The 254,726-nt window shown below is 49.1% G+C and overlaps 3 protein-coding genes and 1 pseudogene across 10 annotated transcripts; 3 read left to right on the top strand and 1 right to left on the bottom strand.

The window, feature by feature from the left end:
- Window positions 1-54,901: 54,901 nt before the first annotated feature.
- On the bottom strand, window positions 54,902-146,005 carry LOC147120849 (CD276 antigen homolog). 3 transcript variants are annotated; one of them, XM_085979197.1, is made up of 6 exons: window positions 145,896-146,005; window positions 110,247-110,308; window positions 79,569-79,916; window positions 69,813-70,094; window positions 63,104-63,227; window positions 54,902-59,010 (listed from the first exon to the last, which is right to left on the bottom strand). In XM_085979197.1, exons 2-5 carry the CDS (start codon window positions 110,305-110,307, stop codon window positions 63,139-63,141), a joined length of 780 nt encoding a protein of 259 aa, XP_085835323.1. In that variant the 5' UTR covers window position 110,308; window positions 145,896-146,005; the 3' UTR covers window positions 54,902-59,010; window positions 63,104-63,138. The 3 variants fall into 3 exon arrangements, with proteins under 3 accessions (XP_085835323.1, XP_085835325.1, XP_085835324.1); XM_085979199.1 differs by lacking the exon at window positions 145,896-146,005 and adding an exon at window positions 118,628-118,651; XM_085979198.1 differs by lacking the exon at window positions 145,896-146,005 and adding an exon at window positions 111,895-112,770.
- Window positions 146,006-146,162: 157 nt separating this feature from the next.
- On the top strand, window positions 146,163-192,477 carry LOC147120848 (butyrophilin-like protein 2). Of its 6 annotated transcripts, none has more exons than XM_085979193.1 (7): window positions 146,163-146,236; window positions 168,974-169,105; window positions 171,757-171,830; window positions 172,418-172,765; window positions 175,914-176,198; window positions 183,573-183,696; window positions 184,800-192,477. In XM_085979193.1, the coding sequence occupies exons 3-6, from the start codon at window positions 171,761-171,763 to the stop codon at window positions 183,662-183,664; spliced, it is 795 nt and encodes a 264-aa protein (XP_085835319.1). In that variant the 5' UTR covers window positions 146,163-146,236; window positions 168,974-169,105; window positions 171,757-171,760; the 3' UTR covers window positions 183,665-183,696; window positions 184,800-192,477. The 6 variants fall into 6 exon arrangements, with proteins under 6 accessions (XP_085835319.1, XP_085835318.1, XP_085835321.1 ...); XM_085979192.1 differs by having other exon boundaries at window positions 146,172-146,274; XM_085979195.1 differs by lacking the exon at window positions 146,163-146,236 and adding an exon at window positions 163,297-168,817.
- Window positions 192,478-209,755: 17,278 nt separating this feature from the next.
- On the top strand, window positions 209,756-226,621 carry LOC147120847 (tripartite motif-containing protein 16-like). The gene is made up of 6 exons (XM_085979189.1): window positions 209,756-210,485; window positions 216,375-216,470; window positions 217,447-217,680; window positions 219,319-219,490; window positions 222,600-222,695; window positions 223,748-226,621. Exons 1-6 carry the CDS (start codon window positions 209,784-209,786, stop codon window positions 224,278-224,280), a joined length of 1,833 nt encoding a protein of 610 aa, XP_085835315.1. The 5' UTR covers window positions 209,756-209,783; the 3' UTR covers window positions 224,281-226,621.
- An 8,977-nt stretch (window positions 226,622-235,598) lies between these two features.
- On the top strand, window positions 235,599-236,747 carry LOC147120846 (uncharacterized; annotated as a pseudogene).
- Window positions 236,748-254,726: the final 17,979 nt, after the last annotated feature.

The following is a 254,726-nucleotide window of genomic DNA, read 5'->3' as shown; positions in this document are numbered from 1 at the left end:
TAGATGCCAGTGTTGTAGCTGTACTGGAACAGCTTGGCTAGGGGTGTGGCCAATTCTGGAGCACAAGTCTTCAGCACGATAGCCGGGATGTTGTCGGGGCCCATAGCCTTTGCTGTATCCAGTGCGTTCAGACGTTTCTTGATATCACATGGAGTGAATCGAATTGGCTGAAGACTGACTTCTGTTATGGTGGGGACCTCAGGAGGAGACCAATATTGATCATCCACTCGGCACTTCTGGCTGAAGATGATTGCAAACGCTTCAGCCTTGTCTTTTGCACTCACGTGCTGGGCTCCACCATTATTGAGGATGGGGATATTCATGGAGCCTCTTCCTCCCGCTAGTTGTTTAATGGTCCACCACCATTCACGACTGGATGTGACAGGACTGCAGAGATTTGATCTGATCCGTTGGTTGTGGGATCACTTAGCTCTGTCTATAGCATGCTGCTTCTGCTGTTTAGCATGCATGTAGTCCTGTGTTGCAACTTCCCCAGGTTGACACCTCATTTGTAGGTATGCCTGGTGCTGCTCCTGGCATGCTCTTCTACACTCCTCATTTAACCAGCGTTGGTCATCTGGCTTGATGGTAATGGTAGAGTGAGGGATATGCCAGGCCATGAGGTTACAGATTGTGGTGGAATACAATTCTGCTGCTGATGGCCCACAGTTTCTCATGATGTGGTGGAGGGAGTGAATGTGCAATGAGAAAGGGTTAATTAATAACCTTGTAGTAATGGGGCCCTTGGGGAAGAGTGACCATAATATGATAGAATTTTATATTAAGTTTGAAAGTGATTTGATTAAATATTAGTAATAAATATTCCATCACACTCCTGACTTGTGGCTTGTAGATGGTGGTCAGGAGGTGAGTCACTCACTGCAGAATACCCAGCCTCCTGGGATCAAGTGTGAGGTGATATATTATGGTAGGAAGAATGAGGAGCGATCATACACATTAAATGGCACAATTTTAAAGGGAGTGCAAGAACAGAGAGACCTGGGGGTATTTGTGCACAAATCTTTGAAGGTGGTAGGACAGGTTAACAAATCAGCTAATAAAAAGTGTATGGGATCCTGGGCTTTATAAATAGAGGCAGAGGGAGTTATGCTAAAACTATATAAAACACTAGTTTGGCCCCAGCTAGAGTATTGTGTCCAATTCTGGGCACCACACTTTAGGAAGGACGTGAAGGCTTTGGAGAGGGTGCAGAGAGATTTGCTAGAATGGTTCCAGGGATGAGGGATTACAGTTACGTGGAGAGACTGGAGAAGCTGGGAATGTTTTCCTTAGAGCAGAAAAGGTTAAGAGAAGATTTGATAGAGGTGTTTAACATAGAAACATAGAAGATAGGAGCAGGAGTAGGCCATTCGGCCCCTCGAGCCTGCTCCGCCATTCAATGCGATCATGGCTGATCATCCAAGTTCAGTACCCGGTACCTGCTTTCTCCCCATACCCCTTGATCCCTTTAGCCTTAAGAAATTTATCCAACTCCTTCTTGAATATATTTAATGAATTGGCCTCTACTGCCTTCTGTGGTAGAGAATTCCATAGGTTCACCACTCTCTGGGTGAAGAAATTCCTCCCCATTTCAGCCCTAAAAGGCTTACCCCTTATCCTTAGACTGTGACCCCTGGTTCTGGACTCCCCGACCATCGGGAACATCCTTCCTGCATCTAGTCTGTCTATTCCTGTTAGAATTTTATAAGTTTCAATGAGATCCCCCCTCATTCTTCTAAAGTCCAGCGAGTACAAGCCCAATCGACCCAATCTCTCCTCATACGTCATTCCTGCCATCCCAGCTATCAGCCTGGTGAATCTTCGCTGAACTCCTTCCATGGCAAGAATATCCTTCCTCAGATAAGGCAACCAAAACTGCACACAATACTCAAGATGTGGTCTCACCAAGGCCCTGTACAACTGTAGCAAGACATCGTTGTTCCTGTATTCAACCCCTCTCGCTATGAAGGCCAACGTACCATTTGCATTCTTAACCGCCTGCTGCACCTGCATGCTTACCTTCAGCGACTGGTGCACAAGGACACCCAGGTCCCGTTGCACTTCCCCTTCTCCCAATCTATTGCCATTCAGATAATAATCTGCCTTCCTGTTTTGACACCAAAGTGGATAACCTCACATTTATTCACATTATATTGCATCTGCCATGCTTCTGCCCAATCACCCAACCTGTCCAAATCATACTGGATTTTTTTGGCATCCTCCTCACAACACACACATCCACCCAGCTTTATGTCATCTGCAAATTTGGAGATATTACATCTAGTTCCCCTGTCTAGATCATTAATATATATTGTAAATAGCTGGGGTCCAAGGACCGATCCCTGCGGTACCCCACTAGTCACTGCCTGCCACTCGGAAAAAGACCCGTTTATTCCAACTCTTTGCTTTCTATCTGCCAACCAGTTCTCTATTCAAGTCAATACCTTGCCCCCAATCCCATGTGCCTTAACTTTACACGCTAACCTCTTATGTGGGACCTTATCGAAAGCCTCCTGAAAGTCCAAATACACCACATCCACTGGTTCTCCCTTATCTACTTTACTAGTTACATCCTCAAAAAATTCCAGTAAATTAGTCAAGCACGATTTACCTTTTGTAAATCCATGTTGACTTTGTCCGATCCTGTCACTGTTTTCCAAGTGCTCTGCTATTACATCTTTTATAATGGACTCTAGCATTTTCCCCACTACCGATGTCAGGCTTACCGGTCTGTAATTCCCCGTTTTCTCTCTACCACCTTTTTTGAACAGTGGGGTAACATTAGCTACCCTCCAATCCATGGGTACTGTTCCAGATTCCATCGAATTTTGGAAGATGATCAGCAATGCATCTACTATTTCTAGGGCCACTTCCTTAAGTACCCTGGGATGTAGATTAGCAGGCCCTGGGAATTTATTGGCCTTCAATCCCATCAATTTTCCTAACACCATTTCCCTACAAATACTGATTTCTTTCAGTTTCTCCCTTTCATCAGACCCTATGTTCCCTGACATTTCTGGGAGGTTATTTGTGTCCTCCTTTGTGAAGACAGAACCAAAATATGTATTTAATTGGTCTGCCATTTCTTTGTTGCCCATTATAATTTCCCCTGATTCTGACTGCAAGGGACCTATGCTTGACTTCACCAATCTTTTTCTCTTCACATATCTATAAAAGCTTTTACAGTCAGTTTTTATGTTCCCTGAAATCTTACTCTCATATTCTATTTTCCATTTCTTAATTAATCCCTTTGTCCTCCTTTGTTGAATCCTAAACTGCTCCCAATCCTCTGGATTACTGCTTTTTCTGGCCAATTTATATGTCCTCTCCTTGGATCTTATGCTATCCCTAATTTCCCTCGTTAGCCATGGTTGAGTCACCTTTTTTGTTTTATTTTTATGCCAAACTGAGATGAACAAATTCTGTAGTTCATCCATGCAGTCTTTGAATGTTTGCCATTGCCTATCCACCGTTAACCCTTTGAGTGACATTCCCCAATCAATCCTACCTAATTCGCACCTCAGACCATCGTAGTTTCCTTTATTTAAATTCAGGACCCTAGTCTCTGAGTCAACTACTTCATTCTCCACCTTAATGAAGAATTCGATCATATTATGATCGCTCCGACCCAAGGGGCCTCGTACAACAAGATTGCTAATTAATCCTTTCTCGTTACATAATACCCAGTCTAAGATTAAAATCATGAAGGTTTTAGTTCGAGTAAATAAAGAGAAACTTTCCAATGGCTGAGGGGTTGATAACCAGAGGGCACAGATTTAAGGGGATTGGCAAAAGAACCAGAGGCGACATGAGAAAAAAACATTTTTTTACACGAGTGGGTAGGATTTGGAATGCGCTGCCTGATAGGGCAGTGGATACAGAGTCAATAGTAGGTTTCAAAAGGGAATTGGATAAATACTTGAAGGAGAAAAAAATTGCAGGGATATTGGGAAAGAGGGCGGGGGAGTGGGACTGACTGGAATGCTCTTCGAATTGGCCAGCGCAGACTTTGAGCTGAATGGCCTCCTTATGAGTTGTACTATTCCATGATTCTAGTGGCTCAGTAGTACCACCATTGACCGAGCAAGCCACGTCTTGAAGGACATAACTCACAGCCTGGGCTTGTGGCAGGAGGTGAGAGAGCCAACACGAGGGAATAACCAACTTGTCCTCGACCTCACCAATCTATCTGTCACAGATGATTCTGTCCCTGACAGTGTTAGTAGGAGTGACTATCATACATTCCCTGGGAGACCCAGTCCCACCTTCACACTGATGCCACTATCCCACTTTACATTGTAGCACTACCACCGTGCTAAATGGGACAGATTAAGAACAGATCTAGCAGCTCAAAACTGGGCATCCATGAGGCGCTGTGGGCCAACAGCAGCACCACAACCTGTAACCTCATGGCCTGGCATATCCCTCACTCCTCCATCACCATCAAGCCAGATAAACAACCCTGGTTCAATGAGGAGTGTAGAAGAGCATGCGAGGAACAGCAGCAGGCGTACCTAAAAATGAGGTGCCAAACTGGTGAAGCTACAAAACAGGGCTACATACATGCTAAACAGTGGAAGCAGCATGCTATAGACAGAGCTGAGTGATCCCACAACCAACAGAGCAGATCAAAGCTCTGCAGTCGTGTCACATGAGTGGTGAATGGTGGTGGACAATTATGCAACTAATGGGCACCACACTTTAGGAAGGATGTCAAGGCCTTGGAGAGGGTGCAGAGGAGATTTACTAGAATGGTACCAGGGATGAGGGACTTCAGTTATGTGGAGAGACTGGAGAAGCTGGGATTGTTCTTAGAGCAGAGAAGGTTAAGGGGCGATTTAATAGAGGTGTTCAAAATCATTATGAGTTTTGATAGAGGAGATAAGGAGAAACTGTTACGCTGGCAGGAGGGTCGAGAACCAGAGGACACAGATTCTAGATAATTGGCAAAAGATCCAAGGGGGAAATAAGAATTTTTATTTTTTTATTAACACAGCAAATAGTTATGAACTAGAATGCACGGCCTGAAAGGGCGGTGGAAGCAGGTTCAATAGTAACTTTCAAAAGGAAATATAGTTGAAAAGGAAAATATTGCAGAGCTGTGGAGAAAGAGCAGGAGGGAGTGGGACTAATTGGAGAGCTCTTTCAAAGAGCCGGCACAGGCACTGTGGGCCGAATGGCCTCCTTCTGTGCTGTAAGATTCTATGAGAATGGATGACCAAAGCTTGGTCATGGAGATGGATGGCTTTTGGGGTTTTTATAGACGGAAAGAGGTGGAGAGATTTAGGAAGAGTGTTCCAAAGACTCTGATTGAGGCAACTGGAGGCTCCGCAATCTATGCTCGGCCTGAATACAAGGGGGATGCACAGAGAAACAGTGTTCAGGAGAGAATATAGGGCTGGAGGTTGCAGACAGGGCAAGGCAAGGTCATGGAGCGATTCATAGAAGAGGACAAGGATTTGGAATTTAATATATTTGGCGTTGGTGAGTCGGCACGTGTCAGTGAAATAATCAATGATTTAGTGCAGGACAGTGACAACGTTTTGGACAATTTGGAGAATATAGAGATGGATGATGGGAGGTCAGGAAGGAGAACATTAGATTATTAATCTGGAAATGATAAAAGCATCCATAAGGATTTCAGCAGCAGAAGGGCAAAGGTAGGGAGGGGTAGAGGCAGGCAACATTGCCGAGGTGGAAGTCAGCACTCCTGGTGATGGATAGGGTGTGGCCTAGAGCGGGGATACAATCAGTGGCAAAGGAGCAAGGTTTGTGGCGGGGCAGAAGAGAATGGCTTTAGTTTTCCCAATGTTGAGCTGGAGGAAATCAAGACTCATCCAAAACTGGATGTCCGACAAACAGAGGGAAAAATATGAAAATACTGATAGGCAGTATCGCTGGATTGACTTATAAATCACAAAGGAAAAAGAGGAGATTATAGATGGCCAAGATGATACAGGAAATTTTCAATTTACTGGCACCTAAATAACCGGAAATCTCGGTTAACTGGCAAAATTCAGGAGTAGGTTCAGGTAAGTTTTACTTCATATTAGTGGCCGTTCCTCGATCTGTGGCTGTGCAATCGGGGTTCCTGCACATGTTGCTAAGCAACAGGGATGCTTGGTCTGTGGCCAGGGTTCCTGCACATGTTGCTAAGCAACAGGGAAGCCTGGATTTGTTGTTGTGTACGGAGCTCTCGTACCTTTTACTATACCTCTCTGTAAACCGGACTTTTTGATAAACCGGCACCACACCGGTCCCGTCGGTGCCGGATAAAAAAAGAGTTTCCTGTATTGGGAAGAAGTATTGAAGAAATTAAAACTTTTTATAGTAACAAAGAAGGTGTGAATAGATAATGCAGTGAGAGACTCACCGAAAGAAAAGATGAGAAAAATGGAGACAATGTAAACACAGAAAGTTGCAGACCAGGTCTAAAACTAAAACAGAGAGAAGTCCGAGCGGGAATGGGAGGGAGAGTTTAAGCAGCAAAGCGTGGGTGGGGAGGAATTAATGTGGTAAGGCTTGGGGAGGAGTTAAGTTGAAGTGAGGAAGTACGGGGCGGGGGTCTCACCTTTGTGACTCCAGTACCCCACTAACGTGCTTGTCTATTAACAGCCCTTTGACGTGGCCTAGCAAGCCAATGGGTCGTAGTAAGCCATTGCAAACCACTAGCACCTCAGCAGGACAACTAGGGATGGGCAATAAATGCTGGCCTTGCCAGCGACGCCCACATCCCAAGACTGAATTAGATTTAAAGGGACAAAAATTCGGTCGCGCGCCCTTTGGGGCGCTAACTTCGCCGGGGGGCTACTTTTAGTATGGCAGAGGGGGCAGGGGCCATCCAGATAAAAATCCAAATGCTGGAGACAAGTTTAAAGAAATAAACTTTGTCATAGAGTCATAGAGTCATAGAATTTTACAGCACAGAAAGAGGCCCTTCGGCCCATCGTGTCTGCGCCATCCATCAATCCCTGTCCAGTCTAATCCCATTTTCCAGCATTTGGTCCATAGCCTTGTATGCAATGGCATTTCAAGTGCCCATCCAAATGCTTCTTGAATGTTGTGAAGGTTCCTGCCTCTACCACCCTTTCAGGCAGTGAGTTCCAGCTTCCAACCACCCTCTGGGTGAAAAAGTTCCTCCTCAAATCCCCCCTAAATCTCCTGCCCCTTACCCTGAATCTATGCCCCCTTGTTATTGACCCCCCTACTAAGGGGAAAGGTTCCTCTTTATCTACCCTATCTATGCTCCTCATCATTTTGTACACCTCAATCAGGTCCCCCCTCAGCCTCCTTTGCTCCAAGGAAAACAACCCCAACCTGTTGAGTCTTTCTTCATAGCTGAGGCACTCCATCCCAGGTAACATCCTGGTGAATCTTCTCTGCACCCTCTCCAAAGCAATCACATCCTTCCTATAGTGAGGCGACCAGAACTGCACACAGTACTCCAGCTGTGGCCTCACCAGCATTTTGTACAGCTCCATCATAACCTCCCTGCTCTTATATTCTATGCCTCTGCTAATGGAGGCAAGTATCCCATATACCTTTTTAACCACCTTATCTACCTGTTCCGCTGCCTTCAGGGATCTATGTACATGTACACCAAGGTCCCTCTGACCCTTTGTACTTCCTAGGGTCCTACCACTCATTGTGTATTCCCTTGCCTTATTTGTCCGTCCAAAATGCATCACCTCGCACTTTTCCGGGTTAAATTCCATTTGCCACTTTTCCGCCCATCTGACCAACCCGTTAATATCGTCCTGTAGCCTGAGGCTTTCCTCCTCGCAATTTACCACCCCACCAATTTTCGTGTCATCCGCGAACTTACTGATCATTCCCTTTACATTCTCATCCAAATCATTAATGTAGATCACAAACAGCAAGGGACCCAGCACCGATCCCTGAGGTACCCCACTGGACACAGGCTTCCAGTCACAAAAGCAACCTTCGACCATCACCCTCTGCCTCCTGCCACTCAGCCAGTTTAGGATCCAACGCGCCAAGGCCCCCTGGATCCCATGGGCTCTTACCTTCTTGACCAGTCTCCTATGCGGGACTTTGGCAAAAGCTTTACTGAAGTCCATGTAAACCACATCCACAGCATTTCCCTCATCCACACACCTAGTCACCCCCTCGAAAAATTCAATCAGATTGGTCAGACATGATTTACCCTTGACAAAGCCATGCTGACTATCCCCAATTAATCCTTGCCTCTCCAAGTGGAGACTAATTTTGTCCCTCAGAATTTTTTCCAATAATTTCCCTACCACAGATGTTAGGCTCACTGGCCTGTAATTCCCTGGTTTATCCCTGCTACCCTTCTTGAATAATGGTACTACGTTAGCTGTTCTCCAGTCCTCTGGTACATCCCCTGTGGCCAGAGAGGTTCTGAAAATTTGTGTCAGAGCCCCTGTGTGGTAAACCACTGTTTGTATTCCTGTTTGTCCTGTTTGTATTCCACTGTGTACATGCCTGGACATGCCTCGGCTGACTCCTCCCACAGGTCCTAGTATAAAGGTGACTGCTCCCCAGCCCTTAGTATCATGGACCGGTCGACCACGCGAGGCAGACCTCCATTCTGTTGTTAATAAAAGCCTTTGGTTACTCTTCTAACTCTCAGTCTTTTATGAGTAATTGATAGCGCATCAATTTTATTAACAACATTTTTATAATGGAGAAGATCCTCACACCAGCATGCCTGGACTTAGATCATCGGGAGGCGGACTCATCCACCAAGTTTACTCACTGGCTTAAGTGTTTCGATAAATTCCTGACCGCCTCCGAAGCAATCAAATCGGACGAGGACAAACTGGATGTCCTGACCTCCAAAGTGAACCACCGAGTGTACTCGGTCATCCAAGACGCGACCTCGTACGCGGACACTATCAAGCTCCTCAAGGACCAGTACACGCGCCCAGTGAACGAAGTGTACGCCAGGCACCTCCTGGGGAGTCGTAAACAACAACCTGGGGAATCGACCGTGGAATACCTTCAGGCACTGTCTGTGCTTGGCCGGGCCTGTGGTTGTAAGGATGTAAAGGCCGCCGTGTACACAGAGGAACTTATCCGGGACGCTTTTGTAGCGGGCCACAGATCCAATTACACGCGACAGCGACTGTTGGAGCAGAGTAACCTCGACCTCAACAAGGCCTCTGAACTCGCACTATCGTTGGATGCAGCCTACCAGGGCATGGATGCCTACTCCTCTGCACCGTGGACGCCGCGGGGAATGACAGCCTGGGACACGGTAGGACCGCCTCATAGCGCCGTGCCACCCCAGCCACACCCCAACAACGGCCCAACTACCGCAGCAGTGTCCCAAGGCCAGACAGCAGTGCCCCAAGGCCAGAAATGCTACTTCTGTGGCCAGGCAAAACACCCCAGAGCGCGCTGCCCGGCGAAAAACGCGATCTGCTCGGGCTGCGGGAAGAAGGGACACTACGCTAGCGTCTGCAGGGCCAAAGCCACCCCGAACCCCAGTAGCGCCGCGTGTGGGCCATGCGGGCCGCCATCTTGGACCTCCCCGGCCATGTGCGAATCACCGGTACAGCAGCCATTTTGGACGCCTCCAGCCACATGGGGATCATGGACGCCGCCATCTTGGACGACAGCCGGGACGCAGCAGGCCCCCGACACCGCCTCATCTGATACCCGCAGCAACACACCGACCCCTACGCTGGCATCCGCTACACTGGACCAAGCGAGACCGCACCAACTGGCCAGTTCCACAATGGACATTAAGGTAAATGGTCACGAGACAATCTGCCTTTTTGACTCTGGGAGCACGGAGAGCTTCATCCACCCCGACACGGTGCGGCGTTGCTCTCTCCCAGTCCTGCCTGCGCAACAGCGGATTTCTATGGCCTCCGAGTCCCAGTCGGCGGACATCGGCGGCTACTGCGTGGTGACACTCGTAGTAGACGGGACCGTGTACGATCATTTTAAACTTCTGGTCCTGCCTGACCTCTGCGCTGCCGTCCTGCTGGGGTTAGATTTTCAGTGCCACCTTAAAAGTGTTACGATGGCGTACGGTGGACCCCTACCCCCACTCACAGTCCGCAGCCAGCAGCTTCCAAACTGCCCGCCGCGCACCAGGTGCAACCTCTCCACACTCAGAGTCACCCCCCCCAACTGTTTGCTAACCTCACCCCCGACTGTAAGCCCATCGCCACAAAGAGCAGGCGATACAGTGCCGGGGACAGGGTTTTCATTAAAACCGAAGTGGAGCGGCTCCTGAAAGAAGGGATTATTGAGGGCAGCACCAGCCCCTGGCGAGCCCAGGTTGTGGTCGTTAAGACCGGCGAGAAGCAGCGCCTGGTCATCGACTACAGCCAGACAATAAATCGCTACACCCTGCTGGACGCCTACCCACTCCCCCGTATAGCTGATATGGTCAACCAGATCGCGCAGTACCGCGTCTTCTCGACCATTGACCTGAAATCAGCGTACCACCAGCTCCCCATCCGCCCTGAGGACCGCCAGTACACTGCCTTTGAGGCAAACGGCCGCCTCTACCACTTCCTTAGGGTTCCCTTTGGCGTCACCAACGGGGTCTCCGTCTTCCAAAGGGAGATGGACCGGATGGTAGATCAAAATGCGTTGCAGGCCACTTTCCCATATCTGGACAATGTGACCATCTGCGGCCGTGACTTGCAGGACCATGACGCAAACCTCGAAAAATTCCTCCGCACCGCCCAACTCCTAAACCTGACATATAACAAGGAGAAGTGCATATTCCGCACAAACCGCCTCGCCATCCTTGGCTGTGTTGTGGAACACGGAGTCATCGGCCCCGACCCCGACCGGATGCGTCCCCTTATGGAACTTCCACTGCCCCACTGCCTCAAGGCCCTGAAGAGGTGCCTAGGGTTTTTCTCCTATTACGCCCAGTGGGTCCCCTACTATGCGGACAAGGCCCGTCCGCTGATCAAGTCCACCTCTTTTCCCTTGACGGCAGAGGCCCGCTTAGCCTTCCACCGTATCAAGGAGGACATTGCCAAAGCCACCATGCACGCAGTGGACGAATCCATCCCCTTCCAGGTGGAAAGCGACGCGTCTGACTTTGCCCTGGCCGCTACCCTCAATCAGGCGGGGAGACCCGTGGCCTTCTTTTCATGAACCCTCCAAGGCCCGGAGACCAGACACTCCGCTGTTGAGAAGGAGGCCCAGGCGATTGTGGAGGCTGTGCGTCATTGGAGGCACTACCTGGCCGGAAAACGATTTACCCTGCTCACTGACCAGCGTTCAGTTGCTTTTATGTTTAACAACAAGCAGAGGGGCAAAATCAAAAATGACAAGATCTTGAGGTGGAGAATCGAACTTTCCACCTACAACTACGAGATCTTGTACCGGCCCGGGAAGCTAAATGAACCCCCGGATGCGCTATCGCGTGGCACCTGCGCCAGCGCGCAGATCGATAGACTGCGGGCCCTCCACAATGACCTCTGCCACCCGGGGGTCACCAGGTTCTTCCACTTCATCAAGGCCCGCAACCTGCCTTACTCTATTGAGGAGGTCAGGACCATGACCAGGAACTGCCAAGTCTGCGCTGAGTGCAAACCGCACTTTTATAGACCAGACAGGGCCCACCTGATAAAAGCCACTCGCCCCTTCGAGCGCCTGAGCGTCGATTTTAAAGGGCCTCTCCCCTCCTCCGACCGCAATGTGTACTTCCTCAATATTATTGATGAGTACTCCCGTTTCCCGTTCGCCTTCCCCTGCCCGGACATGACCAGTGCCACGGTCATTAAATGTCTGAACAACCTCTTCACCCTGTTCGGCTTCCCCAGCTATATCCATAGCGACCGGGGCTCATCGTTTATGAGCGACGAACTCCGTCAGTACCTGCTAACTAGGGGTATTGCCACAAGCAGGACCACCAGTTACAACCCCCGGGGGAACGGACAGGTGGAAAGAGAAAATGCGACAGTTTGGAAGGCCGTCCTGCTAGCCTTAAAGTCTAGGGGCCTTCCAACCTCCCGCTGGCAGGATGTGCTCCCCGATGCGCTCCACTCTATTCGGTCACTGCTCTGCACTGCCACTAACGCCACCCCTCATGAGAAAATGTTTGTCTTCCCAAGGAAGTCCACATCGGGGACATCGCTACCGCCATGGCTGACATCCCCAGGGCCGGTCCTACTGAGAAGACACGTGAGGACCCATAAAACGGACCCCCTGGTCGAGAGGGTCGACCTCCTCCACGCCAACCCCCAGTATGCTTACATCGCATACCCGGACGGGCGGGAGGACACAGTCTCCATAAGAGACCTTGCACCCTCGGGGGCCGCAGTAACCCACTACCCACTACCACCCCCCCCCACGATCCGATATCCAGCCCCAGCAGACGGCAGGCCTGGGCCCCGCGACCCGCTCGACATCTACGAGGACGACACGCCTGTGCCACAGCCTACGCTGGACTCGACGCCGGAAACTTCACTACCCTTGCCGTCGCCACGCAGATCACAGCGGCAGACAAGACCTCCGGAGAGACTCCAATACACTAACTTTTAATACACTTCACCCCGCCGGACTCAATTTTAAACAAGGGGTGAATGTGGTAAACCACTGTTTGTATTCCTGTTTGTCCTGTTTGTATTCCACTGTGTACATGCCTGGACGTGCCTCGGCTGACTCCTCCCACAGGTCCTAGTATAAAGGTGACTGCTCCCCAGCCCTTAGTATCATGGACCGGTCGACCACGCGAGGCAGACCTCCATTCTGTTGTTAATAAAAGCCTTTGGTTACTCTTCTAACTCTCAGTCTTTTATGAGTAATTGATAGCGCATCACCCTGCAATCTCCTCCTTTGCCTCACACAACAGCCTGGGATACATCTCGTCCGGGCCTGGGGATTTATCCACTTTTTGGCCTGCTAAAACCGCTAGTACCTCCTCCCTCTCGATGCTAATATGTTCAAGTATGTCACAGTCCCCTTGCCCGACTTCTATGTCTACATCGTCTTTCTCCATAGTGAACACAGAGGCAAAAAATTCATTTAAAACCCCACCTACTTCATCTGGCTCTACACACAGCTTGCCACTTTGGTCCCTAATGGGCCCTACCCTTTCCCTGGTTATCCTTTTGCCCTTAATATACTTATAAAACATCTTAGGATTTTCCTTTATTTTGCTCGCCAGTGTTATTTCATGGCCCCTCCTCGCCCTCCTAATTTCCTTTTTAAGTATGCCCCTGCACCTTTTATACTCCTCTAGGGCTTCCTCCGTCTTTTGTCTTTTGTAACTGCCAAAAGCCCCCCTTTTTTTCCTAATGCATTTTTGTATATCCCTTGTCATCCAAGGTTCCCTTTGCTTGTTGGTCCCACCCTTGACCTTTACAGGAACATGTTGGTGTTGTACTCTCTCTATTTCCCTTCTGAAAGCCTCCCACTGTTTTGATGTGGATTTTCCTATAAGTAGCTGCTCCCAGTCCACTTTGGCCAGATCCTGTCTTATCTTATTAAAATCGGCCTTCCCCCAATTTAGAACCCTTATTTCCGGGCCGTCTTTGTCTTTTTCCATGACCACCTTAAATCACACCGAATTATGGTCACTATCGCCAAAATGCTCTCCTACAGACACTTCCACCACTTGCCCGGCTACATTCCCCAGAATTAGGTCCAGTACCGCTCCCTCTCTTGTAGGACTTTCTACATGTTGGCTCAAAAAGCTCTCCTGGATGCACTTTAAGAATACTGCACCCTCTAAGCCTTTCACACTCTGACTATCCCAATTTATATTGGGGAAGTTGAAATCCCCCACTATTATTACCCTATTATTTTCACACTTTTCTGAGATTTGCCTACATATCTGTTCCTCTATCTCCCCCTGACTGTTTGGGGGCCTATAGTACACTCCCAGCAAAGTGCTTGACCCCTTTTTGTTTTTAAGTTCTACACATATGGCCTCATTAGAGGAACCCGCTAATATATCATCCCTCCTTACAGCAGTAATTGACTCCTTAATTAATATTGCAACACCCCCTCCCCTTTTACACCCCCCTCTGTCTCGCCTGAAGATTCTATACCACAGAATATTCAGCTGCCAGTCCTGACCCTCCCTCAACCATGTCTCCGTGATAGCAACAATATCGTACTCCCATGTGTTCAACAACAACTTCAGTTCATCCACCTTATTTGCAAGACTCCTTGCATTAAAATAAATGCCTTGTATATAAAGCTTTATCAAATCCAAAGAAACGGGAATTTTCTCATCTTTAGTACGGGACAGCAGAGGGGGCAGATGCTGGCAGGCAGCCAGCAAAACAAATGGCCACTCAGCAGCTCCCCTTTAATTATCGCCGCCCCGGCCGCACGAACGCCCCCCCAACCCTGTCGGACACAGCGTCCGGCAGTAAGTCGGGGCGCGACCGAAGTTTGCAGCCGGGGTGCGAGCGGGGCGTTGTGCACGGCGATGATGTCACTGTCGGAGGCGCAGCGCCGCGGGGTGCTATCACATTAGCGGCATTGCGCCCGGGCGCTAGTTGCTTTGCGCACCCTTAGGGCACTAACAGGAGGTGCAAAGCAACTGAATTTTGCCCCCAATGTTTATCTATGTGTGTGATTAGATGAATATTTAATTATAATCAGGGCCTGTGTTACAAAACAGATGCACAAGAACTGTATCACAGGCCACTTTAATATGTAACCAAATGAAAGCATCACATCATCACCACACAGCAAAGATTTAAATAAGTTGTAATTAATTATACCAATGTCATTAAAATACTCAGTGATTAACATTTCTCATTTTTGCAGCTGAAAAAGATAGACAGGCCTTTATGAAGTTACAAATGGCTGCAATCAAACAACAGATGCAAATGATAAAAGATGTCATGGAATCTATGACACGAAGCAACGCAGAAATTATGAAACAATTCCAGGAAGCGGTGGGGATGGACAGAGAAGCAAACAAGGAACAAGCGGAGAGAATTGAAGCAGCAAAATGTCGAAAGGTGGAAAAGCTGAAAATAGAAAATTCTGGCTGTGTTATATGCTGAAGAAACAAGGGGTGGGCAAAGTAAGCAAAAACTTACTGAACTGTAAAATTAGTCTACGGATTAATATTTCATTAGAAAATTATATTCAGTAAAGGAAATATCTGTAATTGATAATCAGGATCCTAGACCATTTTCTCTCCAATCACTTTCTAGTTTCTTGCTCTGAGTGCACGCCCTTATCTCACACAAAGGGACCACGTCTGTTAACTGAGCGTTGTAGGAATGGCGTAGGCCTAAACTGCGGATTTCAGCTTCACAGTAATTGTCAATCACAAGGCCAAAGATATCCTTCTAACATGACGAGACAATGCCAAACTCTACCCATTATGAGCTGCTCCATAAGCTTTGTATTTGGTTGATTGTAAAGCACTTTGAGACATCCCGAGGTCGTGAAAGGCGCTATATAAATGCAAATCTTTCTTTGCCTTTTTGTTCAACTGTGCAAAAGGCCAGGCAGCCCTGCCACTGCCGACTGAGAGCATGCAATGTGAAACTGGCCACCAGATCTCAGATTGCTGGACTCCAGGTCTCCGATTGCTGGACTCCAGATCTCAGATTGCTGGACTCCAGGTCTCAGATTGCTGGGCTCCAGGTCTCAGATTGCTGGACTCCAGATCTCAGATTGCTGGACTCCAGATCTCAGATTGCGGGGCTCCAGATCTCAGATTGCTGGACTCCAGGTCTCCGATTGCTGGACTCCAGATCTCAGATTGCTGGACTCCAGATCTCCGATTGCTGGACTCCAGATCTCAGATTGCTGGACTCCAGGTCTCAGATTGCTGGGCTCCAGGTCTCAGATTGCTGGACTCCAGGTCTCAGATTGCTGGGCTCCAGGTCTCAGATTGCTGGACTCCAGATCTCAGATTGCTGGACTCCAGATCTCAGATTGCGGGGCTCCAGATCTCAGATTGCTGGACTCCAGGTCTCCGATTGCTGGACTCCAGATCTCAGATTGCTGGACTCCAGATCTCAGATTGCTGGACTCCAGATCTCCGATTGCTGGGCTCCAGGTCTCAGATTGCTGGGCTCCAGAACTCAGATTGCTGGGCTCCAGATCTCCGATTGCTGGACTCCAGATCTCCGATTGCTGGACTCCAGATCTCAGATTGCTGGGCTCCAGGTCTCCGATTGCTGGACTCCAGGTCTCAGATTGCTGGACTCCAGGTCTCAGATTGCTGGGCTCCAGGTCTCAGATTGCTGGACTCCAGATCTCAGATTGCTGGACTCCAGATCTCAGATTGCTGGACCACCAGATCACAGATTGCTGGACTCCAGGTCTCCGATTGCTGGGCTCCAGATCTCCGATTGCTGGACTCCATGATATGCCTATCAATTAGTCCAATAAAAGGCGACGAGTTAAGAACGTAACTGAAGGTTTTTATTGGCTAAATAACAGAGCCCACCCTCGTGGGTGATCCGATCCAACAGGGAGGAATACTAGCCAGTCAGCTACCTTTATACCTGGGCAGGTAATGGGCGGAGTCGGAGGTGGTCAGCCCAGGTATAACAGTGCGACAAGAGGCGACCTCGTGTAGTGATGTGACAGTGAGAACAGTGAGAACAATATACAGTGATAACTATAACAGTGGTTTACCACATTCACCCCTTGTTTAGATTAGAGTCCGGCGGGGTGAAGTGTATTACCAGCTCTGGTATGTCAGTCTGTCCGGAGGCTTCGTTAGCCTCTCCGATCGTCGCAGCGGCGGTGTTACATTATCCGGTGTTAAAGCTGGTGTCTGCGTAGTCGGCAAAGGCTCGTGGGGTTCCGGCATGCCGTCTACCTCGGCTGGACTCGGGGGGTTGGGAGGGGGGGGTGAGGGTGCGAGGTCTCGTAAGGTGACAGTGTCCTCCCGTCCGTCTGGGTAAGCCACATAGGCGTACTGGGGGTTGGCGTGCAGGAGGTTCACCTTCTCGACCAGGGGTTCCGTTTTATGGGCCCTCACGTGCTTTCGCAGCAAGACGGGTCCCGGAGAGGTCAGCCAGGTTGGTAGGGTGGTTCCCGTAGTCGACTTCCTGGGGAAGACAAACATTCGAGCATGGGGGGTGGTGTTAATGGCAGTGCAAAGTAGTGACCGGATGGAGTGCAGCGTAATCGGGAAGACCTCTTGCCAGCGGGAGGTTGGGAGGCCCTTAGACTTTAAGGCTAAGAGGGTGGCCTTCCATACCGTCGCGTTCTCTCTTTCCACCTGGCCGTTCCCTCGGGGGTTGTAGCTGGTGGTCCTGCTTGCTGCAATACCCCTCTCCAATAGGAACTGACGGAGTTCCTCGCTCATGAAGGAGGCGCCCCGGTCACTATGTATATAGTTCGGGAACCCGAACAAGGCGAAGAGTTTGTTCAGGCATTTAATGACCGTGTTACTGGTCATGTCTGGGCAGGGGAAGGCAAAGGGGAAACGGGAGTACTCATCAACGATGTTGAGGAAGTACACATTACGGTCGGATGACGGTAGGGGCCCCTTGAAGTCGATGCTCAGCCGCTCGAAGGGGCGGGTGGCCTTGATCAGGCTTGCTCTGTCCGGCTTATAGAAGTGCGGTTTGCACTCAGCACAGATCTGGCAGTTCCTGGTCATGGTCCTGACCTCCTCGATGGAGTATGGCAGGTTGCGGGCCTTAATGAAATGGTAAAGTCTGGTGACCCCGGGGTGGCAGAGGTCATTGTGGAGGGTCTGAAGTCTATCACTTTCCTCGCTGGCGCATGTAATGCGTGAAAGAGCATCAGGGGGGTCGTTCAGTTTACCGGGCCGGTACAAGATCTCATAATCATAGGTGGAAAGCTCGATTCTCCACCTCAAGATTTTGTCGTTCTTGATCTTGCCCCTCAGCTTGTTATTAAACATGAAGGCAACCGAGCGTTGGTCGGTGAGGAGGGTAAATCGTTTGCCTGCCAAGTAGTGCCTCCAGCGCCGTACTGCCTCCACAATTGCCTGGGCTTCCTTCTCGACCGACGAGTGTCGGGTCTCGGGGCCCTGTAGGGTCCTTGAGAAGAAGGCTACCGGCCTACCCTCCTGGTTAAGGGTAGCGGCTAGGGCGAAGTCGGATGCATCGCTCTCCACTTGGAAGGGGATTGACTCATCCACTGCGTGCATTGTGGCCTTGGCTATGTCTCCCTTAATGAGGGAGAAGGCCGCGCACGCCTCTTCCGTGAGGGGGAAGGATGTGGTTTTCAGGAGGGGTCTGGCTTTGTCCGCATAATTGGGTACCCATTGGGCATAGTAGGCGAAAAGCCCCAGGGTTCTCCTAAGTGCTTTTGGACAGTGGGGGAGGGGTAGCTCCATGAGGGGGCGCATTCTTTCGGGGTCGGGGCCGATGACTCCGTTCTCTACTACACAGCCAAGGATGGCAAGGCGCGCTGTGTTAAACACGCATTTCTCCTTATTGTAGGTGAGGTTCAGCCGTTGGGCCGTACGGAGGAATTTCTCCAGATTCACGTCATGGTCCTGCCGGTTGCGGCCGCAGATGGTGACGTTATCGAGATAGGGGAAAGTGGCCTGTAGTCCGTTCTGGTCAACCATCCGGTCCATCTCCCGTTGGAAAACCGAGACCCCGTTGGTGACACCAAAGGGGACCCTAAGGAATTGGTAGAGGCGGCCATTCGCCTCGAAGGCGGTGTACTGGCTGTCCTCCGGGCTGATGGGGAGTTGGTGGTAGGCCGACTTGAGGTCGATGGTCGAGAATACGCGGTATTGTGCAATCTCATTGACCATGTCCGATATGCGGGGGAGGGGGTATGCGTCCAGCTGGGTGTATCTGTTTATGGTCTGGCTGTAGTCGATAACCAGGCGATTTTTGTCGCCGGTCTTGACTACCACCACCTGGGCACGCCAGGGGCTGCTGCTCCCCTCAATAATGCCCTCTTTCAGGAGTCGCTGCACCTCAGAGCTAATGAAGGCTCTGTCCCCAGCGCTGTACCGCCTGCTCTTAGTAGCGACAGGTTTGCAGTCGGGGGTGAGGTTAGCGAACAGGGAAGGTGGCGGTACCTTGAGGGTGGATAGGCTGCAGGTGTTACGCGGTGGGCGGTTTAACTTTCGCTGGTTGTCGACTGTGAGTGGGGGGAGGGGTCCACCGTATGCTAGGGTTACACTTTGGAGGTGGGATTGGAAGTCCAGCCCTAGTATGACGGCAGCGCACAGCTGGGGGAGTACGAGGAGTTTAAAATTTTTATACTCTGTCCCTTTAACCGACAATGTCACGACACAGTAGCCGCTGATGTCTGTGGCGTGCGACCTCGATGCCATCGAGATGCGGCTGCGCGTTGGCAGGACGGGGAGGGAGTAGTGGCTCACCGTGTCTGGGTGGATGAAGCTCTCCGTGCTTCCGCTGTCAAACAGGCAGGTCGTGGCGTGGCCGTTGACTTTGATGTCCATCATTGAGCTGGCCAGGTGGTGCGGGCGGGCTTGATCCAGGGTCACGGAAGCTAGGGTGTAGATGAGCGCGTCGTTGTCATGACAAGATGGCGGCGAAGATGGCGGCCCCCGTAGTTCACATGAGGCTCTGTTTAAATCGTTTGCCCCGCACAAAGATGGCCGCCCCTGCTGTTCCCATGAGGCTCTGCAGGCTTCGGCTGCCCCGCACAAAGATGGCCGCCCCTGGTTTTCCCATGAGGCTCTGCAGGCTTCGGCTGCCCCGCACAAAGATGGCCGCCCCTGGTTTTCCCATGAGGCTCTGCAGGCTTCGGCTGCCCCGCACAAAGATGGCCGCCCCTGGTTTTCCCATGAGGCTCTGCAGGCTTCGGCTGCCCCGCACAAAGATGGCCGCCCCCAGGGTTCGCATGAGGCACTGCTGGCTTCTGAGGATTTGCTTCTGCAGGCCTTGGAGAAGTGGCCTTTCTTGAGGCAGGTTTTGCAGGTCGAGTTTTTGGCTGGGCAGCGCGACCTCGGATGCTTCTCCTGGCCGCAAAAGAAGCAGCCAGCGGCCCGATCGGGGTTGCCTGATGTCGGGGCCGGTACCGGGGCTAGCGGGCCCGGTCGGATCCGTGATGCAGACGCTGAGGTAGGTCCCGGGGGCAGCGCTGTGAAGGGTGGTGGGGTGGGGGTCGGGCCCGAGTCCCAGGGTCGCGAATAGTACCTGGCAAACGCTTCCTGGTCTTGCTGGGTGGCCTCTAGGGTGAGGGCGAGGGCTTCGGCCTTGTCCAGGTCTATGTCCTTAGCTTCAAGCAGTCTTTGCCGTGTGTAGTCGGAACGTAGGCCTCTCACCAAGGCGTCGCGGACATTGTCTTCTATGTTCGCAGTAGCCGTCACCGCTTTAAAGTCACAGTTCCTGCCGAGTTGTCTCAGCGCTCGTGAAAATTCAGCTATCGATTCTCCTGGCTGTTGCTGGCGAGATCTTAAGAGATGCCTAGTGTACATGTAGTTTACCGGGCTCCGGTACTGCTGTTTCAGTAGGTTGATGGCGTCGTCGTACGTAGTCATGTCCTGGATGAGTGTATATACTCTCGGGCTCGCTTGGGCTTTCAGGACTCTTAGTTTGGATCTCTGAGGGACGACGGCTTCCTCCAGGTACGATTCGAAGCAGTCCAGCCAGTGTTTGAAGTCGTTGGCTGAGTTTGGTGCCTGTGGGTTTAGATCCAGGTATGGTGGTTTCAAGGCTTGCAGCCAAGCCGGCTGGTGTGGCCCGTTGTCTGGAGGCTGCTGTTGCTGTGCTGCTGGGTGAGCTCCTTGCTGTTGCTGTTCATTATCAGACATCTTTAAAATTTAGCCAATAAAATTGATATGCCTATCAATTAGTCCAATAAAAGGCGACGAGTTAAGAACGTAACTGAAGGTTTTTATTGGCTAAATAACAGAGCCCACCCTCGTGGGTGATCCGATCCAACAGGGAGGAATACTAGCCAGTCAGCTACCTTTATACCTGGGCAGGTAATGGGCGGAGTCGGAGGTGGTCAGCCCAGGTATAACAGTGCGACAAGAGGCGACCTCGTGTAGTGATGTGACAGTGAGAACAGTGAGAACAATATACAGTGATAACTATAACAGTGGTTTACCACACTCCAGGTCTCAGATTGCTGGACTCCAGATCTCAGATTGCTGGACTCCAGGTCTCCGATTGCTGGGCTCCAGATCTCAGATTGCTGGACCCCAGATCTCAGATTGCTGGACTCCAGATCTCAGATTGCTGGGCTCCAGATCTCAGATTGCTGGACTCCAGATCTCAGATTGCTGGGCTCCAGAACTCAGATTGCTGGGCTCCAGAACTCAGATTGCTGGGCTCCAGATCTCCGATTGCTGGACTCCAGATCTCAGATTGCTGGACTCCAGATCTCAGATTGCTGGACTCCAGATCTCAGATTGCTGGGCCACCAGATCTCAGATTGCTGGACTCCAGATCTCAGATTGCTGGACTCCAGATCTCAGATTGCTGGACTCCAGATCTCCGATTGCTGGACTCCAGATCTCAGATTGCTGGACCACCAGATCACAGATTGCTGGGCTCCAGATCTCAGATTGCTGGACTCCAGATCTCAGATTGCTGGGCTCCAGATCTCAGATTGCTGGACTCCAGATCTCAGATTGCTGGACCACCAGATCACAGATTGCTGGGCTCCAGATCTCAGATTGCTGGACTCCAGATCTCAGATTGCTGGACTCCAGATCTCAGATTGCTGGACTCCAGATCTCAGATTGCTGGGCCACCAGATCTCAGATTGCTGGACTCCAGATCTCAGATTGCTGGACTCCAGATCACAGATTGCTGGGCCACCAGATCTCAGATTGCTGGGCCACCAGATCTCAGATTGCTGGGCTCTAGACCTGATTGCTGGGCTCCTGATCTCAGATTGCTGGGCTCCTGATCTCAGATTGCTGGGCTCTAGACCTGATTGCTGGACTCCAGATCTCAGATTGCTGGGCCACCTACTCCATACTCAATCACACATGTCTTCAGAAATTGGAAATATCACCACAATTCATCATTACAGCTGTCACCACACCCGAAGAAGGTGAAATAATAGTTCTTCCACGCAAAATATACATTTGGAGTGGTGCTTTTTTGATAAATTACAGTTTAGTAAAAATGGAGAATAAAGTTCCCCTACTTGTGTCACCTTGGCAATCCTGTTTTTTTTATGTATAATCATATTAATTAGCATGTGTATTTGTAATGAAACATGTACTTGTTATATTTGAATTGTATATCACACAAGTGGCTGTAGTCATTTTAAAACACAAATCTATGTTCCTGCTCTTGCTCTGTTGTCTTTTGTTTCCGATCAATAAAGCCTGTAATTGAGATTTATGTCAATGGCTGCACACAAGGACACATTACTGTTGCAAAGACCGTATCTACAGTAATATTTAAGGGTGAAAATTAGATAGGAGCTGTTTTCAGGACCATAACCAGCACACACCAACCGGGAGGCCCGAGACCAGCCGGAAATGGGTCCTCAGGCCTGGGGCAGGAGGACCTGTACAAGATGGATGGGTTGCACCTCAACAGGACTGGGATCAATATCCTTGCAGGAAGGGTAACTCATGCTGTGGGAGGAGGCTTTAAACTAATTTGACAGGGGGGAGGGCAGCAGGATGAAGCATTAGAAAAGAGATACAAGGTGCAGAGAGGGCTGGGAGAGGCAAACAGCATTAAAATAAAGAGTAGTTCAGAAATTGGAGGGGTTAGACAGGGGGGAAATGTACAGCAGACCAAGATGGGTTTAGAGTGCATGTGCGTAATTGCACAGACTGTGGTAAATAAGGTTGGTGAGCTGCAGGCACAGAGATCTAGCTCAAAGGGGATGATTGGGCATTTAATATTCCCGGCTACAATGTTTTCAGGAAAGATATGGAAGGAAACAAAGGAGGAGAAGGTGGCATTATTGACCAGGGGTGGAGTGGCGATGGGAGGGGGTACCTGGAGAAGTTCAGGAGACCAGGGGGCGATGGGAGGGGGTACCTGGAGAAGGTCAGGAGACCAGGGGGCGATGGGAGGGAGTACCTGGAGAAGGTCAGGAGACCAGGGGGATGATGGGAGGGGGTACCTGGAGAAGGTCAGGAGACCAGGGGGCGATGGGAGGGGGTACCTGGAGAAGGTCAGGAGACCAGGGGGCAATGGGAGGGGGTACCTGGAGAAGGTCAGGAGACCAGGGGGGTGATGGGAGGGGGTACCTGGAGAAGTTCAGGAGACCAGGGCGGTGATGGGAGGGGGTACCTGGAGAAGTTCAGGAGACCAGGGCGGTGATGGGAGGGGGTAACTGGGAGAAGGTCAGGAGGCCAGGGGGCTGATGGGAGGGGGTACCTGGAGAAGGTCAGGAGACCAGGGGGGTGATGGGAGGGGGTACCTGGAGAAGGTCAGGAGACCAGGGGGCTGATGGGAGGGGGTACCTGGAGAAGGTCAGGAGACCAGGGGGTGATGGGAGGGGGTAACTGGGAGAAGGTCAGGAGGCCAGGGGGCTGATGGGAGGGGGTACCAGGAGAAGGTCAGGAGACCAGGGGGGTGATGGGAGGGGGTACCTGGAGAAGGTCAGGAGACCAGGGGGCAATGGGAGGGGGTACCTGGAGAAGGTCAGGAGACCAGGGGGGTGATGGGAGGGAGTACCTGGAGAAGGTCAGGAGACCAGGGGGTTGATGGGAGGGGGTACCTGGAGAAGGTCAGGAGACCAGGGGGGTGATGGGAGGGGGTACCTGGAGAAGTTCAGGAGACCAGGGCGGTGATGGGAGGGGGTACCTGGAGAAGTTCAGGAGACCAGGGCGGTGATGGGAGGGGGTAACTGGGAGAAGGTCAGGAGGCCAGGGGGCTGATGGGAGGGGGTACCTGGAGAAGGTCAGGAGACCAGGGGGGTGATGGGAGGGGGTACCTGGAGAAGGTCAGGAGACCAGGGGGATGATGGGAGGGGGTACCAGGAGAAGGTCAGGAGACCAGGGGGCTGATGGGAGGGGGTACCTGGAGAAGGTCAGGAGACCAGGGGGTGATGGGAGGGGGTAACTGGGAGAAGGTCAGGAGGCCAGGGGGCTGATGGGAGGGGGTACCAGGAGAAGGTCAGGAGACCAGGGGGGTGATGGGAGGGGGTACCTGGAGAAGGTCAGGAGACCAGGGGGCAATGGGAGGGGGTACCTGGAGAAGGTCAGGAGACCAGGGGGGTGATGGGAGGGAGTACCTGGAGAAGGTCAGGAGACCAGGGGGTTGATGGGAGGGGGTACCTGGAGAAGGTCAGGAGACCAGGGGGGTGATGGGAGGGGGTACCTGGAGAAGGTCAGGAGACCAGGGGCTGATGGGAGGGGGTACCTGGAGAAGGTCAGGAGACCAGGGGGTGATGGGAGGGGGTAACTGGGAGAAGGTCAGGAGGCCAGGGGGCTGATGGGAGGGGGTACCAGGAGAAGGTCAGCAGACCAGGGGGGTGATGGGAGGGGGTACCTGGAGAAGGTCAGGAGACCAGGGGGCAATGGGAGGGGGTACCTGGAGAAGGTCAGGAGACCAGGGGGGTGATGGGAGGGGGTACCTGGAGAAGGTCAGGAGACCAGGGGGCAATGGGAGGGGGTACCTGGAGAAGGTCAGGAGACCAGGGGGCTGATGGGAGGGGGTACCTGGAGAAGGTCAGGAGACCAGGGGGCAATGGGAGGGGGTACCTGGAGAAGGTCAGGAGACCAGGGGGGTGATGGGAGGGGGTACCTGGAGAAGGTCAGGAGACCAGGGAGCTGATGGGAGGGGGTACCTGGAGAAGGTCAGGAGACCAGGGGGGTGATGGGAGGGGGTACCTGGAGAAGGTCAGGAGACCAGGGGGGTGATGGGAGGGGGTACTTGGGAAAAGGTCAGGAGACCAGGGGGCAATGGGAGGGGGTTCCTGGGAAAAGGTCAGGAGACCAGAGGAAGGAACGACAGGAGATCGTAGGGTGGGGGGGGTGGGGTAGGGCGGGGAAAGAGGAAGAAAGGTCAGGAGGGGGGGCGGAAAACACAACACTTTGCATTTATATCGAGCCTTTAACATAGTAAAATCTCCCCATTGTGTTTGCACAGAGTTGGTCAAAAATGGAGAGCATCATAAACAGAGAGTAAAGGTTGGGAATTTGGTGAGTGGGAATTTGGTGCCCGGGGGGCGGGGGGAGGGGAGGTGCTGCTTTTTGCCTCCAATACTTGTAGTGGTTCTGAAATGAAGAGTAGGTTGCCTTTCAAAAGCTAGGCTTTATTAACCTTAAATAACCAGCAGTACATATTAAACACCCAGTCTCCACCAAACTGTGGAGAACTGAATTTAAGATGGCCACCACCGGTCACATGACATCAACTAACCAATAAGTTTACAGCATATATCTCAAGGCAGGAAAACAGGCAACCAATTACAATGCTTCTTATAAAACAAGAATAATCACCACATTCACCCCTCCTTTTTAAAATATACTTCAACCTAGGTAGCCTTTACAGTTTACAATTAATTATTTATGACTAAAACAATACATGTATAATACCTTCAACAATTTTAAAATTTTACTATTAAATTATTTTAAAAGTCCACTTTTAATCGGTCGACCGGATATCTTGTTCGTGTCGGCCTTCTTAGCCTTGGTGGAGTTCCTTGCCCTCCCACATCAGGAGACACAGAAATATCTTCTGCAGGGAGGCTATCAATATCCCGATTATCAACGGTATCCGGATTGGAAGTCCCATTAGAAGGTAAACTAGGAGGGTCATGAACATCCATCGGGGGCAGACTAAGAGAATTGTAAGTGCCTGCAATAGGATTGGAAATATTCGTAGTATCTGTGACGACATCAACATTATCTGAATTATGGCCATTGTTAATGTCCTCAGAAGAGGGCTGGCCACCACAGTGAGCTAAGTCTTTAACTGAAACCGTACTTTCTTTCCCATCTTGGAATCGAATGTGAGCATATTGGGAATTTGCCTCCAATAGCTCCACCTCCTCCACTAAAGGATCATACTTTGACAGTCTAACATGGCGTCGGAGCAGCACAGGTCCCTGCATAGTAAGCCATGAAGGTACCGAATATCCCGTAGTGGATCTCCGCGGATAGTTAAAGAGCCTTTCATGGGGAGTCACATTAGTAGCCGTTGAAAGCAATGATCTAATGGAATGCAGGGCATCAGGCAATATCATTTCCCACTGTGTATTCTTAAGGTTCCGGGATGTCAAAGCCAACATAACTGTCTTCCAGATCACCCCATTGTATCGTTCGCACTGTCCATTACCCTGGGGATTATACGGGGTAGTTCTGCTAGTAGAAATTCCCCGACTCTGGAGGTATTCCTTCAACTGGGAAGACATAAAAGAACTTCCCTGATCCGAATGGATATACGCAGGCATCCCAAAGATGACAAAAAGTTGAGTCAGACATTTGATAACTGTAGCAGCTGATACATCTGCACAAGGAAAAGCAAAAGGGAACCTTGAAAACTCATCCACAACAGTAAATATATATCGATTCTGAGTCGTTGAAGGAAGAGGCCCCTTAAAATCAACGCTCAGACATTCAAAGGGAGAAGTAGCCTTTATAAGATGAGCTCGTTGAGGCTTAAAGAAATTCGGTTTACACCGGACGCAGACAGAGCATGACGAAGTCATCCGCCTGACGTCTTCAACTGAAAAGGGCAAATTCTTACTGCGTACGAAGTGTATCACCCTCGTAACACCAGGATGGCACAAAGCATTATGAAGATAAATAAGCATATCTCCGTGAATCACAGAACAATAAGCCCTCGACAGCGCATCAGCGGCAACATTATCCTTCCCCGGACGATAAACTATATCAAAATGGTAGCATGCCAAATCAATCCTCCACCTCATTATTTTATCATTCTTAATCTTTCCAAAATGTTTGACATCAAACATGAAGGACACAGATTTTTGGTCAGTTACTAACATAAAATGTCACCCAGATAAATAATGTCTCCATTTACGCAGTGCTTCTACTATTGCGTACGCCTCTTTCTCTATTGATGAATGTCTCTTCTCACTATTGTTCAGAGTACATGAGAAAAAGGCCACAGGTCTTCCATTTTGGTTCAGAGTAGCCCCAATTGCAAAATCGGAAGCGTCCGTCTCAATCACAAAGGGAACCTGCTCATCAATAGAATGCACAACTGCTCCAAGGATATCCTTTTTAAGATTATCAAAACACACCCTGGCCTCCCATGATAGAGGATATGTCGTAACCCGAATAAGGGGCCGGATCTTCTGCAAGAAGTTTGCAATCCAATTAGAATAATAAGAAAACAGTCCAACAACTCGTTGCAAGGCCTTAGAATTAGTAGGGCAAGGTAAATCAATCAGTGGTCGCAGCCATTCGAGATCTGGTTTAATCTTGTTTCCCGAGATAATATACCCCAGTAAATTTACCTCGGTGGTCGAAAAGATACACTTCTCTTTATTGAAAGTTAAGCCAACTTTTTCCGCAGCTTGAAGGAATCTTTCTAAATTAAAATCATGCTCCACCCTTGATTTGCCACACACCGTGATGTCATCTAAATATGAAAAGGTGTCAGAGAGAGAGTTATCACTTATAAAAGCATCCATTGCCCGTTGAAAACAGGCGACACCGTTAGTAACACCGAATGGTACTCGGCAAAACTGGTACAGCTTTCCGCCAGCTTCAAAGGCCGTATATGGTTGGTCCCTCTTAGCGATAGGAATCTGATGATAAGCACTCTTCAGGTCAATAGTGCTAAAAACCTTATATTGAGATACTTTATTGATAAGCTCATCAATCTTAGGCAGGGGGTACGCATCTAATTGAGTATACCTATTAATAGTTTGAGAGTAGTCTATCACCATTCGCTTCTTATGTCTCTCATTAGTGGTGACAACTACCTGTGCCCGCCAGGGCGAAAAACTAGGTTCAATGATTCCTTCCGATAAAAGACGTTGAACTTCAGAATTAATAAATTCTTTATCCTGACTGCTATACCTTCTTGACTTGGTAGCAATTGGCTTACAGTCCGGCATCAAATTGGAAAAAAGTGATAATAGAGAAATGGATAAAGAAGTTAATCCACAAATAGACAAAGGTGGCTTAGTTCCTCCGAAAGAAAGACTGAGAGACTCATGTAATTGAAGCACATCATGACCAATCAAAATATCCGCACAGAGATTAGGCAGAACAGATAGGCATATATCAGTATACGTATTACCTAGGAGAATTAATTTCACAAGGCAACAACCAGCTACTTGTGAGGTGAGAGTCGTCTGAGCCATACACACCTGATCGGAAACAGGCGAAATTTTCAAACGCTTCTCCCTCACAAACTGAAGACTTATAAAGCTCTCAGTACGGCCCGTATCTATAAGGGCCTTCACTTCTAACCCATTAACTTGGGCCATAACTATAGCTTTGTTTAGGCCATGGGCAAAGGCGGCAGAAACTGATGCAATAAATGCCCTATCTAAAGGCTGAATGGTCGCAGAGGAGGCAACCGATTTGCAAACACGTGCGTAATGACCTCCCTTGCCGCATTTACTACACACAGCCTCCCGGGCAGGGCACTTCAGACGAGGGTGCCGGGCGTTCCCGCAAAAATAACACTTCTGAATCCTAGAGGCAACAGCTGCCGAAGTAGAAACTGTTTCGGAATCTGGTAAACCATTCCTATTAAGTCCACATAATTCCTTTTCATCCGGAACTGCCGAAACCACGGTCGCAGGCCGATCAAAAAGAGCATAAGAATCCGAACTTCTCTGAGCCAAATCCAACGTAGAGGCTTGCTCAAAAGCACTCTTAAGATCCAAGGTCTTATTTTCTAATAACCGCTGACGAATTGATCTAGACAGTAATCCATTAATAAATGCATCCCGTACCGACTCTTCCTTATGTTCTTCTGCAGACACGGCCTTATAATTACAGTTAGCACCAAGGCACCGGAGTGCCTGTAAATAAGCATCCAAGGATTCTCCCGCCTGCTGCCTACGGGCAGATAAAAGATGACGTGCAAATACCTCATTTTTGGGTTTAACAAAAAATGTTTCCAACGTAGCAATAGCCAATTCATAAGTTTCACAGTCCAAAATATACTTGTACACATCCGGAGCAATGTAGTTGATTAGTATATCCAACTTTAGAGATTGCTGATCCAACACACCCAAAAAGTTTTTAAATGTACGATACCAATGTTTCCATTGATCATCCACTCCTGCAGAATTAGGGTCAGCATTAAATCGTTCCGGTCGAAGATATCGTTCCATTATAGCAAAAGGTTAATAAATTGAAATGAAGAGTAGGTTGCCTTTCAAAAGCTAGGATTTATTAACCTTAAAAAACCAGCAGCACATATTAAACACCGAGGCCTAGAAATTGAGTTTGCGCTGCGCCAGGGCTTTAGCGCCGGAAGTTAGCGCTGGCGCTAAGTCCCTTTGCGCGCGCCAAAAATTCAGTAGCGCCGCGCCCAAACGGCTGCCGGCGCTACTGAAGGGTTTTAGCGCCTGAAAACTGGCGCAATGCGCCGCATTGCGGCGCTATTCCGGCGCTGCGGCGCCCGCTGCGGTGCGGCAGGCTCGGGAAGTGCAGGCCTCCTCCTTCCGTTAAGGAGGAGCTGCCTGCACCCGGCCGCGGTCCGCGCAAATCTCCTCAAAAATGAGCCCGGCACCTCGGACAAGTGCCGGGCTTGCATCTGTTCCGGGGGGGGGCGGGGGGAGAAGTCCGGGGAGGGAGCTGCGGGCAGGCGGCCGGCGGGAAAGCGGCCGGCCGCCGCGCCTCCCTAAAGCGCCGGCGCAGACTCCGGCAACACTCGTTTGCCGGAGTCTTAGTTGCGGCTGCCACTGGCGAGGCGGCCGCAACTGAATTTTGGCTTGGGGCCGGGTTACCACGGCAACCGGGACGCTGCGCACACCGATGACGTCATCGGTGCCGGCGCAGCGCTACCGGTCTACCGCCGCGGAAGGGCCCCAGCCAATTTAGGAACCGGCGCCAATTGCAGCGCTAGGCCCTCTAGCGCCGCAAAATCGGTGCTAAGGGCACTGAATTTCTAGGCCCCAGTCTCCACCAAACTGTGGAGAACTGAATTTAAGATGGCCACCACCGGTCACATGACATCAACTAACCAATAAGTTTACAGCATATATCTCAAGGCAGGAAAACAGGCAACCAATTACAATGCTTCTTATAAAACAAGAATAATCACCACAGGTTCGTGTTACAGGTAGATATTTAATCTAACTTGCCTATAACTTAAACTAGATCAAGTAATTAGTTAAAAATCTAAAAAACTATAAGCTAACTTGATTCAGTACATAAACTTTAATGAATTAAATAAATAAAACAAGGTTAGATTGGGATGGCAGTGCAGGAGGTGTGCTGCAACTGCAGCATGTGGGAGGTTGTGGAGAGCACCATGATCCCTGACTGCACATCTGCAGTAAGTGTCTGCATCTCCAGCAACTTCAGCTCAGAGTTGTTGAGCTGGAGTCTGAGGTGCAGACATTGCGGGGCATCAGGGATGGGGAGAGTTACCTGGACACTTTGATCCAGGAGGCAGTTACACCCCTTATGTTAGGAATTTGTACAGTTCTGGTTCTGGTTACGGACAGGAGGGTGTGACTGCGAGTCAGGCAGGCAAGAGGGCTCCAAGTGCAGTGCTGGAGGAGCCTCGGCCTTTGCCCTTGTCCAACAGGTACGAGGTTCTTGCGGCCTGAGATTCTTGCGTGGATGAGAACAAAGTCTGCCAGGTGGATGTGAAAATCAATCATGGCACTGTGGTACGGGAGACCATTCCAGTGGGGGAGTGAAAGGGAATGTTGTCGTGGCAGGGGACAGTATAGTCAGGGGGATAGATACTGTTCTCTGCAGCCGCGACGGGGAGTTCCGAAGGCTGTGTTGCCTGCTCGGTGCCAGGGTTAACAACAGCAACAACTTCAATCTAACAAAACATCCCAGTGTGCTTCACAGGATTGTTATCAAAATAAAAGAGCAAAATTTGACACCGAGCCATATAAGGAGATGTTAGGGCAGATGACCAAAAGCTTGGTCGAGGTGGTAGGTTTTAAGGAACGTCTTAAAGGAGGAAAGAGAAGAAGTGGAGAGGCGGCGAGATTTTAGGGAGGGAATTCCAGAGCTTAGGACCAACGTTCCTGTTAAGCTACGTGGATGCACAGCGGTCTGGAGGTCCCGGACAGGCCGCTCACTGGCTTTTACATGGGAGAAACTGCGCATGCGTGAATGGGCCGCACAGCCTGTTAAAGGGGCCACGCACCAAAAGAAAAATGATGGGACATTGTTTAGGACCTCGGCAGCTGAAGGCACCACTGCCAATGGTGGAGCATTTACAATCAGGAATGTTCAAAAGGCCAGAATATGCGGAGCGCAGGTCGATGGGGGGGTTATAGGGCTGGAGGAGATCACAAAGATAAGGAGGGGCGAGGCCATGGAGGGATTTGAAAACAAGGATGAGAATTTTAAAATCGAGGCGTTGCTTAACTGGGAGCCATTGTAGGTCAGTGAGCACAAGGGTGATGGGTGAGCGGGACTCGGTGTGAGTTAGCACATGGGCGGCCGAGTTTTGGATGACCTCAAGTTTATGGAGAGTAGAACGAGGGAGGCTGGTCAGGAGTGCATTGGAATAGTCAAGTCTAGGAGTGATAAAGGCGTGGATGAGGGTTTCAGCAGTGGATAAGTTGAGGGAAGGGCAGAGACGGGCGATATTATGAAGGTGGAAATGGGTGGTCTTAGTGATAGAATGGATGAGGTAGGAAGCTCAATTCGTCATCCAATGACACCAAGGTTGCGAACAGACTTGGTCAGCCTTAGGCAGTTGCCAGGGAGAGAGATCGAATCAGTGGAAAGGGAACAGAGTTAGTGGCGTGAACCGAAGACAACGGCTTCGGTCTTCCCGATATTTAATTGGAAGAAATTTCTACTCATCCAGTGCTGGATGTCGGACAAGCAGTCTGTTAGTATAGAGACAGTGGAGGGTTTGAGAGAGGTGGAGGAGAGGTAGAGCTGGGCATCATCAGCGTACATGTGAAAATACACGTTGTGCTGCCGGGTGATGTCACCGAGGGGCAGCATGTAGATGAGAAATAGGAGGGGGCCAAGGAGAGATCCTTGGGGGACACCAGAGGTGACAGTGCGGGATCGGGAAGAGAAGCCATTGCAGGTGATTCTATGGTTACTGCTGGAAAGATAGGAGTGGACCAGGCGAGTGCAGTGCCATCCAACTGGACGACTGTGGAGAGGCGTTGAAGCAGAATTTTGTCATTAGTGACCCTGGTAAGAGCAGTTTCCATACTGTGGCCGGGGAGGAAAGCTGATTGGAGGGATTCAAACAAGGAGTTCTGGGAAAGATGGGCACGGATTTGGGAGGCGGCAACACGTTAAAGAACTTTGGAGAGGAAAGGGAGGTTGGAGATGGGGTGATAGTTTGCAAGGATGGAGGGGTCAAGGGTTGGTTTTTTGAGGAGAGGGGGGATGACGGCAGATTTGAAGGAAAGGGAGGACAATACCTGAGGAGAGAGAACCGTTAAAAATAGCCTCTAACATGGGAGCCGTAAAGGGAAGTTGGGTGGTGAGTGGTTAAGGATATCTCCTCGCGGCTGGAGTGGGAGTGGGAGGACCCAGTTGTCATGGTCCACGTAGGCACCAACGACATAGTTAGAACTAGAAACGAGGTTCTGCTGAGAGAGTTTGAGGAGCTAGGGTTGAAATTGAAATGCAGAACCTCACAGGTAATAATCTCTGGATCGTTACCCGAGCCACGCGCCAATTGGCGTCGGGACAAACAGATTAGAAGGTTAAATGTGTAGCTCAAAGAGTGGCGTGGGAGGAAGGGGTTTTGATTCAATGGGTGCTGGCACCAGTACTGGGGAAAGAGGGAGCTATTCCGTTGGGACGGGCTTCAATTAAACTGGGCTGGGGCCAGTGTCCTGGTGAATCGAATAACTAGGGCTGTAGATAGGACTTTAAACTAATGAAAGGGGGGTGTGGGAGGATTCAGGAAAGAACATGAGAAATAGGAGCAGGAGCAGGCCATTCGGCCCCTCGAGCCTGCTCCGCCATTTAATGAGATCATGGCTGATCCAATTTTGGCCTCAACTCTACTTCCCTGCCCGATCCCCATAATCCTTCACTCCCCTGTTGCTCAAAAATCTGTCTATCTCAGCCTTGAATATATTCAATGACTCCGCTTCCAGGTAAAGAATTCCAAAGATTCACAACCCTCTGAGAGAAGAAATTCCTCCTCGTCTCCGCAAATTCAAAAGCAGTAAGAGAACTGTCAAGGCTCTAGAGCAGAGTAGCGATTTGGGTAAAAATAAGTGGAGTGGGTCAGGAAGGGACAGAGAGCTTAACAAAGGTAATAGGGCATCAGTGACTAAGGTGACATCAGGGAAAAATAGAAATAAAGTTAAAGCTAAAGGCACTATATCTGAATGTGCGAATGTGTGAAGCATTCGCAACAAAATAGAGGAATTAATAGCACAGAGAAATAAATGGGTTTGATCCAATAGCCATTACTGAGACGTGGTTGCAACGTGACCCAGCTTGGGAACTAAATATTCCAGGATACTGGACTTTTAGAAGAGATAGGCAAAGTGGAAAAGGTGGTGTTGCCCTGATAATGAAGGATGGGATAAAGACAGTAGAGAGAAAGGATCTGGGCTCAGAAAATCAGATGTGGAATCAGTTTGGGTGTGATGCGCTATCAATTACTCATAAAAGACGGAGAGTTAGGAGAGTAACTAAAAGGCTTTTATTAACAAAGAACAGAGCATGCCTCTCGTGGTTGACTGGTTTCCAAGAAGGCAGGGGGCTGCAGAGCAGTCACCTTTATACCTGGGCATGTGGGTGGAGCCAGGGGCGGAGCCAGCTGAGGCATGCATAGATACAACAGTGTGCAACAACAACAACAACGGTGAACAACAATAACAGTGGTTTACCACATTCACCCCTTGTTTAAAATTGAGTCCGGCGGGGTGAAGTGTACTAAAGCTTCATGTAAGTAAGTCTATCAGGTGGCCTTGTATGCCGTCCTGATCGTCGTGGTGGCGGCAGTGATGGTGCAGCATCCAACGTTGAATCTGGCGTCTCATTGAGTGGTTGGGTGGTCAATGACGGGTCCTGGGGCTGCGGCATGCCGTCTGCAGGGGTTGGGTTGTGGGTAGTGGTGGATGGCAATGGTAGTGTTTCAGGGGCACCCGAAGGTGCGAGGTCTCGTATGGAGACTGTGTCCTCCCGCCCGTCCGGGTACGCCACGTAAGCATACTGGGGGTTGGCATGGAGGAGGCTCACCCTCTCGACCAGGGGGTCCATTTTATGGGACCTCACGTGCTTCCGCAGTAGGACGGGTCCTGGAGACGTCAGCCATGTCGGTAGCGAGGTCCCCGATGTGGACTTCCTGGGGAAAGTGAACATTTTTTCATGGGGGGTGGCATTGGTGGCCGTACAAAACAGTGACCGAATGGAGTGGAGCGCTGCAGGGAGGACCTCCTGCCAGCGAGAGGTCGGAAGGCCCTTAGATTTTAAGTTTAAGAGGACGGCCTTCCAAACCGTCGCGTTCTCTCTTTCCACCTGGCCGTTCCCCCAGGGGTTGTAGCTGGTGGTTCTGCTTGTAGCAATACCTCTCGTGAGCAGGTACTGACGGAGTTCGTCGCTCATAAAGGATGAGCCCCGGTCACTATGGATATAGCTAGGGAAGCCGAACAAGGCGAAAAGGTCATTCAGACGTTTAATGACCGTGGTACTGGTCATGTCTGGGCAAGGGATGGCAAACGGGAAACGGGAGTACTCATCAATTATGTTGAGGAAGTACACATTGCGGTCAGAGGAGGGGAGGGGCCCTTTAAAATCGACGCTCAGGCGCTCGAAGGGGCGAGTGGCCTTGATCAGGCTTGCTCTGTCTGGCCTATAAAAATGCGGTTTGCACTCGGCACAGATTTGGCAGTTCCTGGTCATGGTCCTGACCTCCTCGATGGAGTAGGGCAGGTTACGGGATTTGATGAAATGGAAGAACCTGGTGACCCCCGGGTGGCAGAGGTCATTGTGGAGGGTCTGCAGTCTATCAACCTGCGCGTTGGCGCATGTACCACGTGATAGGGCATCTGGGGGCTCATTGAGTTTCCCGGGCCGGTACAAGATATCGTAATTGTAGGTGGAGAGTTCAATTCTCCACCTCAAGATCTTGTCGTTCTTGATTTTGCCCCTCTGCTTATTATTAAACATAAAAGCTACTGAACGCTGGTCAGTGAGCAGGGTAAATCGTTTTCCGGCCAGGTAATGCCTCCAATGTCGCACCGCTTCCACAATGGCCTGGGCCTCCTTTTCGACAGAGGAGTGTCGAATCTCGGGGCCCTGGAGGGTCCTTGAGAAAAAGGCCACGGGTCTCCCCGCCTGGTTAAGGGTTGCAGCTAGGGCGAAGTCGGATGCGTCGCTCTCCACTTGGAAAGGGATGGACTCATCCACTGCGTGCATTGTGGCCTTCGCAATATCTCTTTTTATGAGAGTGAAGGCTGCACATGCCTCTGCTGTCAGGGGGAAGGAGGTGGACTTGATGAGGGGTCTGGCTTTGTCCGCATAGTTGGGCACCCACTGAGCATAGTAAGAGAAAAACCCTAGGCATCTCTTCAGTGCTTTTTGGCAGTGGGGGAGGGGGAGCTCCATAAGGGGGCGCATTCTGTCAGGGTCGGGGCCGATGACTCCGTTCTCCACTACGCAGCCAAGAATGGCGAGGCGCGTGGTGCGAAACATACATTTGTCCTTGTTGTATGTTAGATTCAGCCGCTGGGCCGTACGGAGGAATTTCTCTAGGTTAACGTCATGGTCCTGCTGGCCGCGGCCGCAGATAGTGACGTTGTCTAGATAGGGGAAGGTGGCCTGCAGCGCGTTCTGGTCAACCATTCGGTCCATCTCCCTTTGGAAGACCGAAACCCCGTTGGTGACACCGAAGGGGACTCGGAGGAAGTGGTAGAGACGACCGTCAGCTTCAAAAGCTGTGTACTGGCGGTCCTCAGCCCTGATGGGGAGCTGGTGGTATGCCGACTTCAGATCAATCGTCGAGAACACCCGGTATTGTGCTATCTGATTGACCATGTCAGATATGCGGGGGAGTGGGTATGCATCTAACTGGGTGTAGCGATTGATCGTCTGGCTGTAGTCAATAACTAGGCGCTGTTTTTCGCCAGTCTTCACTACCACCACTTGTGCTCGCCATGGGCTAGTGCTACCCTCAATAATCCCTTCCTTCAGGAGTCTTGCTACTTCGGATTTAATGAAGCTCCTATCCCCGGCACTGTACCGCCTGCTTTTGGTAGCGATGGGCTTACAGTCGCGGGTGAGGTTAGCGAACAAGCGGGGTGGGGGGGAGACTTTAAGCGTGGAGAGGCTGCAAATGGTGCGCGGCGGGCGATTTAAAAGCTGCTGGCTGCAGACTGTGAGTGGGGGGAGGGGTCCACCGTACGCTAATGTGACACTTTTAAGGTGGCACTGAAAATCCAACCCCAGTAGAACGGCAGCGCAGAGATGGGGCAGGGCAAGAAGTTTAAAATTTTTGTATTCTGTGCCCCTTACTGAAAGGGTCACTACACAGTAGCCACCGACGTCTGCTGAATGGGATTTGGAAGCCATAGAGATCCGATGGCGCGTTGGCAGGACCGGGAGAGAGTAACTGCGCACCTTGTCGGGGTGGATAAAGCTCTCCATGCTCCCGCTGTCGAAAAGGCAGGTAGTGGCGCGGCCGTTTACCGTAATGTCCATCATGGACCTGGACAGTTGGTGAGGGAGAGATTGGTCCAGCATCACGGAGGCCAGCATATGGTCGAGCGAGTCGCTGTGGTCATCAGACGAGGCGGTGGTTGAGTCCGGGTCACCCGCGATTGGAGTTGGAGGCGTCCAAGATGGCGGACAAAATGGCTGCGCCCATGATCCCGATCCCCACGCGGCTGGAGGTGTCCAAGATGGCGGACAAGATGGCTGCCCCCATGGTTCACACACGGCGCTGCTGGCGTTAGCGGTTTTACCTTTGCAGGCGCTGACGTAGTGTCCTTTCTTCCCGCAGCCAGAGCAGGTAGCGTTTTTCGCCAGGCAGCATGCTCTGGGGTGTTTTGCCTGGCCACAAAAGTAACATTTCGGGCCCTTGGACATCGCTGCAGCAGTTTGTGCCGGGGGTGGCGGTCCCATGACCCAAGGTTGCGGCGTCCACGCTGCGGAGCGGTTAGGGGAGAATGCGTCCATATTCCGGTGGGCCGCGTCCAGCAAGAGCGCGAGGGACACTGCCTTCTTCAGGTCGATTTCGCCCTTCTCCAACAGTCTCTGCCGGGAGTAGTCGGACTTGAGGCCCGCAACGAAAGCATCTCGGATAAGTCCCTCCGTGTGTGTCGCGGCCGATACCTCTTTACAATCGCAGGCTCGGCCGAGTATCTGTAGTGCCCGTAGGAATGCCTCCACCGATTCCCCGGACTGCTGTTTGCGGGATCTCAGGAGGTGTCTGGCATAAACCGTATTTACCGGGCGTGTGTATTGTCCTTTTAGCAGATCGATAGCCGCCGCGTAGGTAGTCGCGTCCTGGATGAGCATGTAGACTTGGTGGCCCACCTTGGAGGCCAGGATTTTTAGTTTGTTTCCATCTAGTGTCACGGCTGAGGCTTCCAGGTAAGCTTCGAAGCAACGCAGCCATGGTGCGAACTTGGTAGACGAACCCCCCTCTTGAGGGTCTAGGTCCAGGCATGTTGGTCTGAGGGCATGCAGCAGCGCCTGCTGCTCAGCGTTTGGTGCCGTCATTTGCTGCAGCGCCTGCTGCTCAGCGTTTGGTGCCGACATTTTGTTTTTGTTAATAAAATTGATGCGCTATCAATTACTCATAAAAGACGGAGAGTTAGGAGAGTAACTAAAAGGCTTTTATTAACAAAGAACAGAGCATGCCTCTCATGGTTGCCTGGTTTCCAAGAAGGCAGGGGGCTGCAGAGCAGTCACCTTTATACCTGGGCATGTGGGTGGAGCCAGGGGCAGAGCCAGCTGAGGCATGCATAGATACAACAGTGTGCAACAACAACAACGGTGAACAACAATAACAGTGGTTTACCACAGGGTGGAGCTAAGAAAAAACAAGGGGCAGAAACCACTGGTGGGAGTTGTTTATAGGCCCCCAAAGAGTAGTTCTGGTGTCGGGCAGAGTATAAATCAGGAAATTAGAGGCGCATGTCACAAGGGGAATACAGTAATCATGGGGAACTTTCATCTTCATATAGACTGAGCAAAGCAAATTTGCAGTAACAGTGTGGAGGACGAGTTCATGGAATGCATTCAAGATAGTTTTCTAGATCAGTATGTTAAGCAACCAACCAGGGAGCAGGCTATTTCAGACCAGTGGTTCTCAAACTCTTGTGGTTGAAGGACCCCTTCTCAAATGGATTACTGATCACGGACCCCCCTATTGAAATTATACTATATCATACTCATAATATGAAAGTGTTGCATGTACAGTGATTTAATAATGCTTTTAAGAAAACAGGTATTTACTTATAGACATCAGTGAGATGGGTGTGCCTGCTTCTCACTGCAGAGTCTGTCTATCTGAGGTGTGATGTTTGACAATTTCTTTAAAACTGTGCCTGCTGTTCACTTTCCTACTTGTTACATTCATTTTAAGTATCGTCCTAAAATCCACTGCTCATCTGGGAATTTTAATTACAAACCTTTTTAAAAAAATATATAATTTGAAATCAGCAAAAGCTTCAATTTTAATTCAATGTTAGAGAGCTAAAGAAGTGAAATTAAAAAGATCTCAAGATAAAAAAAAACCTCCCAAAACACACAGCTGCTCGAGTGAGTGTGATCGTCTGCTTCACCCCCGTCCGCCAACATCCACATCAAACAAACATGTTCTTTCCGCAGTCAGGGCCTTCCCAGCGGGTCAGGAACAAGTCCCTTGCATTTCCGTCTCTCAGTCAGTCCGCACCCTGCCGTTTCCAGCCAGTGACACGCAAACCCGAACTCTTAAGGCTAAAGGGATCAAGGGATATGGGGAGAAGGCAGGGACAGGGTACTGAATTTGGATGATCTGCCATGATCTCATTGAATGGCGGAGCAGGCTCGAGGGGCCGAATGGCCTACTCCTGCTCCTATCTTCTATGTTTCTATATTTCTCCTCTCCCCTGCCCCCCCCACAAGAAAATACAGTCCTGATGGGCTCCCTCCACCGCGCGACTGTGTCACAACTTTCCAGCACATAAATCAGTGCTGCCGTGGTAACAGGATTTCAGCTTGATTGGACCCAGTGGCAGTTTCAACTCGCCGACATTAATGAACCAAGATTATCCCACATGACTGGTTCGAGAAAAATTCGCACAACGAATAAAAACCTTCCAGCAGACCGCACTAAGCCAGCAGCAGACCTGCGGTGAACGAGTCGCCATTGGTTGAACTTTAAAACTTACTGACTCCGAGAATGATCGAAGAGTACAGCACAGTAGGAGGCCATTCGGCCCAGTGAATCTGTGCTGGCTCTTTCGAAGAGCGATCCAGTCAGTCCCCCTCCCCCGCTCTCTCCCCATATCCCTGCAATCTTTTCAGCTGCCAGTATTTATCCAATTGCCTTTTGAAGGCTAATACTGACTCTGTATCCTCCACCCTATCGGACAGTGTAGTTGAAATCCTAACCACTTGTTGAGAGAGAGGGAGGGGCTTCGGTCACACATTCACCTGGAGCCGGGCACGGAGCACTAAGCCAGACTAAAGGATCACCAGCCTCTGCACCGAATATATCCGCACTATTGGCTTGAGGGAAAAGTGAAAGTGAAACGAAACAATTGATCACGCATTCGTTTTGATTGCAAACTGCAGTGTCCTGAGTTTCGGAGATTTCTAACCTGCATGTCCATGATCTGGAGCCTCGAGCGGTCTCATCCGCTTTCTCCAGTGCTCAGTGCTCAGAATTTACCCCGAAAGGCCTCAGCTATTGTGGTGTTTCCCTTCCCACTTGCAGTGCTGTAAACTGAAGGCCACACCGCCTCCTGTACTATTACTCACTCTGCTCTTCTCAGCCACATCGCTCCTCTCCGCGAGACTGAAAAATAAACAATGCTGGGCCCCAAGTGAAAGGCTTGTCCAAATCAGTCGTCTTTCGCTGTGTTTCCAGCCAGCCAACCTCCGCTCTCCTCCTACAGACATTGGAAGGAACCCGAACGTGAACACTCTGGTCCTGCAGCCTCCCCCATTCTCACTGGTTCATTTTTACATTCTGCAATTTTTCAAAGATCTTCTCCAACGAATAATTGGTCAATGCTCCGCAGACCCCAGTTTGAGAAACAATGTTTTACATCTAGTATTGTGTAATGAGACAGGGTTAGGTAATAACCTTGTAATAAAGGAGCCGCTGGGGAAGAGTAATCATGATATGGTGAATTTTATATTGAGTTTGAGAGTGATTTAGTTAAGTCCAAAACTTAGGTCTTAAATCTGAACAAAGCAAACTACGTAGGTATGAGGGGTGAGATGGTTAATGTAGTTTGGGAAACTGGATTAAAAGATATGACGGTAGATAAGCAATAGCAAACATTTAAAGAAATAATTCATAATTCACAACGAATGTACATTCCCTTAAGGAATAAAAACCCCACGGGAAAAGTGATTCAACCATGGCTAATAAGAGAGGTTAAAGATAGTATTAGATTAAAGGAAGAGGCTTATAATGTTGCCAAATAGACTAATAAACCTGAGGATTGGGAGGATTTTAGAATTCAGCAAAGGATGGCCAAAAGATTGATAAAGGAGAAAATATAATACAAGAGTAAACTAGAAAGAAATATAAAAACAGATTGTAAGAGATTCTACAAGGATGTAAAAAGGCAGAGATTAGCGAAAGTAAACGTGGGTTCCTTCGAGGCAGTATTTTGTATCTGTTTCATTCTGGAAATAGTGGGGAACCAAGGGTCCAGTGAGACTGAGGAACTTAAAGAAATTAGTATTAGTAAAGGAATAGCACTGGAGAAATTAATGGGACTAAAAGCCTACAAATCCTCTGGACCTGATGGTCTACATCCCGGGGTCTTAAAAGAGGTGGCTAGCTGATCTTCCAGAATTCCCCAGATTCTAGAACAGTCCTGCAGATTGGAAGGTAGCAAATGTAACACCACTATCCAAGAAAGAAGGGAGAGAGAAAACAGGGAACCATAGACCAGTTAGCCTGACATCAGTAGTAGGGAAAATGTTAGAATCTATTGTTAGGGATGTGGTAACAGGGCAGAGCCAACACGGATTTATGAAAGGGAAATGATGCTTTGACTAATCTGTTTTTTGAGGTTGTAACTAGCAGGGTAGATAAAGGGGAACCAGTGGGTGTAGTGGATTTGAATTTTCAAAAAGCATTGATAAGGTGCCACACAAGCGGGTATTACACAAAATTAGGGCTCATGGGATTGGGGGTAATATATTAGCATGGATTGAGGATTGATTAAAAGACAGAAAACAGAGAGTATGAATAATCAAGTCATTTTCGGGTCGGCAGGCTGTAACTAGTGGGGTAGCAAGGATCAGTGCTTGGGCCTCAGCTATTTATAATCTATATCAATGAGATGAGGTGTGTAATGTATCCAATTCTGCTGATGATACAAAGCTAGGTTGGAAAGTAAGTTGTGAGGAGGACACAAAGAGGCTGCAAAGGGATAGAGACAGGTGAAGTGAATGTGTCAGAACATGGCAGATGGAATATAATGTGGAGAAATGTGAAGTTATCCACTTTGGTAGGAAAAATAGAAAAGCAGAGTATTTTTAAATGCAGAGATTGGGAAATGTTGGTGTTCAGAGGGACCTGGGTGTCTTTGTATATGAATCACTGAAAGTTAACATGCAGGTACAGCGAGCAATTAGGAAAGCAAATGGTATGTTGGCCTTTACTACAAAAGGATTGGAGTTTCAGAGTAAATAAGTCTTACTGCAACTTTATATAGGTCTTTGTTGCGGTCACACCTGGAGTATAGTGTACAGTTGTAAGATTCGAAAATTTTCATTAAATAATCACACAAGAAAACAGGATTAATAATACAGCTTTATTGACCAAAAGAAGCTTGTACAGAAAAAAACCTCTGATAAAAGGGCATACAAAATGGCCGACGGACCTCGTGATCAGTTTCTGGGACCATTTGATTTCTGTTACTGCAAGCCAGACAGGTTTGTGGATTGAGGACAGTAAGCCCGCGAAAGCCAGTATCGGGAAACCGAAACTCAGGGAAATGGGCATACATATTAATTGGATTCTGAGTACAAGACAGTTTCAGGCAACAGGATGGGGCCCATCAAGATATGGGCGGACAATTGAATGAACACTTAAACCCATTTACTGTACAAAGGAAAGACCGTTTAACAGCCGTCAAGGGCAATCTCCAGACCGATCAATATGCGAACCGAGTTACGGTGACAAAGTAAAAGACATTATCGGCCAGGAAGGCCAGTTAAGCTATCACCGGCTCCCGTTACAAGACAAAGCGCCCCTGCAGAGATTTCTGCCCGCCAAAAATATTACAAAGACTGGACTATGATCTGGCGGGAGATAAGACTGTCCCAAAAAGGTATAACTGTGGATTGAAAGTCCATCAGGGCTTCACTTCGGTTTTTATCTTCTTCAACGCTTGGGAGTACGCTTCGGCGCTTCGCTTCAGATTCACGTTTCGGGACGGACTCTTCGGTTAAGGCAGCGTGGTCGGTGTTCGGCCAGGCAAGGTTCGGCCACAACGGGAAGACGAAGGAGGGTGGTCCGGGTACTTTTGTCGGGAGATCATCGACGACCCAGGCCGAAGGAGAAGACACCCTCTGGAAAAACCTAAGCCAGGCGGGAAAAAGAAATAAACGGACTCTCCCATGGGCATCCAGTTCTTCAACGACTGGTAACGGATCCAGTCATGACGAGCGCTCATCGAGGCTGTGTCCACTGCCTCCTCGCCTGAGAGAGAGAAAAACAAGCTGCGCCAGAAGTTTCCAAATCCACGTGACGACGGAAGGCTGTACCAAAAGGCTGCGAACCCCCTCTTTTGCGAATCTGAAAGTGGTGAGCATGATCCTGAGTTCCTCAAGTCGAAACTTAGTTTAGGTCTAGGGGAGGGAGAGGGTAAGGGTAATCGTAATGTGTTTCCCCTTTTACGATGTGCCGTGTGTTTCCCATTTCCATGGAATCAAGTTTATAGATATGTGCATACTTGTAGTTGCTTTAATCTGTGCTTATGACATGTATTTTGTAATGCTGCAAACTGTTTAATAATAAAAGCATCCATTTCGTGCTATTCAACCTGGTCTGTTGAGTCTTTTCTCTGCACTACAGTTCCCTGCACCTAAGTCCAAGGTCTAGAACCGTAGGGGAGAGTGGGTCGAACCACTCAAGGGTAATTATTGCACGAAGCCTGGTAGGAGACCAGAACGAGCAAGAGAAACCCCCTACAGAGTTTTGGTCTCCTTACCCAAGGAAGGATCTAGTTGCCTTGGAGGGAGTGCAGCGAAGCATCACCAGACTAATGCCTGGCATGGGGGGATTGCCCTATGGGGAGACATTCAGTAGACTCGGCCTATATTCCTAGAGTTTATAACAATGGGAGGTGCTCATTGAAATGTGTAAAATTCTTACAGGGCTTCACAGGGTGGTTGCTGGGAGGATGTTTCCCCTGGCTGGGGAGTCTAGACCCAGGGGTCACAGTCTCAGAATAAGGGGTCGACCATTTAGAACTGAGATGAGGAGAAATTTCTTCACTCCGAGGGTGGTGAATATTCGGAATTCTCTACCCCAGAGGGCTGTGGATGCTCAGTCGTTGAGTATATTCAAGGCTAAGATTGCTAAATTTTGGGCACTAAGGGAATCCAGGGATATGGGGTTAATGCAAGAAGTTTTTTTTATTCGTTTATGGGATCTGGGCATCACTGGCAATGCCAGCATTTATTGCCCACCTCTATTTGCCCTTAAAAAGGTGGTGGTGAGCCGCCTTCTTGAACCGCTGCAGTCCGTGTGGTGAAGGTACTCCCACAGTGCTGTTAGGGAGGGAGTTCCAGGATTTTGACCCAGCGACGATGAAGGATCGGCGATATACTTCTAAGTCAGGATGGTGTGGTGTTCCCATGTGTCTCCTGCCCTTGTCCTTCTAGGTAGTAGAGGTCGCGGGTTTGGGAGGTGCTGCCTAAGAAGCCTTGGCGAGTTGCTGCAGTGCATCTTGTAGATGGTACACACTGCAGCCACGGTACGCTGGTGGTGGAGGGAGTGAATGTTTAAGGTGGTGGATGGGGTGCCAATCAAGTGGGCTGCTTTGTCCTGGATGGTGTCGAGCTTCTTGAGTGTTGTTGGAGCTGCACTCATCCAGGCAAGTGGAGAGTATTCCATCACACTCCTTGCTTGTGCCTTGTAGATGGTGGAAAGGCTTTGGGGAGTCAGGAGGTGAGACACTCGCTGGTCCAGTTAAGTTTCTGGTTAATGATGACCCCCAGTATGTTGATGCTGGGGGATTCAGCAATGGTAATGCCATTGAATGTCAAGGGGAGGTGGTTAGACTTTTGCTTGTTGGCGATAGTCATTGCCTGGCACTTGTGTGGCACGAATATTACTTGCCACTTATCAGCCCAAGCCTGAACATCGTCCAGGTCTTGTTGCATGCGGGCATGGACTGCTTCATTATCTGTGGAGTTGCGAATGGCGCTGAACACTGTGCAGTCGTCAGCGAACATCCCTATTTCTGACCTTATTTTGGAGGGAAGGTCATTGATGAAGCAGCTGAAGATGGCTGGGCCTAGGACACTGCCCTGAGTTGAGGTAGATCATCAGCCATGATCTCACTGAATGGTGGAGCAGGCTCGAGGGGCCGACTCCTGCTCCTATTTCTTATGTTCTTAAGGTGCTTCATGGGTGCAATTAACAAACCAAAATTTGACTGAGCCATATAAGCAGATATTCGAGACAGAGAGTAAGAGACAGTACGGCATTAGGTGGGGTCAGATTAAGAGAGAATACAAGAAGGTCTAAGACAGGTTTACAGTGCATGTGTGTAAACACACAAAGTGTGATAAATAAGGTTGGTGAGCTGCAGGCGCAAGTAACCACATGGGAATATGATGTTGTGGTGATAACAGAGACCTGGCTCAAAAAAGGGCAGGATTGGGTTTTAAATATTCCTGGATATATGGTGATCAGGAAAGATAGGGAACAACAGAAAGGAGGTGGTATTGGTTAAGGAGAATATTACAGTTCTGGGGAGAGAGGATGACTTGGAGGGGTCAAGGACAGAATCTACTTGGTTAGAGTGAAGAAAAAACCGAGGTGCCATTACACTACTAGGTGTATTCTATAGGCCACCAACTAGTGGGAAAGATATAGAGGAGCAAATTTACAGGAAAATTACAGGGAGGTGCAAGAATTGTAGAGTAGTGATAATGGGGGACTTCAACTATCCTAATATAGACTGGGATAGTAATCGTGTAAAGGGCAGAAAGAGGGAAGAATTTCTGAAGTGTGTTCAGGAGAACTTTCTTGATCAGTACATTTCCGGCCCAATGAGGAAGGAGGCATTGCTGGATCTGGTCCTGTGGAATGAGGTGGGCCAAGTGGAGCAAGTGTCAGTCGGGGAACATTTAGTGAACAGCGATCATAGTATCATAAGGTTTAGTTTAGCTATGGAACAGGGCAGGGAGCAATCTAGAGTAAAAATACTTAATTGGAAGGCGGCAAGTTTCAGTGGGTTGAAAATGAATCTGGCCCAGGTAAACCGGAATCAAAGATTGGCAGGCAAAAGTGTAATGGAACAATGGGCTGCCTTTGAAGAGGAGATGGTTCAGGTAAAGCCGAGGTACATTCCCACGAGGGGGAAAGGTAGGGCAACTAAAGCCAGAGCTCCCTGGATGACAAAAGAGATAGAGAGTAAGATGAAGCAGAAAAGGAGCGCATATGACAGATGTCAGGTTGAGAATACAAGTGAGAATTAGGCTGAATATAGAAAGTTCAGAGGGGAAGTGAAAAAGATGAGGGGCAAACAGAGGTTATGAGAATAGATTGGCAGCTAACATCAAAGGGAATTCAAAAGTCTTCTATAGGCATATAAATAGTAAACGGGTAGCAAGAGGAGGGGTGGGACCGATTAGGGACCAAAACGGAGACCTACGCATGGAGGCAGAGGGCATGGCTGAGGTACTAAATGAGTACTTTGCATCTCTCTTCACCAAGGAAGAAGATGCTGCCAAAGTCATAGTGAAAGAGGTAGTGGGGATATTGGGCGAGATAAATATTGATAAAGAGGTACTAGAAAGGCTGTCTGAACTTAAAGTAGATAAGTCAACAGGACCGGATGGAATGCATCCTAGGATGCTGAGGGAATTTAAGGAAGAAACCACGGAGGTACTGGCCATAATCTTCCAATCGTCCTTAGATACTGGGGTGGTGCCAGATGATTGGACAATTGCAAATGTTACACCCTTGTTCAAAAAGGGTGTAAGGATAAACCCAGCAACTACAGACCAGTCAGTTTAATCTCGGTAATGGGGACGCTTTTAGAAATGATAATCAGGGACAAAATTAACAGTCACTTGGACAAGTGTGGATTAATTAAGGAAAGCCAGCATGGATTTATTAAGGGCAAATTGTGTTTAACTAACTTTCTCGAATTTTTTGATGAAGTAACAGAGAGGATTGATTAGGGCAATGTGGTTGATGTGGTGTACATGGACTTCCAAAAGGTGTTTGATGAAGTGCCACATAATAGGCTTGGCAACAAAGTTGAAGCTCATGTACTAAAAGGAACACTGGCTAAGTGACAGGAAAGAGAGAGTAGTGGTGAACGGTTGTTTTTCAGACTGGAGGAAGGTGTACAGTGGGGTTCCCCAGGGGTTGGTACTAGGACCACTGCTTTTCTTGATATATATTAATGATTTGGACGTGGGTGTACAGGGCACAATTTCAAAATTTGCAGATGACACAAAACTTGGAAGTATAGTGAACAGTGAGGAAGATAGTGATAGACTTCAAGAAGACAGACAGGCTGGTGGAATAGGCAGACACGTGGCAGATGAAATTTAACGCAGAAAAGTGCCAAATGAGAAACAGAGAGATCTGGGGGTATATGTGCACAAATCGATGAAGGTGACAGGGAAGGTTGAGAAAGCGGTTAAAAAAGCATACGGGATCCTGGGCTTCATAAATAGATGCATAGAATACAAAAGCAAGGAAGTTTTGATAAACCTTTATAAAACACTGGTTCGGCCACAACTGGAGTATTGTGTCCAACTCTGGGCACCACACTTTAGGAAGGATGTGAAGGCCTTAGAGAAGGTGCAGAAAAGATTTATGAGAATTATTCCAGGGATGAGGAATTTCATTTATGTGGATAGGCTAGAGAACATAAGAAATAGGCGCGGGAGTCGGCCATTCGGCCCCTCGAGCCTGCTCCGCCATTTAATAAGATCATGGCCGATCTGATCATGGCCTCAACTCCACTTTCCTGCCCGATCCCCATAACCCTTGACTCCCCTGTAGCTCAAATATCTGTCTATCTCCGCCTTGAATATATTCACTGACTCAGCCTCCACAGCTCTCTGGGGTAGAGAATTCCAAAGATACACGACCCTCTGAGAAGAAATTCCTCCTCATCTCCGTCTTAAATGGGCAACCCCTTACCCTGAAACTATGCTCCCTAGTTCTAGATTCCCCCCCTGGGGGTAACATCCTCTCAGCACCTACCCTGTCACGCAGCTGGGGTTGTTCTCCTTAGAGCAGTGAAGGTCGAGAGGAAATTTGATAGAGGTGTTCAAATTCATTAGCCAGAGTAGAGAGAGAGAAACTGGTCCCACTGGCAGAAGGGTCGAGAACCAGAGGACACAGATTGGCAAAAAGAGCCAAAGGCGACATGAGGAAAAACTTTTATTTACCGAGTGGTTATTATCTGGAATGCATTGCCTGAAAGGGTGGAGGAGGCAGACTCAATCATGGCTTTCAAAAGGGAATTGGATAAGTGCCTGAAGGAATTTTTTTTGCAGGTCTACGGGGAAAGGGCGGGGTGGTGGGGCTGGCTGAAGTGCTCTTGCAGAGAGCCGGCACAGGCTCAACGGGCCGAATGGCCTCCTTCTGTGCTGTAACCATTCCATGATTCTGTGAATACAGCCCCAGTTTTTCCAAGGCTATACCTTGGTCGCCATTCCCCATATCTGTTCCTTGGCTCCGATAATAATAGGAAGCTCAAAAACGACACAGGTGGTTGAACCAATGTTTTGTTGCAAGGATCTGATGATTGATCTGCCCACATGGCGGTGTACTGAGCGTCAGTGGCGTTTGCATTCCAAAGTGGGGTGTGACCCTACAGGAGAAACAAAATGCCCATTTTCCCCTCCCCCCTCCCCGACAGACTGTGCCTCCCCCCAATGAGAGAAACTGCACCTTCCCCTCCCCCCATGAGACAGACTGCGTCTCCCCCAATCAGACAGACTGATCCTCCCCCCTCCCCCAATCAGACAGACTGATCCTCCCCCCTCCCCCAATCAGACAGACTGATCCTCCCCCCTCCCCCAGACAGACTGATCCTCCCCCCTCCCCCTAATCAGACTGCGCCTCCCCCTCCCCGAGACAGACTGCGCCGCACCCCTCCCCCAGATAGACTGCGCCTCCCCCCTCCCCCAGACAGACTGCGCCTCCCCCTTCCCCAGACTGTGCCTCCCCCCAATGAGACAAACTGCACCGTTCCCTCCCCCCATGAGACTGCATCGCCCCCAGACAGATTGATCCTCCCCCCTCCCCCAGACTGATCCTCCCCCTCCCCCAGACTGATCCTCCCCCTCCCCCAGGCAGACTGATCCTCCCCCAGACACCCTGATCCTCTCCTCTCCCCCAGACAGACTGATCCTCCCCCTCCCCCAGACAGACTGATCCTCCCCCTCCCCCAGACTGATCCTCCCCCAGACTGATCCTCTCCTCTCCCCCAGACAGACTGATCATCCCCCTCCCCCAGACAGACTGATCCTCCCCCTCCCCCAGACAGACTGATCCTCTCCTCTCCCCCAGACAGACCCTCTCCTCTCCCCCAGACACTGATCCTCTCCTCTCCCCCAGACAGACTGATCCTCCCCCCCTCCCCCAGACAGACTGATCCTCCCCCTCCCCCAGACAGACTGCGCCTACCCCCTCCCCCAGACAGACTGCGCCGACCCCCTCCCCCAGACAGACTGATCCTCCCCCTCCCCCAGACAGACTGATCCTCCCCCTCCCCCAGACAGACTGATCCTCCCCCCTCCCCCAGACAGACTGCTCCTCCCCCCTCCCCCAGACAGACTGATCCTCCCCCCTCCCCCAGACAGACTGATCCTCCCCCCTCCCCCAGACAGACTGATCCTCCCCCCTCCCCCAGACAGACTGCGCCGACCCCCTCCCCCAGACAGACTGATCCTCCCCCTCCCCCAGACAGACTGATCCTCCCCCTCCCCCAGACAGACTGATCCTCACCCCTCCCCCAGACAGACTGATCCTCCCCCTCCCCCACAGACTGATCCTCCCCCCTCCCCGACAGACTGATCCTCCCCCCTCCCCCAGACAGACTGCGCCGACCCCCTCCCCCAGACAGACTGATCCTCCCCCCTCCCCCAGACAGACTGATCCTCACCCCTCCCCCAGACAGACTGATCCTCCCCCTCCCCCAGACAGACTGATCCTCCCCCCTCCCCCAGACAGACTGATCCTCCCCCCTCCCCCAGACAGACTGCGCCGACCCCCTCCCCCAGACAGACTGATCCTCCCCCTCCCCCAGACAGACTGATCCTACCCCCTCCCCCAGACAGACTGATCCTCCCCCCTCCCCCAGACAGACTGCGCCGATCCCCTCCCCCAGACAGACTGATCCTCCCCCTCCCCCAGACAGACTGATCCTCCCCCCTCCCCCAGACAGACTGATCCTCCCCCCTCCCCCAGACAGACTGCGCCGACCCCCTCCCCCAGACAGACTGATCCACCCCCTCCCCCAGACAGACTGATCCTCCCCCCTCCCCCAGACTGATCCTCCCCCTCCCCAGACAGACTGATCCTCCCCCCTCCCCCAGACAGACTGCGCCGACCCCCTCCCCCAGACAGACTGATCCTCCCCCTCCCCAGACAGACTGATCCTCCCCCCTCCCCCAGACAGACTGCGCCGACCCCCTCCCCCAGACAGACTGATCCTCCCCCTCCCCCAGACAGACTGATCCTCCCCCCTCCCCCAGACAGACTGATCCTCCCCCCTCCCCCAGACAGACTGATCCTCCCCCTCCCCAGACAGACTGATCCTCACCCCTCCCCCAGACAGACTGATCCACCCCCTCCCCCACAGACTGATCCTCACCCCTCCCCCAGACAGACTGATCCTCACTCCTCCCCCAGACAGACTGATCCTCCCCCTCCCCAGACACTGATCCTACCCCCTCCCCCAGACAGACTGATCCACCCCCTCCCCCAGACAGACTGATCCTCCCCCTCCCCCAGACAGACTGATCCTCCCCCCTCCCCCAGACTGATCCTCCCCCCTCCCCCAGACAGACTGATCCTGCCCCCTCCCCCAGACTGATCCTCCCCCCTCCCCCAGACAGACTGATCCTCCCCCCTCCCCCAGACAGACTGATTATCCCCCCTCCCCCAGACAGACTGATCCTCCCCCCTCCCCCAGACAGACTGATCCTCCCCCCTCCCCCAGAGAGACTGATCCTCCAGGGGGAGGAAAACAGTGGCAGGATCGGACAAAGTCAACATGGATTTACAAAAGGCAAATCGTGCTCGACTAATCTACTGGAATTTTTTGAGGATGTAACTGGTAGAATAGATAAGGGAGAACGAGTGGATGTGGTGTATTTGGACTTTCAGAAAGCTTTCGATAAGGTCCCGCATAAGAGATTAGTGTGTAAAGTTAAGGCACATGGGACTGGGGGCAAGGTACTGACTTGGATAGAGAACTGGTTGGCAGACAAGAAGCAAAGAATTGGAATAAACGGGTCTTTTTCCGAGTGGCAGGTAGTGACTAGTGGGGTACCGCAGGGATCGGTGCTAGGACCCCAGCTATTCACAATATATATTAATGATCTAGACGAGGGAACCAGATGTAATATCTCCAAGTTTGCAGACGACACAAAGCTGGGTGGGCGTGTGTGCTGTGAGGAGGATGCCGAGAAACTCCAGTACGATTTGGACAGGTTCGGTGATTATACTGCATTTGCCATGCATCTGCCCAATGTGGATAAATGCGAGGTTATCCACTTCGGTGGCAAAAACAGGAAGGCAGATTATTATCTGAATGGCAATAGATTGTGAGAAGGGGAAGTGCAACGAGACCTGGGTGTCCTTGTGCACCAGTCGCTGAAGGTAAACATGCAGGTGCAGCAGGCGGTTAAGAAGGCAAATGGTATGTTGGCCTTCGTAGCAAGAGGGTTCGAGTACAAGAACAAGGGTGTCTTGCTGCAGTTGTACAGGGCCTTGGTGAGACCACACCTTGAGTATTGTGTGCAGTTTTGGTCGCCTTACCTGAGGAAGGATGTTCTTGCCATGGAGGGAGTACAGCGAAGATTCACCAGACTGATACCTGGGATGGCAGGAATGACGTATAAGGAGCAATTGGGTCAATTGGGCTTGTACTCGCTAGAATTTAGAAGAATGAGAGGGGATCTCATTGAAACTTATAAAATTCTAACAGGACTAGACAGACTAGATGCAGGAAGGATGTTCCCGATGGCGGGGGAGTCCAGAACCAGGGGTCATAGTCTAAGGATAAGGGGTAAGCCATTTAGGACAGAGATGAGGAGGAATTTCTTCACCCAGAGAGTGGTGAACCTGTGGAATTCTCTACCACAGAAGGCAGTAGAGGCCAATTCATTAAATATATTCAAGCAGGAGTTGGATATTGTAATGAAATCTGTTTGTCTTGATCCTGTATTCGTTTTGCACTCATGTATATTACCCTCCCCCACTGTGTATAGTTTCACTTCCTCTTTCCCGACTAACCTGGGAGGTTCCAGGTCTTGGCTCTTGGCTCCGCCCCTGACTTCTCTTACATAAAGATCCCAGGATCTGTATGACTCGTTCCTGTGAACCAGTCGGCGTGTTGAGATGTTAGCTCTGATCTTAGTGATTAAAAGCCAACTTGTTTAAGTCTATAACTTCTAGTTTTGTGGTTATTGAAGGCCCTTCAGATATATTTCTTAAGGCTAAAGGGGTCAAGGGATATGGGGAGAAGGCAGGGACAGGGTACTGAGTTTGGATGATCAGCCAGGATCTCATTGAATGGCGGAGCAGGCTTGAGGGGTCGAATGGCCTACTCCTGCTCCTATCTTCTATGTTTCCCCCCCACCCCCAATCAGACAGACTGCACCCCCCTCCTCAAATCAGACTGCGCCCCCCCCTCCCCCAATCAGACAGACTGCAACCCCCCTCCCCCCAATCAGACAGACTGCACCCCCCCTCCCCCCAATCAGACAGACTGCACCCCCTCCCCTGCAATCAGACACACTTGTGATTTTCTCAATAGTTTTATTAGAGGCTCTTATGATTGATTAAAGCCTGATGGGGAAAAGAAGTTATTGGATCGATAGGTCTTTAAACTTGCTACTAGGAACAGCGGTGATGTCACTGGGCTAATAACCCAGGGGCCTGGGCTAATGATCCAGAGACGTGAGTTCAAATCCCACCACGGCAGCTGGGGAATTTAAATTCAGTTAATTAAATAAATCTGGAGTAAAAAGCTCGTATCAGTAATGGTGACCAGGGACTGGATTTTGTCAATGGGGGCGCGTTGGGGGCGGGACTGCTGGTTTTCGGGTTTCCGTCCCGCCCCCGACAATGTCCAGCCAACCCACGCTATTTTCCCTTGATTGACCTTGCTAAGCTCGCCCTGCAGGCTTAGCCGGCCAATTAAGGGAAAGCCGGTGACAGAGGATGTTTCATCTGTCCAAAATTTTTTTTTTGTATTTGGGTTGTGGGCGTCGCTGGCAAGGCCAGCATTTATTGCTCATCCCCAATTGCCCTTGAGAAGCTGTCAAACACTGACAATCTCTGTTCTAAGGCGAGCCCTTGCACTGAAGACTCACCAAACCTCTCCTCAGCAGAAAGCTGCTGCATCTGAGAATACAGCAGCCATTCTGTCATCTCTGCCGTTGAGATGAGGCACCGCCGGATCCCCAAGGGTTGAAGACTGCAGGAAGAAGCAAAGGTAAGTAAACTTTTTCTAACACTTTACACTCACCTCTCATACTTACCTCTCCACACTTGCACCCATCACTCATCACCACAGCGGACTTTTCGATCCCGCTCACCCCCGCAGACCCACGGCTCGCCTCGCTGACCCTGGCGAGGTCCGCAGCCGTCGGGAAGCCCGCACTTGCAGTGGTAAAATGGGGATAAGCCTCTTAACAGGCAGTTAATTGGCTGTAATATCCTTCCCGCCTCGAGGAGACAGGTCCCTGCACGAGTTATGGACACGCCTCTTGGAAAGATGGCACGGAAGCGGGTTGGGAGCAGCTTCAGTACCCGCTCCCAGTTTCTGCCATTTCCCCGGCAGTCCCGCCTCCCCAGGCTTGGCAAAATTCCCCCCAAATGAAACTACCGGATTGTCGTAAAAACCCAACTGGATCACTAATGTCCTTTGGGGAAGGGAATCTGCCGTCCTTACCCGGTCTGTGCCTATATGTGACTCTGGTCTTTTGGGGGAAGTGTGTTCCAGATTTCTACTACCCAGAGTGGGAAAGCGCGCTTCCTGATTTCGCTCCTAAACGGCCCAGCTCTAATTTTAAAATTGTGCCCCACCCTCCTCTCCCGCTTGTTCTGGACTCGCCCACCAGAGGAACATCTACCCTATCGAATCCTTTACCATTAAGGCCTCAATTATCGAACCCTTCAACTTTCTAATAACCGAGCACTGTCTCGCTCCATTATTGGTCTTGCCGCTTTTCTTTTTTGGCACTCACCTCGTCCCTCTAAGCCCACCTCACCCCCAAAGGCCCCTCACACACCTTTTTTTCACTCTCATCTCAGGATCTTTCCTCTACTGATTAGTACTTTTAAACTTTTTTAAAAAAAAGCCCAGGGTCCACAGTAACCAACTTGCACCCAACAGTACTGTGTAATATCAGGGCCAGACACTGGGTGAGAGAAACTGTAATGGGGTGGGGGCCTAGAGCTAGGATACAGTTCTACCCAAGGTCCAATGGTCTTCCGATCAATGTGCAGGGCTACGGGGGAAAGGGCGGGGCAGTGGGACTCGCTGAAGTGCTCTTGCCTCCTTCTGCTGCTGTAACCATTCTATGATTCTATTCTATGAGTTGCCGCTCTGAAGGGTACTGGTGCATTTGGGATGAATTGAAACAGACAACAGAGGAGGGGCCTGACATCCAGGGTTGGCCGTCCTGCAGAAGAAAGTCAGGACAGAGTTGGGGGCGTGGGGGATAGAACAGAGTCCTGGAGAGCCCGCACAGGGGACCAGGGCTTCAGTGGCTGTCGAGATGCTGAACACAATAGCTGACGTGTGTGATCTGAATCTGCTCATTCACGTTCTCTGCCAATCATCGACAAGTTTGTAGGAGCAGAGCAGGACCAAGGAGATCGGAGAGAACCAGGTCAGACCACAGCAGTAACTTCCCTTTCTTCTCTATATAAACAGTGCATGGAACGGCAGCAGGTGTGTAACGTATAGCCACAGGCAACCACGATAACAGCAACTCAGGTTGTCAACCCGCCAGGATTGCCCTGATGTGTCCAGGAACTAAAAGATTAATCTCCAGGACACTACTGTGAGCAACCACAGGAGAAAAATCATAGGCATTAAGAATAAAATTGTTTGTTCCCCCCCCCATTTTCTTTGAACACTTTTTGGAGGTGGGTGGAAAGGTTGTTTGACCAATAGTCGAGAATCATCCAGAGTGCGTTTGCTTTCCAATTGGCCGGGGAAGATGGGACGTGTTGTGGGGCAACCAATGGCGGGAGAGTGGGGAGCGGGGCAGTTGGAGGAGGAGGTTCATGTGATGGAACCTCCTGCAATTGGCCTTACCAGAATTGGCAACCCTACCTGCAATACAGGGACCAATCACAGCGAGACGCACCAGTCACATGGTTTGCACAGAATTTCTCATTTATATAGATATTATAATAAATGTGAGTAACACACTGAACATCAAAACAAGTATGTACAATTGTGAGGGTCGATATTGGACATTTTTCTGATGGCTTCACCTGAGCAAAGAACCAAATGGCCAGGCACCCACGGTCTCCAAACTGTGACTTGATTGCAGTGACAGCCACTTGGCCTGGGACCCTGCCAATGTCTGGGCTTTGGTGACTAAATCTAAACCAGTTCTGCTTGAAGCTGGAATTGAACTGAAGCAATGTAATGATCAGATAACACCGTGCACTTACCATAATCAGCCCATTATGGAGATTTTGGCCAGGATAGAATTTTTTAATAAAGGAACTGGGTTCAAGTCTGCATTTGCTAGGAGGCTGATTACAAAAATCAATCAATCATTGGGTAAATTCTGCGAGGAGCGACCCCCTGTGTGAAGGTCAGAGCATCCCATTCATGGCACTCCCAATTTTCTGCTGCCTCCCCCCTTGTAAAATGTATCTTGACATATCACAAGAACAAACACACAGTATTGGCAACTCTTGCCCTTCAGAAGGATCTCAATTGGACTGGAGTGGCCAAAGTTTATCAACCTGATTCCTGAACTTTACCTTTTAACCGATGAAGATAGGCCCAAAGCATTGAACTAACCTCCAGGTAATGGAGATGGGTTGGAAGTGGTGTACCTACGAGTCAGTGCTGTGCCCACCTTTGTTCTCTCATGAACTTGCATTTCTATAGCGCCTTTCACAACCACAGGACATCCCAAAGCGCTTCACAGCCAATGAAGTTCTTTTGAAGTGTAGTCACTGTTGTAATGCAAGAAATGTGGCAGCCAATGTGCACAGCAAGCTCCCACAAACAGCAATGAGATATATGGCCAGATAATCCATTTTTAGCGAGGTTGTTTGAGGGACAAAGGTTGGCCAGGACACCGGGGATAACTCCCCTGCTCCTCTTCAAAATAGTGCCATGGGATCTTTTACATCCACTGTGATGGCAGACGGGGCCTCAGTTTAACATCTCATCCAAAAGACGGCACCACCGACAGTGCAGCGCTCCCTCAGTACATCCCTGGAGTGTCGGCCTGGATTATGTGCTCATAATGGGACTTGAACTCTCAACTTTCTGACCCAAGAGGGGAAGAGTGCTACCGACCGAGCCTCTGCTGACATCTGTAAATACAAGCTCTTTCTTTATATAGATGATGATCCGGACTTGGACACAGGAAACATCATCTCAAAATTGGCACAAAAGTAGGGGGCTTGGCAAAAAAGTGAGGATTAGCGGAATGGGCAGACAGGTGGCAGATGCAAGTTAAGAGTGGATACATGTGAGGGAATACACTTTAGGGGAGGGAAAGCAAGGAATTGGAGTGAGCTCTCAATGGAACGGCTTTGAAGGGGCAGATCAAAGAGACCCAGATTTTCAAATCCATAATGCCCTGAGAGTGTGTGACAGTAGATATGCCACAGAAGGAGGCAATAGAATTTGGGGCTTTTAAAAGTAGAGGCATAGAGTAGAAGAGTAGTGTGTACAGTTTTGTTTCAGTCGTTTATGGGATGCGAGTATCGCTGGCAAGTCCAGCATTTATTGCCCATCCCTAATTGCCCTCGAGAAGGTGGTGGTGAGCCGCCTTCTTGGACCGTTGCAGCAGTCCGTGTGGTGGAGGTACTCCCACAGTGCTGTTAGGGAGGGAGTTCCAGGACTTTGACCCAGCGACGATGAATGATCAGCGATATATTTCCAAGTCAGGATGGCGTGTGACTTGGGGGGGGGGGGGGAACTTGAGATATATGACCAGATAATTCATTTTTAGCGGGGGTTGTTTGAGGGACAAATGTTGGCTCGGACACCAGGGAATAGTCCCCTGCTCCTCTTCGAAATCGTGCCATGGGATCTTTAATGTCCACCAGAGGGGGCGGACGGTGGTGCAGTGGTTGTTACTGGACTAGTAATCCAGAGAACAAAGGTTCAAATACCCACCATGGGAATTTAGAAACATATAGCCGCTTCCAATAAAACTGACCATGGAGCTGTTGGATTGTCTTACAAACCCGATCGGTTCACTGGTGCTTTAGGGTTGAAACCTGCTGTCCTGAACCGGGCTGGCCTATATGTGACTCAAGACCCACAAAAAACCATGGTCGACTCTTAATTACCCTCTGAAAGGGCCCAGCAAGCCACTCAGTTGTATCAAACTGCAAAGAGAGCGTCCCAACACCACCTTCTCAGGGCAAGTAGGGATGGGCAATAAATGGGCAGCGACACCCACATCCCAAGGATGAATCATTTTTTTTAAAAATTGGTGATAAATTTGTAGAAAACATAGGCCACAGTTCAAGTACCATGTTCAGTTTTGGGAGCCTCATTATAGGACATTAAAGCCACAGACAGCGGACCGTGTAAATTCACCAGGACAATACCAGAGAAGGAAAACTAGTTATGAGGAGAGACTTCAGATACTACAAATTTATCACTAATTAAAATATATATATATTGTTAACCAAAGGTATTAAGGGATATGGGGCAAAGGCAGGTAGATGAAGTTAGGTCACAGAGCAGCCATGATCTGATTGAATGGCGGCACATGCTCAAGGGGCTGAATGGCCTCCTCCTGTTCCTATACTGGGACTGTTTCCACTGGAACACAGACGGCTAAGGAGATTTAATAGCGGTGTTTTAAACTATAAAAATAGTTTTAATAAGGTGGCATAGGGAAAGACTGTTCCCACTGGTTGGAGTGTCAGTGATCAGTTTAAAATGATAGCGAGAGGTGTTAGTTGTTGGAGAATGGGCTGCTTTGCCACAGGAAGCAACTGGTGCTTCTTTTAAAGGGAGAGCTGGATAAATATTTGATGCAGCGGAAGATACAGGGCTATGTGGAGAGAGCGGAAGATACAGGGCTATGCGGAGAGAGCGGGAGATACAGGGCTATGTGGAGAGAGCGGAAGATACAGGGCTATGTGGAGAGAGCGGAAGATACAGGGCTATGTGGAGAGAGCGGGGCAGTGGGAATAGTTTTTGGACTGTGCTAGAAAAGAGATGGTACTGACGGAATGGGATGAATGGCCTCCTCCTGCGCTGAAAACCTGCACAATTCCCTGCAATCCAGCTTGGCACAATGCAGACTGATGTAGTAGGCACATATAGCTTGTGTAACATATCTGTGACCGTAGAACCAGAGAAAACCAGAATAAAAGAGTTCACAGGAATTCTCGCTCCCAGGAGGTAGGAGAAACACGAGATAGATGAACGAGTAAGAAGAGTGGGTTGTTTGGCAAGTAAACTACCAAAACACGAACATGTTGTATGGGTGGGACTGAAGGTTGCAAGGGAAAGTGTGTCAATTGCAGACAGAAATGATCAGCCACTCAATTCCAGGACTGCTGGGACCATGGGACCCATCCGTCCCAATGGTACAGATTCCAACATCACAGCATTATCTTCAGGAGTTTTGTGGGGTTACCTTTAAGGATTGTGCTTCTACCAGTTTAATCTTCCTCCCTCAGTGAATGAAGCAAGTTGGGATGAGTCCAGTGCAAACCGTGCATGGCCCCTTGGAAGTGGGTGATTCAATGGTATAAATAGACTTTACTCAGTGTACTTAACAACTGTTGTTTAAAGGAAACGGTAAGGCCATTGCTAAACTTGCATGCTGGTTATAAGAATTCACTGGTTAACAGAAATTATATCTTTTGTTCTGCAGAATCCCTGATTGTAAAAGTCAGTCAGTTTTGTCTTTTGTTGCGATACACAGGTTTACCATTGTGAACACTTGACACACAGTGCTCGGACCACACTGTGAAGTGTAAAATCAAACCCATTAGAATAGCACCAGTCCTTTTGGTTTTTTTCTGACAGCATCACAGCCTGTGCAGAGTCTAATACAGGAACAGCTGCACTCGGGAAGCTCGAGTGCTGGAACTCGGTTGGCTCTGGTGTCTTCGAATAGGAAAGAGAACGAGTCCTTGTTGTGCACAGGGTGGAAACAAAGTCCTTTTCACCCACTCCAGCTCGTCCTGCGTTCACACCAGGTGTATCCTTTAAACCAACAGAGTCTTCAGTGATACAGACAGTCACACAGGGGGGAACCTGGCAATGAGAACAGGGGTTAATGGTCATGCAGGTAAACACAGGGGGTTGGGTAGCATCTCGGTACAGCAAATTAAGCTGCTATATAAATGCAAGTTGTTGTTATAGTCTCAAGGGGGCGGGAATACAAAAATGAGGACCTGATGCTTCAGCTGTAGAGCTCTGGTCAGACCCTATCTGGAGGCACTGCGTCCAGTTCCGGGCCCCGCCCCTCAGGAAGGATAGACTGCCCTTGGAGGGGGGGCAGCGCAGATTCACCAGAATGATACCGGGGCTAAAAGGGTTACATTTTGAGGACAGGTTGCACAGACCAGGCCTTGAATTCTCTAGAGTTTAGAAGACTGAGGGGTAATCTAATCAAAATGTTTTAAAGTGATAAAAGGATTCCAGAGGGTCGATCGAGAGAAACTATTTCCTCTGGTGGGAGAATCAAGAACAATGGGGCAGAACCTTAAAATTACAGCCAGGCTGTTCAGGGGTGAAATCAGGAAGCACTTTTCCACACAAAGGGGCGTGGAAATCTGGAACTCTCTCCCCCAATAGGTTGTGGGTCAATTGGAGCTTTGATGTGTATCGGTTTCAGGGGGATACACAGCATAGGCGGGTAAATGGGGTTCAGGTTGAGCCATGATTTAATAGAATGGTGGAACAGGCTGGAGGGGCTGAACGGCCTCCGCCTGCTGCTATGTTCGGGACAGCTTCTCGAGGGTTAATATTAATTTGAAGCCGCCTGCAGCTGTCCAAAGACACTTGGTAAATGTGGTGTTGACCGAAGCTGTGCAGAGCAGGAAATTCCTGTCCGACTCCAGGAGGAGAGCTCGGTAACAGATAGGGTGGCAGGTTTGCAGAATGCAGCTCGTCTCTGGACGATGGAGAGAGGAAAGGGTTAACTGGAGGTCCTTGTTTTCCTCACTAGCCAGTGACCTCTGCTGGCCAGCACAACTCTGCGGACTCCAGGTGAGGGCTGGAGCAGACTTGGGCTGTGATGCTACCCTGTAGCTTGCCAGCATTCTTGACTTGCAAGTCTTAACTTGTACAGGTTCTTGAGGAACTGGACTCCACCATGAGTAGGCACCGTCGGAGGAGAAGCAAACTGCAGGGACAGGGGAAGAGTCTTCCATCAGGACTCCCGAGATGGCCCAGTGGGTAATGGCACCATATCGTGAAGGACTGAGCCATAAAGGCCAGGAAGATCATAGACTCAATCTCCAGTATGTTAGGAGATAGCCAATCCCAGCGAGGTGGCAGAAGGGTTGTGCCAATATCGACCTTGATTTGGTTTGGAGGAAGGAAGGGACCAGTTAAAAATGAGAGGCGATTAAAATCACTAAGGAGGTGGTACTCAGCAAGATAATGGGACTAAAGGCGGATAAATCCCCTGGACCTGATGGCTTACATCCTAGGGTCTTGAGAAAAGTAGCGGTAGGGATTGTGAATGCATTGGTGGTAATTTTGCAAAACTCCCTGGATTCAGGAAAGGTCCCAGCAGATTGGAAAACTGCTAATGTAACACCCTTATTTAAAAAGGGAGGCAGACAAAAGGCTGGAAACTATAGACCAGTTAGCCTAACATCTGTGGTTGGTAAAATGTTGGAGTCCATTATTAAGGAAGCAGTAACAGGACATTTGGATAAGCATAATTTAATAGGACAGAGTCAGCATGGTTTTACGAAGGGGAAGTCATGTTTGACAAATTTGCTCGAATTCTTTGAGGGCATAACAAACAGGGTGGATAAAGGGGAACCAGTGGATGTGGTGTATTTGGACTTCCAAAAAGCATTTGACAAGGTGCCACACAAAAGATTACTGCACAAGATAAAAAATCACAGGATTGGGGGCAATATACTGGCATGGGTGGAAGATTGGCTATCTAACAGAAAACAGAGAGTTGGAATAAATGGTTCATTCTCGGGTTGGCAATCAGTAACTAGCGGTGTTCCGCAGGGGTCAGTGCTGGGACCCCAACTCTTTACAATGTATATTAACGATTTGGAGGAAGGGACCGAGTGCAACGTATCCAAGTTTGCCGACGATACAAAGATGGGAGGGAAAGCAGTGAGTGAGGAGGACATAAAAAACCTGCAAAAGGACATAGACAGGCTAAGTGAGTGGGCAAAAATTTGGCAGACGGAATATAATGTTGGAAAGTGTGAGGTTATGCACTTTGGCAGAAAAAAATCAAAGAGCAAGTTATTATCTAAATGGAGAGAAACTACAAAGTGCTACAGTACAAAGGGATCTGGGGGTCCTGGTGCATGAAACACAGAAGGTTAGTATGCAGGTACAGCAGGTGATCAGGAAGGCCAATGGAATCTTGGCTTTTATTGCAAGGGGGATGGAGTATAAAAGCAGGGAAGTCTTGCTCCAGTTATACAGGGTACTGGTGAGGCCACACCTGGAATACTGCGTACAGTTTTGGTTTCCATATTTAAGAAAAGGTATACTTGCTCTCGAGGGAGTTCAGAGAAGGTTCACTCGGTTGATTCCGGAGATGAGGGGGTTGACTTATGAGGAATGGTTGAGTAGGTTGGGACTCTACTCATTGGAGTTCAGAAGAATGAGAGGCGATCTTATCGAAACATATAAGATTGTGAGGGGGCTTGATCGGGTGGATGCGGTGAGGATGTTTCCACTGATGGGTGAGACTAGAACTAGGGGGCATAATCTTAGAATAAGGGGCTGCCCTTTCAAAACTGAGGTGAGGAGAAACTTCTTCACTCAGAGGGTAGTAAACCTATGGAATTTGCTACCTCAGAGAGCTGTGGAAGCTGCGACATTAAATAAATTTAAAACGGAGATAGACAGTTTCCTAGTTGATAAGGGAATAAGGGGTTATGGGGAGCGGGCAGGGAAGTGGACGTGAGTCTAAGTTCGGATCAGCCATGATCCTATTGAATGGCGGAGCAGGTCCGAGGGGCCGTATGGCCTACTCCTGCTCCTACTTCTTATGTAATTCCAGCTACTGCAGTGATCGCCGCTCAAAAGAGTCCACGTGTTTAAGGGAGAATAGGGTCAGTCATCATTCTCTCGCCCCACCTATACCCAGGTCCAATAGCACACCGACACTCGCTCGCATCTAGGGTCACGTGAGCAAAGCTAATCGGGTGAGGGTACCAGAGGACACTCATCCCCCAATGGATCCGCACTACCGCACTTGAATAGAGTTGGATATGAGGGTGAAAGGGGAAAACCAAAAAGACTAGAAAATGTTGATATTCAGAGGGACCTGGGTGTCCTTGTAAACGAATCATAGAAAGTTAACACGCAGGTACAGCAAGCAATTATGAAGACAAATGGTATGTTAGCCTTTATTGCAAGGAGGGGTTGGAATATAAGAGTAAGGAAGTCTTGCTGCAATTGTACAGGGCTTTGGTGAGGCCACACCTGGCGTACTGTGCACAGTTTTGGTCTCCTTTCCCAAGGAAGAATACACTTGCCTTGGAGGCGGTGCGACAAAGGTTCAGTAGATTGATTCCTGATACGAGATGGCTGTCCGATGAAGAGAGATTGAGTAGAATGGGCCTATACTCTCTGGAGTTTACAAGAATGGGAGGTGATCTCATTGAAATGTGTAAATTCTTAGAGGGCTTGACAGGGTAGATGTGGAGAGGTTGTTTCCCCTGGCTGGAGTGTCTAGAACTAGGGGTCACAGTCTCAGGATAAGGGGTCGGCCATTTAGGACGGAGATGAGGAGAAATTTCTTCACTCAGAGGGTTGTGAATCTTTGGAATTCTCTGCCCCAGAGGGCTGTAGATGCTCAGTCATTGAGTATATTCAAGGCTGAGATCGATAAATTTTTGGACTCTAGAGGAATCAAGGGATATGAAAATCGGGCGGGAAAGTGGAGTTGAGGTCGATGATCAGCCATGATCTTATTGAATGGCGGAGCAGGCTCGAGGGGCCGAATGGCCGACTCCTGCTCCTAATTCTCATGTTCTTAAATAGAGAATATAAAAGCTCACACAGTATAAATAAGCCATTCTTCATGGACACGGACAAGGAATGGGGAAAAATATATCTCTGGTTTTAAGCCCGGGTTTGTAATCCAACCATGATCCACTTACACAGCATTGAGAGAGGCTCAAATACTCACCACAGATCCCCAATCGTATCTCTTCCGCGTTACCATCAACTCCAACAGACGGCCACAATCAGAATGAAAGCACAAATGCTGGCACCAGTCGCACCAATCACCGTACCCAACGCTACTCTGTGAACTGCAAAACATCCAGACATTGTTGTCCCGTTCATGTGTAATCTCAGTCCCGCAGTGCAACAATCGCAGGATCACTTTCTCGTCAATGACAAAACCTTTAAAGCATTTAACTGTGTAAGCAACCACAATATATTCCGTTGCTAGGAACCTCAGTAGCAAGGATTTGTAAAAGGCAGATTGTGTTTGACTAATCTAATTGAATTTTTTGATGAAGTAACAGGGAGGATTGATGAAGGGAATGCAATGGATATTCTCTACATGGATTTTTGGAAGGCGTTTGACAAAGTACCACAGAGAAGGCTAGTTAACAAAATTGAGGCTCATGGAATAGGTGGGTCAGTGGCAGCTTGGATAAGGAATTGGCTTAAGGACAGAAAACCGTGAGTTGTGGTAAATGGCTGTTTTTCAGACTGGAGGATGGTAGACAGTGGTGTTCCCCAAGGGTCAGTGCTGGGGCCACTGCTTTTTTTGATATGACTTGGATATTGGAATAGAGTAGAATTTCTAAATTTGCCGATGACACCAAACTTGGGGGTGTGGCAAACAGTGAGGATGATACCAATCGACTGCAACAGGACATAGAAAGGCTAGCAGAATGGGCAGATGGAATTTAATACAGAGAAGTGTGAGGTGATGCATTTTGGCAGAAGGAACAGGGAGAGGCAATATACACTTAATGGCACAGTTTTTAAGAGTGTGCAGGGACAGAGGGACCTGGGAGTTAATGTGCATAGGTCCCTGAAGGTGGCGGGACATATTGAGAGAGTGGTTAGCAAAGCACATGGGATATTGGGCTTCATAAATAGAGGTATTGAGTACAAAAGTAGAGAAGTTATGCTGAACCTTTATAAAGCGCTGGTTAGGCCACAACTGGAGTATTGCGTCCAGTTCTGGTCACCACACTTTAGGAAGGATGTGAAGGCCCTTGAGAGGGTGCAGAGGAGAAGCTGGTTGGAGAAGCTGGATTTGTTTTCATTAGAGCAAAGGAGGTTGAGGGGTGATTTGATAGAGGTGTACAAGATTATGACGGACTTGGATAGGCTAGACGGGGAAAGGCTGTTCCCACTAGTTGATGGTACAAGGACTAGGGGACACAGATTGAAGGTTTTGGGCAAGAGATACGGAGGGGGGGGACGTGAGGAAAAACTTTTTTACGCAGCGAGTGGTGAGGACCTGGAACTCGCTGCCGATGGAAGTGGTGGAAGCGGAGACACTCAATGATTTCAAGGGGAGACTGGATAGGCACTTGAGGGAAATAAACTTACAGGGCTACGGGGACAGAGCGGGGCAATGGGACTGAGTGGATTGCTCAACAGGGAGCCGGCACAGACTCGATGGGCCGAACGGCCTCCTTCTGTGCCATTATGACTATGATTCTCATCCAGGTTTTCAAATCCCTCCATGTCCCTCGCCCCATCTATCTCTGTAATCTCCTCTAGCCCTACAACCCTCCGAGATCTTTGTGTTTGTCCAATTCTGGCCTCTTGCACATCCCCGATTTTCATTGCTCCAACATTGGAGCCTGTGCCTTCAGCTGCCTAGACCCTAAGCTCTGGAATTATGGAGACGAGTTTCACTACTGCACTGACCCCCATTGCAATTTCCTTGGTCAATTCTCTGGCCTCTTACTCATTCAGCCATCAACGGCAGCTCCAAGAGGTACAACCGTCCAATGCAACAAGCTTAATTCAGCTTTCATTGACAAGGAATGGCATTGCAGTTATTGCTGGAAGTTGGTGGCACTCCAGACACCTCTCTCAAGAAGACATCTTATGTCCAAGGCCTATCGCTGATTGACAGCTTTTAATGGAGCAAAAAATAGATGCAATTCATAGAATGATACAGCATAGAAGGAGGCCATTCGGCCCATCGTGCCTGTGCCATCTCTTTGAAAGATTCTCCAATTAGTCCCACCCCACCCCCGCTCTTTCCCCAGAGCCCTGCACATTTCTCCTTTGTCAAGTATTTATCCAATTCCCTTATAAAACTTTGTGCTATCCGGCACCCACGGGACCGAGCTGCTGCCGTTCCCTCAAAACTGGGGGGGGGTGGGGGGGGCTGATGGCGGGGGAATGCTGACTTAGGGAGGTGCTAAACTGAAAGCTGAATAAAGCTTGTTGCATTGGACGGTTGTACCTCTTGGAGCTGCCGTTGATGGCTGAATGAGTAAGAGGCCAGAGAATTGACCAAGGAAATTGCAATGGGGGTCAGTGCAGTAGTGAAACTCGTCTCCATAATTCTAGAGCTTAGGGTCTAGGCAGCTGAAGGTTCTTACTCCCTGTGGGGACGGGAGCAGGGGCTGCAGGGAGGATGAGCGACCTGGCCACAGCACCGTGGAACGGGGGGCCATTCAAGAGGGGGGAGTAAATAAAAATGTTGTAGTGGTAGGGGATAGTATTATTAGGGGGATAGATAGAGTTCTCTGCAGCCAAGAGCGAGAGTCCCGTAGGCTGTGTTGCCTACCCGGTGCCAGGGTTAAGGACATCTCCTCTGGGCTGGAAAGAAACTTGCAGTGGGAGGGGGTGGATCCAGTCGTCGTGGTCCATGTTGGTAAAAACAACATAGCTAGGACTAGGAAGCCGGTTCTGTTAAAAGAGTATGAGCAGCTAGGGGCCAAATTAAAAAACAGAACCACAAGGGCAATAATCTCTGGATTATTACCTGAGCCACGAGCGAATTTGGCTAGGACAAATAAAATAAGAGAGTTAAATGCATGGCTCAAAGACTGGTGTGGGAGAAATGGGTTCTGCTTCCTGGGACATTGGCACCAGTACTGGGGCAGGGGGGAGCTGTTCCGTTGGGACGGGCTTCACTTGGCCAGTGCTGGGGCTAGAGTCCTGGCGGATCATATAACTAGGGCTGTAGAGAGGGCTTTAAACTAACTAGTGGGGGGGGGAGGTTCCTAGAGAACAAATAATAAAAATGACAACAGAGAAGGTCATAGACTTAGGTAGCAGTGGGGAAATTAAAAACCAGAGCGTGTCAGGAAGGGGCAGAAGGTATGGAGTAAAAGGTAAAGTAATAAAAAGGGCAAAAGCAGGAACTAGGTGTCACAAAACACATTTGAAAGTTCTCTATCTGAATGCACGTAGCATTCGTAACAAAATAGGCGAGTTAATGGCACAAATAGCTACATATGGGTATGATCTTGTGGCCATTACAGAAACATGGCTGCAGGGTAACAATGCCTGGGAATTAAACATACCAGGTTATTTAACAATCAGGAAGGACAGGCAGGAAGGAAGGGGAGGTGGGGTGGCTATGTTAATAAAGGAAGCAATCACTGTAATACAGAGAAATGATATTGGGTCAAAAGATCAGGATAATGAAACAGTTTGGGTGGAGATAAGGAATAATAAGGGGGAAAAAACACTAGTGGGCGTAGTCTATAGGCCTCCGAACAGTTGCAACTCGGTTGGACGGAGTATCAATCAGGAAATAGTTGAGGCTTGTAATAAGGGAACATCTATAATTATGGGGGATTTTAACTATCATATTAATTGGACAAATCAAATTGGGCAGGGCTGCCTTGAGGATGAGTTCATTGAGTGTATTAGGGATGGGTTTCTTGAGCAGTATGTAACTGAACCGACCAGGGGGCAAGCAACCTTAGATCTGGTCCTGTGTAACGAGACAGGATTAATTAAAAATGTCCTAGTAAAGGATCCCCTTGGAATGAGTGACCATAACATGGTTGAATTCCATATTCAATTAGAGGGTGAGGAGGTTGGATCTCAAACAAGCGTGCTAAGCTTGAATAAAGGAGACTATGAAGGTATGAGAGCGGAATTGAGTAAAGTGGATTGGGAAAATAGATTAAAGGGTAAGACGATACATGATCAGTGGTGTACATTTAAGGAGTTATTTTACAACTTCCAAAAAAAGTATATTCCACTGAGAAGAAAAGGGTGTAAAAGAAAAGACAGCCATCCGTGGCTAAGTAAAGAAATTAAGGATAGTATTCGACTAAAAACATATAAGGTAGCCAAATCTAGTGGGAGGATAGAGGATTGGGAAAACTTTAAAAGACAGCAAAATATAACAAAAAGATTGATTAAGGGAAGATAAATTATGAAAGTAAATTAGCAAAAAATATAAAAACAGATAGTAAGAGTTTTTATAGTTATATAAAAAGAAAAAGGGTGGCTAAAGTAAATGTTGGTCCCTTAGAGGTTGAGACCGGGAAATTAATGGTGGGAAATATGGAGATGGCAAAAACACTGAATGAATATTTTGTATCAGTCTTTACAGTAGAGGACACCAAGAATATCCCAACACTGGACAAGCAGGGGGCTATAGGGGGGGGGAGGAGATAAGCACGATCAAAATCACTAAGGAAGCGGTACTCGGTAAAATAATGGGACTCAAGGCGGATAAATCGCCTGGACCTGATGGCTTACATCCTAGGGTCTTGAGGGAAGTGGCGGTAGGGATTGTGGATGCATTGGTAGTAATCTTCCAAAACTCCCTGGACTCAGCAGAGGTCCCGGCAGACTGGAAAACTGCTAATGTAACACCCTTATTTAAAAAGGGCAGTAGACAGAAGGCTGGAAACTATAGACCGGTTAGCCTAACATCTGTGGTAGGTAAAATTTTGGAGTCCATTATTAAGGAGACAGTAACAGGACATTTGGATAATCATAATTTAATAAGACAAAGTCAGCATGGTTTTATGAAGGGGAAGTCATGTTTGACAAATTTGCTGGAGTTCTTTGAGGAAGTAACATATAGGGTGGATAAAGGTGAACCAGTGGACGTAGTGTATTTAGACTTCCAAAAGGCATTTGACAAGGTGCCACACAAAAGATTATTGCTTAAGATAAAAAATCACGGGATTGGGGGTAATATTCTGGCATGGATAGAGGATTGGCTATCTAACAGAAGGCAGAGAGTTGGGATAAATGGTTCATTCTCAGACTGGCAATCAGTAACTAGTGGTGTTCCGCAGGGGTCAGTGCTGGGTCCCCAACTCTACAATCTATATTAACGATTTGGAGGAGGGGACCGAGTGTAACATATCAAAGTTTGCAGATGATACTAAGATGGGAGGGAAAGTAGTGAGTGAGGAGGTCATAAAAAACCTGCAAGGGGACATCGACAGGCTAAGTAAGTAGGCAGAGATTTGGCAGATGGAATACAATACTGGAAAGTGTGAGGTTATGCACTTTGGCAGGAAAAATCGTAGAGCAAGTTATTATCTTAATGGCAAGAAACTGGAAAGTACTGAAGTACAAAGGGATCTGGGGGTCCTGGTGCACGAAACTCAAAAGGTTAGTATGCAGGTGCAGCAAGTGATTAAGAAGGCCAATGGAATGTTGGCTTTCATTGCTAGGGGGATAGAATATAAAAATAGGGAGGTATTGCTTCAGTTGTACAAGGTATTGGTGAGACCGCACCTGGAATACTGCATACAGTTTTGGTGTCCATACTTAAGAAAAGACATACTTGCTCTCGAGTCAGTACAAAGAAGGTTCACTCGGTTAATCCCGGGGATGAGGGGATGGACATATGAGGAGAGGTTGAGTAGATTGGGACTCTACTCATTGGAGTTCAGAAGAATGAGAGGCGATCTTATTGAAACATATAAGATTGTGAAGGGGTTGGATCGGGTGGATGCGGGGAGGATGTTCCCAATGATGGGTGAAACTAGAACTAGGGGGCATAGTCTTAGAATAAGGGGCTGCTCTTTCAAAACTGAGATGAGGAGTAACTACTTCACTCAGAGGGTGGTAGGTCCATGGAATATGCTGCCCCAAAAAGCTGTAGAAGCTACATCATTACATAAATTTAAAACAGAAATAGACAGTTTCCTAGAAGAAAAGGGAATTAAGGGTTACGGGGAGCGGGCAGGAATTTGGACATGAGCCTAGGTTCGGATCGGTCATGGCCCTGTGGGTAGCGGAGCGGGCCCAGGGGCCGTGTAGCCTGATCCTGCTCCTGTTTCGTGTGTCTAATTCTGTTAGATTCAGGAGATAGTCCTGTCATAGTGGATTGGCGGTTAGGATCAGATCAGCCATGATCTTATTGAATGGCGGAGCAGGCTCGAGGGGCCAATTGGCCTACTCCTGCTCCTATTTCTTATGTTCTTATGTAAAACTGTGAGAGATACAAATCTCCATATCTGACAACAAACACTGTTGCTTAGCAACAGCTTCTAAACACTCGTGTGGCCTGCAAGCCTCTGTAGCTAAAGCTGTTGCTATAGCTACAGACCTTGCACAGCTTGACTGTTCAAATAAAGCAAAGAAAACAAACAAAAAGGATAAAAAACGGCTCCTGATTTTTGCCGGTGGCTCCAGATTGCCGGATAGTTCACCTCCGGATAGCACAAAGTTCCCTGTATTGAATTTGCTTCCACCGCCCTTTCAGGCAGCGCGTTCCAGATCACAACAACTCGCTGCGTAAAAATTCTCATCTCCCCTTTGGCTTGTTTGCCAATTATCTTAAATCTGCAGAAAATGACCCCCAAGAGTGAAAAAGCAGAAATTGAAACCCATTTACTGAAAGCTGGATTTGACTTATTCAGGCACCGTTAGCCAGTGCCGCTGACGTTACCCGTTAATGGAACATCACGTGCCATACTCACTCAGGACAAAAGTCGACGACAATCTCTCGTCCAACTGCTGGTCCCACATTGTGCATGTGTAGTTGCCGGTGGGCAGGTTCTCCATTTCTAGCGTGCTCTTCACACAGATACTGCCACCCGTGCAGTTAGTTTGCTCTGTGTGCGAGTATCTGGTCAGATTCTGCCCCAGTCCATTTTCCCAGGTCACGCGAGGAGCTGGGTACCACCCGGAGGACTCGCAGACAAGCACCAACAGGCCCAGGTCATCGGCAGGTGAATGAATGACTGGCTGCGTGCCCAGAGCTGCAAAGCAAAAGCAAACAATCTGAACTGAGCCAGCAAGACAGAAGAAATCTTACCTCGTTGGGTCTCCTTCGAACACCGGCACTGTTTTCTGCTCGGGCCATACACGGTACGCTTTCACAGGACAACTGCTTGGGAATCGACGACCCACATCATGACTAGGTTCATGGAGTGGGGATAGCGGAGGCGAGAAGAGAAAAGGATGGAAGCAGTCTTGTTGAGGTTGAACCGGCTTCAGCAATGGCACATCGACTTCTTGTTAAAAATGCATACGGGATCCTGGGCTTTATAAACAGAGGCACAGAGTACAACAGCAAGGAAGTTATGCTAAACCTTTATAAATCACTGGTTAGGCCCCAGCTAGACTACGAACATACGAATTAGGAGCAGGAGTCGGCCACTCGGCCCTTCGAGCCTGCTCCGCCATTCAATAAGATCATGGCTGATCCGAGTAATCCACATTCCCACCTGCCCCCGATAACTTTTCACCCCTTGCTTATCAAGAATCTATCTACCTCTGCCATAAAAATATTCAGACTCTGCTTCCACTGCCCTCTGAGGAAGAGTTCCAAAGACTCACAACCCTGAGAGAATTTTTTTTCCTCATCTCTGTCTTAAATGGGCGACCCCTTATTTTTGAACGGTGACCCCCTAGTTCTAGATTCTCCCACAAGAGGAAACATCCTCTCCACATCCACCCTGTCCAGACGCCTCAGGATCTTATATGTTTCAATCAAGTCACCTCCTACTCTTCTAAACTCCAGCGGATACAAGCCTAGCCTGTCCAACCTTTCCTCATAAAACAACCCGCCCATTCCAGGTATTAGTCTAGTAAACCTTCTCTGAACTGCTTCCAACGCATTTACATCCTTCCTTAAATAAGGAGACCAATACTGTACACAGTACTCCAGATGTGGTCTCACCAATGCCCTGTATAACTGACGCATAACCTCCCTACTTTTGAATTCAATTCCCCTCACAATAAACGATAACATTCTATTAGCTTTCCTAATTACTTGCTGTACCTGCATAGTAACCTTTTGCGATTCATGCACTAGGACACCCAGATCCCTCTGCATCTCAGAGCTCTGCAATCTCTCACCATTTAGATAATATGCTTCTTTTTTATTCTTCCTGCCAAAATAGACAACTTCACATTTTCCCACATTATACTCCATTTGCCAGATATTTGCCCATACACTTAACCTATCTATATCCCTTTGTAGCCTCCTTATGTCCTCTTCACAATTTATTTTCCTACCTATCTTTGTGTCATCAGCAAATTTAACAACCATACCTTCGGTCCCTTCATCCAAGTCATTTATATAAATTGTAAAAAGTTGAGGCCCCAGCACTGATCCCTGTAGCACACCGCTCGTTACATCTTGCCAATCAGAAAATGACCCATTTATGCCTACTCTCTGTTTCCTGTTAGCTAGCCAATCTTCTATCCATGCCAATATGTTACCCCCTACACCATGAGCTTTTATTTTCCGCAATAACCTTTGATGTGGCACCTTATCAAACACCTTCTGGAAATCTAAGTACAGTACATCCACCCTTTACCCACAGCACATGTTACTTCCTCAAAGAACTCCAATAAATTGGTTAAACATGATTTCCCTTGCACAAAACCATGTTGACTCTGCCTGAACTTTTCTACGTGCTCTGCTATAATGTCTTTAATAATAGCTTCTAACATCTTCCCTATGACAGATGTTAAGCTAACTGGCCTGTAGTTTCCTGCTTTCTGTCTCCCTCCCTTTTTGAATAAAGGAGTTACATTTGCTGTTTTCCAATCTAATGGAACCTTCCCCGAATCTAAGGAATTTTGGAATGGTGTCTAATTCTGTGCACCACACTTTAGGAAGGATTTCAAGGCCTTGGAGAGGGTGCGGAGGAGATTTACCAGAATGGTTCCAGGGATGAGGGACTTCAGTTATGTGGAGAGAATGGATGAGCTGGGGTTGTTCTCCTTGGAGCTGAGAAAGTTAAGGGGGGATTTGATAGAGGTGTTCAAAATTATATGGGGTTTGATAGAGTAAATAAAGAGAAACTGTTTCCAATGGCAGGAGGGTCGGTAACCAGAGGACAGAGATTTAAGGTAATTGGCAAAAGAACCAGAGAGGAGATGAGAATGTTTTTCTTATAAACGCGAGTTGTTGTGATCTGGAACGCGCTGCCTGAAAGGGTGGTGGAAGCAGATTCAATAGCAACTTTCAAAAGGGAGTTGGATAAATACTTGAAAAAAGAAAAACTTGAGGGGGCTATGGGGAAAAAGCGAGGGAGTGGGATTCATTGGATCGCTCTTTCAAAGAGCCGGCACAGGCACGATGGGCCGAATGGCCTCCCTCGGTGCTGTGTCATTCTGTGCAATTCACATGCATGTGAAGGGCAGTGACACTGGTGGGTGTGTTAATTCAAGCTGAATATTCTTCAGTAAAGCATTTCTTTATTCTCTCAATGTTTCTAATATATGACATCACGTGTTACACTGATTTTCTGGTCAGATTAGATTCCAAGAGGTTCACTAGATTGATTCCTGGGGTGAGAGGGTTGTCCTATGATGAGAGATTGTGTAGAATGGGCCGATACTCTCTGGAGTTTAGAGCAATGAGAGGTGATCTCATTGAAACATAAGATTCTGAAGGGGATTGACAGGGTAGACAGGGTTGTTTCCCCTGGCTGGAGTGTCGAGAACTAGGGGTCATAGTCTCGGGATAAGAGACAGGCCATTTAAGACTGAGATGAGGAGGAATTTCTTCAAGAAGAGGGATGTGAATCTTTGGAATTCGCTGCCCCAGAGGGCTGTGAATGCTGAGCCTTTGAGTATATTCAAGGCTGAGATCGATAGATTTTTGGACTCTCGGGGAATCAAGGGATATGGAGATCGGGCAGGAAAGTGGAGTTGAGGTCGATGATCAGCCATGATCTTATTGAATGGTGGAGCAGGCTCGAGGGGCCGCGCGGCGGGGCTGGCCCGAGGGGCCGCGCGGCGGGGCTGGCCCGAGGGGCCGTGTGGCGGAGCAGGCCCGAGGGGCCGTGTGGCCGACTCCTGCTCTTATTTCTTATGTTCTTAAAACACCAGGCAGTCTGAAGCAGCAAATGAAAGGTTAAACAAAGAGACCAAGCCTTTGGACGTTCCAGAGAATATCCGGCAAAAGAAACTTTTGATATATTAAGATTTCCATTCCTTGCTCAATCGTGTTGTCCCACCCTCTGAATTGCACTCTGTAAACTGCCCCTTTTGAATCTTTCAGGGTGTCAGCCTTGGCTCAGAGTCAGAAACCCAATAGCCAGTGCGGAACATGACCTGGAGTAGAAATCTTAACCTTTTGCACTCCAGTATAAGTACAGCCAACCAATTTCAATTCATTGACGATAAATCATTGATCTTTCACGTCGAAAACGTAATGGAAAAAATGTCCCATTGGCTGCAATCCTGGTCATTTGTATACTTTGTTCACCCGGGCCGATTGCACTGCCAAAAGTGCAGGCTGGCTGCCAGCATAGAACGGTTCCAGCACAGAAGGAGGCCACTCGGCCCGTCGAGCCCGTGCCGGCTCTCTGCAAGAGCACTTCAGCCAGTCCCACTCCCCCCGCCCTTTCCCTGTAACCCTGCAAATTACTTTCCTTCAGATACTTATCCAACTCCCTTTTGAAAGCTGTGATTGAGTCTGCCTCCACCGCCCTTTCAGGCAGTGCATTCCAGATCCTAACCACTCGCTGCATAAAAAAGTTTTTCTTACGTCGCCTTTGGTTCTTTTGCCAATCACCTTAAATCTGTGTCCTCTGGTTCTCGACCCTAACACCAATGGGAACAGTTTCTCTCGATCTACTCTGTCCAGACCCCTCATGATTTTGAACACCTCTATCAAATCTCCTCTCAATCCTCTCTGCTCCAAGGAGAACAGCCCCAGTTTCTCCAGTCTATCCACGTAACAGGAGTCCCTCATTCTTGGAATCATTCTCATAAAACTTTTCTGCACCCTCGCCAAGGCCTTCACATCCTTCCTAAAGTGCGGTGCCCAGAATTGGACACAATACTCCAGTTGGAGTCGAACCAGTGTTTTATGAAGGTTCATCATAATTTCCACACTTTTGTACTCTATACCTCTATTTATGAAGCCCAGGATCCCGTAACTTTTTAACTGCTTTCTCAACCTGCCCTGCCACCTTCAATGATTTGTGCACACATACCTCCAGGTCTCTCTGTTCGTGCACCTCCTTCAGGATTGTACCCTTCAGTTTATATTTCCTCTCCTCATTTCTTTCACATATCACCAGCCTGTCTATGTCTTCCTGAAGTCTATCACTATCTTCCTCACTGGTCACTATGCTTCCAAGTTTTGTGTCATCTGCAGATTTTGAAATTGTGCCCTGTACACCCAAGTCCAAGTCATTACTATATATCAAGAAAAGCAGTGGTCCTAGAACCAACCCCTGAGGAAACACCACTGTATACCTTCCTCCAGTCCAAAAAACAACCGTTCACCACTACTCTCTGTTTCCTATCACTTAGCTAATTCCCTATCCGTGCTGCCACTGTCTCTTTTATTCCATGGGCTTCAACTTTGCTGGCAAGCCTATTATGTGGCACTTTGTCGAACGCCTTTCGGAAATCCATGCACACCACGTCAACCGCATTGCCCTCATCAACCCTCTCTGTTACCTCATCAAAGAACTCGATCAAGTTGGTTAAACATGATTTGCCTTTAACAAATCTGTGCTGGCTTTCCTTAATTAATCCAAACCTAACTAAGTGATGTTAATTTTGTCCGATTACTATTTCTCACTTCCCCACTACCGAGGTCAAACTGACCATCCTATAGTTGCTGGGTTTATCTTTACACACTTTTTTGAACAATGGTGTAACATTTGCAATTCTCCAGTCCTCTGGCACCACTCCCGTATCCAAGGAGGGTTGGAATATTATAGCCAGTACCTCCGCGATTTACACCCTCAATTCCCTCAGCAACCGAGGATGCATCCTATCCGTTCCTGGTGATTTATCTACTATAAGTACAGCCAGCCTTTCTAATCCCTCCTCTATTAATTTTCATCCTATTAAGTATCTCTACTACCTCCTCCTTCACTATGTCTATGGCAGCATCTTCTTCCATGGTGAACACAGATGCAAAGTACTCGTTTAGTACCTCAGCCATACCCTCTGCCTCCATGTGTAGGTCTCCTTTTTGGTCCCTAATCGGCTCCACCCCTCCTCTTACTACCCTTTTACTATTTATATGCCTATAGAAGGCTTTTGGATTACCTTTTATGTTGGCTTCTCATACCCTCTCTTTGCCCCTCTTATTTTCTTTTTCACTTCTCCTCTGACCTTTCTATATATAGCCTGATTCTCAGATGTATTTGCCACCTGACATCCGTTATACACACTCTTTTTCTGCTTCATCATAATCTCTATCTCTTTCGTCATCCAGGGAGCTTTGACTTTAGTTGCCCTGCCTTTCCCCCTAGTGGGAATGTACCTCAACTGTACCTGAACTATTCCCTCTTTAAAGGCAGCCCATTGTTCCATCATAGTTTTGCCTGCCAATCTTTGATTCCAGTTTACCCGGGCCAGATCCATTCTCATCCCACTGAAATTGGCCTTCCCCCAGTTAACCATTTTTACTCTAGATTGCTCCCTGTCCTTTTCCTTGGCTAATCTAAACCTTATGATACGATGATCACTGTTCCCTAAATGTTCACCTACTGACACTTGCTCCACTTGACCCACCTCATTCCCCAGAACCAGATCCAGCAATGCCTCCTCCCTCGTCGGGCCGGAAACATGCTGATCAAGAAAGTTCTCCTGAACACACTTCAGAAATTCTTCCCCCTCTCTGCCCTTTGCACTATTACTATCCCAGTCTATATTAGGATAGTTGAAGTCCCCCATTATCACTCCTCTATAGTTCTTGCACCTCTCTGTTATTTCTCTGAAAATTTGCTCCTCCATATCTTTCCACTATTTGGTGGTCTATAGAATCAGGTTTCCCCTTAGCCAGGCTCTGCTCTCCCCTCCACTTTTACTGACCATGGCTGGGAGATGCCAAGAGCTTCACTCAGCACTGTCTCACTCCATAACACTCAGCCCTACAAACCAACACCTTCCAATATGAAGCTCTCTCGTCCCCTCCTATTCCCTTCATTGAATTTGGTAAAATGGGCAAGAGGTTTATAAAGGCTCTCATTCCAAGATGAACGTATAAAGATCCCATGACACCATTTTCAAGGAGCAGGGGAGTTCTCCCCAGTGTCCTGGGCCAATCCCTCAACCCAACATCAACAAAATTTGATCTCGTCATTATAGCATTGCTGTTTGTGGGAGCTTGCTGTGCGCAAATTGGCTACCGCGCTTCCTATGTGAAACAGCGATTTACTTGTGCTTCTTACAATTTAATATACTGTATTCGCTGCTCACGATGCGGTCTCCTCTACATTGGGGAGACCAAACGCAGATTGGGTGACCGCTTTGCAGAACACCTCTGTTCAGTCCGTAAGGGTGACCCTGAGCTTCCGGTCGCCTGTCACTTTAATTCTCCGCTTCACTCCCACTCTGATCTCTCTGTCCTCGGCCTCTTACACTGTTCCAACGAAGCTCAACGTAAGCTCGAAGAACAGCACCTCATCTTTCGATGAGGCACTTTACAGCCTTCTGGACTCAACATTGAGTTCAACAATTTCGGACAATAACCTCGGCCCCTATTTTTTCACCTGGCAGTTGTTGATGATTCTGCCATTCCCATTTACACCTCTTCTAGACTCATCTTTTGTTTCTTTACTTGTCCACTTGTCCCATTACTTGTTTTGCTTTGTACGATCATCCCTTTTGTCATTCAGTCTCTCCTGCCTTCCACCCTCTCACAGACCGTCCCTTTTGTTCTTTCCTCTCCTCCCCTCCCCCCTTTCCCTGCCCCCGCACCTGCTTAAAATCCGTTCCATCTCTAACTTTTCCCAGTTCTGACGAAAGGTCATCGACCTGAAACGTTACCTCGGTTTCCCTCTGCACAGGTGTTGCCTGACCTGCTGAGTATTTCCAGCATTGTGTGTTTCTATTCCACAGGGAGCTACTCGGATGACATTCACTGGAGGACCAGAGTGTGCGTCTCAACCCCACGCCCCTTGCAGCTCTGCGGGTTGACTGGATAGCTCAGTGCTGCCGGGTAACTGCTGGGTACTCAACCAGCATCTGATCAGCATCCAAGGCCATAAAGGAGCCTGATCCACAGGAGCTGCTGTTCTATACCCCCAGGGAGCAGGAAGACGTGAAACATTCAGCCATCGGAGAGAGGGAACAATCCCGATTACTCGACCTATCCAACGCTCTCCAGGCCGGCCCCCCATCCTCCACCCTCCGTAAACTTCAGCACATCCAAAACTCTGCTGCCCCGTGTCCTACCTCGCACTGAGTCCCGGTCACCCTGGCGGTAACAAAAGGCAGGGGTGAGGGTTTCAGCAGCAGGTGGACGGAGTCAGGAGCGGAGACAGGCGGCATTCCGGAGGTGGAAGTAGGCGGTCTTGGGTGATGGAGACGATTTGGGGCCAGAAGCCCAGCTGGGGGTCCGATCTGTGCTCGCTGACCTACATTGGCTCTCGGTCCACCAACACCTTGAATTTAAAATTCTCATCCTCGTGTTCAAATCCCTCCATGCCTCACTCCTCCCTCCTACAACCCTCCAGGATCTCTGCGATCCTCTAATTCTGGCCTCTTGTGCATCCCCCCACTTCCTTCGCCCCACCATTGGTGGCCGTGCCTTCAGCTGTCCAGGCTCTAAGCTCTGGAATTCCCTCCCTAAACCTCTCCGCCTCTCTCTGATCCTTTAAGATGCTTAAGCGCTGTTTCTTGAACCAAGCTTTTGGTCATCTGTCCTAATATCTCCTTCTGTGGCTCGGTGTCAAATTTTGTTTGATAACGATCCTGTGAAGCGCCTTGGGACGTTTTACATGTTAATGGTGCTGTATAAATACAAGTGGTGGTGTTGTTGTTCAAAAGGGCCCAAACAAAACCAACCAGGTCAATATACAGTACCAGTAATTCAGAGACAAGAAAAGGAAGGACGGTCTTGTGACTAAATTTCCAACAGGGCCTCACTATTAAATCTGCAATCAGCAAGATAGGCAGAAAGAATAAACAAACTAAACAACACAGCAGCCTTTCGATATTCAAACTAAAACCTCCTACTACTGGGGTACGGTAGTGTTGTGGTTGTTTTATTGGACTAGTAATCCAGGAAACGGGACTTCAAATCCCACCTTGGCAGTTTGAGAATTCGAATTAAGTTTAATAAAAAAATCTGGAAATAAAAACATTTCTATCTGGAGAGCAGCCATACTCCTACATAGAAACATAGAGGATAGGAGCAGGAGTCGGCCATTCGGCCCCTCGAGCCTGTTCCGCCATTCAATGAGATCATGGCTGATCGTCCAAATTCAGTACCCGGTCCCTGCCTTCTCCCCATAGCCCTTGATCCCTTTAGCCTTAAGAAATATATCCAACTCCTTAAATATATTTAATGTATTGGCCTCTACTGCCTTCTGTGGCAGAGAATTCCACAGGTTCACCACTCTCTGGCTGAAGAAATTCCTCATCTCTGTCCTAAATGGCTTACCCCTTATCCTTAGACTGTGACCCCTGGTTCTGGACTCCCCGACCATCAGGAACATCCTTCCTGCATCTAGTCTGTCTAGTCCTGTTAGAATTTTATAAGTTTCAATGAGATCCCCTCATATTCTTCTAAACTCTAGCGAATATAAGCCCAATCGACCCAATCTCTCCTCATACGTCATTCCTGCCATCCCAGGTATCAGCCTGGTGAATCTTCGCTGAACTCCCTCCATGGCAAGAACATCCTTCCTCAGATAAGGCGACTACTCTCATCGTTAACCAGGAACTGTTAATATTCTGTGACAAGCATCCGATGACAATCAATAAGAGGGTACGGATTATACTTTACTTTTATCAGCCCAACCAGACGACAGACACAACGCATTCCGAGGCACAAGGCATCGCACATGTTTTAAATTACCTTGTCCAGGTGGGAGCAGCAGTACTTCCAGCTGAAAGTACTCCTCTCCAGATCCCTTCTGCTTTTAAAAAGCACTGATGAATAAGGAGGCAGCAATGTGGCCCATTGTGTTAGAGCTCTGACATACGACCACAAGCAATAGCAAAGAGTCTCAGGCCATTGATCCCAATCCCACACACGATGATTTTCCTGGCCTCGCCTGGGCTGCTGTGAAGAGATACTGGGCGCAGATTGAGGGAAGGAACACAAACAAAGCCCAGGACAGCATTTAATTTTGTTTTTTAAATATAAATATATATGTAAAAAAAAAATGCTTTTAGTAGCCAAGTTTAAACACTGCTTTTCTCCAATCATGATCAGATTGACACCTGTACAAGAGTTCTGAAAGAAGCAGTTCATTCATTTTATTTTAGTCGGTGAAACGAGACTCTCCAATTCTTACCTCTTACGCTGAGGAAGACCTGCGCCTCAGTGTTTTGCGATCGGCTGGCGACAGAGAGTCTGTAGATTCCCGAGTCAGACAGCGTCACGTTCCTCAATCTCAGCGACACGTTCCCTTCAGGGATCTCGCTGTTAAAGACCTCGGCTCTGTCTCGGTAGCTGGGGTCCTGCTCTCCCAGGCCGCTCTGGCTCATCGTGTAGTTGTAGACTATCCCCATGGTATCCGCCTTCTTCCAAACGAAAGCCACACTGCCGGCCTTGTTTCCGGAGTAAAACCGACACTGGATGATGTCATCTTCTCCAGCCTTGGCCGTGACCTGCTCCTCCTTACACTTCACTTTAATACGACCTGGAAATCGAGATATTCAAGAGCGGATTATCTCATTGCTACAGTCAACGCACAGCTCTGATCAGCACCTCCTGCTACCTTACAATGTGCTCAGAACCCTTAATAGGAACAGGAGGAGACCATTCAGGGGCCTGCTCCACCATCCTATTAGATCTTGGCTGATCTGCATCTCAACTCCACTGTCCCACCTTTGTTCTGACGTAATAAAACTCACTACGTACTTGGTATAAGTATAAATCAACTTGTTTCAAAACATGGAGGTCTAGTCATCTTTCACTAGTTCCTGTTTACAAAATGTCCTGAGCAAGCTGGGCCCACGCCTGAGTATTTATACTCCTTGGACGGCGCCACCAGCTGGCCATCCAGTGTTATTTCATGAGTCTTTCTTCATGGATCATAAGATTCATAACATGTTCCGTATCCCATTCCGTATTCCTCGGAGTCCACATCACGGAAGACCTCTCCTGGTCCCTCAATACCTCCTCTCTGGTGAAGAAGGCCCAGCAGCGCCTATATTTCCTAAGGAGGCTGAAGGGATGTAACCTGTCACCCCTGATCCTCTCTAACTTTTACCGCTGCACAATAGAGAGCATCCTGACGAACTGTATCACAGTATGGTATGGCAGCTGTAGCTACTATGACCGGAAAGCCCTGCAGCGGGTAGTCAAAACTGCCCAACGCATTACCGGCACCCGGCTACCGACCATAGAGCACATATACCAGAAACGCTGTTTACGGGGGTCACGGACCATCATCAAAGACCCTACCCACCCCAGCCACAGTCTGTTCGCCCCCCTGCCATCTGGGGGACGCTACAGATGCATTCGCACCCGAACGACCAGATTTAGGAACAGCTTCTTTCCCAGGGCGGTCATCCTACTGAACTCCACAAATAAACTCTAAAGCCTGCACATCTGCCAATGCACTTTATTATGTTTATGTTAATGTATTACAAGCCAAATGAATGCTGAATGTTTAAATGTCTTAATGTAAACGTACACTCTCGGGAGCCGCAAGCCTACATTTCGTTGTACTGCACTTGTGCACTAACAATGACAATAAAGTTGATTATGATTATTGAGAAAGGCCCCTTCAGGTAACTGCATGGTGCAGTGGGTCGGACAGCGTCCTTTCAAGCTCTGGTACATGGATTGGAATCCAGCTCGGACTGGGGGCAAGAATGTCACTGCTGGCTACCAGGGTCCTACCTGAAATGATTTCGAGCAGTTCCTAGTTGGTGTGGGCCCACAGCTCAAAAGTGCAAGTATGACATTAATTAGCATCTTCGAGAAATGGAAGTGTTTGGCGCTCGAGGCTGGGTAAGAGTGGAAGGAGCTTGGCTTTGCATTGAACTGTGCTGCAGCTGATCTGGGCAATCATTGAAGTGAAGGAGTAGAGAGAACTTTAGTCTTCATCTAACCATGGCATGGCTGATCTGGGAGCACACCGTGTCTCAAGTGGAGAGTCTTCCCCTTTCCTCAGCACCAACATATCTGATGAGCACAAAACCATCAGTAACGATCTTCACCCCAAACTCCTTTTACTCCTGAAATCTGTGCAGTTAATACTCTGCAGATTGACTGGATTCCAATCAGGATAAGGAACCATGGTTAATTTTCACTTCCATCCTCCAGGAACAACTGCGACACCCCAAGCAAAGCGAGAATCAAACCGGGGACTCAATCTGTGTGGCTCAGTACCAACACAGGGCTGTGTCGGTACACACTCACCCATTGAGCAGCAGCACTGAGTCATAACGGCACAGGAGGCCCCCATTCGGCCCATCGAGTCCGTGCCGGCTCTCTGTAGAGCAATCCAGTCAGTCCCATTCCCCCGCTCTATCCCCGTAGCCCTGCAAGTTTATTCCCCTCAAGTGCCTATCCAGTCTCCCCTTGAAAACATGGAGTGTCTCCGCTTCCACCACTTCCGTCAGCAGCGAATTCCAGGTCCTCGCCACTCGCTGCGTAAAAAAGTTTTTCCTCACATCCCCCCCTGTATCTCTTGCCCAAAACCTTAAATCTGTGTCCCCTAGTCCTTGTACCATCAACTAGTGGGAACAGCCTTTCCCCGTCTAGCCTATCCAAACCCGTCATAATCTTGTACACCTCTATCAAATCACCCCGCAACCTCCTTTGCTCTAATTAAATCATAGGAAGCTGGATTTGTTTTCAAGGTCAAACACACGGCTCTGAGCTGGTTAATTCCCTTTTACCATCAGCCAGTTGGTGATTTTCAGGTTGGAAACAGGACAGCAAAAGTCTGCTTTAGAAATATTCAAAGTCTGCTTTTGGAATATTCAATCTGCAGAGGGCTCAGTCTGCATCAAAAGGAAAAATGTCTATGCCACTTCAACCCTGCACCGGGAGGGGGGAAAGAGACGCAGATCCACGGACATCGAGGAGAAAACTTCAACCGGTTGCTTTCACCTGCCACACCCTCCAAAAAACAGGCCAAATAAACACAGCTCAAGGGTTGACAACTTTTTCAGACTTTTATTTTTGAAATGCAAAAAGAGAAAAAAAGAACAAACCCTCAATAGGAGCAGCACCCTGCCCAGCACTAGATTTGGAATAAAGTCCACAACAGAGACTGTGTAAAGTGTGTTGAACTCTAGATGGCGTTCCAATGCAAGATCTCTTCCTCGGTTTTACACCATCTATAATAGCAGCTTCTTTCACGCATGATGCCACCAAAACTCCACCCGAATTTCCGAAGCGACACACTGAAGGGGGTCAGGGGAAATCTAGGGAACGATTTCAGTGCTAAAAACTGACCTCTTTGACCAAGCTTTCGGTCACCTGTTCCAATATCTCCTTATGTGGCTCGATGTCTCATTTTTGTTTGATAACATTCCTGTGAACAAGGGATGTGTGGTGTATGTGCCTTTAAGAGCAATTGTGGTGTATGTGCCTTTAAGAGCAATTGTGGTGTATGTGCCTTTAAGAGCCCCAGGTGTGCGTAATGCCGGTAATTGCCACTTGGGCTATATAAGCCTGTGTATTGTGTATATCCTTTAGAACCCCCCCCCCCCCAGACTTGCTTAGTAAATACCTATGAACCAACTCCTGTCTTCAGTGTCTTTATCTACACACGGACACTACAGGATGGACAAAAAATGCCGGCCTTGACAACGACGCCCATGTCCCAAGAATAAATTAAAAATTGCATCAGATAACAAAGCTTATATTGCTGTTTTTTGTGTTCCTTGCCCCTCTGTTCCTGTGTGTGTCACTCGCTCGTGTTCCTTGCCCCTCTGTTCCTGTGTGTGTCACTCGCTCGTGTTCCTTGCCCCTCTGTTCCTGTGTGTGTCACTCGCTCGTGTTCCTTGCCCCTCTGTTCCTGTGTGTCACTCGCTCGTGTTCCTTGCCCCTCTGTTCCTGTGTGTGTCACTCGCTCATGTTCCTTGCCCCTCTGTTCCTGTGTGTGTCACTCGCTCGTGTTCCTTGCCCCTCTGTTCCTGTGTGTGTCACTCGCTCGTGTTCCTTGCCCCTCTGTTCCTGTGTGTGTCACTCGCTCGTGTTCCTTGCCCCTCTGTTCCTGTGTGTCACTCGCTCGTGTTCCTTGCCCCTCTGTTCCTGTGTGTCACTCGCTCGTGTTCCTTGCCCCTCTGTTCCTGTGTGTCACTCGCTTGTGTTCCTTGCCCCTCTGTTCCTGTGTGTCACTCGCTTGTGTTCCTTGCCCCTCTGTTCCTGTGTGTCACTCGCTTGTGTTCCTTGCCCCTCTGCACTACAACTGCTGGTAGAAAAACAAATCAAAATCCACAATATCATTTAAAAGTGAAATGGATAGATACTTGGAAAATAAATGTTTCAAAGTATACGGGGGGGGGGGGGGGCGGCGGGCAGGAGGAGTGAAGCTGGCACTGACACAACGGGTGGAATGACCTTGTATGGGTAAAATTCTATGATTAGCAAACAAGATAACCAGTGAATTCAGCTCCTGTGAAACGCCTTGGGATGTCTTACTACGTTAAAGGCGCTGTATAAATGAATGTTGTTGTTGCTGCTGCCCTATACTTTCTTTCTCGTCCCATTAAGCAAGGTTCTGTGCAGATAAATCAGACAATCAATTCCTCCAGTACTGATACTGGATAAAGGACAGTGCCAAGATCAGTCAGGACCTCAAATGTAGTAATCTCTGGATTACTACCAGTGCCACGTGCTAGTGAGTACAGAAATAGGAAGATAGAGCAGATGAATGCGTGGCTGGAGAGATGGTGTAGGACGGAGGGCTTTAGATTCCTGAGGAATTGGAAGCGTTTCTGGGGGAGATGGGACCTCTACAAGCCAGACGGGTTGCACCTCAACAGGAGCGGGACCAATAGCCTCACGGGGGGGTTTTGTTAGTGCTGTTGGGGAGGGTTTAAACTAGCTTGGCAGGGGGATGGGAACCTGAGGGTAGAAGCAGAAGGGAGAAAAGCTAAGCTGGAAATAGAAGATAGGGTTCAGGTGAAGGGGTATTTAGGAAGGCAAAGAGAAAGGAGAAGGCAATAGAGCAGGGCAATAACAGGGGTAACGATAACCAGAATGTATCAGGAAGGGGCAGTGTACAAGCATAAGAGTGCACCAGAAAATAGTAAGGAAAAATTCTAAGATAAAATTAAAGGCTCTTTATCTGAATGCATGCAGCATTCGTAACAAGATAGATGATTTGACGGCACAAATAGAAATAAATGGGTATGATCTGATAGCCATTACAGAGACGTGGTTCAAAGTTGACCAAGGCTGGGAACTGAATATTCAGGGGTATTTGACATTGCGGAAGGATAGGCAGAAAGGAAAAGGAGGTGGGGTAGCTCTGTTAATAAAGGATGAGATCACTGCAGTGGTGAGGAATGATATTGGCTCAGAAGCTCAAGATGTAGAATCAGTTTGGGTGGAGATAAGAAATAGTAAGGGAAAGTAGTCACTGGTGGGAGTGGTCTATAGGCCCCCTAACAGTAGCTATACTGCAGGACAGAGTATAAATCAAGAAATAATGGGGGCCTGTAAGAAAGGTACTGCAATAATCATGGGCGATTTTAATCATCATATAGATTGGACAAATCAAATTGGCAAGGGTAGCCTTGAGGACGAGTTCATAGAGTGTATTCGGGATGGTTTCTTAGAGCAATACATTAAGGAACCAACCAGGGAGCAGGCTATTTTAGATCTGGTAATGTGTAATGAGACAGGATTAATTAATGATCTCATAGTAAAGGATCCTCTAGGAAAGAGTGATCATAGCATGGTAGAATTTCAAATTCAGTTTGAGGGTGAGAAACTTGGGTCTGAAACTAGTGTCCTAAACTTAAATAAAGGCAGTTACAAGGGTATGAGGACAGAGTTGGCTAAAGTGGACTGGGAAAATAAATTAAAGGGTAAGACGGTAGATCAGCAGTGGCTGACTTTTAAGGAGATATTTCATTACTCTCAGCAAAGGTATATTCCAGTGAGAAAGAAAGACTCTGAGAAGGATGCACCATCCGTGGCTAACTAAGGAAGGTAAGGATGGTATCAAATTGAAAGAAAAGGCATACAATGTTGTGAAGATTAGTGGTAGGCCAGAGGATTGGGAAATTTTTAGAAGCCAGCAAAGGATGACTAAAAAAATTATAAAGAGGGAGAAGATAGAGTATGAGAGTAAACTAGCAAATAGTATAAAAAGACAGTAAGAGCTTCTACAGGTATATAAAAAGGAAGTGAGTAGCTAAAGTAAACATTGGTCCCTTAGAGGATGAGACTGGGGAATTAATAATGGGAAAGAGAGAAATGGCAGAGACTCTAAACAATTATTTTGGATCGGTCTTCACGGTAGAAGACACTAAAAACATCCCAATAATAATAATCAAGGGGCTATAGGGAGGGAGGAACTTAAAACAATCTCTATCACTAGAGAAAAAGTATTGGGCAAACTAATGGGGCTAAAGGCCGACAAGTCCCCTGGACCTGATGGCCTGCATCCTAGGGTCTTAAAAGGAGTGGCTGCAGAGATAGTGGATGCTTTGGTTGTAATCTACCAAAATTCCCTGGATTCTGGAGAGGTCCCAGCGGATTGGAAAACCACAAATGTAACGCCACTATTCAAGAAAGGAGGGAGACAGAAAGCAGGCAACTATCGACCAGTTAGCCTAACATCTGTGATTGGAAAAATGCTGGAATCCATTATTAAGGAGGTAATAGCAGGACATTTAGAAAATCATAAGACAATCAAGCAGAGTCAACATGGTTTTATGAAAGGGAAATCGTATTTGACAAATTTGCTGGAGTTCTTTGAGGATGTAACAAGCAGGGTGGATAAAGGGGAACCAGTAGATGTAGTGCATTTGGATTTCCAGAAGGCATTCGATAAGGTGCCACATAAAAGGTTACTGCACAAGATAAAAGCGCACGGGGTTGGGGGTAATATATTAGCATGGATGGATAGGGGATTTGCTAACTAGCAGAAAAGAGTCGGGATAAATGGGTCATTTTCCGGTTGGCAATCAGTAACTATTGGGGTGCCACAGGGATCAACTATTTACAATCTATATTAATGACTTGGATGAAGGGACCGAGTGCACTGTAGCCAAATTTGCTGATGATACAAAGATAGGTGGGTTAGCAAGTTGTGAGATGGACAGAGTCTGCAAAGGGGTATAGAGAGGTTAAGTGAGTGGGCAAAAATTTGGCAGATGGAGTATAATGTGGGAAAATGTGAGGTTATCCACTTTGGAAGGAAGAATGAAAAAGTAAATTATTATTTAAATGGAGGGAGACTACCAAATGCAGAGGTATAGAGGAATCTGGGGGTCCTTGTACATGAAACACAAAAGTTAGCATGCAGGTACAGCAAGTAATTAGGAAGGCTAATGGAATGTTGGCCTTTATTGCAAGGGGCATGGAGTATAAAAGTAGGGAGGTTTTGATGCAACTTTACAGGGTGTTGGTGAGACCACACCTGGAGTACTGCGTACAGTTTTGGTCTCCATATTTAAGGAGGGATATACTTGCATTGGAGGCAGTGCAGAGAAGGTTCACGAGGTTGATTCCTGGGATGAAGGGTTGACGTATGACGAAAGGTTGAGCGGGTTGGGCCTACACTCATTGGAGTTTAGAAGAATGAGAGGTGATCTTATTGAAACATATAAGATTCTGAGGGGGATTGACAGGGTGGATGCTGAGAGGATGTTTCCCCTTGTGGGGGAATCTAGAACTAGGGGGCATAGTTTCAGAATAAGGGGTCGCCCATTTAAGACGGAGATGAGGAGGAATTTCTTCTCTCAGAGGGTCGTGAATCTTTGGAATTCTCTACCCCGGCGAGCTGTGGAGGCGGAGTCAGTGAATATATTCAAGGCGGAGACTGACAGACATTTGAACTACAGGGGAGTCGAGGGGTCTGGGGAGAGAGCGGGAAAGTGGAGTTGAGGCCAAGATTGGATCAGCCATGATCTTATTGAATGGCGGAGCAGGCTCGAGGGGCCGATTGGCCGACTCCTGCTCCTGTTTCTTATGTTCTTATGTCAGTGATTGAACGGAGACGCCTGGCCTCGCAGCGAGGCAAGTGATTTGGAATTCACTGGTTATCTTGTTTGCAAAGCAGAAAATTTATAGCCACAAACACTCAAGGTCATTCCACCCATTGTGTCAGTGCCAGCTCCACTCCTGCCTTTCCCCCGTATTCTTTGAAACCTTTATTTTTCAAGTATCTATTCATTTCACTTTTAAACACGAGAGAGACTCACACAAGAACAGAGGGGGAAGAACACGAGAGAGTGACACACACAGGAACAGAGGGGGAAAGAACACGAGACACACACACAGGAACAGAGGGGGAAGAACACGAGAGACACACACAGAGGAAGAAAGAACACGAGAGAGACACACACAGGTACAGAGGGGGGAAGAACACGAGACACACACACAGGAACAGAGGGGGAAGAACACGAGAGACACACACAGAGGAACAGAGGAGGAAAGAACACGAGAGAGACTCACAGGAACAGGAGGAAAGAACACGAGACAGAGACTCACACAGGAACAGAGGGGAAAGAACACGAGAGAGACTCACAGGAACAGAGGGGAAAGAACACGAGAGAGAGACTCACAGGAACAGAGGGGGAAGAACACGAGAGAGAGACTCACACAGGAACAGAGGGGAAAGAACACGAGAGACTCACACAGGACCAGAGGGGGAAATGAAAAAAACAGCAATACAAACTGCATTATCTGATGTAATTTTTTAAGTTTCATCTTTGGATCTAGATGTCGTTTACAAGGCCGGTATTTATTGTCCATCCTTTGTTGCCCCGAGAAGGTGGTGGTGGGCCTCAGAGAGAAAAAAAGTTTTACAGCACAGAAAGAGGCCCTTCGGCCCATCGTGTCCGCACCGGCCATCAAGCCCTGTCTATTCTAATCCCATTTTCCAGCACTTGGTCCGTAGCCTTGTATGCTATGTTGTTTCAAGTGCTCATCTAAATGCTTCTGGAATGTTGAGGGTTCCTGCCTCTACCACCCTTTCAGGCAGTGAGTTCCAGATTCCAACCACCCTCTGGGTGAAAAAGTTTATCCTCAAATCCCCTCTAAACCTCCTGCCCCTTACCTTGAAACTATGCCCCCTTGTTATTGACCCCTCTACTAAGGGGGAAAGTTCCTTTCTATCTACCCTATCTATGCCCCTCATAATTTTGTACACCTCAATCAGGTCCCCTCTCAGCCTTCTCTGCTCTAAGGAAAACAACCCCAGCCTGTCCAGTCTCTTCATAGCTGAAGCGCTCCAGCCCAGGTAACATCCTGGGGAATCTCCTCTGCACCCTCTCCAATGCAATCACATCCCTCCTATAGTGTGGTGACCAGAACTGCACACAATATTCCAGCTGTGGCCTAACTAGCGTTTTGTACAGCTCCATCATAACCTCCCTGCTCTTATATTCTATGCCTCAGCTAATGAAGGCAAGTATCCCATATGCCTTCTTAACCACCTTATCTACCTGTCCTGCTGCCTTCAGGGATCTATGTACATGCACACCAAGGTCTCTCTGATCCTCTGTCCTTCCTAGGGTCCTACCATTCATTGTGTATTCGCTTGCCTTGTTAGTCCTCCCAAAATGCATCACCTCACGCTTTTCAGGGTTAAATTCCATTTGCCACTGTTCTGCCCATCTAACCAACCCATCTATATTGTCCTGTAGCCTGAGGCTTCCCTCCTCGCTATTTATCACTTCACCAATTTTCGTGTCATCTGCGAACTTACTGATCATACCTCCTACATTCATATCTAAATCATTAATGTACACTACAAACAGCAAAGGACCCAGCACCGATCCCTGTGGTACACCACTGGACACAGGCGCCCAGAGTCAAAAACAACCTTCGACCATCACCCTCTGCCACTAAGCCAATTTTGGATCCAATGTGCCAAATTGCCCTGGATCCCATGGGCTCTTACCTTCTTGACCAGTCTCCCATGCGGGACTTTGTCAAAAGCCTTACTGAAGTCCATGTAGACTACATCAGCTGCACTACCCTCATCCACACAGCTAGTCACCCCCTTGAAAAATTCAATCAAATTGGTTAGACATGATCTCCCCCTGACAAAGCCATGCTGACTATCCTTGATTAATCCTTGCCTCTCCAAGTGGAGACTAATTCTGTCACTCAGAATTTTTTCCAATAATTTCCCCACCACTGATGTTAGGCTCACTGGCCTATAATTCCCTGGTTTATCCCTATTACCCTTCTTGAATAATGGTACTACGTTGGCTGTCCTCCAGTTCTCTGGCACCTCCCCTGTGGCCAGAGACGTTCTGAAAATTTGTGTCAGAGCCCCTGCAATCTCCTCCCTTGCCTCACATAGCAGCCTGGGATACATCTCGTCTGGGCCTGGGGATTTATCCACTTTTAAGCCCGCTAAAACCTCCTCCCTCTCAATACTAATTTGTTCAAGTATATCACAATCCCCCCTGCCTGATTTCTATGCCTACATCGTCCTTCTCCATAGTGAACACAGATGCAAAATATTCATTTTAAACCTCACCTACATCTTCCGGCTCTACACACAGATTGCCACTTTGGTCCCTAATGGGCCCTACTCTTTCCCTGGTTATCCTCTTGCCTATAATATACTTATAAAACACCTTGGGATTTTCCTTTAATTTTGCCCGCCAGTATTTTTTCATGCCCCCTCTTCGCTCTCCTAATTTCTTTTTTTTTTTTTTTTTTTAGGTACCCCCTGCACTTTCTATACTCCTCTAGGGCTTCCACTGTTTTTAGTCCTTTGTATCTGCCAAAAGCCTACCTTTTTTTCCTAATCCATTCTTGTATATCCCTGGACATCCAGGGTTCCCTGGGCTTGTTGGTCCCACCCTTGACTTTTACGGGAACATGTTGGCGCTGTACTCTCTCTATTTCCTTTCTGAAAGACTTCCACTGCTGTGATGTGGATTTTCCTACAAGTAGCTGATCCAAGTCCACTTTGGCCAAATCCTGCCTTATCATACTAAAATCGGCCTTCCCCCAATTCAAAACCTTTATTTCCAGTTCATCTGTGCTCTCCTACTGACACTTCTACCACTTGCCTGGCTTCTCTGAGATTTGCCTGCATATCTGTTCCTCTATCTCCCCCTGATTGTTTGGGGGCCTATAGTACACTCCCAGCAAAGTGCTTGCCCCCTTTTAGTTTTTAAGTTCTACCCAGACGGCTTCATTAGAGGAACCTGCTAAGATATCATCCCTCCTTACAGCAGTAATTGACTCCTTGATTAATATTGCAACACCCCCTCCTCTTTCACACCCCCCTCTGTCTCGCCTGAAGATTCTATGCCCCGGAATATTGAGCTGACAGTCCTGCCCCTCCCTCAACCATGTCTCTGTGATGGCAACAATATCATACTCCCATGTGTTCATCAACACTTTCAATTCATCGGCCTTACTCGCAAGACTCCTTGCATTAAAATAAATGCCATCCAGCCTTGCCATACTCCCTTGTGCTATTACATATTTGCTCTGCCTTACAGGCTGAATTGTTTTTTCCTCTATATTTGGCTGTGCATCACCCCCTACTATAGATCCACTCCATATCCCATCCCCCTGCCAAGTTAGTTTAAACACCCCCCAACAATACTAGCAAACCTCCCCGCAAGGATGTTGGTCCCGTTCCGGTTCAGGTGCAACCCGTCTGACTTGTACAGGTCCCACTTTCCCAAGAAGCAGACCCAGTGATCCAGGAAACTAAAGCCCCCCGTCCTGCACCAACTCTTTAGCCACGCATTCATCTGCTCTATCCTCCTATTCCTATACTCACTAGCACGTGGCACCGGGAGTAATCCAGAGATTACAACCTTTGAGGTCCTGCTCTTTAATCCTTCACCTAGCTCCCTAAATTCTTGTTGCAGGACCTCATCCCTCTTTCTACCCATGTCGTTTGTACCAATGTGAACCACGACCTCTGACTGTTCACCCTCCCCCTTCAGAATTCTTGAACCGCTGCAGTCCGTGCGGTGAAGCTGCTCCCACCGTGCGGTCAGGTTCTTCTTGTTCTTTTGTACATTTCCCGGATCATTTCAAAGAGAAGTTAAGAGTCAACAACATTGGTGTTGGACTGGAGTCACATAAGGACGGCAGGTTTCCTTCTCGAACAGGGTATTAGTCAACCAGTTGGGTTTTTACGACAATCCGACAGCTTCATGGTCACAATTACCGAGACCAGAATTCAAATGGTGGGATTTCAACACCCGTTTTCGGGATTATTAGCCCAGGTCTCTCGATTATTAGTTCAGTAACATAACCACTAAAGGTCTGTGGATGCTGAATCGTTGAGTATATTCCAGGCTGAGATCGATAGATTTTTGGGTATTAAGAGAATCAAGTGATATGGAGATCGGGCAGGGACGTGGAGTCGAGTTCGATGATCAGCCATGATCTTATTGAATGGTGGAGCAGGCTCGAGGGGCCATACAGCCGACTCCTGCTCCTATTTCTTATGTTGTTACACTACCGTACCCCACAAGTGGCATATCCTGAATTACATACAGAATGCAAGAGAATCTATCACGGTCACCAAGCTGCACTCAAATAATAAACTAGATAATCAAACCCACCAGTTGAACCCAAACCCTGCCCCTCTAAACCTCTCTCTGGGTTGTCCATAATAAGGGCCAGAGCCCAACGTAAGCATGCTGTAGCTGTCCTGCGAGATGCAGGCTTCTCCTCTCCTCCCTCATTGTGTCTGGGATCCACGGAAGGTCCTGGCTTGGTAGGGTTCGCCTGTTCGGGCCTTCAACCCCCCTCCAATCTTGCACCGTTGTTGTTCGCTGTAGTTCAGGAGCGGCAAGTGAGAGAGAGAGAAAAGAGCTAGCGCCACTTTTTGATGCTCTTGTGTTTGAAGAGACGAAACCCAGTGCTGTGCACAGCCCAGTAGATTATACTTACCGAACGAATGGCCGGGATGGGCTGGTTCCCTCCTTTGTCTTTCTTGTCCCTCAACTGTACCAGTAATTCACAGTTCCAATAGGTACAGCCCCTCCACGACGCCCCCGACCCCCCCACTACCCTGCACCCTTCCTTTCCCTCTGCAGGAAGAGAGCTGAAGAGAATGGGATATGGAACCATGGAGATCTCAGCATCCACAGCACAAGTGGAGGCCTTCTATTGGAACTGCAGGGTCTGTAGTTTGGACTGAGCCCTGGGGTTTGTGCTTTAGGCTGCTTGAACAGCTCAGTCTCCATCCAACTCTCACACGGGAGAGCGAGGGTGGGGGGGGGGGGAGAGCGGGGGAGGAATTGCCAGCAGGTTAGACAACCTGATGGCCGGAATCAGTGAACTGCCTATAGGAAAGGACAGAAGGGGAGAGAAATAAACCATGAGCGAGGCAGCCCATTCCGCTCATTAAAATGTAAATGATACTGCATTACATAATAATACATACCTTTTAAAAAAAAGACTTCATACCCTGTGCTTCTGCACCAGTCGATGCCAATCCTTAGTGCCCTAAGGGCACCAGGTCAGGTACACCTGGATACCATGAGGACAACCTGTCCAGGTACTATGGTGCTATAATGGCACCTGGGCCAGTTAGTCTTCTAACAGAGCAATTTTCATAAGAGGCATATAGACTCATTCAGCACGGATATGAATCAGGTCAGCACCGCAGTTCACCCGAGACACTACTGGCAGGTGTCAGCCTTCGCTCAGTGAACTAGCTCTCTCACCTCGGAGTCACAAGGTCGTGGGTTCAGAGTCCCACTCCAGAGACTGGAGCACAAAATCCAGATTGATACTCCCAGTGCCGTACTGAGGGAGTGCCGCACTGTCGGAGGTGCCGTCTTGCACGAGGCATTAAACCGAGGCCCCCCGTCTGTCCTTTGAGGTGGACATACAAGATCTCAGGGCCACTATTTGAAAAAGTTCTCCCCGGTGTCCTGGCCAATATTTATCCCTCAACAAACATCACGAAACAGATTATCCGGTCATTACAGCTGCCGCATTTCCTACATTAAAAAAAAATGTTTATGGGATGTGGGCGTCGCTGGAAAGGCCGGCATTTATTGCCCATCCCTAATTGCCCGCGAGTGGTTTGCTGGGCCATTTCAGAGGGCAGTTAAGAGTCAACCACATTGCTGTGGGTCTGGAGTCACATATAGTCCAGACCAGGTAAGGACAGCAGATTTCCTTGCCTAAAGAACATTAGTGAACCAGATGGGTTTTTACGACAATGCGATAGTTTCATGGTCACCATTACTGAGACTAGCTTTTTATTCCAGATTTATTTAATTAACTGAATTTAAATTCCCCAGCTGCCGTGGTGGGATTTGAACTCCGGTCTCTGGATCATTAGTCCAGGCCTCTGGATTACTAGCCCAGTGACATCACCACTATGCTACCGTGCCCACAAACACTGCACTTCTAAAGTACTTCATTGGCTGTGAAGGGCTTTGGGACGTCCTGAGACTGTAAAGGGTGCTATCTAAATGAAAGCTCTTTCTTACATTTAGGCAAGCCCGTGTTTTTCTACCTTCTCCTCCAGGACCTCCTCCATCACCTGACACCATGACGTGGCCATCAGTGGAGGGAAAACCGCAGGATGGTCACTCACCTCCAACGTGTAAAATCGACCCTACAGAGCACAGCCACCCTCATTGACAGTCCCCAGTGATCAGCTTCAAGTGCGGCTCACTGCAGTTTACACTCACCATCTGCAGTACTTGGGGGAGATCACGTTACATCGGTGCTTGACAGGACTGAATTATTCTGCTTCTTGACTTATGTTATTTTGCATCTAAATAAAACCTGACTGCAAGACAGTACCACCCAGCTCAGAATAAAAACCTATTTATACTGCTGTATAATTTGCAACCAGCAATCTAGCTTATGCGCATGAAATTTATCTTTGTACAGTAGCTGTTTTTGAAAACCTTGCGGTCTGCTATTGCAGTTAGTCAATATATATCTCCTCTCCCTGACGGTAATACAATATATTAAAATAAACCACAAATATTAAAATAAACCATAATATAATCAAATTTGACATTAGGGAGAATCAGGAGTCACAAACCAAGATTTTAAATTTGCAAGGCAGACTTCGAAGGGATGAGAAATAAATTGATTGCAGTAAACTGGGCTGAACTGTGAATACTTCCCACTGTCTGTGGGTTTATCCATTAAAAGAAGTATTTGGAATAGTATGCATGCCTGAAAGGTAAACGCTCCACTTGTGCATTTAAGCAACCATGGTCACCCAACAAGATCAGAGACAGCATCGAGCTAAAAGAAAAGGCTTACAGAAATGCAAGGAAAAGTAGAAATCCAATGGACTGGGAGAGCTATAAAAAGCAATAGAATGATAGGAAAAGGATATACCTGTAGATAGGTTCAGTGAGTGGGCAAAAATTTGGCAGATGGAGTATAATGTGGGGTTATCCACTTTGGAAGGAAGAATGAAAAAGCAAATGATTTAAATGGAGAGACTACAAAATGCTGCGGTACAGAGGGATCGGGGGTCCTAGTACATGAAACACAAAAATGTTAGCATGTAGGTACAGCAAGTCATTAGGAAGGCTAATGGAATGTTGGTCTTTATAGCGAGGGGGATGGAGTATAAAAGTAGGGAGGTTTTGCTCCAACTTTACAGGGCGCTGGTGAGACCGCACCTGGAGTACTGCGTACAGTTTTGGTCTCCATATTTAAGGAGGGATATACTTGCATTGGAGGCAGTACAGGGAAGGTTCACTAGGTTGATTCCTGGGATGGAAGGGTTGACGTATGACGGAAGGTTGAGCAGGTTGGGCCTATACTCATTGGAGTTTAGAAAAATGAGAGGTGATCTTATTGAAACATGTAAGATTCTGAGGGGGATTGAACGGGTGGATGCTGAGAGGATGTTTCCCCTCGTGGGGGTATCTAGAACTAGGAGGCATAGTTTCAGAATAAGGGGTCGCCCAGTTAAGACGGAGATGAGGAGGAATTTCTTCTCTCAGAGGGTTGTGAATCTGTGGAATTCTCTACCCCGGAGAGCTGTGGAGGCGGAGTCAGTGAATATATTCAAGGCGGAGACTGACAGATATTTGAACTACAGGGGAGTCAAGGGGTGTGGGGAGAGAGCGGGAAAGTGGTCTTGAGGCCAAGATTGGATCAGCCATGATCTCATTGAATGGCGGAGCAGGCTCGAGGGGCCGATTGGCCGACTCCTGCTCCTGTTTCTTATGTTATCAAAAAGTATTAAGAGGTGCAAAAATAAAGAGTATGAACAAAAACTTGCAAGAGATATCAAGGTTAGAGAAAGTGGCAAGGGGAAATGTGGACCCACGAAAGACAGGTGCAGGTGAGATTATAATGGATAATAAGGAAATGGCAGACTTGTTAAATGAGCTCCACAGCAGAAGAGGACAAAATACCAGCAGTACAAGGGAACCTTCGAATAAGTCAAGGGGAGGAACTTAGTGGAATTAATACAAGTAAAGTACTGATAATGAAGAAAATAATGGGATTTAATGTACACAAATCTCCAGGACCTGCTGGTTTCCATCCCAGGGTACTTAAAGGAGGAGGTGGGGAAATTACAGGTGCATTAGTCTTAATTTTCCAAAGTTCGCTAGATTCAGGAACTGCGCCTTTGGATTGGAAAATTGCAAATGTACTTCTAGAACAACAACAACTTGTATTTATATAGCACCTTTAAAGTAGCAAAATGTCGCAAGGCGCTTCACAGGAGTATTATAAGACAAAACATTTGACACCAAGCCATATAAGGAGAAATAAGGACAGGTGACCAAAAACTTGGTCAAAGAGGTAGGTTTTAAGGAGCATCTTAAAAGGAGGGAGGGGTAGAGAGGCAGAGAGGGAATTCCAGAGCTTAGGGCCGAGGCAAACAGAAGGCACGCCACCAATGGTGGAGCGATTATAATCAGGGATGCTCAAGAGGGCAGAATTAGAGGAGCGCAGATATCTCGGGGGTTGTGGAGCTGGAGGAGATTACAGAGACGGAGGGGCGAGGCCATGGAGGGATTTGAAAACAAGGATGAGAATTTTGAAATCGAGACGCTGCTTAACTTGGAGCCAATGTAAGTCAGCGAGCACAGGGGGGTGATGGGTGAACGGGACTTGGTGCGAGTTAGGACATGGGCAGCCAAGTTTTGGATGACCGCATGTTGACTTAAAAGTGGATAAATCCCCAGGCCCGGATGAGATGTATCCCAGGCTACTATGTGAGGCAAAGGAGGAGATTGCAGGGGCTCTGACACAAATTTTCAGAACCTTTCTGGCCACAGGGGATGTGCCAGAGGACTGGAGAACAGCTAACGTAGTACCATTATTCAAGAAGGGTAGTAGGGATAAACCAAGGAATTATAGGCCAGTGAGCCTAACATCAGTGGTAGGGAAATTATTGGAAAAAATTGAGGGACAGAATTAGTCTCCACTTGGAGAGACAAGGATTAATTAGGGATAGCCAGCATGGCTTTGTCAAGGGAAGATCATGTCTGACCAATTTGATTGAATTTTTCGAGGGGGTGACTAGGTGTGTGGATGAGGGTAGTGCAGTGGATGTGGTTTACATGGATTTCAGTAAGGCTTTTGATAAAGTCCCGCATAGGAGACTGGTCAGGAAGGTAAGAGCCCATGGGATCCAGGGTGCCTTTGCACATTGGATCCAAAACTGGCTTAGTGGCAGAAGGCAGAGGGTGATGGTGGAAGGTTGTTTTTGTGACTGGAAGCCTGTGTCCAGTGGGGTACCGCAGGGATCGGTGCTGGGTCCCTTGCTGTTTGTGGTCTACATTAATGATTTGGATGTGAATGTAAAGGGTATGATCAGTAAGTTCGCAGATGACACGAAAATTGGTGGGGTGGTAAATAGCGAGGAGGGAAGCCTCAGGCTACAGGACGATATAGATGGGTTGGTCAGATGGGCGGAACAGTGGCAAATGGAATTTAACCCTGAAAAGTGTGAGGTGATGCATTTTGGACGGACTAACAAGGCAAGGGAATACACAATGAATGGTAGGACCCTAGGAAAGACAGAGGATCAGAGGGACCTTGGTGTGCATGTACATAGATCCCTGAAGGCAGCAGGACAGGTGGATAAGGTGGTTAAAAAGGCATATGGGATACTTGCCTTCATTAGCCGAGGCATAGAATATAAAAGCAGGGAGGTTATGATGGAGCTGTACAAAATGCTGGAGTACTGTGTGCAGTTCTGGTCGCCACACTATAGGAAGGATGTGATTGCTTTGGAGAGGGTGCAGAGGAGATTTACCAGGATGTTACCTGGGCTGGAGCGCTTCAGCTATGAAGAAAGACTGGACAGGCTGGGGTTGTTTTCCTTGGAGCAGAGAAGGCTGAGGGGGGACCTGATTGAGGTACAGGTAGACTATCCTTTATCCGAAAACATCGGGACCAGCCGTGTTTCGGTTTTTGGAGAATTTCGGATGGTGGGTCGGCGGGGGGTCGTGCGCACGACCCCCCCCGCCGACCCCCCGCCGGCCCCGACCCCCCGCCGACCCCCCCCGCCGGCCCCGACCCCCCCGCGGACCCCCGCCGGCGCCGACCCCCCCCCCGCGGACCCCCGCCCACTTACGGTCGGGGTCGGCGGGGGTCGGGGGTGGTCGGCGGGGGGTCGTGCGCACGACTTACGTTGACGCTCAGCGTAAGTCGGCGGGGGTCGGGGCCGGCGGGGTCGTGCGCACGACTTACGCTGGACTTACGCTGACCAAAAAAAACTTCGGTTTTTAGAGGGTTTCGGTTTTCGGAAGTCCGGATAACGGGTAATCTACCTGTATACAAAATTATGAGGGGCGTAGATAGTAAGGAACTTTTCCCCTTAGTAGAGGGGTCAATAACAAGGGGGCATAGATTCAAGGTAAGGGGCAGGAGGTTTAGAGGGGATTTGAGGAAAAACTTTTTCACCCAGAGGGTGGTTGGAATCTGGAACTCACTGCCTGAAAGGGTGGTAGAGGCAGGAACCCTCACAACATTCAAGAAGCATTTGGATGAGCACTTGAAATGCCATAGCATACAAGGCTACGGACCAAGTGCTGGAAAATGGGATTAGATTAGACAGGGCTTGATGGCCGGCGCGGACACGATGGGCCTCTTTCTGTGCTGTGTAACTCTATGACTTTGGGATGAAATGTAGGAGGCCAGCCAGGAGTGCGTTGGAATAGTCAAGTCTAGAGGTAACAAAGGCATGGATGAGGGTTTCAGCAACAGATGAGCTGAGGCAGGGGCGGAGACAGGCGATGTTACGGAGGTGGAAGTAGGCGGTCTCTGTTATGCTGCGGATATGTGGTCGGAAGCTCATTTCAGGGTCAAATATGACACAAGAAGGTATTAGATAAGGTTACACAAGTAAAAGCACAAGAAATTGGAGGTAACCTTGTGAAAACTGATAGACAGTATATATTAGAAAGGCTGGGTATGCTTAGAGTGGACAAGTCGCCTGGTCCAGATGTCTTGCATCCCAGGTTGCTAAGGGAATTGGGGGAGGAGGTAGCGGAAGGGCTTGCCATAATTTTCCAATCTTTCCTAGATGCGGGGGAGGTGCCTGAGGATTGGAACGTGGCAAATGTGACGCCACTGGGTGTAAGGACAATCCTAGTAACTACAGGCCGGTCAGTTTAACATCAGTGGTGGGTAAAGTTTTAGAAAGAACAATGAAGGAAAAAAATTAACGGGCACTTGGAGAGGTTTAAGCTAATTAAGGAGAGCCAACATGGATTTGTAAAAGGCAGATCGTGTTTGACTGATCTAATTGAATGTTTTGATGAAGTAACAGGGAGGATTGATGAAGGGGATGCAATGGATGTTGTCTACATGGATTTTCAGAAGGAGTTTGACAAAGTACCACATAGAAGGCTGGTTAACAAAATTGAGGCTCATGGAATAGGTGGGTCAGTGGCAGCTTGGATAAGGAATTAGCTTAAGGACAGAAAACAGTGAGTTGTGGTAAATGGCTGTTTTTCCAGACTGGAGGATGGTAGACAGTGGTGTTCCCCAAGGGTCAGTGCTGGGGCCACTGCTTGCTTATATGGAATATAATATATATATATATATCCTGGATATTGGAATACAGAGTAGAATTCCTAAATTTGCCGATGACACCAAACTTGGGGGTGTGGCAAACAGTGAGGATGATACCAATCGACTGCAACAGGATATAGAAAGGCTAGCAGAATGGGCAGATGGAATTTAATAGAGAAGTGTGAGGTGATGCATTTTGGCAGAAGGAACAGGGAGAGGCAATATACACTTAATGGCACAGTTTTAAAGAGTGTGCAGGGACAGAGGGACCTGGGAGTTAATGTGCATAGGTCCCTGAAGGTGGCGGGACATATTGAAAGAGTAGTTAACAAAGCATATGGGATCTTGGGCTTCATAAATAGAGGCATTGAGTGCAAAAGTAGAGAAGTTATGCTGAACCTTTATAAAGCGCTGGTTAGGCAACTGGAGTATTGTGTCCAGTTCTGGTCACCACACTTTAGGAGGGATGTGAAGGCACTTGAGGGTGCAGAGGAGATTTACCAGAGGGTGCAGAGGAGATTTACCAGAATGGTTCTGGGGATGGGGGATCTTAGCTACAAGGGCAGGTTGGAGAAGCTGGATTTGTTTTCATTAGAGCAAAGGAGGTTGAGCGGTGATTTGATAGAGGTGTACAAGATTATGATGGGTTTGCATAGGCTAGACGGTGAAAGACCGAGTGGTGAGGACCTGGAACTCGCTGCCGACGGAAGTGGTGGAAGCAGACACACTCCATGTTTTCAAAGGGAGACTGGATAGGCACTTGTGGGAAATGGATTGCTCTACAGAGGGCTGGCACGAATTCGATGGGCTAAATGGCCTCCTTCTGTGCCATTATGACAATGAGATGGTTTGATTATTGGTTGGGAGGTAACAGGCAGAGAGTAGGGGTAAAGAGAATGTTCTCTGATAGGCAGAGTGTGGAAAATGGTGTTCACTGGCTATCTGTATTGGGGTTTCAGCTTTTCATCATATATATGAATGACTTGGATGAAGGAATAGAAAGTTGTACAGGAAACTTTGTGCTATCCGGCACCGACGGGACCGAGCTGTTACCGTCCCATCAAAACTGCCGGACAAACCAGCGCTAATGTTGAAACATACGGAGATTTTGAGCTCCGTATCTGGCAACAAACCCTGTTGCTTAGCAACAGCTTCTAAACAGTCAGCCGTACCTTGCAAGCGTCTCTGTAGCTTAGCAACAGCTTCAGCGAGACCTTGCAGAGCCTGACTGGTGGAAAAAAAAGCAACGAAAAGAAAAAAAACACTAACGAAACGGCTCCTGATATTTGCCGGTGGTTCGAGCATTCCGGACAGTTAACCTCCGGATAAACCAAAGTTTCCTGTATATCCAAGTTTGCAGATGATACTAGGTTATGAGGTACAGTAAATAATGTAGATGGGAGCAGAAAGTTATACAGATTAAGTGAATAGGGAAAACTGTGGCAGATGGAGTTCAGTGTGGGGAAGTGTGAGGTCATCCATTTTGGATCGACAAAAGACAAATCAGAATATTTTCTAAACGGGGAGAGACGAGGAGCAAAGCGATTTAGGTATCCAGGTACAAAAAACCCCACTAAAGGCCAGTGTGCAGGTACACAATGTAATCAAAAAGGCTAATGGAATGGGTTTTTAAATCTGAGGAGGGCTGGAATACAAAGGGGAGGAAGCGATGCTTCAGTGTGTAGAACCTCGGTCAGACCCCAACTGGACACTGCGTCCAGTTCCGGGCCCCGCACCTCAGGAAGGATAGACGGGCCTTGGAGGGCGGGCAGGGCTGATTCACCAGACTAATACCGGGGCTAAAAGGGTTAAATTAGGAGGCCAGGTTGCACAGACTAGCCTTTTATTCTCTGGAGTTTAAAATGTTGGTGGTGACCTAACTGAGGTGTTTGAAATGATTTTTAAAACATTAATAGACAGAGAGAAACTATTTCCTCTGGTGTGTGAATCCAGAACAAGGGGACACAATAGTAAAACTAGAGCCAGGCCGTTCAGGAGTGAAATCAGGAAGCACCTCTTCACAAAGGGTAGTGGAAATCTGGAACACTCCCCCCCCCCCCCCCCCCCCCCCCCCAAAAAAGGCTGTGGATGCTGGGGGTCAGTAGAAATTTTCAAGACCAAGATCGATAGATTCTTGTTATGCAAGGGAATCAAGGTTTAGGTATCAACGGCAGAGTTAATGTACAGAATGGCGGAACAGGCTCGAGTGGGGCTGAATGGCCTCCGCCTGTTCCTATGGTGTTCGACTCTCTCCCCCCATTAACTCAATCTTACCCAGACGACAAGTGGCTCTTTCACTCAGCAACTTATAAACCAGAGACTGATGACATTATTATCTAGTTCACAATTTAATTTAAACAATACCTGCTTTGCGAGCATTCAACAATTAATTTGATCAACGGCCTAATTCCATTATCCAGGAACGTTCGACCTTCACTTGGGGGAAGAGCGGGTCGGAGGGAGCGCGAGCGACTGCGATCTACCTTTTATTAACGGATGTGAACAAAGTTGAGATCTCCCCCGGGGAGGCGGCATCTTTCTAATGCCACACTTTCACCAATCGGCTCCTGATCCAATCAAACCATTCCTAGGGGCTCTACCTACTGTTTTCAGACAGGGGGCCAAACTCGGCAATTTCCCAGACGCGGAGGGCAAAATCCTGAGCTCCGGAGGCAAGGGTAATTCCCCGCGCACCGCCCCCCCACCCCTCCGTCCAAACACATCATTCCGGAAAACTGCGTACGTTTCCTTTTGCCTCGTTTTATCGGTCTTCATAATCCGAGTGAGCTGCATGCTGGTTTAAACCGATTCAAGCTTCTAGGTTGCCGACACCGTCCATTGATTCTCACGGCCTGGTGAAGAGGCCAGAGCCTCACTCCCAGCTACAGAGAAACACAGCACAACTGCTGGAATAAAGGGCTGCTCGGCCTCCCAGTCTCAGCCAGTGCATTAACCTCACTTAGAGCGTATCCTGCCAGCATTCGGTTCCTTTTTCAGATTTTCAGCATTTGCTATTTATATTCAGTCTTCTACCACCCAGCGTCTAGTTTCTTTTATCCATCAGCATTTTCCCTCTGTTCCCTCGGAGTCACTCGCTAATTCTCCTTCGCTCTACCAGAGAGGGGCCAGCTACCTTTCTGCGTGCCCCATCTCATCTATTTCTCTCCTTGTGCATGTCTGGGACTATCTTAAGTGGACCAAGCAAAAGTGGTGGCACTGGACAGGAATCAGCAGCATAACCGCCCCCTCATTCTGAGGGGGTGGGGGGGGGGGGGGGGGGCTCGGTGAATAAAACAAACCATCCAATCCCAGGTCCAATCAAACTGGGAGAAGCATAAAGTGAAATTAGATTAGGATCTCGTGGTCATGAGCGATTATACAGCTTACGGCCCCATGGTTCCCACCAGTCACGAGGGGCCTCGCTCCCCCCCACCCCCATGATCGCTCTCTGGGATCACCTGGGCTAGAGTGTAACCTTCCCCGCAGATCCGTGGATGGGGGTTCAGGCCAAGCCCAGGAATCGATACACGGGAAGGACCTCCCGGTGTGTGTATCTAGCGTTTCTGGATCCTGTTGCTCGGGCTCCATTCTTCACCTCCTCTTCTGCGATCCCTCATTCCCAGCGCACTGATCGTCAGGCAAGGGGTTGCTAGTGGCGTCTCAGTGACTGTGGGATCATTCCTCTCCTTCCTTCCCCTACTGCCACTCACTCAAACACAAGATGCAGCTTCAGCTGTCCCGGTTGCAAATATCCAAACATTGAAAGACAGCAATAAACAAGGCAAACTAGATGCTATTTATTCAATAATCATTTTGTTCATTCTTGGGATGTGGGCATCGCAGGCAAGGAAGGCATTTATTGCCTTAAAATTAGAGCCAGGCCGCTCAGGGGTGATGTCAGGAAGAACCTCTTCACACAAAGGGTAGTGGAAATCTGGAACTCTCTTCCCCAAAATCTGTTCAGGCTGGGGGTCAATTAGAAATGTAAAAACTGAAATGGATAGGTTTTTGTTAGGCAAGGGAATTTAAGGGTTAAGTAACCAAGACGGGTAAATGGAGTTAAGATACAGCCATGATCTCGATTGGTGGACCAGGCTCGAGGGGCTGAATGGCCTCCACCTGTTCGAGAATCTGAAACTAAGGTCTTCAATCTAAACAGAGGAAACTACAAGGGTATGAGAGACAAGTTGGCCATGGTAGATTGGGAGACGACACTAAAAGGTATGAAGGTGGACATACAATGGCTAACATTCAAGGAAATAATGCATAATTTGCAACAAACTTATATTCCTCTAGGGCATAAAAGCCCAAAAGGAAAAGTGATCCAACCATGGTTAACAAAAGAAATTAAAGCTAGTATTAAGTCAAAGGAGGTTGCCAGAAAAAGCAGTCAGCCTGAGGATTGGGATCTTTTTCGAAATCAGCAAAGGGGGACCAAGAAATTGATAAAGAAAGGGAAAATGGAATATGAGCACAAACTAGCAAAAAATATAAAAACAGATTGTAAAAGCTTCTATAGGTATGTGAACAGGAAAAGACTGGCGAAGGTAAATGTAGGTCCTTTACAGTCAGAGACAGGAGAATTTATAATGGGGAATGAAGAAATGGCAGAGATATTAAATACTTTGTTTCTGTCTTCACGGAGGAAGACAAAAAACCTCCCAGAAATACAAGAAAATCAAGGGTGTGACGAGATTGAGGAACTTAAAGAAATTATTACTAAAAAAAAGTGCTAGCAATATTAATGGGACTAAACGTGACAGTGATGGCATTGGAAGAACACACACACACACACTTGTGCTATCCGGAAGTTGAATGTCCGGCAACTTCGACCTAACTGCAGAAATCAGCAGCGTTTTGGTTAGGTTTTTTTTCTTCTCCTAGCATTCTTTTCACAGGCAGGCTCTGGAAAGCGTCTCTGTATCTTAGCAACAGCTTCAGAGACGCTTCCAAGGTACGGGCCGAGTGTTTACAAGCTGTTGCTGAGCAACAGTGTTTGTTGTCAAATACGGAGATGAAAAGCTCCTATCTGATAATAAATATATATCTATATATAAAAATGATTTGGATGAGGGGACTAAATGTAACATTTACAAATTTGCTGATGATACAAAGCTAGGTGGCAGTGTCAGTTGTGAAGAGGATGTGAAGAGGCTTCAAGCAGATCTCGACAGGCTCAGTGAGTGGGCGAGAACATGGCAGATGGAATATAATGTGGATAAATGTGAAGTTATCCACTTTGGTAGAAAAAACAGAAAGGCAGAGTATTTCCTAAATGGTGAAAGATTGGGGAATGCAGATGCTCAAAGGGACCTGGGTGTCCTTGTACATGAGTCACTGAAAGTGAATGTGCAGGTGCAGCAAGCCATTAGGAAGGCAAATGGTATGCTGGCCTTCATTACAAGAGGATTTGAGTACAGGAGTAAAGAAGTCTTACTCCAATTGTATAGGGCCTTGGTGAGACCACACCTGGAGTACTGTGTACAATTTTGGTCTCCTTACCTAAGGAAGGATATACTTGCCATAGAGGGAGTGCAACGAAGGTTCACAAGATTGATTCCTGGGATGGCGAGACTGTCGTACGAGAAGAGATTGAGTAAACAAGGCCTGTATTCTCTTGAATTCAGAAGAATGAGAGAGGATCTCATTGAAGCATACAAAATTATTACAGGGCTTGATAGGGTAGATGCTGGGAGAATGGTTCCCTTGGCTGGGGAGTCTAGAACCAGGGGCCACAGCCTCAAGGTAAAGGGTTGGCCATTCAGGACTGAGATGAGAAGAAATTTCTTCACACAGAGGGTGGTGAATCTTTGGAATTCTCTACCCCAGAGGGCTGTGGAGGCTCAGTCATTGGGTATATTCAAAACAGAAGTCGATAGATTTCTGACTAGTAAGGGCATCAAGGGATATGGCGATAGGGCCGGTGAATGGAGTTGCGACAGAAGATCAGCCATGATCTCATTGAATGGCGGAGCAGGTTCGAAGGGCCGAATGGCCGACTCCTGCTCCTATTTCTTATGTTAAGGTGGTGGTGGGCCACCTGCTTGTAATCTAGTTCTATTCTTTGTGGTGATTTTGATACAATTGCTCGGCCACCACTTCAGAGGGCAGTTAAGTGTCAACCACGTTGGACTGGAGTTACGTATAGGTCCAGACCGAGTAAGGACAGCAGGTTTCCTTCCTGAAAAGATTAGTGAACCACTTGGGTTTTTATGACAATCAGCTTTTTATTCCTAGCGTTCTTAATTGATAATATTATAAATATAAGTGGATGGTACAAATGGGAAGATGGCAGGGTCAGTATTCCAGACAGGTGGCATCAAATGAGCCGAAGCATCTCCTGACACGGAATGTACAGCACAGGAACAGGCCATTCGGCCCACAAGGTCCGTGCCGGCGTTTACGTTCCACACGAGCCTCCTCCCACCCTACTTCATCTCACCTTATCAGCATATCCTTCTCTTCCTGCTCATCCAGCTTCCCCTTAAATGCATCTGTGCTGCTCACCTCAACCACTCCCTGTGGTAGCGAGTTCCACATTCTCACCACTCTCCAGGTAAAGAAGTTTCTCCCGATTTCCCTGTTGGATTTATTAGTGACTAGCTGATATTTATGGCCCCTAGTTCTGGTCTCCCCCACAAGTGGAAAAATCTTCTCTGCATCCACTCTATCGAAACCTGTCATAATCTTAAAGACTTCTATCAGGTCACCCCAAGAGAGTTGAGGCAGTTGAGGCCAATTCATTAAATATATTCAAGAAGGAGTTGGATATATTTCTTAAGGTTAAAGGGATCAAGGGATATGGGGAGAAGGCAGGGACCGGGTACTGAATTTGGACGATCAGCCATGATCTCATTGAATGGCGGAGCAGGCTCGAGGGGCCGAATGGCCTACTCCTGCTCCTATCTTCTATGTTTCTATGTAAAAGAACCTCAGCCTGTTCAGCCTCCCCCGGTAGACAAAACCTCTCGGTTCTGGGATCATCCTTGTAAATCTTTTTTGTACTTTCTTCAGCGCTGAATCCAAACCGGTCTTGTGAACCATTCTGTATTGGGAATAAACCTACTCCCCGCAGGTTGGAAGGCCCAGGACCTGCTCCACAATGACCAGCCAATGTGTGGGTTAACGTCAAGACCACGAGGACATGGTTAACTCAGAAGAGGATGAGGTGGGGAACAAAATGGTGCGAACCTCACTGACTCATTTATGGGATTTAAAAATTTTTTAAATTCCCAGGAAAAGGGTGATGCCAACAAGGTTTCACTCTACTAAAAAAGTACTTCATTGGCTGTAGAGCGCTCTGGGACATCCAGTGCTATATAAATAAATGCAAGACTTTCTTTCTTCTTAATCCCCATCCTGAACAAACAGCTCCAGAATCCCTTTTGGGATTGTAGCTAAATTACGAGGGGATTTTCATGTAATCATGGGAGAAATTTCACAGACTACTAAACCTTTGAGGGAGGTAAATAACTTTTAAAAAGTTTTATCTGCTTATTTTCCTCCATCGGGGGATTAAATAAAATCAGCTTTGGGAACAGGTTGAGTCACATTTTTCCACAGTACTGTACCCAGCGTGGCACAGGCAGCCAGTTCCAACCCATTGTTCACGAGAAATTCAAACTCAATTAACTCAGTGATTATTTTATATTACAATGTCGTAATCGGAATTTTCCATTGCACTCATCCCTCCCCACTGAAGGTGGCTGTATTAGCTTCGGTGAGCTTTAAAAAAAAATTTAGAACGTTTTGTTGGATCAGGGCATCGGGGGATCTGGAGCAAAGCCAGGTAGATGGAGTCAAGATACAGATCAGCCATGATCGCATCGAATGGCGGAACAGGCTCGAGTAGCTGAATGGTCTCTTCCGGTTCCGGTGTATGGGGTGTGCCCATGCTGTTGTGGCAAGGAATGCTCCCATATGTTTTAATTGTGAGTTGTGTCGTCTACTGATGAACTGGTGACCATCCTCCTGCTGGAGATGGGGGGGGGGGGGGGGGGGGGGGGGGGGGGGGAGGCCAGCAACTCGGTCTCTTTGGAACGGCTCTGCCTTCGAGGTGACTCAGCTAGTGATGGAGGACTGAAGCCGAGTCAACCCTCCACCGTAGGGTCGCTAATCATATATCTGAGCCAGGAAGTTGGTCGTGCTCCAGGGCATTGACGATTGGCCAGCCAGCCTAATTAGGAGCTCCTTAGCAAAATCCTCCCGATCACCTCCAAGTAATCTGCAAGCCAGGTAGGATAGCCCAGGTTGGACGAGCAGTGGGAAGTGTAACATTGCCCTCTGCACGGTATTAGCTGATTAAACTCTATAGCAACATAGGAATTGATAGATGAAAAAAGACCCAGGTCCACCTAGTTCGCCATCTACCATCCTGGTAGTCCCATGATCCAACGATAATGGAGTTGTTGACTAATCACAGCGATCGATCTCTATCAATGAGTCTACAACAGACCCAGACACGAGGCGAGGGGAAACCCCCAGTGGTGGAGAGCTTAGGGAACCAGAGGTCCAAAGTCACTGTTCCTCCCGAGCTCGCTACACTCACCACACGTCCAGCATTACCCATGTGTGCACTTGGTGCTCCCGCACGCCCAAGCACTCTGGGCCCAGGTGTAGGATGAACTCATCAGGCAATCAGAAACTCTACCTGTGTGGATTCCTCAGTACTCTGGTGAGACGCTGAGACTTGGAGATCAATAGATTTTTGGATATTAAGGGAATCTAGGGATATGGGGATAGCGCAGGAAAGTGGAGTTGAGGTCGATGATCAGCCTTGATCTTACTGAATGGCGTAGCAGGCTCGAGGGGCCGAATGGCCGACTCCTATTTCTTCTGTTCTCTTGTGCGTTTGATGTATGTCTGTCCAAAAAGCAGTACTGGCAAGCAACGTTTCCTCTGAGCTGCATGGCTGTCTGCCGGTCACATGCAGCCTCGAGTCCAGCTTTTCCAATGTGAAATTCGTGCAATGAGCGAAACCTTGAATGGGCCGCGCAGCCAGTTAAAGGGACCGTGCACCCAAAATAAAAAATTAGGGGGGGGGGGAACATTGCTGGCAGGCTATTCAACACCATGGTTGCCCTCCATTGTGTGTCCTCAGCTGGTGCTATCCAATGCCCCAGTGTGAAATCAATCAGGGCTGGGAATCTAGTTAGTTATCCTCCCTTCCTAGCCTGGGACACAAAGGCAAACATAACCCTCTCCCAGGGTGAGCTGCTTAGCTAAGCTCAATAAAGGGAAGCTATGTATAAAGTTTAAACCCACGCTCCCTTTGCATGCATCCCATGTGGCTGATTCCCAACAGAGCTGTGGTGTTCCAGTTGAGGATTTGCCCACAGAGGATGCCAAAGCAATCAGAGCCGTCTGAAACATTGAATGGCCACAAACTAGAGAGGGCAAATCAGAGAGTGAGAAAAACACCAGCACAAATAAAACCGGGCTCTCGGGAGAGATGGATTGCAAGGTGGGCGGGGATGGTGGTGGGGGAAGCTAGTTTGGACATCCCTGCTAACCTGGTACAGACCAGGTATGAATACCCGAGTGTTTCTTGGTTGGTACAGCAGAGTGTCGTGCTATGCATTTACCTCCAGGCTACTGGAGTTCCTTCGTTATTTGTTTTAACACCAAATTAACCTTGAACCGTGGCCACAAATACAAGATGATTATCATCTTTCCATTCTTATTCATAGACTGGTCTAGTGACCCAAGCACGGCCTAAATACATTTACTCAGGTTAAGTGCGGGAGCCTTGCATTTGATCCCATCAGTGCTGCCCGTGTTTCACTGGGAGGACCCGGTACAAACTGGAACAGAACAAGATATTTACCAAAGTCATCCACACGGGACTATGATTTCAAAACCGGCAAGAGCGAGTTGCAAGTGAAGGAAGGTTAAGATGAATAAAAGGTCAACTGCAACTGGCAGGTGAAGGTGGGAAAAGAAGAAATGATCCCATTAAAGAATCTGCTCCCACACGGAGTGGTTGAAATGAATAGCATAGATACATTTAAGGGGAAGCTAGATACACACGAGGGAGAAAAGAATAGAAGATATATTGATAGGGCAACACTCGTGGGGAGCATAAACACCGGCACAGACCAGTTGGGCCAAATGGCCTGTTTCTGTGCTGTAAAATTCTATGTAGAATTGTATAACACAAGAGGAGGTCATTCAGCCCATCGCGTCTGCACCGGCTCTTTGAAAGAACTATCTACAGGAAACTTTTGGTTTATCCGGAGGTTGTATGCCCGGAAACCTCGATCTAACGGCAGAAATCAGCAGCCGTTCTGGTTAGGTATTCTTCTTCTCCTAGCATTTTTTTTTTTTTTTTTTTTTAAAAACAGTCAGGCTCTGGAAAGCGTCTCTGTAGCTTAGCAACAGCTTCAGAGACGCTTCCAAGGTACGGGCCGAGTGTTTACAAGCTGTTGCTAAGCAACAGTGTTTGTTGTCAGATACGGAGATGAAAACCTCCGTATCCTTCAACATTAGCGCTGGTCTATCCGGAAGTTTTGATAGATCGGCAGCAGCTCGGTCCCGTCGGTGCCGGATATCGCCAAGTTTCCTGTAATTAGTCCCACTCCCCCTGCTCTTTCCCCAAAGCCCTGCAAAGGTTCAAATATATATCCATGATGATATCACATTGTACAAAATCAGTTGTACACGGCATTGTAACAAAAAGAAAATGCACTTGTGAAACATTTGTTCTTTTGTCCCGTTACACAACCTGTTGCAGGGTCCCGTGTGCGCATGCTCACAACATTGCACAGTACATCTGTGTACCTGAATGTTTACAGTCGACCACCAGGTACATTTCGTGGGGTGGGGGGAGGGTACAGTCTTGAAAACAAAGCATAAATCCACTTACCTGCTGTCGTCATTTCAGCAGCAGCCAGTAGAATGGCGAGTGAGTGCAGCAGGTAATTCATTCTAAAAGAAAGATAACAGATAGAAAAAAAAAGTTGAGTTGAATTTCCTACAAAACTAAACATGACTCACAACCAGCAGAGCTTATCCATTCTTCTTTACACAAAACCCTCACCCAAAGCATGCACACACTTGTTAGAATAACTGGGATCTCCCACCCTCCTCCCCAAAGACATCCCAGAACTGTGTGCAGTTCCCCCTTCCCCGTGAGAGCGGGACAATCACTCCAAACACGCCCCACACTCGCACTCACTTTCGTCCCTTCAAGCCCTAACTGTTCAAAATCCCTTGAAACTGGTCTCCCCATGCCTCAACTCAGCTTCCCATCTGCAAGTGGAACACCAACCATAATCTTCCACGTAAAAGATGCGGGATGCGGAAAGCACCTACACGAAACCCCTTCCAGACCCCAGTATAGGAACAGAGGAGATTTGGCCGGTGTGATCTCCTGGGCTGGTTTCGATCGCCTGGGGGGGGGGGGGGGCTGGAGAGGCATTTTCCCCCAGAGTATTTTCTCCCCCAATTGCCTCATGGTTTTTCCTCTGCGGTTTGCCTCTCCGGGAGATTGCACGGCTGCGGGGCGAGGGGAAGAGAGCTGTCTATTCGGGATGCTCCGGCCATCATGGTGTGTGAGGCAGGCTTGATAGGGCAGCTGGTCTTTTCCTGCCCATCAATTTTGTATGTCCGTAATAGCCTTCACTGCCATACAATTAGATCATGGCCCATCTGTACCTCAACTCCATTCACCCGCCTTTGATTCATATCCTGTACCGAACAGAAATCAAGCCATCTCAGTCTTGAAAGCTCCAACTGACCCCAGCCTTTTGGGGGAGTTCAGATTTCCACTGCCCTTTGTGTGAAGAAGTGCTTCCTGGTTTCGCTCTGATTGGCCTAGCTCTAGTTTTAAAGTAACAACAGCAGAAAATGCTGGAAAAACTCAGCAGACCAGGCAACATCCGTGGAGAGAGAAACACGAGTCAACGTTTCGGGTGGAAACCCTTCTACAGAACTGAAAGAAAAGGCAGGAAATGAAACAAAAGGCAGTTTGGGGGGGGGGGCTGGACATTAAGAGATATTCAAGGTGAGACGAGATAGTAATAGAACAGGTAAAGAAACAGACAATGGCTCCTTGTCCTTGACTCCCCCCCACCAGAGGAAATGGGTTTTAGCTACCCCATCAAATCCTTTTGATAGTTTCAAACACCTCGATAAGATGGGGGGGGGTGGGGGCGGATGAGCAGCAAGCACCGAAACTTCCCTGGGAGGGCAGGACACACACACACACACACACCCAGGACCGGAGGCGCTGCTCACTGTCAGAACAGAAACAAAACACAGGACGGAGCTCTCGGAGCCAGTTCAAACACCAGCGGGGCAGCTCCTATAAATACATTGCCAAGGAAATGAATCAGCAGCTCACAGACACACCCTGGGCCGGCAGACAACAGCCTCTTCTGTTGGGGGGGGGGGGGGGGAAAGCAGGGTCAAAAACAAGCGGGCGGAGGAATCAAACTGACGACAGGAATCCGGTTAACAACCGACACCACCCCACCCCAGAGAGCCGGGGCTCGGGCCGGCCGTCAACTCACCCGCTGCGGTAGCCGGCTCTGGGATACAGTGTAGCCGCTGCCTCTCTGGGTTACAGTCGATCGCCCGCTGCCTCTCTGGGTTAGTGTCTCTATCGGCCGCTGGATACAGTGTAGCGGCGCTGCCTCTCTGGGATACAGTGTAGCCGCTGCTCTCTGGGAGAGTGTAGCCGGCGCTGGTTACAATGTATCGGCCGCTGGATACAGTGTAGCCGCTGCTCTCTGGGAGAGTGTAGCCGGCGCTGGTTACAATGTATCGGCCGCTGGATACAGTGTAGCCGCTGCTCTCTGGGTTGCAGTCTATCGGCCGCTGCCTCTCTGGATACAGTCTATCGCCCGCTGCCTCTCTGGATACAGTCTATCGGCCGCTGCCTCTCTGGATACAGTCTATCGCCGCTGCCTCTCTGGGATACAGTCGATCGCCCGCTGCCTCTCTGGATACAGTCTATCGGCCGCTGGATACAGTGTAGCCGCTGCTCTCTGGGTTGCAGTCTATCGCCCGCTGCCTCTCTGGATACAGTCTATCGGCCGCTGCCTCTCTGGGATACAGTCGATCGCCCGCTGCCTCTCTGGATACAGTCGATCGCCCGCTGTCTCTCTGGGATACAGTGTAGCCGCTGCTCTCTGGGATACAGTGCATCTATCGGCCGCTGGTTACAGTCCTGTCTCCTCCCCCCGCACTCCAGCCAATCCTGCGCGCCGCCAATCACAAAGCCGGTCTCTGCTCTGATTGGTGCACACTCACCGGCTCCGGCCCTCATTGGCCAGTCAAGATGTCAGTCACCCGGTGCCCCGCCCCACCCCCGGAGTGCGGAAGGGGCGGGGCACAGCACAGACTGCACTGTCCCCCCTGCTCAATGTATCAGGTCAAAAAAACAGCATTTCAAAACATGGCCTGGGGTGGATATCGTTAAAATGCAGTTAAATCTTTGCCCTTTGAATGCACGGCGTGTCTAATGTTGCATTCATCGAGAATTTAAAGAATAAATAAACTGCTTACCCCCTTGAAAGTTTAGAGTCACAAAAACACTTTTGCTGGCAGCTTGCCGGTAACTGAATACATACAGCCAGCTGCCCTGTTTTAAGTTTGGTTAGGCTGTTACGTGTGTGTTTATTTAACATTATATTGATCAATAGCAACACATTTTTGCTGCCGTTAATCCTTAAATAACTCGCACTGTATTGCATTAAATTTGTCTGTGACATCTATGTGCATGTTCCACAGTCCCGTGCATTTCCCCAGAGAACCACTTTTAGACCCGACATGGGTCAAAGTAACGCGGAACATGTCCTCGGTTGTTTTCGCTGTTCATAGTTCCAGTGCCAAGCGGCCTGATGCTGTGCTGTAAAATGACCCGCTTACAGAGCCAACCCACCCTCCCAGCGACCTCAGGCTCAACTCCGGGTTAAATCAGTGCAAATCCAGCTCGAGACCTCTGATGTAAAAACACATTATATTGCTCCTTGTATGTTTTGTAAATTAGAGTGCAAAACCTGCAGTCCAAAAGCATTAGTTGTTTAGTCTTACTTTCCCATGTCTTGTTGAGTTTCCTAAAAGTGCATTTGGTTTTATATAGACTAAATATTCAAGGGGGAATGTTCTGTGGATTCGTGTGGTGGGAAACCTGGCCCACTGAAAGTGTGTTTCGGAAAATCCTGGATGGAACATCAGGGGCGAGGCCGTCACGACTTTCCGATCCGCCCAGCCAGTGGGCCGGGTCCCCAATATCTACTCAAATAAAAATGACCCCTTACAGTATGCATTACATACAATGGGTGTGTGGTACAGTTGAAGGAAGAACATACATTTGCATCTTTGAAAGTAGATAAATCCCCAGGCCCAGATGAAATGTATCCCAGGCTATTAAGAGAAGCAAGGGAGGAAATAGCGGAGGTTCTGACCCTCATTTTCCAATCCTCTCTGGCTACAGGTGTGGTGCTGGAGGACTGCTAACGTTATACTGTTTATTCCATGGGCTTCGACTTTGCTGGCGAGCCTATTATGTGGCACTTTGTCGAACGCCTTTTGGAAATCCATGTACACTACGTCAACCGCATTACCCTCATCAACCCTCTCTGTTACCTCATCAAAGAACTCAATCAAGTTAGTTAAACACGATTTTCCTTTAACAAATCGATGCTGGCTTTAATTAATTAATTCACACCTATCCAAGTGACTTAATTTTGTCCCTGATTACTGTTTCTAAAAACTTCCCCACTACCGAGGTCAAACTGACTGGCCTGCGGTTGCTGGGTTTATCTTTACACACTTTTTTGAACAATGGTGTAACATTTGCAATTCTCCAGTCCTCTGGCACCACCCCTGTATCTAAGGAGGATTGGAATATTATGGCCAGTACCTCCACGATCTCCTCCCTCAATTCCCTCAGCAACCTAGGATGCATCCTATCCGTTCCTGGTGATTTATCTACTTTAAGTACAGCCAGCCTTTCTAATAACTCCTCTTTATATTTTTGTCCTATCTCCACTACCTCCTCCTCTCACTATGTCTATGGCAGCATCATCTTCCATGGTGAAGACAGATGCAAAGTACTCGTTTAGTACCTCAGCCATACCCTCTGCCTCCATGCGTTGGTCCCCTTTTTGGTCCCTAATCGGCTCCACCCCTCCTCTTACTACCCTTTTACTATTTATATGCCTATAGAAGGCTTTTGGATTGCCTTTTATGTTGGCTGCCATTCTATTCTCATACCCTCTCTTTGCCCCTCTTATTTTCTTTTTCACTTCTCCTCTGACCTTTCTATATATAGCCTGATTTTTAGATGTATTTGCAACCCGACATGTGTCATACGCAGTTTTTTTCTGCTTCATCATAATCTCTATCTCTGTCGTCATCCAGGGAGCCCTGACTTTAGTTGCCCTGCCTTTCCCCCTAGTGGGAATGTACCTCAACTGTACCTGAACTATTCCTTCTTTAAAGGCAGCCCATTGTTCCATTACAGTTTTGCCTGCCAATCTTTGATTCCAGTTTACCCGGGCCAGATCCGTTCTCATCCCACTGAAATTGGCCTTCCCCCAGTTAAATATGTTTATTCTAGATTGCTCCCTGTCCTTTTCCATAGCTAATCTAAACCTTCTGATACGATGATCACTGTTCCCTAAATGTTCACCTACTGACACTTGTTCCACTTGACCCACCTCATTCCCCAGAACCAGATCCAGCAATGCCTCCTCCCTCGTCGGGCCGGAAACATACTGATCAAGAAAGTTCTCCTGAACACACTTCAGAAATTCTTCCCCCTCTCTGCCCTTTGCACTATTACGATCCCAGTCTATATTCGGATAGTTGAAGTCCCCCATTATCACTACTCTATAGTTCTTCCCCCTCTCTGCCCTTTGCACTATTACGATCCCAGTCTATATTAGGATAGTTGAAGTCCCCCATTATCACTTCTCTATAGTTCTTCCCCCTCTCTGTAATTTCTCTGAAAATTTTCTCCTCCATTTCTTTCCCACTATTTGGTGGTCTATAGAATACACCTAGGAGTGCAATGGCACCTCTAATATTTCTTAACTATAGCCATATAGATTCTGTCCTTGACCCCTCCAGGACAGTCATAGAATCATATCAGCACAGAGGAGGCCATTCGGCCCATCGAGTCTATGCCAGCTCTCTGTAGAGCAATCCCCTCTATTCCCGTAGCCCTGCAAGTTTATTTCCCTCAAGAGCCTATCCAGTCTCCCATTGAAAACACTGAGTGTCTCCGCTTTCACCACTTCCGTCAGCAGCGAGTTCCAGGTCCTCACCACTCGCTGCGTAAAAAGTTTTCCCTCACGTCCCCCCTGTATCTCTTGCCCAAAACCTTAAATCTGTGTCCCCTAGTCCTTGTACCATCAACTAGTGGGAACAGCCTTTCCCCGTCTAGCCTATCCAAACCCGTCATAATCTTGTACACCTCGATCAAATCACCCCTCAACCTCCTTTGCTCTAATGAAAACAAATCCAGCTTCTCCAACCTGTCCTTGTAGCTAAGATCCCCCATCCCCGGAACCATTCTGGTAAATCTCCTCTGCACCCTCTCAAGGGCCTTCACATCCTTCCTAAAGTGTGGTGACCAGAACTGGACGCAATACTCCAGTTGTGGCCTAACCAGCGCTTTATAAAGGTTCAGCATAACTTCTCTACTTTTGTACTCAATACCTCTATTTATGAAGCCCAAGATCCCATATGCTTTGATAACCACTCTCTCAATATGTCCCGCCACCTTCAGGGACCTATGCACATTAACTCCCAGGTCCCTCTGTCCCTGCACACTCTTTAAAACTGTGCCATTAAGTGTATATTGCCTCTCCCTGTTCCTTCTGCCAAAATGCATCACCTCACACTTCTCTGTATTAAATTCCATCTGCCACTTGTCTGCCCATTCTGCTAGCCTTTCTATGTCCTGTTGCAGTCGATTGATATATTCATTGTTTGTCACATCCACATTTGGTGTCATCGGCAAATTTAGAAATTCTACTCTGTATTCCAATATCCAGGTCATTTATATTTATCAAAAAAAGCAGTGGCCCCAGCACTGACCCTTGGGGAACACCACTGTCTACCATCCTCCAGTCTGAAAAACAGCCATTTACCACAACTTGCTGTTTTCTGTCCTTAAGCCAATTCCTTATCCAAACTGCCACTGACCCACCTATTCCATGAGCTTCAATTTTGTTAACCAGTCTTCTATGTGGTACTTTGTCAAACGCCTTCCGAAAATCCATGTAGACAACATCCATTGCATTCCCTTCATCAATCCTCTCTGTTACTTCATCAAAAAATTCAATTAGTTTAGTCAAACACGATCTGCCTTTTACAAACCTGTGTTGGCTCTCCTTAATCAGCTTAAACCTCTCCAAGTGCCCGTTAATGTTTTCCTTGATTATTGTTTCTATAATTTTACCCACCACTGATGTTAAACTGTCCGGCCTGTAGTTACTAGGATTGTCCTTACACCCTTTCTTGAACAATGGTGTCACATTTGTCACATCCTCCCTCTCCAGCACTGTAACATTCTCCTTGACCAATACTGCCACACCACCTCCTATCTTTCCTTCTCCATCTTCCTGAACATTATAACCAGGAATATTTAAAACCCAATCCTGCCCTTTTTTGAGCCAGGTCTCAGTTTTTGCCACAACATCATATTCCCATGTGGCTATTTGCGCCTGCAGCTCACTTACCTTGTTTACTACACTTTGTGCAGCAGTGACCACACTTCAAAAAGTACTTCATTGGCTGTGAAGTGCTTTGAGACGTCTGGTGGTCGTGAAAGGCGCTATAGAAAATACAAGTCTTTCTTTCTCAGTATTGAACAGTACTGCACTGGGAGTGTCAGCCTGGATTATGTGCTCAAGTCTCAGGAGTGGGACTTGACCCCACGACCTTCTGACTCAGAGGTGAGAGTGCTGCCCACTGAGCCACCCCAAGCCACATTTGCCAGATCAGGTAAATGTCCAATGCATTAAAAAGGTTAATGCAGCCTTGTTTGCCCAAAGGAACAACTCCCTGCGCAAGTGTAAGCAAACATACAGGGAGCCTAGGTATATATTGAAACTCCCCAACACAGAGGTATCTGCTGGTCTCAGGCTTTCACACAACCAGCACTAGTGCTACCTGGAGCATGGGCCTTTTTTAAAATCCCAACCAGGGAATAGGCCCTAACATTTACTGTGTTCCAGTCCTAGGCTGACACTCCAGTGCAGTACTGAGGGCACGGCAAGAGAGCCCCAGGTGGCCAGAGGAAATGCTTCAAGGACACCCCTCAAAGCCTCCTTGAAAAAGTGCAACATCCCCTCCGACACCTGGGAATCCCTGGCCCAGGACCGCACAAAGTGGAGGAGAAGCATCCGGGAAGGCGCCGAACACCTCGAGTCTCTTCCCCGGGAGCAAGCGGAAGCTAAGCGCAGGCAACAGAAGGAGCGCACGTCAACCCAAGCACCCCACCCACCCGCCCCTTCAACCACCGTCTGCCCCACCTGTGACAGAGACTGTAGGTCCCGCATTGGACTCATCAGTCACCTGAGAACTCGTTTTTAATGTGGAAGCAAGTCATCCTCGGTTCCGAGGGACTGCCTAAGAAGAAGACTACTGAGGGAGTGCTGCACTGTTGGAGGTGCTGTCTTTCGACTGAGACGTTAAACCGAGGCCCCGTCTGCTCTCTCAGGTGGATGTAAAAGATCCCACGGCACTATTTTGAAGAGGAGCAGGGGAGTTCTCCCCGGTGTCCTGGACAATATTTATCCCTCAATCAACATCACTAAAAGAGATGATCTATCTGGTGATTATCACATTGCTGTCTGTGGGAGCTTGCTGTGCCACGTTTCCTACATTACAACAGTCACTACACTAAAGTGCTTCATTGGCTGTAAAGCACTTTGGGACATCCTGACAGGCGCTATAGAAATGCAAGTTCTTTCTTTTTATGGATCTGTGAAAAATACCAAACCATCACTAATTCCTTCCTTTCATTCTTTAAGGGTATAATATACCCTTCTTACCCAGGAACCTTGTGAATATTTAATCTGCCCGCTGTCTTTCACAATCTCTGTGTGTTGTGAATTAGTTAGCCCCGTTTACAACAGCTGGGATCTGTCTGCAGTCTTCCGAGATGAATTGGAATTTTGTCACATTTTTGAATGTCTGGTCCCTTTAATTCATCTGACTGCAGCTGCTGAAACATCAGCAGGGCATTCAGACACCTGCTGTGATGATAAGGTGCTATTTACTAACCTTGTTTACTTGCTTTCTCTGCAACTGATGGATGGAATCGGGAGTCGAAGGAGCCTTAATCTGTTACTAGGTTCTCCGTTGTGAAGCCTGATAACCTGCACAGCCATCAGCCCACGGACAGCTACTTTTAGTTAAAGTTTTCCTTCTGGGTAGCTGTGCTGGAATTAGTTTGCCATTTTACTCTCTGGTTTTCTGAGATCAAGGGGACAGGCAGGGTTTCAGCATCTCCGTATCGCAGCGCTACGTGGAGGTGGTGAGACAACCGTTATAAATCTTCACATGCAAGAGTCACAACAACAACTGGCATTTATACAGCGCCTTTAACGTAGTAAAACGTCGCAAGGCGCTGCTGCACAGGAGCGATTGTCAAACAAAATTTGACCGAAGCCACATAAAGGAATTACTAGGACAGGTGAACAAAAGCTTGGTCAGAGAGTAGGTTTTAAGGGGCATCTTAAAAGGAGGAGAAAGGGGTAGAGAGGCAGAGAGGTTTAGTGAGGCGGAGAGGTTTGGGGAGGGGATTCCCGAGCTTAGGGCCCAGGCAGCTGGAGGCACGGCCGGCAATGGTGGAGCGATTCAAATCGGGGATGCTCAAGAGACCAGAATTGGTGGAATGCAAATATCCAGGAGGGTTTTAGGGCTGGAGGAGGTTAGAGAGATAGGGAGGGGGACGAGGCCATGGAGAGATTTGAAAACAAGGATGGAGAATTTTAAAATCGAGGCGTTGCATAACCGGCAGCCAATGTAGGTCAGCGAGCCCAGGGGGCGAGGGGTGAACGGGACTTGGTGCGAGTCAGGACACGGGGCAGTGAGCCCAGGGGGTGAGGGGCGGACGGGACTTGGTGCGAGTCAGGACACGGGGCAGTGAGCCCAGGGGGTGAGGGGTGGACGGGACTTGGTGCGAGTCAGGACACGGGCAGACGAGCACAGGGGGTGATGGGCGGACGGGACTCGGTGTGAGTCAGTTCACGGGTGATGGGCGGGGACGGGACTGGGTGCGAGTCAGGACACGGGGCAGTGAGCCCAGGGGGTGAGGGGTGGACGGGACTTGGTGCGAGTCAGGACACGGGCAGACGAGCACAGGGGGTGATGGGCGGACGGGACTCGGTGTGAGTCAGTTCACGGGTGATGGGCGGGGACGGGACTGGGTGCGAGTCAGGACACGGGGCAGTGAGCCCAGGGGGTGAGGGGTGAACGGGACTTGGTGTGAGTCAGGACACGGGGCAGTGAGCCCAGGGGGTGATTGGCGGACGGGACTTGGTGTGAGTCGGGACACGGGGCAGTGAGCCCAGGGGGTGATGGGCGGGGACGGGACTGGGTGTGAGTCGGGACACGGGGCAGTGAGCACAGGGGGTGATGGGCGGACGGGACTTGGTGCGAGTCAGGACACGGGGCAGTGAGCCCAGGGGGTGATGGGCGGACGGGACTTGGTGCGAGTCAGGACACGGGGCAGTGAGCACAGGGGGTGAGGGGCGGACGGGACTTGGTGCGAGTCAGGACACGGGGCAGTGAGCCCAGGGGGTGATGGGCGGACGGGACTTGGTGCGAGTCAGGACACGGGGCAGTGAGCACAGGGGGTGATGGGCGGACGGGACTTGGTGCGAGTTAGGACACGGGGCAGTGAGCACAGGGGGTGATGGGCGGACGGGACTTGGTGCGAGTCAGGACACGGGGCAGTGAGCCCAGGGGGTGAGGGGTGAACGGGACTTGGTGCGAGTCAAGACACGGGGCAGTGAGCCCAGGGGGTGATGGGCGGACGGGACTTGGTGCGAGTCAGGACACAGGTCAGTGAGCCCAGGGGGTGATGGGCGGACGGGACTTGGTGCGAGTCAGGACACGGGGCAGTGAGCCCAGGGGGTGAGGGGTGAACGGGACTTGGTGCGAGTCAGGACACGGGGCAGTGAGCCCAGGGGGTGAGGGGTGAACGGGACTTGGTGCGAGTCAGGACACGGGGCAGTGAGCCCAGGGGATGAGGGGTGAACGGGACTGGGTGCGAGTCAGGACACGGGGCAGTGAGCCCAGGGGGTGAGGGGTGAACGGGACTTGGTGCGAGTCAGGACACGGGGCAGTGAGCCCAGGGGGTGAGGGGTGAACGGGACTTGGTGCGAGTCAGGACACGGGGCAGTGAGCCCAGGGGGTGAGGGGTGAACGGGACTGGGTGCGAGTCAGGACACGGGCAGACGAGTTTTGGATGAGCTGAAGTTTATGGAGGGTGGGAGGCCTGCCAGGAAAGCACTGGAATAGTTGAGTCACTGTCCTCGTCCAGGCCTGGGGTCATCAGCAGAACTAGCCAAGTGTTGTGTCGATTATTATTTTCAAGTACAAGGAGAGAGCGGGTTAAAAGTTCTGTGACTTTCTGTACTTTGCTTGGCTACTGTTTAATCTGTTACTTTTAATAAATCTGTTCCTCAATTTAAAGCCAAAACCAGAGTCTGAAGGTTAGCTGATCACGAGGGGGCCTGGGTCGTATCCAAGATGCTAATTACACCAACAAGGATTTCTGTTCGACCCCCTAGGCGAGGCTACACTCGCCCAATCTATCCTGCAATGGACCCACAGGACCTTCCCTCTCCACTCAATGAAAAAGCAAAATATCCAATTCTGAAGTTGAGGTAAATACTATCAATAGAAACAGATTGTGGTTTGTTTTCTTTTATCTTTACCTACAATTGAATAGCTCTTTCCAAGGAGTCGGCACAGGCACAATGGACCGACTGGCCTCCTTCTGTGCTGCATCATTCTATGAATTTGTGTATTCTTCATTCATAGTTACTTCAGATAATTGTCTGCAGATAAAGCATCATCGGAGTCTCCATAGGGATGATGAGTTTGAGGATTCAGCCTCTCTTTTCAAAGCTGATGTGATCAAACCTTGAGCCAATGATAGAGGCCGCCTATCGCCCATGGTTGTTGACCTACACTGGCTCCCAGTGAAGCAACGCCTCAAAATTTAAAATTCTGATTCTTCTGTTCAAATCCCTCCATGGCCTTGCCCCTCCTTACCTCTGTAACCTCCTCCGGCCCTTCAACCCTCCGAGGTCTCCGAGGTCCTCCAATTCTGGCCTCTTGCACTTCCCCAATTTCCTTCACTCCATCACTGGTGGCCGTGCCTTCAGCTGCCTGGGCCCTAAGCTCTGGAATTCCCTCCCTAAACCTCTCCACTGCCTCCTTTAAGATGCTCCTTTAAGAACAGAAGAATTAGGAGCAGTAGGCCATACCTACCTCTTTGACCAAGCCCTAATATTTCCTTAATAACAACAGAAAATGCTGGAAAAACTCAGCAGGTCAGGCAACATCCGTGGAGAGAAATTTGAGTTGACGTTTCGGGTTTGACCCTTCTTCAAAACTGGAGAGAAAAGGAACTAGATTGAAGGTAGGGCTGCGATCGGACAAAAGAATAAAAGAACCAAAAGAAGTAAAAGAGATTAGAAGCTAGACGAGATGGTAATAGGCTGGGATTAGGTGTAAAGTGTACTGGCAGGGCAAAAGATAGCTGCCAGCTGTGAGAGAGAAACAAAAGGAAAGGGGGGGGGGAGGAAAGGAGTGGAAAAATATAAGTAAAAATGAAATAGGGGCCGAGGTTATGATCTGAAATTGTTGAACTCGATATTGAGACCGGAAGGCTGCAGACTGCCTAATCGGAGTGTCTAATATTTCCTTACCTGGCTCGATCAAATATTGTCTGATAATGCTCCCATGAAGCACCTTAAAAGACTTGCATTTCTATAGCGCCTTTCACGACTACTGGACGTCCCGAAGCACTTCACAGCCAATGAAGTACTTTTGAAGTGTAGTCACTGTTGTAATGTAGGAAACGTGGCAGCCAATCTGCTCACAGCAAGCTCCCACAAACAGCAATGTGATAATGACCAGATCATCTGTTTTAATGATGTTGATTGAGGGAATAATATTGGCCAGGACACCAGGGATAAACTCCCCTGCTCTTCTTCGAAATAGTGCCACGGGATCTTTTACGTCCACCTGAGAGAGCAGACGGGGCCTCAGTTTAACATCTCATCCGAAAGACAGCACCTGCAACAGTGCAGCACTCCCTCAGCACTGCACTGGGAGTGTCAGCCTAGATTTTGGTGCTCAAATCTCCAGAGTGGGACTTGAACCCACAACCTCCTGACTCCGAGGCGAGGGTGCTACCCACTGAGTCACTGGCTGACACTTTGGGACATTTTACTATGTTAAAGGTGCTATATAAATGCCAGTTGTTGTTGTTGAAAAACCTAATGAAATCAGGTTAACTTGTTGGCGATTCATGGATATCATATGGATAACTAGATGATGGTGGCCATTCAGCCCATCTCGCTCATCCTTCCACAGAACCCGAAAATCTCCCATCACTGCATCCAATTGCCTCTTGATTGATGCTGTAGCTTTTGCCACCCCTCATTCACCCAGAGGCCAATCCAGGCATCACTAAAAGAGATTATCTATCTGGTCATTATCACAGTGTGTGTGAAAAGGTACTTCCTGATCTTGCTCCTGAACGTCTTTTATTAGTTTGCACCTATGTCGCCTTGTCCTGCACTGATGGTGTAATTAGAATTAGACCTGGGTGTCCTTGTGCACCAGTCGCTGAAGGTAAGCAGGCAGGTGCAGCAGGCGGTTAAGAAGGCAGATGGCATGTTGGCCTTCGTAGCAAGAGGGTTCGAGTACAGGAGCAAGGATGTCTTGCTGCAGTTGTACCGGGCCTTGGTGAGACCACACCTTGAGTATTGTGGTAAACCACTTTTATCGTTACACTATAGTTATCACTGTTGTATTGTTATCACCGTTATCACTGTTGTATCACGATACGAGGTCGCCTCTTGTCGCGCTGTTATACCTGGGCTGACCACCTCCGACTCCGCCCATGGCTCCACCTACCTGCCCAGGTATAAAGGTAGTCGACTGGCTGGTATTCCTCCTTGTTGGACCCGATCACCCACGAGGGTGGGCTCTGTTATTTAGTCAATAAAAACCTTTAGTTACGTTCCTAACTCGTCGCTTTTTATTGGACGAATTGATAGGTATATCAATTTTATTGACTAAATTTTAAAGATGTCTACTACTGGCCAGCCAGAAGCCCTCCCAGAAGCACAGCCACAGCAGCTTTCAGACACCGGGCTACGCCAGCCACACCAGCCGGCTTGGCTGCAAGCCCTCAAACCACCGTACCTGGATCTAAACCCACAGGCAGCAAACTCAGCCCTCAACTTCAAACACTGGCTGGACTGCTTCGAATCCTACCTGGAAGAATCCGGCGTCCCTCAGAGATCCAAACTAAGAGTTCTGAACGCCCAAGCGAGCCCGAGAGTATACGCACTCATCCAGGATACGACTACATACGAGGCCGCTATCAACCTACTGAAACAGCAGTACCGCAGCCCGGTAAATTACATGTACACCAGGCACCTCCTAAGATCCCACCCGCAACAGCCAGGAGAGTCTGTAGCTGAATTTTTACGGGCGCTAAGAGCACTCGGCAGGAACTGTGACTTTAAAGCGGTGACGGCTGTTGAAAATACGGAAGATAATATCCGCGATGCCTTTGTGAAAGGCCTACGGTCCGACTACTCACGGCAAAGACTGCTTGAAGCTAAAGACCTCGACCTGGACAAAGCTGAAGCCCTCGCTCTCTCCCTGGAGGTGGCCCATCAGGACCAGGAGGCGTTTTCCAGGTACTGCTCGCGACCCTGGGACTCGGGCCCGACCCCTACCGCAATACCCTTCGCAGCGCCGCCCCCGGGACCTACCTCAGCGTCGGCGTCCCGGACCCGACCGGGCCCGCCACCCCCGGTACCGGCTCCGACATCGGGCACCCGCGATCGGGCCGCCGGCTGCTTCTTTTGCGGCCAGGAGAAGCACCCGAGGTCGCGCTGCCCAGCCAGGAACTCTACCTGCTCAACCTGCAGGAAGAAAGGCCACTTCTCTAAGGCCTGCAGGAGCGGATCTTCAGAGGCCAGCAGTGCCTCATGCGAACTGTGGGGGCGGCCATCTTCTTTCACGGCAACGGAGGCCAGTATCCCCACACGTGAGTCATGGGGGCGGCCATCTTTGATCAAGGCAACCGACCCCAATAGTGCCTCATGTGAGTTATGGGGGCAGCCATCTTCTCCGCCATTTTGTCCTACCTCGTGGGAGACGCCATTTTACCCACCACGCCCGACTGCCACCGGGCCCCCGGACCCGACGACCGCCTCGCCCGCAGACGACAACGACTCGCTTACCTACACACTAGCCTCCGTCACTCTGGATCAAGCCCGCCCACACCACCTGTCCAAGTCGATGATGGACATCAAAGTAAACGGCCACGCCACGACCTGCCTGTTCGACAGCGGAAGCACGGAGAGCTTCATCCACCCAGACACGGTGAGCCACTACTCCCTCCCTGTCCTGCCAACGCGCAACCGAATCTCGATGGCATCGAGGTCCCACGCCACGGACATTAGCGGCTACTGTGCTGTGACCTTGTCGGTTAAGGGTACAGAGTATAAAAACTTTAAACTCCTCGTCCTCCCCCAGCTCTGCGCTGCCGTCCTACTAGGGCTGGACTTCCAATCCCACCTCCAAAGTGTAACCCTAGCATACGGTGGACCCCTCCCCCCACTCACAGTCGACAACCAGCGAAGGTTAAACCGCCCACCGCGTAACACCTGCAGCCTATCCACCCTCAAGGTGCCACCACCTTCCCTGTTCGCTAACCTCACCCCCGACTGCAAACCCGTCGCTACCAAGAGCAGGCGGTACAGCGCTGGGGACAGAGCTTTCATTAGCTCTGAGGTGCAGCGTCTCCTGAAGGAGGGCATCATCGAGGGGAGCAACAGCCCCTGGCGTGCCCAGGTCGTGGTCGTTAAGACCGGCGATAAAAATCGCCTGGTCATCGACTACAGCCAGACCATAAACAGATACACCCAGCTGGACGCATACCCCCTTCCCCGCATATCTGACATGGTCAATCAGATTGCACAATACCGCGTATTCTCGACCATCGACCTTAAGTCGGCCTACCACCAACTCCCTATCCACCCCGAGGACCGCCAGTACACCGCCTTCGAGGCGAATGGGCGCCTATACCACTTCCTTAGGGTCCCCTTCGGTGTCACCAACGGGGTCTCGGTCTTCCAAAGGGAGATGGACCGGATGGTTGACCAGAACGGACTGCAGGCCACATTCCCCTACCTAGATAACGTCACCATCTGCGGCCGCGACCGGCAGGACCACGACGTGAATCTGGAGAAATTCCTCCGTACAGCCCAACGGCTGAACCTCACCTACAATAAGGAGAAATGTGTGTTTAACACCTCGCGCCTTGCCATCCTTGGCTGTGTAGTAGAGAACGGACTCATCGGCCCCGACCCCGAAAGAATGCGCCCCCTCATGGAGCTACCCCTCCCCCACTGCCCTAAGGCACTTAAGAGAACCCTGGGGCTCTTCGCCTACTATGCCCAATGGGTGCCCAATTATGCGGACAAAGCCAGACCCCTCATGAAGTCCACATCCTTCCCCCTTACGGAGGAAGCGTGCGCAGCCTTCTCCCTCATTAAGGGAGACATTGCCAAGGCCACTATGCACGCAGTGGATGAGTCCATCCCCTTCCAAGTCGAGAGCGATGCATCCGACTTCGCCCTAGCCGCCACCCTTAACCAGGAGGGGAGACCGGTGGCCTTCTTCTCAAGGACCCTACAGGGCCCTGAGATCCGACACTCGTCGGTCGAGAAGGAGGCCCAGGCGATTGTGGAGGCGGTACGACGCTGGAGGCACTACCTGGCAGGCAAACGATTTACCCTCCTTACCGACCAACGTTCGGTCGCTTTTATGTTTAATAACAAGCTGAGGGGCAAAATCAAGAATGACAAGATCTTGAGGTGGAGAATCGAGCTCTCCACCTACGATTATGATATCTTGTACCGGCCAGGTAAGCTGAACGAACCCCCCGATGCTCTGTCACGAATTACATGCGCCAGCGCGCAAAGTGGTAGACTTCAGACCCTCCACAACGACCTCTGCCACCCCGGGGTCACCAGACTTTACCACTTCATTAAGGCCCGCAACCTGCCCTACTCCATCGAGGAGGTCAGGACCATAACCAGGAACTGCCAGACCTGTGCCGAGTGCAAACCGCACTTCTTTAGGCCGGACAGAGCAAGCCTGATCAAGGCCACCCGCCCCTTCGAGCGCCTGAGCATCGACTTTAAGGGGCCCCTCCCGTCCTCTGACCGTAATGTGTACTTCCTCAACATTGTTGATGAGTACTCCCGTTTCCCCTTTGCCTTCCCCTGCCCAGACATGACCAGTACCACGGTCATTAAATGCCTGAACGACCTCTTCGCCTTGTTCGGGTTCCCAAACTATATACATAGTGACCGGGGCTCCTCTTTCATGAGCGAGGAACTCCGTCAGTTCCTACTAGCGAGAGGTATTGCAGCAAGTAGGACCACCAGCTACAACCCCCGAGGGAACGGCCAGGTGGAAAGAGAGAACGCGACGGTATGGAAGGCCGTCCTCTTAGCCTTAAAGTCTAAGGGCCTCCCAACCTCCCGCTGGCAGGAAGTCCTCCCGACAGCGCTGCACTCCATCCGGTCACTACTTTGCACTGCCGTTAACGCCACCCCCCATGAACGAATGTTTGTTTTCCCCAGGAAGTCGACTACGGGAACCACTCTACCAACCTGGCTGACCTCTCCGGGGCCCGTCTTGCTGCGAAAGCACGTGAGGGCCCATAAAACAGACCCCCTGGTCGAGAGGGTGAACCTCCTGCACGCCAACCCCCAGTACGCCTACGTGGCTTACCCAGACGGGCGGGAGGACACTGTCTCCTTACGAGACCTCGCACCCTCGGGCACTCCGGAGACACCACCTTTACCCCCCCCCCCACCACCCCCCCAATTCCAGCCCAGGTAGACGGCATGCCGGAACCCCACGAGCCTTCGCCGACCACGCAGACACCAGCACTAACACCGGATAATGCAGCACCGCCGCTGCGACGATCGGAGAGGCTTACGAGGCCTCCGGACAGACTGACATACCAGAACTGGTAGTACACTTCACCCCGCCGGACTCAAATCTAAACAAGGGGTGAATGTGGTAAACCACTTTTATCGTTACACTATAGTTATCACTGTTGTATTGTTATCACCGTTATCACTGTTGTATCACGATACGAGGTCGCCTCTTGTCGCGCTGTTATACCTGGGCTGACCACCTCCGACTCCGCCCATGGCTCCACCTACCTGCCCAGGTATAAAGGTAGTCGACTGGCTGGTATTCCTCCTTGTTGGACCCGATCACCCACGAGGGTGGGCTCTGTTATTTAGTCAATAAAAACCTTTAGTTACGTTCCTAACTCGTCGCTTTTTATTGGACGAATTGATAGGTATATCAAGTATTGTGTGCAGTTTTGGTCGCCTTATCTGAGGAAGGGTGTTCTTGCCATGGAGGGAGTGCAGTGAAGATTCACCAGACTGTTACCTGGGATGGCAGGAATGACGTACGAGGAGAGATTGGGTCGATTGGGCTTGTACTCGCTGGAGTTTAGAAGAATGAGAGGGGATCTCATTGAAACTTATAAAATTCTAACAGGACTAGACAGACTGGATGCAGGAAGGATGTTCCCGATGGTCGGGGAGTCCAGAACCAGGGGTCACAGTCTAAGGATAAGGGGTAAGCCATTTAGGACTGAGATGAGGAGGAATTTCTTCACCCAGAGAGTGGTGAACCTGTGGAATTCTCTACCACAGAAGGCAGTAGAGGCCAATTCATTAAATATATTCAAGAAGGAGTTGGATATATTTCTTAAGGCTAAAGGGATCAAGGGATATGGGGAGAAAGCAGGGACAGGGTACTGAATTTGGATGATCAGCCATGATCGCATTTAATGGCGGAGCAGGCTCGAGGGGCCGAATGGCCTACTCCTGCTCCTATCTTCTATGTTTCTATATGTCTGTGTAATAGTGATGATTAACCTTTTCTGTTCAACTTAGTACTTATCCCAATTAGTGCGTACTGTAGCCTAGTGGTTGTTACTGGGCTAAATCCAGAGAACTCAAGTTCAAATCCCACCATGGGCAGTTTGACAATTTGAGTTCAGTCTAAAAAATATGGAAATAAAAAGCTGGCATCAGTAAAAGTGACCCTGAAGCTGTTGGATTGTCTTAAAAATCCAACTGCTTCACTCATGAAATAACAATAGAAAATACTGGAAATACTCAGCAGGCCAGGCAGCATCCATGGAGGAGTATTTCCAGCATTTTCTGTTGTTATTTCAGATTTCCAGCATCTGCAGTATTTTGCTATTGTTACACTCCTGTCCCTACTTGGTTTGGATATGAGAAATAGGAGCAGGAGTCGGCCGTACGGCCCTCCGAGCCTGCTCCGCCATTCAATGAGATCAGGGCTGATCTTCTACATCAACCTCGCTTTCCCACCTGATCCCCATGTCCCTTCGTGCCCAAAAATCTATCGATCTCAGCCTTGAATATACTCAACGACTGAGCCTCCACAGCCCTCTGGGGTCGAGAATTCCAAAGATTCACCGCCCTCGGAGTGAAGAAATTCCTCCTCATCTCTGACCTAAATGGCCGACCCCTTACCCTGAGACTGTGACCCCTGGTTCTAGACTCTCCAGCCAGGGGGAAACAGCCTCTCTCGGATGCTATGGTGACTTCAGTCCCATACCAACGTGGATGTCTGTCAATAGCCATCTTCAGTGGCCGAGCAAGCCACTCATTTGTATCCAAACTTCCACCTTCATATCCTTTCCCGGGTGAAACATCCAAGTATTTCTAACCTTTCCTCAGAACACAATCCTGCGACACCCTCGAGATTGTAGCACATAAAGAGACCATCACGCCTGCGCCAGCTCTTTGACTGGAGCCATCTACTCCAATCCCATTTCTTTCTCCATATCCTCACATAGTTGTCCAATTCCCCTTTAAATGATGTTGCAACCTATGTCTCGATCAATAGTGGTGGTAAAGCATACCATATTCTATTAACCGGCTGTAGAAAAAAATAATCTTCATTCTTCTCGCAATAACCCCCAGTCTGTCCCCTTGTTACTGATTCGCCAACCAGTGAAAATAATCTTTCACAAAACCCTTTCAGAATATTAGATTCACCTAACTCCATATTCATAGAATCATACAGCACAGAAGGAAGTCATTCGGCCCACCGTGCCTGTGCACCAAGACCAATCCAATTAGCCCCACTCCCCTGCTCTTTCCCCAGTATATAAATGATCTGGACTTGGGTATAGAGGGAAACAATTCTAAGTTTGCAGATGATACGAAACTAAGAAGTTTAGTAAACAATGTGGAGGATAGTAACAGATTTCAGGAGGACACGTCCAAACTGGTGAAATGGGCAAACACATGGCAGTCGTTTCTTTTCAAGTATTGATTCAATTCCCTTTTGAAAGTTACTATTGAATCTTCTTCCACCGCCCTTTCAGGCAGCGCATTCCAGACCACAACAACTCGCTGTGTAAAAAAATTCCTCATCTCCCCTCTCTTCTTTTGCCAATGACCTTCAATCTGTGTCCTCTGGTTACCGACCCTCCTGCCACTGGAAACAGTTTCTCCTTATCTACTCTATCAAACCCCTCATAATTGTGAGCACCTCTATTAAATCTCCCCTTAACCTTCTCTGCTCTAAGGAGAACAACCCCAGCTTCATCAGTCTCGCCACATCACTGAAGTCCCTCATCCCTGGTACAATTCCAGTAAATCTCCTCTGCACCCTCTCCTAGGCATTGACATCCTTCCTAAAGTGCGGTGCCCAGAATTGGACCCAATACTCCAGCTGGGGCCTAATCAGTGTTCTATAAAAGGTTTAGCATAACCTCCTTGCTTTTGTACGCTATGCTAAGGACTCCATATGTTTTTTTAAACAGCCTTCTCAGCTTGTACTGCCACCTTCAACAATTTGTGTGCACACCCCCCCAGGTCTCTCTGTTCCTGCACCCCCTTTAACATTGTACCATGTAGTTTATATTGCCTCTCCTCATTCTTGCTACCGAAAGGCATCACTTTACACTTCTCGGTGTTAAATTTCACCTGCCATGTGTTTGCCCATTTCACCAGTTTGGACGTGTCCTCCTGAAATCTGTTACTATCCTCCACATTGTTTACTAAACTTCTTAGTCTCGTATCATCTGCAAACTTAGAATTGTTTCCCTCTATACCCAAGTCCAGATCATTAATATACATCAGAAAGAGCAGTGGTCCCAATCCCGACCCCTCCAGTCGTTCACCACTACCCTCTGCTTTCTGTCTCTTAGCCCATTTCATCTCCACACAGCCACTGCCCCTTTAATCCCATGGGGTTCATTTCTGCTAACAAGTCTGTTATGTGGTACTTTATCAAAGGCCTTTTGAAAGTCCATATAAACAACATCAACCGCACTACCTTCATCAACTCTCTGTGTTACTTCATCAAAGAACTCACTCAAGTTAGTTAAACACGATTTGCCTTTAACAAATCTGTGCTGGCTGTCATTTATAAACCCATATTTTTCCAAGTAACAATTAATTTTGTCCCAGAAAATGTCCCCACCACGGACATTAGGCTGACAGACCTGTAGTTGATGGGTTTATTCCTCGCCCTGTTTTTGAACAGGGGTGTAACACTTGCAATCCTCTGGCACTACTCCCTTATCTAAGGAGGATTGGAAGATTGTATCCAGAGCCTCGGCTATTTCCATCCTTACTTCCCTCAGCAACCTAGGATGCATCCCATCCGGAGCGAGTGACTTTTATACTTTTGAGCACGGTCAACTGTTTAAGTACCTCCTCTTTATCTATTTTAATCCAAGCCAATTCCTCTACTGCCTCCTCCTTTACTGTGACATTGGCAGCAGCCTCTTCTCTGGTGAGACAGATGCAAAGTCCTCATTTAGTACCTCAGCCTCGCCATCTGCCTCCACAAGGTTATCTCCTTTAGTCCCTAATCGGCCCCACCCTTCCTTTGATTACCCTTTTACTATTCTGGGCTCCCTTTTACGTTAGCCGCTAATCTATTCTCAGACTCTCTCGTTATCGCTCATTTCCTTTTCAGATCTCCTCTATATTTTCTGTATTCATCTTGGTTCTCTGCTGTATAGCGAATGCAACACCCATCATATACCTGCTTTTTCTGTTACATTTTAATTTCTATAGCTTTAGTCAGCCAAGGAGCTCTAGCTTTGGATGCCCTTCATTTCCCTCTCGTGGGAATGTATCTGAACCATCTCCTCTTTGAAAGCCTCCCATTGCTCATTTGCTGTTTTAACTGCCAATCTTTGACTCCAATCCAGCTGGGCCAGATCCCCTTTCAACTGACTGAAATTAGTCCTCCTCCAGTTGAAACTTATAAAATTCTGACAGGACTGGACAGACTAGATGCAGGAAGGATGTTCCTGATGTCGGGGGAGTCCAGAACTAGGGGTCACAGTCTAAGGATAAGGGGTAGGCCATTTAGGACAGAGATGAGGAGGAATTTCTTCCTCCAGAGAGTGGTGAACCTGTGGAATTCACTACCACAGAAGGCAATTGAGGCCAATTCATTAAATATATTCAAGAAGGAGTTGGATATATTTCTTAAGGCTAAAGGGATCAAGGGATATGGGGAGAAAGCAGGGACCGGGTACTGAATTTGGATGATCAGCCATGATCTCATTGAATGGCAGAGCAGGTTCGAGGGGTCGAATGGCCTACTCCTGCTCCTATCTTCTATGTTTCTATGTTTCCAGCTGAATATTTTAACGTTTCATTGTTCCTTGTCCTTTTCCATAGCTACTCTAAACCCAATGATATTGTGATCACTATTTCCCAAATGCTGCCCCACTGAAACTTGATCCACTTGGCCTACTTAATTCCCCAGAATCAGATCTGGCACGGCTTCCTTCCTTGTTTGGCTGGAAACATACTGAGCAAGAAACTTCTCTTGTATACATTTCAAATGTACCGATGCCCCAAAGCTCGAAGCTAAAATCACACGCTCTCACACAGACACACAAACGCACGCATAGACACATTCACATTTTTTAAACTTGAAAATAAGTGGGGAAACTTTGTCCCTTGCGAAATCCTCTTCTTTGCAATCAGCAGCCATTAACTAAACACCACTCTTCTGAACTGGCTGCTAAACTGAACGAACCAGACCTCTCAGCCTGCTGTGTGTGTATAAATAAAGTCAGAAAAGGCTGGAAATACACAACAGGTGAGTCAGTGTTTATAAAGAGGCCTATAATTAACATTCTGGGTGTGTAACCCTTCATCAGAACTGAAGACGGAAAGACAAACATTTCTTTTAGTAAGTGACGCAAGAAAACTACGAGGCACCTGGCCTGAGTATTAAACAGAGCTTTAATCAATTGTTTTTCAACATGGAGGTCTAGTTGTGTCCTTCACTAGTTCCTGTTAAAGAATGTCCTGAGCAAGCTGGGCCCGTGCCCAAGTATTTATACTCTCCCTGGACAGTGCCACCAGCAGGCCGCCCAGTATTATTACATAAGTCATTTCCACGTGAATGACAAGATTCATGTCAGTAAGTTTAGAAAAATAGAACACGAGGGAAAGGACGGGGCGAGTCAATGGATGCACCAGTCATAGCGAGGGAGTAAGGGAGTGCAATGACCTGCAAACTGCTTACTAACTGTTAGAGGACAAGGTGTGGGCAAATACATGGCAGATGCGGTATAACGTGGATAAATGTGAAGTTATCCACTTCGGTAGGAAAAACAGAAAGGCAGAGTATTATTTAAATGGTGATAGATGGGGAAATGCAGCTCCAACAACACTCAAGAAGCTCGACACCATCCAGGACAAAGCAGCCCGCTTGATTGGCAACCCATCCACCACCTTAAACATTCACTCCCTCCACCACCGGCACACCGTGGCTGCAGTGTGTACCATCTACAAGATGCACTGCAGCAACTCGCCAAGGCTTCTTCGGCAGCACCTCCCAAATCTGCGACCTCTTCCACCTAGAAGGACAAGGGCAGCAGGTGCATGGGAACTCCACCACCTCCAAGTTACACACCATCCTGACTTGGAAGTATATCGGCTGATCCTTCATCGTCGCTGGGTCAAATTCCTGGAACTCCCTCCCTAACAGCACTGTGGGAGTACCTTCACCACAAGGACTGCAGCGGTTCACCACCACTTTCTCAAGGGCAACTAGGGATGGGCAATAAATGCTAGCATTGCCAGCGACGCCCACATCCCATGAACGAATAAATAAAAAGATGCCAACAGAACAGAGATGTTCAGCAAAAGCAGTCACTTACTTTGTGTTTGGGCTCCTTAATGTGGAGGAGACTGCACAGGGAGCATTGACTCCTAGAACAGAGGAAGGACATGGAAAGTGCTGTCATACATGGCAGGAGTGTTTGGGGCCTGAGGCAGTTGCATGGGAAGAGGTGTTCCATCTTGCACCTCTGCCACCGGCACAACGTAGCATGTTTTCCCCTCCGTGCTGTCCTTGTTCCCTCTTCCACCACTCTCAATCCCTGCTCTCCTTCCCCAACACCTTCCACTGCAGGAGATGCAACAGCTGCACACTCGCCTCCTCCCACACCACCAACCAGGGCCCCTAACGCTCCTTCCGTGTGAGACAGCGAGCCATGTGCGCTTCCTCCAACCTAGTGTACTGCATTCGCTGCTCACAGTGCGGGCCCCTCTACACTGGAGAGACCGACCAAAGAGACCTCGCTGAACGTCTCTCTCTTTGCAAGTATGAATGACCCTGATCTCCCCCTGTGCCTCTAACTCCCATTCCCACTGGGACCGCTCTATCTTTGCTCTCTTTCCTATTCCAAAGAAGCTCAAGGCAGTCTTTGTGAAGATCACCTCCTGCTTGTGCTGGGGCACTCTGCAATCCTCTGGTCTGAACAATGACTTTAGTAACTACAGAATTGAGCTATAGCCTTCACAGCGAGGGGTGCTTGTGTTGTGGGTGGGTCTGTGGGAAGGGTAAAGGATTAATGTTTGGGGTGGAGAACCTTGATTCGAACAAAGCACTGGTGGCGTCTATGTCTGGGTGTTCGATCAGGTGTTAACTCAACACCATAATGACCACAACAGCGACAGACCGGAACGCCGTACTGCTATCGTTGCCCGGGAGCTCAGACGTTTCGACATAGACATCGCCGCCCTAAGTGAAACCCGGCAGGCAGGGAAAGGCCAGCTCAAGGAGCAAGGCGGTGGTTACGCCTTCTTCTGGAAAGGCGAACCTGAAGAAGAACGCCGCCTCCATGGGGTAGGCTTCGCCATAAAAAATTAGCTAGTTGAACGTCTCAGAGACTCCCCTTGCAGAATAAACAAATGCCTCATGACTCTGCGGCTCACCCTAGCCCGGAACCAGTGCGCTACGGTCATCAGTGCATACGCCCCAACACTGGAAGCCACAGACGAGACCAAAGAGGAATTCTACTCCAGCCTCGAACAATCCCTGTCCCGAGTCCCAACGGGCGACAAGCTGATCATCCATGGCGACTTTAACGCCAGAGTTGGAAAGGACACAGACCTCTGGGGAGGTGTGATCAGCAGACAGGGGGCAGGGAAAGCCAACTCCAACGGTACCCTCCTCCTGACGAAATGCTTAGAACATGGCCTTGTCATAACCAACACCTTGTTCCATCAGAGAGACAAGTACAAGGCTTCATGGCAACACCCTCGCTCCAAGCACCGGCATCTGCTGGACTACGTCATCGTCCGAGCGAGGGACCGCAAGGACGTCCGCATCACGACAGGAGCTGACGACTGCTGGACAGACTACCGCCTAATTCGCTCTGTCATCTCCATCAAAGTAGCCCCAAAACAGCAGCGGCAACAGAAACAATGCCGCAGGAAAATTAACGCTGGAGCTCTCAAAGACCCCGCTAAGAGGGCCCTATTCAGCCTGCACCTCACAACCAACCTGGCGACTCCCAGTGATGCAGAGGAACAGACTGCCCACAGCGTCTGGTCTGCACTCAAGGCCTCCATAATCAGCACCTGTGAAGAGACGCTCGGTCACTCGACCAGGAAACACCAAGACTGGTTCGACGAGAATGACCAGGAGATCCAGGAGCTAATAAGCCGCAAGCGCAGGGCATTCCTGATCTGGAAACAGCAACAGAACTCGAGAGCAAGAAAGCAGCTCTACGGACGCCTGAAGGCCGAGGTCCAACAAAAAACTCACGACCTAAAGAACAGATGGTGGGTGGAGAAAGCGCAGTCAAGGCCACCTACGGCCTCAGGAGCAGATGGAATCCCTGGCGAGGCACTAAAACATGGCGGAGAAGCACTACTGGCGCGAATTCATGAACTCATTTCTCTTATTTGGAAGGAGGAGAGCATGCCAGGGGATCTCAGAGACGCTGTAATCGTGACCACAGAAACACAGGAGATAGGAGCAGGAGTAGGCCATTCGGCCCCTCGAGCCTGCTCCGCCATTCAATGAGATCATGGCTGATCATCCAAACTCAGTACCCTGTCCCTGCCTTCTCCCCATATCCCTTGATCCCTTTAGCCTTAAGAAATATATCCAACTCCTTCTTGAACATATTTAATTAATTGGCCTCCACCGCCTTCTGTGGTAGAGAATTCCACAGGTTCACCACTCTCTGGGTGAAGAAATTCCTCCTCATCTCTGTCCTAAATGGCTTACCCCTTATCCTTAGACTGTGACCCCTGGTTCTGGACTCCCCCGCCATCAGGAACATCCTTCCTGCATCTAGTCTGTCTAGTCCTGTTAGAATTTTATAAGTTTCAATGAGATCCCCTCTCATTCTTCTAAACTCCAGCGATTATAAGCCCAATCGACACAATCTCTCCTCATACGTCATTCCTGCCATCCCAGGTATCAGTCTGGTGAATCTTCGCTGCACTCCCTCCATGGCAAGAACATCCTTCCTCAGATAAGGCGATCAAAACTGCACACAATACTCAAGGTGCGGTCTCACCAAGGCCCTGTACAACTGCAGCAAGACATCCTTGTTCCTGTACTCGAATCCTCTCGCTATGAAGGCCAACATACCATTTGCCTTCTTAACCGCCTGCTGCACCTGCATGCTTACCTTCAGCGACTGGTGCACAAGGACACCCAGGTCTCGTTGCATTTCCCCTTTTCCCAATCTATTGCCGTTCAGATAATAATCTGCCTTCCTGTTTTTGCCACCAAAGTGGATAACCTCGCATTTATCCACATTATACTGCATCTGCCATGCATCTGCCCAATCACCCAACCTGTCCAAATCATACTGGAGTTTCTCGGCATCCTCCTCACAGCACACACGCACGCCCACCCAGCTTTGTGTCGTCTGCAAACTTGGAGACAATACATCTAGTTCCCTCGTCTAGATCATTTATATATATTGTGAATAGCTGGGATCCTAGGACCGATCCCTGCGGTACCCCACTAGTCACTGCCTGCCACTCGGAAAAAGACCCATTTATTCCAACTCTTTGCTTCCTGTCTGCCAACCAGTTCTCTATCCAAGTCAGTACCTTGCCCCCAATCCCATGTGCTTTAACTTTACACGCTGATCTCTTATGCAGGACCTTATCGAAAGCCTTCTGAAAGTCCAAATACACCACATCCACTGGTTCTTCCTTATCTATTCTACCAGTTACATCCTCAAAAAATTCCAGTAGATTAGTCAAGCACGATTTGCCTTTTGTAAATCCATGTTGACTTTGTCCGATCCTGTCACTGTTTTCCAAGTGCTCTGCTATTACATCTTTTATAATGGACTCTAGCATTTTCCCCACTACCGATGTCAGGCTTACCGGTCTAGAATTCCCCGTTTTCTCTCTACCACCTTTTTTGAATAGTGGGGTAACATTAGCTACCCTCCAATCCATGGGAACTGTTCCAGAGTCTATCGAATGCTGGAAGATGATCAGCAATGCATCTACTATTTCTAGGGCCACTTCCTTAAGTACCCTAGGATGTAGATTATCAGGCCCTGGGGATTTATCGGCCTTCAATCCCGTCAATTTCCCTAACACCATTTCCCTACAAATACTGATTTCTTTCAGTTCCTCCCTCTCATTAGACCCTATGTTCCCCGACATCTCTGGGAGGTTATTTGTGTCCTCCTTTGTGAAGACAGAACCAAATTATGTATTTAATTGGTCTGCCATTTCTTTGTTCCCCATTATAAATTCCCCTGATTCTGACTGCAAGGGACCTACGCTTGACTTCACCAATCTTTTTCTCTTCACATATCTATAAAAGCTTTTATTAAGTTTTTATGTTCCCTGCAAGCTTACTCTCATACTCTATTTTCCCCCTCTTAATTAATCTCTTTGTCCTCCTTTGCTGAATCCTAAACTGCTCCCAATCCTCAGACCATCTTCAAGAAAGGTGACAAGTCCGATTGCAGTAATTACAGAGGAGTCTCCCTGCTGTCTGCCACAGGGAAAGTCATCGCAAGAATCCTTCTCAATCGTCTTCTCCCAAGAGCTCCTCCCAGAGTCGCAATGCAGATTCCGCCCACTAAAAAGGGCATAATTGACATGCTCTTCACCGCGCGTCAACTACAAGAGAAATGCAGGGAACAGCACCAACCACTGTACATGGCCTTCTTTGACCTCACAAAGGCCTTCGACACTGTCAACCGTGAGGGATTATGGAGTGTCCTCCTCAAATTCGGCTGCCCCCAAAAGTTTGTCACCATTCTCCGCCTGCTTCACAACGACATGCAAGCTGTGATCCTGACCAACGGATCCACCACAGAACCAATTCATGTATGGACCGGGGCCAAACAAGGCTGTGTCATCGCAACAACGCTCTTCTCGATATTTCCTGGCTGCAATGCTACATCTCACCCTCAGTAAGCTCCCCACTGGAGTGGAGCTAATTTACAGAACAAACGGGAAACTGTTCAACCTCCGTCGCCTCCAGTCCAGATCCAAGGTCGTCCCATCCTCTGTCATCGAATTACAGTATGCAGACGACGCTTGCATCTGCGCACACTCTGAGGTCGAACTCCAAACCATCGTCAACACCTTCACTGAAGCATACGAGAGCATGGGCCTTACACTAAACATCCATAAGACAAAGGTCCTCTATCAACCTGACCCGCCACACAGTACTGCTCCCCAACTATCAAAATCCATGACGAGGCCTTGGACAACGTGGACCGCTTTCCATACCTCAGGAGCCTACTGTCAACAAGGGCAGACGTCAATGACGAAGTCTAACACCGCCTTCAGTGTGCCAGTGAAGCCTTCGGTCGTCCGAGGAAGAGAGTGTTTGAAGACCAGGACCTCAAACCCAAACCAAACTCATGGTCTACAGAGCAGTAGTGATACCCGCCCTGCTGTATGCCTCAGATACATGGACCATGTACAGCAGGCACATCAAAGCACTGGAGAGGTACCACCAATGCTGCCTCCGCAAGATCCTGCAAATCGATTGGCAGGATAGGCGCACCAACGTCAGTGTTCTCACTCAGGCCAACATCCCCAGCATCGAAGCTCTGACCACGCTCGATCAGCTCCGATGGACGGGTCACATTGTCCGCATGCCCGATACGAGACTCCCAAAACAAGCGCTCTACTCGGAGCTCCGACACGGCAAGAGAGCCCCTAGTGGGCAGAGGAAATGCTACAAGGACACCCTCAAAGGCTCCTTGAAAAAGTGCAACATCCCCACCGACACCTGGGAATCCCTGGCCCAAGACCGCACAAAGTGGAGGAGAAGCATCCGGGAAGGCACCAAACACCTCTTCGCCGGGAGCAAGCGGAAGCCAACCGCAAACAGCGGAAGGAGCGCACGTCAACCCAAGCACCCCACCCACCCGCCCCTTCAACCACCGTCTGTCCCACCTGTGACAGAGACTGTAGGTCCCGCATTGGACTCATCAGTCACTTGAGAACTTATTTTTAGCGTGGAAGCAAGTCATCCTCGGTTCTGAGGGACTGCCTAAGAAGATTACATAGAATGTACTGCACAGAAACAGGCCATTCAACACAACAGGTCCATGTGAGTGTTTATGCTCCACATGAGCCTCCTCCCACCTCTCTTCATCTCACCCCATCAGCATATCCCTCTATTCCTTTCTCCCTCATATGCTTATCTAGCTTCCCCTTAAATGCATCTATACAATTTGCTTCAACTACAGGAAACTCTTTTTTTATCCGGCACCGACGGGACCGGCGTGGTGCCGGTTTATCAAAAAGTCCGGATTACAGAGAGGTATAGTTAAAAGGTACGAGAGCCCCGTACACAGCAACAGATCCAGGCTTCCCTGTTGCTTAGCAACAGGTGCAGGAACCCCGGTTACACGGCCACAGATCCAGGAACGGCCACTAATATGAAGTAAAACTTACCTGAACCTACTCCTGAATTTTGCCGGTTAACCGAGATTTCCGGTTATTTAGGTGCTGGTAAATCGAGAGTTTCCTGTAATCCCTGTGGTAGCGAGTTCCACATTCTCACGACGCTCTGGGTAAAGAAGTTTCTCCTGAATTCCCGATTGGACTTATTAGTGACTATCTCATATTTATGGCCCCTAGTTCTGGGCTCCCCCACGAATGGAAACATCTTCTCCATGTCTACCCTATCAAACCCTTTCATAATCTTAAAGGCCTCGATCAGTCTCCCCTCAGCTTTCTCTTTTCTAGAGAAAAGAGCCCCCGCCTGTTCAATCTTTCTCGATAGATAACCTCTCAGTTCTGGTATCATCCCAGTAAAAATGTTTTCACACTCTCCAAAGCCTCTATATTAATTTTTATTATATGGAGACCAGAACTGTTCAGAGTACACCATGTGTGATCTTACCGAAGTTCAATACAATTTTAATATCACTTCTCTGCTTTTCAATTCGAACCAGCTAACAATGAATCCCACTGCTTTGTTTGCTTTTTTTTTTAATGGATTATTAATTTGTGTCGCTAATTTTAGTGATTTGTGTACCGTACCCGCAGTTACCTTTTCTCATCCTTGTTTTCAAATCCCTCGCCCCTCCCTATCTCTGTAACCTCCTTCAGCCGTACAACCCCACCCGCCTCCCCCCGAGATATCTGCGCTCCTCTAATTCTGCCCTCTTGAGCATCCCTGATTATAATCGCTCCACCATTGGCGGCCGTGCCTTCTGTTGCCTGGGCCCTAAGCTCTGGAATTCCCTGGCTAAACCTCTCCGCCTCGCTACCTCTCTTTCCTCCTTTAAGACGCTCCTTAAAACCGACCTCTTTGACCAAGCTTTTGGTCACCTGCCCAAATTTCTCTATGTGGCTCGGGGTCGAAATTTTTGTCTTTTAATACTCCTGTGAAGCGCCTTGGGACATTTTACTACTTTAAAGGTGCTATATAAGTACAAGTTGTTGCTGTTGTTTTCCTCTATCCCATTTAGGCACTTATTTTCCAAGGTGTATGTGGCCTCCTTACTCTTCAAACCACATTTATCTATATTGAAGTTCATTTGTCAGTTACACACTGATTCAGCAAGTTTATTAATATCTTCCTGTATTTTCTCACAGTCCTCCTTTGTATCAACTGTTCCCCGAAGTTGGTGCCGTCCGCAAATTTTGAAATTGAACTTTCGATTCCCAAGTCCAAATCGTTTACATAAATGATGAACAACAGTGGTCCCAGCACCAATCCTTGTGGAACACCGCTTCACACATTCCGCCAGGCTGAGGAACAAGTTGTTGTTGAGGCGTTAAACCGAGGCCCCGTCTGTCTTTAGGAGAATGTAAACAATCCCATGGCATTATTTGAAGAAAAGCAGGGAAGGCCAGGTCGTCTACTCCTGCTCCTATCTCTTACATTCTCCCCGGTGTCCTGGCCAAAATTTATACCCAAACCAACAGCGCTAAAACAGATTTTCGGGTCATTTACATCATCGCTGTTTGTGAGAGCTTGCTGTGTGCAAATTGGCTACCGCGTTGCCTACATTACAATAGTGGCTATACTTCAAAAAGTACTTCATGGGGGAGCAATGTTCCCAGTAAGCTGTGTGGCCGTGCAGCGCTCTGGAGGCCCCGCGCAGCCAGCTCACCAGCTTTTACAATAAGAAAACCGCGGAAGCGCGGAACTTTGAACCTCGCAGCCCAAATAAAATTAGAGGGAACATTGTTGGGGATGTCTGGTGGTCACGAAAGGTGCTATAGAAATGCAAGCCTTTCTTTCTTTAGATGGATACCTCAGTGCAATATGTATAATATATATAAAAATCAAATCAGCTCTTTGCACAGTACTACAGTATTGTTAAAGTTGTTCACACACAGCACTGGAATACAGCAATGAACACACACAGCACTGGAATACAGCACTGATCACACACAGCACTGGAATACACACAACACTGGAATACAGCACTGGAATACACACAGCACTGGAATACACACAACACTGGAATACAGCACTGGAATACACACAGCACTGGAATACAGCACTGAACACACACAGCACTGAACACACACAACACTGGAACACACACAACACTGGAATACAGCACTGGAATACACACAGCACTGGAATACAGCACTGGAATACACACAGCACTGGAATACAGCACTGAACACACACAGCACTGGAATACAGCACTGGAATACAGCACTGATCACACACAGCACTGGAATACAGCACTGAACACACACAGCACTGGAATACAGCACTGGAATACACACAGCACTGGAATACAGCACTGGAATACACACAGCACTGGAATACAGCACTGGAATACACACAGCACTGGAATACAGCACTGGAATACAGCACTGGAATACACACAACACTGGAATACAGCACTGGAATACACACAGCACTGGAATACAGCACTGGAATACACACAGCACTGGAATACAGCACTGGAATACACACAGCACTAGAATACAGCACTGGAATACACACAGCACTGGAATACACACAACACTGGAATACAGCACTGGAATACACACAGCACTGGAATACAGCACTGAACACACACAGCACTGGAATACAGCACCGATCACACACAGCACTGGAATACAGCACTGATCACACACAGCACTGGAATACAGCACTGGAATACACACAGCACTGGAATACACACAGCACTGGAATACAGCACTGAACACACACAGCACTGGAATACAGCACCGATCACACACAGCACTGGAATACAGCACTGGAATACACACAACACTGGAATACAGCACTGGAATACACACAGCACTGGAATACACACAGCACTGGAATACAGCACTGAACACACAGCACTGGAATACAGCACTGAACACACACAGCACTGGAATACAGCACTGAACACACACAGCACTGGAATACAGCACTGATCACACACAGCACTGGAATACAGCACTGAACACACACAGCACTGGAATACAGCACTGGAATACAGCACTGAACACACACAGCACTGGAATACAGCACTGGAATACAGCACTGAACACACACAGCACTGGAATACAGCACTGGAATACACACAACACTGGAATACAGCACTGGAATACACACAACACTGGAATACAGCACTGAACACACACAGCACTGGAATACAGCACTGATCACACACAGCACTGGAATACAGCACTGAACACACACAGCACTGGAATACAGCACTGAACACACACAGCACTGGAATACAGCACTGATCACACACAGCACTGGAATACAGCACTGATCACACACAGCACTGGAATACAGCACTGAACACACAGCACTGGAATACAGCACTGAACACACACAGCACTGGAATACAGCACTGATCACACACAGCACTGGAATACAGCACTGGAATACAGCAATGAACACACACAGCACTAGAATACAGCATGTAAACAGCAAGTGGGTAGTAAGAGGCAGGGTGGGGCCTATTAGAGGCAAAGAAGGTGATATATGCTTAGCGGTGCAGGGCAAGGCTAGAATACTCAATGAGTACTTTGTATCGGTGTTTACTAAGGAGGCGGATGCTGACACAATATCGGTAGAAGTGGAAAAGGTAGAAGCGATGGAAGGGGTGAAAATTGATAGACAGCATGTACTAGAAAGGCTGGGTATGCTTAGAGTGGATAAGTCGCCTGGTCCAGATGGCTTGCATCCCAGGTTGCTAAGTGAATTGGGAGAGGAGATAGCGGAAGGGCTTGCCATAATTTTCCAATCTTCCCTTGATGCGGGGGAGGTGCCTGAGGATTGGAAAGTGGCAAATATGACACCATTGTTCAAGGAAGGGTGTAAGGACAATCCTAGTAACTACAGGCCGGTCAGTTTAACATCAGTGGTGGGTAAAGTTATAGAAACAATAATCAAGGAAAAAATTAACAGGCATTTGGAGAGGTTTAAGCTAATTAAGGAGAGCCAACACAGGTTTGTAAAAGGAAGATCATGTTTGACTAATCTAATTGAATTTTTTGATGAAGTAACAGAGAGGATCGATGAAGGGAATGCAATGGATGTTGTCTACATGGATTTTTGGAAGGCGTTTGACAAAGTACCACATAGAAGGCTGGTTAACAAAATTGAGGCTCATGGAATAGGTGGGTCAGTGGCAGCTTGGATAAGGAATTGGCTTAAGGACAGAAAACAGCAAGTTGTGGTAAATGGCTGTTTTTCAGACTGGAGGATGGTAGACAGTGGTGTTCCCCAAGGGTCAGTGCTGGGGCCACTGCTTTTTGTGATATATATTAATGAGCTGGATATTGGAATACAGAGTAGAATTTCTAAATTTGCCGATGACACCTAACTTGAGGGTGTGGCAAACAGTGAGGATGATACCAATCGACTGCAACAGGACATAGAAAGGCTAGCAGAATGGGCAGATGGAATTTAATACAGAGAAGTGTGAGGTGATGCATTTTGGCAGAAGGAACAGGGAGAGGCAATATACACTTAATGGCACAGTTTTAAAGAGTGTGCAGGGACAGAGGGACCTGGGAGTTAATGTGCATAGGTCCCTGAAGGTGGCAGGACATATTGAGAGAGTGGTTATCAAAGCATATGGGATCTTGGGCTTCATAACTAGAGGTATTGAGTACAAAAGTAGAGAAGTTATGCTGAACCTTTATAAAGCACTGATTAGGCCACAACTGGAGTATTGCGTCCAGTTCTGGTCACCACACTTTAGGAAGGATGTGAAGGCCCTTGAGAGGGTGCAGAGGAGATTTACCAGAATGGTTCCGGGGATGGGGGATCTTAGCTACAAGGACAGGTTGGAGAAGCTGGATTTGTTTCCATTAGAGCAAAGGAGGTTGAGGGGTGATTTGATAGAGGTGTACAAGATTATGACGGGTTTGGATAGGCTAGACGGGGAAAGGCTGTTCCCACTAGTTGATGGTACAAGGACTAGTGGACACAGATTTAAGGTTTTGGGGCAAGAGATACAGAGGGGATGTGAGGAAAAACGTTTTTATGCGGCGAGTGGCGAGGACCTGGAACTTGCTGCCGACGGAAGTGGTGGAAGCGGAGACACTCGATGTTTTCAAGGGGAGACTGGATAGGCACTTCTTGCTCAGGCCAACATCCCCAGCATCGAAGATCTGACCACGCTCAATCAGCTCCGATGGACGGGTCACATTGTCCGCTTGCCCGATACGACACTCCCAAAACAAGCGCTCTACTCGGAGCGCCGGCAAGGCAAGAGAGCCCCAGGTGGGCAGAGGAAACGCTTCAAGGACACCCTCAAAGCCTCCTTGAAAAAGTGTAACATCCCCACCGACACCTGGGAATCCCCGGCCCAAGACCGCACAAAGTGGAGGAGAAGCGCCGAACACCTCGAGTCTCTTCGCTGGGAGCAAGCGGAAGCCAAGCGCAGGCAGCGCAAGGAGCGCACGTCAAGCCAAGCACCCCACCCGCCCGCCCCTTCAACCACCATCTGCCCCACCTGTGACAGAGACTGTAGGTCTCGCATTGGACTCATCAGTCACCCGAGAACTCATTTTTAATGTGGAAGCGAGTCATCCTCGGTTCCGAGGGACTGCCTAAGAAGAAGGATAGACACTTGAGGGAAATAAACTTGCAGGGTTATGGGCGATAGAGGGGATTGCGCCACAGAGAGCTGGCATGGACTCGATGGGCTGAATGGCCTCCTCCTGTGTCATTATAACTCTATGATCACACATAGCACTGGAATAAACGCAGCCCTTAAACACAGCCCAGGAATCCCAGCCTGATCAGAGCAGCAGCGAGACAGCCACAGCCAGAGAGAACAGGCTGGAACCAGTTGGACAGCGAGTCAGACAATTCAACAAAACGCTGCAACCTCTCTCTCGCTGAGGGCTTATTGTTAAATAAAAATTCACAGTAGAATAAAGCAGCGGCACCTCACACACAAAACATAACCGAAGAATGGGGAAAGCCCGTTGTTTACCTCGCAGTGCGGAAAGGCAAAGCCGACGGCAGATCAACAACAGCAGCAGTGCCGGAGGAGCAACTCAGTCACCCCGGGCCCGCCTTCAATGGAGGGGAAGGTGGAGCTGCATCGCCATTGGTGGCTCGTCAGCTTGACTGACGTGCGGCTGCGGCCAATCAGGTTGGACGGTTTCAAGGATGACGATTGGTTGGTTGGGGGTTGGGTGATATGCAAATTGTTGGCGGGCGGCCGGCCAGTGGATTGGCTGGCTGCAGCTTGCGGTGTGCGCAGGCGCAGCTGGGTGGCGCGGTCAGGTGAGTGGCCGCGCGCCTGCTCTGGGCACCGGGCTCTGGCTCCAGGTGAGTGAGTGAGGGGCCGCCCTGGGCGCCCCATCCAGGTGAGTGCGGGAGGCTCGGCTTCTGCTCTCAATTACTTGCATTTATTTATTTATTTATTAAACTGCCTGCTCTTTTGTTTCTTGGCCAATTTCCACATTGTTGCAAGGGCTTTGCATTGCACAATGTCACAAAGGCAGTAGAGGCCAATTCATTAAATATGTTCAAGAAGGAATTTAGATATATTTCTTGAGACTAAAGGGGTCAAGGGATATGGGGAGAAGGCAGGGACAGGGTACTGAATTTGGATGATCAGCCATGATCGCATTGAATGGCGGAGCAGGTTCGAGGGGCCGAATGACCCACTCCTGCTCCTATCTTCTATGTTTCTCCCTGCTTCTTCTCCTCGTCCTGCCTTTTGCACAGCGGATACAAACACAGTTACACGCTTTGTGTCCACTTGAATTGTATTTTTTTGTGTATGTCTGCGCGCAGAGAGACACCATAGCAACGCCTCTGTTGGTCAAGGACTGCACAACTTATAAAATTCTGACAACTGGACAGACTAGATGCAGGAAGGATGTTCCTGATGATCGGGGAGTCCAGAACCAGGGGTCACAGTCTAAGGATAAGGGGTAAGCCATTTAGGACTGAGATGAGGAGGAATTTCTTCACCCAGAGAGTGGTGAACCTGTGGAATTCTCTACCACAGAAGGCAGTAGAGGCCAATCCATTAAATATATTCAAGAAGGAGTTGGATATATTTCTCAAAGCTAAAGGGATCAAGGGATATGGGGCGAAAGCACGGACAGGGTACTGAATTTGGATGATCAGCCATGATCGCATTGAATGGCGGAACAGGCTCGAGGGGCCGAATGGCCTACTCCTGCTCCTATCTTCTATGTTTCTAAGAGCTCACATTGTGTTAGGCCAGCGGTGAAGGGAATCCAGGGATTGTGACATTCAAATGTGTGTGTGTGTGTGTGAACATCCGTAAGTCGTCTACTAACCTGCCCCCGACACACAGTACTGCCCCCTGATTATCAAAATCCACGACAAGACCTTGGTCACATGGACCACTTTCCATACCTCGGGAGCCTACTGTCAACAAGGGCAGACGTCGACGACGAAGTCTAACACCGCCTTCTGTGTGCCAGTGCCACCTTTGGTCGCCTGATGAAGAGAGTGTTTGAAGACCAGGACCTCAAACCTGGCACTAAGCTCATGGTCTACAGAGCAGCAGTGATACCCGCCCTCCTGTATGCCTCAGAGACATGGACCATGTACAGCAGGCACCTCAAAGCACTGGAGAAGTACCATCAACGCTGCCTCCACAAGATCCTGCAAATCCATTGGCAGGATAGGCGCACCAATGTCAGTGTTCTTGCTCAGGCCAGCATCGGAGCTTTGACCACGCTCGATCAGCTCCGATGGACGGGTCACGTCGTCTGCATGCCCGATACGAGACTCCCAAAACAAGCACTCTACTCGGAGCTCCGACACGGCAAGAGAGCCCCAGGTGGGCAGAGGAAACGCTTCAAGGACACCCTCAAAGCCTCCTTGAAAAAGTGCAATATCCTCACCGATACCTGGGAACCCCTGGCCCAAGACCCCACAAAGTGGACGAGAAGCATCCGGGAATGCACCGAATACCTCGAGCCTTTTCGCCAGGAGCAAGCGGAAGCTAAGCACCCCACCTACCCGCCCCTTCAACCACCGTCTGCCCCACCTGTGACAGAGACTGTAGGTCCCGCATTGGACTCACCTGAGAACTCATTTTTAATGTGGAAGCAAGTCATCCTCAGTTCCGAGGGACTGCCTACGAAGAAGAAGGGAGCAAGTGGTCGCTACCTTGGCAATGAGTGGGGACTGGGGAGGCTACATTCCCATCGGCGTTTCTGCAACAATTTGGTTCCCAATGTGACTTTAAATGTCAGTGAACCAGCACAAGTAGCCCTATCTTTCAAGGGGAGGTGGCCTTGCTCAAACTGGAAGGTGGGCGATTGAGAGCAAATGTGGTTTAAATGGTCTTGGTGAGAGCACCTGTGGTTGCACCTTGTTTCGGGTTACAGCAATCTGTGAAGTGCTCCAGCCAGGTGACCGTGTTGGCAGCTGTGGTCAAACCTGCAGTTAGTTGAGGGCTTGTTTTAGCCCCCCCACTCTGGAGTATGAGCGAGTTGGAGGGGACAATACGACAGGCCAGGGAGGGAGAGAGGATTCTGGAGCAAGAGTTCCAGAGGTTGGTGGTCTCACCTGAGAGAAGATAGGTGGCTGGCAGTGTTACAGGAAAGCGTGGGGACTGCCCACAAGTCAGAGAAAGTAAGGAGGGACATACTCCAGCAGAATCGCCCGGAGCAAATTACACTCCAAGTTTGAAGCACCAGTGTGAAGACTCTGAGCAGGACAATAGCATGACAAGGCAAGGGATTGTGGGAGGCCGGTGGGCTGGGGTGGTATTTAACACTGATCGGAGATTTGGTATTGAGGAGTGGATACTATGGGGTCAATTTTAACTCGGATGCGGGGAATTGTCGGGTCCCCGAATTTAGTGTTTCCCACACAAATCTAAATGGGTCTGTGAGATTGATGCAATTTTAACTCAGTTGGCCAATTGATTTCCAGCGTGTGGGAACCCTTGGCAATTGAGTATTTCCAGTCAGAAAGTCGCAGAATATGACTTCATTGCTGCTGCTTTTAAGGTCCACAGCAAGCCTTGCATCTTCTGCAGGCTTCCAAACTTCACCATTAATAGAAACATAGAAGATAGGAGCAGGAGTAGGCCATTCGGCCCCTCGAGCCTGCTCCGCCATTCAATGCGATCATGGCTGATCATCCAAATTCAGTACCGTGTCCCTGCTTTCTCCCCATACCCCTTGATCCCTTTAGCCTTAGGTAGCAGAGAATGGTTCAGATGGCACGGGAGCCTGCAGGAGCAATGGTCAGCAGGAGGGCAAGAGCTGCCCCAAAATTTGATGAGGCTTCACTCCAGGCATTGCTGGATGGTGCTAGGGCCCACAGGGAGGTCCTGTTCCCTTCTTCAGGGAGGAAGAGGCCTCCCAGTCAGACCAAGGCTGTGTGGCTACAGGTGGCTGGGGAAGTCAACTCCTTGGGGCTCACACGGCGCACCTGGATGCAGTGCAGGAAAAGATTCCATGACCTTCATCGCACTGGAAAAGTAAGTACTGCATGAAGTTTCCATCACCCTCAATCTGATCCCCATTGCCTTTCCTCACCAGCACTCAGCTTTAGCAATCTCTTCCTCCACTTGACACTCTCATCCATGCACCCTTACCCATTCCCTCCCTATGCTCACATTCACCTAACTATTCGACCATGCAGCCCTCACACTCCCTCTCACTCTGATGCTTTGAACACAACTGACAACACACAGGGAGGGCTCTTGGTCTTGCAACCTCACTCCATCTTTGTCTCCTAAGTATCTATGCTATGCAATCTCTACACTCACTCCTTCATTCTTACTCAACCTCCACTTGTCTCCCTCATTGCAGGAGGCGAGAACTCAACAGGAGAGTGTGAGCCAGGACAGGAGGAGGGCCGCCCTCAGCAGCCCAGCTCACCCCCTGGGAGGAAGCCGTCCTGGAGATTGTCTGGGCTGACAGAGATGCGGAAGTTGGGGAAGGACAGACAGGTGAATCCCCGCAAGCTGGTGACAGAATAGTTTTCCATCTCTCTCATTGGCATCGCATGAGTCGCTGATAATGATTCTGAAGCTACATCATATGGACTTATGATCATCTGCAAAATGCAATGTGCATGTAACCTTGGCATCACATCTCTAACTTTTTCCTTGACTCCCCCACAGGACCATCGAGAGCCCCCGTCCCCAGTGTGCAGGAGGAAGAGCCTGAGATGCCAGACTCCTCAGAGGAACCTGCAACCTCTGAGGGCGCAGCGTCAGCAGAAATAAGCGCACCCAGCACCAGTGCAGACACTCTCACCTCGGTGGGACCATCGCGAGATAGAGTAGTGTTGTCACCTGGTGTATCACAGCTCACAAGTGAGCATCAGCAGATTGTGGAGACAGGAACAGCAGTGGAGAGTCCTCGTCGGAGAGCGCAGGACTCTGCCAGCTCAGCTCAGCTGCATGTCGACCCTCTGGGTCCATCCGTGAGATCAGAGGTGATGGAACTCCATGCACAGATGCAGGAGTCTCTGGCAGGTTTTGCCTCCAGGGTCGCTGCAAGTGTGGAGCGAATGGAGGAATCCATAGCGAACATGAACAGAGCCTTTGTGGAGTCAGTGGCGCATGAACGCATCAACACGGAAAGGATGGCTACCTACGTGGAAATGATTGCTGCCTCCGGGTAAGGCTGGCTACGGTAGAGGAGAGGAGGGCTACGGCCATGGAGGAGGTTAGTCGCCAGGGTATGGAAAACATGGTGATTGTTCAGATTAGAATGACATCTCTTGAGTGATGAGCATCTATTGAACAGAGAAACCAGACCTTCATGGAAGTCCTTCTGAGTAGGACTTCCAGTGCAGGTACGGGTCCCCATGGCCCCCCTGATGTGCAGCAAGGTGCTCTCAAGCCACTTGCAGGCACTGAGGGGGACCTGACCCATGAGAGGGAGGTTGGTGGCAGACCTCAAGGAAGTGGGGGCTCCTCTCCAAGCGCTCACACTTCCATGCCACTGCAGAGCCCTCGGTCAGAGCCCCGCCGGAGTCCACACCCAACGGAGGTAGAGGTCTCAACCCCTGCACAGCCGCAGGAGCAGCAGACTGCTGATGAGCCCTCACAGGCTCGCCACCCCAGAGGACGCCCGCCAAAGTTGTCGAGACCGGAGCAGCAGGAAAGTGAGCAAGGGGCCTCCACATCTGCTGAAGCCACAGGGGAACCACTACGTAGGAGCACGCGTAAGAGGAAAATAAAGCACAATTAGTCACAAGGGTAGTCGCTTGGGTGAAATGTGTATTTTGTAAAAATGCCATCAGTTTTGCATAAAAATTCTGATGGCAACTGCTGCAGTTCTGGCGTGTGTCATTTCGCGAATGGGGCTTTCACATTGAGGGCTTAGGATTACTTGCAGTTGTCAGGCTGCTGGTCAAATAGCTCAGAATCCGCAGGGTTTGGCCATTGTCGATGCTCCGGTAAGAAGCTATGAGGCAAAAAGAGTTTGATTTACTAGGCTAAGCAAATCTGGCCAGGATGAGTGCGTTCCTTGCATCCTGGGCAGCAATGTTCTCACATAATGCTGCCGTTGGTTGGGCCTCTGCAGGATGCTCGTTTTCGCCCTTCTCAGCCTCATCCTCATGTATGTGAGGAGCCACTTGGTCCTCAGGAATCTGCAAGCCACGACGCTGTGCCATGTTGTGGAGTGCACAGCAAACCACGACGATTCTGGAGACCCTGGCTGCTCAGTACTGTAGGGCTCCACCTGATCTATCCAGGCATCTGAAGCGCATCTTCAGCAAGCCGATGGTTTGCTCAATAATGGATCTGGTGGACATGTGACTGGAGTTGTGGTGCTCCTCAGCTTCGTTGGCTGGCCTCCTCAATGGCGTCATTAGCCAAGTCCTCGGGATAGCCCTTGTCTCCAAGTAGCCATCCATTGATGCGCTATCAATTACTCAAAAGACTGAGGTTAAGCGAGTAACTAACAGGCTTTTATTAACAAGAGAATGAAGGTGTGCCTCGAGTGGTCGACCAGTCCAGAATACAGAGGGACTGTGGAGCAGTCACCTTTATACCTGGACTCGTGGGAGGAGTCAGCCGAGGCATGTACAGACATGTACACAGTGGGATACAAACACACCCACAGGCAGGTATAACAGTGGTTTACAACATTCACCCCTTGTTTAAAATGAGTCCGGCGGGGTGAAGTGTATTAAAAGTTTGTGTATTGGAGTCTCTCCGGAGGTCTTGTCTGCCGCTGTGATCGACGTGGCGACGGCAGGGGTAGTGAAGCTTCCGGCGTCGAGTCCCGCGTAGGCTGGGGCACTGGTGTGTAGTCCTCGTGGGTGTCGAGTGCGTCGCGGGGCCCAGGCATGCCGTCTGCTGGGGTTGGATATTGGATCGTGGGGGGGGGGGTAGGTAGTGGGTTACTGGGGCCCCCGAGGGTGCGAGGTCTCGTATGGAGACTGTGGCCTCCCGCCCGTCCGGGTACGCAATGTAAGCATACTGGGGGTTGGCGTGGAGGAGGTCGACCCTCTCGACCAGGGGGTCCGTTTTATGGGTTCTCACATGTCTTCTCAGTAGGACCGGCCCTGGGGACGTCAGCCATGGCGGTAGCGATGTCCCCGATGTGGACTTCCTTGGGAAGACAAACATTTTCTCATGAGGGGTGGTGTTAGTGGCAGTGCAGAGCAGTGACCGAATAGAGTGGAGCGCATCGGGGAGCACATCCAGCCAGCGGGAGGTCGGAAGGCCCCTAGACTTTAAGGCTAGCAGGGCGGCCTTCCAAACTGTCGCATTCTCTCTTTCCACCTGTCCGTTCCCCCGGGGGTTGTAACTGGTGGTCCTGCTTGTGGCAATACCCCTAGCGAGCAGGTACTGACTGAGTTCGTCGCTCATAAACGATGAGCCCCGGTCGCTATGGATATAGCTGGGGAAACCGAACAGGGTGAAGAGGTCGTTCAGACATTTAATGACCGTGGCACTGGACATGTCCTGGCAGGGGATGGCGAACGGGAAACGGGAGTACTCATCAATAATGTTGAGGAAGTACACATTGCGGTCGGAGGAGGGGAGAGGCCCTTTAAATTCAACGCTCAGGCGCTCGAAGGGGCGAGTGGCTTTTATCAGGTGAGCCCTGTCTGGTCTATAAAAGTGCGGTTTGCACTCAGCGCAGACTTGGCAGTTCCTGGCCATGGTCCTGACCTCCTCAATGGAGTAAGGCAGGTTGCGGGCCTTGATGAAGTGGAAGAACCTGGTGACCCCCGGGTGGCAGAGGTCATTGTGGAGGGCCCGTAGTCTATCGATCTGTGCGCTGGCGCAGGTGCCACGCGATAGAGCATCCGGGGGTTCATTGAGCTTCCCGGGCCGGTACAAGATCTCGTAGTTGTAGGTGGAAAGTTTGATTCTCCACCTCAAGATCTTGTCGTTTTTGATTTTGCCCCTCTGCTTGTTGTTAAACATAAAAGCAACTGAACGCTGGTCAGTGAGCAGGGTAAATTGTTTTCCGGCCAGGTAGTGCCTCCAATGACGCACAGCCTCCACAATAGCCTGGGCCTCCTTCTCAACAGCGGAGTGTCTGGTCTCCGGGCCCTGGAGGGTTCGTGAAAAGAAGGCCACGGGTCTCCCCGCCTGATTAAGGGTAGCGGCCAGGGCAAAGTCGGACGCGTCACTTTCCACCTGGAAGGGGATGGATTCGCCCACTGCGTGCATGGTGGCTTTGGCAATGTCTTCCTTGATACGGTGGAAGGCTAAGCGGGCCTCTGCCGTCAAGGGAAAAGAGGTGGACTTGATCAGCGGACGGGCCTTGTCCGCATAGTAGGGGGACCCACTGGGCGTAATAGGAGAAAAACCCTAGGCACCTCTTCAGGGCCTTGGGGCAGTGGGAGTTCCATAAGGGGACGCATCCGGTCGGGGTCGGGACCGATGACTCCGTGTTCCACAACACAGCCAAGGATGGCGAGGTGGGTTGTGCGGAATATGCACTTCTCCTTGTTATACGTCAGGTTCAGGAGTTGGGCGGTGCAGAGGAATTTTTCGAGGTTTGCGTCATGGTCCTGCAAGTCATGGCCGCAGATGGTCACATTGTCCAGATATGGGAAAGTGGCCTGCAACGCATTTTGATCGACCACCCGGTCCATCTCCCTTTGGAAGACGGAGACCCCGTTGGTGACGCCAAAGGGACCCCTAAGGAAGTGGTAGAGGCGGCCGTTTGCCTCAAAGGCAGTATACTGGCGGTCCTCAGGGCGGATAGGGAGCTGGTGGTACGCTGATTTCAGGTCAATGGTCGAGAAGACGCGGTACTGCGCGATCTGGTTGACCATATCAGCTATGCGGGGGAGTGGGTAAGCGTCCAGCAGGGTGTAGCGATTTATAGTCTGGCTGTAGTCGATGACCAGGCGCTGCTTCTCGCCGGTCTTAACGACCACAACGTGGGCTCGCCAGGGGCTGGTGCTGCCCTCAATAATCCCTTCCTTCAGGAGCCGCTCCACTTCAGTTTTAATGAAAACCCTGTCCCTGGCACTGTATCGCCTGCTCTTTGTGGCGATGGGCTTACAGTCGTGGGTGAGGTTAGCAAACAGTGTGGGGGGGGGGTGACTGAGTGTGGAGAGGTTGCACCTGGTGCGCTGCTGGCTGTGAGTGGGGGGAGGGGTCCACCGTACGCCATCGTAACACTTTTAAGGTGGCACTGAAAATCTAACCCCAGTAGAACGGCAGCGCAGAGGTGGGGCAGGACCAGAAGTTTAAAATGATCGTACACGGTCCCGTCTACTAAGAGTGTCACCACGCAGTAGCCGCCAATGTCCGCCGACTGGGACTCGGAGGCCATAGAAATCCGCTGGTGCGCAGGCAGGACTGGGAGAGAGCAACGCCGCACCGTGTCGGGGTGGATGAAGCTCTCCTTGCTCCCAGAGTCAAAAAGGCAGGTTGTTTCGTGACCATTTACCTTAATGTCCATTGTGGACCGGGCCAGTTGGTGCGGTCTCGCTTGGTCCAGCGTAACAGAGGCCAGCGTAGGGGTCGGTGTGTCGCTGCGGGTATCAAATGAGGCGGTGTTGGGGGCCTGCTGCGTCCCGGCTGGTGTCCAAGATGGCGGCGTCCATGATCCCCGTGTGGCTGGAGGCATCCAAAATGGCTGCTGTTCCGGTGGTTCGCACATGGCTGGGGAGGCCCAAGATGACGGCCCACACGCGGCGCTGCTGGGGTTCGGGGTGGCTTTGTCCCTGCAGACGCTGGCGTAGTGTCCCTTCTTCCCGCAGCCCGAGCAGATCGCATTTTTCGCCGGGCAGCGCACTCTGGGGTGTTTGGCCTGGCCACAGAAGTAGCATTTCTGGCCTTGGGACACTGCTGCGGTAGTTGGGATGTGGCTGGGGTGGCACGGCGCTGTGAGACGGTCCTACCGTGTCCCAGGCTGTCGTTCCCCGCGGCGTCCACGGTGCAGAGGAGTAGGCATGCATGCCCCGGTAGGCTGCGTCCAATGATAGTGCGAGTTCAGAGGCCTTGTTGAGGTCGAGGTCACTCTGCTCCAACAGTCGCTGTCGGGTGTAATTGGACCTGTGGCCCGCCACAAAAGCGTCCTGGATAAGTTCCTCTGTGTACACGGCGGCCTTTACATCATTACAACCACAGGCCCGGCCAAGCACAGACAGTGCCTGAAGGTATTCCTCGGTCGATTTCCCCAGGTGGTTGTTTACGACTCCCCAGGAGGTGCCTGGCGTACACCTCGTTCACTGGGCGCATGTACTGGTCCTTGAGGAGCTTGAGAGCAGCCGTGTACGAGGTCGCGTCCTGGATGACCGAGTATGCTCGGTGGTTCACTTTGGAGATCAGGACATCCAGTTTGTCCTCATCCGATTTGACCGTTGCAGCGGAGGCGATCAGGAATTTTTCAAAGCACTTAAGCCAGTGAGCAAACTTGGTGGATGCGTCCGCCTCCCGATGGTCTAAGTCCAGGCATGCTGGTGTGAGGATCTTCTCCATTATAAAAAATCTTGTTAATAAAATTGATGCGCTATCAATTACCCAAAAGACTGAGGTTAAGCAAGTAACTAACAGGCTTTTATTAACAAGAGAATGAAGGTGTGCCTCGAGTGGTCGACCAGTCCAGAATACAGAGGGACTGTGGAGCAGTCACCTTTATACCTGGACTCGTGGGAGGAGTCAGCCGAGGCACGTACAGACATGTACACAGTGGGATACAAACACACCCACAGGCAGGTATAACAGTGGTTTACCACATCCGTGAAGTTGGTCTGGCGGCCTGAATAGTGGAGGCACACTAGACTGGCGCAGTATGAAGGAGTCATGGCAACTGCCAGGGTACTTGGCACAAACATGCAAAATCTCCTCCTTGTGGTCACACACCAGCTGAACGTTGAGGGAGTGGAAGCCATTTGCGGTTGACAAAAATACCTGGATTGCGATGGGGTGCCCTAAGGGCCACGTGTGCAGTCAATGATGCCCTGCACCCTTGGAAAGTCTGCCAGATGAGCTAATCCAACCGCTTGCGCCGTCACATTTGCGCGATCCCTGGTGAAATGGATGTGATTGTGCGGGAGTGCAGGGCATCGGTTACCTGCGTGATGCAAGTGTGTGCGGCCGCCTGGGAAATGCCGCTGATGTCTGCTGCTGATCCCTGGAATGAGCCTGAGGCAAAAAAGTTGAGTGCGGTGGTGACTTTGATGGCCACTGGTAAGGAGTGTCCACCTGGTCCTTTGGGCAGCAGGTCTTGCTGTAGCATTGCGCAGATGTCAGTCACTACCTCTCGCGAAAGTCGGAGCCGCCTTTGGCACTGCTGCTCAGTCATGTTGAGGTAGCTGACCCTGTGTCTGTAGACCCTGTTTGGGGGGTATCTCCTGCGCCGACGGGCTTCCATGCGCTGGCCCCTTCTGGCCTGTGCTGCCTCAGGTGGGTGAGCAGCAGCCTGTCGCTCCTGCTGCTGTTGCTGCTCTTGTTCCTGGTTCTGCTGCTGCCGTGCCTGGTGCTGGAGGTCCTCTAATGCCAAAAAGGGAAGGAAAAAAAGGCCTCCCATGCTTCTGGTAGATGCCTCAGTTGCGGAAGCGCTGAGTGAGGGTGGCGAGAGGGGTTTCCTAGGAGTTCACACTGGAGAAGTGTGTGAGGCTCCAACCTTCCACAGGTGTGGTTAAGCCTGGTAAAAGTTGCCCCAGGCCTGAAACAACAAAGTCCTGCCACCTGCAAATGATGACTGATCAAATCTCCTCTTTAATGGTTGACCTGCAGCTGATAGTCAGCAAGCCAATAGTGGTCACGCCAGGTTTCACAGGCGTGATCCCCACCAGGTGTGTTTTATGTGGAAAAAGGGTTAAACGGGCAAGGGCCTGTTAAAATGGGATTATAAAGGCCAATTAGTGCTGTTTAATGGCCCTAAAGACTAGTCCCGCCTGTTGCAGGCGGGACTGATTCAGGACCATCCGACATGCCTGGGTTAAAATGGCTAGGTGCCGGGAACCAGGCGGGGGGGGGTTCCCGACCCCCAGGTTTTGCGATTTTAACCCCCCACACGCCTCAAAGCCTGCCTGACAGCTGAGTTAAAATTGAGCCCTATATGTTGCGGTCCAGACCAAGAGTCCCGGATTCTCTGATGACTCCCAGAAATGTTTCAGCAAAACTGGAAAAGATTATGGAAAGGGAGGGAGAGCAGCCAGTCTTCATTGTCCACGTGAGAGCCAATCATATAGGAAAGGAAAGGCCTGGTCCTGCAATGGAGATTAGCAAACTGGTTTCGGAGCAGTATTGTAAGGATGCTAATCTCTGGATTACTCTTGCAACCTTGTGCTGGGATTGAGAAGATTCGGGAGCTCCCTTTCATGTAAGGGGTGGTGTCGGGAAGAGTGTTTTTTTTTTGAGGCATAGACTAGTTCTGAGGAAGATATTCTGCAAGGATGGGCTTCATCTGAACAGGATGTGAGTTAATGAACTGGAAAAACATAAATGGGGAAGTGAAGAGTTATTTAAAGTAGGAATGAAAAAGGCTGAGAAAATACAAGCAATCAGAAAGATCAAATAGAGAAGGTAGAAATAGATGAAATATATTAATACAAAGATATTAGTAAAAAGTATAGCAGGCAGAAGGAATAAAGGGAGTAGAGGAGGGACAGCAAATCAACCAGGTATAAGCAGAAAATCCAATGAGGTAAAAGAACAAGGTGTTCACCTGCGCACAGACAGATTAAAGGAAAAACGTGCATTTATATAACACCTTTCACATCCTCAGGATCACCCACAGTGCTTCCTAGTGGGGTTAGATACCAACAGAAAACAGTGCGGCACTCAGAGATAAACTGGGGGAATTTAAAGAAATTATGCCACGGGCTGGTATAGAATTAATAGCACTAATATTTATATGACTGTCAATTGAGCAGGAGTGGAAAACAAATGTATCAGGTTAGAATATTTTTAGGAGGGTCAAATTAGGTGTGCTGGTGTGGGTGAAGGAGTGAATACGGAGTCTGTATAGTAAAAGAGGGATTGTTACATTGTGGGGTTGTACTGCAGTCCCCTTAATTGTAGAAGTGAAATGGAGAAGGAAATCGGGGAGAATAACCGGAATAATAACAGTATAATTCTAGGAGATTTAATTATCCACTCGCTGATTGATTGGGACAGGATAGGAGTAAACCGAGAAAAGGGAATGGGATTCGTCAAAGGCGTGCAGGACTCCCTTCCCAAGTAGTATGTCTATATACCTACAGGAAAGGGGCGTTGCTCCATCCAGTAATGCCTATCGAGATCAGGGAGATGAACTAAACCTTGCGTGGAAGTAACCATAATGATGATGTTTAAAGACCAAATAGGAAGGGATAAAGTTCACAAGGGCAGCAGATTGGAATGGGGCAGATTAGGAAAGGGGTGTGAACCAGCTGAGGGGGAAAGAGAAATTGGTTCACAGGACTAGGGATGTTGTTAAAAAGGAAATTACAACATTGCAGAATAAATATATACCATTTTAAAAAAATTAAAAAAAAGATTACTTCAAGGTTCAAAATGTTCTAAATGAACCGAGGTTACAACCAACTAAAGTTGAAGGAGATTGAGAAAATAAGGAGAGGTTAAGAGCGGGACGAGGAAAGTAACGAGGATGTGTGAACAGAGAATCTCAAACATGTATAAAGAACAGTAAAGTATTGTACAGATAGAATATTTGAATCTTGGAGGAGGCCATTCAACCCATCGAGTCCGTGCCAGCACTTTGAAACATATCAACAAAAGAAGAGGGAATTGATAATGTGCGGTGTGAGTGGAGTTAGAGGATTGGTAGCGTACTTAATAAGTACTTCAATTATTTACAAAAGAATATCCTGAATTGGTTGAGTTGAGATATTATTATAGAATAAATAAATGAGAGGAAAGCTTTAGAGAAGTTAGTTATACTAAAGGAGGACAAAGTGCTGGGATGTGATGGGATACATCCAAGGATCCTGAGGGAAATGGGGGAAGAATAGCGGAGGCTCCAGAAATCCTATTTCAGGCTTCTGTTGACAGTGGCCAATGTAATCCCATTTTCAAACAATAGTAGTAATTATATTCTGGGGAAGGCTGGGTGATGGGGAAGAGCCAGAGGGATTTGGTCATTCAGGTTTAGAAGACCTTATGAGCAGCACCTCAAGTTGAATAATGTCATTCAAAAAAGCTAATGGAATATAGGGTTTTCTGGCAAGAGGTATAGAATATAAAAGTCGAGATGTAATGGTGAATCTGTATAGAATCTTAGTCCGACCACAGTTTTGGGCTCCACACAGACTGTTTCCAACGGTTGAGGGATCTCAAACGAGGGGCCATGAATCTAAGATTAAATGCAAGAGATTTAGGACAGAGGGTAGGAGAAACCTTTTTACACAGAGGGTTGTGAGGCTGTACAATTTACTGTGGAGTTAGTGATTGACACAGCAACCAGGTCAACATTTAAGAAAAAAAAGAAAGACTTGCATTTATATAGCGCCTTTCATGACCACCGGATGTCTTGAAGTGCTTTACAGCCAATGAAGTATTTTTGAAGTGTAGTCACTGTTGAAATGTGGCAGCCAATTTATGCACAGCAAGCTCCCACAAACAGCAGTGTGATAATGACCAGATAATCTGTTTCAGTGATGTTGATTGAGGGATAAATATTGGCCCCAGGACACCGGGGAGAACTCCCTTGCTCTCCTTCGACATAGTGCCGTGGGATCTTTTACATCCACCTGAGAGAGCAGACAGGGCCTCGGTTTTAATGTCTCATCTGAAAGACGGCACCTCCGACAATGCAGCACTCCCTCAGTACTACACTGGGAATGTCAGCCTAGATTCTTGTGCTCAAGTCTCTGGAGTGGGACTTGAACCCACAACCTTTTGATTCAGAGGCGAGGGTGCTGCCCACTGAGCCACAGCTGACACAAATAGATGGTTGAAGGAAAGGGAATAAAAGGATATGGGAACTGGAAGGGCACATGGGATTAGGATACTGATCGTGTTGAGGATAAACACCAACACGGACTGGTTGGGTCGAATGGCCTGTTTCCGTGTGATTTGGAAGCAGTCAATGATGTCCAAAAATATTGTCTGAAAATACCACGTTTGTTTTCTCAGTAACCAAAATCGTACTGTTTCTAACATAGCGACTGGAAAGCAATTGTCGTCACACCCTTCCTGCACATTCTTGCTTGGAGCCCCTTGGTCTTGAAGAAGCTTGCAGGTGAACCCTGAGAGGACAGACGAAAGACGGCACCCCTGACAGTGCAGCACTCCCTCAGTACTGCACTGGAGTGTCAGTCTGGATTATGGGCTCAAGTCTCTGGAATGGGGCTTGAACCCACGACCTTCTGACTCAGAAGACTCTAACGGTCTTCTCACTCGGTACAGTCTGCGCCACTGTGGCCTCTTGTGAAGTTTCCTGAGGAAGTTGAATAACCACGCAACTTACTTTTAAGAAAGGAGACACGGCTAAGATGGGTAATTGCAGGCCAGTTAACTTGGCATGTGTGGCATGGGAAATGTTAGTGTTTTTAAGAACGAATTTACCATGTATCGATATAAAGAGGAAATAGTTAAAAATAGAGGCTCAGATTTTCAGAAGGGACAAACGTGCTTATGGAACTTCATGGAGTTGTTTGAGGAGTTAACAGGCGTGTTAGAGCGGGGAAATGCCGTGGGCGTAGTTTACATGGACTTTAATAAAGCATTTGACAAGGTACTTCACGGGAGATTACTACAGAAGATTAAGGGGTATGGAGTTAGGGGGAGGATAGCAAACTGAATTAAAAATTGGTTAGAAGGGAGAAAACCGAGTAGGAATTAAGGGAATTTTATTTAGAGTGTTGGAAGTGGGCAGTGGTGTCCCACCGGGTTCTGTCTGGGGCCACTTCTGTTCACTGTGTATATCGATGATTTGGATATCGAGCTGGGGGAGTGGTAAATTTGTCGACGATATCAAAATATGAGGCCTAGTTAATTTTTCAGAAGACCAAAGGAAGCTGTAATGGGATATTGATCAGATGGGGGAAATGGGCTTAAATAGTCTGAAGTGTGTTTTGATTTCTTTTTGGGTTCAATAAAGACTCATTTCTTGAAAGAGAAAGTTGTTTTAATCTAAAGTCTATTCAACTCTTTTTAACAGCCTTTTTACAGAACACTCTATACTGTGATGCAGCTAGAATCAAAGTGAAAGTAAAACTCCTCTAGACTGCTAAGGCACAAGCAATCAATAACCAGACAAATATGCTGTAAGGCATAAGCAATCCAACACAGACAAATATCATCACTATTTGCTGATATCATTACATCTCCCTTTCTTAAAACAAAAGTATTTTACTTTTAACTAACAACATTTAACGAACTTACATCATCATTATCATGATCAAGGTTTTTTACCCTTGCTTTGTGTGTTCACATGAAATATGTCAATACACTAGAACTTGAAGAAAGAATAAGATAACATTACTTCCTTCTTTAACAATAGTCCTTAAATTTGCTCAATGAGTCTCTCAGGAGGCTTCACGTGTCTTGAGGATTTTCTGATTAATTGTCCTTGAATCTGAGTTGTTGCCTCAGATGATTGGTTCTCAGCTGTGTGATCTGGTTGTTCTTTGAACTTCCTTACTTTCTTCCCCCTCTTTTGTTTTCAGGAGGTTCTCCGGGATGGGTAGGTTTGACCTTAGCCGACGTCCCATCAGGAGTTGGGCTGGTGACATACCACACTCGAGCGGCGTTGTGCGGTATACAAGCATGCTTTGGTAGAAGTCAGTTCCACTGTCTTTTGCCTTGTACTTCAGTCTTTTCACTGTGTTTGCGGGCTCTCCTGGGTCAACAGCTCTGGACAACGTGTCTGCTGTATACATCAGCTTACCCGGTGTGTACGCAACATTCAGTTCATCATAGACTGTCTCTCTTTCACTTTCCACAACGAGGACTCTCTTTACCAGGTTCAGCCTCTCACAGGCTTTTAAACCTAGTATGGCTTGCACATCCTTTGGCACCACGATTAATGCTAGCGTGTGCTCTCTGTCCTTGTGTGTTACTTTGACAATGCATTTTCCTTTCACTGGTATATCAGTACCTGAGTACCACTTTCACTTGTATTCCATGTAACTTTGGTCTGGGTCTAATCCTCTTAAAATCGGTCTCTGATATCACATTAACTTGTGCTCCAGTATCCAATTTAAATGGAATGTGTATGTCATTCACTTTTAGTGTCAACATCCAGTCTCTTTCTTTTTTTTGTTTTCAGACACAACATCTACATAGAATTCCTCTATCCTGCTTTCATCTACTGCATGGACCTTGCTTTGTTGCACTTGGTTCTTGCAGCAACGGGCATAATGGTTGTTCTTGTTGCAACTATTGCAAGTTTTACCATATGCTGGACACTTTCTTGGTGGATGCTGTGTACCGCATCGACTACATGACTTTCGATTGTCCCTTTCATTTTCGTTCGCTGGCCACGCCTCTTTTTTCACATTGGCGCTCTTTTTGTTGAACGGTTTGTATCCGTTCTTTCTCACTGCATCCACGTTGCAGCTATTGTCACTGAACAGCTCCTTTGCCTGCAACTTCACAGTCTCTGTAGCCCTACACAGTGCTATGGCTTTTCCCAGGTCTAGATCTTGCTCTCTTAGCAGTCTTTCCCTTAGACCATTATCTCGAATACCACACACCAGTCTGTCTTTTATCAGCGAGTCTGTGAGTCCCCCAAATTCACACGATTTGCTCCGGTTTCTCAGTTCAGTCACATACTGATCAATAGTCTCGCCGATTTTCTGTACACATGTGAAAAATTTGTGCCTCTCAAAGGTCACGTTGCGTTTAGGTATGCAGTAGGCCTCAAACTGTTCCATTATTTTATCTAGCTTCATTTTGTCTCCATCAACGGCAAATATGAAATTATTATATACCTCCAGCGCTGCATCACCCACTACATGTAAAAACACGGACGATTTCTGTTTATTACTTTTATCGTCAGCTCCGATTGCTGATAAATACAACCCTACACGTTGTTTGAATCTCCTCCAATTTTCAGCCACATTACCGGTCAATTGAAGCGTCGCCGGTGGGAGTAAACCTTCCATTTTTTCACTTCGTTAGCTATTCTCTAATGGTAAGCAACGATGTTCTCTTTTGGCTTGCTAATTTGTGGAGAGCTGATTTCGCTTACTTGCCACAACTGCTTTCACTGTCCCATCAAGTTGCTAACTTCAGATTTTTTCTCTCTCAGCCACTTCTGACATCATGTTTTGATTTCTTTTTGGGTTCAATAAAGACTCATTTCTTGAAAGAGAAAGTTGTTTTAATCTAAAGTCTATTCAACTCTTTTTAACAGCCTTTTTACAGAACACTCTATACTGTGATGCAGCTAGAATCAAAGTGAAAGTAAAACTCCTCTAGACTGCTAAGGCACAAGCAATCAATAACCAGACAAATATGCTGTAAGGCATAAGCAATCCAACACAGACAAATATCATCACTATTTGCTGATATCCTTACAAAGTGATGCATTTTGTTTTTTTTTAAAGCCAGCAGTAATGATGCTGTGAACGGGAGTAGGCTGGGTGTTGGGGAAGAGCAGAGGGATTTAGGAGGACATGTTCACAGGACCTTGGGTTGATCAGCCTTTGGCGAATGAAGTTCTAGGTTTGATCGGGCAATCCGTATAGAATGTAAAAGCCCAGAGGTAACGATGAGCCTTTAGAAAACCTTTGAGACCTCAGTTAGAGCACTGTGTGCAGTATTGGGCTCCACACCATAGGAAAGATATTGAGGCTTTAGCAAGGGTACAGCACAGATTCACAGGGATGCTGCCCGGTATTTGGAAATATAAAGAAAAACTTTTTTTTTTAAATGGAGCTTTTTAAAAAAAAAAAAAAAATTACAACACCAGAGATTATGGGGCGATAAGATAGTGTTTAAAATTTTGAAATGGTGGGACAGGGCAGATAGAAGCAAACGGTTTGTTCGAGTAGTTGAGGGGCCATAGATACAAGATTAAATGTAAGACATTTAGAAGAGTGCAGGAGATAATTCAGAGAGTTGTGAGGCTGTAGGATTCACTCCCAGGGTTACTTTCTGTGTCGAGCTCTGTCAACATTCAAGATTAGATTGGGTAGGTGGATGAAGGGATATGGGAACAGGGCGGGTAACTGTGACTGGGACTATTTGCTCGTGTGGAAGTTAAATGTGACACACTGTGTTGTAACTTTTACGCATTCCTATGTATGAAAATTACAAAAGGGATTCTTAGAACTATGTACAACAGCAACCTGCATTTATATAGCGCCTTTAACATAGAAAAACGTGCCAAGGCGCTTCACGTGAGCGTTATCAGACAAAATTTGACACCGAGCCGCATGAGATATTAGGACAGATGGCCAAAAGCTTGGTCAAAGTTAGTTTTTCAGGAGAGTCTTAAAGGAGGAGAGAGAGAGGTGGAGAGGCGGAGCAGTTTAAGGAGGGAGTTCCAGAGCTTAGGGCCTCAGCAGCTGAAGGCACGGCCGCCTACGGTGTAGCGAAGGAAATCGGGGATTCGCAAGAGGCCCTAAATCTCTCGGCTCCTCGCTGGTTAAATTCGCCGAGGCTGCAGCAGAGCTTTGCCTGCATTATTCAACCTTGACTAGTGGCATTTCAAGCATGAGGCCCACCGCGATCCTAGCGGCAGGTGAATGGTATTATTCCCGGGAGTGTTTAATCATTACTACCTACACCGAACCACATATCTATTCAGTTTATTTTTTTTTAAATGGCACGGCATTAAGTTGGAGCTTGTTCTATACATGTGAGAGAGAAACATAGTTTGTGACTCATTCATTGTGTGCTTGCCTGTTTACACTGAGGATACGTGTCAAAGAGCGGTGCTGTGCAGAAGGTTGGGTACAGTGGCACGGGCAGCAAACTAGATCCGCAGCTGTGAATTAGCATGCCCGTGATGTAGGTGTGTTTTCTGTAGAATACCTCTACTAGTTCTACAGGATGGTGCCACTGCATTCATGCTTTCAGGCTGACTGTTGGTCAGTTGCCATTTTGGGTGTGTTTAGATGGACAGTCAAACTTTTACTGTGTTCAGTTGCTGTTCATTGATTGTAGTTTCCTCACCCCAGCCATGGTGTGACGCTGGAGACTGGAGGGAAAGGAAGAAATTCTGATGATGCTGTTTTCTTGGCTGATGTTTTAGGAACATCGGACTAAAAAAAAAACTAAGGCCCATCTAATTCACCTTCTAACCTCCTGGTAGTACAACAATAGTGGAGTTGTTTTTAGAGGAATGTTTTCGCATTTTAAAAATTTGCTGACACATCACGTGAGTGATAAAGGATTTGCGAGTTAATCTCTTCGCAATGCCTATGCGACTTACTCCTTGTACTGTGCTTTGAATGGATTGTTTTGTTTGGTGAGTGTTGAGCAGTCCATCTGTAATTAAGAACTTGGCAACAATCGTGCGTTTATTTGTGATTATCCAAGTCCAGTTAATTGGAAAGAATGACTGGGAGTTTATTTTGCTGTTTGCCTTGATGCCCGAGTTGTTTCTGTCCCTGATCTGTACAGTTTGCTCTGGGGATTTGTGGCTGCCATTTAGGATGTTCTTCCCAGTACCAGCACTCCCACACTTCAGGAGTTTGGGTCGTTCTAGTTGGGTAGAAAGGAGTGTTTGGTTTTTTTTCAATTAATTCTAAGGATGTGGTTTTTTTTTCCAATTAATTCTAAGAATGTGGGCGTCGCTGGTAAAGCCGGCATTTGTTGCCCAGCCCTTGTTGCCCTGAGGTGGTGCGCCACCTACTTGGACTGCTGCAGTTCGTGTCTACTCTTTTTTTTTTGCAATGATCTTCGTTCATCCGAGAGGCTTGCTAGGCCACTTCAGAGGGCAGCTAAGAGTCAACCACGTTGGTGTGGGACTGGAGTCACGCATAGGCCAGACCGGGTAAGGACAGTAGATTTCTTTCCCCAAAGGGCATCTGAACCAGCTGGGTTATTGCGACAATCCGACGGCTTCCTGGTCACTTTTACCGGTGCCAGCTTTTATTGGCAGATTTTTTGGGGGTTTTTGCAATTCTCAAACTGCCCGCGGTGGGTTGTGAATTCCTGTTCTCTGGCATAGACAGGTGGAGACGAGTAGAGGTTCTGCCAGCCCAGCCCATGTTTCTATTTGTCATTTTGTTATGTATTTTGGGGTAATTCTGTCCTTTTCTCATTTCTGTCTGCCCTTTTCAGGTGGGCGTAAAAGATCCCGTGCCACTATTTCGAAGAGGAGCAGGGGAGTTGTCCCCGGTGTCCTGGCCAGTATTTATCCCTCAATCAACAGTAATTAAAAAAACAGATTATGTGGTCGTTATCACGTTGCTGTTTGTGGGAGCTTGCTGTGTGCAAAATTGACTGCCATGTTCCCTGCATTACAACAGTGACTACACTTCAACTGTACTTCATTGGCTGTAAAGCATTTTGAGACGTCCCGAGGACGTGAAAGACGCTGTAGAAATGCTTTTGTTTTATTGAATGTTCTCTCCCTTTTGTTACTGAGTTACACCGTGCAATATTCTCTCTTTCTCTTCCCCCCCCCGCCCCACAACCCCAGACTAAGTAATCATTGAGTGTGGCTGTGAATGGCAGCCTAATGTCTCCGCTGAAGGACAGTGCAGCACTCCCTCCGTACTGCGGTGGAGTGTCAGCCTGGACTTCGTGCTGAGGTGCCCTGGAGTGGGACTTCAACCCACTGAGGTCAAATGTTGAAGTGCTGGAAACACACAACATGCAAAAGGGGAAAGTTGGGCTGGTTTATCAGATGTGACCAATCGTCCTTGTCGGGCAGATTTTCTCGCTGCCTTTATTTTATTTTTTATCCCAAACATTAATGTTGTGTCGGGCAACTGGCTATAACATGGGCATTATTGTGGCCAGTTAAGGATAGAATTTAGAGATTGTTATTTACGAGCAAATTGCATGGTGTTTTTGAGAGATTGAAGAAAGTAAAGGAAGGAAGACACGCTTTTGTTTTGGAGACCGGAATTTTCAAGCCCCAATTAGTTCTTTGGGTTTTGAAATCTGCAAACATCTGTTACCGAGCAGCACTTGAACAAGGTTTGACCCCCGAAGGCTCTTTCAGTCACCCCCACTGGGAAACACCTGCGGTCATCTCAGAGGCCATGCTGGGTTGGCAGCTACGCGTTACAGATGAGGCATTAAACTGAGGCTCCGTCTGCTCTCAAGTGGATGTAAAAGATCCCATGGCCACTATTTCGAAGAAGTGCAGGGGAGTTCTCCCCGGTGTCCTGGCCAATATTTACCCCTCAACCTACATCACTAAAAACAGCGGATTATCTGGTCGTTTATCTTCATGCTGTTATGGGATTCTGCTGTGCACCACCTGGCTGCCGTGTTTCCCTGCATCACAACAGTGACTACACTTCAAAAGTACTTCGGCTGTGTAGCCTTTCGGGATGTTGTGAAAGGCGCTATATAATTGCAAGCCATTTCCTTTATCTGCACTGATGAGCAATGTCAAGGGAGGTCATCTAGTCTAAAATGGAAGCTGAAATGCTTCGTGGTATTTGTGGGAAACGGGAGAGTTGTAACTATGGAAACAAAAGGACAAAACGGTGATGGACAGAGCAGTAGTGGGGTTCAAAGACCTTTATTAACTGGAAAGGAATGAAATCCGAGTTGAGCCAGCCAAAATCGGTTTTCAAAATCGGCCTGGCACAGAATTGCCTGGAGTTGAATTTTATTTTAATCAATCTTGGGATGTGCGTGTCGCTGGCAAGGCCGGCATTTATTGCCCATCCCTAGTTGCCCTTGAGAAGGTGGTGGTGAGCCGCCTTCTTGAACCGCTGCAGTCCGTGTGGTGAAGGTGCTCCCGCAGTGCTGTTAGGGAGGGAGTTCCAGGATTTTGACCCAGCGACGATGAAGGAACGTCCGATATACTTCCGAGTCGGGATGGTGGGTGACTTGGAGGGGACCTTGGAGGTGGTGGTGTTCCCATGCGCCTGCTGCCCTTGTCCTTCTAGGGAATTAGGCCACTTGCACTGATTAGTGGATTGTGATGCCTGAATTACCCTGTTCAGTCGCATTTTAACAATTCCCCAAGTAATCTCGTGCTCCGTTTTTAGTCTGCCTTTGACCCCAGTTAGTTCTTTGGGTTTTGAAACATGAGGCCCTGCGCCTGGTGGCTATCAGTAGTTGTGTAATCAGTGTCTGTGCCTTGTAAACAGAAGTGGAGTGTTGCATTCCAAGTCCACGTTTGTCAGTGCTATTCGCGGAGAGTTTCTGTGGTCGACTCGATTTCGTCAGAATTCTGTGCCGTGGCTACTGACCTTTGCATGTTCACTGACTGATTCCAGCTGCACAGTAAGGAGCGTGCTTGTAGGTTGTTGGTTTTCACTGCTATGTTTCTGTTGTGCTGGTCTGGAACTCTCCTCTCCACCGCCCCCCACCCCCAACACAAAAAGGCTGTGGGTCAATCGAACATTTCAAAACCGGGATCGCTATATTTTTGTTGGGTAAGGATAGCAAGGGATATGCAGCAAAGGCAGGTGAATGGATACAGATCACATACGATCTAATTGAATGGCAGAACAGGATCGAGGGCGGAATGGTTTACTTTGTTCCTATGTCATTCATTCTTTAGTTATGCAGATTGTTTCCTATTTTCACAGCCATCGGCAGTGCAGCGACAGCAGCCGCTGTCTCATTATTGGACCAGGCAGTTTTAACTTTTGTCACTACTTCTGAGTACCTCTTGTGAAGACTGAGCAGGCTGGACGTCCTGGTGCATCTGATGTTTACAGGTTAATGTGAGGCCGAGGTATCAGACGCTGGCGCTCTGGCTCTTGCGCCCCTCGCTGGCGCTCTGGCTCCCGCCCCCCCTCGCTCGCTGGCGCTCTGGCTCCCGCCCCCCCTCGCTCGCTGGCGCTCTGGCTCCCGCCCCCCCCCTCGCTCGCTGGCGCTCTGGCTCCCGCCCCCCCTCGCTCGCTGGCGCTCTGGCTCCCGCCCCCCCTCGCTCGCTGGCGCTCTGGCTCCCGCCCCCCCTCGCTCGCTGGCGCTCTGGCTCCCGCCCCCCCTCGCTCGCTGGCGCTCTGGCTCCCGCCCCCCCTCGCTCGCTGGCGCTCTGGCTCCCGCCCCCCCTCGCTCGCTGGCGCTCTGGCTCCCGCCCCCCCTCGCTCGCTGGCGCTCTGGCTCCCGCCCCCCCTCGCTCGCTGGCGCTCTGGCTCCCGCCCCCCCTCGCTCGCTGGCGCTCTGGCTCCCGCCCCCCCTCGCTCGCTGGCGCTCTGGCTCCCGCCCCCCCTCGCTCGCTGGCGCTCTGGCTCCCGCCCCCCCTCGCTCGCTGGCGCTCTGGCTCCCGCCCCCCCCCTCGCTCGCTGGCGCTCTGGCTCTTGCGCCCCCCCCCCCTCGCTCGCTGGCGCTCTGGCTCTTGCGCCCCCCCCTCCCTCGCTCGCTGGCGCTCTGGCTCTTGCGCCCCCCCCCCCTCGCTCGCTGGCGCTCTGGCTCTTGCGCCCCCCCCCCTCGCTCGCTGGCGCTCTGGCTCTTGCGCCCCCCCCCCCCTCGCTCGCTGGCGCTCTGGCTCTTGCGCCCCCCCCCTCGCTCGCTGGCGCTCTGGCTCTTGCGCCCCCCCCCTCGCTCGCTGGCGCTCTGGCTCTTGCGCCCCCTCGCTCGCTGGCGCTCTGGCTCTTGCGCCCCCCCCCTCGCTCGCTGGCGCTCTGGCTCTTGCGCCCCCCCCCCTCGCTCGCTGGCGCTCTGGCTCTTGCGCCCCCCCCCCCCTCGCTGGCGCTCTGGCTCTTGCGCCCCCCCTCGCTGGCGCTCTGGCTCTTGCGCCCCCCCCTCGCTGGCGCTCTGGCTCTTGCGCCCCCCCCCCCTCGCTCGCTGGCGCTCTGGCTCTTGCGCCCCCCCCCCCCTCGCTCGCTGGCGCTCTGGCTCTTGCGCCCCCCCCCCCTCGCTCGCTGGCGCTCTGGCTCTTGCGCCCCCCCCCCCCCCCCTCGCTCGCTGGCGCTCTGGCTCTTGCGCCCCCCTCGCTCGCTGGCGCTCTGGCTCTTGCCCCCCCTCGCTCGCTGGCGCTCTGGCTCTTGCGCCCCCCCCCCCCCTCGCTCGCTGGCGCTCTGGCTCTTGCGCCCCCCCCCCCCTCGCTCGCTGGCGCTCTGGCTCTTGCGCCCCCCCCCTCGCTCGCTGGCGCTCTGGCTCTTGCCCCCCCCCCCCCTCGCTCGCTGGCGCTCTGGCTCTTGCGCCCCCCCCCCCTCGCTGGCGCTCTGGCTCTTGCGCCCCCCCCTCGCTGGCGCTCTGGCTCTTGTGCCCCCCCCCTCGCTGGCGCTCTGGCTCTTGCGCCCCCCCCCTCGCTGGCGCTCTGGCTCTTGCGCCCCCCCTCGCTGGCGCTCTGGCTCCGCGCCCCCCCTCGCTGGCGCTCTGGCTCCCCCCCCCTTCCAAGCGCTTATGACATTCGCTGTTTAATTGTGTCTGATTTGTTCTTGAGTTGGTGTTTTTGTTGAACATTTTTTTTAAATAGTTCACTTTGTCGGAATGCCGTGCCCCTGATTACGATTGGCTGGTCACCTGGGATTTGGTTTTGTGATGACTGCTGGCCTGTGGGAATCACCGATCTGTAATAAACAAGTGCATTCTCCCCGACCCAGCCAGCTAACTCGCCATCAGTTCCACGAGCCTTTATCTGCTGAACTGATACAATCCTCTTACCAAATGCATTCTGAAAGTATAAGCTGTTGATATCCATGGAAATAGTGCTCGTGTGCTTAACTTAGTTACTGCTGCAAAGAGGCAGTGGCCTTCTGCTTTCGATAACTATGCAAAGTATTCCAACTATCCTTTACACTATGGGCAGACATGAGTCCAGTCTGCCAGTGTGACTAGCCCATGGGTGGCTTGAGGTCCCATTTGATTCAGTCATTTTGGGGATGTGGGTGTTGCTGGCAAGGTTTCCCTGAGAATGTGGTGGTGAACCGCCGTCTTGAACCGCTCGTTGAGGTTTGATACAATTGGGTGGCTCCTTCAGAGAGCAGTTAACGGTCAGTCACGGAGTTCCACAGTGCTTCCAGGAAATTGGGTAAGAGGGAACACGAAGTCGAAACATTTCCTGATCTTGCTTTTTTAAATAGAGGACGATGGGGACGATTAGGGAGCAGGGAGAATACGGGGGTAGAGGGGAGCAGAATTGAATAAAGGTTTTATTTCAGATTCGAATAGTTTTGTACATGATACCGACCCATTGTCAATCGGACCCTTGTCGTTTCCTTCAGTCTTTGCCTGTCTATCCCCCTTTTTAAGTCGAATGATTCTTCGAGCCTCTGCTCATGATCTCTCTGGTTAAATAAATGTAGAACGGAGCGCTCTCTCATTTCCATGGCAGACTGAGAAGGAATGGCGATGATGTGCTGGTGTCACGGTGACTCTGGACAAAGACTTTGTTGTTTCGATAACTTTCCATCTCTTTTAGCAGAATGAATCGTCTCTTCATTTCATTCGCTCCTTTCATCATATTGCTGGCTGCTACCCAGGGCATTACAGATGGTAAGTGTGCCCCCGTGTGTGTGCCTCTGTCAACTCCCTCACACTGTCACTCAGTAAGCCCTCTCCCCCAGCGTCCTGTGTTACTGACTGTATCTCTACTGATGTTAATCCAGCTCCCTCACACTGTCACTCAGTAACCCCTCTCCCCCAGCGCCCTGTGTTACTGACTGTAACTCTACTGATGTTAATCCAGCTCCCTCACACTGTCACTCAGTAACCCCTCTCCCCCAGCGCCCTGTGTTACTGACTGTAGCTCTGCTGATGTTAATCCAGCTCCCTCGCACTGTCACTCAGTAACCCCTCTCCCCCAGCGCCCTGTGTTACTGACTGTAACTCTACTGATGTTAATCCAGCTCCCTCACACTGTCACTCAGTAACCCCTCTCCCCCAGCGCCCTGTGTTACTGACTGTATCTCTACTGATGTTAATCCAGCTCCCTCACACTCACTCAGTAACCCCTCTCCCCCAGCGTCCTGTGTTACTGACTGTATCTCTACTGATGTTAATCCAGCTCCCTCACACTTGTTAATGTCTGGGGTGATGGTGACAACTGAACAGTGATCCCTGCTGTGTAATATTTGCTGCAGGTCATTTTAAGGTGAAATGTGCGGAGAATCAAATCACAGTGAAGGTTGGAGAAGATTTTGTTGTCCAGTGTCGTTACTATTCCCCGGATGAATCCGGTGCCATTGCTTTCAGCTGGCTGAAGATGGATACCATGGGGATAGTCTACAATTACACGATGAGCCAGAGCGGCCTGGGAGAGCAGGGCCCCAGCTACCGAGACAGAGCCAAGGTCTTTAACAGCGAGATCCCTGAAGGGAACGTGTCGCTGAGATTGAGGAACGTGACGCTGTCTGACTCGGGAATCTACAGACTCTCTGTCGCCAGCCGATCGCAAAACACTGAGACCAAGGTTGCATTGGGAGTAAGAGGTAAGGAGCAGCAACAATATTCAGTCCTTCCTATTGTGTAAGTGGTTAGAAGCTCTCGTGGTCCATGGAAACTCTAACAGTCCAATAACCAGCAGTGTGTGGCCCGTACTGAACTGTGCCTGCTCTGTGCTTAACCTGCACTGAATTGTGCCTGCTCTGTACTTAACCCGTACTGAACTGTGCCTGCTCTGTACTTAACCCGTACTGAACTGTGCCTGCTCTGTACTTAACCCGTACTGAACTGTGCCTGCTCTGTGCTTAACCCGTACTGAACTGTGCCTGCTCTGCACTTAACCCGTACTGAACTGTGCCTGCTCTGTGCTTAACCTGTGCTGAAATGTGCCTGCTCTGTGCTTAACCCGTACTGAACTGTGCCTGCTCTGCACTTAACCTGTACTGAAATGTGCCTGCTCTGCACTTAACCTGTACTGAAATGTGCCTGCTCTGTACTTAACCTGTACTGAAATGTGCCTGCTCTGTACTTAACCTGTACTGAAATGTGCCTGCTCTGCACTTAACCCGTACTGAACTGTGCCTGCTCTGCACTTAACCTGTACTGAAATGTGCCTGCTCTGTACTTAACCTGTACTGAAATGTGCCTGCTCTGCACTTAACCCGTACTGAACTGTGCCTGCTCTGCACTTAACCTGTGCTGAAATGTGCCTGCTCTGTACTTAATGTTTAAACATAGAAATATCGTAACCCCTCACAGCTTCCACGATAGATTTTCTTTGCCAAGCAAGGCTGCAGTACTCCAATCATTAGATGGAAAAAGGCCTTTAGAACATTGAACCCATACAGGTTCAAGTGGGAAGCGGGCTTCCTACTCTTCCGACAGCTGGCTTCATTACACTTCTGTCCTGGTGAAGTGTGAAGAACCCGAGTCCTCTGTCCTCTGCCGCACTGTCGGAGGGGCAGTACTGAGGAAACACCACACTGTCGGAGGGGCAGTACTGGGGCAGTGCCGCACTGTCGGAGGGGCAGTACTGAGGAAGCGCAGTACTGAGGAAGCGCTGCACTGTCGGAGGGGCAGTACTGAGAAAGTGATGCACTGTCGGAGGGGCAGTACTGAGAAAGTGATGCACTGTTGGAGGGGCAGTACTGAGGGAGCGCTGCACTGTCGGAAGTGCCGTGTTTTATATCAGACATTACACCGAGGTCCTAGGTGGACATTGAAGGTCCCATCTACCTGTTTGAAGAGTTCAGATGTTCAACATTTATCCCTCTACCAAAATGGAGGAATTTCAAAAAAGACTAGAAAAATTGGGGTTTGTTTTGTTAAAACAGAGGAATTATTCGATAGAGGTGTTTTAAAATTCTAAAGGGATGGAACAGAATAAATGGAAATGGACTATTTCAGGTGATTGAGGTGTCAAGAAGAAGGGAACATCAATGTGCAATTGAGGACCGAGCAGAGCGACACTAATTTTACACAGCCCTCTCTCTGAGTCAGTGATTGAAGCCGAGACTAGGTCTACATTTAAGACTGGGTTAGACCGGTGGGTGAATGAAAGGAAGACTGGGAGCAGGGCAGGATAACCTCGAGTTATCCGCCTCAGCCATACAGCCACAGGGCGATGTCCAGCAGATGGTTGACCACAGCGGCATTCGGTTAGTATTACAAACATTGTGCTGGTCAGTGCCCTGTGCTGGTCACACTGGTCGTCTGTACAATCTCCTTGTGGTGAAGCTGCTGAGAGGAGTCCTTTTAAAATTGGTACAAGTACGGATAAGGGTGCTTAATGCTGCAAATATACCTTAACGGACAGTTTTTCTTGGCCTTACCTAGTGTTTCTAACCCCCACCACTACACACCACATTTCCAAACTTGCAAAAAACAGAAATACAACTTGTTGGATAGAATCTGAAGTTGTCAGTCAGTGTGGGTGGCTCTGTTAGTACACACCAATCTCCGTCCATAGGGACACATCGATATGTATCTGTTGTGGAGTATTTTAAACCAACACTCGACACAAGGTTTTAGATCGATAGTCAAGTTGTCTTTATTGCACCGGTGGGGAAACAGTCTGTTTTGTCTTAACCAGACTTTTCCAAATTGTTACAGAAAACACGACATTTTTATACATTACAATAAGCATGGCCACCTCATGTTAAGTTCATTCCTGCCACCTGATTGGATCTTGGCCCACATGCACCTTCACGGATTGGTTACAAATCTTAATTATAAACATGTATAAGCTGCCTCCTCAATCAATCACTCAAACTGCTGAATGCTAATTAAAAGATACCTTGGAATGTAACCTAGGTAATAAAGTTCTTACGGGCAGTTGAAATGCTGGACATCCTGTCTCCATTTAATTGTTTTATATCTCTCCAAAGGCCAGCTATCTTTGACCGCATCTTTATGGATGTGGTCTTTCATGGCAGTCCCTGTCTTCCTTACACCTTCAGTGAAACTGCCAGCGATGTCAGTTTAACTCTTTCCCAATTCATATCCAACGGTTCAGTCCCTTCATTCCTGTTTTAATCCTTTTACTGCTACGTTCCGCCAGAGGTTTAAAACCTCTGGCCCATTAATCTGACCAGGAATCAGGCTGCACTGCTTAGAGTGGCTGCAGAGGGGGAGATTTGGAGAATATTTTTTTACACAGCGAGTTGTTGTAATCTGGAATGCACTGCCTGGAAGCAGATTCAATAGTAACTTTCAAAAGGGAATTGATTAAATACTTGAAAAGGAAATACAATTACAGGGCTGTGGGGAAAGAGCAGAGGGAGTGGGATAGCTCTTTGAGAGAGCTGGCACGATGGACCGAATGACCTCCTGTGATTTATTGCAGGCGTTTGAGATTAAACACTACACAGAGAAATACGGATCTTGAGTTCACTCATTGCCACACAGATACACTGCAAACTTGTCAATCTCCAGTGCTTGTTCTGTGGTGGTGGAACACAGTGTACAGGTCACACACTGCAGGTCATGGCGCAGTTTCCGTGTTAAAGGGCTCCCCGGGGGCGGGGCCCGTGTTAAAGGGCCCCCCGGGAGGCGGGGCCCGTGTAAAGGGCCCCCGGGGGGGGCGGGGCCCGTGTTAAAGGGCTCCCGGGAGGCAGGACCCATGTTAAAGGGCCCCCGGGGTGAGGTTCTCGGTTGGTTTGGGCTTTGTTACAGATTCTAGCTCTTCCTTTGCAGCTGTCGGTGAGCAGCCCATCGTCCGCTCCTACGTTACTGATCAGGGCCTCTTGGTGCTAGTCTGCGAATCGTCGGGATGGTTCCCGGAGCCGAATGTGACCTGGGAAAATGGGCTAGGAATGGAGCTGACCAAATACGCGCGCACGGAGAGAATGAACAGTACGGACGGGATTATCCGGGTGAGGAGCCTGCTCGGGCTGGACCATGGGCCCATCAGCAATTACACCTGCACCGTGATGGACCAACACTTGAACGAGGCGCGCTCGTTTGTCTTTGTTGTTCTGAGTGAGTAAGGGAGCAAAGTCTTCCATTAACTGTGTCTGATCTAACTAAGGAGTGTTTGCTATCTAGGCAGGTTCCTTCAGCAGCTGTAATCCCATTAAGTGAAGGTTGCATTAAAGCACACACCGAGCAAGTCAAGGGGTAGCGAGGGATGTGGCGCAAAGGCGGGTAAATAGAGTTCAACGTGCAGGTCAGCCACGATTTAATTGAATGGCGGAGCAGGCTCGAGGGGCTGACTGGTTGTGGTAAACCACTTTTATCGTTACACTATGGTTATCACTGTTTATATCGTTACACTATGGTTATCACTGTTTACACTGTTGTATCACTACACAAGGTCACCTCTTGTCACGCTGTTATACCTGGGCTGACCACAGCTGACTCCGCCCATGACTCCGCCTGCTTGCCCAGGTATAAAGGTGGTCGACTGGCTGGTATTCCTCCTTGTTGGACCCGATCACCCACGAGGGTGGGCTCTGTTATTTAGCCAATAAAAACCTATAGTTACTATCTTAACTCGTCGCTTTTCATTGGATGAATTGATAGGTATATCAATTTTATTGGCTAAATTTTGAAATGAGTGGATCGGAGCAGCCAAACAGCCAGCTACAACAGCCACAGCAGCCGGCCTGGCTGCGAACCCTCCGACCGCCGTACCTGGATCTAAATCCACAGGCAGCGAACTCAGCCCTCGACTTCAAACACTGGCTGAGCTTTTTCGAATCCTACCTGGGAGAATTCGGCGTGCCTCCGGGATCCAAACTAAGAGTTCTGACCGCCCAAGTGAGCCCTAAAGTATTTGCACTCATCCAGGACCTTACTACATACGAGGACGCCCTCAACCTGCTGAAAGAGCAGTACCAGAGCCCGGTAAACTCTATGTATGCCAAACATCTCCTAAGATCCCGCTCGCAACAGCCAGGAGAGTCTGTAGATGAATTTTTACGGGCGCTACAAACACTCGGCAGGGACTGTGACTTTAAAGCTGTAACGGCTGCAGAAAATACTGAAGGGAATATCCGCGATGCCTTCGTGAAAGGCCTTCGGTCCGACTACTCACGGCAAAGACTGCTCGAATCAAAGGACCTCAACCTGAATACAACTGCAGCCCTCGCTCGCTCTCTGGAAGTGGCCCATCGGGACCTCGAGGCGTATTCCAGGTACTGTGCTGCGCGACCCTGGGACTCCGGCCCGACCCCGGCCGCAATACCCCTCGCACCGCCGCCTCTGGGACCTACCTCAGCGTCGGCGTCCCGGACCCGATTGGGACCGCCACCCCCGGTACCGGCTGCAACATCGGAGCCCCGCGATCGGGCCGCCGGCTGCTTCTTCTGTGGCCAGGCGAAACACCCGAGGACGCGCTGCCCTGCAAGAAACGCGACTTGCTCCGATTGCCACAAGAAAGGCCACTTCGCTAAGGCCTGCAGGGGGAGAGCCACAGACGCCAGCAGTGCCTCATGCGAGTTGTGGGGGCGGCCATCTTTCATCAAGGCCACAGATGCCAGTATCCCCTCGTGTGAGTCGTGGGGGTGGCCATCTTTGATCAAGGCCACCGACGCCAGCAGTGCCTCATGTGAGTTGTGGGGGCGGCCATCTCCTCCGCCATTTTATTCAACCTCGTGGGCACCGCCATTTTGTCCACCACACTCGACCGCCACCTTGTCTCCAGACCCGACCACCGCCTCACCCGCAGACTACAGCAGCTCGCTCAGCCATACACTAGCCTCCGTCACACTGGACCAAGCTCGCCCGCATCACCTGTCCAAGTCCATGATGGACATCAAAGTAAACGGCCACGCCATGACCTGCCTGTTCGACAGCGGAAGCACGGAGAGTTTCATCCATCCAGACACGGTGAGCCACTATTCCCTCACTGTCCGGCCAACGCGCAACCGGATCTCGATGGCGTCGAGGTCCCATTCTACGGACATCAGCGGCTACTGTGTTGTGACCCTGTCGGTTAGGGGCACGGAATATAAAAATTTTAAACTCCTCGTCCTGCCCCAGCTCTGCGCTGCCGTCCTACTAGGGCTGGACTTCCAATCCCACCTTCAAAGTGTCACTTTGGCATACGGTGGACCCCTCCCCCCACTCAGTCGACAACCAGCAGCCTTTAAACCGCATACCACCTGCGGCCTATCCACCCTTAAGATCCCGCCCCCCTCCCTGTTCGCTAACCTCACCCGCGACTGTAAACCCGTCGCCACCAAGAGCAGGCGGTACAGCGCCGGGGACAGAGCTTTTATTAGCTCTGAGGTGCAGCGTCTCCTGAAGGAGGGCATCATCGAGAGGAGCAACAGCCCCTGGCGTGCCCAGGTCGTAGTCGTTAAGACCGGCAATAAAAACCGCCTGGTCATCGACTACAGCCAAACCATAAACCGGTACACCCAGCTGGACGCATACCCCCTTCCCCGCATATCTGATATGGTCAATCAGATTGCACAGTACCGGGTATTCTCCACCATCGACCTTAAGTCGGCCTATCACCAACTCCCTATCCGCCCTGAGGACCGCCAGTATACCGCCTTCGAGGCGAATGGCCGCCTCTACCACTTCATTAAGGCCCGCAACCTGCCCTACTCCATCGAGGAGGTCAGGACCATGACCAGGAACTGCCAAACCTGCGCCGAATACAAACCACATTTCTTTAGGCCGGACAGAGCAAGCCTGATCAAGGCCACCCGCCCCTTCGAGCGCTTGAGCATCGATTTTAAGGGGCCCCTCCCGTCCTCTGACCGTAATGTGTACTTCCTCAACATCATTGATGAGTACTCCCGTTTCCCCTTTGCCTTCCCCTGCCCAGACATGACCAGTACCACGGTCATCAAATGCCTGAACGACCTCTTCGCCTTGTTCGGGTTCCCGAACTATATACATAGCGACCGGGGCTCATCCTTCATCAGCGAGGAACTTCGCCAGTTCCTACTAGCGAGAGGCATTGCTGCAAGCAGGACCACCAGCTACAACCCCCGAGGGAACGGCCAGGTGGAAAGAGAGAACGCGACTGTCTGGAAGGCCGTTCTCTTAGCCTTAAAGTCTAAGGGCCTGCCAACCTCTCGCTGGCAGGAAGTCCTCCCGGCAGCGCTGCATTCCATCCGGTCACTGCTTTGTGCGGCCATTAACCCCACCCCCCATGAACGAATGTTTGTTTTCCCCAGGAAGTCAACTACGGGAACCTCGCTACCAACATGGCTGACTTCTCCGGGGCCCGTCTTGCTGCGAAAGCACGTGAGGGCCCATAAAACGGACCCCCTGGTCGAGAGGGTGGACCTCCTGCACGCCAACCCCCAGTACGCCTATATGGCATACCCAGACGGGCGGGAGGACACAGTCTCCTTACGAGACCTTGCACCCTCGGGCACCCCTGAGACACCACCGTTACCCCCCCACCACCCACCCAAATCCACCCCAGGTAGACGGCATGCTGAAACCCCACGAGCCTTCGCCGACCACGCAGACACCAGCATTAACATCGGATACTGCATCACCGCCGCCGCTGCTGCGCCGATCAGAGAGACTTACGAGGCCTCCGGACAGACTGACATACCCGAACTGGTAGTACACTTCACCCCGCCGGACTCCAATCTAAACAAGGGGTGAATGTGGTAAACCACTTTTATCGTTCACTATCGTTACACTATGGTTATCACTGTTTATATCGCTACACTATGGTTATCACTGTCTACACTGTTGTATCACTACACAAGGTCACCTCTTGTCACGCTGTTATACCTGGGCTGACCACAGCTGACTCCGCCTGCTTGCCCAGGTATAAAGGTGGTCGACTGGCTGGTATTCCTCCTTGTTGGACCCGATCACCCACGAGGGTGGGCTCTGTTATTTAGCCAATAAAAACCTATAGTTACCATCTTAACTCGTCGCTTTTCATTGGATGAATTGATAGGTATATCACTGGTCTCCTCCTGTTCCTATAGCGTAGTCGCTGGGCGTAAATGACGGTAAAAAGTGTGTGTATTCCCTGTGGAGGGGGCAGTGTTGGAACCAATGTAACCTTTAATTTTTTTTTGGGTGCGCGGTCCCTTGAAAATACCGCGCATGCTTGTTTGGTTTCAGCTTCAGGGCTGCATTGGCCGGGACAGTGAGACTAGGTCGCTACCCTCTGCAAGAGGTCCTGCTTTCCTCCTGGTGAGGGACGCAGGTGGAGGACCAAAGTCTCTAGCGTGGGGCACGAGGCTGGGGAGAGTTGGAAAGACGGCCACGTCTGTCGTGGGTTGTGGTACAGCTTCGCAGGAGCCTCATCAAACAAAAATTTGAGACACGGCCAAGGTTCGAGCCATTAGGAGAGGTGAAACATAGAAACAGAAGATAGGAGCAGGAGTAGGCCATTCGGCCCCTCAAGCCTGCTCCGCCATTCAATGCAATCATGGCTGATCATCCAAATTCAGTACCCTGTCCCTGCTTTCTCCCCATATCCCTTGATCCCTTTAGCCTTAAGAGATATATCCAACTCCTTCTTGAATATATTTAATGAATTGGCCTCAACTGCCTTCTGTGGTAGAGAATTCCACAGGTTCACCACTCTCTGGGTGAAGAAATTCCTCCTCATCTCTGTCCTAAATGGCTTACCCCTTATCCTTGGACTGTGACCCCTGGTTCTGGACTTCCGCCATCGGGAACATCCTTCCTGCGTCTAGTCTGTCTGTCTAGTCCTGTTAGAATTTTATAAGTTTCAATGAGATCCCCTCTCATTCTTCTAAAGTATTTGACACCTACAGAGGGCAGGGCTCACCAAACGCCACTGGATGCAAATCGTGTGCGAAAATTACACTTACAAGCTGAATCACTGCAACAAAGAGGGTTTCATTTATTTTTTGAAGCACTCCCGGGGCTGAATTCCCTCTGGGATGTTCCCGTTGTGCTGCTCAAACTGCAGCGGGAAGCTGGTTTACGCACAGCAGCGTGGGAGAAGTCACTCCGTCACCATCTCAAAGCTGCCGTCCTCTTCACCTCACTCAATCTTTACTTACTCGTACAACCGACAGCTTTTATTATTTTAATTTTATTAATTTATTTTAAAGCCTCACCCAAAACTCGGCTGCCCGTGTCCTGACTCGCACCAAGTCCCGTTCACCCCTCATCCCCTGAGCTCACTGACCCGTGTCCTGATTCGCACCAAGTCCCGTTCACCTCTCACCCCCCGAGCTCGCTGACCCGTGTCCTGACTTGCACCAAGTCCCGTTCACCCCTCGCCCCCTGTGCTCGCTGACCCGTGTCCTGACTCGCACCAAGTCCCGTTCACCCCTCGCCCCCTGAGCTCGCTGACCCGTGTCCTGACTCGCACCAAGTCCCGTTCACCCCTCACCCCCTGGGCTCACTGCCCCGTGTCCTGACTCGCACCAAGTCCCGTTCACCCCTCACCCCCCTGAGCTCGCTGACCCGTGTCCTGACTCGCACCAAGTCCCGTTCACCCCTCACCCCCTGAGCTCGCTGACCCGTGTCCTAACTCGCACCCAGTCCCGTTCACCCCTCACCCCCTGAGCTCGCTGACCCATGTCCTGACTCGCACCAAGTCCCGTTCACCGCTCACCCCCTGAGCTCGCTGACCTACATTGGCTCCCAGTCTGGCAACGCCTCGATTTTAAAATCCTCATCCTTGTTTTCAAATCCCTCAATGACCCTCGCCCCCTCCCTATCTCTGTAACCTCCAGCCCCTACAAACCTCCGAGATCTCTGCGCTCCTCCAACTGTGGCCTCTTGCGCATCCCCCGATTTCCTTCGCCCTTTCATTGGCGGCCGTGCCTTTAACTGCCTGGGCCCTAGACTGTGGAATTCCCTCCCTAAACACTTCCGCCTCTCCCTCCTCCTTTAAGACACTTTAAAACCTTACCCTATTCACAATAAATATATATACAAGGGATCTAGATGTAATATCTCCAAGTTTGCAGATGACACAAAGCTGGGTGGGCGCGTGTGCTGTGAGGAGGATGCTGAGAAACTCCAGTACGATTTGGACAGGTTGGGTGATTGGGCAGATGCATGGCAAATGCAGTATAATGTGGATAAATGCGAGGTTATCCACTTCGGTGGCAAAAACAGGAAGACAGATTATTATCTGAACGGCAATAGATTGGGAAAAGGGGAAGTGCAACGAGACCTGGGGGTCCTTGTGCACCAGTTGCTGAAGGTAAGCATGCAGGTGCAGCAGGCAGTTAAGAAGGCAAATGGTATGTTGGCCTTCATAGCGAGAGGATTCGAGTACAGGAACAAGGATGTCTTGCTGCAGTTGTACAGGGCCTTGGTGAGACCACACCTTGAGTATTGTGTGCAGTTTTGGTCACCTTATCTGAGAAAGGATGTTCTTGCCATGGAGAGAGTGCAGAGAAGATTCACCAGACTGATACCTGGGATGGCAGGAATGACGTATGAGGAGAGATTGGGTCGATTGGGCTTATATTCACTAGAGTTTAGAAGAATGAGAGAGGATCTCATTGAAACTTATAAAATTCTAACAGGACTAGACAGACTAGATGCAGGAAGGATGTTCCCGATGGCGGGGGAGTCCAGAACCAGGGGTCACAGTCTAAGGATAAGGGGTAAGCCATTTAGGACTGAGATGAGGAGGAATTTCTTCACCCAGAGAGTGATGAACCTGTGGAATTCTCTACCACAGAAGGCAGTAGAGGCCAATTCATTAAATATATTCAAGAAGGAGTTGGATATATTTCTTAAGGCTAAAGGGATCAAGGGATATGGGGAGAAAGCAGGGACCGGGTACTGAATTTGGATGATCAGCCATGATCTCATTGAATGGCAGAGCAGGCTCGAGGGGCCGAATGGCCTACTCCTGCTCCTATCTTCTATGTTTCTATGTTTACTTTTACACAAAGGCCGTGCTTCTTTCATAAAGTGGAATGTTCACCTAAAGAAATCGTTTGGATTGAAAGGGATGTTTTAGCATATTTAAGCTCCTCTTTTTTGAGCGTGGCGGTTAGTGGGCACATTCTTCATTGCGGATTTATTGCTGAGCGGTGAAAGCATCCTGTGTTTTCGTCCATCGCTCCGGGTGCTAATCCTGCTCGGCCGATCGGCCCCGGCGAGACACTTGGTGAGATTTGACCATTTTCGGTCCTCTCCGGTGAGGCTCTCCCTGCTACGGCCAAGAGCCCCCCCCCGGGTGACCAGGACACAGACCCAAGTACCTAACCCAACTGGCATGGAAACGGAGTGGTGGCCAACCCAGGAAATGAGGCTCTCTGGCCGAGGTTGCAATGCTGCGGCGATTCCTGACTTCGCTTTGATTTGAATACCTGTTGTTTGCGATCGGTTTAACTGCTGCACTGCCTTCGATTGCACAACAACTTCTGTGTTTCCTGGTGAAATAACATAAGAATGCTTTTTTTTTTCCCCCTCTCCCAGTTGCAGGATCACCTTGGCATATCGCAGCTGGTGTGGCTGGGACCATTGTCTGTTCTGTGATTTTGGCTGTTTCGGTTTACTGGAGTTGGTAGCAGGATAGAGAAGATACGTGCGGATATCTGCAGTGAGTATTCCAAGTCCTCCCGGTCAGCTGCCCGGTAATATGGGCTGTTCGTAGCAACGGGAGGAGGCCAGTCAGCCCCTCCACCCTATTCCGCCATTCAATCAGATCATGGCTGATCTGTGTATTAACTCCATTTCCCCACCTTTGCTCCATCTCCCCTGATCCCCTTACCCAACAAAAATCGATCAAACCTGGTCTTGAAAGCTCCAATTGACCCCCAGTATCCACTGTTTTTGGGGAGTGTGTTCCAGATTTCCACTGCCCTTTGTGTGAAGAGGTGCTTCCTGATTTCACCCCCGAACGGCCTGGCTCTAATTTTAATATTGTACCCCCTTGTTCTTTTTTTTTTTATTCGTTGATGGGATGTGGGCGTCGCTGACAAGGCCGGCATTTATTGCCCATCCCTAAATGCCCTTAAGGTGGTGGTGAGCCGCCGCCTTGAACCGCTGCAGTCCGTGTGGTGAAGGTGCTCCCACAGTGCTGTTAGGGAGGGAGTTCCAGGATTCTGACCCAGCGACGATGACGCCAGAGGAAATGATTTCTCTCTCTACCCTAACGAATCTTTTTATCATTGATCATTCTGAACTCAAGGGAATACAAGCCCACTCGATGCAATCTGTCCTCATGATTTAACCCTTTTAGCCCCGGTATCACTCTGGTGAATCTGCGCCGCTCCCCCTCCAAGGCCAAGATATCCTTCCTGAGGTGCGGGGCCCGGAACTGGGCGCAGTGATTAAAACTGGTTGTACAGTTAAATAGATACTTCCTGGATTTACCTTTGGGCATCCTGGAGTATTTGTGGAGCGCTGTCTGTTGGAAGATTAAATGGGTGGGCTCGAGTCCAATACCTGGGTCTGTGGTCAGAGCTGGCTTGATTAGCACTGTATTTTTTTGTTCCATGGTTCTTGGGTGTTTCTGTTGGATTCCTGCAGCTATCTATTGTATACAAGAAACCAAATTTTATATATCGTGGTTGTTCTGTGAGGGACTTGAATAAAAATTAACCCTCGCAGTGTTGTCCATATTCCAATTTGCTGTACCGAGATGCTACCCAACCCCCTGTGTTTACCTGCATGACTATTAACCCCTGTTCTTGTTGCCAGGTTCCCCCGTGTGACTGTCTGTATCACTGAAGACTCTGTTGGTTTAAAGGATACACCTGGTGTGAACGCAGGACGAGCTGGAGTGGGTGAAAAGGACTTTGTTTCCACCCTGTGCACAACAAGGACTCGTTCTCTTTCCTATTCGAAGACACCAGAGCCAACCGAGTTCCAGCGCTCGAGCTTCCTGAGTGCAGCTGTTCAAAGAAACTAGTGCCATTTTTTTAATGAGCTTGTTTTTGCACTTTACAGTGTGGCCCCAGCGCTGTGTTAAGAGTTTTAATATTAAACCTGCATATCGCAGCAAAACTCAAAGCTAACTTGCTTTACAATCAGGGATTCTGCAGCTCAAAAGATGTGACTTACGCTAACTGGTGAATTTCTACTTTATAACTAGCACGCAGGTTGAGGATTCGATGCCTTACCATTTGGTTAGTACACTAAGAACTCCATTTGAACCATCCTAGTTACAATGGGCCATGCACGGTTTGCACTGTTGTGGACTCTATCCAAATTATTTCATGTGCTGAGGGAGGGGAATAAGCTTATAAAACTCTGAAGAAAGTAGCGAAGGAAATTCTCCCTACCCCAGATTCTCTGCTAAGCTCCAGGATAGAAGTCCAACATCTTGTTCAATCATTTTCCGAAGTGACATTCTTATTCTCCCTTCATCTTCATCTTTGCCATACCTTGGGAATCTAATCCATAAAAGTTTTTATAGCACAGAAGGAGACCAGTCTGTGCTACACCAATCCAAAACGAATCCCACCGTCTATTTTATAATTCGTCCCTGGGAATCTGGGTGTCGCTGGCAAGGCCAGCATTTATTGCCTATCCCTAATTGCCCTTGAGAAGGTGGTGGTGAGCCACCTTCTTGAACCGCTGCAGTCCGTGTGGTGAAGGTGCTCCCACAGTGCTGTTAGGGAGGGAGTTCCAGGATTTTGACCCAGCGACGAAGGATCGGCGATGTATTTCCAAGTCGGGATGGTGTGTGACTTGGAGGGGAACTTGGAGGTGGTGGTGTTCCCGTGCACCTGCTGCCCTTGTCCTTCTAGGTAGAAGAGGTCGCGGGTTTGGGAGGTGCTGCCGAAGGAGCCTTGGCGAGTTGTTGCAGTGCATCTTGCTCTCTCCTCGGCTTCAAATGTTTATCTGCTGTTCCCCAGAAAGGTGCCATGGTCTCTTATTCCTAACCCCTCTCCGACCTCTTATTGACCATTTTAACTGCAGACTCCTCGACCACAGGAAATAGTTTTTCCCAATTCAGCCTGCAGAATTTTTTTTAAAGCCTCTATTTCCTCTGTTTTTGAAGGGTTTGAGGCGGGTAGGGGGGAGGATCTGCCTGATGCCACCCTCTCCTGCTCCTGGGCACCCCATTCCAGACAGTCACCACCCTCTGCATCAAGGTGTTAGACTTGAACTGTCTGTGCACCTTCCGTCTCCTAAGTTCGAGACCATGTCCCCTGGTTCTAGTGTTTGTGATGATCCTGAACATGTATTGATATTTAACTTAACTATTTCCTTAACTAATATGTTTTCACCTCCTCCCGCCCACTGAACCGTCTCCAGAGTAAACAATCCCATGCTCGTCGATCTCTTCCTGGCTCCGATGCTTTGTTTGTCCTTTACTGCACCACTTCTAATGCCTGGGTAGCCTTGCTGTAATATGGTGCCCAGGTTATACCCAGTGGCAAACATTTAAAGAAACATTCCAAAATTCTCAACGAATATGCATTCCATTGAGAAATAAAAACTCCACAGGAAAATGTGATCCATTCGTGGCTGACTAAAGAAGTTACGGATAGTATTAGATTAAAAGAAGAGGTTTATAATGTTGTGAAGAATAGTAGTAAGCCTGAGGATTGGGAGAGCTTTAGAAACCAGCAAAGGATGACCAAAAATTGATGAAAAGGGAGAAAAGAAAAGAAACTAGCAAGAAATATGAAAACCGATTGTAAGCGCTTCTACATGTATATAAAAAGGAAGAAAGTAGCAAAAGTAAATGTTGGTCCCTTAGAGGCTGAGACAGGAGAAATTATAATGGGGAGTAAGGAAATGGCAGAGACTTCGAACAAATATTTTGTATCTTTTCACAGTAGAAGACACAAAAAGTATACCATAATGGTGGGTAACCAAGGGGCTAATGAGAGTGAGGAACATAAAGTAATTAATATCGGTAGAGGAAAAGTATTTGAGAAAAAATGCAACTAATAGCTGACAAATCCCCTGGACCTGACGGCCTCCGTCCTAGGGTTCTAAAAGAGGTGGCTGCAGAGATAGCAGGTGCATTGGTTGTGATCTTCCAAAATTCCCTAGATTTTAGAACGGTCCCAGCGGATTGTAAGGTAACAAATGTAACCCCGCTATTCAAGAAAGGAGAGAGTGAAAACCAGGAACTACAGGCCAGTTAGCCTGACATCAGGCATCAGGAAAATTCTGGAATCCATTACTAAGGAAGTGGTAACAGGGCACTTTGAAAATCATCTGATTAGGCAGAGTCAACATGGTTTTATGAAAGGGAAATCCTGTTTGACAAATTTATTAGAGTTTTTTTGAGGATGTAACCAGTAGGGTAGATAAAGGGGAACCAGTAAATGTAGTATATTTGGATTTCCAAAAGGCATTTGATAAGGTTGTTGCTCAAGATGAGGGGTAATATATTAGCATGGTTTGAGGATTGGTTAATGGACAGAAAACAGAGAGTAGGAATAAACAGGCCACTTTCAGCTTGGCAGGCTATACATAGTGGGGTGCCACAAGGATCAGTGCTGGGGCCTCAGCTATTTACAATCTATATTAATGACTTAGATGAAGGTACCGAGTGTAATGTATCCAAGTTTGCTGCCTATACAAAGCTGGGCGGGATAGTAAGCTGTGAGGAGGACAGAAAGAGCAAAGGGATATAGCCAGTTTAGGTGAGTGGGCAATAAGGTGGCAGATGGCGTATAATGTGAGGAAATGTGAAGTTACTCACTTTGGTAGGAAGAATAGAAAAACGGAATATTTTTTAAATGGTGAGAAACTATAAAATGTTGGTGTTCAGAGGGATTTGGGTGTCCTCGTACAGGAAATAGAGAGTTAGCATACAGGTACAGCAAGCAGTTAGGAAAGCAAATGGCATGTTGGCCTTTATTGCAAGGGGGTTGAAGTATAAGAGTGAGGAAGTCTTACTGCAATTGTACAGGGCCTTGGTGAGACCACACCTGGAGTACTGTGCACAGTTTTGGTCTCCTTATCTGAGGAAGGACAACTTGCCTTGGAGGCGGTGCAATGAAGGTTCACCAGATTGATCCCTGGGACGAAAGGGTTGTCCTATGAGAGATTGAGTAGATTGGGCCTATACTCTCGAGTTTAGAAGGATGAGAGGTGATCTCCTTGAAACGTATAAGATGCTGAGGCAGATTAACAGGGTAGATACTGAAAGATTGTTCTCTTGGCTGGAGAGTCTAGAACTAGAAGGCATAGGCTTACAATAAGGGGCTGGCCATTTAAGACTGAGATGAGGAGGAATTTTTTCCAGAGGGTTGTGAATCTTTGGAATTCTCTACCCCAAAGGGCTGTGGATGCTGAATCGTTGAGTATATTCAAGGCTGAGATCGATAGATTTTTGGACTCTCGGGGAATCAAGGGATATGAAGATCGGGTGGGAAAGTGGTGTTCAGATTGAAGATCAGCCGTGATCTTATTGAATTGCTGAGCAGGCTCAAGGGGCTGTATGGCCAACTCCTGCTCCTAATTCTTAGGTTCAGGAATACCAGTGCCTTTTACAACAATAACTTGCATTTATATAGCACCTTAATGTAGAAATACAGTCCAAATGTCCTATCACCTCCTGGGATTTGCGCTGCATCCCAAGGTCCGGTCAGTTTTCCTTACCACTGTTGCACACTGCTGTTAGTTTCGACACCTCCCATCCTCTTCCTACATTGTGTCATATATCCTGGAGCTGCTGAGTTTATATTGCCCTGTTTATTTCCCTTCCCTAGGATTACCTTGCATTGGCTCACTCATAAAGCCACCATCCCAACCTATCCAGATCCCAGTCTTCACACACTTCTAGGTTATTAATCTGTTTTTATGGATTGCAGAGCACTAAGTGTTAAAATGGAATGTGGGTCCACAATAGTGCAAATGATGTGTTTAAAGTGACTTCATGATAATCTTTACCACTTTGTAATTTATGCTGTTTGTGAAGAGGAGGAGGAAACGTGCAGATTGTGAAAACCCCCCTTTGAGTGACTTTGTGTTCTTTGTAACTTTTCTTTTCTAAAATGCAAGCTTCACATTGCATACACCGTTGTAACTGTCCCGGAGTTAGGAATGCCACACTCCACTGTAACTGTCTCGGAGTTGGGAATGCCACACTCCACTGTAACTGTCTCGGAGTTGGGAATGCCACACTCCACTGTAACTGTCCCATTGTTGGGAATGAGGAGTAGGGAATGCCATACTCTACTGTAACTGTCCCGGAATTGGGAATGAGGAGCGGGGAGTGCCGGAGTTGGGAATGAGGAGCTGGGAGTGCCATAGTCTGCTGTAACTGTCCCGGAATTGGGAATGAGGAGTGGGGAGTGCCGGAGTTGGGAATGAGGAGCTGGGAGTGCCATACTCTGCTGTACCTGTCCCGGAGTTGGGAATGAGGAGCAGGAAGTGCCATACTCCGCTGAAACTGTCCTGGAGTTGGGAATGAGGAGCTGGGAGTGCAGAGTTGGGAATGAGGAGCAGGGAATGTGTTGGTTTAATGTTCTGGAAGCCTCATTCTGCAGCTCCCTCGAGCGTTGCTTCATTCCATGCCCGTTTCTGTTTCCACTAACACTTCTGGATATTCTACAGATTGTACCTGCCATGCTCCAGTAAATAAGTGTTCTATTATATTTGGATTAACTGTGTAAGAATCTTCAGTAAGTTCCAGTTCATTAACTGTCTCCTTGCCCTGTGCTGTTGCATGCCATCTACTGCAAGGCTGTGTTGCACGTTGCATACTGTGGGGCTGGCATCTCTTCAAATGCTTTATGGCTGTCTCACTGCACTGTTGTACACAATTTAAATGGTGCAATGTTTTACATGCGTTATACTGCGAGGCCATTCGGTCCTTGCTTCTTCCTGTTGTGATCTCTAATCTCGCTGCTCTGGAGATGCTCACCCACTGAGTGTTGATTTAAGCCCCCCCCCCCCCGTTCACACGGTACAAGTCTGGATGCCAGGGTTATGCTGTGTAAGGGCCGGGTGATTGAGTCCTAGAGGCCTTTCAATCACCCCAAAGACTCTGACATCATCGCAGGAGAGTGCGTTGCGGTTACGGGGACTGGAGCGCAGCAAATGCTCGGGCTCTCTGACCTCACGGAGATGAAGGTGAAACTTTAAATGTAGTTGCCTGTGACTCCCCACCACTGCCGCCCTCCTGTTTTCAGATTCTTCACCGTTTCTGTGACTGACACAGTCCCCATCCATTTTGTATAAGAATCCCATCCTGACCGCACTTCCAGAGCAGGTACCTGCTTTGAATGAAGAAGGGTTTCAACCCGAAACGTCAACTCAAATTTCTCTCCACGGATGTTGCCTGACCTGCTGAATTTTTCCAGCATTCTCTGTTGTTATTTTTTGTGCGTTGACTCATTTAGCTTGAGGACACATCCACGCAGTTTTGGCAACATTTTTCAGAGTTCCTGTTTCACATTAGTCATGGAGCTGCCTTAAACCCTTGAATGCTCAGTCAGAGAACAGCATTCTCGTATCGAGGGCTTCCTGTAGCTGGTAAGGAATTGGTTGTGAAATCTAATAAGAGGCAGATTGGTTTCAGTCTCCCCCTTAAAGAAGTTGTGTGTTCCTTGATATAATGGACAATATTTCCTCTACGAGCATGTCATTTCAAGACAGCCTAATCCTGTTATTTTCTCACAGGAAACTAGTTTATTTCTCCTGCTTTTTAGCTTTGCCAGGACTGCCATTCCGGGACAAAATCCAGGCCATGTCTTCATGGCCATTCTGCCGTTGAGTCCAGGCCATGTCTTGGAAAGAATTCTCACCTGCTACCTGGTGCAGTTGCTAAGGGCCACATAGACTAAAGTTATGTTAAATCCGGGATTTGGTCCTAAAGAGTGCCAGTGCAGTCCCTGTGGGTTGGGTTATAATCCATAGTGCTGGGCAGGCCAATCCTAGCCTTGTCTCATTGGATGCGGCCGTTGGGGCATTGCATCCAATTGGGTAATATTAATGAATCAGATCACAGAGCCCAGAACCAGGGGTCAGAGTCCAGAACCAGGGGTCATAGTCTAAGGATAAGGGGTAAGCCATTTAGGACAGAGATGAGGAGGAATTTCTTCACCCAGAGAGTGGTGAACCTGTGGAATTCTCTACCACAGAAGGCAGTTGAGGCCAATTCATTAAATATATTCAAGAAGGAGTTAGATATATTTCTTAGAGCTAAAGGTATCAAGGGATATGGGGAGAAGGCAGGGACCGGGTACTGAGTTTGGATGATCAGCCATGATCTCATCGAATGGCGGAGCAGGCTCGAGGGGCCGAATGGCCTACTCCTCCTATCTTCTATGTTTCTATCTTGATTAACTAAAGGCCTGTGTTTTTATTGCTAATCTCATGGAAGCCAGTGACTGAGCAGACCTTCCAACATTTCAATCATGGAGCGAGCTGGTTTCAGTTTAATTCCAGAGGATGTTGTTTGCTTTGTTTTACAGTTGGTCCAATACACCTTGACATTTGATTGGGGATAGTATGTCAGCTTGGTTTGGAGATTGGCCTCTTGCGGCATAGCTGATACGCTGAATGAGCAGGACATGTCTCAGAGTGGGGAAATGTCAGGTTCTGGTCACCTTCGAGCATCCCCTGTGTGTGCCTGAGGGAAGGTCACTTGGCTGCTGCCCTCAGTGGTCCGGTGAATGTCAGTCCAATCTGTGCACCATCATAATCCGCACCATGAGCAGCAGCCAAGTGGCAGTAGGCGGCCATAGACTGAAGTGGACCGAAGATCAGTGGTGTGCTGTCCACCACTGAGGAAACCACGTCAGTAATTGTTAAAAGGTTGAACATGATGTTTTATGCTTACCGCGTACAAGAGTGCCAAACTTTCTTGAGTTGGGTGACTTGGCTCCAAGCTATAATAGGCCAAGCATTGATTTGGAAAAGCTGCAAGACAAGGGAAGCTGAGTCGAATCGCCACTGTAAGCAATTCTATGAGGTCTGGACCTGGTGGAATGTTGTAGCTCTCTTTGTAGAGCCTTCTTCACTTGGAGTTAGTCTAGACCAGAGCTGAGAAGATCAGTGAAGGTGGCTCACCCTGTATCTGTAATGGGATGTTACTGAGCAACCCCTTCTCTGCGGTTACTGGTTGGCACCACAGTCTCCCCATGTCTTCCAGTACTCTCTGATACCACTGTGGCCAGATTTATTGGACACCTGGTGTTGGTTGTCTTCAGCAGTAACCTGTTGTGCCTTGGAATAATAAATTATAAATCCATGCCGGTTGTTGAATTGTAGTAAATCCGATATGGTGCAATTATTGGGCTATCTTATTAACGTTCTAATATTGTATTTTCTATAGAAATGTTAATTTGACACATTAGCTGTGAATCAGAAAATATTGAATATTAAAAGTGTAAAAATCAAAATGTTTAAATTATTTATGTATTTGAATATGAACATAAAACAATAAAATGGTCCCAATCAATTCTTGGTCCCAGTTTCATGGAGGCGCATTGGTTCCAGAAAATTGTTGCAGAATATTGAAGGTGAATTTCAGCATCATCTTTTACTTTTATTTTGCCAGTTCTGCAGTCTTAACCTGTACCTGGGTACACAATAATTATCACCTGGCCTGAGCTTATTTGTCAATAATTATCATTGTGGGAAAAGTGCCTTTGAAAGCTTTTCCTCCTGCACGCTGCCTCGTCAAACACTCCCACATAAGAGGCTAGATGCAGGTTAAAGCTCCCTCTACTGTCCCAATAGCATATGAGCGTGACATTTTTCTGTGTAGTTGTGTGCAGTACCAAGCTATCTATCCATTCATCTACTGCCTCCAGGACCCGACAGTAGCTGTGTTGGTCATTATGATCAGAGCACCATGTTCTGCAGGCAGATGACCACACTGACATTCAGTAAAAGCTAGGATATCGCAGCGGAGAGCGCAGCACCCATATCGACACCAGGAAGAAGACGGAGAGCTTGGTCAGCGCCCCTATCAGTAGATGCATGAAGTGCAATGAGAGAATACACCCTGTAAAGCAAAATCAACAACTTGCATTTATATAGTGCCTTTAACATAATAAACATCCCAAGGCGCTGCACAGGAGTGTTATAAGACACAAAATTTGACACCTAACCACATGAGATATGTCAAAGAGGTAGGTTTTAAGGAGCATCTTAAAGGAGGAGAGAGGGGGAGAAAGGTTTAGGCAGGGAATTCCAGAGCTTGGGGGCTTGGCAACAGAAGGCACGGCCACCAATGGTGGAGCGATTATAATCGGATGCGCAAGAGGCCCCAATTAGAGGAGAACCGCGATCTTGGGTGGGGTGATGGTGGTTGCTGGTGTTGTGGGTGATATGCCTCAATAAATCCGAGACTCAATGTTAGCGGAACAAAACAAGGCTTTTATTAACTTAGAAGGTAACACACAGTGGAGAGGTATCTTCCATCCAGAGGTCTGCTGTACTGGATGCAAGGCAGGCTGAGCCAGCTTACATAGGGGCCAGGTATGGGCGGAGCCCTACACACAATACATTACAATACAATACAATGGTGAGGAAACGGAACTGAGGTAAGGGAAATGAAACTGAAACTAAACCACCGTCACAGGCAGAGAATACTGTGAGTGATGAATGGCATATTTCATCACAGTGGGGCTGGAGGAGATTACAGAGATAGGGAGGGGCGAGGCCATGGAGGGATTTGAAAACAAGGATAAGAATTTTAAGAAAGAGTGAAACAACTGGAGATGTTATTGAATATTAGGGATAACACACAGCTAGGAGTGCGTCACGTCGAGAGGTTCAGATGGTTTATATTGTATCGAGCCTTCATTCTGCCTGTGAGCAATGTGTGCGCCGGGTTGTGGTTTTATGAGACTGCAGAATGTTGTAAAGCAAAGGGGCACATGTATACTGGTTGTTGTAAGGCTTTCAGCTTAGGTTGCCCAGTCATGGAGAAACTGAAAGCTGTGGGAGTACGTGACCAACTCTTAGATTTTAATCAGACTCTGTACTCTAGCTCCCAGGATCTGTGCAAGGGTGACTGCGAGACTGGCCTAAACCTACCTCATTCAAAAGAGGAGTCTAACGTGATTGTCACCCATTCTATTTGAGATCTTCACCCACGATGTGTTGGCTCGAATTGTAAGGGATGACCTTGGTGTACCTGTGCACTGGGCATCTCCGAAATTATTTCTTTTCACAGGTGACATTGAGGAGCTGCCACACTCAGCTCTCTATATAATGCATTCTATTCAACATCAACGGGGCTTCAAACGCTGAATACACTTCAAAATGCTGGGAAATGCAACAACAAAATGTGTCAACATTTCAGGGGGCTGGAGGGAGGGGGTGACCCTAGGACCCCAATAGAATATAATTGTTGCACCATCAGAACTCACTACCTCTTTCAAACGTTTTATGACTCAAGGTTTTGTTCCCCTTGTAACAGCTGTTTTATTGATGTTGCTGCAGCTGATGCCATGGCAACTTCATGTCCCACCGCACTCCCACTATAACTAATTAATTTCGCTTATCCTCAGTGAGATCATCGGCTTTCAGCTCTCACAGGAAAAACTGAGTTGCAGATGTGATGCAAAATCGCGAATAAAAATCTTGAAATCAATTGTAACGAAAAGCAATAAAAAATATTCAGCAATTGTGGAACAGCCATAAACCTTTATTCAACAATGTTTTTAGTTGCAAGTTGGCTTTTGAATTCTCAGCTTTTTTTGGTGCAGCTTCAGCTCTTTGGAAACTGTTTGTCAGCTTTTGTGAAATGTATGGGGAAGTGAATTGAAAGTGCCAAAGTACATTACACATAAATCTCATGCAGGCAGCAAAGAGAGAAAACAGAGTCATCGCACGATTAATCTGCTTCAGACCCAGGCCCCATAGCTAAAGGCAAAGGGAGCAATCCACTAACAATTCACCTTTGGGGTCTGTTATTCTATCTGCTGCTGAAACCCTCACCCGCACCTTTGTTACCGCCAGACTCGACTATTCCAATGCTCTCCAGGCCGGCCTCCCATTGTCTATTCTCCATAAACGTCAGCTCATCCAAGACTCTGCTGCCCGTGTCCTAACTCGCACCAAGTCCCGTTCGCCCATCACCCCCTGTGCTCGTTGGCCTACATTGGCTCCCGGTTAAGCAACGCCTCGATTTCAAAATTCTCATCATTGTTTTCAAATCCCTCCATGGCCCTCGCCCCTCCCTATCTCTGTAATCTCCTCCAGCCCCACAACCTCGAATTTGCGCATACCTGATTTTAATCTCTCCACCATTGACGGCCGTGCCTTCAGCTGCCTGGGCCCTAAGCTCTGGAATTCCCTCCCTAAATCTGCCCGCCTCTTTCTCCTCCTGTAAGATGCTCATTGAAACCTACCTCTGGCCAAGCTTTCGAGCATCTCTCCTAATAGCTCCTTATGTGGCTCGGTGTCAAATTTTGTTTGATATCGCTCCTGTGAAGCACCTTGGGAAGTTTTACTACGGTAAAGGCACTATATAAATACAAGAAATAACAACAGAAAATACTGGAAACACTCAGCAGGTCAGGCAGCATCGAGGAGAGAGAAAGAGTTAACGTTTCTGTTTCTCTCTCCTCGATGCTGAGTTTTTCCACCATTTTCTGTTGTTATTTCAGATTTCCAGCATCCGCAGTATTTTGCTATTGTGTATAAAAGCAAATTTTGTTTTATTCATTCAAGGGCATTGCTGACAAAGCCAGCATTTATTGCCCATCCCTAACTGCCCTTGAGAAGGTGGTGATGAGCCGCCTTCTTGACAACTGAGTGAAGGGCAGTTAAGAGTCAACCACATTGCTGTGGGTCTGGAGTCACATATCGGCCAGACCAGGTAAGGACAGTAGATTTCCTTCCCTAAAGGACATTAGTGAACCAGATGGGTTCTTATGACAATCCAGTAGTTTCACGGTCACCATTACCGAATCATAGAATGGTTACAGCATAGAAGGAGGCCATTCGGCCTGTTGAGCCCATGCCGTGCAAGTGCACTTCAGCTAGTCCCACTCCCCGCCCTTTCCCCGTAGCCCTGTAATTTTTTTTCCTTCAGGTACTTATCCAATTCCCTTTCAAAAACCACAATTGAATCTGCCTCCATCACCCTCTCAGGCAGTGCATTCCAGATCCTAACCACTCGCTGATTAAAAAAGTTTTTCCTCCTGTCGCCTCTGGTTCTTTTGCCAATCACCTTAAATCTGTGTCTTCTGGTTCTCAACCCTTCCACCAATGGGAACAGTTTCTCTTTGTCTAGACTCCTCTGATATTAGCTTTTTATTCAAGATTTATTTAATTAACTGAATTTAAATTCCCCAGCTGCTATAGTGGGATGTGAACTCATGTTTCAGATGAAATCATTAGTCCAGGTCTCTAGATTACTAGTCCAGTAACATAACCACTGTGCCACTATTCTCATGTTGCTGCTGGATATATAAACCCCCCGAACCTCTCGATTAGATTCCAGCCTGTAACTCACTCCCAGGTCTCTGTTATTCTATATATAAACCCCACCGAACCCCTCAATTAGATTCCAGCCTGTAACTCACTCCCGGGTATCTGTTATTCTATATATAAACCCCCCGAACCCCTCGATTAGATTCCAGCCTGTAACTCACTCCCGGGTATCTGTTATTCTATATATAAACCCCCCGAACCCCTCGATTAGATTCCAGCCTGTAACTCACTCCCGGGTATCCGTTATTCTATATATAAACCCCCCGAACCCCTCGATTAGATTCCAGCCTGTAACTCACTCCCGGGTATCCGTTATTCTATATATAAACCCCCCGAACCCCTCGATTAGATTCCAGCCTGTAACTCTCTCCCAGGTGTCTGTTATTCTATATATAAACCCCCCGAACCCCTCGATTAGATCCCAGCCTGTAACTCACTCCCAGGTATCCGTTATTCTATATATAAACCCCCCGAACCTCTCGATTAGATCCCAGCCTGTAACTCACTCCCGGGCATCTGTTATTCTATATATAAACCCCCCGAACCTCTCGATTAGATTCCAGCCTGTAACTCTCTCCCGGGTATCCATTATTCTATATATAAACCCTACCGAACCCCTCGATTAGATTCCAGCCTGTAACTCACTCCCGGGTGTCCATTATTCTATATATAAACCCCCCGAACCTCTCGATTAGATTCCAGCCTGTAACTCACTCCCAGGTGTCTGTTATTATTCTATATTAACCATCCGAACCCCTCGATTAGATTCCAGCCTGTAACTCACTCCCAGGTGTCTGTTATTCTATATATAAACCCCCCGAACCTCTCGATTAGATTCCAGCCTGTAACTCTCTCCCGGGTATCTGTTATTCTATATATAAACCCTACCGAACCCCTCGATTAGATTCCAGCCTGTAACTCACTCCCGGGTATCCATTATTCTATATATAAACCCCCCGAACCTCTCGATTAGATTCCAGCCTGTAACTCACTCCCAGGTGTCTGTTATTATTCTATATTAACCATCCAAACCCCTCGATTAGATTCCAGCCTGTAACTCACTCCTGGGTATCTGTTATTCTATATATAAACCCCCTGAACCTCGATTAGATTCCAACCTGTAACTCACTCCCGGGTATCTGTTATTCTATATATAAACCACCCAAACCCCTCGATTAGATTCCAGCCTGTAACTCACTCCCGGGTATCTGTTATTCTATATATAAACCACCCAAACCCCTCGATTAGATTCCAGCCTGTAACTCACTCCCAGGTATCCATTATTCTATATTAACCATCCGAACCCCTCGATTAGATTCCAGTCTGTAACTCACTCCCGAGTATCTGTTATTCTAGATATAAACCATCTCAAACCTTCGATTAGATTCCAGCCTGTAACTCACTCCCGGATATCCATTATTATGCTATATATAAGCCCCCCGAACCCCTCGATTAGATTCCAGTCTGTAACTCACTCCCAGGTATCCATTATTCGATATATAAACCACCCGAACCCCTCGATTAGATTCCAGCCTGTAACTCACTCCCGGGTATCTGTTATTATGCTATATATAAGCCCCCCGAACCCCTCGATTAGATTCCAGCCTGTAACTCACTCCCGGATATCCATTATTATGCTATATATAAGCCCCCCGAACCCCTCGATTAGATTCCAGTCTGTAACTCACTCCCAGGTATCCATTATTCGATATATAAACCACCCGAACCCCTCGATTAGATTCCAGCCTGTAACTCACTCCCGGGTATCCATTATTCTATATATTAACCACCCGAACCCCTCGATTAGATTCCAGCCTGTAACTCACTCCCAGGTATCCATTATTCGATATATAAACCACCCGAACCCCTCGATTAGATTCCAGCCTGTAACTCACTCCCAGGTATCCATTGAATAACCATTTTAGTCTGGCTAGGGTTAGTAGTGCTGGTGTCTGCTGGGTTTTCTTTCTGGCCATTAGCTTTCTTGGGTCCTGTCGGTTTGACTATTTTCACCTCTGCAGTGTCTGGATGACTGGACAGTCCTGTGTATTCTATATATAAACCATCTGAGACCTATGATTAGATTCCCGTCTGTGACTCATTCATGGATTTTCATTAATTTCCATATTCCTCATTCAAGAGATACAATGACTAAGATTTCCCTATCGTGGTTATTCTGCGCATCAATGTATTCTGAAAAACCTACATAACAGATGCCCTCCAAAACTTCCTCATAGCAGTAACCCTTCACATTGCTAAGCACAGGCTGGGTTGTAGCAACAGTTATAATTTGAACACTGTGTCACTCAGCCACCATTACAAGCACCAGCACGGTACCCCCAAACCAGGAGCTTTGAATGGTCAGTTTTGGGAGCTTGCACTGGGTGTGCAGGATGAGGTGATGGCAGTAGAGGTGTCCGCCGGCCCAGGTTGTAGCCCTGAGATTGGAATCTCCTGAGTCTTGTTTGTGGAGGGTGGCTGGTATCTGAGCACTCAGCTTGCACGGTGTGCTGTCAGGTCTGGTGGTGTCCTCTTCCTGCATCGCCGCCACCCCACAGGGTGGGCTACCAGTAACCGTGGGGCGCCGTGCCCCCGTGTTGCAGGGATTATGTGCGGGGAGATGCGGGAGGTGGGGGAGGTGGGGGAGGGGGGGAGGTGGGGGGGAGGCGGGGGAGGGGGGGGAGGTGGGAGAGGGGGGGAGGGGGAGGTGCGGGAGGTGGTGTGAGGTGGGGAGGGGGGGAGGTGTGGGAGGTGGGGGAGGTGGGAGAGGGGGAGGTGGTGTGAGGTGGGGAGGGGGGAGGGGGGGAGGTGGGGGGAGGTGTGGGAGGTGGGGGAGGGGGGGAGGGGGAGGTGCGGGAGGTGGTGTGAGGTGGTGTGAGGTGGGGAGGGGGGAGGGGGGGAGGTGGGAGAGGGGGGGAGGGGGAGGTGCGGGAGGTGGTGTGAGGTGGGGAGGGGGGAGGGGGGGGGAGGGGGAGGTGCGGGAGGTGGTGTGAGGTGGGGAGGGGGGAGGGGGGGAGGTGGGGGGAGGTGTGGGAGGTGGGGGGGAGGCGGGGGGGGGGGAGGTGGGAGAGGGGGGGAGGGGGAGGTGCGGGAGGTGGTGTGAGGTGGGGAGGGGTGGGGGGGAGGTGTGGGAGGTGGGGGAGGCTGGTTGAGGCCGGTTGTCTTGCAGGGAAGTTGGAAATCCAGAGATGATCGAGTGGGACTGCTCGCACACACCATCCTGAGCTCGGTCTGGACCAGTTTATGAATGTTGTTGACATGAATCAGTCATTCATGAAAGAAAGACTTATGAAATAAGACTGAGCAGCCTACGGGTGGCGCTGTCCAGGGAGAGTATAAATACTCGGGCATGGGCCCAGCTTGCACAGGACATTCTTAACAGGAACTAATGAAGGACTCAACTAGACCGCCATGTTGTAAAACAGTTGATTAAAGCTTTGTTTAACGCTTAGACCAAGTGCCTAGTAGTTCTCTTATGTCAGTTGTCATAAATTTGCATCTTTTTAGTTTATGACTAGTTCTTTAGCCATGGGAAGTGTTTCTCATCGAGGAACCTTTTAATGTCATCATCATTTTCATCAAACCCGTTTACAGGCAGTTTGGCAAAGACTTCAAACTGCAGACTGATGTGTGAGGTAATGTATTTGGGGAGGGCGAACAAGGTAAGGGAATATACAATAAATGGTAGGTTACTTAGAAGTATAGAGGAACAGAGGGACCTTGGAGTGCATGTCCACAGATCTCTGAAGGTAGCAGGACAGGTAGATAAGGTGGTTAAGAAGGCATATGGGATACTGCCTGGATGAGTGCAGCTCCAACAACACTCAAGAAGCTCAACACCATCCAGGACAAAGCAGCCCCTTTGATTGGCACCCCATCCACCACCTTAAACATTCACTCCCTCCACCACTGGCGCACCGTGTCTGCAGTGTGTACCATCTACAAGATGCACTGCAGCAACTCGCCAAGGCTTCTTCAGTAGCACCTCCCAAATCCGCGACCTCTTCCACCCAGAAGGACAAGGGCAGCAGGCGCAGGAGAACACCACCACCTCCAAGTTCCCCTCCAAGTCACACACCATCCTGACTTGGAAGTATATCGGCCGATCCTTCATCGTCGCTGGGTCAAAATCCTGGAACTCCCTCCCTAACAGCACTGTGGGAGTACCTTCACCACACGGACTGCAGCGGTTCAAGAAGGCAGCTCACCACCACCTTCTCAAGGGCAACTAGGGATGGGCAATAAATGCTGGCCTTGCCAGCGACGCCCAGATCCCAGGAACGAATAAAATAAACATTCCTTTATTAGACGAGGCAGAGAATATAAGAGCAGGGAGGTTATGCTTGAACTGTATAAAACACTAGTTAGGCCACAGCTAGAATACTGCGTGCAGTTCTGGTCACCACATTACAGGAAGGATGTGATTGCACTAGAGGGGGTGCAGAGGAGATTTACGAGGATGTTGCCTGGGCTGGGGAATTTTAGCTATGAGGAAAGATTGGATAGGCTGGGGTTGTTTTCTTTGGAACAGAGGAGGCTGAGGGGAGATTTAATTGCGGTGTATAAAATTATGAGGGGCCTCGATAGAGTGGATAGGAAGGACTTATTTCCCTTAGCAGAGAGGTCAATAACCAGGGGGCAGAGATTTAAATTAATTGGTAGAAGGTTTAGAGGGGAGTTGAGGAGAAATGTTTTCACCCAGAGGGTGGTGGGGGTCTGGAACTCACTGCCTGAAAGTGTGGTAGAGGTAGAAACCCTCATCATATTTAAAAAGTACTTGGATATTCACTTGAAGTGCTGTAACCTACAGGGCTACGGACCAAGAGCTGGAAAGTGGGATTAGGCTGGATCGCTCTTTTTCGGCCGGCACGGACACGATGGGCCGAATGGCCTCTTTCTGTGCCATAAATTTCTCTGATTCTATGATGGTCACTATCAGTGATCACACTGTGGACTCAATCACTGACCTGGGCAGCCTCTGTCCCGAGACACCGAATCCATAGGGAGCATTCTGCACAATTACCAAAGCCAGCTTAGCTTCTGGCAACACAAAAGCCAAATACTGCGTGATGTAAGAAAAAGGAGGCTTACCATCAAGTAACTTTAAAGTAAGCTTTAAGTAACTTATAAACACACTATATACAAGAGAGGTCTTTACCATGCCTCTGGTAGAAGCCTCTTACAATACTGAACAGACCAGTATTTATACCAGTCCAACAGGAAGTGACACATGACAGGAAGTGAGGTATGTACACAGTTCATAGTTCATAGTTCACAGTTCACAGTTCACAGGAAGTGATGACATAACTTCCCGGAAGTTATTATTTTTATCACATTCTTCCCTCCTGCAGGTTTAGGAGGCTGTGGTCTACCTTTTGGTCCGCAGCCGCCGAACAAGGAAGAGTCGCACCCGTTTGGATTCCCGTCGTAGAGGGTTGCTGGTCCGCTTACATGCGGTTGGCCATTGGCCAGAGTCCGTGTGGCCTGGATTGCCCTGTGAAGGGTCGGGGAGATCATGGCTTCGAGTACGAGCCCCAATAGGTTCAAAGTCAGACTGCCTCTGTTCAGAGGGAGGTGCAGAGCTGGTCTGTGGCAGACCAGTACTTTCATGTGTGGTACTGGGAGGGTCGCAACCTTGAGCACGGGGTTCTACCGGCACCAAGATAGTTGGTGTCCGATCAGGATCCTGGAGAGGGGTACCCGATAGGTCCCAAGAGTTTCCTGGTGAAATGCCATCACCCGATGTCCCACTAGGTCCTGGTGGGCAGGGAGCCAGATCCCGTAATGATACGGTAGATTCTCGGCCGTCGGAATATCGTATGTTTGCATAGGTGGGGTTGGCATCGGTTAGTTCGACCTCGTCTACAAGAGGGTCATTTTTAGACGTCCGAACGTATCTTCGGAGTAATACAGGTCCAGGAGTAGTTAGCCATGATGGGAGTGATGTCCCATGAGATGAGCGATGCTGGAATCCAAAGAACCGCTCATGAGGTGTAGTATTTGTGGCTGTAGAAAGCAGGGACCGTATAGAGTGCAATGCATCCGGAAGCACTGTTTCCCATTGCTGGTCTGGTAGGCCCCGAGATCTTAAAGCGAGACGTACGGAATTCCAGATGATACCGTTATACCTCTCTACCTGCCCATTTCCGATGGGATGGTATGGTGTTGTTTTGCTTGTAGCAATTCCCCGTTCTGAGAGGTAGTCCTTGAGTTCCCTCGACATAAAGGATGGACCCCGATCTGAGTGAATATAAGCCGGCATGCCACAGAGAGAAAATACCTGCTCAAGGCAGCAGATTAGGGTGGACGCCAGCATATTGGAGCAGGGGAAGGCAAACGGAAAACGTGAATATTCGTCGATCATGGCGAGCAAATATGTGTTCCGAGTTGAAGAGGGCACTGGGCCCTTAAAATCGATGCTAAGTCGTTGCATCGGTTGGGTTGCATGTATGAGTATACCATCTGAGGGGCGGAAGAACTGAGGTTTTAATTCCGCACAAAGCCGGCATTCTGAGCATATTTTCTTTACATCTCCAGTGGAAAAAGGGAGATTCCGTGATCGTACGAAATGTAGCATGCGCGTAACGCCAGGATGGCACAAACCATTGTGGACATCCATGAGGGTGGAGGATGACATAGTGGAGCAGAATGCCCGTGTGAGGGTGTCCGGGGCCACATTCTCCTTGCCAGGCCGATAGAGAATGGTATAACCAAAAGAGGCCAGTTCCATCCTCCAAAGTTGTATTTTATTATTCTTAATTTTGGTTCGTTTTCGATTATCGAGCATGAAGGCGACTGATCGTTGGTCCGTGATCAATGTAAAGTGCTGGCGAGCTAGAAAATGGTTCCACTTCCGTACTGCCTCTATGATGGCTGTGGCTTCTTTCTCAACCGGAGGATAATGTAGCTCGGCACCTTGTAAGGTCCTGGACATAAATGCTACAGGACGACCTTCCTGATTCAGAGTAGCCGAGATCGCCACCGCCGAGGCATCACATTCAACCACGAAAGGGAGATTCTCATCAATGGAGTGAAGAGCCGCTTTCTCCAACTGTTTTTTGAGAAGGTTAAAGGCTGCAACAGCCGCTGTTCCCAGTGGAAATGATCTAGCATGCAGCAAGGGTTGGATTTTGTCCGAAAAATGAGGAATCCATTTAGCGTAGTATGCAAACAGACCGAGAGCCCGACGTAAAGAAGCCGGATTCTTAGGTGACGGGAGCTCTTGGAGCGGGCGAAGTCTTTCTGGGTCTGGCTTAATGATACCATTGCCTACGCAGTAGCCAAGGATGTTGATGGTCGGTTGCGACTCAACAGATTTGGATTCATTCAGGGTCAAATTACGGCGATGGAGGGCATCCTGAAATTTTTGGAGGTTGGAGTCGTGTTCCTGTTGATCGTGACCTGCAATGGTAATGTTATCAAGATAGGGAAAAGTGTCCCTTAGGTTTTCCTGCTTAACCAGGCCATCCATTGCCCGTTGAAAGACAGCCACTCCATTAGTAACCCCGAATGGGAGGCGACGAAATTGGTACAGCCGTCCATTAGCCTCAAAGGCTGTGTACTGCTTATCTGAGACCTTCAAGGGTAACTGATGATAGGCACTTTTTAAATCGTAAGTTGAGAACACTTTGTATTCGGCCAGTTTATTAACCATATCATCAATGCGTGGCAATGGGTAGGCGTCCAAGTCGGTATATTGATTGATGGTTTGCGAATAATCGATGCATAGTCGCTGTTTGTGAGGTTTTAGAGGGTTCTTGACAATGACGACTTGAGCCCGCCAGGGCGACGAACATGGTTCAATGATATCCTCTGCTAGAAGTCGAGAGATTTCAGCCGCAATAAAAGATTGGTCTTCCTGATTAAAGCACCGCGATTTCGTTATTATCGGTTGGCATTGAGGCGGAATACTGGCAAATAATGAGGGTTCATCAAGTGAAGCTGCTGATAATGCACAAAATGGTAATTTAGACGGTATATTAGAAATAGTAAGTCCGGGTTTGGATCCACCAAACTCAATGGTGAGTTTCTTATGCTGTTTTTGGAAGTCCAGTCCTAAGAGGAGATCACTACATAAGTCCTTGAGCACCGAAAGTCGGGTGGAGGGATACATAAGACCATGAAGTGTCATATCAACAACACAAAAGCCGGAGATTCTGGTAGTAAGTGATGACTGGGCCATCGCAATTGCCTGGTCTGATGGGAAGACATGTAGTTTCAATTTCGCAACAATCTGTTCCTTAATGAAACTATCAGTACTTCCTGAGTCAATTAAGGCATCTAAGGTATGCCCTTTAATTGAAATTTTTGTGGCAGCATGAGACAGGTTCTGTGGGCAAGCAGCTGTAATTGGTGTCGTTGCACAGAGAGTGGCTAAAACTCTCGGTGTGCTTCTTCGGGAGAGAGCTCGAGAGGAAGCTTGATACGTCCTAGCTGGAGCATCTTGATAGGCCCTAATTGGGACAGTTCAGTAGGCCTTAGCTGGATTGGCCCTCGTAGAGGCCCTTGATAGGCAAACTTTAGCAAAGTGTCCTTTTTTCCCGCAATAACTGCAGATTGCATTGCGAGCAGGGCAGGTTTTCCTAGGGTGAAAAGCATCTCCACAAAAGAAGCATTCCTTCCTAGATTGCCAAGAGGCTGCTAAAGTGGGGTCGTCCTCCTCTTCTTCATCAGAATTATCAGAATTAGATTCCCCCATGATAGGGTTCACCTGAGACCGCTTGAATTGTCTGGTTGCAGCTACAGCAGCAGATCGAGATCTGGGCAGCTGATAGAGGTCTGCATTTCTCTTTGCCAAATCCAGTGAACAAGCTAGGTCAAAAGCTTTTTGTAGCTCAAGTGTTTTACTTTCTAGTAGACGCTGGCGTATAAATGGAGAGGCAATCCCGCAGACGAAAGCATCACGAATCATTTCTTGGCGGTACAGCTCAGCTGAGGCTGCCTGGAAGTTACAATCTACGCTGAGCCTGCGAAGTTTTTGCAGGAATTCGTCAATTGATTCCCCTGGCCCTTGTCGGGCTGTGGCCAGTAGATGTCTAGCATAGACCTCATTTGGGGTCTTGGCATACAGTTTCTTAAGTGCCCGAATCACCTCATCGTAATTATCCCATTCATCAACATATTCGAACACTTTTGGGGTCACATAATTGATAAGTATCTTCAATCTAGCAGGAGCATCCGCTTCACATTCATCCAGAAAATTCTCAAAAGTACGGTACCAATGCTTCCATACCCTGCCAGCTGCTGGTGCATTCGGGTCCAAGTCCAGACGAATAGGTCTAAGGATTTTCTCCATGATGGGTGGTTCCCTGGATCCTTCATTCCGAGTTTGTCCGAAGGTCTAGTATTCGTGAGTGTAAATACTAAGTTACTTAAATTGATGTAAGAAAAAGGAGGCTTACCATCAAGTAACTTTAAAGTAAGCTTTAAGTAACTTATAAACACACTATATACAAGAGAGGTCTTTACCAGGCCTCTGGTAGAAGCCTCTTACAATACTGAACAGACCAGTATTTATACCAGTCCAACAGGAAGTGACACATGACAGGAAGTGAGGTATGTACACAGTTCATAGTTCATAGTTCACAGTTCACAGGAAGTGATGACATAACTTCCTGGAAGTTATTATTTTTATCACACTGCGGATGCTGGAAATCTGAAATAAAAACAGAAAATACTGCAAATACTCAGCAGGTCAGGCAGCATCCATGGAGAGAGAAACAGAGTTAACGTTTCAGGTCGATGACCCTTCGTCAGAACTGGGAATAGTTGGAGATGGAACAGATTTTTAAGCAAGTGTCGGGGGCAGGGAGAGGGGGGAGGGGAGGAAAGAACAAAAGGGGCAGTCTGTGATAGGCTGGAAGGCAGGAGAGATTAAGAGACATTAAGGGCTGATGGTGCAAGGCAAAAGGAGATGGTAATGGGGCAAGTTAAGAAACAAAAGATGGCTCTAGATGAAGTGTAAATGGCGATGGCAGAATGATCGACAGATGCCATGTGAGAGAGAGAAAAAAATGGGAAAAAAAAGATAGTGGCAGCGGTTATGGTCTGAAATCATTGATGTTGAATCCGGAAGGCTGTAAAATGCCTGATCGAAAGATGAGATGTTGTTCCTCGAGCTTACGTTGAGCTTCATTGGAACAGTGTAAATAGCTTCTGGCAAACTCCCTGAGGCCACACACCAAGCTGTATTTATATGTACATATATACACGCATAAAGACAGAAAAGCACACACAGGCACACACACACATAAAGAGCAAGAGAATAACGAAGGAATGAGTAGGGCCTATTAGAGACCATAAAGGTAACCTGTGTGTGGAGGCGGAAGACGTGGGTATGGTTCTTAATGAATACATTGCGTCTGTCTTCACAATAGAGAGGGACGATACAGACATTGTAGTTAAGGAGGAGGAGTGGGAAATATTAGATGGAATAAACATAGTGAGAAAGGAAGTATTAAGGGGTTTAGCATCCTGAAAGTAGATCAATCGTCAGGCCCGGATGAAATTTATCCCAGGCTGTTAAGAGAGGTAAGGGAGGAAATAGCGGAGGCTCTGACCCTCATTTTCCAATCTTCTCTGGCTACAGGCAAGGTGCCGGAGGACTGCTAACATTGTACCTTGTTTAAAAATGGAGAAAGCGATAGACCGAGTAATTATATACCAGTCAGCCTAACCTCGGTGTTGGGAAAATTATTGGAAAACATTCTGAGGGATTTAAAGTAGTTGGTAGGAGGTTTAGAGGGGAGTTGAGGAGAATTCTTTTCATCCAGAGGGCGGTGGGGGTCTGGAACTCACTGCCTGAAAGGGTGGTAGAGGCAGAAACCATCATCACATTTAAAAAGTACTTGGATATTCACTTGAAGTGCCGTAACCTGCAGGGCTACGGACCAAGAGCTGGAAAGTGGGATTAGGCTGGATCGCTCTATGTCGACCGGCGCAGACACGGTGGGCCAAATGGTCTCCTTCCATGCATAAATTTTGATGATTCTATGATACACACACAACAACAACAACAACTTGTATTTATATAGTGCCTTTAACATATTCAAACATCCCAAGGCGCTTCACAGGAGTATTATTAGACAAAATATTTGACACCGATCCACATAAGGATAAATTCGGGCAGGTGACCAAAAGCTTGGTCAAAGAGGTAGGTTTTAAGGAGTGTCTTAAAGGAGGAAAGAGAGGTAGCGAGGCGGAAAGGTTTAGGCAGGGAATTCCAGAACTTAGGGCCCAGGCAACAGAAGGCACGGTCACCAAAGGTGGAGCGATTATAATCAGGGATGCTCAAGAGGGCAGAATTAGAGGAGCGCAGATATCTCAGCGGGTTGTGGCGCTGGAGGAGATTACAGAGATAGGGAGGGGCGAGGCCACGGAGGGATTTGTAAACAAGGATGAGAATTTTGAAATCGAGGCGCTGCTTAACCGGGAGCCAATGTTGATCAGCAAGCACAGGGGTGATGGGTGAACGGGACTTAGTGCGAGTTAGGACACGGGCAGCTGAGTTTTTGATGTTCACGCAGGCTAGATTGTAGGCGGCCAGCCAGGAGTGCGTTGGAATAGTCAAGTCTAGAGGTAACAAAGGCATAGTTGCGAGTTTCAGCAGCAGATGAGGTGAGGCAAGGGCGGAGACGGGCGATGTTATGGAGGTGGAAATAGGCGTTCTTTGTTATGGCGCGGATATGTGGTTGGAAGCTCATTTCAAGGTCAAATATGACACCAAGGATGGGAACAGTGTGGTTCAGCCTCAGACAGATATTAGGGAGAGGGATGGAGCCAGTGGCTAGGGAACGGAGTTTGTGGTGGGGTTCGAAATCAATGGCTTCGGTTTTCCCAATATTTAATTGGAGAAATTTCTGCTCATCCAGAACGGGATGTCGGACAAGCAGTCTGACAATTTAGAGACCGTGGAGGGGTCGAGAAAAGAGGGAGTGAGGTAGAGCTGGGTGTCGTCAGCGTACATGTGGAAACTGACGCTGTGTTTTCGGATGATGTCACCGAGGGGCAACATGTAGATGAGAAATAGGAGGGGCCAAGGATAGATCCTTGGGGGACACCAGAGGTAACGATGCGGGAGCGGGAAGAGAAGTCGTTGCTGGTGATTCTCTGGTTATGATTAGATAAGAATGGAACCAGGCGAGTGCAGTCCCACCCAGCTGGACGACGGTGGAGAGGCGTTGGAGAAGGATGGAGTGGTCAACCATGTCAACGGCTATAGATAAGTCGAGAAGGACGAGGAGGGATAGTTTACCTTTGTCACAGTCACAAGGGATGTCATTTGTGACTTTGATGAGAGCTGTTTCGGTACTGTGGCAGGGGCGGAAACCTGATTGGAGGGATTCAAACATGGAGTTGCAGGAAAGATGGGCACGGATTTGGGAGGCGACAACACGTTCAAGGACTTAGGAGAGGAGAAAAAAGGGAGGTTGGAGATGGGGCCGCAGTTTGCAAGGATGGAGGGGTCAAGGGTTGGTTTTTGAGGAGAGGGGTGATGATGGCAGATTTGAGGGAGGGGGGACAGTTCCAAAGCCCATCTCCATAACATCGCCTGTCTCTGCCCTTGCCTCAGCCCATCTGCTGCTGAAACCCTCATCCATGCCTTTGTTACCGCTAGACTTGACTATTCCAACCCACTCCTGGCCGGCCTCCCACATTCCACCCTACGTAAACTTGAGGTCATCCAAAACTCGGCTGCCCGTGTCCTAACTCACACCAAGTCCCGTTCACCCATCACCCCTGTGCTCGCTGACCTACATTGGCTCCCGGTTAAGCAGCGCCTCGATTTCAAAATTCTCATCCTTGTTTTCAAATCCCTCCATGGCCTCGCCCCGCCCTATCTCTGTAATCTCCTCCAGCTCCACAACCACCCCCCCCCCCCGAGATATCTGCGCTCCTCTAATTCTGCCCTCTTGAGGATCCCTGATTATAATCACTCCACCATTGGCGGCCGTGCCTTCTGTTGCCTGGGCCCGGAGCTCTGGAATTCCCTCCCTAAACCTCTCCGCCTCGCTACCTCTCTTTCCTCCTTCAAGATGCTCCTTAAAACCTACCGCTTTGACCAAGGTTTTGGTCACCTGCCCTAATTTCTCCTCATGTGGCTCAGTGTCAAATCTTTTGTCTTATTATACTCATATGCAGCGCCTTGGGATGTTTTACTACTTTAAAGGCGCTATATAAATACAACTTGTTGTTGGGTATGTCATATGGCCATTCCAAAGCGCATAAATGAACATTTTGTCGTGGAGAGACTGAGATGCTTCCGGTGAGACGAGAGGGAACGAGCGGGGGGTTTCGTTATAAATAATCCAGATTATGATTTATAGGGGCAGCAACAAGCGCGTTTCACTTTCAGTTTCTGTGAAATCCACAGTTGTGGTGGAGGCGCTGGGCTACGAGCCTGACAGAGGGAGCTGGGCGGAGGGGATGGCCACCTCGACGGTCACCGTGCCCGAGGACAGCCTGTCCTGCACCATCTGCCTGGACTTCTTCAATGACCCTACCACCCTGCCCTGTGGCCACAGCTTCTGCCTGGACTGCATCAGGAAGAACTGGGACCATCAGCAAGTCAGCCCCGGGGTCTACAGCTGCCCCAATTGCCGCAGGTGCTTCAAGCCCCGACCTTCTCTGGGCAAGAACACCGTGCTGTGCAAGATCGTGGAGAGCCTCCGGCAGGCAGCGCCCAGGCGGGGCTCCCAGACCTTGGCTGGTCCCCGGGACGTGCCCTGCGACTCCTGCCCCCAGGACCACAAGCTCAAGGCGGACAAGTCGTGCCTGGTGTGCCTGATCTCGTACTGCGAGCATCACCTGAGGCCACACCGGGAGAGCTCGGCGTTCCGGGACCACCGCCTGGCCGAGCCGGTGAGGGACCTGGCTCAGCGGAGATGCCACAAGCACAGGAAGCCCCTGGAGTCCTACTGCCGCACCGACCGAAGGTGCATGTGCTGGGTCTGCGCTCTGAGAGAGCATGGCGACCACGAAGTCATCACCGTGGACGAGGAGGCGGCGTGTAGACAGGTGAGGGGAGCTTGGGTTCAGGACTGGGACCTGGGACAGGGAGGGGAGCTTGGGTTCGGGACTGGGACCTGGGACAGGGAGGGGAGCTTGGGTTAGGGACTGGGACCTGGGACAGGGAGGGGAGATTGGGTTCGGGACTGGGACCTGGGATCAGGGAGGGGAGCTTGGGTTCAGGACTGGGACCTGGGACAGGGAGGGGAGCTTGGGTTCAGGACTGGGACCTGGGACAGGGAGGGGAGCTTGGGTTAGGGACTGGGACCTGGGACAGGGAGGGGAGCTTGGGTTAGGGACTGGGACCTGGGACAGGGAGGGGAGCTTGGGTTAGGGACTGGGACCTGGGACAGGGAGGGGAGCTTGGGTTCAGGACTGGGACCTGGGACAGGGAGGGGAGCTTGGGTTCAGGACTGGGACCTGGGACAGGGAGGGGAGCTTGGGTTAGGGACTGGGACCTGGGACAGGGAGGGGAGATTGGGTTCGGGACTGGGACCTGGGACCAGGGAGGGGAGCTTGGGTTAGGGACTGGGACCTGGGACAGGGAGGGGAGGTTGGGTTCAGGACTGGGACCTGGGACCAGGGAGGGGAGCTTGGGTTAGGGACTGGGACCTGGGACAGGGAGGGGAGCTTGGGTTCAGGACTGGGACCTGGGACAGGGAGGGGAGCTTGGGTTCAGGACTGGGACCTGGGACAGGGAGGGGAGCTTGGGTTAGGGACTGGGACCTGGGACAGGGAGGGGAGCTTGGGTTAGGGACTGGGACCTGGGACAGGGAGGGGAGCTTGGGTTAGGGACTGGGACCTGGGACAGGGAGGGGAGCTTGGGTTAGGGACTGGGACCTGGGACAGGGAGGGGAGCTTGGGTTCAGGACTGGGACCTGGGATCAGGGAGGGGAGCTTGGGTTCAGGACTGGGACCTGGGACAGGGAGGGGAGCTTGGGTTCAGGACTGGGACCTGGGATCAGGGAGGGGAGATTGGGTTCGGGACTGGGACCTGGGACCAGGGAGGGGAGCTTGGGTTAGGGACTGGGACCTGGGACAGGGAGGGGAGGTTGGGTTCAGGACTGGGACCTGGGACCAGGGAGGGGAGCTTGGGTTAGGGACTGGGACCTGGGACCAGGGAGGGGAGCTTGGGTTCGGGACTGGGACCTGGGACAGGGAGGGGAGCTTGGGTTCGGGACTGGGACCTGGGACAGGGAGGGGAGCTTGGGTTCAGGACTGGGACCTGGGACAGGGAGGGGAGCTTGGGTTAGGGACTGGGACCTGGGACAGGGAGGGGAGCTTGGGTTAGGGACTGGGACCTGGGACGGGGAGGGGAGCTTGGGTTAGGGACTGGGACCTGGGACAGGGAGGGGAGCTTGGGTTCAGGACTGGGACCTGGGATCAGGGAGGGGAGCTTGGGTTCAGGACTGGGACCTGGGACAGGGAGGGGAGATTGGGTTCGGGACTGGGACCTGGGACCAGGGAGGGGAGCTTGGGTTAGGGACTGGGACCTGGGACAGGGAGGGGAGGTTGGGTTCAGGACTGGGACCTGGGACCAGGGAGGGGAGCTTGGGTTAGGGACTGGGACCTGGGACAGGGAGGGGAGCTTGGGTTCAGGACTGGGACCTGGGACAGGGAGGGGAGCTTGGGTTCAGGACTGGGACCTGGGACAGGGAGGGGAGCTTGGGTTAGGGACTGGGACCTGGGACAGGGAGGGGAGCTTGGGTTAGGGACTGGGACCTGGGACAGGGAGGGGAGCTTGGGTTCAGGACTGGGACCTGGGATCAGGGAGGGGAGCTTGGGTTCAGGACTGGGACCTGGGACAGGGAGGGGAGCTTGGGTTCAGGACTGGGACCTGGGATCAGGGAGGGGAGATTGGGTTCTGGACTGGGACCTGGGACCAGGGAGGGGAGCTTGGGTTAGGGACTGGGACCTGGGACAGGGAGGGGAGGTTGGGTTCAGGACTGGGACCTGGGACCAGGGAGGGGAGCTTGGGTTAGGGACTGGGACCTGGGACCAGGGAGGGGAGGTTGGGTTCAGGATTGGGACCTGGGACAGGGAGGGGAGCTTGGGTTAGGGACTGGGACCTGGGACCAGGGAGGGGAGGTTGGGTTCAGGACTGGGACCAGGGAGGGGAGGTTGGGTTAGGGACTGGGACCTGGGACAGGGAGGGGAACTTGGGTTCAGGACTGGGACCTGGGATCAGGGAGGGGAGCTTGGGTTAGGGACTGGGACCGGGGACCAGGGAGGGGAGGTTGGGTTCAGGACTGGGACCAGGGAGGGGAGGTTGGGTTAGGGACTGGGACCTGGGACAGGGAGGGGAGCTTGGGTTCAGGACTGGGACCTGGGATCAGGGAGGGGAGCTTGGGTTAGGGACTGGGACCTGGGATCAGGGAGGGGAGCTTGGGTTCAGGACTGGGACCTGGATTGGGATCAGTGAGGCGAGCTTGGGTTAGGGACTGGAACCTAGGTTGGGATCAGGGAGGGGAGGGGAGGTTGGGTTAGGGGCTGGGACCTGGGAAACGGAAAAACAAAATGCTGATTATTTTTCGAGGGAGCGCAGACTAGTTTGAGAGATGGGATGGTGAATTAAAGTGACAGGTGATCGGAAGCTCAAGGTCAGGCTTGTGGACTGAACTAAAGCGGTCATCCAATCAGCGTTTGGTCTCCCCAATGTAGAGGAGACCGCATCGTGAACAGCGAATACAGTATACTAAATAGAAAGAAGTCGAAGTAAATCGCTGCTTCACCTGGAAGGAGTGTTTGGGGCTCTGGATGGTGGAAAGGGAGGAGGTGAAAGGACAGTTGCTGCATCTCCTGCGTTTGTATCAGAACGTGTCATGGGAAGGGGAGCGGGTGTTGGGGGTGATTGAAGAGTGGACCAGGGTGTCATGGAGAGAATGGTCCCTTCAGAATACTGAAAGGGGAGGGGAGGGGAAGATGTGTTTGGTGGTGGGATCGTGCTGGAGGTGGCAGAAATGGCGGAGGATGATCCGTTGAATGTTGAGGCTGTTGAGGTGGAAGGTGAGGACAAGGGGAAGCTTATCCCGGTTCTGGGAGGGAGGGGAAGGGGTGAGGGCAGAAGTGCGGGAAATGGGATGGACACGCTCAAGGGGAATCTTCGGTTGAGGAAAAAGGAAGACCTATCGGAAGCTCTGGTGTGGAAGGTGGCATCGTCAGAACAGATGCGACGGAGATGGAGAAACTGGGAGAATGGGATAGAGTCCTTACAGGAAGCGGGGTGGGAGGAAGTGTAATCAAGGTAGCTGTGGGAGTAAGTGGGCTTATAGTAGACTTTGGTTGGCGGCCTATCCCCAGTAATGGAGATGGAGAAGTCGAGGAAGGGAGGAGTCGGAGATGGACCATGTGAAGGTGAGGGAGGAATGGAAATTTAAAGTGAAAGTTGATGGAATTTTCCAGTTTGGGGTGAGAGCAGGAAATGGCACTGATACAGTCATTAACGTATCGGAAAAAGAGGTGAGGGGGGGGACCTGAGTAGGACCGGATCAAAGAATATTCCACATAATTCACAAAAAGGTAGGCATAACTAGGACCCATATGGTTTCCCATAGCAACACATTTTATTTGGAGGGAGGGAGTGGAGTCAAAAGAGAAGTTGTTCAATGTGGAATAGTCACGGATGTAGGTGAGAAGAGACTGGACAAGGGAGAAAAAAATAGAGTCGAGAGGAAGAAATATGTTCAACCAGGCGGAGAAGGATGATGGTGGTGGATGGGAACTGGTTGGGCCTCTGTTCAAGGAAGAAATGGAGAGCCCACAGGCCGTCCTGGTGGAGGATGGAAGTGTAGAGGGACTGGATGTCCACGGTGAATCGGAGATGGTTGGGGCCAGGAAACTGGAAACTGTTAAAGTGGTGGAGGGCATCAGAAGAGTCACGGATATAGGTCAGAAAAGACTGGACAAGGGGAGAAAAAAATAGAGTTGAGATAGGAAGAAATCAGTTCTGTGGGGCTAAAACAGGTTGAAATGATGGGTCTACCAGGGCAGTTTGTGTTATTTGTGGATCTTGGGAAGGAGGTAGAAGCGGGCTGTGCGGGTTTGGGGAACTAGGAGGTTGGAGGCCGTGGATGGAAGATCTCCAGAAGAGATGAGGTCAAACGAGGACTTGATGTTCAGTGGTGGGGTCATGGTCCAGGGGGCGGTGGGACGAGGTGTCAGAGAGTTGGCGTTCAGCCTCCGCAAGGTAGAGGTCTGTTCGCCAAACAACAACAGCGCCGACCTCGTCAGCAGGTTTAATGACAACGTTAGAGTTGGACCTGAGAGAACGGAGTGCTGCAACTTCAGAGGGAGGTAGGTTGGAGTGAGTGAGGGGAGCAGAGACATTGAGACGGCCGAAGGGAACTGCCAGTGTGACAATGAAAAGATCTAGAGAGGGTAAGAGGCCAGATTGTGTGGGAACGGGTGGTCCGGTGCTGTGTATAGCACGAGTGCTGGCACTCTGATCCCAATCGCCCTACCACTGGTGGCCGTGCCTTCAGCTGCCTGGGCCCTAATCTCTGGAATTCCCTCCCTAAACCTCTCTGCCTCTCTACCTCTGTCGCCTCCTTTAAGATGCCCCTTAAAACTTACCTCTTTGACCAAGCTATTGTTCACCTGTCCTAATACCTCCTTATGTGGCTCGGTGTCAAATTGTGTCTGATAACAATCCTGAGAAGCGCCTTGGGGCATTTTACTACTTTAAAGGCACTATATAAATACAAGTTGATGTTGTGCAGTGGTAGTGCTGTATCGTGCCAGTGTTGTGCAGTGCCAGTGCTGTATCGTGCCAGTACTGTATCATGCCAGTGTTGTGCAGTGCCAGTGTTGTGCAGTGCCAGTGCTGTATCGTGCCAGTGCTGGGCAGTGCCAGTGTTGTGCAGTGCCAGTGCTGTGCAGTGCCAGTGCTGTATCATGCCAGTACTGTATCATGCCAGTGCTGTGCAGTGCCAGTGTTGTGCAGTGCCAGTGCTGTATCGTGCCCGTGCTGGGCAGTGCCAGTGTTGTGCAGTGCCAGTGTTGTGCAGTGCCAGTGTTGTGCAGTGCCAGTGTTGTGCAGCACCAGTGCTGTGCAGTGCCAGTGCGGAATTATGCTAGTGCTGTGTTGTGCAGTACCAGTGCTGTATTGTGCCAGTGCTGTATCATGCCAGTGCTGTGCAGTGCCAGTGCTGTATTGTGCCAGTGCTGTGCAGTCCCAGTGCTGTATCATGCCAGTACTGTATCATGCCAGTGCTGTGCAGTGCCAGTGTTGTGCAGTGCCAGTGCTGTATTGTGCCAGTGTTGTGCAGTGCCAGTGTTGTGCAGTGCCAGTGTTATGCAGTGCCAGTGCTGAATCATGCTAGTGCTGTGCAGTGTCAGTGCTGTGCAGTGCCAGTGCTGTACCATGCCAGTGCTGTACCATGCCAGTGTTGTGCAATGCCAGTGCTGTGCAGTGCCAGTGCCGTGCAGTGCAGTGCTGTGCAGTGCCAGTGTTGTGCAGTGCCAGTGCTGTGCAGTGCCAGTGTTGTGCAGTGCCAGTGCTGTATCATGCTAGTGCTGTGAAGTGCCAGTGCAGTGCCAGTGTTGTGCAGTGCCAATGCAGTGCAGTGCCGGTGCTGTATCATGCCAGTGTTGTGCAGTGCCAGTGTTGTGCAGTGCCAGTGCTGTGCTGTGCCAGTGTTGTGCAGTGCCAGTGCTGTATCATGCTAGTGCTGTGCAGTGCCAGTGCAGTGCCAGTGTTGTGCAGTGCCAATGCAGTGCAGTGCCAGTGCTATATCATGCCAGTGTTGTGCAGTGCCAGTGCTGTGCAGTGCCAGTGCTGAATCGTACCAGTGCTGTGCAGTGCCAGTGAGTGGGCTGATTTGTTTTGGTGAGGGGGCATTTCATTGAGGGGGAGGGGAGAGGAGGGAAGTGTCTGAGTAATGTTTTATTTTTGTACAGAAGCTAATCATGGACCGGAAGACAGAATTACAGGAACACCTACAGATCACGGCCGATGCGATTGGGCAATGGAAACAATACATTGATTCCATCAAGGTGAGTGGCTGGAAATCTGGGCAGCTGTTTGTCTTGCAGCACATTTTATAAATTCTTTAACGTCATTCCAGATTGCAAAGCTTCAAACAAATAAAGCAGCCGCCACTGTGAGGGGGAGAAAAGAGAATGGGTGTGTCATGGACGCTGACCCAGGAGTTTGCCCCTCCCCCATCTCAGGGCACTTTGCCCATATTGACTTCTTCTGAGCTACCGCTCGGTGAATTAAACAGCTCACCAACTGATCTTGCCCTCTCGATGGAGCTGATGTCAAATCTTCCCCTCATTCCCCGCTGAGATTCAGAGCTCAGCGTGTGAGGGAGTTGCTTCTCTGGGACAACGTCGTAAATCCTAAAGGATCTGGAATCCTTAATTCCCCAGTGGCCCAGGCAGTGACAGCTCAGAGGGTGGATGACGTGAAGCTTTGACCAGGTGCTGGGAGCAAGTGATACTGACCAGTTGGTAAATGACCGGTCACTGGGAGCGAGTGATACTGACCAGTTGGTAAATGACCGGTCACTGAGAGCGAGTGATACTGACCAGTGGGTAACTGATCGGTTGCTGATTGGGGAATGGGGGGGAAGGGGAGAGTGACACTGGGGGGAGTGACAGGGACGAGGGGGGAGTGACATGGACGGAGGGGGGGAGTTTCATGAGGGCAGTGAGACTGGGGGAGAGAGACTGGAGGAGTAACATGGATGGGGGAGAGGGGAGTGACACTGGGGAGTGATAGGGAGTGACCAGTTGCTGGGAGGTGTCCGGCTATGAGTGACTCTGGTCTAACATGCCCCCCCTGTGGGTACATGTCCAGCATGCACTGCCCTTCCTCAGACTGACGAGGTGGGATTTGGAACTGAGCACTGTTGGCGAGTGTGAAACACACACTCGGCCGTCTCATCACTGGGGGCCCCACACATCAACATTCCAAAGCACACTGCTTGAGGGGTCCAATCACATGTTCTATCCCCCTCCTCCACAGGAATCTGCCCAAAGAGTGAAGGATGACACTGTGACCAAATTCACCAAGCTAGTCCAAGCACTGCAGAAGGCACAAAGGGAAGTGGTGGAGTTTATAGAGAGGGAGCAACGAGCTGAGCTGAAGCGGGCCGAAGTTGCCAAGAAAGAACTGGAGCGGAAGTGGACGGAGCTGAGACAGGAGAAGGTGCGGCTGGAAGCTCTGTCCAAGACTAACGACAACATCTCCATCTCCCAGGTGAGATGGGCAGAAGGGGCAGGGAGCGGGGAGGAGCGTGTGTGTGTGGACTGTTTGGCTATATTATGTAACTGTGTGTGTGCGCAGCAGAGGGAGCCTGGGGTAGGAGGGAACAGTATTATTGGGAGGGCCAGTTCCTTGCAGCAATGTAGAGGATCAGCAAGGAGGACATTCAACCTGGATCTTGTAAAGGAAAGATTTCTCTTCAGTTTTATTTTAACCCAGCTCCACGCACAGTGTCGCTTGCACAATCTCCACATCCCACTACTTCCTATTCCGAAGAAACTCTGGAAGTTTCATCCAGGAATTCTGCCTGCTCATCTGCCCTCCCTCTGAACCCTTCCCAAATTCCCGGACATGGAGTCATTGTGAGTATTGGGGTGGGCCACTAATGGAGCGAGTGGGATGTCGGACTGGCCCCTTGCCTATTCTGTCGGGGGAGGAGTGGGACTGGTCTGGCCTAAGTGCTATCCTGAAGATTGTTTTCCTCATTGCTGTGCAGTTGTCTTCCGCCAATGGGTTGCCGTTTGGTTAAGGGCTCGTGGGGTCCACAGGACAAGTGTCTCTGGAGCCTACAAGCCCCGCTTCCAGAATGGCATCACAATGGTGAGTGCGGGGGTGGGCGAGGGTGTGGGGTAAGAATGACCCACACCTCCTCTGTTGGAATTTCTGATTGCTGCTAAAAAAGGGGCAAAAACTCTTCCTCTCTGCTCCAACCTTGCTGAAATGCCCCCCTCCCCCACCCTCAAGACCCCGGAATTTCAGGGCTTCTAACTTCTGGCCCTGACACCGATACTGCAGGTGCCAAAAGAGCCCGAAGACCAGGGCGGTGAAAGAATCCAAACACAACGGCAGAACATCCTTCCGAGACAGGAAATGGGTGGTTAATGGGGAAGTTAGAACGCTCTTACATAAAAGTGGTGGTGAGGTTAAAGCTAACTGATCAAATTAATAATTTCCAGAGAAATTCTCTGAAGATGCTAACACAAATATAAAAAGAGAGAGAACGCGCCTTTCACGATCTCAGGATGTCTCAAAGCGCTTTACAGCCAACAGTCACTGTTGTAATATAGGAAACGCGGCAGACAATTGGCGCACAGCAAGATCCCACAAACAGCAATGTGATAAATGACCAGATAACCTGTTTTTAGAGATGCTGGCTGAGGGATAAATATTGTTCAGGACACCGGGGAGATCCCCCCTGCTCATCTTCGAAATAGTGGCCGTGGGATCTTTTATGTCCACCTGAGAGAGCAGTCGGGGCCTTGGTTTACCGTCTCGCCTGAAAGACGGCACCTCCGACAGGGCAGCGCTCCCTCAGCACTGGCACTGGGAATTTCTGCCTTGCGTCTCCAAGTTCCTGGAGCGAGGCTCCAACCCCTGACCTTCTGACTCTGAGGTGAGGGTGCTGCCCAGTGAGCCACGGCTGACACCCACATTAAATTGCAGTTGGGGTCATTTTGGCAGCTCGGGGCAAAGCAGAGGCTCGTGCTGTTGGGGACGACCTTGGCACCTACCGTTTGATTGTTTGTATTCTATTCAGGTTAGGGACCTGTCCAGCAAGTAACTCCGAGTATTTAGCACAGCGCGCTGAATCCAGCTACATTTTAACGTTTCCTACCTGGCTGTCATTCTCAGGAGTATCTGAGTTTTAATGAAATCGCAGAGAATCCCACCTCATCACCAGCAACACTAGGCCTGGACACAAAACTTGGCAAGGTGGAGAGAGCGGTTGAAAGACTCTCCGCTCTGATCAAAGAGCATTTCCAATCTGCGTGGACGAAGAGTCTGGAGAATACGATCTCCGCAGGTCAGTCAGCGGGCGTGTTCTCTTCATAAATTGTCCAAATTGCTGAGGGCTGATTTAATCCTTGTATAAATATTAATCAATCAGGTCTCCACAACTGCTGCTTGTAAGTGGGTTGCTGGGAATGAAAACTCTTGTATTTTAGCCATTGGGAACTCTTTCAATTAATTACTGGCTCCTTTTTAAGAGGGAGTCTCACCACCAGGGCCCCAGTTAAAGGGGAAGTCTATCGATTAGGAGCCCCTTTTAAAGAGGGAGTATCACTATCCGGCAGTCAGAACCCCATTTAAAGAGCCCCCTCTTTAAATCCTTTATTCTCCTCCAGTTTCCTAACTTGCACCCTCCTCCCAAGTATTAGGGAAAGGATCCAAAGGGAGACAGTGATCACTCAAACCTCCCCATTCTTCATGTTTGAGTATGGATAGGGAAACGCTGGCTGTGTGTGCGACCTGGGGACTCAGTCAGTAACCGAGCTTGACCTGTGCCGACCAATATCCCCACACCGTCAGATTCCACAACAACTGCTGCAAAACAATTTGGAGCAAAACCCTGGTTTGCAGATACACGGAGAGATTAATTTAATACTTTTGCAAGTTTTATTAAGGGGCTTCTTTCTAGAGTCAGCGAGTGGTTTAGTCAGTTTTACAACACTTCCCTTTACCTCCCGCACCTAGAATGAATCCAACCAGACAAATGGGACTGAAAGTCACTTATAGAATCATAGAATAGTACAGCACAGAAGGAGGCCACTCGGCCCATCCAGTCAGTGCCGGCTCTTTCGAAGAGCAATCAAGTTAGTCCCAACCTCCCCCTGCTCTTTCCCCATATTCCTTCTCTCAGCTACCCGTAGGGGATCAAAGTGAAATGAGTCTGGGTTCTCTCAATCCAGTTTACACTAGGACAATATTGCTCATTAACCAGCACTAATTGTCAATCAGAAATTCTCACTCAGTGAGGCCACTAGGATGGTTAATTTGGGAAAGACATAACACACATGGCTGAGGTACATTGTGTTCTTGGCACAATGTAGAGGGAGCTTTACTCTGTATCTAACCCGTGCTGTACCTGCCCTGGGAGTGTTTGATGGGACAGTGTAGAGGGAGCTTTACTCTGTATCTAACCCCGTGCTGTACCTGCCCTGGGAGTGTTTGATGGGACAGTGTAGAGGGAGCTTTACTCTGTATCTAACCCGTGCTGTACCAGCTCTGGGAGTGTTTGATGGGACAGTGTAGAGGGAGCTTTACTCTGTATCTAACCCTGTGCTGCACCTGCCCTGGGAGTGTTTGATGGGACAGTGTAGAGGGAGCTGTACTCTGTATCTAACCCGTGCTGTACCAGCTCTGGGAGTGTTTGATGGGACAGTGTAGAGGGAGCTTTACTCTGTATCTAACCCTGTGCTGCACCTGCCCTGGGAGTGTTTGATGGGACAGTGTAGAGGGAGCTGTACTCTGTATCTAACCTGTGCTGTACCTGCCCTGGGAGTGTTTGATGGGACAGTGTAAAGGGAGCTTTACTCTGTATCTAACCCATGCCGTACCCACCCTGGGAGTGTCTGATGGGACAGTGTAGAGGGAGCTTTACTCTGTATCTAACCCGTGCTGTACCTGCCCTGGGAGTGTTTGATGGGTAGTGTAGAGGGAGCTTTACTCTGTATCTAACCCATGCTGTACCTGACCTGGAAGTGTTTGATTGGACAGTGTAGAGGGAGCTTTACTCTGTATCTAACCCGTCCTGTGTCTGCCCTGGGAGTGTTTGATGGGACAGTGTAGAGGGAGCTTTACTCTGTATCTAACCTGTGCTGTGCCTGCCCTGGGAGTATTTGATGGGACAGTGTAGAGGGAGCTTTACTCTGTATCTAACCTGTGCTGTATCTGCCCTGGGAGTGTTTGATGGGACAGTGTAGAGGGAGCTTTACTCTGTACCTAACACGTGCTGTACCTGCCCTGGGAGTGTTTAATGGGTAGTGTAGAGGGAGCTTTACTCTGTATCTAACCCGTGCTTTACCTGCCCTGGGAGTGTTGGATGGGACAGTGTAGAGGGAGCTTTACTCTGTATCTAATCCATGCTGTACCTGCCCTGGGAGTGTTTGACGGGACAGTGTAGAGGGAGCTTTACTCTGTATCTAACCCGTCCTGTGTCTGCCCTGGGAGTGTTTGATGGGACAGTATAGAAGGAGCTTTACTCTGTATCTAACCCATGCTGTACCTGCCCTGGAAATGTTTGATGGGGACAGTGTAGAGGGAGCTTTACTCTGTATCTAACCTGTGCTATACCTGCCCTGGGAGTGTTTGATGGGACAGTGTAGAGGGAGCTTTACTCTGTATCTAACCCGTGCTGTACCTGCCCTGGGAGTGTTTGATGGGGACAGTGTAGAGGGAGCTTTACTCTGTATCTAACCCGTGCTGTACCTGCCCTGGGAGTGTTTGATGGGACAGTGTAGAGGGAGCTTTACTCTGCATCTAACCTGTGCTGTACCTGCCCTGGGAGTGTTTGATGGGGACAGTGTAGAGGGAGCTTTACTCTGTATCTAACCTGTGCTATACCTGCCCTGGAGTGTTTGATGGGGACAGTGTAGAGGGAGCTTTACTCTGTTTCTAACCCGTGCTGTACCTGCCCTGGGAGTGTTTGATGGGACAGTGTAGAGGGAGCTTTACTCTGTATCTAAGCCGTGCTGTACCTGCCCTGGGAGTGTATGATGGGACAGTGTAGAGGGAGCTTTACTCTGTATCTAACCCGTGCTGTACCTGCCCTGGGAGTGTTTGATGGGAAAGTATAGCGGGAGCTTTACTCTGTATCTAACCCGTGCTGTACCTGCCCTGGGAGTGTTTGATGGGAAAGTATAGCGGGAGCTTTACTCTGTATCTAACCCATGCTGTACCTGCCCTGGGAGTTCTGATACTGACACAGTGGGAATGTGGGTGGGTGGGGGGAGGGGGAGTGTGTCTTGTAAAATAAAATTAAATAAAGAACCTCACCGAGTGCAAAACCTGACTAACACATCAAATTTCAAAAAGTTTTGACTGTTTTCTGAGCAGCTGATTATTACAGAATTGAGTAAACTTCCCCCAATTAATGCCCGATGTTATCCATTTATCTTCTGATGTGTTCACAGATGAAGAAGAGACATACTCGCAGCCCTCACTCAGTGCAGTCCCCCAAGAACAGCCATTGCTCCTTGAAACAAGGAACAGGGAGGACCTCCTGCAGTGTGAGTAACTCTCGGACATTTGTACCCTGGCTCCCCTAACTCGCACCGTATGGGGGGAGAGGGGGAGAGGCGGGGAGGGATGTGTCTATGTATGATCAGTCCAAGGATCATGGAGTCTGATGGGGCTGTGGGAAAACCATCTGTGAGAAGCGCCTGCTCGAGTAAATACCGGAGATCAAGTCAACTCTGGTCCTATGGGTGCTTATTTATCCCCGAATTTACCCCTGCCCACTTGGGGGGGAATGGTGTGTGTGGGTGTGTGTGGGGAGGGGATCAGAATTTAAATGGTGCAACCCGCTGTGTTCGCCGCCGTCACCCCCTCCCCCACACTGCCCCTCCCCCACACTGCCCCCCGCCGCCATTTTAACCCTTGGGTGTCTGGCAGTGGTGTGGCCACCCCAGGCGTGCAGGGGGAAAAGTTCCTCATAAAAGTTTCAATATCCGGGCCCTATGACACAATTTGGACCTTGGCACCATTTTAACGTTGAAATGCACGAATCGGCACTGCCAGCGAAAGCCAAGGGCCAACAAGGTCACGGCTACAATGAGCCCAGGTAAGATCGGTTATGGAACAACTTTTTACAGGTTCCTTGTGGGCCAACCGGAGCAAGAGTGCTTCCCCTGGCTCAATGAGGTAACCTTGGACCTCCTCTGCTCCAGGCTCGCCCCCCACTCCCACCCCCACCATCAACGTCCCCCACCATGCCTGGCTAGTTCTGGAAGCCCTCTCCTTACTCACCTTGCTGTGGACCGTGTCCCTTGAGAGAAAGAAAAACTTGCATTTATGTAGCGCCTTTCACTTCCACAGGAGATCCCTAATCTCTGGAATTCCCTTCCCAAACCTCTCCGCCTCTCTACCTCTCGCTCCTCCGTTAAACCTATCTCTTCCGCCTGCCATAATATCTCCTTATGTGGCTCAGTGTCAGATTTTATCTGATAATTGCTCCTGTGACACGCACATAAACGCAATTTGCTGTTGTTGGCATATAGGCCCAGGATTGTAGCCTTTGTCTCCTAATCCCTGCAATCCTGACCTGTTGTATCTCCTGCAGATTGCTGCCAGATTACGTTGGACCCCAGCACAGCCCAGAGGGAGCTGTACCTGAGCGACAGCAACCAGCGAGTGACCAACATCTACCCCAAGTCCGAGGACTACGAGCCATGCTCCGAAAGGTTTGACCTGTGCAACCAAGTGCTGTGCAGGGAGAGCTTGGGTGCTGGCCAGTTTTACTGGGAGGTGGAGCTGAACGACGGGGACGCTATGGTCGGGATCACTCACGAGCAGATCAGGAGGAAAGGATCGGATAATTCCTGCATCCTCGGACGGAACAGTTTCTCCTGGTGCGTCGAATTCTGGTACAATAATGTGTCGGCCTGGCACAACAATGAAGAGACTAGGCTGAAGGTGGAGAGGTACGGGCGGATTGGCATGTGCCTGGACTGCCCAGGCGGCACGCTGTCCTTTTATGGTGTTGCCGGCCAGGTCACCCTCATACACCAATTCCGAGCCACCTTCACCGAACCCATGTACCCGGCCTTTTGGATCTACTGCGACACGACTCTCGGCATCTGCCAGTTCACATAACCTCCGCCCAGAACCTCAGGACGTCCCAAAGCACTTCACAGACAACAAAGTACTTAAAAAAATGCAGTCACTGTTGTAATGTAGGAAACGCGGCAGCCAATTTGTGCACAGCAAGCTCCCACAAACAGCAAATGGCCAGACAATCTGTTTTTTAGTGATTTTGAGTGAGGGATAAATATTGGCCCCAGGACACTGGGGAGAACTAATACAATAGCAAAATACTGCAGATGCTGGAAATCTGAAATAGCAACAGAAAACGCTGGAAACACTCGGCAGGTCAGGCCGCATCCGTGGAGAGAGAAACAGAGTCAATGTTTCGGGTCGAAGACCTTTGGTCAGTTCTGACGGAGGGTCCTCGACCCGGAACGTTGACTCTGTTTCTCTCGCCTCGATGCTGCCTGACCTGCTGAGTATTTCCAGCATTTTCTGTAGTTATTACTGGGACGAACTCCCTTGCTCTTTATGGAAATAGTGCCATGGGATCTTTTACATCTACCCGAGTGGGCCTCGGTTTAACGTCTCATCCGAAAGACGGCACCTCTGACAGTGCGGCGCCCCCTCAGCACTGCACTGCGAGTGTCAGCCTAGCTTTATGTGCTCAAGTCTCTGGAGTGGGATCTGAACCCACAGCCTATCTCACTCGACTACCAATAATAACAATAATCATAATCAACTTTATTGTCACTGTTAGTGCACAAGTGCAGTACAACGAAATGTAGGCTTGCGGCTCCCGAGAGTGGACATTTAGATTAAGACATTTAAACATTCAACATTCATTTGGCTTGTAATACATTAACATAAACATAACCATAATAAAGTGCATTGGCAGATGTGCAGGCTTTAGAGTTTATTTGTGGAGTTCAGTAGGATGACAGCCCTGGGAAAGAAGCTGTTACTAAATCTGGTCGTTCGGGTGCGAATGCATCTGTAGCGTCTCCCAGATGGCAGGAGGGCGAACAGACTGTGGCTGGGGTGGGTAGGGTCTTTGATGATGGTCCGTGACCTCCGTAAACAGCGTTTCTGGTATATGTGCGCTATGGTCAGTAGCCGGGTGCCGGTAATGCGTTGGGCAGTTTTGACTACCCGCTGCAGGGCTTTCCGGTCATAGTAGCTACAGCTGCCATACCATACTGTGATACAGTTTGTCAGGATGCTCTCTATTGTGCAGCGGTAAAAGTTAGAGAGGATCAGGGGTGACAGGTTACATCCAGTCAGCCTCCTTAGGAAATAAAGGCGCTGCTGGGCTTTCTTCACCAGAGAGGAGGTATTGAGGGACCAGGAGAGGTCTTCCGTGATGTGGACTCCGAGGAACTTAAAGCTGTCCACCCTTTCCACCACAGCCCCATGGATGTGGATGGGGGTGTGACTTCCGCCTTTAACTTCCTGAAGCCCACAATGATTTCTTTGGTTTTCTTGATGTTAAGGGCCAGGTTGTTATCGGCGCACCACTTCACGAGATGCTGGACCTCCTCCCTGTAGGCTGACTCATTGTTGTTGGTGATCTGGCCTACTACCGTGGTATCATCCGCAAACTTGATGATGGTGTTGGAACCATGAACAGCCACACAGTCGTGGGTGAAGAGGGAGTAGAGGAGGGGGCTCAGCACACATCCTTGTGGGGCCCCCGTGTTCAGGGTCAGGGGGCTGGAGGTGTGGTTACCTAATTTGACAGACTGGGGTCTGTTTGTTAGGAAGTCCAGGGTCCAGTTGCAGAGGGAAGTATTCAGGCCAAGAGTGTGGAGTTTGGTGGCCAGCTTGTTGGGGACGATAGTGTTGAATGCTGAGCTGTAGTCTATGAACAGCATTCTGATGTAGGTCTCTTTACCATCTAAGTGATTCAGTGCAGAGTGTAGAGCAGTTGTGATTGCATCCTCCGTTGATCTGTTTGCACGATAGGCAAACTGGTGTTCGTCAAGAGAGGCGGGAACACTGGCTTTGATGTGAGCCAGGACCAGTCTCTCGAAACACTTCATTATGATGGGTGTGAGTGCGACAGGTCGATAGTCGTTGGGGACGTGTCCAGTATTAATGTCAATATATATTGGGGGTGTGTCCAGTATTAATATCAATATGTATTGGGGGCGTGTCCAGTATTAATATCAATATGTATTGGGGGTGTGTCCAGTATTAATATCAATATGTATTGGGGGCGTGTCCCACATTATCAATATGTATTGGGGGTGTGTCCAGTATTAATATCAATATGTATTGGGGGCGTGTCCCACATTATCAATATGTATTGGGGGTGTGTCCAGTATTAATATCAATATGTATTGGGGGCGTGTCCCACATTATCAATATGTATTGGGGTGTGTCCAGTATTAAAAGCAATATGTATTTGGGGGCGTGTCCAGTATTAATATCAATATATATTGGGGGTGTGTGCAGCATTAATATCAATATGTATTGGGGGCGTGTCCCACATTATCAATATGTATTGTGGGCGTGTCCCACATTATCAATATGTATTGGGGGTGTGTCCAGTATTAATATCAATATGTATTGGGGGCGTGTCCCACATTATCAATATGTATTGGGGTGTGTCCAGTATTAAAAGCAATATGTATTTGGGGGCGTGTCCAGTATTAATATCAATATATATTGGGTGTGTGTGCAGCATTAATATCAATATGTATTGGGGGCGTGTCCCACATTATCAATATGTATTGTGGGCGTGTCCCACATTATCAATATGTATTGGGGGGTGTCCAGTATTACTATCAATATGCATTGGGGGCATGTCCAGTATTAATATCAATATGTATTGGGGGCGTGTCCAGTATTAATACCAATATGTATTGGGGGCGTGTCCAGTATTAATACCAATATGTATTGGGGGCGTGTCCAGTATTAATACCAATATGTATTGGGGGCGTGTCCAGTATTACTATCAATATGTATTGGGGGCGTGTCCAGTATTAATAACAATATGTATTGGGGGCGTGTCCAGTATTAATACCAATATGTATTGGGGGCGTGTCCAGTATTAATACCAATATGTATTGGGGGCGTGTCCAGTATTAATACCAATATGTATTGGGGGCGTGTCCACTATTAATACCAATATGTATTGGGGGCGTGTCCAGTATTAATATCAATGGCCCAGATATTCTGATCGCCAGTTTCCCGCAGGCGAAGGCCTGCGATCTGGAAAAATCCACGCCGTTACCCGAGGGCTCCCGGGAGGCGCACAGTTCCGCTCCTGGGCCTCTCCAAACTGCCGGTGTACAGGGTCCATGTATCCCGGGGGCGCAGGCGGGTCACAGCATCCCTGGGATCACGTGGGTCATTGGGAGCCAATCACAGGAAGACCTGTCAAATATATGAATGGAGTTCAATGAAAAAACATAGTGAAACTTTAAATAAATTTTAAAAAATCATCACATTTTTAAAATGACTTGAAATAACAATAAATTAACTATTTTAAACAAAAATTTAAATTTTTGAAAAAAATAATTAAAGTTTTTTACAGTGTTAAAAATAAACTTACCTTTTTTTAAAGTATTTTTAAATGATAAATCAGTGAATTAAAAAAAAAACTTTTTTCAACTCTTATCCTGGTAAAAGCAGGCCTTACGCAGGCGTTTTCTGCAGGCGGAGGGTCTCCAAAAAGCGGAACTCTCCGCCCACAGAGGTCCTTCGCCAGGGCAGCCGGAGGGTCTGTCGAGAGCTTTCTTGACAGATCGGAAATGCCGGTTTCCAGCGAATACGCTGTGCATGCCTAAAACCAGCATTTCCAATGTCCCTACGGGTGGGTACACAGCGCGTACACACCCATAGGGATCAGAATATCCGGCCCATTATGAATTGGGGGCGTGTCCAGAATTAATATCAATATGTATTGGGGGAATCTCTATCCTTCTCCATTGGTGCTACATCGCTCTTCTGCTCCATAAACAGCTGGATCAGTACCGTATTGGGATCTTTGTGTGTAGTCAAAAGACTCGCTTAATTGATGTGGCCGGGGGCTTGCCCTCTGACCTCCTTCATGATGCTTCTCTGCTTCCAGCTGAACTTGCTCCTCCTCACTCCTGCCAAGCTCCCTGCTCAAACTCCAGCCCCTCGCCAGCTGTGGGACCCCCTGCCCTGATGTTTGCAACAGCTGGAGAGATTGACGCAATGTGGGGCCCACAAAGTCATCCATGAGGCCGATGAGATGTTGGCCTTTCCCGCAAGGGGGGCCGGAATACAAATGGGAGATGTCAATGTTGCCTGTAATTATTTTTTGGAGCGGGCGGCCCCTTTAACGGACTGCATGGCCCATTCAGAAATCCACGCAGGCGCAGTTTTTACATTTATAAGGCGGTGAACTGGCTGCGCGTGTTTTCCAGAGCGCTGCACAGCCAGGGAACATCGGAGGAAGCGAAGCTTCAGCTGTACCGAGCCTGGGTCAGACCCCATCTGGACACTGCATCCAGGTCTGGGCACCGCACCTCAGGAAGGATATATCGGCCTTGGAGGAGCTGCAGGAACAGATTGACCAGAATGATACTGCAGTGGGGAGAGAGTTAAACTGACATCGCTGGCAGTTTCACTGAAGGTGTAAGGAAAACAGGGACTACCATGAAAGACCACATCCATAAAGATGCGGTCAAAGATAGCTGACCTTTAGAGAGATATAAAACAATGAAATGGAGACAGGATGTCCAGCATTTCAACTAGAACTTTATTACATAGAAACATAGAAACATAGAGATAGGAACAGGAGTAGGCCATTCGGCCCTTCGAGCCTGCTCCGCCATTCAATGAGATCATGGCTGATCTTCGTCTGAGATCTTAGCTGATCTTACCAGTTCAGTACCCCGTCCCCGCCTTTTCTCCGTAACCCTTAATCCCCTTAGCCTTCAGAAATATATCCAATTCTCTCTTGAAAATATTTATTGAATTAGCCTTCACAGCCCTCTGTGGCAGGGAATTCCACAGGCTCACCACTCTTTGAGTGAAGAAATTCTTCCTCATCTCTGTTTTAAATGATTTGCCCGCTATTTTTAGACTGTGGCCCCTGGTTCTGTGCTCCCCTGCCATTGGAAACATTCTCTCTGAATTCAGCCTGTCCAGGCCTGCCATAATTTTATATGTTTCGATGAGATCCCCTCTCAATCTTCTAAACTCCAGTGAGTACAAGCCCAAACTATTCAATCTCTCCTCGTAGGTCATTCCCGCCATTCCAGGTATCAGCCTGGTGAATCGCCGCTGCACTCTTTCCATGGCAAGAACATCCTTCCGCAGATGGGGCGACCAAAACTGTACACAATACTCCAGATGCGGTCTCACCAGCACCTTGTACAGCTGTAGTAAGGTATCCCTATTCCTATACTCGAACCCCCTTGATATGAAGGCCAACATACCATTTGCCTTCTTAATCGCCTGTTGCACCTGCATGCTCTCCTTCAGTGACTGGTGCACAAGAACACCCAGGTCCCTCTGCACTTCCCCATCTCCCAATCTATTGCCATTTAGATAATCTACCCTCCTGTTTTTACCCCCAAAGTGGATAACCTCGCATTTATCCACATTATAGTGCATCTGCCACGTATCCGCCCATTCCCCCAACCTGTCCAAATCGCACTGTAGCCTCCTGACATCCTCATCAGAGCCCACCCCTCCTCCTAGTTTAGTGTCGTCAGCGAATTTGGAAATATTGCATCCAATTCCCTGATCCAGATCATTTATATATATATTGTGAACAGCTGGGGTCCCAGGACAGATCCTTGCGGCACCCCGCTGGTCACTGCCTGCCACTCCGAAAACGAGCCGTTTATTCCAACTCTCTGTTTTCTATCCGCCAGCCAGTTCTCTATCCACGTTAATACTTTGCCCCCAATCCCATGAGCCTTAATTTTGCATGATAATCTTTTGTGTGGAACCTTATCGAAGGCTTTCTGGAAGTCAAGGTACACCACATCCACTGGCTCTCCCCCATCTATTTTACCAGTTACTTCCTCAAAAAATTCCAGCAGATTAGTCAAACACGATTTACCCTTTGTAAATCCATGTTGACTCTGTCCGATCCTTTCCCCATTTGTCAAGTGCTCCGCTATTTTATCCTTAATAATGGACTCTAGCATTTTGCCCACAACCGATGTAAGGCTTACTGGTCTATAATTCCCTGCTTTCTCTCTACCCCCCTTTTTAAATATTGGGGTAACATTAGCTACCCTCCAATCCACGGGTACTGTTCCCGAGTCAATGGAGTTCCGGAAGATGATCCTTAGAGCATCTGCTATCTCCAGGGCCACCTCCTTAAGTACCCTAGGATGTAGTTTATCAGGCCCCGGGGATTTGTCGGCCTTCAGTCCCCTCAACTTACCCAACACCATATCCCTAGAGATACTAATTTCTGTCAGCTCCTCCCTCTCATTAGTCCCTATGTTTGCCGATATTCCTGGGAGGTTATTTGTGTCCTCCTTTGTGAATACAGAACCAAAGTATGAGTTTAATTGGTCTGCCATTTCCTTATTCTCCATTATATATTCTCCCGAATCGGACTGCAAGGGACCGACTTGGGATTTTACCAGTCTTTTCCTCCTGATATACCGATAAAAGCTTTTGCAGTCTGTCTTTATGTTTGCTGCAAGTTTACTTTCGTATTCTATTTTCCCCTTCCTGATTAATCCCTTTGTCCTCTTTTGCTGTATCCTGTACTGCCCCCAATCTTCCGGTCTGGTGCTTTTTTTTGCCAGTTGATATGCCCTTTTTTTAAATTTTATGCTGTCCCTAATTTCCCTCGTTATCCATGGTTGAGCCACCTTTTTAGGTTTATTTTTATGCCAAACCGGTATAAACATGTTCTGGAATTCTTCCATTCTATCTTTGAATGCTTGCCATTGTCTCTCCACTGTCAATCCCCCCAGAAACACCACCCAATCAATCTTACCCAATTCCCGTCTCATACCCTCGTAATTCCCTTTATTTAAGTTCTGGACCTTAGTCTCTGATTCAATTTCCTCACTCTCCATCTCGACTGAGAGCTCGATCATATTATGATCACTCTGACCCAAGGGGCCTCGTACAAGAAGATTGTTGATAAGTCCCTTCTCATTGCACAATACCCAGTCTAAAATGGCCTGATCTCGAGTCGGCTCCTCGACATATTGGTCCAGATAACCGTCCCGAAAACATTCCAGGAATTCCTCCTCCTCAGAATTACATTCAGGTTACATTCCAAGGTATCTTTTAATTAGCATTCAGCAGTTTGAGTGATTGATTGAGGAGGCAGCTTATACATGTTCATATTAAGATTCGTAACCAATCCGTGAAGGTGCATGTGGGCCAAGATCCAATCAGGTGGCAGGAATGAACTTAACATGAGGTGGCCATGTGTATTGTAACGTATAAAAATGTGGTGTTTTCTGTAACAATTTGGAAAGGTCTGGCTAAGACAGAACAGACTGTTTCCCCACCGGTGCAATAAAGACAACTTGACTATCGATCTAAAACCTTGTGTCGAGTGTTGGTTTAAAATACTCCACAATTGGTGTCACGAACAGGATCCACAGAGACGGGAGGCACGGGCGAGTGAAGCTGAGCCAAAAACATGAGTACTTTTAAATACCACGTACGGTTAGGGCAAGGCAACACCGTCTCGTGTCCACCGCCCCCTTTGGAATCAAAGTACTAAAAGGTTTGAATCGATAAATCAAGCGGTCTTGGGGTTCAGGTGAAATGCGTGGAAGTATAGGCGGGGTATGAGTTGCAAGTAGTGCATTAACTTTGGAGTACAAGTCTAAAGCATACCTCTGACAACAAATCGCCAGAACAAAATTGTTGCAAGTACCGTCTCACTCTGCGAGAGTAAAGTAAGGGACGTACCGCTGACAGCAATTAACCGTGGAAAGTGAACAACTCGAGTGGGGACCGGTGGGGTCTCTGACACCCTATTTAGTGGACAAAAATAAAAGATTAATTGACAAAATGGTTAAAAACGATTGGTAACCGAATGACCCACTGGTAAACAAAGAGAATGGTGGGCTAAAGAAACAAAATTAAAGGAAGAAAAAGCCATCATTTTAGTGGCTCGCACATATTATGAGTTGAGTAGACGTACTCGAATTTGGACCAAAAACGGGTGCCAAAGTTGTACTCGAGTAGCAGTAATTTAAGAAATGGATTGACTCAGTACACGGTGGAATATATTTGGACTATTGTGGAACCCCTGCGGGACCCTGGTCCATGTATACTGTCTATCCCCGACAGTAAAGGCGAATTTCCCTTGTGATTCCTCTGCCAATGGTATGGACCAGAACCCGTTCACTATATCCAAGACTGTCAATATCTTAAAGTCTGGTTTCAGACCATTAAATATCTTATTCAATGCGAATTAAATTAAAGTTTTATCGACACAGATGCTATCAGCTTCTGTCCAAAACAAGCAAAATCCAGGATTTGCTGAGTGAAAGGAATCTTAAAAGGAATGCTGGGATCTCAGTTTGTGTGAAAGTGTGTGTTAAAAGTGTGGAAGTTTCTGTCTTTGGAAAAAAGTGTCTGTTGTGCTTGTTTTAGCTCCACCCGCTCTTTTGTACAGAGAGCTAAAAGCTGTTTAACCTTTTGAAGACTTGTCTTGAATGATGGACAAGTGTGTATTGTTTTAAGTTTGTTAATTGTTTTACAAAAGATAAGCTTCAGCCTTGAAGTCACAGTTACCAATGTGCCTGGAAGAAAATGAAACTATGGTTTCTTTCTTTTTCAAGTGAAACTGGTTAGGTAAAAAAAATTGATCTGGATTGGATTGGAGTTATTGAGGTTAATTAACCTATTAAAACCAGACTTTTATTGTGACCACGGTGAAATTCTGGTTGGTGTAAATTTGTGTAGACCGTATTGAATCAGATATTTAATGGTCTGAAACCAGACTTTAAGATATTTACAGTCTTGGATATAGCGAATGGGTTCTGGTCCATACCATTGGTAGAGAAATCACAAGGGAAATTCACCTTTACTGTCGGGGATAGACAATATACATGGACCAGGGTCCCGCGGGGGTTCCACAATAGTCCAAGTATATTCCACCGTGTACTGAGTCAAGCCTTAGACGAGTTAGACCTATCAAAGTACCAGAGCGCCCTACTCCAATATGTCGATGACATAATGATTGCATCAGAGGATGCCAAAGGACACATGGGAGCATTACTAGCCACCCTCCAGACACTTAAGAAAGCTGGCTTTAAATTGAACCCCAAAAAGGCACAGGTTGGACTGTCCAAAGTAAAGTATCTAGGGCACGAGATTAGCCAGGGGTGTAAGGCACTCCCGCAGGAACAAAAGGCAGCCATAAAAGACATGCCAAGGCCAGTGACCGTCCGGGGAGTGAGGAAAGTGTTGGGACTATTTAACTACTGCAGGAATTTTATATCAGACTTTGCAGGGAAAGCAGAACCGATTTAACGGTTAGTTAAAGGGGGAGACCCGCCACTGATAAGATAGAATGGGAATCGGAGCAGGACGAGGCTTATGCAAAATTAAAAGCAGCCCTGACATCTGCACCCACACTAGGATTGACAAATATAGTCAAACCATTCCATATATACAATAGTATAGACGGGAACTTCTATAATGCTGTAGTCACCCAAGAGTACGGGGGAGATATGAAGCCAATTGCCTGTTCCTCCACCCAACAAACCCCCGTGGCTAAAGGAATGGCGAGATGTGTGGCGGTCCTCGACTGCGCCGCATAGGCGGTGCGGATATGCGAGCCCATTACTATGTCAGGACAGCCATATTACACACGCAACACACAGTGGTGGACCTGCTAAACACAGGCTAAATGAAGACTGTATCAGACAAAAGGAGGGCGGCTTGAGAAGCAGTATTGATACACAAGGACAGATCAGTCTAGATTATAAGGGAACATAAAGTCAACCCCGCAGAGGGAATGCTATCAGAGGGTGAGGCACATGAGTGTCAGTTAGTAATCAAAGAAGAGGTCAGAGGAACCGTATCAGAATCGCCCCTTGAAAATCCTGAGAACACCTTTTATGTAGACGGATCTCGCTGATATATAGATGGGGAGTCACACACAGTTGGGCAGTAGTATCTGAGAATGGAGAAACAGTCGCAAAGGGAGGGCTTGAAGGAGGAACCTCAGCACAGGTAGCAGAACTAGTGGCTGTCACGGAAGCATTGAAATTGGCAAAAGGAAACGTGTAAATATATACACAGATAGTAGATATGCGTTTGGGGTAGTACATCATTATATAATAGCGTGGAATAGGAGAGGATATGTAACCTCCGGAGGAGGACAAATACAGCATGAGGAGGTAGCTGTGATTAAAATAAAGGCACACTGTAAGATAGTGAGCGAGCAACAAAAAGGAAATATGTTAGCTGATCAGGCAGCAAGAGCAGCAGCGGACACAGAGATGCCTACACCAAAAGCAATACGTAGAATAACAGCAGAGGGAAGAAATACTGCCTAGTGATCATGGACCAGTTTACAAGGTGGGTGGAAGCATTCCCCACCAGAGACTGCAGTGCTCAGACTGTGGCCCGAATATTTGCATACGACGTGATACCGAGATGGGGGGTCCCGTTGCAAATAGATTCAGATCAAGGTACCCACTTTACAGGAAAGGTAATAAAAGAAGCTTGTAAGCTACTAGGAGTAAGACAGAAGTTCCATATCCCCTATCATCCACAAAGCTCAGGCATGGTAGAGCGAATGAACAGAACCCTGAAAACAGCCTTAAGCAAGGCCATTAGGAAATACGTACAAACATTGGATAATCAATTGAAAGAGCTCAAACAAGAAATTAAAGAACAACAAGACATCGGAGATAAAAATACACAAAAGCAGGGGGCCTCGGAGCCCCTACCCAAGGTGGGCAAGCAGGTATTTGTTAAAATATTGCCAGAGAGATTAGGATTCTCACCTAGATGGGCTGGACCATTTGAGGTTATCATGACCAGCGATATGTGCGCATGTATAGATATGAAGGGAAAACATTGGACCTAATTAAAACGATAAAGCAATAACCCATCTGATCTTAAATCCCACAAGAACAATGGAATAAACACCAGAGATAAACTAACCTCTGGTGACGACCAGGCTTCTGCTTAATTTACAGGGAAACTTCACCATGAAGGTGGGATTACTGCTGGGACACGAAATAAGCGAAGGGACATCCCACATTACATGACAAGTACATGATGAGGAAGCATCATGTTTTAATGGAACAATCACATTCGGAGTCTCATCCATGGCTCCCAATACACAGAAAGAAGAGACAAGCGAACCGAGGATGCTACAATGTCCAGGTATGAAACCTGGACCCATGAATGGACTAGTATTACTTACCGAGGGAGAACAATTGTATGGTAACATGAGACATGAAATTGTACTGGTGCTGATGAACTTAACCATGTTACAGTAGCCAGGATATTGTAAAAGGTTTACTAAAATTAGAGAATTGTATGCATATATGATAAGGAATGTAATTAACCAAGCTGCTGATGCAACAGGGGCTACTAGTTTTAGGGGACTTGCTGCATTCCACCAAAGGATTAAGAGGAGCTTAGGAACCGATATACTCACAGGAATAAACACAGGGACATCATTCAGTAATGCCCTAGATATACAAGGAGTCTAAAGTAGTGTGGAATGACTACAAGGGGTAATACAACAGATTTTAGAGAAGGAAACTGGTTTGGTTCGACAAGGATCAGAGTTGGGAGGACATACGATAAGGAAATTACTCGAGGGAATCAAGGTTATAGAGGACCATGCTAGCATTATCAACAAACTAAACCATAGAGATGAGGAACAGGCAAAAGATGGGGTAGGGAGAGGCTTGTGTCATGCCTATAGCCAATGGATAACCGGACAGTTAAAACATAATCTGGCACAGATACAGTGAGGCAAGGTACCAGACTGGATTAACAGCACACAGCTCCATGGCCTGAGCCAGAATCCAGGCCCTCTGAGTGCTTGTACCCTCAAAGGGATGACCAGAGTATATCCAGTGATACAAAAATGTAAAGCAGAAGTGACAGCAATGATTGGCATGGTACTCCTGATACCAGTGGTGGGACTAGACACGACTCCATACCCACAGTACCAGGTAACAAACATAGGCATAATGAGGGGTGAGACATACCTCCAATACTATCCAATTGATACCTATGCCATCAGGAAGAATGGTACTATGAGAGGAGTCTCCCTAAACAGATGCCACGGGAAAGGCATGCTTACGATATGCCCACATCCAGTAGGAGAAGGCCCTAAGGATGAGTGCGGCTATAATAAGACAGAGGGGTGTGTGTTGGAATTATCACATGTTGATCACCATCACACCCGCTCGGGATATAGAGGCGAAGGGGAGTATTGTATAGCCACCACAGAGACTGAGTACCAATATAGTAACCTTGTATGTGCAATCACAATGCCCAACTTCTGCTTTACGCCAAAGATCCCTGTGACAATTGGATACACCAGATTCAAGGGAGGAGATAAAACTAAATGTGCCAGATAGTCTAAAGGACGAGTTGGTTAATGATGAAGATCCGGTAGGGGCCCCAATACCCCGCCTGCAAGAGAATCTGCAAGAAATGAAAGAGGATTTAACTAAGATGGTGAAACAATACATAGTGGTGCAAAGGAATCTTGGGGAATTAGGAAGGGACATAGAGGTCGAGCTACAGGAAGTCCCGTGGTATGAGAAGCTGTGGGATTGGGGAATGAATGTCAACATACACCCATGGATCCACATCATTTCTCATATATTAGTGATAGTACAGTTAGTCATGGCTATAAGATGGGTAATAGCAGCATGCACCGCTTGTAAAAAGAAACGGACCAAACAAAGAGCTAAAGCGAGTCAGAAAAAGTTGGAAAACACAAGGTTGCTCTAGACATGATGGGTATGCAGGGCCTCCCGAACCAGCGACTGATCACCGCATGGGGCAGGAGGCACAGCGATGCTTATACATGTGGTTTAACTTGGGAAAGGCCAAGTACCAAAAGGGGGGAAAGAGTTAAATTGACATCGCTGGCAGTTTCACTGAATAGTGTAAGGAAGACAGGGACTACCATGAAAGGCCACATCCATAAAGATGCGGTCAAAGATAGCTGACCTTTGCATTGATTTCTTTGTGGGTTCAATGATGAGACATTTATGAAAGAGAATGACTTTTAATCTAAAGCTTGTTCAACTCTTTTATACAGCTTTTACAGGAGACACGATGCTTGTGAAGCATCTAGAACGAAACAGAAACTAAAACTAACTGCCTTGCTTCTCTTGGTCACATGACCTCTGCTGGTCAGGCATAAGTAATCAATACCTGCAATCATGCTGGTAAAGCATCATAATCAAACAGGCAAATAACATCACTATTTGCTGATATCATTACATCTCCTTTTCTTAAAACAAAAGTATCTTACTTTTAACTAACAACATGTTTTCTTTGTATTAATCTGCATTTTAACTGTAACACTTAATGAACTTACATTATCATTATCATGATCAAGGTTTTTTAACCTTGCTTTGTGTGTTCACATGAAATATGTCAATACACTAGAACTTGAAGAAAGAATAAGATAACATTACTTCCTTCTATAACAATAGTCCTTAAATTTGCTCAATGAGTCTCTCAGGAGGCTTCACGTGTCTTGAGGATTTTCTGATTGATTGTCCTTGAATCTGAGTTGTTGCCTCAGATGATTGGTTCTCAGCTGTGTGATCAGGTTGTTCAACAGTATCAGCCTCTTGACCTGCTGTGGCTAGTCCCATGAGAAGATCTCGACGATTTCTTCTCAGAACAGCACCCTCATCTGTCTGAATGGTGTATGATCTTGGTTGAACTTCACTCAGGACAGTTCCCTTCTGAGTCCATGTGTTTGTTTTGCCTTTGAACCTTATTTGGTCACCAGTGTGGAGTTCAGGTAGGTTTTGTGTTCCTCTGTCATAGTAGTACTTTTGCTTTTCTTTCTGTTGTTTTTTGAACTTTCTCACTTTCTCCCCCTCTTTTGTTTTCAGGAGGTTCTCCGGGATGGGTAGGTTTGACCTTAGCCGACGTCCCATCAGGAGTTGGGCTGGTGACATACCACACTCGAGCGGCGTTGTGCGGTATACAAGCATGCTTTGGTAGAAGTCAGTTCCACTGTCTTTTGCCTTGTACATCAGTCTTTTCACTGTGTTTGCGGGCTCTCCTAGGTCGACAGCTCTGGACAACGTGTCTGCTGTATACATCAGCTTACCCGGTGTGTACGTAACATTCAGTTCATCATAGACTGTCTCTCCTTCGCTTTCCACAACGAGGACTCTCTTTACCAGGTTCAGTCTCTCACAGGCTTTTAAACCTAGTATGGCTTGCACCTCCTTTGGCACCACGATTAATGCTAGCGTGTGCTCTCTGTCCTTGTGTGTTACTTTGACAATGCATCTCCCTTTCACTGGTATTTCAGTACCTGAGTATCCTGTCACTTTCACTTTGATTCCATGTATCTTTGGTCTGGGTCTAATTTTCTTAAAATCAGTCTCTGATATCACATTAACTTGTGCTCCAGTATCCAATTTAAATGGAATGTGTATGTCATTCACTTTTAGTGTCAACATCCAGTCTCTTTCTTCTTTTTTGTTTTCAGACACAACATCTACATTGAACTCCTCTATCTCGCTTTCATCTACTGCATGGACCTTGCTTTGTTGCGCTTGGTTCTTGCAGCAACGGGCATAATGGTTGTTTTTGTTGCAACTATTGCATGTTTTACCATATGCTGGACACTTTCTTGGTGGATGCTGTGTACCGCATCGACTACATGACTTTCGATTGTCCCTTTCATTTTCGTTCGCTGGCCACGCCTTTTTTTTCACATTGGCGCTCTTTTTGTTAAACGGTTTATGTCCGTTCATTCTCACTGCATCCACGTTGCAGCTATTGGCACTGAACAGCTCCTTTGCCTGCAACTTCACAGTCTCTGTAGCCCTACACAGTGCTATGGCTTTTCCCAGGTCTAGATCTTGCTCTCTTAGCAGTCTTTCCCTTAGACCATTATCCGGAATACCACACACCAGTCTGTCTTTTATCAGTGAGTCTGTCAGTCCCTCAAATTCACACGAATTGCTTCTGTTTCTCAGTTCAGTCACATACTGATCAATAGTCTCACCCGTTTTCTGAACACATGTGAAAAACCTGTGCCTCTCAAACGTCACGTTACGTTTAGGTATGCAGTAGACCTCAAACTGTTCCATTATTTTATCTAACTTCATTTTGTCTCCATCAGCAGCGAATGTGAAATTATTATACACCTCCAGTGCTTCATCACCCACGACATGTAAGAACAGTGACGATTTCTTTTTATTACTTTTCTCGTCAGCTCCGATTGCTGATAAATACAACCCCACACGTTGTTTGAACCTTCTCCAATTTTCAGCCACATTACCTGTCAACTGAAGCGTCGCCGGTGGGTGTAAACCTTCCAGTTTTTTCACTTCGTTAGCTATTCTCTAATGGTAACTAACGATGTTCTCTTTTGGCTTGCTAATCTGTGGAGAGCTGATTTAACTTCAGATTTTTTCTCTTCATCTCTTTCAATCACTTCTGACACCATGTATTGATTTCTTTGTGGGTTCAATGACGAGACATTTATGAAAGAGAATGACTTTTAATCTAAAGCTTGTTCAACTCTTTTATACAGCTTTTACAGGAGACACGATGCTTGTGAAGCATCTAGAACGAAACTGAAACTAAAACTAACTGCCTTGCTTCTCTCGGTCACATGACCTCTGCTGGTCAGGCATAAGTAATCAATACCTGCAATCATGCTGGTAAGGCATCATAATCAAACAGGCAAATAACATCACTATTTGCTGATATCATTACAACCTTTGGAGAGATATAAAACAATTAAATGGAGACAGGATGTCCAGCATTTCAACTGCCCGTAAGAACTTTATTACCTAGGTTACATTCCAAGGTATCTTTTAATTAGCATTCAGCAGTTTGAGTGATTGATTGAGGAGGCAGCTTATACATGTTTGTGGTAAACCACTGTTGTTAGTATTGTTGTTCACCACTGTTGTTAGTACTGTTGTTCACTGTTAGTACTGTTGTTCACTCTTGCATATTGTTGTACTTGTCTGTGCATGCCTCAGCTGACTCCGCCCCTGGCTCCACCCTCATGGCTGGGTATAAAGGTCGCTGCTCGGAAGCCTCCGGCCCTTTTGGATACCAGGCAACCACAAGAGGCATGCTCTGTTCTTTGGTAATAAAAGCCTGTTTATTACTTTCTCAATCTCCAGTCTTTTGTAGCAATTGATAGTGCATCAATTTTATTACCAAAGTTAAATGTTGGCTGCGGATGCTGATCAACCGATGGCGCAAAACGCTGAGCAGCAGGCGCTGCTGCGAGCCCTCAGACCAACATGCCTGGACCTAGACTCCCAAGAAGCGGGTTCGTCGACTAAATTCGCACAATGGCTGCGTTGCTTTGAGGTGTATCTGGAAGCCTCGACCGTGACTCTTGATGAAAATAAACTGAAAATCCTGGCCTCGAAGGTGAGCCACCAAGTCTATACTTTAATCCAAGATGCGACGACCTACGCGGCGGCTATCGACCTACTGAAAGGGCAGTATGCACGCCCGGTTAACACGGTCTATGCCAGGCACCTTTTAAGATCTCGCAGACAGCAGCCCGGGGAATCGGTGGAGGCCTTCCTACGGGCACTGCGGGTACTCGGACGTGGCTGCGACTGCAAGGAAGTATCGGCCACGGCACATGCGGAGGGACTGATACGAGACGCTTTCGTTGCGGGTCTAAGGTCCGACTACTCCCGGCAGAGGCTGCTGGAGAAGGGTGAAATAGACCTGACAAAGGCAGTGTCCCTCGCGCTCTCGCTTGACGCGGCCCACAGAAATATGGACGCTTTCTCCCCTAATCGCCCCGCGCCGTGGACGCCGCAATCTTGGGCCATGGGACCACCACCTCCGACTGCTGCAGCGATGTCCAAGGCACAAAAATGCTATTTTTGTGGCCAAGCTAAACACCCTAGAGCACGCTGCCCCGCGAAGAATGCTACCTGCTCCGGCTGCGGGAAGAAAGGTCACTACGTTAGCGCCTGCAAAGGGAAGACCGCTAATGCCAGCAGCGCCGCGTGCGAACCGTGGGCGCAGCCATCTTGCCCGCCATCTTGGGCTCCCCTAGCCGCATGGGGATCGGGACCGTGGGCGCCGCCATTTTGTCCGCCATCTTGGACGCCTCCGACTTCGGTTACGGGGGACCCGGACTCCACCACCGCCTCATCGGACGACCGCATCGACGCGCTTGAACATACGCTGGCTTCCGTGACGCTGGATCAATCTCTCCCGCATCAACTGTCCAGGTCCATGATGGACATTACGGTAAACGGCCGCGCCACTACCTGCCTTTTTGACAGCGGGAGCACGGAGAGTTTTATACACCCCGACACGGTGCGCAGTCACTCTCTCCCGGTCCTGCCGACGCGTCATCGCATCTCTATGGCTTCCAAAGCCCAGTCAGCGGAAGTCGGTGGCTACTGTATGGTGACTCTTTCAGTGCGGGGTACTGAATACAAAAATTTTAAACTTCTGGTCCTGCCCGATCTCTGCGCTGCCGTCCTACTGGGGTTGGATTTTCAGTGCCACCTTAAGAGTGTCACTTTAGCGTACGGTGGACCCCTCCCCACTCTCACGGTCTGCAGCCAGCAGTTTTTAAATCGCCCGCCGCGCGCCATTTGCAGCCTCTCCACCCTTAAAGTCTCCCCCCCCTCCTTGTTCGCTAACCTTACCCGCGACTGTAAGCCCATCGCTACCAAAAGTAGGCGTTGCAGTGCCGGGGATAGGGGTTTCATTAAATCCGAGGTAGCGAGACTCCTGAAGGAAGGGATTATCGAGAGCAGCAATAGCCCATGGCGAGCACAAGTGGTGGTGGTGAAGACTGGCGGAAAACAACGCCTAGTTATTGACTACAGCCAGACGATCAATCGCTACACCCAGTTGGATGCATACCCACTCCCCCGCATATCTGACATGGTCAATCAGATAGCACAATACCGGGTGTTCTCGACGATTGATCTGAAGTCGGCATATCACCAGCTCCCCATCAGGGCTGAGGACCGCCAGTACACAGCTTTTGAAGCTGACGGTCGGCTCTATCACTTTCTCAGAGTTCCCTTCGGCGTCACCAACGGAGTTTCTGTCTTCCAACGGGAGATGGACCGGATGGTTGACCAGAACACGCTCCAGGCCACTTTCACATATCTAGACAACGTCACCATCTGCGGCCACGACCAGCAGGACCACGACGTTAATCTAGGGAAATTCCTCCGGACGGCCCAGCGGCTGAATCTCACATATAACAAAGACAAATGTATGTTTCGTACTAAGCGCCTTGCTATTCTTGGCTGCGTAGTGGAGAACGGAGTCATCGGCCCAGACCCTGATAGAATGCGCCCCCTTATGGAGCTACCCCTCCCCCACTGCCAGAAAGCACTGAAGAGATGCCTAGGGTTTTTCTCTTACTATGCTCAGTGGGTGCCCAACTATGCGGATAAAGCCCGACCCCTCATCAAGTCCGCCTCCTTCCCCCTGACAGCAGAGGCCTGTGCAGCCTTCACTCTCATAAAAAGCGATATTGCGAAGGCCACAATGCACGCTGTGGATGAGTCCCTCCCTTTTCAAGTGGAGAGCGACGCATCCGACTTTGCCCTAGCTGCAACCCTTAACCAGGCGGGGAGACCCGTGGCCTTTTTCTCAAGGACCCTCCAGGGCCCCGAGATTCGACACTCCTCTGTCGAAAAGGAGGCCCAGGCCATTGTGGAAGCCGTGCGACATTGGCGGCATTACCTGGCCGGAAAACGACCCATAAGGCGGACCCCCTGGTCGAGAGGGTGAGCCTCCTCCACGCCAACCCGCAGTATGCTTACGTGGTGTACCCGGACGGGCGGGAGGACACAGTCTCCATTCGAGACCTCGCACCTGCGGGTGCTCCTGAAACACCCTCGTCGCCACCCACCGCTACTCCTGCCTACCCCCAGGACACAGTCCCCGCACGAGACCTCGCACCTTCGGGTGCCTCTGAGAGACCACCATCGCTACCTCCCATTACCCATGCTCTGACCCCTGTAGACGGCATGCAGCAGCCCCAGGGTCCGCCACCTGCTACACCTCCTCTGAACGAGACACCGGGTTCAACGTTGGATGCTGCACCATCACCGCCGCTGCTGCGACGCTCAGGACGGCTTACAAGGCCTCCTGATAGACTTCAGTACACGAATAGGTATCTTTTAATTAGCATTCAGCAGTTTGAGTGATTGATTGAGGAGGCAGCTTATACATGTTTACATTAAGATTCGTAACCAATCCGTGAAGGTGCATGTGGGCCAAGATCCAATCAGGTGGCAGGAATGAATTTAACATGAGGTGGCCATGCTTATTGTAATGTATAAAAATGTGGCATTTGCTGTACCAATTTGGAAAGGTCTGGCTAAGACAGAACAGACTGTCTCCCCACCGGTGCAATAAAGACGACTTGGCTATCGATCTAAAACCTTGTGTCGAGTGTTGGTTTAAAATATCCACAACAATACCACGGCAAAATGGGATAAATGATCAGGACAGGTTGCACAGTCTAGGCTTATACCTTGAGTGTAGAAGATTAAGGGGTGATCGAATCGAGGGGTTCAAAATGATAAAAGGATTCCAGAGGGTAGATCGAGAGAAACTATTTCTTCTGGTGGGGGAATCAAGAACAAGGGGGCAGAACCTTAAAATTAGAGCCAGGCCGTTCAAGGGTGAAACCAGGAAGGACTTTCCCACACAAAGGGTGGTGAAAATCTGGAACCCCCTCCCACAAAAGGCTGTGGGTGCTGGGGGTCAATTGGAGCTTTCAAGACTGAGATCGATAGATTCTTGTTGGGGAAGGGTATCGAGGGAGCAAAGGCGGGTAATTGGAGTTAAGGTACAGATCCACCATGATCTGATTGAATGGCAGAACAGGCTCGATGGGCTGAATGGCCTCCTACTGATACTAAGGAAGTGTTTAAAATCTCTGATTGGTCTTGAGGTGTTGAGTGTGATTAATTTGGAGCTTGTTCCTGGTGAGACTGTAGATCCTCTCCCAGTGCTAGGACCTCCCCTGTAGACCCTCTCCCGGTGCTGGGACCTCCCCTGTAGACCCTCTCCCGGTGCTGGGACCTCCACTGTAGACCCTCTGCCGGTGCTGGGACCTCCCCTGTAGACCCTCTCCCAGTATTGGGAACTCCCCTGTAGACCCTCTCCCAGTGCTGGGACCTCCCCTGTAGACCCTCTCCTGGTGCTGGGACCTGTCCTGTAGACCCTCTCCCAGTGCTGGGACCACCCCTGTAGACCCTCTCCCGGTGCTGGGACCTCCCCTGTAGACCCTCTCCCAGTGCTGGGACCTCCCCTGTAGACCCTCTCCCGGTGCTGGGACCTCCCCTGTAGACCCACTCTTGGTGCTGGGGCCTCTCCTGTAGACCCTCTCCCAGTGCTGGGCCCTCCCCTGTAGACCCTCTCCCAGTGCTGGGACCTCCCCTGTAGACCCTCTCCCGGTGCTGGGACATCCCCTGTAGACCCTCTCTCAGTGCTGGGACCTCCCCTGTAGACCCTCTCCTGGTGCTGGGACCTCCCCTGTAGACCCTCTCCCAGTGCTGGGACCTCCCCTGTAGACCCTCTCCCAGTGCTGGGACCACCCCTGTGGACCCTCTCTCGGTGCTGGGACCTCCCATGTAGACCCTCTTCCAGTGCTGGGACCGCCCCTGTAGACCCTCTCCCGGTGCTGGGACCTCCCCTGTAGACCCTCTCCAGGTGCTGGGACCTCCCATGCAGAATCCTGTCCCGGTGCTGGGACCTCCCCTGTAGACTCCTCTCCTGGTGCTGGGGCCTCCCCTGTAGACCCTCTCTCGGTGCTGGGACCTCCCCTGTAGACCCTCTCCAGGTGCTGGGACCTCCCCTGTAGACCCTCTCCTGGTGCTGGGACCTCGCATGTAGAACCCTGTCCCGGTGCTGGGACCTCCCCTGTAGACCCCTCTCCCAGTGCTGGGACCTCCCCTGTAGACCCCTGTCCCGGTGCTGGGACCTCCCCTGTAGACCCCTCTCCCGGTGCTGGGACCTCCCCTGTAGACCCTCTCCTGGTGCTGGGACCTCCCCTGTAGACACTCTCCCAGTGCTGGGACCTCCCCTGTAGACCCTCTCCCACTGCTGGGACCTCGCCTGTAGACCCTCTCCCGGTGCTGGGACCTCCCCTGTAGACCCTCTCCCGGTTCTGGGACCTCCCATGTAGAACCCTGTCCCGGTGCTGGGACCTCCCCTGTAGACCCCTCTCCCGGTGCTGGGACCTCCCCTGTAGACCCTCTCCTGGTGCTGGGCCCTCCCCTGTAGACCCTCTCACGGTGCTGGGACCACCGCTGTAGACCCTCTCCCGGTGCTGGGATCTCCCCTGTAGACCGTCTCCTGGTGCTAGTACCTCCCCTGTAGACCCTCTGCCGGTGCTGGGACCTCCCCTGTAGACCCTCTCCCGGTGGTGGGACCTCCCCTGTAGACCGTCTCCTGGTGCTGGGACCACCCCTGTAGACCCTCTCCCGGTGCTGGGACCTCCCCTGTAGACCCTCTCCCGGTACTGGGACCTCCCCTGTAGACCCTCTCCCGGTGCTGGGACCTCCCCTGTAGACCCTCTCCCGGTGCTGGGACCTCCCCTGTAGACCCTCTCCCAGTGCTGGGACCTCCCCTGTAGACCCTCTCCCCGTGCTGGGACCACCCCTGTGGACCCTCTCTCGGAGCTGGGACCTCCCATGTAGACCCTCTCCCAGTGCTGGGACCTCCCCTGTAGACCCTCTCCCGGTGCTGGGACCTCCCATGTAGACCCCTGTCCCGGTGCTGGGAACTCCCATGTAGACCCCTGTCCCGGTGCTGGGACCTCCCCTGTAGACCCTCTCTCAGTGCTGGGACCTCCCCTGTATACCCTCTCCTGGTGCTGGGCCCTCCCCTGTAGACCCTCTCCCGGTGCTGGGACCACCCCTGTAGACCCTCTCCCGGTGCTGGGACCTCCCATGTAGACCCTCTCCCAGTGCTGGGACCTCCCCTGTAGACCGTCTTCCTGGTGCTGGGACCTCCCCTGTAGACCCTCTCCCGGTGCTGGGACCTCCCCTGTAGACCCTCTCCCGGTGCTGGGACCTCCCCTGTAGACCCTCTCCCGGTGCTGGGACCTCCCCTGCTGACTCGGCTCCTCTTTTCCTGTGTGTGTTTCTCACCACAGTGAGGAGCCGGGAATCTCCCTGTATTCCGGGAAATCACGTTATATTTTCACTGCTTTCACTTTCACCTGCTCTCTGCCTCCCTCTGCTGGTCGGAGCCCTGAGCAGAAGTGAATTTCCTGTTTAGTTTGTGGAATGTGGGAGTCCGGCAGTTGCTCTGTGGCCTCCTCCTGTTCCTATGAAGTGGGTTGAGTTGCCTGTAGCCCTGCTAAGGAGACAAAATGGTGGGGGTGGTTGGGGAAATGTCTATTGGAATATGAGACACTGTCCTCAAAATACAATTTCAGAAAGCTCCAAAAGAAGGAATTGGGAGTCAGGCAAGTCTTATGCACGTTTATTCCTACTCTCTGTTTTCTGTCCGTTAACCAATCCTCAATCCATGCTTGTATATTACCCCCAATCCCATGAGCCCTAATTTTTTTTAATCACCTCTTGTGTGGCACCTTATCCAATTCCTTCTGAAAATCCAAATACACCACCTCCACTGGTTCCCCCTTAACCATTCTGCTAGTTACCACCTCACAAAACTCTAACAGATTTGTCAAACACAGAAAATAAAAGCTCATGGTGTAGGGGGTAACATATTGGCATTAATAGAAGATTGGCTAGCTAACAGGGTCGCTGCGAGTGTGGAGCGAATGGAGGAGTCCATCGCGAACATGAGCAGAGCCTTTGTGGAGGCATTGGCACAAGAACGCATCACCGCGGAAAGGATGGCAACCTCCGTGGAAAGGATGGCTAATTCCGTGGTAAGGCTGGCTACTGTAGAGGAGAGGATGTCTATGGTAGAGGAAAGTTTGGCTACGGTAGTGTTGTGTCGGTACCTTTCTACCAAGACACAATTTAGGACTCAGAACTCAGAGATTCAAACATGAAGTGCTTTATTGGAAGGAAAGGAAGTTCTGGAAAGTTCCGAACAAAGAAAGCTAAACTTAACTGAGAACACCCAACCATTTATCTCCTGTGACAGCGCCATCACAGGTGGGAGCAGAACAAACAGTACATAACATTTCCTCCCCTCTTAAATGGAAGGTCCACATTATTCCTCAACAGGTAAGTTACTTTCAATGCACTCAACGAACCTAGGGCAGAGGTAGACTGCCTCAAACCCTGACTTTACCCTGGGGTTTATTCTGCCCCAGTCTTGTGGGTAAGTCGCTAAGCCTACAGATCCAAGCGTCTTGGAGGCTGCCGCTCCCTGACAGGATACCGGCGGTCATCACTGGCTTCCACAGCAGTAGGCATTGACACAGGCCTAGATGGAGAAGGTGGAACAGTCTCTTTGACTTCCTGTGTTGGAGAAGGGCACTGTGGCAAGGGATGCTGGTTTGCGGTATCATCCGGAAATAGTTCAGGCCAACCAGCCGTTGGAGCCTCTGTGGCTGTCTCTGCTCCTAGCAACAGTTGATCTGTGTGTCTTCTCCAGACGACGTCCTCAGCAGTCTCAACCGTGTAAGACACAGGGCCCGTCTGCGCGATCACTGTAGCAGGAACCCATTTCGGTCCAGTGTTGTAGTTTCGAGCTAGGACGTGCTCTCCCGGAAGAAACCGTCTCTCCTTGGCTCTTTTCTCTCTCTTTTCAACTTGAGCTTGTTGTTGACGATGGACAACCTGCTCTGCCCTTGGAGGTTTGAGTAAGTCAAAACTTGTCCGCAACTGCCTCTTCATCATGAGCGAAGCAGGGGAAGTTTTGGTTGTGGCATACGGCTCGTTCCTGTAGGATAACAGGAAGCTGTTCAGACGTTGATGGATTGAGCCCTGACCTTGCGATGCCTTCAAGGCGTGCTTCAAAGTTTGCACGAACCTTTCTGCCTGGCCGTTAGTAGAGGGATGATAGGGCGCAGACCTGATGTGTTGGACACCATTCACATGCAGGAATGTTGCAAACTCCTGTGATACAAATTGTGGACCGTTGTCACTTATGAGTTGTTCCGGTGAGCCATAACGGCTGAACATCTCACCAAGTTTCTCAATTGTTTTCTCTGCCGTGGTAGACCTCATCACAGCGACCTCCGGCCACTTGCTACGAGCATCTACAACCACCATAAACATCTTCTCTTCGAATGGACCGGTGAAGTCCACATGTACTCGCTGCCACACTTCTGCAGGCCAATCCCAGGGGTGTAGGGTTGCCAGCTGTGGAACATTCCGGACCCTTTGACATGGGGAACATGTTTTGTCTTTCTCCTCAATATTCCCATTGAGACCTGGCCACCAGAAGTAGCTTCTTGCCATTTCCTTCATCCGAACCATCCCACTGTGGCCTGTATGAAGTTGTTGCAGTATAGGTTCCCTCAGAGGTGGCGGAATGATGACACGGCATCCCCAAAGAAGACAACCTGCCTGGACGGAGAGCTCATTTCTTTTTGAAACGTAAGGTTTCAAACTAGGAGAATCTCCTATAGCTCTCCCTCGAATGACATCGTCCATTACCTCAGACAGGACTGGATCGTTGCGGGTGTACCTTCGCACCTGAACTGCAGTGACAGGTGCTCCCTCCACTTGTCTAAAGTAGAAGATGTCTATCTGACGAGGCTCTGGGGGAGTAGCAGGCAAGGGTAGCCTCGAGAAACCATCTGCGTTGCCGTGCAAGTCTGATTTGTGATATTTGATGTCGTATGTGTGTCCTGACAACAGTAAAGCTCACCTTTGCATCCTGCTTGCAGCGAGAGACGGAATTCCGGTGTGGGGCCCGAAGATTGAAGTCAATGGACGGTGGTCCATCAGGAGTGTGAACCTTCTCCCAAACAGGTACTGATGAAATTTTCGAATTCCAAAAATGATTCCCAAGGCCTCGCGCTCGATCTGCGCATAGTTACTCTCGGCCTTGTTCAAGGTGCGTGATGCGAAGGCGATAGGTTTCTCTTCACCCGAAGGCATGATGTGGGATATGACTGCTCCCACACCATATGGTGATGCATCACATGCTAGCTGCATGGGTAGCTTTGGGTCAAAGTGTGTCAGGACCTCCGATTTCAGCAATGCTTTCTTTGCTTGGGCGAAAGCTTCGTTGCACAGTTCAGTCCATTTCCATGTTTTGCCTTGACATAGCAACTGATGTAACGGCTTCAGCAATGTTGCTAAGTCTGGAATAAACTTCCCATAGTAGTTAAGTAGCCCCAGAAATGAACGTAACTGGCTCACATTCTGGGGTGCTGGGGCCTCCATGATCGCCTTGACCTTTGACGGCGCCTTATGCAGGCCAGTAGCGTCAATCACATGCCCCAGGTACTCAACTGAAGACTGAAAGAATTCACATTTGTCTTTACGAACTCTGAGTCCGTACTCTTTCAGTCGTTGTAGTGTCGCATCCAAGTTCAGAAGATGATCCTCCTCATTTGTCCCAGTGACAAGGATGTCGTCCAGGTAGCACTGGACTCCTGGCAGTCCACTCCAAATCTGATCCATTGCCCTTTGGAATAGAGCAGGGGCCGATGTAATTCAAAGGGAAGGCGGCAGTACCTGTATAGCCCCTTGTGTGTCACAATTGTCAGCAGCTCCTTTGATTTGTCATCGACATGCATTTGTAGATAAGCCTGGCATAAGTCTATTTTGCTGAACTTTTGCCCTCCGGCCAGGCCCGTAAAAAGATCCTCAATGAGGGGAAGAGGGTACTGTTGCGCAGACAGCACCGGGTTAATAGTCACTTTAAAATCCTCGCAGATTCGAACAGATCCATTCTTTTTCAGGACAGGAACAATGGGTGCGGCCCATTTGCTCACGCTCACAGGCTCCAGGACTCCATTCTCGACTAAGGCCTCCAAGTTAGCCTCAACTTTTGGCCTAATTGCATAGGGTACAGGTCGGGCTTTGTGAAACTTCGGCTTGCTGTCAGGTTTAATGTCCAGTCTCACGCTGATCTTTTTCATGCTCCCAAGTTCCCCATTGAAGAGTTCTGCATGTTTGTTTAACACTGCAGTCAGACCTGACTCCCCTTTTGACATCATGCGGACTGCAGGCCAGTCCAGCGTGATTTTCTCTAGCCACGCACGTTCCAGTAGCGATGGGTAATTTCCCTTTACCACATATAGTGGCAGTTTTGCAGTCTGTCCGTTCAATTTAACTGTCACCTCAATTGCACCTCTCATGGCCACAGGTTCGCCGGTATACGTCTTTAGCACAATGTTTGTTGGCTGAAGGGTAAGATGCTTTAGCATTTTGTTGTAGACAGTGTCTGAAACAAGGGACACAGCCGCGCCTGTGTCCACCTCCATCCGCACTGATTGTCCCTCCACCAGTGGTGACACCCAGTAGCCATTTGAATCACCTGCAACTGTCAGTATGTGCACCTCTTCCTCCTCAGAGGTGTCGCTCCTCTTTGTTTTGCTTGTTCCATCATACTGCACTGAATGAACACTCTTTTTCCTCTCTTGTCCAAATACAGAAATTTTGCTTCCATGCTTCCCAGCTCTGTCTGTTCTTTTTTTTACCTCTACAGGCGCGTTCAATGTGACCCATTTTGCCACAATTTCGGCATTCCAGCTCCGTACACCAGCAGTCATTAGCGTGATGGCCCGTTTTCCCACAATGGTAACATGTGCCGTTCCGCGCACCTTTAGGCTCAGACGACACCTTGTGAACTCTCCCTGTTGAACTCAACTGGTGAGCCTCCTTTTCCGCCATCTCCATGGAGACACTAACTTCAATGGCCTTTTCAAGAGTAAGGTTGTCCTCAGTAAGAAGGCGCTTCTGTGTGGCTGCATTTTGCAGACCACACACGAGTCTGTCTCTAATGGTGTCCTTCAGCACCTCCTTGAACTCGCAGTGTTCTGATAACCTTTTTAAAGCAGCAATAAACATCGTCACTGATTCCCCCTCCTCTTGATTCCGTTTGTGAAATCTAAATCTCTCAGCAATAACCAGAAGTTTTGGTGAAAAATGTGTTCCAAGAATTTCCACTAGTTGCTTATGTGTTTTAGTTCTTGGCTTATCTGGTTGCACGAGGCTGCGAAGTAAATTAAATGTATTTGGCCCGATTACACTCAAAAAGGTAGGCACGACCTTTTCATTTGCCACCGCATTCACCAATACAAAATAGTCAAAACGTTCCATATATGCGCTCCATTGCTCCAGATTTTCATCAAAATCACCGATGTTTCCTAATATAGTAGCCATCTCACGTTTCAAATTAAAATTTCTGTTTACTCACTACCGTAACGTTAATGTGATGCTGCAATCTCTGTTCCGAGTGTTTTGTAGTCGAAAACAAGAAAGTTCCCACAACACAGATTCATGCGATCCTCGTCGCCACTTGTTGTGTCGATACCTTTCTACCTAGACACAATTTAGGACTCAGAACTCAGAGATTCAAACATAAAGTGCTTTATTGGAAGGAAAGGAAGTTCTGGAAAGTTCTGAACAAAGAGAGCTAAACTTAACCGAGAACACCCAACCATTTATCTCCTGTGACAGCGCCACCACAGGTAGGAGGAGAACAAACAGTACATAACAGGTAGAGGAGAGGATGACTACAGCCATGGAGGAGCTTAGTCGCCAGCGTCTTGAAAACATGGTCATTGTTCAGAATAGAATGACATCTCTTGAGGAGCGATGGTCAGCTATTGAGCAGAGAAACCAGACCTTCATGGAAGTCCTCTGGAGCAGGACTTGCAGTGCAGAAACGGGTCCTCATGGCCCCCCTGAAGTGCAGCAATATGCTGTCAAGCCACTTGCTAGCTCTGAAGTGGGGCTGACCCATGAGAGGGTTGTTGGTGGCAGACAACAAGGAAGTGGGGGCACCTCTCCAAGTACTCACATGACCATGCCACTGCAAAGCCCTCGGTCAGAGTCCCACCAGAGTCCTCACCCAACTGAGATGGGCGTCTCAGCCCCTGCACAGCCGCAGGAGCAGCAGACTGTTGCCGAGCCCTCACAGGTTCGCAACCCCAGAGGACGCCCGCCAAAGGCGTTGAGACCGGGACAGCAAGAAAGTGAGCAAGGGGCCTCCACATCTGCTGAAGCCACAGGGGAAGCACCACGTAGGAGCACGTGTAAGAGGAAGATAATGCACAAGTAGTCACAAGGGTAGTCACTTGGGTGCTGTGATGCATTGTATTTGGACCAGCCATCTTTGTCATGGTATCATAAACAGATTTGATGGCAAACTGTTGAAGTTGTGGCCTGTGTCATTTCGCAAATGGGACTTTCACATTGAGGGCTTGGGCGACTTGCAATTGTCAGTATGGTGGTCAGAGTGATAGGAATCTGCAGCTTCTTGTCCATTGTCGGTGCTCTGGTAAGAAGGTACGATACAAAAGTGTTTGATTGTGCAGGCTAAGCAAATCTGGCCAACATGAGTGTGTCCCTTGCAACCTGAGCAGCAATCTGGTCGCGCTCTGGCGCCTTCTGGCCTGTGCAGTTTTAGGTGGGTGAGCAGCAGCTTGGAGCTCCTGTTGTTGCTCCTGCTGTTGGTGCTGCTGTTGTTCAGGGTTCTGCTGCCGCCATCTGATGTCCAGGAGGAAAGGAAATAAATGGTTCCCCTCTCCCGATGCTGGGACCTCCCCTGTAGACCCTCTCCCGGTGCTGGGACCTCCCCTGTAGACCCTCTCCTGGTGCTGGGACCTCCCCTGTAGACCCTCTCCCGGTGCTGGGACCTCCCCTGTAGACCCTCTCCCGGTGCTGGGACCTCCCCTGTAGACCCTCTCCCAGTGCTAGGACCTCCGCTGTGGACCCTCTCTCGGTGCTGGGACCTGCCCTGTAGACCCTCTCTCGGTGCTGGGACCTCCCCTGTAGACCCTCTCCCGGTGCTGAGACCTCTCCTGTAGACCCTCTCCCGGAGCTGGGACCTCCGCTGTAGACCCTGTCCCGGTGCTGGGACCTCCCCTGTAGACCCTCTCCCGGTGCTGGGACCTCCCCTGTAGACCCTCTCCCGGTGCTGGGACCTCCCCTGCAGACCCTCTCCCGGTGCTGGGACCTCCCCTGTAGACCCTCTCTCGGTGCTGGGACCTCCCCTGTAGACCCTCTCCCGGTGCTGGGGCCTCCCCTGTAGACCCTCTCCTTTAACTTGAACCACCTGGCGGCTTCAGACCAGATGCCCATTTTACGTGCAAGCACAGGAGATGCAACACCTGCCCTTATACCTCCCCCCTTCCCACTGTCCAGGGCCCCAAACACCCCTTCCAGGTGAAACAGAGATTTACTTGTACTTCTTGCAATCTAGGATACTGTATTCGCTGCTCACGATGTGGTCTCTTCTACATTGGGGAGACCAAACGCAGATTGGGAGACCGCTTTGTGGAACACCTCCGTTCAGTCCGTAAGGGGGACCCCGAGCTCCCGGTGGCCTGTCACTTTAATTCACCGCCCCATTCGCACTCGGACCTCACCGTCCTCGGCCTCTTGCATTGTTCCACGGAAGGTTAGCGTAAGCTCGAGGAACAGCACCTCATCTTTCGATTAGGCACTTTACAGCCCCCTGGACTCAACATAGAAACATAGAAGATAGGAGCAGGAGTAGGCCATTCGGCCCCTCGAGCCTGTTCCACCATTTAATGAGATCAGGGCTGATGATCCAAATTCAGTACCCTGTCCCTGCCTTCTCCCCATATCCCTTGATCCCTTTAGCCTTAAGAAATATATCTAACTCCTTCTTGAATATATTTAATGAATTGGCCTCAACTGCCTTCTGTAATAGAGAATTCCACAGGTTCACCACTCTCTGTGTGAAGAAATTCCTCCTCATCTCAGTCCTAAATGGCTTATCCCTTATCCTTAGACTGTGACCCCTGGTTCTGGACTCCCCCGACCATCGGGAACATCCTTCCTGCATCTAGTCTGTCTAGTCCTGTTATAATTTTATAAGTTTCCCCTCTCATTCTTCTAAACTCCAGCGAGTAGAAGCCCAATCGACCCAATCTCTCCTCATACGTCATTCCTGCCATCCCAGGTATCAGTCTGGTGAAACTTCGCTGAACTCCCTCCATGGCAAGAACATCCTTCCTCAGATAAGACGACCAAAACTGCGCAGAATACTCAAGATGTGGTCTCACCAAGGCCCTGTACAACTGCAGCAAGACATCCTTGTTCCTGTACTCTAACCCTCTCTCTACGAAGGCCAACATACCATTTGCCTTCTTAACCGCGTGCTGCACCTGCATGCTTACCTTCAGCGACTGGTGCACAAGGACACCCAGGTCTTGTTGCACTTCCCCTTCTCCCAATCTATTGCCATTCAGATAATAATCTGCCTTCCTGTTTTTGCCACCAAAGTGGATAACCTAGCAT

Source organism: Somniosus microcephalus, chromosome 3 (genome assembly GCF_052327205.1).
Source record: "Somniosus microcephalus isolate GS21.2 chromosome 3, FLI_Smic_1.0, whole genome shotgun sequence".
Lineage (NCBI taxonomy): Eukaryota > Metazoa > Chordata > Chondrichthyes > Squaliformes > Somniosidae > Somniosus > Somniosus microcephalus.
The sequence above is the reverse complement of the archived record's forward strand: the minus strand, read 5'-3'. Positions and strand labels throughout refer to the sequence as shown.

Excerpts from the sequence above, each read along its gene's own strand:
- LOC147120849 (XM_085979197.1), bottom strand. The coding sequence starts at position 110,307 with ATGAATTACCTGCTGCACTCACTCGCCATTCTACTGGCTGCTGCTGAA. Across the intron at positions 79,917-110,246 it reads TGCTGAAATGACGACAGCAG|GTCGTATTAAAGTGAAGTGT; the intron begins GTAAGTGGATTT and ends CTCGATTTCCAG. Across the intron at positions 63,228-69,812 it reads GTCGTCGACTTTTGTCCTGA|TTCACAGAGTAGCGTTGGGT; the intron begins GTGAGTATGGCA and ends GATGTTTTGCAG.
- LOC147120847 (XM_085979189.1), top strand. The coding sequence starts at position 209,784 with ATGATTTATAGGGGCAGCAACAAGCGCGTTTCACTTTCAGTTTCTGTG. Across the intron at positions 210,486-216,374 it reads AGGAGGCGGCGTGTAGACAG|AAGCTAATCATGGACCGGAA; the intron begins GTGAGGGGAGCT and ends ATTTTTGTACAG. Across the intron at positions 222,696-223,747 it reads CAGGGAGGACCTCCTGCAGT|ATTGCTGCCAGATTACGTTG; the intron begins GTGAGTAACTCT and ends TATCTCCTGCAG.
- LOC147120848 (XM_085979193.1), top strand. The coding sequence starts at position 171,761 with ATGAATCGTCTCTTCATTTCATTCGCTCCTTTCATCATATTGCTGGCT. Across the intron at positions 171,831-172,417 it reads TACCCAGGGCATTACAGATG|GTCATTTTAAGGTGAAATGT; the intron begins GTAAGTGTGCCC and ends TATTTGCTGCAG. Across the intron at positions 176,199-183,572 it reads GTTTGTCTTTGTTGTTCTGA|TTGCAGGATCACCTTGGCAT; the intron begins GTGAGTAAGGGA and ends CCCCTCTCCCAG.